This window comes from Camelus dromedarius, chromosome 3, assembly GCF_036321535.1.
Source record: "Camelus dromedarius isolate mCamDro1 chromosome 3, mCamDro1.pat, whole genome shotgun sequence".
Classification (NCBI taxonomy): Eukaryota; Metazoa; Chordata; class Mammalia; order Artiodactyla; family Camelidae; genus Camelus; species Camelus dromedarius.
This window is the reverse complement of record NC_087438.1, coordinates 97852856-98098557: the sequence shown is the minus strand read 5'-3', so window position 1 is coordinate 98098557 and position 245702 is coordinate 97852856. Positions and strand designations below refer to the sequence as shown.

At 43.1% G+C, this 245702-nt stretch overlaps 6 protein-coding genes and 2 long non-coding RNA genes across 17 annotated transcripts; 4 read left to right on the top strand and 4 right to left on the bottom strand.

The window, feature by feature from the left end:
- Nucleotides 1-240: 240 nt before the first annotated feature.
- SLC4A9 (solute carrier family 4 member 9) lies at nucleotides 241-16144 on the bottom strand. Of its 4 annotated transcripts, none has more exons than XM_064484357.1 (22): nucleotides 15857-16144; nucleotides 15348-15508; nucleotides 14952-15065; nucleotides 14472-14527; nucleotides 14168-14325; nucleotides 13830-13917; nucleotides 13328-13482; nucleotides 12819-12935; nucleotides 12445-12619; nucleotides 12140-12273; nucleotides 11722-11984; nucleotides 10762-10820; nucleotides 10363-10551; nucleotides 10120-10233; nucleotides 8786-8941; nucleotides 8454-8638; nucleotides 7674-7746; nucleotides 6162-6230; nucleotides 5729-5902; nucleotides 4975-5130; nucleotides 4546-4645; nucleotides 241-664 (listed from the first exon to the last, which is right to left on the bottom strand). In XM_064484357.1, the coding sequence occupies exons 1-21, from the start codon at nucleotides 16072-16074 to the stop codon at nucleotides 4592-4594; spliced, it is 2868 nt and encodes a 955-aa protein (XP_064340427.1). In that variant the 5' UTR covers nucleotides 16075-16144; the 3' UTR covers nucleotides 241-664; nucleotides 4546-4591. The 4 variants fall into 4 exon arrangements, with proteins under 4 accessions (XP_064340427.1, XP_064340428.1, XP_064340426.1 ...); XM_064484356.1 differs by lacking the exon at nucleotides 241-664 and adding an exon at nucleotides 3437-3502; XM_031449150.2 differs by lacking the exon at nucleotides 241-664 and adding an exon at nucleotides 3437-3502 and having other exon boundaries at nucleotides 8454-8632; nucleotides 8780-8941; nucleotides 15857-16128.
- A 12375-nt stretch (nucleotides 16145-28519) lies between these two features.
- On the top strand, nucleotides 28520-40340 carry HBEGF (heparin binding EGF like growth factor). Its single transcript, XM_031449144.2, has 6 exons — nucleotides 28520-28859; nucleotides 29057-29230; nucleotides 32007-32184; nucleotides 37489-37644; nucleotides 38446-38536; nucleotides 38890-40340. The coding sequence occupies exons 1-5, from the start codon at nucleotides 28814-28816 to the stop codon at nucleotides 38516-38518; spliced, it is 627 nt and encodes a 208-aa protein (XP_031305004.1). The 5' UTR covers nucleotides 28520-28813; the 3' UTR covers nucleotides 38519-38536; nucleotides 38890-40340.
- A 24032-nt stretch (nucleotides 40341-64372) lies between these two features.
- PFDN1 (prefoldin subunit 1) lies at nucleotides 64373-123800 on the top strand. Its single transcript, XM_010990778.3, has 4 exons — nucleotides 64373-64462; nucleotides 67120-67286; nucleotides 96024-96108; nucleotides 123378-123800. Exons 1-4 carry the CDS (start codon nucleotides 64430-64432, stop codon nucleotides 123459-123461), a joined length of 369 nt encoding a protein of 122 aa, XP_010989080.1. The 5' UTR covers nucleotides 64373-64429; the 3' UTR covers nucleotides 123462-123800.
- A 752-nt stretch (nucleotides 123801-124552) lies between these two features.
- Nucleotides 124553-129629, top strand: LOC135321011 (uncharacterized). The gene is made up of 2 exons (XR_010380381.1): nucleotides 124553-125035; nucleotides 126300-129629. It is a non-coding gene; the product is annotated as an uncharacterized LOC135321011 (long non-coding RNA).
- On the bottom strand, nucleotides 125118-193325 carry CYSTM1 (cysteine rich transmembrane module containing 1). Of its 3 annotated transcripts, none has more exons than XM_031449141.1 (4): nucleotides 193194-193213; nucleotides 188064-188257; nucleotides 157828-158043; nucleotides 125118-125588 (listed from the first exon to the last, which is right to left on the bottom strand). In XM_031449141.1, the coding sequence occupies exons 1-4, from the start codon at nucleotides 193196-193198 to the stop codon at nucleotides 125482-125484; spliced, it is 522 nt and encodes a 173-aa protein (XP_031305001.1). In that variant the 5' UTR covers nucleotides 193199-193213; the 3' UTR covers nucleotides 125118-125481. The 3 variants fall into 3 exon arrangements, with proteins under 3 accessions (XP_031305001.1, XP_064340424.1, XP_031305002.1); XM_064484354.1 differs by having other exon boundaries at nucleotides 188064-188215; XM_031449142.2 differs by lacking the exon at nucleotides 125118-125588 and adding an exon at nucleotides 132852-133034 and having other exon boundaries at nucleotides 193194-193325.
- An 84-nt stretch (nucleotides 193326-193409) lies between these two features.
- On the bottom strand, nucleotides 193410-232399 carry PURA (purine rich element binding protein A). Of its 5 annotated transcripts, none has more exons than XR_010380380.1 (2): nucleotides 231345-231930; nucleotides 193410-197483 (listed from the first exon to the last, which is right to left on the bottom strand). XR_010380380.1 is itself a non-coding variant. In XM_064484351.1 (2 exons), exon 2 carries the CDS (start codon nucleotides 225432-225434, stop codon nucleotides 224466-224468), a length of 969 nt encoding a protein of 322 aa, XP_064340421.1. In that variant the 5' UTR covers nucleotides 225435-225578; nucleotides 232288-232399; the 3' UTR covers nucleotides 224332-224465. The 5 variants fall into 5 exon arrangements, 4 of the variants coding, with proteins under 4 accessions (XP_064340421.1, XP_064340420.1, XP_031297745.2 ...); XM_064484351.1 differs by lacking the exons at nucleotides 193410-197483; nucleotides 231345-231930 and adding exons at nucleotides 224332-225578; nucleotides 232288-232399; XM_064484350.1 differs by lacking the exon at nucleotides 193410-197483 and adding an exon at nucleotides 224332-225578 and having other exon boundaries at nucleotides 231345-231795.
- On the bottom strand, nucleotides 210828-224174 carry IGIP (IgA inducing protein). The gene has a single exon (XM_064484355.1). It carries the CDS (start codon nucleotides 211147-211149, stop codon nucleotides 210988-210990), a length of 162 nt encoding a protein of 53 aa, XP_064340425.1. The 5' UTR covers nucleotides 211150-224174; the 3' UTR covers nucleotides 210828-210987.
- Nucleotides 230032-235900, top strand: LOC135321012 (uncharacterized). Its single transcript, XR_010380382.1, has 3 exons — nucleotides 230032-230655; nucleotides 230934-231064; nucleotides 235450-235900. It is a non-coding gene; the product is annotated as an uncharacterized LOC135321012 (long non-coding RNA).
- The last annotated feature ends 9802 nt before the right edge of the window (nucleotides 235901-245702 follow it).

The following is a 245702-nucleotide window of genomic DNA, read 5'->3' as shown; positions in this document are numbered from 1 at the left end:
GAGAAGCCTTCCCTGAACATCCATCTTAAGTAATGTCTTCTCCCTGTCCTTATTATATTACCCTGTTTGATTTTCTTCAGAGTATTTGCCTTTATCTGAGATGATCTTATTTGTTGTTCTTTACTTCTCTCCTTCCCTGTAAATGTAAACTCCATGACGCCAGAAACCTTATCTGCCAGGACATTGTTGATGGTCAATAAATATTTGTTGACTGTTTCAATAAGTAAGTCTAAACAAAGATGTTTTCAACAATATGAAGATGCTATTGAAATGAGTAAAATATACAATTATCTAAGTTTAAATGATACTTTTGATACATATTTTTCTCAATCAGTAGATACTTAGACTATAATATTAGGATCCAAAACAACTAAAATGCTAGGTTAAATATAATTTTTAACTTTAAAATTCATGATGAACCAGCACAAAAGTAATGAGTTAGAATGATCCCAAAACAAATTGTAACCAGAAACACCTCTCTGTGAAACATTTTCTTACTTCAAGAATGTTCTCCTGGTCTTGCTCCCACGTCACAGGCCACTCATCAGTCTTCTCCTTTCCTGGTTGCTCCTCGACCTCCTACCTTTTAACACTGGAGTGTTCCAAGATTTGGTCCTTGGATCTCTTCTCTAACTGCATCCACTCCCTTGGGTAATCTTGCTATCTATTTTAAATATAATTTATATACTAATAAACTTACAAATTTTTACCTCTAAATCAGACCTCCCCTCAAACTTCATATTTGCATGTTCAGCTGCCTATATGACATCTCTACCTTACTATCTAAAAGGCATCATACTTAAGATGTCCAAATATGGAATCACTTAATGGTAATTCCATTCTTCCTGTTTCTTATGACAAAAACACTGTAGTCATCCTTGACTTCCCTTTTTCTCATATCCCAAATGAGTAGAGGGAGAAAAATGGAAAAGAAAAAGAAAAGACAGGAATAGCTCAATCAATCCAAAACAAGACAAGAAAAAGGAAAAGAAACAGAAAAACAGAACAATAGAAAACCAAATAAGACAAAACCAAATATATCAGTAATCACTCTAAATGTAAATGTATTGAGTTCTCTAGCTAAAAGACATTATCATCATAAAAAAAAAAAGACATTATCAAATTGGAGTTTAAAAACCACTAATATGACTCTGTGGTGGTAGTAATAGATACACTTAAAATATAAAAACACAGAAAGGCTAAAGTTCAAAGAATACCAATATGCAATATAGGTAAATTCTAACCAAAAAGAAAACTTAACTATATTTCTAGAAGAGAAAATAACTTTAAAGCAGAAAGCATTACTAGTCATTACAAAATAAGATCAGTACAAAACTATAAATGTATCAGTTAACTAGGAAAATACAGCAATTCTAAACTAGAAAGCACCCAATAACACAGCTTTTAAAAATACATAAAAACAAAATTGACATATCTACAAGGAGATATTGACAAATTCATTATCATAGTATGTTAACATTCCTCCTCCAGTATTTGATAGTTCAAACAGACCCAAAAAGAAGTTATGAAAGATATAGAACATTTTGATCAGCACAATTAGTAGGCTGGCCTAATAGGAACAGATAAAAAATTGCTTCCCAAAACTGGAGCATAAACATTCTTTTCAGGCACACATGGAACATTTATGGCCAGGTCATAAAGTTAGCCTCACAAATGTCTAAATGCAGTTAAATTAGAGATCAGTTACAAAAAGATAATTAAGAGGAAAAAACATGTTTGGAAATTATTAAAATGTACTTCTTAACAACATATGGGTCAAAAGGGAAATCATAGTAAGAATTAGAAAAAACTTAGAAATAAATGATAGTGAGAATACTATAATCAAAACTGTGAGATGCAGCTAAAGTGTACTTTGAAGAAAATCTATAGCAGTACTGCTTACATCAGGAAATAACTCAGTCTCAAAGTAATGAACTAAGAAGTTAGAAAAATAAAATGGAAGGAAATATTAAAGAGTAGAAATTAATGTAGACTGAAATAGACTAACTTCTGGCAAGAGTAACCAAGAACAAAAAAGAAAAAAAGAGAATGCAAATAATATTAAAAATGGTATGGCAACTATAGCTAAATGTGCTACATAGATTAAACAAATAAAGGTTATAATAACTTTATGCCAATAAATATGAAAATTTAGATAAAATGAATAGATTCCTAGAAAAATACAATTCACCAAAACTGGCTAGAGAATAAAATAAAGAGCCTGAAATTCCTACAACCTGAACCTAAAACTGTGTTAAAAAATATAGTCTTTAATTAAAATAAAAAAATCCAATAACCATTAAAGAATTTCAGTTAACTTTCCACAAAGCAAGCACCAGGTCCAGATAGCTTCAGCAGTGAATTCTTCGAGTCAACAGTAAAATGAAGAATTGAATTGTGGTAGAGTCATGCAACAGAGTGCTACACAGCAATGAAAATGAACAAACTACAGCTGCATCAATTCACATGATTGATTCTCAAAACAATGCTGAGTGAAAAAAGCAGTTACAGAATTCATACACTGTGATTCCATTTATATAACATTCACAAACAGGCAAAATAATAAACACATAAACATACATAAATAGATGTTAAAACTATAAGAAAAGTGAGAACATAATTACCATAAAATTTAGATAGTGTTTACATGGAGTTGGGGATACAATATTGGGGGTACTTCTGAGTTACTAAGAATATCCTATTTCTAAACCTGAGTGTTGGACACACAGGTGTTCTTTTTATTGTTACTCATTAATTCTCCTCCTAAGTATATACTCTGGAGAAATTCTTGCCCTTACAGAAGATATTTTATATACTCTTTTGTGTATATGGTATCTTTTTCAACTTATAGCTATTTATTCTATGCAAAAAGAGTAAGTTAAATATGTATGTAGTATTGACATGGGAAAAACATCTAATGCGTAGTGTCAAGTGTGTTTATAGAACTCAATAAATCTGAATAATATGCACTAAAATGTGAACACTAGTTATCTCTGGGGTAGTTTCCATTTCAAAAATTATACATTTCTGTAGTGGTCCAATATTTTGCAGTAATCTCAATTACTTTTGTGGTCAAAAACACCCGAAGTTTATTTTTTATGTGTAAAAAAAAAAAAAAGAAAAACTGTTTTAAATAGAGGAATACTTATTCTGGAAAGAGGGACTTTTTTTCCTTTTGTAGACCAAAAAGAGTTCCATGACAACCCCCTGATTCTGTAAAAGACAATCTGTGAGGACAGAAAGTTCACAATAGTAAGGGCCTCTGGACTCAGATTCGTTTAATGGGGGTAGAGAGTCAGTAGGGCCTCCTCAGTCCCTCTGGCTTACCAGACTTCCCTAACTGCAATGCCTACCTACTTGTTCCCTGCCACTCTCCACCCCCAGCTCAGGCGGGTGACTGAGGTCTTGGCCAGCTGCCTTCCAGTCCTGCCCCACTGTTCCAGTTTTCCAGATGACTGAGCATCTGGCAGTTAAACCAAAGGACAACTTCCGGAGTAAATACCTGTGAACAGAGAGAAGACATGGTGGGGTCAGAGCAAGTGCTCAGGGACACAGTAAGGCAAAGAACAGAGCCAAGCAGAGATAGGGGATAAGGAGAGCTCAAAAGATTCTTGTTCTGGGCCAATGGGTGATTTGTCTCCCTCAAGCCCCCAGAATTTTCCATTGTAAGTGGTGGGGGCTCTTAGGCTTGGAGAGCCATGGAGTGAAGGCATTCTATGGCCCCAAAGAATTCAATTTATCAAGGGGGGAAAATTCCAGGCGTTTGCATATGCTGCACCCTTTGCCTAGAACATTTTCCCTCCATCTAGCCTGGCTAGGTTCATTCTTCAGATTTCAAATTATGGACCACTTCCTCTTGGATGCCCTATCCAACTCCCAGGACCGTACCTTCACCCCCTCCAAGGAGGGATTGGAAGCCTCTCTGCTGCCACAGCCTCTCCTTACCTTAGCCAGCACTATCTCACTGTAACACTTGCCTATTTGTTTTACCACTGGAATTTTAACTTCCTGAGGTCAGGGACCATGACTATCTTACCACGATATCTCTATTACCTGGATACTCCAAAATACTAAGAAAATGTTTTGATAAATGGATGAATAAAATGAAAGAATGGCAAAGAGCAAGTGACAAAGAATCCCTTCACTTGTCTGCAGTGTGGTTCTCTGCAGCCTGTGGAAGGAGCCTCCAAAGCAAAGAAAAGTGGCAGGGAGTTTTATCCCCGCTTCCTCTCCTCCTGGCTCCTTCATTCTTTTGCTACGGTACCCCTCCCTTCCCCACCTCCCATGCCCACTTCCAGTTTGGTGTGAGCTTGAGCTCCCTCTACCGGCCGGACTTCAGTACCGCAGAGAGCCAAGCCCAGGTACCCTCGCAAGTTTCCCAATTCTTTCCTCTGGAAAGACTCTTCTGCCCCTTCCCCCACTCTACGGTTGATGAAAGACTGGAGCATGAAGAGAAAATGGGCTGGTCAGCACACTAGAGGTTTCCAAGGTCTCAGCCCCACCTCCCCATCCTAGATGTCAGGGGCACTTCTCTCATATCCTCACCTCATGCTCTGTTTCCTGGAGCCTCCACTCCTTACTCCTACTCCAGCTAATTCACAGAGATGTTGATTTCTGGAACCTTTGGCTGATACATGAGCTCTGACTATGGAAGAGAGATCCCAAGATGAGCTGGGAATAGAAAGACCAAGAAACCAAGACAGAGAGCAGAGAGAAAGGGACCAGAGAGTGAAAGGATATAAACCCACATTGAAATAAAGACCAGGGTTGAGAAAGACAACCCACTTAGAGCTGTGTCACCAGCCTGTTCCACCCCCATGGGGTAATGAACTAGGGCCCCTGCCCTATGAAGAAAAACTTCCCTCACTCCTTCAGGGGACCTATGTTAATATGGAGCTGAGGAGTGATTGTGTTGATCAGATCTTTCTGGACTCCCTCCCTTGTTCTCCTGAGAGGGCCCATCCTGGAGCTCACATCTTCACTGTCACTTCCACTGAGTGAGTACTCTGGCTCCAGCCCCTTCTCAGGAATGCTTCTCTCCTTCTCTGACATCAGCTCATCCAGCCAGAAGAGTTCCCGTGGTGAGAAGACCCACTCCAGTGCCTTTCGGATCCCCACCAGGCCCAGCAACTGCAGGGATAGAAACAAAGCCCAGGGCTGGCTGTCAGCAACAGCATCAGGAACACTAACAATAGTAACATTCCCTGAGTACTTCCACTGTGCCAGGCATTGTGTATAGTGAATGCTAACACATTCACTTGAATTGGATATAATAATTACTCCCATTGTACAGAGAAGGAAAATGAAGCCCTGAGAGTTTAGTACTTCTCAGAGGTCACACAGCTAGGATGTGGTCACCAGAGTGGTCCCACTGCAAAGCCCATGGTTCTTGACTTCCTCAGTAAGAACAAGGCCAGAAGCCACTTATGTTATCAACTCACTGAGTAACAAAAGTACCAGCATTGCCTCTCTCAGGGCTTCAGTTTTCTTCTGGGCTTTACATCCCTATCTGTGGTTGATCAGCCCAAGGAAGTTGAACCAAGTGTCCCAGGACTGGCTCATCTGTAGCCATCCCTTGGCCAACTTTCTTTGTCCTAGGATTCCCACCGAGCCAAACCCAGGACAAGTGAGAGGGAGATTCTTCCTCTTGTGGAGGCTTTGGCCACCCTCCCAGGCTCAGAGTCTCCCAGGAGCGATCAGGACACCACCCAGCTCTGCCCTGAGTCACCATGAGGGGGAAGATGATGGCTGCAGGGGTAGACTTGATTATCCAAAGTAGACCCAGGCAGGCAAGCTGGATGGCTGTGAAGAGGTGGACCCTGCTCAGAGGCACATGCCGCAAGAGCAGAAGATCCGGTTGGTGCTTTGCTGGCATCAATAACAGTTGCACCCTCTTCGTTAACTGGGGGAACAAGAGGAAGAAGAAAGCAGGATACTCAGATAGCCTGGTGGGTGTCACTGTTAGCTATCTAAGCCCAGCATGGCAGGGGGGTGCAGTCAGAAGGCTCCCTTGGTCCCCTCCCCATCCAGAGTGTGGCAGAGTCTCTGTGCGCAGCAGAGGCAGGAAGAGAGGAGAGGAGGGGAGTTGGCAAATGCAAGCAGGAGGTACCAGCAGGAAAGAAAAGAAAAGTGGGGTTACCTGGTGATTTTAATGGGCTCACCTGGATGCTGCTAATCGCTCCCACGCCCATGTATAGGAAGATGCCATAGAGCACAGGCATCGGGATGTACTGGTAGAGAGAAGTGGAGAACTGGCAAAGGAGTTCACCGGATACCCGCCTTTGGCTCCAACCCCACCCTCCAGCCTCCAACATCTAAGCATACCCAGGTCTTTCCCTTCCTTCCCACTTTGCATGCCTGATCTCATTGAATCGTCACATCAATCAGATGAGGTAAATCCTATAATTGTCTCCATTTTACAGAGGGAGAAATTGGATTGCAGAGAGTCTAAGTAACATGCCCATAACCACCTCACTATTCTTTCTCACATTCCTCTCTGCTCTCTTTTTTCCTGCTATACTGGCCTCCTTTCCTTCCCTCAATACTCCTAAGTTTATTTCTATACCTTGCAAGGCCTTTTGCTTTGCTATTCCCTCCACCTAAAATGCTCTTCCCTGACCTCCTTCTCACTACTCATGCTTCTCACTACTCATCTCATGATACCCGAGAAAGGCCTTCTCTGATCGTCCAATCTAAAGTAGACCCCCTGTGCTCTTAATCACCTTACCCTCTCTTATTTTTCATAGAAGTTATAACTATCCGAACTAATTCTGTTCTATTGTTTTAATTGTTTCTATCTGTCTCCTCTCACCAGACTGCTAGATGTGGATGATCTCTTTTGATCATCACTGTATCCCCAGTCCCTGGAACAGTGCTTGGTGTATGGTTTATGCTCAGTAAATATCTGCTGAATGAGAGTCACCTAGTTAGTAAGTGGCTGATCCAGTCCATCTGGCTCTTTCAAATGCTCTACTCTCACCCAGCTTCCATGACCTTTCCCTCCCCTAACCTCTTGTCATCCTGCCAGTCACTCTTGTGTGCCATTCTCCATAGCCTCCTTGACTGCTTCACTGTCTTGGCTTGTTGAACCTTTCTGCTGTTACTTGTTACTTACTTTTTATTCGTGTGTATGTGTTGCTGACAAGGGCATGGCTCCATAGTCCTTTTCAGTACTCCCCGCCTCCACACCCCATTCTCGCAGGTGCCTAGCAGAGCCTTGCATACAACAGGTGTTTTATAAACATGTGGTGAAGGAGAAGTGAAGGGATTTGGCCTCAAAGTTTTTCTGGGGTGTGATGACCACACTTTTAGTCTAAGGCTCATTGAGAGGCTGGAGCAAGGGTAGTGCTTGGCCCTGAGGGATGGTGGCATGTCTACACCCTGCTCCACTGGGTAGAAAGCCCACTGGGTTAGAGTTTGGGTTTTCAGATAGATCCAAGAAACTAGCTCTCTTAGTGGTCTCTTACAAGCTACTTAACCTCTTTAACTTTCAGGTTCCTCATTTGTAAAGTATATATGCCTCTCGGGTTATTATGAGGATTAAATGAGACCATGTATAGAGAAAACTTAACACAGTGCCTAGTGTGCAGTAAATGTTCAGCCAGCGTCAGTTCTTGCTTTACTTATCATAATTAGTTCCCTGCCCCTGATGCTGGCCTGTCAGGCGAAGGTACCTTGAGTACAGGTGCCAGGAAGATGGAGGTTCCTGTGAGAATGAACACCACCAGGCCCGTCAGCCTCTGCTCTCTGTTGGGACAGGGAGGAGAGAGCCAAGGTCTGGGTGAGCCCTTGGGGATCCCAAGCTGCAGACACTGGCCAGACTCCATAACAGACCCTGGCAGAAGGGAAGTGGAGGGATCCCCCAATAGTTACCTGGCGGGGAGGGGGCCTTAGCTTGGTGTGAAAAATTGGTGGAGAGGGAGGGACAGGGCACTTCATTATGGGGGTTCCAGGCCTCTTCATCAACTCAAGCTCACAGTTGCTCTTTGTTTTTATTTTGATGGAAAATTAGCAATTTTTATACTACCATAAACACTTTTGTTCCACAATTTGCAAAGTTGATTTCACATACTTTTGACAGAGTGTGTTTCCAACAAAATTGTTTTTGTGATGGTTACTTTGTAACATCAATGAGATGCTTCTACACTGAGTGGGGATTATTAGGTGGCACCTCATCCTTGCTCAGCCCTGGCTGCCTCCACCCTTATATCCATGATGCTCCTCTTGAAGCCCCTCCCAGTCGCATGGCTGAAAGAGGAGGGAGGAAGATCTAACTCACCCATCTCAGGGCCCAGAACCCATCCATTCACCCCACTGCAGTGCTCGTGGAGCAGTGAGAGAAGCCCTCTGGAGTCATCAGCTTAAAATTTAAACTGCCCAAATTACTCTGCCCTGTACCCACTACCCCACCTTGCACCCACCTCTCATTCCAGCCTCCTGAATACTGGCCTCACCTGATGCCCAGGAAGCTGGGAGCTTCCCCTGGGGCACGGGCTCTGCTCTCTCTCCGAAGACTGTCCATGTGGGCCAGGGAGATGACAGTGGCTGAGACATACCAGGGCAGCCCGAGTGCTGATGTGAGCAGCATCAGCACAGCCACACAGAAGAGGTCCAGGTGGAAGCCAGCTCCTTTCTGAAGGTAGTGGTGGGGCAAAGAGGATGAAACTAGGCCAGACCTGGGCCCTCTGTCCTCTAGGGTAGGAGATGGGGAGCCTGGACCCCACCCTGGAGCTTCCGTCCCTTGGTCTGGGGACCTAGGGTCTTACCTAGCAGGCCTTACCTGAAGTCTATATTTGGCATGGTTGAGGATGACCGCTGTGATCTGCTGGTCCATGAAGATAAGGATAGACAACAGCAGGGCAGGCAGGACGGCTGCCACACTCAGCCACCAGGGGTTGGTCCCAAAAGGTGATACCAGCCAGCCACGCCCAGGGAGTGTGGGCTGGGGGAGGGCAGTCCACAGATAGGTTGGAGAGGGTCTCTCAAGAGCACCTCACCTGCACACCCCAGCCTTGGCATTCTTCCACAATGCTCCCCAACCCCTGCCCACCCCAAGACACTGAATGTTAGGTGGGAGCAGTCTTATGTGTGCACAGCTGGTTCAAAGCAGTCCAGGTTAGGGATGCCAGAAAGAAGAAGGAGGGGGACCCAGCCTGGGGGTTGGGCTGGAGCCAGGAGCTCTGGACTTTGATTCTCAGGGTCCCTCCCTCCCTGCAAGAGGAGGAGGTGGTGGATGAGGCCTACCCACACTTCTTGATGTTCAGAGCCCTTCTCCCTAGGCACCCCCACCCCCAAACCATCTAGGGTGGGGCAGCTCAGGCTCAGACCTGTCTGATCTAGGGATGGGGCAGGGCTGGGTGTGTCTGCGTCTGCTCTGATTATAAGCGTCTGTGTGGGGGAGGGGCCCCAGTTGCTGTCTTGGGTTCCGAGCCCCTGAGGCTCACCCAGCAGGAGCCCCCCTGCACTCCTGTCCTGAGGGAAGCCGGAAGGGAGGGCCCCAAATGCACAGGCAAAGTTTCTGTGCTAAATCAGCACACTGTCATGCCCTGGGCAGGGAGCTCTAGCCACCAGATCAGAGCAGGCAATTGGGGGTACAGAGAAGAGAGTGGGGAGTAGTGCAGTGGGTAGGGCCATGCCAAGGGTAGGGAGAACACATAACAACAATACCTGCATTTACTGACGTGTTGGTATGTGCCAGTCCTGGCACGTGATAGTGCTTTACACTATGTTCTTCTGTGAACCTCAAAATAACCCATGAGGTAGGAACTATTGTTATTTATTATTTCCATTTCACAGATGAAGAAATTGAGGCTCAGAATGTAGGTTAACTTGCCTATGGTCACACAGCTAGGAAATGGCAAAAATGGAGCTCAGACCCAGGGCTGGATGACCAGAACCCATTCTTTTAACTCCTTACCTATAAAAATAGCAACCTAGTAGTCTGTGCTCACTATAGCACACGATGTGTCCTCACAACAACTCTGTGAGGCCATTATACTATTTCTATTTTATGAATGAGAAAACAAGACTAGAGGAGACGTGTGGGATCTACTCATCTTCCTCCTCTAGGGTCGTCTGCTGGCCCTGCTTCGCCCTCTTCCCTACACTCCCAGTTCTCACCTTGAACTCTCTGGGCACCATGAGCTTCGGCGTGGCTAGGCCCAGGTAGGCATCAAGGCCACAGCCCAGCAGGATGGCCAGGACCGAGGAGAAGTCTCCCAGTACCTTACGCACCTGGCCACACGGTGGACACTTGGTCAGGCTGAGGCCACCATCCCCCTCCTTCTGTACCCCTTTCCATTTGCAGACAGGACTCGAGGCCAAGAGCCAATTTTGCCCCACAGAAAGAGAAATGACACTCACCACCGAGGGGAAGAAGCGGCTGGTCTTTACGTGCTTGAGGGCTGTGGCAAAGAGGAAGGAGATAAGGAAGAGGAGGATGGAGAAGAAGGCGATGTCGGGGACCATGTCACAGCCGGGGCCACGAGAGTGGCCTCCCCGCCGGGCACACTCAGGTGGGGGCAGCAAGGATGCATTGACCAGGCCTAGGTCCTGTGTGGAAAGATGGTCAGCGATGGGGTTACATATAGTGGAATAAACGTCCACTAATGTCCACTGAGAACAAGCACAAGATAGGAGATCTCCTGCCATAGCAAATGGCTGGGCCTCAGTGACCTGTGAGGGGTGGGAAGAGCCAGGAACCCCTGACTTCTTTGGCCTCCACCCTTTCTTTCCCAGGCCTTCCCAGGAACAGACCCTCACCATGCTTAAGATGTCATCTCTATCTTTTGGCTTTGTGCTTGTCCACTGAGACTCATTTCCTGGGAAGCAAAGAAGAATTCAGATATATTTTCCTCCCCTGGGAAACTTCTCCAGTCCTAATCAGGAGCCTCATCTCACAGGTCCAGCTGAACCAGAGAATTCTTAGTTCTGACTTATCTGTCTGCTGACTCCAGTCACTACCAAATCTGTCCTCGGGACATTGCCTCATGCCCTTGTCCCTTCAAATTCCCTATCCATTTCTATCCCTGGTGCCCGCACAGGACTGGCCAAAGAAGATGCCCAGTCAATGGATAAGCACACAAATCTGTGTTTCCACCAGGGCCAGAACTGGTCTTGTTTATGCCCAGCACAGAGTCTGATACCCTTGAGAGAGCACCTGTTCCCCAGTCCTGATGTTTCCGTCCATGTGGAGGGATGCGTGCAAGTGTAGTACTCTGTGCTTCTCTCTGCCCAGTCACTGGGCCTAGGGGAAGAGCAGCGATTTATTTGATTGGTGAGTTTGGGAGAAGAAACGGGGCATGCCTGGCCCTGCCCCTTCCTTTCCTTCTCTGGGGAGTAAATTGCCTGCGCCATGTATGCATTTAGCTCTGCTCTTCTAGGGCAAGACATTCCCTGTCCAGTGCAGCCATGACTAGTTGGGTAAGTTGATTTAATTTGGGTTTTCATTCATTAGGAATCCTGTTCACCCATAGATAGAACCATATTCTTCATCATTAGGAATCCCGTTCACCCATAGATAGAACCATTGTCAGAAATAAAAATGATATTGGGCCTGCTCTGTTGACTTGTTTTTCAATTGACTGAGAACCAGAGTAGGAAAGAGTACTGCCAGTTACTGGTTAAGTACTCAGCATTTTGTTGAACTAAGGGGAACAGCAAGGGGACAGCCCCTCCTGCATCCTCCCTCATTTTGCCAAGTTCCCTATTTCCCTCACCCACCTCCCAGGTCTGGATACTGGCAGAGGCAGCCATAGGCGGGAGAACCAGGTCTCTGGATGGGATAGGCACGGGTCAAGTTCAGCATTTTGCCCACGGCATCATAGATGAAGATGAGGCTGATGAGAGCACAAAAGCCTTCCTCGGTGAAGCGGGTGAAGTAGCGCACCAGCACGCTGGCCTCTGTTGCCACCAGCACCAGGCAAAAGGTGGCCACCCAGATGCCCACCCACAGGCGGAAGGGCAGGTAGTCCAGGCTGTGATCTCTGGGGGGTGAGAGACAGGCAGGGCTTGGCAGGGCCCATTCTGCTCCCAGTCTAATCCAGGTCAGCTGCCTCTGGAGCCAAGCAGTTCCCACTCTCCGCTACTGACTTAGCTGAGACCAGGCTGAGGGTGTGCTAGTGGGGTCGGGGAGTTCTACCTGCTGAAGGAGAAGAGCAGGCGTTCAAAGACCAGCACTGGCCCAGTGCTGCTGAGGATGGTGAGGGGCTGGCCGGCCATCAGGCAGAAGGTAGCTCCAGCCACTGCCGTGCCCAGGAAGCTTTCCAGCAACCCCTAGAAATCAACAGTGGACCCTGTCAGCACAGGACCCCGGAGTCCTCAGCACAGGATCCTAAGCTTCTGGGGAGCCTCCTCAGCACCCCCATAGTACCAGAGAAGGGCAAAGGGCATGGCTGGTGGAACACCAGAGCTGGGCCTAACCCCTTCTTGCCTCCACCTACCCACCTGAGCACCGTCGGTGGCTTCTCCCAGCAGACCCCCGAAAGTGATGGCATTAGTGACGGTGGCCAGGTAAATGTAGAGCACGGCTGAAAAGCACTGGGGGTGCAGGGCGTCCGAGAAGTCGCTGGGGTACCACGAGGCCTTCCGGCACACGTCCTGGACAAGGCCCCCGAACAGCCTCCCGCCCGCGGATGGTCAGTGATCCAGGTTTCCTCAACCCACACCCCTCTCCGCGCTGCTTTCCCTGTGCCCGGGTGACCGCCCCCCACCCCGCCCCCGCCCCGCCCCCGCCCCCAGGGAGAGCAGGCCTCTGTGCCCCTGTGACTCCTCCCACTCCCCCAGGACCTCTACCCTTCCTTCCACCCAGCTCGTCTCACCTGCCAGTCCGCTGCAACTCTGGGTTGGGTATGTGCGGTCCGCGGCCATGCCTGTCCTCAGCCAGGGCCCCTCGCTGGGCAGAGGGGCTCTTGGCCTCCCGCAGTTGCGAGGGGAGCCTGGGACAAGGGGAACCCAAGTTGGCTTAGGATCTCCAACCAGACCTGGACTCAGCGCAGGAGTTCATGGCGCCCTGCCCCCTGGTGGCGGCTCCTGTCTCTGCTGGCTGGGGACGCGACTCTGATCGCGGAGACGTGGACCTCTCCTTAAAAAGGTCCAGATCATACTGTGACCTTCTAACAGAAGTGAAAGCCAGGTGCCGGCAGCAGAAGATTCTCGGTCAAGGTCTCACAGCGACAGAGTGGTCCAGCGGAACTCAAGTCAGCCCGACTCCAAATCCAAACATAGGTAGGTCTCTGTCCCTTGCCTGGGACCTCTGCCCTCCTCAGCTGTGGAACTGGACCCAAGGCCAGTGGGGAAGGATCTATATGGGATTAAGACTCCCAGATACCTTTTGTTCTCAGCGGGCAGACGTTTAGGCGGGGGAATCCGAGCTGTTGGGTCCCACCGACCTGGAGGGAGCACTGTCACCTCCTCTAGGAAGGCATCTAGAGCTGCCAGAAGGTCATGAAGGCTGCTGGCCCGACGAACTGACCACTGGAATTGCTGGGGACAGGGGCACAGAAGGGGCAGTAAATACAGATCTGTACCCTTCTATGCGTTTTCACAGCTTCAAAACTAGACACAAGTCACATAGGCAGACGAGTCATTCAAGCATTCATCCATGTGCGCTTGCATTCAGTGAGTATCTGTGGGTGCCTACTGTGTGCCAGGACTGTGCTAGGTGGGTGTGTGTGTGCAGTGGTAGCCAAGGAAACTTCAGTGCTCAGGCTCACTAATATGAAGCCACACTCTGCTTCATCGCTGTCCTCAGTCACACATAGAGTCCACACTCACTGACAGGAGCCTATGCATGGGTGCGTGCACACACACATACACGCCTGCCGACTCACAGGGTCACTGAGGAGGACGGCCACTGCCCGGCCCATCTCACGGTAGCTCCTTCCCAATGTCGGGGGACCAAGGAGGAGGCAGAAAAACCTGAAGAAGGAATCAGGCCCAAGGGAGGGTCAGAGGCTGCTATCCCACAGGGCAGCCCTGGCCTCTGATCTCCCTACCAGCCTTCATATATACACTCACATGCACACCTTTGCAGCCTTGACCACTGCCTTCACACTGAGCACCACTCCCAAATACCTCCAGAGGACTGCACCCAAACACCTCTTAATCCTCTCCCAGTAAAAGCCTTCACTGGGCTCCAGGATCCCCGACTCCCACCCAGCAGCCTCACCTGCTGGGTAGGAGCACCTCAATAAGGGGCCCCAGCACCACTGGTTCCTGCAGTCGCACAAAGACCCCGAGTGGCTGTGCCAGGAAGCCCAGCTCTCCTGCCAACACAGCCCCTGCCTCAGCCTCTGGAGGGAGCTTCCGTTTCAGGGGGTTCTGATGCTGGGTGGGGGTTCAAAGAGACACAGAGGATGAGAGATTATTTGGGGAAGGGGAGTTGGCAGAATCTTGACTGATGAGTCCAGTGGAGGGAGGACCTCTGTTAATCCCTGGACCCTCTCAGCCCTGTCCAAGGAAGGGCCACAAACCTGTTCCTTCAGGGGGGCTTCCTCATCATGAGAAGCCTCTCTTGGTTGGGCAGATCCTACAAAACAGGATCATGTGGTAATTAAAGAGCACAGGCATTGGGGGTGGATCCAACAGGTCTCCCTGATCAGCTTCGCCAAATTGTGAAAACTGGAGCACACCTTCCCTCTCTGATCCTCATCACTAAAATGAGGATAATTGTGCTATTACCTCACAGGGTGATTGTGAAGATTCAGTGACATAGTGTGTGCAGAGCTCTGGCACAGTGCTTCCCAAGACCATCTGTTCACAGGGCTCTGGCTGTTGTGATTCTAGCCCCTCCATTCTTCTCCCCTCACTACTACCCCCACTTCTCCCCCATGAGCCCTGGGTTGAGATCTAAGCTGAGGCTAGGCCACTCCTGGTCCGGGAAATTGCAGGGGAGACCTGGGACCCTTCCATCCCAGGGTTTTTGGTCTTGGGTGCAGGGAGGGGCCTCTCACCCTGGCAAGGGCTGGTGCCGGTGGACTGGATGAGGTGCTGGGGTGTCTGCAGCAGCAAGGCCTTCAGCTGCCCCCTCAGCTCTGGGCTCAGCCACTCCACTCCAGTCACCTGCTCTGGAGAAGCCGGGTGGGGCTCGAGCCCTTTCCAGAGGACTCCCTGCCCCTGAACTTATCCCCTTTCCCCGCTGTGCAGGTCCCTTTCCCTTCTTCGATCAGGGAATGCAGAGAACAGTGAACTTGCTCTTCCACTCTGCATTTCCATCTCTCCCCTGTGACAGGGATGAATAATCCCTAGGGTGGGGTGAAGCAGGCTCAGGAACATTGAAAGACTTGGGGGGAAATATTAGGGAAATGGCATGGCTGCCCAGGTCCCCCCAGCAAAGGCTCCCAACATACCCACGAGCTCCAGAAGGCTCTGAGCTGGACAGTCTAGCAGGACGAGGCCCTTGGCCAGTAGGCTGCGGAGCTTCTGAAGGCTGGGCAGCGCCAGGGTGGGCACATGGGGGGTGCTCCACCGGCCTGCACCCACTTCCAGCTTCTCTTCAAATAGCAGCCACCTGTGGAAAAGGTGGGTAGACTGTGTTATTGGGAGCATCTCTCCCAGGTCCAGGAGTGGGGGCACAGGAGAGCCAGGGAAGGGGAGGCAATGGGGGAGTCGTGAGCCCAGTGGTGCAGAGTACACCCCACCCTGGATGTTGTCCCTTATCTTGGGTCTTGGGGAATTCAAAACCAGACTGCTGAGAAGACTGAGAACCACAGAGGGCAAGGGTCTGAAATGCAAAACACAGGGACTCCTGATTGGGGGTGAAAATACTGCCCCCCACCCAGAAAGAGATGGGAGTCATGGAGGAGGTCCCAAGGGGGAAGGGGAAGGACCTCATAAAACTGGCCTAGGTCCCACTCACCTGCCTGTCTCCCTCCACTCCAGCACCTGAGGCCAGCCCAGCAGCTCATTCAGCTGAATGAAGAGCAGAGGGTCCTTGGGTACCCTCAGGTCCCTGCTGTCTGTGTCTAAGGGGCCATCAGGGCTGGGGTCAGATCCAGCGACACTGTCCATCTCTCCAGTGGGCACATTTTCACAAGACCCGGAGACTTCAAACTCCTCCTGGCCTGGCAGCTTCATCTCAGTGAGGCTTGCACAGACTTTCCCGTAGGTTCTGGGGCCAGGGGCCCTCTGGCTGGCTGCATTTATAATGCACCCCACCGTGCAGCACAACACAAACAGAGCAAGGCCTGCTGACTCCAGAGCCAACCTGTCACTTCCTCCCCTGTTGTTTTCTCCTCTCCTGCTACCTTGAGAGTGTGAGGCTAGCCTATCTTTCTCAGGATCAGGACCCCACTGTTTTGTGTAAATTAATAGGAGTACATTGCTGATTTGGGTCTCAGGACTGACCCCAGATTATACTGCCCCCTACTCTGTATCAAATACAAACACCAAATACTGGGGACTGTTTTGGGTGTCACCAACGCACCCTGAGGGCACCCATTTGGACAAACAGAGACCTAATAAATAACTGGATCTACAGAAGTCAGGCAGGCTAAGGGAGACGGCAGACGGAAGCTCTGCCCATTAAAAGGACTAATGATGGAAAGTGGAGGCAGTTCATGGAGAACACAGTGCCTGCCCGACACCTGGAAACTTCCCAATTTAGCTGTGTGCCTGGGATCAGCTCCTCTAACTCAGCCCCTGCAGTAAGGATGGAGGGGCCAACTAGGATGTGTGTGTGTGGAGTTCCTGGAGCCAAATAAGCAAGGGAGAATGTAATCTATTAGCAAGTCCTGTTGGCTCTGCCTTCAAAATAGACCCAGCATCCAACCACATCTCCCCTTCTCCACCCTGCCCCAAACTGCCACATTGTTCCAAGTCACCAGGATGTCTCACCTGAATTATTTCAATAGCTTTCTAATCTCTTGCAGTGATCTCCCTGCTTCCACTCTCCCATTCTCCACATGGCAGCCATAGGGGTCCTTTTAAAAGACAATGATGCTGTATTACTCTTCTGCTCAAAACCCACCTACTACATTCCCATTACTCCTAGAAGGATAATCGAACCCTGTCATGGCCTACAAGATCTATAGTCTAGCCTCAGCCCTCATCCCTGATGGAATCTCATACCCATTTTGTCCTTGCTCACTCCTCTGCAGTCAGACTGGTCTTCCTTTCTTATGCAAAGCCTGTTCCTGCCAGAGGGTCTTTGTGGTAGCTCTTTTCTCTGCAAGGGAAGATTTTTTTCCCCAGATCCTCACAGGACTGGATCCCTGTTACCTAGGCCTCACCTCAGACATTACCTACTCAAGGAAACCTCCCTTTTCCATCCAATCCTAAGTTTTTACATCACATTTTTTCTGTTTTATTTTCTTTCTTTTTTTCTTGTATATGTATATACATATACAAGAAAAAAATATATATATGTTTACTGAAGTATAGTGAGTTTACAATGTTCAATTTCTGGTATACAGCATAATGCTTCAGTCATACATGAACATACATATATTCGTTTTCATATTATTTTTCACCATAAGATACTACAAGATATTGAATATAGTTCCCTGGGCTATATATACAGTAGAAACTTGTTGTTTATCTACTTAATATATAGTAGTTAGTACTTGCAGATCTCAAACTCCCAATTTATCCCTTCTGACCCTCTTCCCCCTCTGGTAACCATAAGTTTGTTTTCTATGTCTGTGAGTCTGTTTCTGTTTTATAAATAAGTTCATTTGTCTTTTTTTTAGATTCCACATATAAGTGATATCATATAGTATTTTTCTTTCTCTTTCTGGCTTACTTTACTTAGGACAATCTCCAGATCCATCCATGTTGCTGCAAATGGCATTATTTTATTCTTTTTTATGGCTAAATAGTATTTCATTGTGTAAATATACCACAGCTTCTTTATCCAGTCATCTGTCAATGGACATTCAGGTTGTTTCCATTCTTGGCTTTTGTAAACAGTGCCGCTGTGAACATTGCAGAGAATGTATCTTTCCAAATTAAAGTTCCCTCTGGAAATATGCCCAGGAGTGGGATCATATGGAAGTCTATTTTCAGTCTTTTGGGGAATCTCCATACTGTTTTCCTCAGTGGCTGCACCAAACTACATTCCCACCAACAGTGTAAGAAATTCCCCTTTTCTCCATATCCTCTTCAGCATTTGTCGTTTGTGAACTTTTGAATGATGGCCATTCTGACTGGTGTGAGGTGATACCTCATTGCAGTTTTGGTTTGCATTTCTCTGATAATTGGTGATATTGAGCATTTTTTCATATGCCTATTGGCCATTTGTATGTCTTCATTGTAGAATTGCTTGTTTAGGAATTCTGCCCATTTTTGGATTGGGTTTTTTGTTTTTTTCTTATTAAGTTGTATGTGCTGTTTATATATTCTGGAAATTAAGCCCTTGTCAATCTCATCTTTTGCAAATATTTTCTCTCATTCCATAGGTGGTCTTTTTGTTTTGCTTATGGTTTCTGTTTTATTTTCTTCCTAGCAATTATCAGTACTTGTAACTGCCTCTTTTATTTATTTACTTTTTATCGTTTATTGCCTGGCCCTACACACACACACACACACAGTGGAATGTACCGACCACGGAGCAGATATTTTAGCTATCTAGAGCTCCTAGAGCACCTATTGGCATTCAATAAATACTTGTTCAATGAGCTCATGGAAAGGGGTAGGGCTGGGAAATGAGCTGCGCTTCTCCTAGAGGCCACACGAGGGCGCTGCTCCCCGCAGGTCGGATCTTTAGGGCCGCTCCCTTGGGCCGAGCAGCGCGGGTTTGCTTCCCAACAGACTCACGAGGGCACAGAAGTGGCGAGATGGCAGGACAGGGTCCTTGATCCTCAGCTTTGCTCTGCCTCAATGCAGATTGGCCTGGTGGGATGGAGTAGGAAGAGCCCAACAGGGATGGGGAGAGAGACCAGTCACTAATCTAAATATAGGTCAACCCCCCTCTAGATACCTGGGACCCATTTGTTCCCTGAAAAATGGGACTCAGACCCGCCCTCCCCCCCAACCCCAAGTCTGGACTTGGGGTGAATCGCTCCAAGTCCAAGGAGGTCCCACCCAGGGCAGGAATTAGAGAAGAGAGTCACTGTATTACCAGTTGGGGACTGGGTGCTGAGTCTGAAGGGGGAGTTGGTTTCAGTCCCAGGATGAATGGAAACTGGCCTAGGGCCTCAGGGCGGGGAATCCCTGTGACCACCCCCTTCAAGAATGTGTCCCAACCTCAGGGGCAAGTGACTCAAGAGTGCCTGAGGGGGACAAGAGCATGGATTTGGCATGAATACCCCCTCACAAACACACTCTCCCTTTCCACCCAGGCTCCAGCCAAAGTTCAAAGGGTCTGCCCTTGTCCTCTCTGTGGCCCCAACTTCCCTGGTTCCCAAGGCTGCCTGCAGTAGAGGGCAACCATGCCTCCACCCTCCCCATCCCTGCTTCCACCTCTAGGGCCTCAAGTGCCCTAAGCTGCACACGTTGGTGGGGGATGTGAGTGGGAAACCACAGGTCTACCTGTGGGCATCAGTGGTCTCCCAGACAGGGCCGGTGAAGGTGTGCTGTCTGAGCGAACAGCCCTGGGCGAGAGCACTGGAAAATGCCCTTGCCCAGGAGTTCAAAGACCTAGTTCTCATCCTGGCTCAGTCACAGACTTGTTGGGTGTCCTTGAACAAAGCCCTGGCCCCTTCTGAGCCTGCTTTCTTCCAAGTAAACTGAGACAGTTGGAGTAGATGATTCCCAAGGTTCAAAGTAAACCTTTAGCTGTAGTCTGAGCTGGCCCTGAGGGGGAGGGAGCAGGGTCACTGACAGGCCTCCTGGGTGTAAATCCAGGCCTGGTCACTTCCTAGCAAGTGGAGAAGAGGTTTTATCTTTGCAGAGCCTGAGTCTTCCTATCAGTAAAAGGGGAATAATACAAGTGCCTACTGCATAGGTCTGGTACACAGTAACACCATAAAGGAAGCCTGTTATTATTATAGAATTATGAAAATACTCACTCCCAGAGTGGGGAAGAAGGAAATGATCAAATACTGAAATGTCAGTTGTGTCCAACCACTGTGCTAGGCGCATAATCTCATGTAAACCTTATGGCAGGCCTTTAAAAACTTCTCGTTTTTAAAAACTTTTAATTTAACTTGTTTTAAAAAACTATTTATGTGAGTCTAATTATAGAAGAAGTTGCAAAACAAGGTAGAGAGGTGTCTGGCTGGTACCTTTCATCCAGCTTCCCCCAATGGTAACTTATAACAATAGTATGATATCAAAACCAGGGCGATGACATAAGTACAACACTCTTAAGTAGACTGAAGGCCTTATTCAGATTTCACTTGTTTCTGCATGTATTCATTTATCTGTGTGTGTGTATATGTGTATAGTTTCATGTAATTTTATCTCATATCTAGATTCACTTAAAACCGACTGGGTGAATTGCTCAATCTGCTTAAGCCTTAATTTTCTCACCTATAAAATGGGGGTGAAAATACTATCTTCCTCAGAGATGTGAGAATTAAATGAAATAATATATGCAAAGTGCTTAGAACAACACCTAAAATATAGTGAGCACTAAATAAATTTAAGTATTTCTTTTTAGGAAAAGCATGTTTTTGAGAAGTGACTTAAAATACATGAATAATTCATATGTGTTATAGGAAAAAGAGAAAATGCTCATAAGAATAAAAAGAACATAAAATAAAATAAATTTTCATAATGCCCTTACCTCCAAATAACCACTGTTAATTTTACTCACACCACAAATTTGAGGTATATTTCATTTGTCCCACTATATTCTAAGAACACGGGCTCAGAAAGTTTAAGCAATTTGCCATAGTCACTGAGCTTATGAATGAGGAGCTGAGATTGAATGCACGCTCTTGCCTCCAGGAGCCCACAGCTGGGGGCAGCAGATAGGCATATGACTCATACCAAACTAGGGCCGCTGGAATGAACAGCCTCTGCCAGCTTTCAAGCACTTGATGGGTTCTAAGCGCTGCCTTAGCACCTTGCAGGTTGTCTCAGTGAGTCTTTATAGTAGTCCTTTGGGGTAGCTAACGTTGCCATTTCTGGATGAGGAAACTGAGGCTCAGAGAGGTATCTTGCCCAAAGTCAGAGCGAGGGGCAAGTGGACCCAGGATTCACAGAGTCAGTCCCATGCCTCAGTCTGAGCTTCCAAGCCTCTGCTCTGAGGGATTCAGACAAGATGCTTGGGGAACGTGTGTGGAGGGAAAGTTGCTCCAGCTGGTGCTTTGGGCTTCTCCGATCCTGGAGCTAGGGTACCCTTTTCTGATCCTACCATGAGTCCAGGCCACCAAGATCCAGCCAAGACTTGGAGTGCACCCTGACAGCTGGAGCCTGCTGCTCCTTCTCACAGTGCCTCCCCCAACTCCAATCTGGAGTGGAGAGGTGAGAGCCTTTGCAGGGAAGAGGCACAGGTATCAGAGAGACCAAGTCTGCAGAGCATAACCACCTGAACCTGCCATAAACTGCTCTACCTCAAGCTTTCCAGGCACCTCTGACCTAGATTCAGGAAGTGGTGGGAAGGCAAGGGCAGGTATGTGATCTTTGACTTTCATACTAAATACGTATGCTCCTCTTATTTCCAGAGAAGATTTACACAAGAGACACGGAAACAAGTAAATATTAAAAGATGATTAAAGAGTCCCAGTAGTGAAACCAAGTTGGAGAAGAAAGAAATAATTGTCCTCAAAATACTGGGCCGGGGATAATCACTGCAACTGAGCACCAAAACTTAACTGTGTGCTTCCTTGCGGTAGATGTAAAAAGTGAAAATATGAATTCCACACTTGCATAATCTTATACAAGGAAGTACCTCTACTAGATAGTCATGAGCCATACTTCCTAACATTGAACTGCAAGAGGAGTTAATTACACACTGGCCAGGGACCTTATATGTAATAATATCAAGAACAGCACTTTTACAAAGGATATAGTTGTTCATATTTCATGTGAATATCTCTTGTGTTAGTGGTTCTCAATGCTTTCAGAATCAGTATTTCCTTTTTATAACAAATTCATTAACACCCCTTTACTATCCTGAAATGAAGTTCACAAAGAATATCCTATCTGAACATTTACTCTTTTTTTAAATATATATTTTTATTGAAATATAGTCAGTTTACAGTGTTGGGTCAATCTCTGGTATATAGCATAATGTTTCAGTCAAACATGAATATATATATATTCATTTTCATATTCTTTTTCACCATAAGTTACTGTAAGATATTGGAAACAGTTCCTTGTACGGTATAAACTTGGTGTTTATCTATTTTATATATATTAGTATCTGCAAGTCTCAAACTCCCAATTTATCCCTTCCCAACCCCTTCCCACCCTGGTAACCATAAGTTTGTTGTCCATGTCTTTGAGTCTGTTTCTGTTTTGTAAATAAGCTTGTCTTTTTTTTTTTTAATTCCACATATAAGTGATATATGGTATTTTTCTTTCTCTTTCTGGCTGCACATTTACTCTTTAAAGACAGTCAATATCCTAATTAATATAGAAGAGAAGGTGATTAAAAATAAAATAATATTACTTGCATATGCAAATTCTTGGTCACAACTACTCTAGAAATCTCAATGAAGTAGCTCATTGCTTGCACCTACACAGACTCACCTTGAATGGGGCAGCTACAAATACTAACTGATCTAGGTTTGTTGTTTGGCAACTCAGATACCACCAGAAAAAACAATTCACACTAATTTCATTCCTGGGAAAATCAGTGCAAAAACTCTTTTTCAATTTTTGTATAACTGAGAGACGAGTCTAGGCTGAAGTAATTTAATCAAGGTTTTCACCCATATGAATGTCTAGTGGGACACTCAAAAGCAGCATGGAAATTGGGGCAATTCTTTTTTTTTCCCCCTAATTTTTAAAAATTGAAATATAGTTGATTTACACTGTGTTAGTTTCTGGTGTGCAGCAAAGTGATTCAGTTATACACATATGTTCACTTTGATGTTCTTTTCCATTATGGGTTATTACAAGATATTGAATATAGTTTCCTGTGCTACACAGTAGGAGTTTGTTGTTTATCTATTTTATATGTTGTAGTTTGTATCTACTAATCCCAAATTCTTAATTTATCCCTTCTTCCTCCCCTTCCCTCTTTGGTAACCATAAATTTGTTTTCTTTGTCTGTGACTCTGTTTCTGTTTTGTAAATAAGTTCATTTATATCATAGTTTAAAGTCCACATACAAGTAATATCATTTGGGGCAATTCTTAATTGTGTGGATCTGACAGCTTTTCCCCCCAAAAGGCTGAAGACTTCCAAATTGGTGACAACCAGAAACTCCCCCACAGAGTCCTAAAATGTCCCCCAGGAGGCAGTATCTCTTCCTTTGTGAACCACTGTCTTAGATCAATCAACCCTTAGTCATAAAAAAGAGTAAATGGATTATGTTAAATTGTTAAATTGCAGCTCTGTGACCGAATTTCTAAGAGGAACCAAGTTTATTAATTCCTAGCATGCGATGTGATGTGACCTCATTCCAAGGTTGAGCCCTAGCAAAGTTAATAATAGTACTGACCTCTTTGTATGGGGCTTTCCATTTTGCCAAGCACTTTCAGAGACGCTATCTCATTCAACTGTCACAAGAACCCCCTTAAGTAGATTGGTATTCTCCCTTCATCTAGAGATGAAGAAGCTGAGACACAGGGAAAGGTTATCACGCCCTGTAGATCAGGCACTGTTGCTTACCATAGAATTGGCCCAGCAAGCCTTTTGACAGCACCATGACTGCAAAAAATTCATGATGCACATCACTGACCAGTGCCTGGGTACAGAACAATTGTTTCAACTCTTCATTTCACACGGAGGAACCTGAGGTTTGAGGAGGGAGACAGGTTGTATGATGGATGAGTGAGGAATTACCTGCCCCTCCCTGCCGACAGAGAGCATATGTGTTAGGGGATGGGGATGGCTGAAGGGGTAAAGTCCTGGGACTGGAGACTTTAATCCCTTGAAGTCACAGAAATAGGCCCAGACATGGAAGAGGGTGGCTTGGAATCCAGGCCTTCGCCAAGCACATCAAAAATATCCTTTGCTCAGCATCTTCTGGGGATGACAGGATTCCTGAACCCCTCCGCGCCTCATCCATTCCTATCTTTCATCTAATTCAAATGGATCCCAACCCCAGGCAATCAGATGTGAGAGCCTGTCCAGCCCTGGGGTGTGTAGGAAGCATTATCTGGCATTACCTCCAGGAGGTAAGGGTGTAAGGTCAGGAAAGGAGATGCACGAGGACTTCAAAGGGGAGGACTGAGTTCAAATCTAGCTGCACTCCCAAAACTGCTTCATCAACTGGCTCGCATGGGGATAGAGAATGGGCACGAGAGAAGTCAGCCTGGGGTAAGGAGCAATGACCCCTTACCCTGAGCTTCCAAGTTTGGATAACTCTAGGCTCATGCTCACATAGTGATAGACGTACCCTCAGTGGAGTCTCCTCTCCTTTTTCCCTCTCCCCAGCCAGCAGAGCTCTGGGTCTGCTTAGGACTTAACTTCTCCCAGAGAATGGAAGGAGAAGGCAGCTGAATCGCCTCCCCTAGGGGGCACATGCTTCTTTCAGAGCTAGGACCAGGGCTGCTTTCTCCTTTGGAGGTTTCCAAAACTCCCAGTGGCCTTGCAGATCCACCATCTCATTGGTAAGCATGGCCATCTCCCAGCAGAAAGGGACCATTTCAACTGAGGATGGCTGGCCCAGGTTAAAGCGGCACCTTATTAAACTCCCACTGGAAGGAAGGGAGAGAGGGAAGAAGGAAGGAAGGAAGGAAGGAAGAATTTGTTCTTAGGTGCAGCTGTCACCAAGTAAGCACCTACTGTGGGCCAGGCATCATATTCTGCTCCCATAATTATCCCCATTTTGCAGGTGAGCAAACTTTAAGTTAGAGAAATTGATGTTTCCAAAGTTAGAAAGCTTAGAAAAATAGCAGAACCCAAATGTGAACCTGTGAAAGTCTGGCTCCCCAGAGTGCACCCGTGTCACTAGGTATCCTGCTGCCCTGACCTAGGCCTGTATGACAGAGGTTCTTATCACCACCCCTAGGAGAGATGGAGTGCTTAGCCTCAGCAGAGCGGAGGATGTTACTGTCTGTAGAGGCAGAGAGAGGGTGGCTATTGTTTATGCATTTATTCAAGGTAGTGTTGAGCTTAAAAGCACAGGCCCAGGAAAAAGAGAGGAATTCAAATTGAGGCTAAGGTTCTCAGTAGCTGGGTGGCCATGGGCTGTTATTCAGCTTTTTCAGCTTCACCCCTTTAAAATGGGGAGGAGTCTCTAGACTTAGGGCAGTTGTGAGGATCACACAAGGTCATGCATGGGAAGTGTCATTACTTAAAGCTCTTCTGCCTCTGCCTTGGAGGTTCAGATTTTGTTCAGATGTTTGACTCGTGGTCCTAGTTCATTATGCAGACCTGGCTGATGTCAGAATTACCTGTCAAAAGTGTAAATGCGTGGGCCCCACCCTAGGAGTTTTGAATTAGGAGGATTGGGGTGGGGCTTGAAACTTTTTATTGTAAATAAATTCCCAGGTAATTCTGATGCACAGGCAGGTGTGGGAGAACCACTCTACTCGTATAGACATCTCAGCCACAGTGGGGAAGGGACTCAGGTTGGTCCCCTCTCCAAGTTCCCTTCACCGCTTTCTTGTCACCGTCAGCACCTCCTCCCCACTGGCTTGCGAGTGCTCTCCCCAACTCAAGGTCTGTATGGCCTAGCAGAGAGTCAGCGGCACTCAGTGTCCCATAGAGACTTCCTTTCCAGAGGCCTGGGAACCCAGCACCAGGCTGGGAAGCAGGATGCCAGGGTTTCTGCTCTGGATTTGCCCATCTGTAACCCACTAGTGGCTCAGGGCCAACAGGTCTCCAAGCCTCAGTCACTCATGGTCAATAGATAGTCAGGGAAATCAGAGTGGCCTGTCTGTCTACTTCCTTAGGAATGTGTCCCTGGCACTTGACAGCCAGAGAGCAGGTTGGGGGAGTGCTGGGTAGAGAGAGGGGAGGACATGAAAGAATCCTGCATAACTGTGCTTTTCCCTTGATGTATCATTTGATGCTCACAGTGGTAGGGAATACAATCTAGCATCTCCCTTGGCCTGTAACTCCTCTATTATCTGTCCCTTGCCTTTACTTCAATGTAATCTCATATCCCTCCCTCCTTTCTGGCCTTCCCGCTGTTCCCTGAGTGCTCCAGGCTTGTTCCCACCTCAAAGTTTTTGCCCTCTGTACATGGCTTAGAATGCTTTCGCACCTTTAAAGTCACAGGCTTTGTTAATCAGTCACTAATTCTGAAGTGTTGTCCCAAGCACTGGGACACATCAGCCTATAGTATATCATTGAATTTTAACTTTCATCTTAGCACTTATCATCATAGGGTCCATTTTCCTTTTTCATTTACTTAATGGGTTGGCTGTCTCCCCCTATTGTAGAATGTGGGCTCCATGAAAAGCATATCCTTGGCTTTCTTGTTTATTGCTGTGTCCCGGGTGCCTGAAAAGCATTCAGGGAATGGTTTTGGAATAAATGAGTTAATGAGGTTGCCCCAGCATGAATCGTAATTCCTTTTTCTGATCAGAGGATCAAATTTCTAAGAGGAGAAGTGACTATCCCAAAACCATTCCAGGCCCTTCCCATAAACCCTGGCTGACACACAAACCTAGCTGGGGCGAGGCGCACAGGTGTGATGAAAACTTGGAGTTGCCCCGTGAGTGGGCTAAGGCTGATGCAGGGGTGAGAAGGCGGAAGGACAGAGTGTGTGAAGGGAGAGGCAGGCTGAGACAGGAGAGCTGGGTGTGAACCTGGCATTGGTGGGGGGAGGGGGGTGACTTGGCTGTCAGGAAGTATTTCCCTCCACCCTCCCCTGGGGAGACCCGTGATCCCAAGGTAGCTTTGTTTTGGGGAAGCAAGTGGTCAGGCAGCTGCTGAGGGAGGACAAAGGTGTGGCCTGGGTGGTGACAATCTACTGAAGTCCTAGGCCCGATACTGATCACCCAAAGGAATAATCCCACAGTGGTGCTTGGCCAAATAGGTGACAGGTGAGCTTCCTTCTAAAACCAGCCCAACCACATGTGGAGCCTCAGATCTGTGGGGAAGGGAGAGAAGAGGTCTCTAAGGAAATGGAATGGTCAATGTAAAATGCTTGGTAATAATAATAATCATAGGTCCCATTTAGTGACAGCCTGTAGTATGTCTGGTACTGTACTAACTGCTCTATATGTGTTCCTTCGTTCAATTTTCAAGAAGTTCTCAATGAAGTAGGCATTACTATTATTGTTATTCCCATTTGAGAGATGTGGAAACTGAAGCTCAGTGAGATTAAATATCTTGGTCCAAGATCACACAGTAAGAAGCAAAGTCAGGATTCCAACTTAGGTCTGTAGTGATTCAAGTGCGTTATGGAAACCCAAACCTGGGGAGAATTGCTAGGGGCGAGTTAAGAGCACAGAGTTGCACTGACCCCTGCAGAAGTGGGGATGGGAAGGGAGAGTGGGATAGACTGTGTATAAATAGCAGGCCTGTTTTTATCCCTACACACGGGCTGAATCAGGCAAGCAGCTCTATCTGGCACAATCTGAGGGCTCTGAATGCCAACCCAGCCCTCTGTCACACAACTCCCTCCCCAGCACGTCCCTGGGAGTTGAAATGCCTACTGAGAGAGTCATTTCTTTGGGTCGGGACACTGACTCCAGAAGACCCCTGTAAAAATACACACGCTGGAAGAGAAACAAGTCAGTCTCCTGGCACCTGTTGAACACAGAAACCTAGGCTAGCCAGCTGGGTCCTGTGGGAGGGGGCTCAGTTTTTAGGTTGGAGAAGAAGATGGTGTTCAAAGGCCAGGAGCAGTATGAGGCTTATTTCACAGCCTGTGTCTCTCCAATCCCAGAAGCCTGGGAATTATAACCCGTAGTTCAAAAATCCTAATGGTGACTATGTATCCTGGAAAATAGATGGGGAGAAGCCACTCCAGCGGCTGGAAAAATCCTAACTTCCTTTGCTGAATTGATGCAAGTGCTTGTAACTGCAACTCTGGTAACCTCGGGCCCACGAGACCTGCTGGCATTCATACGTCTAATGTTTAAATGATAAATGATTTAATTATTATTTAGTGCTCGATTTGTTGGTAGGCGAAGAAGCAGGTTTCTGAAGCTCAGAAGGTGACATGGGTGGAGATCCCTGGTTCAGAGCAGGGATGACAGGAGGGACCAGGCCTGGAAGAGGGGAAGAAGTGAGGGGTGTCCAAGGGCGAAGCTCGGCTCAGCAGACACAAGGCTGCAGCGCGACCAACATTTGGAGAAAGGTAGGAACTGGTCCCCGCCACCTGCCGGTCAGCAGCCCTACCCACAGTCAGGCGGCGGCTGCCCTGGCCCAGTCCCAAAATATGTGAGCACCGCCCCCTTCTCCCGCCCCCTTTCGCCGCCGCGCCCGCGGGGTCGGGGGCTGCGCTGCCGGCGCCTCAAGCCGGGCGGGCGTCCCAGTGCCGGGGGAGGGGAGGGGGGAGGGGGCGGCGGGCGGCGGGGCGGGGCTTTGGCGCCTCCCAGAGCCTTATTCCCGGCCGCGCGCCGGGGAGCGCTCAGTCGACCGAGGGATCTGCGCGCGGCACGCGGCTGGCCAGCCTGACTGAGGCGCGGGGGCTCCGGCGGACAGACAGATTGACTGATTGACAGAGTGAGCAGAGAGGCGCCCAGCGGCCGCGAGCTGCGCGCAGGTCGCAGTCAGGCGTGCACCCAGAGGCCGGCAGCAGACCCTGCCCGGCCGGATCTCCCGAGCTTCGCCGGCCCCGGCTCCGGTGCCAGCGCCCGGTGGCCGCCGCCTCCAAAGTGATTGCTGCCTCTCCGCCTCCGCCGGGTCCGGGACCATGAAGCTGCCGCCGTCGGTGGTGCTGAAGCTCATTCTGGCTGCAGGTAAGAAGGCTGCCGCCGTCCCCGGAGGTCGGGGGGATGGGGAGGCTCTGCTTGGGGCACCGAGGGAGATAGCTGCAGCGCCCCGGCGCGGGCCACTTGGTGGGGCCAGTGCTCCCCGGCTGGCGGGCGCCGGCGACGGTGCGTGGCGACCCGGGGTCTGGGCTGGGGTCTGATGCGGCCGCGCCTCTCACGCGCAGTGCTCTCGGCGTTGGTGACCGGCGACAGCCTGGAGCGGCTTCGGAGAGGGCTTGCGGCTGGAACCAGCAATCTGGACTCTCCCACTGAATCTACGGACCAGCTGTTGCCCCCGGGAGGTGGCCGAGGCCGGGAAGCCCTGGACTTGGAAGAGGGAAACATGGACCTTTTCAGAGGTGGGTGTTGGGGCTGCCCATCCTCGGACCCTGGTGGGAGTTGAGAAATAAGCGGATCTGGCATTCATGCTGATTGGGCACACCTATGGTTTGGGGTTTTTCAAGGGGGACTTCAAGGAAAAGCCGCTTGGCCTGCCAAGCTTACTGGGGGATCCTGGTATACAGGTCCCATTGTCTTTCTTGTCCTTGGGTCTCACGTGCCGAGTTGCTGCCCTTCTGGGTACTTTGGGCAATTGAGACAGGCAAAGTGGCTGGGCTCCATACATTCATTCCTCTGAGGTAATCTGGGTGATAGGAACAAGGAGTGGTTCCTATTGAGATGCTTCCCCTCGAGTTTCTACGTAAAAATGGGCACAAGTCCTAATTCCCCCATCAAATGGCTATTGTGTGTAAAATAAGATAAAAGATGTAGAGATGCTAGGCACACAGTAGGTGTGCAGTGTTAGTCTCCTCCACCTACCTGTCTCCAAGTTGGGGAAACAGAGGGGAATGAAGAACTCTTGGTCTGCCCAGGTAAGGCCAGCACCCCTTGAGGAGGCTGTGAATGGTGAGCACGGGGTCCCTAGAGAGCTGTATTGATGTGCTATGTGTCTACAAATCCTACCCAAAGCCTGGATACTTCCGGACCACTTAGAGTCCCTGGGTGGGATCCTCCAGCCAGCCCAGGTGCTGTGGCTAAGTACATAGAAGCACAGGGCAGAGTCCAGAACCTCCAGTATTGTCTCCTTCCCTATCCCCAGCCACCTGCAGAGATTCTTGAGGGTGGAGCAGGGACTGAGCCCTGGAGCCCTGGAATGACTATATTTGGCTGGAAGGATACCCACCTGTTCTAGCTCCGCCTGCTCAGCCACCCGTCTTCCTTCTCCAGAGCTTCCCTTAGGTGCTGTCTCTGTTTTGTATAAATTATGGATCTGCTCCAAAACTGAGGCTGGGCTTCCACCTTCCATTCTCTTAGTGACCCTCTGGGGTCACCCCTGGCCAGAACAACCTGGATTCTCCTGGCCCTCTCCTCCTAGGCTGGGCAGAGCTGGGCTGTGACTCACCCTCCACCCACACAGCTGCTCCTCATACCTCTGCAGACCTGACTCACAGCTCCCTCTCCCCAGCAGGAGCCTGGCTATCACCCTGTCACTCTCTCCCTCCCTTTTTTGATTGGCTTGGCTCTCCTGCCTCAGTTTCACCACAGCTCTGGTCACTGGTTCTGGGTCTGCACCAGAAGAAACAGGGGACTATGGGACTACTGGCACCTGCCTGTGCCCTTTTCTTGGGTTTCCTGGGCAAAGACGATTTTTCAGATCTCAGGATATCTTCTCACCTAATTTAAATGTTACCATTTATTAAGTGCCTGCTGTATTTTAGGCACTCAATACGTTATTGTGGGTTAATTAATCCGTGTTGCAACCCTCTGAGATAGGAACCCCTGCTATCCACTTTTTACCAAGAACCTCAGGGCTCGGGGAGATTTATGTGACTTGCCCAAGATCACATGGCTGAAATTAGAGCATGGATCTACCGACTTTAGAGCCCCTTCATTGTCTCATTCCTGACTCAACATCCCAGGTGCTCTGGGCTTGTCTGATGGAGGAACAGGGGTGTGTGTGAGGCAGCTTGGTGTGTTGGGATAGAGCACTGGAAATGGACTCCAGAGACCACATTTCAGATCCCAACCCTATATGACCTTGGGCAAGTCACTGACTTTTGGGACCTCAAGTTTTTCATCTGAAAATGAAAAGCCATATTTTTTGAAGTCAGTTCCACCTTGAGGATCCAAGGTCCCCAGTCTAATATGCAATGCTCACCCTTCTGCCAGACATGTCGCTACAGCCACGGACAGTGGGCACCTTTATTCTGCTGGGGACAGGGGAAGGGGGACTGGCATTAGACCCCTGAGCTGATGGGTGTAGCCCATGGTCAGTCCCAGCTGGATGTCTGTGTGAGATCGTTTTTCCCCTTTGAAGCATGGAAAAATGGGGAGAGTCGTTGTTGTTCTAGTTCCTTCTCGATAGTTCTTTACTTTCCATCTTTCTACCCCTTGTGCACTGTACTCCCCATCCTACAGAGCTAGAGACAGGACATTTGGGGATAAATGTAAATGGATCTTTGAGAGAGGGGATGAGCTGCAAAGGGCGCATAGCAAGTTAAGCATTCTGCTCGATGTCAAAAAAGCAAGGCTCTGACGAGAGATGGCTTGCTTGTATCCCTGAGGCTGGTTCAGATTTGGGCTCATTAACCTGGTGCAAATGGATACCCCAGAGGGGGCCACCCAGACATGGGTACTGTTCTTATTTTAGGAGCCTTCTCCTTCTAAAGTACCCTCCAAGTACCTTGTCCAGAAGCAATTTTTATCTCTGACACTCTCTTCCTGCAAGTGGGTCACTGAGTGCAGCATCAGGAAATGAGGCTGATTTAAGGCCAAAATAGAACCAAGTGGGCGTGGGGGGGGGTAGGAGATGAGGATGGACAGTGGGGTGGGGGTGAAGCTGGTAGAATTGCCCAAGCAGCTGCAGTTACTTAACAGAAACTAGCATTCTTAGAATGAGGTTCTTAAACTGAGTTTGTGAAATGCCTTCCTTGGGACTCCCTCAGCCTCTCCTTCCTCCACTGCTTTCTGGTGGTCTGCCCAGGCTTCCCTCAGCCCTTGGGAGGCACTGGGCCAAAGGGCCTTCTCAGGCGTCTGAGTGGAGGTAGTATGAAAGCGTCCTTCCTGACACTGTGCTGTGTGAGCCTTACCCCTGAGAGAGCCGGAGACTTAACAGCATCTACTTTTCTACTACAGCTGCTTTCTCCTCTAAGCCGCAAGCTCTGGCCACACCGGGCAAGGAGGAGCGTGGGAAAAGAAAGAAGAAAGGCAAGGGGTTAGGGAAGAAGAGAGACCCGTGTCTTCGGAAATACAAGGATTACTGCATCCACGGAGACTGCAAATATTTGAAGGAGTTCCGGGCTCCATCCTGCATGTAAGTGTTCCTTCCCTGGGACTGTCTGTTATCAGCTCACTCTTCTTCAGCCACGTGGCTTTTCCTCGTTGTCACTGTTCCTTGAATTCATAATTCTACCCAGTTTCTTCTCAACCTCTGGGAGGAAGTTGGGAGGAGGGGAAATATTTTTAGTCAGCGGAAGGGGCTCCCCCCAACATAGGATGCAATTTCCTGTGGCGTGGGTTTGTGACGCTCTTTCATCCTTGCTTTTCCTGCTTGCTCAGAAATTTCCTGCTTGCTCAGAAATGAGCTTGTGGAGAGGAGAGCTGACACCTGAAGGCAGGTTCATTTCTCTGCCTCATGCCCTACTCCAGATGGGAGAAGCCAGTAGGAAACATGGCAGAGTGGGCTTCCTGGGTGGAGTGGAGCTCGCATAGCCTCCTTTCCCAAGGCCTGCAGGCAGGTCTGAGGTACATTTGGACACATGCTGTGCAGGTGTGTATGCACTCAGACCTATGTGCATGTGAGAAAATGTGGGTTGAATCTGAGGCGTGGCAGGAATGTACAGGAAGCAGTCACTGGGAGCAGGGAGAAGTCTCTCCTCCCTTCTTCCTCACCCTGTCAAGGGCCAGGAGGTGGGGGACAGGGTGGGTATTGGCCTTTGGCCACTGGGGTGGGAAAACACTTCCTTTGTGCGGGATTAGCAGAAAATGGAACCTGACTCAGTAGGCATCAGCCCCTGGTCGGTCAGGCATCACCACCTTCTCCCTGGCAAGGGTGTGGGTGGAGGGGCCATGGGTTCCCCAGCCACTCTGCTAGGCCAAGCCCAGCAGAGGGCTGCCTTGGCAATCCCTCAGGAATGACAGCACTGCCATGCTCTCTGGCAGGCATAATGTCACCACTGTGCCCGAGACCCACACCCACATCAAGCTGCAAACATCCACTCTCTTCTGTTGGGCCCGAGTTTCCTATGGAGAGGCAGCCTCTGTGACCTGGGAGATTCTGGCAGGGTCAGGAGACAGTTGTGTGCACACTGCTTCCCAGCCTGTCAAGAAGGCTGGCTGCCTGGCATCGCTTCTACTGTGATTGGGACAGGTCCTTTGGCTTTTTAAAGCTTTCTTATCCCATCTGATCTCATGTGGCAGAGCTGCCCTGTATTTGACAGTTGGCAGACAGACCCATCCTTCCCCACCATGTCCACAGTCACTTGAGTGTCCTCTCTTATAACATCCTCATCATGAGCTTAATATTGGAGACGGTTGCTTAGAAGTGACCTAGACAGTCCCCATATTATCCTTCCCAAGGTCTTGGGACAGGGAAGGAAATGTTTGTCTTAAGTTTGTAGAATGGCCTCATTAGTACAGGGTGGAGGTGGTGACTCTGAGAGTAGTCAGGATGGATGGATTGAGGCCAGGAATCTGTCTGGGCCAAACTGGTCCAAGGCATTGGTGGATGGAATTTCAGTGCTCAGCTGAGAACCCTTGTAAGGCTGCTCTCCTGGAGAGCTGGGCTGGACCGACCAGCTAAGCCCAGAGAACCTAGAAAATGATGTCCAGGGCCAAGGTGACCTTAGGGATGGTGATGATAAATGTGACAATACCATCCCTTCTTTGCCCTGGAGCTCCAGAGTTTACATTTAATATGAGTTGGGCCCAACAGATACGTGTTGAACACCTACTTGGTGCCAACTATTCTAGGAGATGGGAAGATGTAGTTCTGTCCTGGGATGATTGAAAGCCCTCTGCTGGGTAGACAGGAGGTTTGCTGTCTCTACTTGAAAGATGAGGAAGCTGGAGCCAGGAAGTAGGAAGTGATTTGTCTGAGATCAACAGCTAAATAAAGTAGGTGGAAACAGGACAGGGACTCAGGTGCCTGACTCCCATTCCAACATGCTTTTCATGCCCCCAGGCTGCCCTGGGTGTTGGCTTGCATCCTTCTTCTCTGCCTGTCCTTACAGAGTTGGAGCAGGATTTTATAGAGGGCAGCTATTTTACTAGAGGGCTCTTAAGGCTTTTCCTAGTTTAAGAGCATGGCAATCTGATGTGAGGACTTTGTGTCTGCTTCCTAGGCAGATTTTCAAGGGGCTGGATTCTGTTTCTGGTTTGCTGCCTCCTGCCTCCAGCCTTTGGTACTCAGGGCAGCAGACAACAAGCAGACACAGAGCTCCTGGTTTGGGGGAATGTGACAGCTGGGCACCTACATCTGGGGCCCTTTGTGGCTCCTTCTTGCTTCCAGACCCAGGAACCACCAGCCAGGGCGTGTCCAGGCTGCTGTGGTGAGCTTGAGGCTGGCCGACTTCCTAAACCAGCCCTCTGCAGCCACCATCCACAGGAAAATCCTTTTGTGTTACCAGCCAAAAGTTGCCCTCAAAGAGCAGTTTCCTGGGGCTCCTGACTAGTTGCTGACCCAGAAGTTGGCTGCAAAGTTTCCTGTGGCTGGAGGAAACCTGGGGGCAATTGGGCTGAGGAAGACTCAGTGCTGGAAAAGAGACAGGCTCAAGGGCTTCATTTGGCTTTATTGCTCAGATGCCCAGAAGGAATGATAAGCCCCCTTCTCTTTGGCTGCATCTGACTTTGGTGCCCCATCCTCAGGGTATGGGCACTGTCCTCTGGAGTCTGATTATATAGTAACTCCCACACAAGGCTTTGATTAAGTGCTTTTATCTATATTATCTCATTCAACCTTCACAGAACTCTAATGAGGTAAGCATTTATTGTTCCTCTGTTTTACATGAGAAAACCAAAGCTTAGAAATGTGAAAATAACTTGCTCAAGATCACCCGGCTAGAAATAGCAGCAGAACCAGCCTGGAACACAGGCATTCTGAGTCCCCTCCACCAAATGGTGCCCCCTCCACCTCCTGGGGTAGGGGTGGAGAAATCCAATTTGGAAAATGTATCTGGACTCCAGAGAGTTCTTGCTTCTGTTGTAATAATGCAAGTTCTGAAATGGGTCACAGACATGAGTAGGAGGAACAGGTCCCAGTTTGATGGGTTGCCGGCTCTGGGCAAGACACACGATCATGCCCCAACCCTGGGATGCTTGGAATGCCCCTTCCCTGGGGGAGCCAAGAGTTGTCTGCAAAGGGAGGGAGGTAATATTAGGATGTTTACATTATTATCCTTTTGACTCAGGGTGGGGGTGGAGGGATTATGTAACTGAATTGCGGGACTCTGAGGCCAAGCTTTATTTCTATCATCTGAGTAACTACCTGTGGGGTTTGGATGATGGACTGGGAGTGAAAAACAGACTCAACTTCAGCTTCCCTCCCCCCAGGAAAGCACAGTCTCTGCAGTCAGCCAGACCACTGGGTTGAATCCTGGCTCTCCCACTCACTAGCTGTGTGATCGTGGGCGAGTTTTCTAACGGAGGTTAAGCCTCAGTTTGTTCATCTTTAAAATGAAGATAGTAACTCCTTCTTCACAGAGATGTTTTTGAGGCTGAAGGAAATGATCCTTGTAAAGCAATTAGCACAGAGTACTTGGCTTATAGGGAGCCTGAAATGTTTGCTATTTATTATTCAAGATGATGATGATGATGATGATAATAATAATAATAATAATAATAATAATAATAATAATAATAATAATAATAATAATAATAATAATATGAGAGAGCAAAGAGACAGTCTTTCAAACCCATCAAACCCATCAGATATGTGTTTCTGCAGGGTAACCTGCACTGTTCAGAATGGAAAGAATTATGAATTTGGAATCTGCCAAGACTAATTTTTAATCTTGGCCCTTCTCCTCCCACTTGTGAAACATTTGGCAAATCGCTTACTCTCTCTGACCCTAATCTTAGTCTTTCGATCTGTGAAAGAGTCTACACCTGCCTACCAGGGTGTTATGAGTCTCAGTTAAGGTAGTTGATAAGAATACTGTCTTGTAAACTGTAAACTGAGGTGCACAAATGATTTTCCAGGGGCATCCCTGAGAGCATCATCTATTGTCCTGGCAGGATGGGGGTCATTGCTTTGCCCATCTGGGCCGATGGGACAGATGCATGGAGAGGCTAGGCAAGGAACTGTGTGCTCTGCTGTGGACCTGACCTGCATTTATCCTACAGTGAAGTGGTTCCCCAAAACACCCAGGAGGAGCTGGGAAAGGGAGAAGTGCTGGGCAGGAAGGCAGGGGCAGCCCGGCCCCTGGGTCTGGACAGGTCTGCTCCTTGGAGCTTTTCTGGAAGAGCAGGAAGAAGGGGATTCCTTGCTCTGAGGCACCAAGTGCCTAACCTTCTTCCCAAAGGATTGGCAGTTCAGAATAGAGGGCCACCAGGTTCTCAGTGCTTCCGTCAGCTGCTAGTGGCCTGAAGTCCCTAGACAGACAGAGCTGCTACACCCCTGGCTGAGCTCACTATCACACAGTCCACATCCATGTGTCTGCCCTGCTGTGTGACTGTAGGGGAAAACAGCTCTGCCCTTCTGTGACATGGGGCTCCTACTACATCAAAGGGTCTCTGGGGTGCTCAGATAAAGAAAGGGACATGAATGTGCTTGTTCAACTATAAGCACTTCCCAGTCTTCCTAAGAGCTTCCAGGAAAAGTTTTGTGTTAGAAGAGGCAGTTGCCATCTGATTTATTTCTTGAGTGAGAGAAGCCAAGGGGTTGTTTCTGATGGTCTAGAATGCACAGGCAGGACAGCTGGGCAAGAAGATGTTTTCTTGGTTTGTTGGCTTTGTCCTGTGATATAGGAAGCCTGATAGCCTAGCGTTCGGAGGCCAAAGGCCAAAATTAAGCTCTCAAGTTAGGCCTTGCACTCAGAGGGAGCTGGGAGTTAAATGAAGGAAACGAGAAAAATGACTCCTGGCAAAGGAACGGGGCCTATTAATAGGCTGGGCAGTGGCAGAGAGAGACTGGACGCTGAAAGCACTGGTGGGGAAGGCTGGGTTTATTTCTGGGTCAGAGTGTTGAGGGGCCTCACTAGAGGGAGTGATACTGAATCCCCTCAGCTCAGCCCACCAGATCTTGTGCCTAAGTCCTCTGAACTGGCTTAAACAGAACATCTTAACACAAATGTAGTTAATTATCCACACGTGGAACATATCTAGCCAAGCCCTGAAGTCCTCCGTTGCTTTTTCCCTGCCTGGAGCAGGAACTTTGAGCCAGAAAACCAAAGGGAATGGAGAAGGGAGAGGGTGTGGAGTGAGGGAGGAAGGCTACGGAGCCTTCAGAGGGGCTTCTAAGAGTCTTGTATGGAGAAGGATAGAGGAAGGACAGAGATCACTGTTAGGGACTGACAGGCTGAAGTTGTGGGGAGTGGGGTTTTGCTTGTGTAGGTGGCCTATTGCCAAGAGTCTGGCCAAACCACTAACCTCATCTCTGCTTTGTTCTGTTTTGGACCAGCTGCCACCCAGGTTACCATGGAGAAAGGTGCCATGGACTGAGCCTCCCAGTGAAAAATCGTTTATATACCTATGATCACACAACCATCCTGGCTGTGGTGGCCGTGGTGCTGTCATCTGTCTGTCTGCTCGTCATTGTGGGGCTTCTCATGTTTAGGTGAGTGTCACAGCTATTTCTGCAAATCACTTCTATTCCTCCTTCTCCAGGATCTTCTACCTGATGGTGACATGAGCCTTCCAACCCCCCAAATCCTGGTCTAGGAGCATTCCTGGGTATAGGGTTTCTGGTATGGATCCTCTGGTATGACATGAACCTGGCTCCTCTGGTATAACATGAGTCCACTCTCTAGAGCCCAGGGCAAAATTGCCAGGCCATAGCAGGTCTTGCTTCTTGTAGCAGAATCAGCAGCCCACCTGTGGAGCCACCTCTTCACACAGTTCCTCCTCCAGGCTCTGATCTTTGATGGCATTAGGGTATGGTTTGGTAGTCGGGGCCTGGGTGGTGCTATTGGTATATCCTTCCAGTTCTGAGGCATCTGGACCTCAGGCCATGCTTCCAGTCCAGGTTGTGTTCTAGATTGGGGAAACCTACTAAGCACTCTGTGCCCATTTACAAGGAGTGCAACTCATCTGTTTTGAGACCTGGATCAAGTTACCTATCTTGCTAAGGGTTGTAATCTTTCAGTGATGATAATCTCTGTCTACCTACCTCATAAAGATGTTGTAAGGATCATATAACTGAGGTGAAAGTTCTTAGCAAATTATAGCCTGTTGTTAGAGACAGGCATCCCTTGAGGTAGTCGGACCTTTGGCCAGAGGTCTGCTGGGCCGCCATATCCTCTAGGATTTTCCAAGTATAGAGAGAACCACTGGGCCAGAGTCTTTCAAAAGGACCAGCTCTGGGACCTGCACCCTCTTATAGTAGGCAGAGCTTGCTCACAGAACTTATCTTCCCCAGGTACCACAGGAGAGGAGGTTATGATGTGGAAAATGAAGAGAAAATGAAATTGGGCATGACTACTTCCCACTGAGAGAGACCTGTGTTCAAGGTAATGGTCCACCCTTTGCCCCCTGGCCCTATCACTATCTTTCCTGGATCTGTTTCTAGGCATGCTGAATTCTTCTCTTGACCTACGGGTTGGGGGACAGGCTACTGTGGAGTCAGGGTTCCACTGCAAAATTATTTTTAAAAAGGCTTTTGGGGCTGCATCTCCAACTAGGGTGAAAGTTGCTAGAGAGATCCCCAGGAGAGATGCCTGAGAAGATAGCTTCTCCCATCCTCTTCTTGTCGCCTTCCCACCCCTTCCCAGAAGATCTTTCTACTTCTTGAGAGTGGACCCAGGAGACTCTTAAGACCTTTTAAGCTGAATCCATCTTTAAATGCCTTCCTCTTATGCTTTAGGAATCAACTGGGGACTGCTACCTCTGAGAAGATACAAGTTTTGATCGATCGCAGACTCTGCAGAGGAAAAGGACTTCACAACTAGCCATGAAGATTCCTTCATCCCCAGTTGCCATCTAGATTGGACCTCCCATAATTGCTTTGCCAAAATACCAGAGCCTTCAAGTGCCAAACAGAGTATGTCCAGTGGGATCTGGGTCAGAAGAAAGCAAAACTGAGGGACTCTTTATGCCCTTTGGATTCCCCTCCACCAAGTCCCACTTACCCCCATAAGTTTGTTTAAACACTTATCTTCTGGATTAAAACGCCAGTTAAATTCCATATGCTCCAGGATCTTTGAAAAAAAAGAAAAAAAGAAGAGGAAGAAAGAAAGATTTGTGGGTTGGAAGAAAGTAACAAAGATTGAGAAGCCGTGTACTCAAGTAGCCACCAAGGGATCTGCCAATTGGACCCTCCAGCGCTGGATTTGATGAGTTAACTGTGAAATACCATAAACCTGAGAACTCTGAATTTTGGGACTTATACCCAGATGGAAAAATAACACCTATTTTTGTTTGTTGTTTGTTTGTTTGTAAAATGCCTCTTAAATTATATATTTATTTTATTCTATGTATGTTAATTTATTTAGTTTTTAACAATCTAACAATAATATTTCAAGTGCCTAGACTGTTACTTTGGCAATTTCCTGGCCCTCCACCCCACATCCCCCACCATCTGGCTCAGCATCACTCTCCTCTGCCACAAATCTGAGGTGGCTCTGTGACCCATCTGTAGTCATCTATTTTTCTGTCCACATCTCTGAAGATCCTCCATGATCAGAGTGCCACAGGGAGTGTTCTGTATGGTCAGGATATAGGAATTAACTTTGTCAGATCCACTCTGTGAGTTGGATTGCAGTCTTGCCTAGGCGATTGTGTCTACCGTTTATGTTTTGAAAGCCCAAGGTGCTGATGTCAAGATGTAACAGATATCAGTGTTTCCCTGTGTCCTCTCCCTGCCCAATCTCAGAAGAGGTGGGGCTTCCATGCCTGCAGCTTTCCTGGCCCCTTACCCCTCCATTGTCCCAGGCCCACAGAGTGGGAACTCACCTTCCCATGTGTCAAGACATTTCTCTTACTCCTGCCATTCTTCTGGTGCTACTCCATGCAGGGGTCAGTGCAGCAGAGGATACTCTAGAGAAGATACTAGCAAAGAAAAAGGCTGAGGAGGAACAGGAAACTTTGGAGCCGACTGTTCTCAGTAATTGATAACCTACCAGTTGCTACAGAAAAGGTTGGAGGTGAGGCAGGCTTTTGTGTAAACCCGCCCACCTCACCAAAACTAGCAAGGTATGCTGTCATGGTCCCTTCTGGAAGTTTCTGGTGCCATTACTGAACTGTTACAACCTGTATTGCCAAACCTGGTTCATATTTATACTTTGCAATTCAAATAAAGATAACCCTTACTCCGTAGCCTTCTGTCTGCTTGTTTTAACTGGGAACTGGTTTAACAGAGGTATTTTCTTTTTTCTCTTTTTTTAAATTTATTTTTTGATGTTTTATGTAAGTACGTATGTATGTATTTATAGGGGGGTAATTATGTTTATTTATTTATTTTAGTGAAGGTACTGGTGATTGAACCCAGGACCCCATTCATGGTAAGTGCGCACTCTACCACTGAGTTATACCTTCTCCCTAACAGAGGTATTTTCTTAGCTCTGACTCAGTATTAGGCTCTACACCAGGCCTATTTGTATATACTGTCTCAGTATCCCCAACAACCCTGTGGTGGAGGTACTGTTGGCCCATTTTTCCAAAAGAGGAAACTGAGGCTTGGAAAGATTATGTAACTTGCCTGAGGATATAGTGTCGGTAAGTGACAGAGCTGTGACTGGTAATCTGACTCTAAATATTTGTCTTAATACTTACGCCATCTCTGAGACAGGAGAGAACAGACCTTTCACATAGGAAGTTTGGCTGGCTGTAACCAGGAAAGACATCTACCCATTCAATCAGGCCTTGGGGGCCTGATTCTATGCTGTATACGCAAGCAGACATTGCTCCTGGTGGAAACAAGTCACATTTGACACCCCTTTCATGCTCCACATTCCATCCATCAGCAAATCTTGTCAGACCTACCTTTAGGATATATGCTGAATGCAATCACTTATCACTGCCACTGTTATCGCCCCAGTGCAATTCACCGTCCTCTCTTACCCAGACTTGTGATGGCCTCCTGTCTCCTTTCTCCCACCTTGCTCCGTATAGCCCATTTCCAACATAGTAGCCAATGCAATTATTCAGAACATAATCCAGATCTTGTCTGCCTTAAAGGCCTTCCCTGACCACCTATTATACAGCAGCACACTCCTCTATCACTCCATTCTTAATTCTCTTAATTATCCTGCTTTATTTTCCTCCATAGCCCTTGTCACCACTAACATTTTTATTTGTTTTTGTCTGTCTCTTCCCACTAGCGTGCTAACTCCATGAAGATAGGGGTGTGTGCATTGCTGCAATTCCAGATTCTAAAACAGTGCAATTGAGCTGTAGGCACTCAACTTTTGTTACATGGATGAATGAATATAAGAAATGACTAAAGTCCAATCCAAGACCAGCAGGTGGACAGGTATGTGATGCAGTGCTGCCCTCGAAGTGTGGTTGGGTTTAAAGAAGGGCCTTTGTTGGGGAGGATGGATGGGGATGACAGGATAAATGGAATTTGGGGCAGGCCATGGTGTGGCGGATAAACTGGAGGCAGACAGATCCATTGGGAGGTCAGTGGACAAGTGCTACTGGACTGCCCCTTCCTCATCCTCTTCTCTAAGACAGTTGTGACACTGAAGTTTCTCTGGGAGCCCACACAGGGATCTCATACGCACTTTGAACATCCAAAGCTGAACATATGCACACCCTATAACCCAGAAATTCCACTTCTAGGAATATACAAATGAAATACATTTGAAATGAAATTCAATACATATGAAATGAGTACATATGTTCACTAAAAGATGTGTACAAGAGTGAGCATAGCATTATTTACAATAACTCAAAACTGGAAACCCAAATACTCATCAATATTTGATGATAAAATTAATAAGTAAATTGTGCTATGTCTGTATAATGAAATACTAAATAGCATTATGAATGAATCTTTTAACATATTGCTGGGTGAAAGAAGCCAGACACAGCGTACATTCTGTGTGATCCCATTTATTTAAAATTTAAAAACAGGCAAAGCTAATCTATAGGGAAAGAAACCAGGAAAAGGATTCCTACTGGGATTGGTAATGACTGGAAGGGGGCAGAGAGGGGAACTTCTGCTGTTCCGATAACATTCGGTTCTAAGATCTAGGTGCTAGTTACCCGGGTGTACTCACTTTCAGAAAATTCACTGAGCATGACTCGTGCATTTTTCTATACGTCCCAAGCTTCAGTAAAAAGATTCTTAAAAACTTGAATAGGGGACTCTTTTGCTATTTTGCTATTTGCATTATGTAAAGCTCTGTAAAGTACCAATGTATTACTTTAGTAATCAGAGAAAGTAAGTACAGATGTCAGAAATAACTACAGAACAGTGAATTACTTTGAACTCTTCGTGGGGCTCCCTTTCCTGCCTCTAAGCTTCAAGTCTCCAGTCCCTACACAAGGCTGGCCTTTTCCGAGCACACTTTGTTTCTCCAGCTAGTGTTTCCTGTGGTCTCTTGGCTTCCTGCTTTTCAGCTGCTCTCTCTCCTCCTGCCCTCCTGCTGATGAAAGCTCTCCTCAAGCTTTCAAGTGGAGCTCCCCTGGTCATCTACTTGGCTGTTACGGTGGTCCTGGGAGCCTCTGAACCTGCAGCCACCTCTCAAGATTGGCCAGCAGAAGGAATCGGACCCTTGTGAGCACTACCTCTTCTCTGAGAGCTTCCCTTTCAGCTGCCTTTGAGACACTTTCTTCTATGATGTTCATAACAATCATTATTAGCTTAATAAATATTTGTCATTTATGGAGTGCTCACTAAGCAGGGCCCACTGGGCCAGGAGGTAGGTGGTCTGAGAGTCTACCCATGTTGCGGATGCCTAAGATGAGTGGTAAAGTCATGCTGTTAACTCAGGAAGCCTGACACCCAAGACTTTACTCTAACCACTAAGCCACATTCCCAAATGAGTTCTTGGGGCCAGGCTCCTCTCCTTTTCCCAAATACAGAAACAACGTAGTGAAGAAATCACCTGAAATGATCTTGGAGAGCAATTCCTTAGTTTCTTCTCCTGCCTGGAGGTGCCTTATCAGGGTGCTGGGGAAGGAACAGGAATACAGGCTGAAACAAATTTGGGTCTGAGCCCAGACACCACTGTTTATTAGCACACGCCTTCATGCATGATACTGGACCTTTCGGAACCCTCCTCCTTACCTATAAAATAGACATACTAAAAGTATTCACCCAGAAGGGTTGCAAAAATGATATATATGAGCAAAGTGTCTAGCTCAGAGCCAGGCATATGTTAGATGTTCAGTAAATGTTGGTTATCTTCAGCAACATGTTCAAGAAGCTAATTAGTGTCACATCCAGGATTGAAACCCAGGCCTCTGATTCTAAGTCCACAATTCTTTCCTTAGAAACAAACAGTGCTTTTCAATTACTATTTTACATTTTAATGTCAACTTTGGATAATAAAGGAGCGCTAAAGGGTCTTATGTGGATTTAAGAAGCATTGGAACAGCAACTCTGTCCAAATGTATCACTTCAACCCAGCTGGTCTGAAATTTTTCCCTTTGTTGGCAGGGCCTGAAATTCAAGCTTCCTGTTTGAGAATGCGAATACTCCTGGGAATAGCTATGCGTTAAGAGGCTGGCATTCTTAGTTTATGTAATTCATTCAGCAAATATTTGTAGAGGCCTCTCTGTTACCTTCCAAATGAAATCCATGTTCTAAAGAAGAGGGAGGGCATTTTGATACAGTGACGGTAGAGGGAGAAAAGAAGTAATTTTTGAACAAGTGCATTCATTTATCCATTCATCCACTGAAGAAGAGTGGACAAGACTGACACATAGCCCCACAATACATGTGTAAGGAAAAAAATAGGATAATTTCAGAAATAACATGTATACACAAGAATGATCTATTGAAGAATCAGTGGGGACAGAATTAATTTACATAGGTGGCTCAAGAAAGGTCTCTCAGAGGAGGTAACATCTGAACTGGGACAAGATAGGATCAGGCATGCAAAGAATAAACTTCGTATGTATGAGGGACAGAAATGAAACCCTGGGCTGAAGTGTTGTCATTGGAGGTTGAAGTGGGAGGTAAGGACCAGATCATGTGGGGCCTTGTAGGCCATGGTGAACAATTTGGAAGCCAATGGAGTATTTCGAGCAGGGGAGTGATATGATTTATGCTTTTTTTTGTATATATATATTTTTACTGAGGTATAGTCAGTTTACAATGTTGGGTTAGTCTCTAGTGTACAGCATAATGCTTCAGTCATACATGTACATACATATATCTATTTTCATATTCTTTTTCACCATAAGTTACTATAAGATACTGAATATAGTTCCCTGTACTATAGTATGAACTTGTTTATCTATTTTATATATATTTGTTAGTATCTGCAAATCTCAAACTCCCAATTTATCCCTTCCCACCCTCTTCCCTCCCCCCGGCCCAGGCAACCACAAGTTTGTTTTCTATGTCTATTAGTCTGTTTCTGTTTTGTAAATAAGTTTGTTTGTCTTTTATTTTTTAGATTCCACGTATAAGCGATATCATATAGTATTTTTTTTTTTCTGTTTCTGGCTTAGTTCACTTAGAATGACAATCTCCAGGTCTATCCATGTTGCTGCAAATGGTATTATTTTATTTTTTTATGGCTGAGTAGTATCCCATTGTATAAATATATCACAGCTTCTTTGTCCAGTCATCTGTCGATGGACATTTAGGTTGTTTCCATGTCTTGACTATTGTAAATAGTGCTGCTATGAACATTGGGGTGCATGTATCTTTTTGAATTAAGGTTCCCTCTGGATGTATGCCCAGGAGTGGGATTGCTGAATCATATGGTAAGTCTATTTTTAGTCTTTTGAGGAATCTCCATACTGTTTTCCATAATAGCTGCACCAAATTACATTTCAACAGTGTAAGAGGGTTTCCTTTTCTCCACGCCCTCTCCAGCATTTGTCTTTTGTGGAATTTTGAATGATGGCTGTTCTGAATGATGTGAGGTGATACTTCATTGTAGTTTTGATTTGCATTTCTCTGAAAATTAGTGATGTTGAGCATTTTTTTCATGTGCCTATTGGCCATTTGTATGTATTCATTGAAGAATTGCTTCTTTAGGTCTTCTGCCCATTTTTGTTTTATTTTTTATTATGATGATGATGATGATGATGATGATGATGATGATGTTGTATGAGCTGTTTATATATTTTGGAAATTAAGCCCTTGTCAGTCTCATCTTTTGTAAATATTTTCTCCCATGCCATGAGTTGTCTTTTTGTTTTGCTTATAGTTTCCTTTGCTGTGCAAAAGCTTATAAGTTTAATTAGGTCCCATTTGTTTATTTTTGCTTTTATTTCTATTGCCTGGGTAGACTGCCCTAGGAGAACATCGTTAAGATTTATGTCAGAAAATGTTTTGCCTGTATTTTCTTTGAAGAGGTTTATAGTGTCTTGTCTTATGTTTAAGTCTTTACACCATTTTGAGTTTATTTTTGTGTATGGTGTGAGGGAGTATTCTAACTTCATTGATTTACATGCAGCTGTGCAGTTTTCCCAACACCATTTGCTGAAGAGACTGTCTTTACTCCACTGTATGTTCTTGCCTCCTTTGTCAAGGATTAATTGACCAAAAGTTTGTGGGGTTGTTTCTGGACTCTGTATTCTGTTCCATTGATCCATATTTCTATTTTTGTGCAAATACCATGCTGTTTTGATTACTGTCACTCTGTACTATTGTCTGGAGTCTGGGAGGTTATTCCTCCAGCTTTATTCTTTTTCTTCAGTATTGCTTTGACAATTCTGGGTCTTTTGTGATTCCATATAAATTTTAGGATTATTTGTTCTAGTTCTGTGAAAAATGTCCTTGGTAATTTGATAGGGATCACATTAAATCTATAGATTGCTTTGGGTAGTATGGCCATAATTCTTCCAATCCAAGAACATGGGATATCTTTCCATTTCTTTAAGTAATCTTTAATTTCCTTAGTCAATGTTTTATAGTTCTCTGCATATAAGTCTTTCACTTCCTCGGTCAGATTTATCCCTAAGTATCTTTTGGATACAGTTTAAGAAAGGATTGTTTCTTTCTTTTTCTGATATTTCATTTTTAGTGTAAAGAAATGCAACTGATTTCAGGATGTTAAGCTTGTATCCTGCTACCTTGCTGAATTCTTTTATCAGCTCTAGTAGTTTTTGTGTGGAGCCTTTAGGATTTTCTATATATAGTATCATGTCATCTGCATGTAATGACAGTTTAACCTGTTCTTTTTCAATTTGGGTCGCTTTTATTTATTTTTCTTGTATAAGTGCTATGGCTGGATTTCCAATACTGTATTGAATAGGAGTGAGGAGAGTGGGCATCCTTGTCTTATTGATTTATGCTTTTTAAATATGACTGGTATACAGAGATGGGATCTAGGGGACAAAAGCGGAAGAAGCAAGATGTTCAGAGTTCTTTGCAGTCATCCAGGAAAGACGTGATGGTGGTCAGGATTAGGGTGGTAGCAGAAGAGCTGGTGGGAAATGGTCAGATTCAGGAGGAATCACCTATGACACATACAGAGGGATTGAATTTGGGCCTTTGGAAAAGAGAAGAATCAAGGATGATTTTCTGGATTTTAGCCTGAGGAACTGGACAAATGATGGTTCTTTTCATCAAGATGGGAAAGAATGGGGGAGCAAGCTCACAGGGGCCATGGAAACCGAGAATTCTTTTGTGGACTTATTAAGTCCAAATGTGGTGAAGGATGGTACTACAGTGAGGGTGATGGGAGGGAGAGGGATGCAAGGAGGAGAAAAAAGAAGGCAAAAGGGTAAATAAGAAGGACCTAAAGACAGAAAAAGAAAAAAAAAATCAAGACTCTTGACATTTAAATGGTGTTTCACAGCTCTTCTCTTATGGGATCTTAATTAATCCTTATACTGCCCCAGGAAGGTGGGTAGTAGCAGTATGTCCAGTTTAACGGCTTAGGGCCCCAAAACTCAGAGGAATTAAGTTCCTTGCCCAAGGCCTAATGCAATTTTGCTTGGTGTTGTTTTTGTCCAGGAGGGCCCAGGCTCCTCAATGACTGTGAACTTCCTTCTTGGCCAACATTCTCCAAAGAGAGAAGAGAGGAGAAGATTCTGTGTTTTCCTCCTTGCTTCGGTGAGGTACCCAAGCCAGGCCAAGACTCCAGGGAGCAGAGTACTGGGCAGTGTCGCTCTATGGAGAACAAGCTTGGAAAAAGAAAAAGTCTATTCTTGCCTGAGAGCAGGAGGAGGAAGTCAGAGTTGCCCCTTCCTTGGTTGGTTTCCAGAGTGTCAGGCTACCACCATGTTAATATAATTTGGAGGTTGTTGTGGCTTGGATTTTCTTTTTGAACTTTAAAAATGGCACTTTTTTTTTTTTTTTCTTGATTGCCCCCTTGATTAATGGAGAAGCGAACAGGACCTCTTAGCTCACTGCCACCCATACAGCTGTGAAGGAAGCCAGCTACCCTCTTACTCTTTAGAGAACATCCCTCCCTCTCTCCCTCCCTCCCTCCGTTCTTCCCTCGCAGCATCTTGGCCATTACTAACCAACAGGGCTTTAAGGAAAAGGGCTCCTTTCAGGGCTGTAGTGGTGTAGTTAGTGGGTCACAGCCTGTGTGGGAGGCTTCCCTAAAGACAAATGATGTGGGTGTAGGAACCAGACAGATGGGAGGAATTAAGTCACCCTTTTCCCCAACCCTCATTTCCTTGCCTAACCTAGAAGTCACTGGTTTGGTTTCCCTATAATGAGAGACTAGTTTTGTTTCTGCTGTCCCCCAGTTTTTGACAGCAGGCAGGCTTCAATGGGAATGTGAAAGAAGGAAGAAGCTACCAGCTTGTTCTTCCTTTTTGCCCCTAGTGTCCTGAGATAAGGCTGGCTATGTAAACCATGTCCTCACCCAAGGCTCTCTAGGAAGGCCTGACTTCATTCTATCTCTTTGGTGGAACTGAGTGGGTTGGTGGCTCTGGGAAGCCATGTGCTTGGTAAGGGGAGCCTGATCAGGTCCATTTGAATGTAAGTGTTCTCTCCTGACTGCCTAGTGGATGCGACTCCAGACCCTGAGACTCTAGGCCTAACTGGAGAAGACTGACCCACGTTCAACCCTGCAGGTACAAACATCCTTTTCTAGGATGTGTTTAGACACCTTCTGGAGAAAGTCCGTCAGTCTCAATTGGGTGAGTCACTCCCGTTCTGTGCTTCCACAGCACTGTGCCTGGACAATGCAAGAAAAATTGGTCCTCTTCCCATAGCAGCTTTGGTGTTCCTCTCCGGTGGCTTCTGTCACACTGTACTGTCATTGTTTGCTCATCTGTTTCTCTGTGAGTTCATGGAGGTCGTGGAGTGTGCCCTTTCGCAGCTCTCTGTACCGATACCCAGTACAGTTCCTAGCACATCAGAGACTCTCTCTAAATGTTTGCTGCATACATGAATGAATGGACAATTGAATGAATGAATGGACAATTGAATAAATGAATGAAAGCATGAATAAATGCATTTCATTCATTAAAAGTTCAGGCTCTGTAGCCAACAAAGCTGGGTTCAAATCCTGACCAGGCCATTTTTTGGTTGTATATCATCTTAGACAAGTTATTGAACCTCTCAAAGCTTCCATTTTTTCATTAGGGTTTTCATGAGGATTATGGTGCGTGGAAAGCATTTATCATAACATCTGACATGAAGTAAGTACTCGATGCATGATAACTATTAACGAGCTCTGACTTCAAGCCCCCTGGTAGTTTTACCCTAGTGGGTTTTCCAGATTCTTGGAACAGCCAGTCTCCTTGCCAGATTCACGGCTATGCCAGCAGGGCTGACCCAGTGGGTACAAGTTGGAGTCAGGCTCTGTAAGTGGGTACAGCACTGGACTTCGCTGTGACAGGGGCCTGCCTAGAGTCAGACACACAGGTCAAACTGTCACCCCATTGTCCCAGGCCTTCTTTACCGGTGGGTGTCCTCAGGAAAACAAGAACAGTGCTTCATTTAAGGTGCCCGGATGACAGCCACATCAAATATGTGACCTTTTCCTAGGAAGCCTGGTTTCCATGGTGAGCGAGGCCTCTAGCTCTTTCTCAAGCCTCACTCTGTGGCTTGAGGCTCTCTCTGGAATGTGACTGGCAGCTGGGTGAGGACATCTGCCCAGGGGCTGCCCCTCCAATATTTCTAGGGTGGACAAGGGCCATGATAGCCCCCAGGCTCTCCAATGCCCACACCAGTCCTCCAACCTGGAAGGATTTGCACTGAGGGCCTGACATTATTCCGCCACCCCCATCCTATACACACACACTTACTGACTCATGGCCAACTGGCTGCCAGGCTGGACAGAAAGAAGGGGACTCTTTCTGTGATCCCCCATCTTAGGCAGAGGCTCTGACCTCCTCCACCTCATCTTGGCAGCCTGGGCTGGGAGAGGGCCTGCCTCCCTGGCCTTGGCAGAGTCTGCGTTTGGGCCCAGCCTCTGCAGCTGCCAGAACAGGAGCTGAATGCCCAGTGCGTCTGCCAAAGCTCTTGAACTTCTTTCTTCTATCCCGGAGCTATGCAAATGGAGGCCGCTGTGGAATGTGGCAGCTAACCTCCCCACCACCCGCCTCCTTCCCCCTGTGGCCTGTGCTCCCCCAACCCCCCCAGGCTGGAGTCACATCAGAAAAATGCAGTGGAAGAAAGAAATCCCCCAATGTGTCATGACATTACATTTCCGCCTGGTGCTCAGAAACAAGAAAAGTAGGAGGGGGAGGTGGAGGCAGTGTGGTCATAGCTGGAGCCCTGGGACTGCCTCACCTCCCTACTTCCCTGGGGCACATCACCTGCTCCCCTGTGGCTCTATTTCCTCATTAAGAAGTCAGGGCGAATCACCCTGACTCAGATCACACAGAAACTCTGAGAGTTAACTGTTTGCTGTCATGAAAGAATGATCAGTTAATTCTGATATTCCTAAGAGGCTGCAGAGAGATGCCACATTGCAACTTTAAGTTGACAATTACTGAGCTAGTTCACTGCTTACCTGTATTCACTGAATATTCATACAGTGATTTCTACTTTGTTCTAGAAGCTAAGAACACAAAGGTGAACAGGATCCAGGCCCTGCTCTCTAGGAACTTGCATTCTAATGGGAAAGACAATTAAACAAGTCACAACAATCAAATGTCAAGAGAGTTATGATGGACAGTAGGAGGTGCCAGGTGGCCGAGCCTGCTCCAGGGGTCAGGGAGGCCACTTCCTTGAGGAAGTGAAAGTCAAGCTGAGGCCTAAAGGATGAGCTGATGTGGTCTAAGGGAAGAGAGGAGTTGAGAGTATTCAGGGCAGAGGGAACGGTAAGTGCAGGGAGGGAGGATGATGTGAATGAGGAACTGTGATGAGTTTGGAATGGGGACAGCTGGTTTGGGGTCAGCAGAAGAGGCGAAGAGGCTGCAGATCACGTGGGGCCTTCAAGACTGTGCCAAGGAGTCTGGACTGGATCCTCAGGCAATGGGGAGCCAGCCTAGGGTTTTAAAGTAAGTGTAGGTAGTGGGTGGCACGGTCAGATCTATTTGGGGTAGATGACTGAGGCTGCAGTGGGAAGAGTGGATGAGAAGGGTAGCTAAAGTAGAGTAGGGAAGAGTAGGGAGCCCAGTTGGTTGGTGGCCATTACAGTCTCCAGGTCGCAGAATCTGACGGTGGTAGCAGCACTGGGGAAGAAGAGAAGTATATCACTTCAAGAGATATTTAGGAGTATGTGGAGGATGAGGGAGAGGGGAAAGGAGTCAAGGATGAATCTGTGTTTGAGGCTTGTGTGCCTGGATGGACAGTGGTGCCATCCACTGAGATTGGCCCCGGTGGAAAAGGAGAAGTTGGTTGGAGGTGAAGATAGCAAACCCAGTTTTTATCACGTTTTGTCTAAAGTGGTGACCACCACGTCAGAAGAGATGTCTGGGGCATAGCTGTAGAGCTGAGTTTGGCGCTCAGGGGAGGCTTTGGGCTGGAGAATTGTCATTGGCCTGGAGAGACTAGGAATTACATAGTTAAGACAATGCTAGCTGCTTTAACAAGTCAATGCCCAGCCTCAGTGGCCCATCACAGTAGCTTATTTCTTACTCAGATCAAATCTAAAATGGGTGCTTCTAATAAATTGGAGACTCTTCTCCAAATAGTAGTTTAGGGACCTAAGTCCTTCCATCCTGGGTCTCTGCCATCTTTCATATGCAGCTTCCAGGATCCCTGTGATGTGGAAAGAGCATAAAGGATTGTGCATGGGAAATTGTTTTGCTTCTATCTACATTCCATTGATAAAAGCTCATCATGTGGTCACATTTAACTATATAAGAAGTGGGAAGAGGTAGTCTAGGTAGGTGTCCATGAGAAAGAGGAAATGGGTTTGGCAACTAGCTAACCAGTCTCTGGTGCAGGAAAGCACAAGAGTGGATAAGATTATTTGGCAAGTCTGAGGCTTCCACCCATTCATTTATCCCCATTTTTACATACCTTCATAGGCACAGGACAGGCGGAAGTGAACATATGTCGACTGAAATAAAATACAGTACCTAAAAGTTGAGAGTTATGTTTTATTTGGTGGACTTCCTGAGGACTCAAGCCTGGGACACAGCCTCTCAGATTGGTCTAAGAGACTGTTCCAAAGTGGAACGTTAAAAGCCAGGATATTTAGGAGTTTTTGCAACAAAGACCAGGTAGTAGGAACATCAAAAGGTTACTGTTGATGAAAGCAAACCAGGTATCTCAAGTTAAGGAATTTAGTGCTTTTCTCTGTATGGGAAGGTGCAAAGGTCTAGTCTCATTGAAATCATTCCTTTGATGTGCACCTAGTTATTTAGGGCCAGTATCCTGTTCTTCCACATTGAGTTCCCTCAGGGTGCATGGTTAAGGGTGGCTGCAGAGGCTGGGCTGCCTATTTATCTGCATCCTGAGTTCCTGACACTCACTGGCGGGGGTGGGGTGGGAGGGTGGCAGTAGTGGCTGATGACTTGATGGCCAGAGCCTTCTTTATTTACTGAAATGGTGGCAATATTTTTCATTCACAGCCATGTTTTCCCACAAGGCTCATGTTCTTGGAGACCAACAGGAGAGGGAAGGCTCCAACCCATTTTGGCCCCTCCTGTAAGATGGACAGATCTTCAGGGTGAAATGATCCTGCAGTAGTTAGTCGTGTTGGCTCTGACACTGGCCACCTTTGCCTCTTGCCTGAATCTGCCTGCCATTCACCCTCCCTTCATGTTCCTTCACCTCAACAAGCATTTATTGAGCATCTGCTGTGTGTTGAGTATACAATGTCCAGTTCTGGAAATGCAGCAATGAATGTAGGGCAGTGGTCCCTATATTAATTTGTTTGTTTGTCTACTGTCTGTCTCTCTCACTAGAATGTAAGTGTCATTAGTAGGGTCTGTGGCTGATCTTGCCTACCACTTTATCTCCAGCCTTCAGAACAACCACTAGCACATAGTAGGAATTCTTGAAAGAATTGTGGAATAAATAGATGGTTGAATGCAGGCCCTTTGGGAATACACATCTGTAATGAGTGCTATGAAAGAGGAAGAACAGGGTTTTACAAGGTGGCCTACAACACAGTGACCTGTCTGGTTCAGGAGGTCGAGAGAGGTCTTCCTGGGGGAGAAAGTTTTAAGCTTAGAGTTATAGAATAAGTGATTGACAGGGAGATGGAAGAGCATATGCAAAGGCCTGGCATCAAAAGGATGCAGGAGGAACAAAGGAAGTTCAGAGTGGCTGGAGCCTGGAGGGAAGGGAGGGAGAGATTGCTGCAAGATGAGACAGAAGGGGCAGGCAGGGACCAGACTGCATATGGCCTTAGGAACCTCCTAAGTCTCTGTATTCTGTCCTCAGGAGGCATCACTCAACATCTGCTTTGATATGCAACCATTACATTTTAAATCGTTGTCCAGAGAGGGCCATTTTTCCCTTTTATTAATGATTCTCACCTCACTGTCTCAATTATGTTTGAACTGGGGTCAGAATTAAAGTTCCTGTCTGCCCGACCCTACTTCCCATGCAGAGAGACCCTTTCTCCTTTTCAGAGAAACAGGCTACTAGACTCTTCTTCTTGCTGAAAAGGGATGGGGAGCTGAACAACTGCCTTGATGTGCTTGGAGCTTTTACATAAGACTTCATTTAATTACCACAACAACCCTGGAAGGTTGGCATGACTATCTCCATTTGACAGATGAGGGAACTGAGTCCTAAAAGAAATGAGAATCTGCAGGAAGGTTCAAGTGAAGTGCATCTCTCTAAACTAGAGACGTTGAAGAAAGCGCTAACCTGAACTGCTCTGACAGGCTGGGAACAGAATTGCCAAGAAGCCAACAGTCTGATGAGTCAGGTTAGACTCGCAGCCAGTCAGAAAGTGTTCATTAATGTCTGGGATGCTTAGCACGGCGTTCCAGGAGAGTTAAACATGGTCCCAGCCCTCAAGGAGCTCACTGACTACTGGGAGAGACAGACAGACAGATGAGGGAACTATAGTTTCAGCACCGTGTGAGAAGTTGCTCTCTAGGAGGTATAAATGAGTTAGGGGAGCATAGAAGCATCAATAAAGTTTACTGTGTGCTCACAGCTGAGCTGGGGCCTGGAAGATGCACAAGAGCTGGCAGCTTAGTTATTGACTCAATCTCTCTGTTCTTTTAACATCTTTTCATTTACCCCACAAACACCAATGAAGTCCTGATTATGTGCCAAACACTAAGGATAAGGCAATGAACACACAGACACAGCGCCTAGCCTCAGTTTAGTAGAGGAGACAGCCACTTGGTAAATAATTACATGGGCCCTTCAAACTGTGTAAATTATCTATAGAATGTAATAGCATTTGCCTGTGGAAAGAACTGAAAATCAGGAGGTCGGGAGCAGGAAGCTAATTTTCCTTTTCTGGTGTATGATTCATACAGTTTTCATTTAATATGTGGTTATTGCATGAATTTCTTTTTTTTTTTTTATAGTAGAGTTTAAAAAGAATCATACAGGGGGGAAGGTATAGCTCAAGTGGTTGAGCCCATGCTTAGCATGCATGAGGTCCTGGGTTCAGTCCCCTGTACCTCCTCTAAAAATAAATAAACCTAATTACCTCCCCACCACCACCAAAATAGAGTAATTAAATAATACAATAATAAATAAATAAAATACTTTTAAAATGTTAGAAAAAAGATTTCTTTAAAAAAAAAGAATCATACAAATAAATATATTATTAAAAATTGTGATAAATGCCTTGTAAAAAAGCTTAAGGTGCTCCAAGAGAGGGTAACAGGGGAGATACTTGAGATTGTGCAGTCAGTGAGAGGTCTCGTCATGAAAAGGCCATTGACGCTGACACCTGCAGGATTGGTCATAGGTGATAAACAGAGTGCAAGGAAGAATGTTCTAGAGGAGAAATAGAAAGCCTGGAGGAAAGAAAAAGTTTGATGTGTTCTGGGAATAGAAGAGAAACCAGTGTGACGGAGCCACTAAAACAAAGGGAAAGACCTCTTTCTCACCCCAATTCTCAGTTCCACGGAATGCACCCAGTACCTATGCCAGACTGGGAAGGATCATGAGGACTGGCAAGGTGTCCATTCTGTTCAGTGCTAGCACAGTACCTAGCATCCGGTAGGCACTGAAATATTTGTTTCACGCATAAATGGGCAAAGCCAATGTGTGAGTAGTTTTCTGTTTAGAAACGACAGAAACCCAAGAAGTGGTTGATTTGCACTAATGCTCTACTGCCCTGACAATCACAGGAGGGTAGTGTCAGGGAGGCAAAGCTGATCTGCCTGGTGTAAGCTGTGGTCACAGTGCAGTATAACAGAAACTTGGCCGCCTTCTTAATTCCACTGTTGCTTCTATGGCTTCTTGGGTTTCAACTTCCTCCCCTTTCCAGGAATTCTAGTTTTCTCTTTGTCATAAACACCTGAAGCACTTATATCAGGATGGCTTTCAAGTGCTAAGCCCTGAGGTAATTTTTCCTTCTCCCTTCTAGAAAAGCATTTCTATTAATATTTTTTTCTAGAGCTGCAGTTTCTAGGCCTGGAGAGCTTCTAAAAGATGCAGATTCTCTGGGTTCCAGCACAAATCCACTGAATCCTCCTCTCTAGGAGGAGGGGCTGGGGTATCAGTGCTTTCAAAGCTTCCCTGGTAATTCTGATGACAAACCACTTTTGGAAGATCACTTTGGAGTGGTCGTTCTTAACCTTTTGAGGGTTATCAGCTCCTCTGAGATACTGAGGAAATTATGCTTTTCCCGATCCAGAAAAAAATGCCTTGCAGGCACAACACTTAGTGTACATTGCCAAGGATACCTTAGACATCCTAGTGCATTTAGGGAGTAGCCAGAATCCCCAATGCATAGTCCAAATCTGAAACTAGGTTCATCTTGCTTCTAGGAAGCAGAACCGTGGAGCTTTTTCTATCTCAACTTCTCTTCATGCCCTGGGATTGAGGCCCTTTTCAAGATCTGCTCATTCAAGTGCAACGAGGGTAAGTAACTACAAAACGGAGTCCCATATTCCCAAGACAAATGGAGCGTTCTGACTCTAAATTCTTCTGTTTAAAACTTAGTATAGTCTTGTCAGAATCCACCCAAAAGAGGCCACGGGTGGAATGGAAGGAACTCTAGAAGGGAATCCCAGACTTCTGGGCTCTAGTCTTAGCTTGATACCAATTTGCTACGTCCTTGGTAAGCCACTTCTCCTTTGTGAGCCTCATTTTCTGTATTTCTATATTATATTTTCCCACATTTCGGTCTGTTTTCTATATTTTCAACTATAAAGCGAGGACTTAGAACAACTCAAAGTTCCCTTCTAGCTCTTTGAGTCTAGGATTCTTTTCTGGAAATTTTATACTAAACTTCAGATGGCAGAACACATTGGAAATACAGATGTGACAAATGAATGGACTAATTAGGGTCCCTTGTAGAGTCTGCCCTCTGATTCTATATGGCTTTCTGCCCTCAGATGCTGATGTTTCAGAATAAGGATTCCCGCTAGTGACTTCTTATATATTCTACCCATCACTGTGATTAAAAAGGCAAAGACCTGTGAGGTCACAGAAACTACTCATCCACAGCCAGATACCCTTTGCCATCTTCCCAAACCCAAGCTAACCTTTGCCTTTGACCTTAGCTGAAGGGACAAAAGGAAGTGGTAACTTCCACATCCCTGCCAAAAGTGCTTGCTACAATTTGTCTTTAATGAAGCAGAGAGACAGTGCTTAGGGTCTTTGAGCTGGAAATGCCAAACAACATTAAGTCTTAGATTCAGTCCCCATAGATGGGACCTTCCACATCCAGTAATCCAAGGACTCTATTGCAAAACACAAGTGTTTCCTTGGAGTCCCTGATCTCCGCTATCTGGGGAAGAACAGAGGTTTGCTATCATGAAGTTCATGTCCCTACTGAAATGGAATTGACCTATTCATTAGGAGAGAGGATTAAAAAGTTGAAATTTGGCAACTAAGGTGTAGTGGACACTGTTTTGTTTGTTTGTTTGTTTGTTCTGTTTGTGACAGCCATTACCTCTACCTCATACTTCACTCTTCTGTAAAGAAGACACTTCTCCCTCACTCTCAGTCCATGTGCTTTTTGGGTGGGGCTGATACCCCTAACCTTCCAGGAAGGGCTGGATGACCTGCACCTGCCCAATCAGAGCATTCCATGCCTCTGGTTATCGTGACTGTTTCGAGGATGGACATATGATCCTACTTAGGCCTGGGAAATCCAATTCTGGGGCCCTTTCTGGACCCATAATGGAAAGAGGCATTGTCTCTTTCCTCTTCGAGGCTAAACTGTCCAAATGTAAGCCTCGAGTTGCTTGTGGCTACATATGAGAGTTAGTAATGAGATGGACAATGTGTGGCTTCCTGTTTTGACTATGTTTTTTGCTTATTAGGGGCTACTCTCACTCATGTTCTTCTAATTTATAAAGGAAAAATATTAAATATTTAAGTTTCTTACAATTGAAAAATATTTGAAAATGTTTGGAGCTGCTAAATGTGGGTGCTCTAGGGAAAAGCTTTAGTCACCTTGTCCTAGGTACAGCTGTGAGGGTGGAAAAACATTCCTCTGTGCTGGTACTTTTTGGTGCCTGTTTTAAAAAATGCATGTCCAGATCTCAGCCCAACTCCATTGTATTCCTCTTCCTGTTTTAAAGCACCATGAACTTTTTCCGTTTGGGGTGAGCTGGGGCGATAGAGACATGGATTCTCCACCAGGCTTTTGATTTCCCTGATTTTATTTCTTTCCTATTCTTGAGTCTCCTATTCTCAGCTCTCAGCTCTGGCACGCCCCCCACCCTAACTTTCCCTGGTGAGCAACGGGATAAATATCCCAGTCTTTGTTATGCCCTGTTACCCAGCTTCATCTCTTATGCAAGTTTAAATCATCAGATGGATTGCAAATATTCACTTTCTTTGGATTTTTCAAAGATAGATTGAGTCAAATATGGCAAAGTGCCTGGGAAAAACCACCAACAGTTCCTACTTAGAACAACTCACTTCCTCACTATGCAGTTTCCAATGACTATTTTGTCTGGTAGGAACAGCTAAGGCTCCCTGTTCCCTCCTAGGAATGTCCTACCCCCAAACCTTACTTTGTCAGCTAGAAGAGCTACCTCAGAATTTCTTGGCAAATGTGTCACTTGGGAAGGATCACTCCCTACCCCTGTCCCTAAAGCCCTCGTGGAACTACCATACAAGCCTTACCAATGCCCCACCCCATTCCATCCCACTCCTAGGCAGACCAGTGTGCATAATTCGTTTTCAAAGGAAACAGGTGCAAAATTCCCACTCTTGAGGCTATCAGGAAGTAGCCCACTTGGGAGAGAGTCTTAAAAGACTTCAAATCTATTTAATTCAATTGAATACTTTTAGAGGCTACCCACAGACCAGGGAGTCTCCAGAGTCACAGAACTACTTTTTCTGCTCACCTTTGGGTGGGTGGCTAAGAACTTGAAATGAAGGGTCTGCAGACATCCATGAAAGGATGACAGAGCAAGGGGATGTGCGGGAACAGAAGTGAAATAAACCAGAAGGCAGCAGATTTGTAATAACTGTAATTTCAAAATGCTCATGGCAAATACAAGGTTCCATGTTAAATACTCAGTATTGTTGTCCCTCTATATCCACCAAGGATTGGTTCCAAGACCTGCCCTCCCCTCCCACAGATATCAAAATCTCAGGATGCTTAAGTCCTTTATAGTCAGCCCTCCATATCCATGAGTTTTGCATCCACAGATACGGAGGGCCAGCTCTCTATATTAATTCATTTAGTCCTCACAACAATCTTGTGAGGTAGTTACTAGATTACATCATCCGCATTTTTCATGTGGGGAAATTGAGCTACAGAGAGGTAAAGTAACTTGCTCAAGGTCCTATACCTGGTATATGATGGGGCTAGGATTTGATCAGGCAATCTGGTTCCAGAATTTTTCCTTTAACCATTACGGCTCACTGCATCTCCATAAGGCTCTCTAGGTTGAGTGACTAGCTATCCCAGCCTACCCAGGACTGAAGAATTTCCCAGATCACAGGACTCTCAGTACAAAAATTGGTATAGTCTTGGGCGAACCATGATGGTTGGTCACTTGTATATATATATATAGAAATGTTATCAAAGAATATGTTTCTCTAGTAATTTAAGTGATGCAAAAGCTATAAGGCAAGGTTGAGAAATTGCAAGAGACAGAAGAGGAATTCTGAAAAGCAGGTAAACTCTGGGGCTCTCCTCTCTTCCACTGCTTTAGTTCTGGCCCCTTGGTGTCTGGATGGCTGCTCCAGTTCTGATCTGGTTTCTCATCTTCTGCCTTTTGGGAATCACTCCACATAAAGCAGCCATGGCAGTTTTCTGGAATGTAAATGTGCCAGTCACTCCCCTGCTAACAACACTCCATTGCACTCAGTGACCACAGGACAGAACCCAATCTCTTGAACTTGACTCGGAAGGCCCTCCACCGTTGGCCTTCATCTCTCTCTGTTTCTTTCTCTTAGTGGTTAATGTGCTTCCATGCTTCAGCCATACCAAACAATTTATATTTTCCTGAAGACACTAGGCTCTCGTCTTGGTATCTTAGTCTCTTCTAGGAATGTCCTTTCTCCTTTCTTTGCCACTAACTCTTATTTTTCCTAAAATCCTCCTTGGTTAGGATCCCCTACTCTGTATTCTTCTAGCTCCTGGGGTCACTTCCTCTACAGCAGAATTTTCATATTCTTTTATAACTCTCTGTTTATCTGTGACTCCCACTGTAAACTGTTCCTTTATTTATCTGTAGGTTCACAACATTTGACACACAATAATAGCTAATGTTGATTAGGTGTAACTATATACCAGGAAATTTGCATGCATTATCTCATTTAAGAACCTACAAGATGGGTACTATTAGTATCTCTATTTTACAGTTGAAGAGGCAGGAGCTCTGAGAGGTTAAGTAATTTTCCTTGGATCTCACAGCTAGTAAATGGTGGAAACAGGATTTGAAAACTTGGAGGTCAGACTCCCAAAGCCTATACTCTTAACCACTCTGCTAAACTTTCTCTCAAATAGAATGAACCCTTCAGAGTGATCCATCTCACAAAGATGTGATGTTCAAATAACTTGATGAATGAGAAGTGACTTCATAAGCTGAAAAGCTCTGATATCAGAAACTGCTAAATTTCCTCCAGTATCTGTCTTCTACTTCCCTTTCATAATAGAATTCCTGGTGTTTAGCTAGACACTTAGTCATCCATAATAATTACTACGTTGCCCAGTCTTCTCATAGACATAAACGACCATGTGAGTCTTTCTGGACCAATGTGTTATGAACAGAGCCACATGTACAACTTCTGGGACATGCCTTTAAAGGGAAGGAGTGAGCCTCCCTCTTCCTTTTTCCCTTCCTTCTAGCTAGGCTATGGACATGGGGGGTGATGAGTCATTTTGGATCACATGGAGAAGTTAGGAGCCTGGGAACTCTGGCATGGTGGAGCTCATATATTTACTCTACATTGCTTGTGCCTGGATATTTGTGACAGAGAGAAACAAGCTTCTATCTTGTTTCAGTCATGGCTATTTTAGATCCCTGTTATAGCAGCTGAAACTATTCTCTAACTACTATAGTCTATTCACAGGATTCTTCTTTTTATTCCTATAGAGTGGCTTTGAGACCACATGCAGTCTACATCATAAGAATTAACTTTTTCTTCTCAGTAAAAGATATTATCCTTCAACTAGTTTGCTCAGGTCAAACACCTTGGAGTCTTTATTTGTCTTTTAAAACAGTTTTTTGAGGTTTAACTGACATATGATAAACTGAATATATTAAACTGTACAGTTTGATAAATTCTCACCCAGGAAACCATCTTCATAATCGAGCTAATAAATATATCCATCACCACAGAAGTTATCTAGTGCTTCTTTGTAATCCCTTCCTTCTGCCTCCTCCTTAGTCTCCCCCATCCCCAATCTATCCAGCAACCACTGATCTTCTTTCTGTTAATTTAGATTTATTTTCATATTCTAAAAATTTATACACATGGAATCATACAGCATGTTACTCTTTCTTGTCTGGTTTCTTTCATTTAGCATACTTATTGGAAGATTTCAAATCATCTCAGATTCCTCTCTTCCTTTCGTTGCCACTCTCTTGCCCCCAGTTCATTCCTCCATCAAGTTCAGTTACCTCTGCCTGAATCCATCTCCTTCTCTCTGTCTCTGTCACCATCATCTTCATCTAGACCGTCATCATCTGTCTCGTGTACTACTTCAAGAGTCTCCTAACTCATCTCTTTACTTCCACTCTTGCTCCTTCCAATCCATTCTTCACCTAGAACCCACAACAATCTCTTTAAAATAGAATCATATCAGTCTTTTCAGATCATTATCAATGCCCTGCTTGAAATAATTCAATGGCTTCCAGTCACACTCAGGATAACATTCTGACCCCTGATGGTAGCTTACAAGGTCTTTCATGGTCTGGTCCCTTGTCCAACTCTTTGCCGTTACCACCTTCTACCATTCTCCCCATCCAGCCACACTGGCTTCTTCCTTTTGTTCTTCAAATATGTCAAAACTGCTCCCATCCTAAACTCTTTGTTCTTGCTATTCCTTATGTCTGGAATGTTCATTCCGCAGCTCTCTGCATAGCTGGCTAATTCTCATTTTTCAGGTCTCATTTCAAATGTTATGTCCTTCCAGAGAGCTTGCCACACCTAAGTGGCCTCCACCCACTCAACCTCTAATCACATTGCTGTTTTCTTAATAATAGTTATTAATATGTGAAATTATTTCTTTGCACATTTACTGTTTGTCTTCCCCCCGTGGAATGTGTGCTCCATGAGGATGGGGCATTTGTCTCTTGTTATTGTTATACCCCAAGGGCCTAGATCAGTGTGCCTAACAGACGTTCAATAAATATTTGTTGAGTGCAGGGGTATAGCTCAGTGGTAGAGTGCATGCTTAGCAGGCGAGAAGTCCTGGGTTTAATCTCCAGTACCTCCATTATTAAAAAATAATAAATATCTGTTTTTAAATTTTTTTTTTTTTTTTACTGAAGGTAGTGGAGATTGAACCTAGGACCTTGTGCATGCTAAGCATGCACTCTGCCACTAAGCTATACTCTCCACTCCCCAAAATAATAAATATTTGTTGAATGAATAAATAAGTGGATTGAGCATGGGTCAACAGAGCCGAAGGGTAGTAGGGGGTCACCCTTTTACTCTATCCCTATTAAACAGCTCCATGACTGTGGACTGACCAGAAAGAGTACATTTCTATACTAGGGAAGCCTTTAGTGTGAAGTTTTTTGGTTTTTTTTTAATAAAAATAATAGAAGCAAGTACATCATGGTTATTCTCTAGGCAAGTGTCCAAGGACTGCAAATTCTTCAGGGCTTTCATAGACAGACTCTTCTTGTTATTTTAAAAGCTCCAGAGAGAGAAAGGAAATGACTTATTTTGAAGGTCCAAATAAAAGGGAGATATAGAAACATATTATAGTGGCTACCAGTCCATAGATGTGTATCACATTCTGCCAACTTTATGCTCAGGGCACTTTTATTTTTCCCTAGATTTGCTTCACTCATGTGGTGTCAAGAAGTAGTGTAAAAACTGGTCTGGAACCCATGACTCTTACAGGGCTTTGGCAGAAGTGCATGTGAAACCACCCTTAGGGATGTTTCTAATAGTCCAGGACATGCTAGACACTGAAGATTGGTTCTTAATAAAAAGCTTATGAGTCAAATGAGAAAATCAACTGTCATAAGAAAGACCAGCAGATGCTCTCAGCAGAAGAATTCACACCCAAAAAACTTCAAGTGATAAGACATTGTAAAGAAATTTTAAAATAATTGTGTTCACTATTTATTTAAAATAAATTGTGTTCCTAATTATTTTCACTATTAGGCAAGAATATATCATTGCATATCATTACGAAAACAAAAAGAGCAGATAGATTTGAAAAAAGAACGAGTACACTTTTTCTTTTTCTTTTTGAGTAAAGATAGATTTATTTAGAGAGACACATACTGCATAGAGCGCGTACGCTGTTTCAAAAGGTGACAGTAAGGCCACGAGGTGTGGGGGTTGGGTGCTCAGGTTAAAGTAAAAGTAAGTACACACTCTATAGAGTGCGGTGTCTCCAAAGACCAGGGAGCAAGAGAGGCGGCCGAGAGGTGTGGTGTTGCCAGTTTTTTTTACCACTTTTTCACTTTTTAAGTGTGGTTAAATACACATAATATAACACTTACTAGCTTAATCATTTTTAAGTGTGCAGTTCAGTGATGTTAAATACATTCGTAATGTTGTGTTACCATCACCACCAACCATCTCCAAAGCTCTTTTCATCTTGTAAAATGGAAACTTTCTACCTATTAAATAAGAACTCCTCATTCTGTCCCTTTCCCCCGGTCCCTGGCAACACCATTTATTTTCTCTGTCGTTATGATTTTGACTACACTAAGTCCCTCACATAACTGGAATCATACAGTGTTTGTCTTTTTGTGACTGGTTTATTTCACTTAGCACAATGTCCTCAAGGTTCATCCATGTTGTAGCATGTGTTAGAATTTCATTCCTTTTAAAGGCTGGATGCTATTCCATTGTATGTGGATACCACATTTTTTTTTATCAATTTGTTTGTCCACTGATGGACACTTGGATTGCTAATAAGTCTAATAAGAAAAAAAAATTTTTTTAAGGTAGAAAGCATCATGTCCATTTAAAGAGGAGTAGATGTAGTCTTATGAATTCATTGGGGAGGTTATTTATGATCAATGTGATGAGTGATAGAAAAAATAAAAAATACATAATGAAGGAGGTGGTCTGTTTGCTAGACTTTGAAAGACAAACACGACAATGCTAACTACATCAACTTAACTACAACTATTTATCAAGTACCTACTGTGTCCATTGTCCTATGCTTGGAACTTTTCATCCTGATCTTATTTATTCCTCACAATAACCCTGTTAGGTCAATAGTGTTATTCTCATATTAAATGAGGAGACAAACTATTGCTACACAGCTAGTAAATGGAACCAGATACCTAGGCCCAAGGTAGACCAAACCTTGAATATAGAGCTAATTGGTTCCAAATTCCCTGCCCTTTCCTCTCTCTCACGGGTTTTTAGAATAGGTAAAACATCCATTTCTTCTATTTCTAGCCATCCTGGTTCAAATGCCAGGTATTTCACAGTAGATTCTCAAAGTGTGGGCTGCAGATCACTTGCACCAAGTCATAAAGGGAGTTCACAGAAGTGCAAATTTCTGGGCTCCTGATCTCAAAGATTCTAAGTAATTAAGTTTGGGATGAGGACTAGAGAATGTGTTTTTGTTTTTTAATTTAAACAAACTAATTTGGCCTCTACTGAGAACCACTGTGTCTAGGTCTTCCAGGAGTGCTCCGCAGAAATAAGTTCTTGGGCAGAACACTGCAGCTAAGCCTTCTGATATTCTCCATACTGGCTTGCCTTAGGCTCAGACTGATTCCTCCTCCTCTGTTACAGCACAGGGACTTGCTGAAGGCCTGAATGATTGAAGAGGTTTTCACCTGATCTCAATTAAGCAGCACAACCAGCTTTTACCCAGCAAATTGAGATACAACACATCGCAATTTAGCTGCGTAAACTAGGCTATTTATCAAACTGCTTAAAACCGTACACGAAATCTGAGCGTTGTGCTGTGTCTAGAAGGATGTGGAGAAAAAGGCCAGGTTTGATAGGTCACGTGGGTAACAGAGACTCTGAATCCGAACCCCGGGTATTTCAGGGGTTTACTAGCGTTGGAGAGGTGGAAAACCGAGCAGGCGGACTCATGCGCAGGCGCAGAAGGAAGGGGGAAAACGATAAAACCGCCAAGGCGAGCCCTTCCCCCACCCTTTCCGGCTTTCTCCTACTGCGCAGGCGTAGAGAGTGAGTCAAGATGGCGGCCCCCGTGGATCTGGAGTTGAAGAAGGTAAAAGAGGATTTTGATCAGGCAGGAACTTCTTTTTGGAAGCTAAGGGGACTGTGGACAAGAATATCGAGTGAGGCTCGAGTCCTGAGGAAGGAAAAGAGCCCTTGGGAAATGGGGAATTATTCACCAGAGTCCTAAGACGAGACCAGGTCTCCCTAGGCTGGAGTCGGGGGCGAGCGGCCTTTTGCTGGGTAAGAACTCGTTTTGCTGGGCCTGGTGAAGTGTGACGGGCGGAGAGCTGTTCGGTTCCCTCGTTCCGAGCTCTACAGAGATTCGTTGCGCTTGGTGTCTTCAGCTTCATAGTAAGGCCTGAAGTGAGCGTTTCAAATAGGAGCCCCTTCGGACGGCTTCCCCGAGTTGAGGCAGCTGTAATTTTGCATCCTAACTTGCTTTGAACAACTCCAAATCAAATCTGTGTTTTTAGGCCGCTTATTCAATCTCGTACATTGTAAGGTCGCTGCATACGGGTCAGAGCCAGATTTTCTTGTAGTAGTATTCATCTCAGAGCTTTGGTTGTCCTCGCCGCCCCCTCCCCCCCGCTTTTTTTTTATTTTTTGAGGGGCTTGTCAAAAACAAGTTCAGTTTTTACAAATAAAGTCGTTATCAGAAGAATTGGGTTTCTGTCTTCATACATTTGCCTATATATATGTGTCGTTACTCCGAAATGTTTTCGCCTCTTAAGAGTTATCAGGATTCTACCACCAACCCAAAAGCATAACCTTTTTTTTTTTTTTTTTTCCTAGGGAAAGGGGATGAGGATTGGAAAGGATTCTAGACTTCATCTACTTTAAACCTATACTTTTCTAGAGAAGGAAACAGTTCCAGAAAAGACTCAGTCCAAGATTGGGACTAGTCCAGTATTACCTGCCTTACTCCCCATCTTTTGATCATTAGTTTAAGTTCTTTAGAAGAGCAAATTTTACTTAAGACTGTCTCCTGGTCAACCTTTGCGTAAGAAGTAGGACAGCTGAAACTGTTTTGCATAATAAATGAAGCTGTTTATTATTGCTCTGAGGAATTATATGTGTTTTGCTTTTTGTTGTTCTTGTTTTGAAACTTGTGCACTTAGTCTTTATGTGGTCTACAATGCTGTAGTATCTCAGCTTTGACAGACTACTAGTTACCTTAGCAAGTTGTACAGAGCAGTCAGGTAATTTTGTTTTGTATGTAATTTTATTTTGTACTTTACATAAAAAATAAAATTCATTTTAAGACTGCTTAAAACATTCTAAGAGTTTACACTTTTTTTCCTGTTAAAAGTTCAAATTTAAGTCAGGACTTAGTAAAGGAGCTAATAGAGTACAGCTGTGAATGAACTTAACTCAGTATTATTTGAATTTGCTGCTAGGAAACCTGTGGCCAATGAATGCAAATTAAGAAGATGATTAGAGAGAAATTGGGTAGTTTTGACAACCAATGAAGTTAAGTTAAAAAAACTTATTTAAAGGTCTTCTAATTTCTTTATAAGGTCTTTTTGGAGGGGTGGAGATTAGTAGGAAATTTTAGGTACCTCTCCTTCCCCAAAGTAAATCTTTTGAAACATTACTAGTAGGTGAGAACAGTCAGAATAAAAGTTAGGTAGTAGCTTTTGCTATTTATTGCAGTTAGAAATGTTAAGGCATTAATTTGACAGCAGGTGAAAGCCATTCTAGGCACTTAAACAAGAGTATCCAAGAGTTAAGGGTCAAATTTGGCTTGTTACATGGGTATGAAAATCATGAATGCAGTTCTACCAGTGCTTTGAATTGTTTTTGTCTTTCTTTTAAAATATTCATTTTCTGAATATTGCTGTAGACAGTAGAATAGAAAGATTTCTAAACTAGAGGTTGGAAGAAATGGATTTAAGTATTTGTTTTCCAGCTAATAGTTGTTAAACCCAGTGCTGGTCATTTATATCTCTTTAACATATTTAGTTACCTAATTTGTAAACTATAGTGATGAAACCACCATCCCTAACTCAAGATTAATGAAAAGAGTAAATGAGATATTTATTATTATGTCAGTGTTCTCATATTAATATTCACATGTTAATATTTCAAACAAATATAGGAGAGTACTTTGAAACCTAATTGTGTAATACAAGTGTAGTGAATTGTAACATTCATGGTTCTTGCTTTGGATTTCTGGGTTTCATCCTCTAACTATTGTAATTAGTGCTTTTATTACTCCTTGGATTCCTGCTACATGATACGGTTATTTAAATTGCCTTTGTTCTGCTTCTTCAAGTAGATTCCGTCTTCTGAGGACTAGGTAAATTCAGTACAGTTGATCCTTGAACAATACAGATTTGAACTGCATGGATCCATTTATGTGCAGATTTTAAAAAACAATAAATACTGGAGTACTACACATTGTGTGGTTGGTTGAATGCACATATGTAGAACCGAGGATACAGAGGAACTGCTATATGAAGGCCAACTATAAATTATACTTGGATTTTCAACTGCATGGAGGGTCAGTACCCCAATCCTCGAATTGTTCAAGGGTCAAATGTATTTAGCATAGTGGCTTGATAGTTTACAATTATGTTGACTTTTATTAATGTTTGCTGTGGTACCTTTTACAGCTTTGTCTCTGGTTTGCATGCTTTATTTTAATATATGTAGATTTGACTAAAATGTTTCATCTACTAAATCAAGAACTTGTTTTTTTATTAGGCCTTCACAGAACTTCAAGCCAAAGTTATTGACACTCAGCAAAAGGTGAAGCTTGCAGACATACAGATTGAACAGCTAAACAGAACGAAAAAGCACGCACATCTTACAGATACAGAGATTATGACTTTGGTAGATGAGACTAACATGTATGAAGGTGTGGGAAGAATGTAAGTAAAATATATCTTTAAGGGGGTTATCTCGAAAGAGGTTTGTCTGAATTAAATAATAGAATTTGTTCACTTTAAAACTTGGGTTAAAGTATCATAGTAGCTTTAAAGATCATCTGGTCAAATATCTTTTTTTTTTAAGAGAAACTGAACTTCACATAGATGTGTTTAATGTTAAACTTTGAAGTACTTATCTTAAATATTTATTTCCCTGTTCTTTCTACAATTAGGTATGTAAGTGTGTAACTTCAATGGTAAAAATATGATTTGTTATGAAAAGGTGTTTATAGTATACACACATAGTTTTAGGTATGAAGATTTATTTAAGTAGCTTGTAATTTTAGCCTCCCCTTCCCTATCTAATTTTTAGTAGCCATACAAATCATAAATCTTTTAGATGTCTGACCAGTGTTGTAAAATAAAAATAAAGATTCAGTTTAAGTGCACATTCTGTTGTACATGAGAAATCTAGTAAACCAATTTACCTTTTGTTTATTCTAATTATTGTTATGTGATTAACTGCCTACATTTCACTTATTTTCTTTTAAAAACTTTATTACCCTTATGAGAATAGATCTGCTTCATGTTCTCTAAGTAGTAAATACGAATGGAAAAGCCCTTAACTACAGGTCACATTCCATTACAGTGAGCTAAAAGGAGACTGATTTTTTTTTTCTTTAAGTGGGGAAGTACAGGAGGAGGGGTTTTCTGGAATTTGGTCTTTGAATATTACTTAGTAAGTGGACCATTACTTAAGTTTGGAGATCTTTTAGTTGGAAAGGAATTTGACCTCAGTCTTAGGATGACTTGTTTTGTGATTGATTTGAAGGAAGCATAACATGTGTAACATTTAGTAATGACTTTGGAATGACATCATGAGAAATAGACCCTGCTCATGACTAGCTAATCTATATCTTTCTGGAAAAGAGATAGATTATAATAAACTGTTCATCTGATTTGCTTCCTCAGAATAAACAGTATACCACAAATAACTTTTATCTCTGGAGTTTGTATTTTTCATCTTAGCTTGTTTTAAAAGGAAAAGAATCTCAATTTGAGAGTTTGTTACTAGGACAGAAAAGAGTTGGGAAGATAACAATGTAGAATCCTTGAATGTGTGTCTATGTAGTATGAAGTATATTGTTGGCATTCACTATAGGATAATTTATCCTTAATGTGAATATCCTTTAGTTTTAAAACAGTAATGCTAGCTTTTCTGTCATGCTTGTCAATATGTTGCTCTTGGATTTCACATCATTACATGCCTTTGTTTGCAACAGCTAAAGAATCTCTTTTTCCAAAATAGGAAAACTGACTGTCTTTGGCCTTTCGATCTACAGTGAAGTTTTAATTTTTAATTAGAATAATTTCACTTATTAAACATTCTGCAGAAATGATAGGAAAGTTGCTTTTCTTTGCATACTGCCTAAAGTGCTACATATTCCACACAAAGAATTTTAGAGTTGAGAGGCTAGTATTTGAATTGGTTAATGGTAGAACAGTAGTGTTTCTGGAAGATTTATTTCATATCAATTTTGTTTCTAAAAAGAAATGTGTTGTTTTAAATGTTTAGATAAAATGGAATACCTATGTGGTTTCAAACTTTGGTTTTAAATTTAACCTTTGACCTTTGCTTTCTGTGCCTCTCTGGCAGTGTGAATTTGACCCTGCATTTGAAGGGGCATGTAAGGTAAATAGTGTTTGTTGTTTGGCTAGCATATTAGTGCCCTCAGGAAGAAAAGACTTGCTGAGTATTAGTCTAGTCATGAGGATGTTCTCTTTCTTGATGCTAAACCTGAAATATCTATTTCTGAATTTATAGTCTTGAGTAATCTTGCGTATCGTGATTCACTTCTTTAACGCTAGTCTTTACCTTAATTTGTCTTTTCTTTTCCTTTTTGAGTATTATTTGGGAATTCTAATTAGAATACTAATTTTTCTCAAACTGTTGTTTTAAAACCAACAATTAATGAAATTCAAACCACTACTTTTTTGTTTTATAACCTGCAGTAGATTTCTGTCATCATTGAAATTCAGGCCTCGTTGTGTCTTGCGTGGAGTATGGCAATAGCTTTCTTAACTGTTCTTTCTGCCTTTATTCTGTTCGTCCAGATGTTTTCTTCACACATCTGCCAGAATTGATCATGTCATTATTCTTCGTAAAATCCTTGTTCATCCTCTTTGCTCATGGGGTAGAATCTAAACTTGTTAACCTAACCTTCATGATTATTCATAATCTGACCTTAATTTATCCTTCTAGCCTTGAATTCCGCTAGTTTCTTTTCCCAGACTCAGAATAGCATATAAATTTCATCTCATGGACTTACCTCCTTCCATTGATTGAGAAGGAGTTTGAGTCTCATGCAGGCTTAAACATGCTTTAATTTGATTAGAGAAGTCTGTTTTGGAGTGAGAGTAGAAGAGTAGTAGCACATGTACCCCAAATTGTTATCCCTACCCTTGCCACAGTGGGCTTCCTCACACATGCCATGCTTTTTTCCTTCCTTCCTGGGATTGAACCCAGGACCTCGTGCATGCTCAGCATGCACTCTACCACTGAGCTATATCCTCCCCCTGTGCTTTCTTGATTTCGCTCATTTTGTCCGTCTTGGCCTGCAGCATCCCACTTTCCCTTATGAAATTCGCATCCTTCAAGACACAGCTCATCTTCTCTGAAGACTTTTACATTTTCTCTGGCAGACTTATTCACACTTTTCTGGGTGATAGCAGGGCTTTTGTTCCTATAGCTAGTAGAGCACATGGGTGGGGGTTAAGGATCAGGCGGGGGAGCAAAAGTTGATTGAGTTTGAAATTGTCCAGCCTCCCTAACTAGATTGTCAGCTCTGTGAGACCATGTACATATTTATCTTTTGTTTCCTCAGTTCTCAGCATAATGTCTGGCACAAAATAGGTGTTAAATGTGTGTTGATTTGAATTAAATATGATTCTCTTCCCTAAAATAACTGCATTCTTTTGGTTCTTTAGAAAATGTGTAGAAAGTGTCAGAGACTTAAGAATTGGAGTGTATTTTGCTGCTTTAACTTATGACTCAATAAAGATGAAATTATAAAAGGAACATATATTTTGACTAAGGTCAAAAGAATTGTTTCTGACCAAAGATATGTCCTTTGATCTGACAGGATTAATTCTTTATTAATCTTCTCTACTGAGAAGGTTGACTTAATTCTAGATGCCAGCCAGTTGCAGAGATAATCAGAATTGACAATATAGAAAAACCCAAGCCTTTAGAATTACACTGATATAATCTTTGGAGAATAAAGTCTATTCTATGTAGACTAATATCAATATAATTGTATCTATTTTATTTTCTTCATCACACAGGGTAGCAGTCAGATTTTTCTTTTTAGGGTATGCATTCAGTTTACCAAGTCATTGCAAACCCAGATGCCTTTCTAGTCATAAGTATGGAGAAAATTGGTAGTGTTACATACTTCTTATATATGGTTATTTCTGGTTTAGAACAAGGAAAATCAAACTACAGGGTAATGGATGATGAATTGCTATATACTATAAGCTCTGCATATTCATTGTTGCTCAAAGCTATAGTCCATCCAGTCTCTTGGCATCTTGCCAGCACATTTTAGTTCTCTTACTTCATATTCTTTGGAGAGGTTGTTATGTAGCCTGATACTACTACCACCAATTTCTAGTTTTGCTACTTAAGCTATTTGTGAGCTGACCTCACCGTACTGCTTTGAGAACTATGATGAAAGTTACAACCGTGGAATGATCTGTCTGAATAGTTGGAAGTGTTTGTCTTTGCATCTTTCTAGCATGCAAGGAGAGAATAGACAGATAAATATTACATGAATGTTTCTTGTATTTTTTTTTTTCATGAATAAGAACCAGTTTATAATTTATGGGAGTTTTCTTCCTTTTTATTTTGCATAGTAAAAGCTGAGTATTTTTTAAAAATTAGAATTGCTTTGAAAGTGCACACAAATGACAATTAATCTTGCTAGTGTTTGAAAGGACCATCATTAGAATAAATGTCAAATTTATTTTTATTAGCAAAAGGTATGATCCAGACCCTGATTTGATGTTAGGTCCATTATTCTAATATCCTTGTGCTTGAGCATTACATAAATAACATCTCTTCTTTTCAAAAGAGATAAATTAAGCTTTTAATTTTTTTAATAGGGGAGGAACTTGAGTAGATTAGCCTTTGAGAAGAATGATTAGTGCCTTTTAAAAACTTGAACCTAACTAAAAATAACTTTGTACCATATTTAAACTAATTTAGAGGTATGCCACCATTCTGTGGATATTTTTTACATTTAAGGAACTAAGAATGAACAATGGTATAAATCTACCAACTAGATAAGTGTCTAGCAATGCAGAAATTGTTGTTTGGGAGCGGTGTTGCTATTTCTACTTGTTGAAGTAATTTGATGGTTGATCTCTAATGGTTGAAAGATGCAGAAGTGTGAAACTTAAGATCAATGTGGCGCAGGTAGAAAATGAAAACAGTAGATGCATTCCTGATAGGTAACACAAATTTTAAAAAGTCTAAATAATTGAGTAATTTTTCAACTAATTAAAATGTAGAAATCTGAACTCTTTGTGATAGTTTGGTTGAACTACCTTTTGTTTAAAAGGTTATGTTGGTTTTGTGATTTTAATTGTTACTTTGAATGTTGATTTGTATTTTGAGTTGTGACATTTAGAAAAGCCACGATGAAACTTTGCAGTTTCTCTAAGTTTAGTTATGTTAAATATTAATTGAAAGGGATATAGTCATGCTACCTCAAGTTTTGCAGTTGCTTTACAATTTCATGTTGCTGTAGAGTTGGTATTTCAGTCAATTTGAAGTAATTTTAAAGCTGAAGATATTTTATTCCTAAGAGATTAGGAAATCAACCACAAATCTTAGTGTAGTAAATATTATTGATACTAATATTATAGTAAAAATAGTTTATATTATTCTCATTGGAACTGAGTTTGAATATTTTATTCAATGCTTACTGTAGTAGGAAAAAAAGTGCAGATGATTTTTGATGTGAGAGCCACATAGCAAATTCAAATTTATAAGCTCCTTTTATTCTCTTTTTAAAGATATTATTCTGTATTTTGGAGTAGACAAAATGAAGCAAAGGTATAATAATTTTCAAAGATAAGGAATTTTTTATTTTAGATTTTATTTTAAAGGAAGAGGAGTTCTTATGTTGAGCTGCTTTTATTAGTAGAATATGACCCACCCTTCTTATGTTTTTATACAGAGCCATATAAAGTCATGGCTTTCATTGCTCAGAGTTCTAAGGGGAAAAAAACAACTTTTCCTGTTGTGCAGGGAAAAATGACTTCAGTTTTGTTGATGTTGAGTATGTATATAACCCCAGCTGGGCATAGTCTCCTCTTCCACAGATGTAGTACTCTAGGGAGAGGAGATTTTTGAGTAATATTTTTAATTTTCTTAAGCTGTCAGTGATTCAAAAACTTGGTGTTCATTATAACTCTGCTGACTGCTGTGTAGAATGACATCACTGTTTTTATGCCAGGGGAAGTTAACAAACATTTGCGTAGGAATTACATAGCTGTGTTTCTTCTGCAGAAGAGGACTTTTAATAATTCTTTCCCTTCTTCCCCTCCCATGTCTTCCAGAATCTAGACAATCTCACTGAAACCCAGAAAATTAATTTTTAAAATATTGTGCTAAATAGAAGTCTATTGTAAGAAAGGAAAAAGAATTCTGTTGTACTTATCTTGGGATGTACAAACATGCTAAAATAAAATTTTTATATAATGTGTCCTTGTGGCGTTGCTTAGTTTAGGCTAGAATAGGTTAGGCTAGAACTTGTTCAGAAAACATAAATGTAATTGACTCCTTTCGCTACCATTATTTGGAGGACTTTGCATTTCCTGACATCAAAAGGCCTGACTTTTTTTTAAAATCTACTTTTGTTGCTTGAAAGTAACAATTGTTTAACAACATAAGAGGATACTACGGTGTATTCCAGTGGGTGATAAGCAAGAATTAATGTAGTTAAAGGAAGGAAGGGTGGAAAATACCATTACCTTGTTGTTTCTATGTAAATAAAAATGAAGGTAGCAGTAATCTTGAACTTTGTTGCTTTGTCTTTGGGGATTTGGATGCTGTTAACTGGCTTAACTCTATCTGAATTTTTCTGAAGTGGAAATCAATTTTAAACTGTACCAAGAATTTTCTGATTTTAGTTGCCACTTATCTCATAGTGGCAAATTTAGGAACAACTTCCTATCTAATCTGTTTGAGAGAGGACTGAAATGTTCATGACAAGGAACATAATCTGCTTAATGAAACATCCAAAAAGGAACCCAGAAAAAATATTGACCTGGAAGGTAAGAGTTAGTCCATATATGTGAACACACACTTGGTAATGACTTAATTGGTATTCTTTTCTTTCTTATTACTTGTATCAGGAATTGATATGAATTGCAAATATCCTTTGCCCACATGGAATAATTAGGATTATAATGTGTCGCATTCACCATTAGTGCCTGTGAATTTGTGAAGAATGTTTGCCTACTTTATTTTTAGAATTTAGGTTTGAGTGGACATGTCTGGGAGAATGTTATTGTCCTGGCCAGAAACTCTTTATTACCAACTTTAGTTCTAAGGAAGATCAATTACCATGAAACTGACCAGATTACTTGGAAGACACTATCACTTTGGCTTTGAAGAAGACTTAAAATGTTCTTATATCAAAATTTGCAGAGCAGCAGGAGTGCATTATTGAAAAATGTATCTTTAAATAGATAAGAGCATGACTGGCCTAAGCCAGGCCTTTTACATTGTTTAGCTCAGGGTAAAAAGATTTGCACCATAATATGCATCCTGGCTATGTATGTCTGAGTCTTTTGCACTTGTGCCAAAATATATTTCTATTTCTTTGTGTCTTTCTGCTTTTGTGCCAGGAGTCTTCTGTTTGTGTCCTTCAGTACTCATTGGCTAGTAATTTTTTTTTAAATATCCAGTGGTTATAGTTTATCCAGTGTTATATTTTAATTTACTAGTAAGATAAAGATCACGTCTTGGAAAAAGTTGTGGGATAGCTTGATGCTTATGTGTGGAAATGTTTGGGGTTTGATGAGGCTAGAGTAAAAGTGGTAAACATCAGAGGTGATTATTTACCAGAATAGTTAGAATACCAAATAGTGACCAAAAATAAGTGTCATGTTTAAAATAGATTAACATACTGCTGTTTCTATTTCAGGAGTAGTAGTTTGATTTAAAAATACACAGTGATTTTTAATTGGTACAGATTGAACCTAGCAGTGTGTGAGTTATTCATCTAGAACAAAGAATGTTTACATAGGATTGGGTTCCTGAAGAAACCATGATTTTTAAATAATTCCAGTGAATTCCCAGTCATTGTCTTACTTATCAGAAGGGTTTAGTCCAGGTCATCTTTCTTTCCTTCTTGATGCACTTTCTTCCCTTGGCTTCCAAACCACTTCTTGGTTTTCCTCCTCTTTTAGTGACCATTCCTTCGCAGTCTCCTATACTGTTTCTTTTTCTTTCCCATTTCCAAATGTTAGATTGACCTTGGGCTCAGCTTAACCTTCAGATTTTTTTCTCTTTTCTTGTTTATACTCAGTTTCTTAATGATCTCATCCAGGCTTATCTCTTTAAATGCTTTTTTATATACTGACAACTCCCAGAAATCTTATCTTGGAACTCTTTCCTGATTCCAAACTTGTGTATATTCACCTGCCTACTTCACATCTCCTTTTGATGATCTAATAGACATCTCAAAACTAACTTGACCAAAATAAAATTCTCATTATTTACAGATAAACCGGTTCTTTCCTCAGTCTTTTTCATTTTAGCAAATAGCTTTTTTGTCCTTCCAGTTCTTTCAAATCTTGGAGTCATCCTTGATTCCTCTCTTTCAGTCTTACTCAGTCCATTAGAAAGCACAGTCTTTAAATTTTGTCCAGAATCTGAACATTTTTACTTACCACCACTCTAGTTTTACCATTGGATTATTTTATTTGCCCTCTATCTGGGTTTCCTACCTCCATCCTTACCACTTTGTAGCTGTTCTCAACTGAGCAGCCAGAGTGATCCTTTTAAAACATGTCAACATGTGATCTAGTCAGAACCTTCAGATGAATTTCACATTTTATCAGTGAAAAAGAGAAGGGCTTCTGTATTTGCTGGTCTTTCTGAATGAAGCTGCCTTCTTAAAGATGTCTGTATGGCTTATACCTTCTCTTCCTTCAGGTCTTTACTAAAAAGACATTGAAGACTTTCACGACCACCTTATTTAAAACTAGTATATACATGCTTCCACCTCCCACTTACTTGCCTCTTTTACTCTCTCTCTTTTTTGGCTTTATTTTTCTCCTAGTACTCAACAACCATCTGGCATACTGTAATACTAATTATCTGTCTTTCTTAAATCAACTTTATTGAGCTATAAATTATATAGTAAAATGCATTCATTTTAAGAGTAGAGTTGGATGAATTTTGACAAACGTCACCACCAGTTCACTCATGATACAGAACATTTTTATCACCCTAAAATGTTCCTTGCTGCTTCCTCCAAGTCAGTCTTGTACTCCCCTAACTCCTGCTCTAGGCAACTGATAATTTGATTTCTATCACTGTAGATTAGTTTTGCCTATTTTAAAACTTTATATGGAAAAAATATATAGAATCATTATAGTGTATTCCTTTGTGTGGCTTCTTTCATTACGTGTAATGCTTCTGAGATTTATCCATGTTGTGTATATCAAGCCTCCTCATGGACTGTATATTGGGCTTCCGTTCCAGTTATTTAAGTACTCTTGCTTCTGCCCTTCTCCTTGTGCTTGCCAATTTCATCCTCAGGTTGGCTGCTGAAGTTCCAAGGGTTTCATTCAGACATGACAGCATCCAGAGTTAGAAAGTATCATGTTTTCTGTGTCACTTTTGTTGAAGCAGAGAAGTCTTTCCCAGAAGTCTTCAAAAGGACCACCTCTCGTATTTTCATGATAAGAACTGAGCTATATGCTTGGCTTAAATCTTGGATGTTGGAACTGCCACGATTGGATAAGACTAGTCAAGATTTACAACAGAATTCACTTCCCTGAGTTACTAGACAGTGGAGGCAACTCAAACAAAATTAGGGCTCTACTAACAAAGAGGAACAGATATTTTGTAGCCAACCAAAAGTATCTGCTGAAATCATCAACAATTACAGTGATTAACACTTGAGGGCTAGCTACATAAAATTGCTGATAACATATTTAGGGTGAATTAGGGAGAGTTTAATCAGGGAGTACAGGTAAGGAAGCTATTGAAGTAGTTCAGGGAGTATAGTAATAAGGGCATAAATTAAGGTAGCAGAAGTGAGATGGGGAGAGGAAGAGTGTCAGTATGAAAGAAAGTGATGAGTCTTAGTGATAAATTGGGAGTATGGGGACACAGAGGAGTGCTGCAGGTTAGTGACTCGGGTAAGTGGGCAAGTGATGTTATTGATAGAGACTGAAATTGAGATGGGGAAACTGATTGTATGTAGTGTTGTTATGGGTAGATAAAATGAGTTTAATTTGGGACATGTTGAATTTGAGGAGATGTGGAACATACAAGTAGAAATGACCATTAGAAGATAGTGCAGGGGATAGGGGGTTGATATTATTTTGGTAGTTATTAGCCAAGTTGAAGCCTTGAAAGTAAATGAATTCTTGAAGGGACTTTGGGTAGAAATAGCTTAGCGCAGAGCCTGCATAATGTTTGCAGTGTGGCTGTTAGAAAAGGCAGAAAGGGTTTATGAGTATAGTAGTTGATGAGGGGAACATGGGTGAAGTAGTACTAGGATGCAGCAGCATCTCTCAGAGTTAGATTTGAGTATACTGTGTTCTGTAGATTTCTTTTGCCTGAGGTATGGCAGGTCTAGGTGCCATATTTCTGTGTTACAGTTTAGTACTACCTTATTTTGTTGCTCAGATAGTTCCTCTTTGGTATTGGTCCTTTCAGGTTGTCTCTTGTATCCTTTTAACATGTCCCCAACCTGTTTCTTTATTTGTTTTAATTACTGTTTATTTTTAGAGCATAAGTTTTAGGTTTATAAAAAAACTGAGCAGAAAGTACAGAGAGCTCTCATATCCCCACCCAAAGTTTCCTCTTTATATATCTTGCACTTATGAGCATATTTGTTACAATTGAAGGATTATTGATACATTGTGATTAACTAAGGTCCACAATTTTACATTAGGGTTCACTATTTTATACAGTTATATAGGTTTTGACAAATATGTAATGTCTTGTATCTGCCATTACAGTATCATACAGAATAGTTTCACTGTCTCCCAAATCCTCTGTACTCCACCTATTCATCCTTCTTTCCCTCCCCAAACCCTTGATCTTATACTACCTCTATAGTTCTGCCTTTTCCAGAATGTCATATAGTTGGAATCATACAAAGTAGAGCCTTCTCATTACTGGCTTCTTTAACTTAGTAATAATGTATTTAAATTTTCTCCATGTATTTTCATGGCTTGATAGCTCATTTCTTTTGTTTTCTGTTTTTTTTTTTCTCACAGTGCTTCATTTTGGTAGTTCTGTTGCTATATCTTTGAGTTTATTGATGTTTTCTTCTACAGTGTCTAATTTGCTATAAAGCCTATCCAGTGAATTTTTTTAACTTTAAATATTATGCTTTTTATCACCAGAAATAGCACTTACCTCTTTTTTATCTTTTTTAAAATTGAAATATAGTTGATGTACAATATTAGTTACAAGTATACAATAATAGTGATTGGCAGTTTTTTTTTATTAAAGTATAGTCAGTTTACAATTTTGGGTCAGTCTCTGGTGTACAGCATAATGTTTCAGTCATACATGTACATACATATATTCCTTTTCATATTCTTTTTCATTATAGATTTCTATAAGATATTGAATATAATTCCCTGTGCTATGCACTAGAAACTTGTTGTTTATCTATTTTATATATAATAGTATCTGCAATTCTCAAAGTCCCAATTTATCCCTTTCCACCCCTTTCCTCCCTGGTAACCATAAGTTTCTATGTCTGTGAGTCTGTTTCTGTTTTGTAAATAAGTTCATCTTTGTCATTTTTTTAGATTCCACATTTATGTGATATCATACGGTATTTTTCTTTCTCTTTCTGGCTTACTTCACTTAGTATGACAATCTCCAGATCCATCTATGTTGCTGTAAATGGCATTATTTTATTCTTTTTCATGGCCAAGTAGTATTTCACCCACCCACACACACCCACACACACCCACCAACACCCCCTCACCCACATCCCCACACTCACAACCTTTTTATGCAGACATCTGTTAATGGACATTTAGGTTGCTTCCGTGTCTTTACTATTGTAAACAGTGCTGCTATGAACATTGGGGTGAATGTATCTTTTCGAATTAGAGCTTAGGATATATGCCCAGGAGTGGGATTGCTGGATCATATGGTAAGTCTGTTTTTACTTTTAAAGGAATCTCCGTACTGTTTTCTATAGTGGTTGCAACAAATGGCATTCTTACCAGCAGTGTAGGAGGGTTACCTTTTCTCCACACTCTCTCCAGCTTTTATTGTTTGTGGACTTTATTTTGGCTGGTGTGAGGTGATATTCTTTTTTGTATCTTTAATTACTCTGCTTGTTAAGTTCATGTCTTTTTGTTTAAATCTTAATCATATTTTTGTTACTTTTTGAAGCTTTTATCTGCTAATTGCTTTATTGCTCTCTGAATCTGTTTCTTTTGACTGAATTTTCTCCTGGTTATGGTCACATTTTTCTGTTTATGTGTCTGGTGGTATACATATATATTTGGTAAATACCCAAGTTGGTGTTTGATTTATTTTTAAACTGAGATGTAATTGACATATGACATTGTATTAGTTTGAGACGTACAACATAATGATTTGATATTTGTATATATTGTGAAGTGATTACCACAATAAGTCTAGTTAAGATCCATTGTCACACATGAACTTTTTTTTCTTCTGGTGACAATTAAGATTTACTCTGTTAGCAGCATTTAAATATACAATGCAGTATTATTAACTACAGTCATCATGCTGTACATTGCATTCCCATAAGTTATTTATTTTATAACTGGACATTTGCACCTTGTGATCACCTTTACCCATTTCACCCACTCCCCACCTCTGGCAACCATCAGTTTGTTCCTTTATTTATGAGTTTAGTGTTTTTTCTTTTAGATTGTACTTATAATCAAGATCATACATGGTTTGCCTTTCTCTGTCTGAGTTATTTCAGTTAGCATAAAGCCCTCAGGGTCTCTCCATGCTGTTACTAATGGCAAGATTTCCCTCTTTCTTTCTTTAGTGCTGAATAATAATCCATTATGTATGTGTGTGTGTGTGTGTGTGTGTGTGTGTGTGTGTCTTGTTTTTTATGTTCATCCATCCATTGAGGGACACTTAGGTTGCTACCATGTCTTGGCTATTGTAAATAATGCTGCAGTGAACATGGTGGTGCATATATCTTTTGAGTTATTGTGACATTTTCTTCAGATAAATACCTAGAAGTGGAATTGCTGGATCATATGGTAGTTCTGCTTTTAATTTTTTGAGGAACCTTCATACTGTTTTCCATAGTTGCTGCACCAGTTTGAATTCCCACCAACAATGCACAAGAGTTCCCTTTTCTCCACATCTTCACCTACGCTTGTTATTTCTTGTCTTTTTGATAAGAGCCGTTCTAATAGATGTGGGTGATGTCTTATTGTGGTTTTGACTTGCACTTCTCTGATAATTACTGTTGTTGAGCACCTTTTCAAGTATCTGTTGGTCGTCTGTATGTCTTTGGAAAAATGTCTATTCAGATTCTCTGCCCAGTTTTTAATCTGATTGTTTATTTTTTTTGCTATTGAGTTGTATGGTTTTTTTTTTTTAAACATATTTTGGATATTAACCTCTTATCAGATATATGATTTGCATATATTTTCTCCCTTTCATAGGTTGTCTTTTCATTTTATCGATGATTTCCTTTGCTGTGCAGAAGCTTTTTAGTTTGATGTAGTCCCACTTGTTTACTTTTACTTTTTTTGCCTTTGTTATTGGTGTCAAATTTAGAAAATCATTACCAAGACCAGTGTCAAAGAGCTTACTGCCTGTTTTCTTCTAGGAATTTTATGATTTCAGGTCTTCTGTTTGAGTCTTTATTCCATTTTGGATTAATTTTTGTGTATAATGTATGACATTGGTACAATTTTATTCCTTTGCATGTGGCTGTCCAGTTTACCCAGCACTGTTTATTGCAGAGACTGTCTTTTCCCATTGTATATTCTTGGTTCCCTTGTTGTACATCAATTGACAACATATGCATGGGTTTATTTCTGGACTCTGTATTCTGTTCCATTGATCTGTGTCGGTTTTATGCCAAATACCATACTGTTTTAATTACTATAGTTTTGTAATATAGTTTGAAGTCAGGGAGCAGGATGCCTCCAGCTTTGTTCCTGCTCAAGATTACTTTGGTTATTTGAGGTCTCTTATGGTCCTATACAAATTTTAGGACGGCATATTCTATTTCTGAAAATTGCTAATGGAACTTTGTTAGAAATTGCACTGAATCTGAAGATTGCTTTGGGAGGTATGGACACTTAACAGTATTCTTCCAGTCCATGAACACGAAATATCTTTCCGTTTATTTGTGTCTTCTTCAATTTCTTTTGTTAATGTCTTAGAGTTTTCAACATATAGGTCTTTCACCTCTGGTTAAATTTTTCCTATTTTGTTCTTTTCATGCAACTATAAATGGGATTATTTCTTGATTTATCTTCCTAATAGTTCACTATTAATGTTAGAAATGCAACAGATTTTTGTTTGATTTTGTATCCTGTAACTTTACCGAATTTATTAGTTCTAACAGTTTTTGATGAAGTCTTTAGGGTTTTCTGTACTGGCACATCTTGTTTTATAAGTTCTTCACTTTATTGCACTTTGCATTTATTACATTATTTACAAATTGAAAGTTTGTGACAACCCTGGATTGAGTAAGTCTTTTGGTGCCATTTTCCAACAGCATTTGCTCACTTCACATCTGTGTTCCATTTTGATAATTCTCACAGTATTTCAAACCCTCCATTAGCAAAATGATTATGACTTGGTGAAGTCTCAGGTGATGGTTAGCATTTTAAAAAAATTAAGTATTTTTTCATTAGGTATGTACTTTTTAAAAAAAGACACAATGCTCTTGCACTTTTAATGGGCCACAGTATAGTGTAAACATTAACTTTTATGTGCACTAAAAAATTAATGTGACTCATTTTATTGCAAGGTTCACTTTATTGCAGTGGCCTGGAACCACACCTGCAATATCTCTGAGGTATACTTGTATAGTAGTATGTCATCTGCATGTCATGACAATTTCATTTCTTCCTTTCCAATTTGGATGCCTTTTATTTATTTTTCTTGCTTAATTGTTCTAGTGAGACTTCTAACGTTATGTTGAAAGAAGTTGTGAGAATGGGCATCTTTGTCTTGTTCCTGATGTTAGCTGTGGGCTTGTCTATACAGCCTCTCTTATGCTGAGGTACGTTCCCTCTACATCTGCTTTGTTGAGAGTTTTTAGCATAAATGGATGTTGAATTTTGTCCTTCCTTTTTTCCATCTGTTGATATGATCTTATGATTTTTATTCTCTATTTTGTTAATGTGGTGTATCATACTGACTGATTTGCAGATGTCGAACCATCCTTGCATCCCTGGAATACATCCCGCTTGATCATGGTGTATGATTCTTTTAATGTATTGTTGTATTTGGTTTGCTGATTTTGTTGAGGGTTTTTGCATCTATATTCATCAGGGATATTGGCCAGTAATTTTGTTGTGGCATCGTTGTCTGGTTTTGGTTTCAGGGTAATGCTGGCCTCATAAAATGAATTTGAATGAGTTCCCTCCTCTTCCATTTTTTGGAAGAGTTTTAGAAGGATTGCTATTAATTCATTAAATGTTTGGTAGACACATGACCCAGCAGTTCCACTCTTGGGTATATATCCGAAAAAAGCAAAAACACTAATTCTGTGTCTGTGTATTCCTTACATCTAAAGGGAGTCTCTTCTAGGCAGCATGTAAATGGGTTGTGTGTGTTTTTTAATCCATTCAGCCACTCTGTCTTTTAGAGATTTTAGTCCACTTACATTTAAAGTAATTCTTAATAGTTATGTACTTATTCACATTTTGTTGGTTGTTATTGGCTGTTTTTGTAGTTCTGTCTGTTTTTTGCTTCTCTTGCTCTCTTCCTTTGTGGTTTGGTGACTTTCTTTAGTTGTATGTTTATATTCCTTTCTCTTTATATTTTGTGTATGTACTGTAGGTCTTGGTTTTGTGGTTACCATGAGGCTTACATTCAACAACATATCTATAAGAGTCTATTTTAGGTTGATAACAAGTTAAGTTTGATTCCTTTGTAAAGCTCAACATTATTCCCCCTGTAATGTTTTTTGTTTTTTTAAAAAGTTAAATCTATAAATTGCTTTAGGTAGTATGGATACTTCAGCAATATTAATTCTTCCAATCAGAGCACAGGATAGTTTTCCATTTTTGGAATCATCTTAAGTTACCTTTATCAATGTTGTATAGTTCTCAGGATACAAATCTTTCTACCTTCTTGGTCAGGTTTATTCCTAAGTATTTTTTTTTTTATGTGGTTTTAAAAGGGATTTTTTTTTTTCCTTTCTGATGTTTCATTGTTAGTGTAAAGAAATGCAACAGATTTCTTTTTTTAAATTTATTTATTTTTTATTTTTCAGTATTATTAGGTAGAATTGTTACGATTTACACGTATACAATATATTGCATGTAAATACATATATACAATATACTGCACATATTTTTTTTTTTAGTTTACATATATACTGATTGTTTCTAAGAACAGCGTAGAGCTTTAGCCTTTTATTTTATTTTTTTTATTGAAGTACCATTATTTACAGTGTGTCAGTTTCTGATGTACAGCACAATGTCCCAGTCATGCATATAAATATTTATATATATATTCATTTTTATATTTTTTTATTAGAGGTTATTACAAGATATTGAACATAGTTCACAGTGCTATACAGCAGGAACTTTTTTTAAAATCTATTTTTATATATAGTGGCTAACATTTGTAAATCTCAAACTCCCAAATTTATCCCTTCCCACCCACTTTCCCTAGTAACCATAAGATTATTTACTATGTCTGCAAGTCTGTTACTGTTTTGTAGATGAATTCATAGTGTCCTTTCTTTTTTTTTTAGTTTCCACGTATGAGTGATATCATATGGTATTTTTCTTTCTCTTTCTGGCTTCACATAGAATGACAATCTCTAGGTCCATCCATGTTGCTGCAAATGACATTATTTTATTCTTTTTTATGGCTGAGTAGTATTTCATTGTATGTGTACGTGTGTACATATATACCTACATACCTACATACATACACGCACACATATATACATACATTTATGCATGTATGTACACCCCCCCCATCTTCTTTATCCAGTCAACTGTTGATGGACATTTGGGTTGTTTCCATGTCTTGATTGTTGTAAATAGTGCTGCTATCAACATTGGGGTGCATTTGTCTTTTTCAATTATATTTTTCTCCAGGTACATGCCCAGGAGTGGGATTGCTGGATCACATGGTTAGTCTATTTTTAGTTTTTTAAGGAACCTCCATGCTGTCCTCCATAGTGGTTGCACCAATCTACACCCCCACCAGTAGCAGAGGGTTCCCTGTTCTCCACACCCTCTCCAGCATTGATCGTTTGTAGACTTTTTAATGATGGCCGTTCTGGCTGGTGTGAGGTGATACCTCATTGTAGTTTTGATTTGCATTTCTCTGATGATTGGTGATACTGAGCATTTTTTCATGTGCCTATTGGCTGTTTGTATGTCTTCACTGAAGAAGTGCTTGCTTAGGTCTTCTGCCCATTTTTGGATTGGTGTTTTTGTTTTCTTATTAAGTTGTATGAGCTGTTTATATATGGTAGAAGTTAAGCCTTTGTCAGTCACATCATTTGCAAGTATTTTCTCCCATTCCGTAGGTTGCCTTTTTGTTTTGCTTATGGTTTCCTTTGCTGTGCAAAAGCTTATAAGTTTAATTAGGTCCCATTTGTTTATTTTTGCTCTTATTTCTATTGCCTGGGTGGGTTGCCCTAGAAGAACATTGTTAAGATTTGTCAGAGAATGTTTTGCCTATGTTTTCTTCTAGAAGATTTATTGTGTCGTGTCTTATATTTAAGTCTTTAGGCCATTTTGAGTTTATTTTTATGTATGGAGTGAGGGAGTGTTTTTTTTTTTTTTTTAAACATTTTTTATTGATTTATAATCATTTTACAGTGTTGTGTCAAATTCTAGTGTTCACAATTTTTCAGTCATACATGGACATATACACATTTATTATCACATTTTTTCCTCTGTGAGATACCATAAGATTTTGTGTATCTTTCTCTGTGCTATATAGTATAATCTTGTTTATCTATTCTACAATTTTGAAATCCCAGTCGGAGTGTTCTAACTTCATTGATTTACATGCTGCTCTCCAGTTTTCCCAACACCACTTGCTGAAGAGACTGTCTTTTCTCTATTGTATATTCTTGCCTTCTTTGTTGAAGATTAATTGACCTTAGGTCTGTGGGTTTATTTCTGGGCTCTGTATTCTGTTCTGTTGATCCATATGTCTGTTTTTATGCCAGTACCACGCTGTTTTGATTACTGTAGCTTTGTAGTCTGAAGCCTAGAAGGGTTATTCCTCCAGCTTCGCTCTTTTTCTTCAGTATTGCTTTGGCAATTCTGTTTTTTTTGTGATTACATATAAATTATAAATTTTAGGACTGTTTCTTCTACTTCTGTGAAAAATGACCTGGGTAATTAGATAGGGATCACATTAAATCTGTAGATTGCCTTGGGCACTATGGCCATTTTAACAGTATTGATTCTTCCAATCCAAGAGCATGGGATATCTTTCCCTTTCTTTAAGTCATCTTTAATTTCCTTGATCAGCGTTTTGTAGTTCTCCATGTATAAATCTTTCATCTCCTTGGTGAGATGTATTCCTTGGTGAGATGTATTCCTAAGTATTTTATTGTTTTGGATGCGATTTTAAAAGGGATTGTGTCTTTACTTTCTTTTCCTGCTAATGCATTGTTAGTGTAAAGAAATGCAACTGATTTTTGTATTTAATCTTGTATTCTGCTACCTTGCTGAATTCTTTTATCAGCTCTAGTAGTTTTTGTGTGGAGCTTTTAGAGTGTTCTATATATAGTATCATATCATCCGCATATAGTGACAGTTTTATCTCTTCTTGTCCAATTTGGATCTCTCTTATTTCTTGTTCTTGCCTGATTGCTCTGGCTAGGACTTCCAAGACTATGTTGAATAGAAGTGGTGAGAGTGGGCATCCCTGTCTTGTTCCAGATTTTAGTGGGAAGGCTGTCAGTTTTTCAGCATTTAGTATTATGCTGGCTGTGGTTTTGTCATAAATAGCTTTTATTATGTTGAGATATGTTCCCTCTATACCCATTTTGGTAAGAGTTTATATCATAAATGGGTGTTGAATTTTATCAAATGCTTTTTCTGCATCTATTGAGGTGATCATGTGGTTTTTGTCATTTCTTTTGTGGATGTGGTGTATCACAGTGGTCAATATGGATATATTGAACCATCCTTGTGTCCCTGGGATGAATCCAGCTTGATCATGGTGTATGATCTTTTTTATGTATTGTTGGATTCTGTTTGCTAATATTTTGTTGAGAACTTTTGCATATATGTTCATCAGTGATATTGGCCTGTAATTTTCTTTTTTGGTAGTGTCTTTGTCTGGTTTTGGTATCAGGGTGATGGTGGCTTAATAGAATGAGTTTGGGAGTACTCCCTCCTTTTCAGTCTCTTGGAAGAATTTGAGAAGAACCAGAAGAGTTCTTTTTATGTTTGGTAGAATTCCCCAGTGAAGCCGTCTGATCTGGGACTTGTGTTTGCAGGGAGGTTTTTGTTTTTGTTTTGTTTTGTTTTTTGTGTTTTTAAAGATTCTATTTCATTTCTAGTGATTGGTGTGTTCAGATGATCTATTTCTTCTTGATTCAGTTTTGGTGGGCTGTATGTTTCTAGAAACTTTTCCATTTCTTCTAGGTTGTTCAATATGATGGCATATAATTGTTCATAGTATTCTCCTATGGTTTTTGTATTTCTATGGTATCTGGTGTTATTTTTCCTCTTTTATTTTTTGTTTATTTGGATCCTCTCTTCTTGGTGACATTGGCCAGCGGTTTGTCAGTTTTGTTTATTACCTTTTCAAAGAACCAGCTCTTGATTTTATTCATTTTTTTTCTGTTTTTAAATCTCTTCTTAATTTATTTCCTATCTGCTCTTTATTATTTCCTTCATTCTATCGACTTTAGGTTTTGTCTGTTCTTTTTCTAATTGTTTTAGGTGTTAGTTTAGGTTGTTTATTTGAAAGAGTTCTTGTTTTTTTAAGGAAGACCTGTATCGCTGTGAACTTCTAAGAACTACTTTTCCTGCATCCCATAGATTTTTATATGGTTGTGCTTTCATTGTCATTTGTCTCAAGGTATTTTAAAAATTTGTTTGATTTCATTATTGACCCATTAGTTTTTTCACAACATGTTGTTTAGTCTCCATGTGATGGTTTTTTTTTTTCTCGTTTCTTTCTGTGATTTCTAGTTTCACACCATTGTGGTCAGAAAAGATGCTTGAGATAATTTCTATCTTTTTAAATTTGTTTAGGCTTGTTTTCTGTCTTAGTATGTAATCAGTCCTAGAGAATGTTCCATGTGCACTTGAAAAGAATGCATATTCTCATTTTTTTGGATGTAATGTCTTGAAACTGTCGATTTAGTCTGTTTTATTGTATCATTTAGAATCTCTGTTGCCTTATTGATTTTCTGTTTGAGAGATCTGTCTATTGATGTGAGTGGGGTGTTAGTCTCCTACTATTATTGTATTCCTGTCAGTTTCTCCCTTTCTGTCTGTTGATACTTGTTTTATGTACTTATGTGTGCTTATATTGGGTGCATATACATTAAAGAGTGCAATATCCTCTTCTTGTATTGATCTTTTTATTATTATATAGCGTTCCTTTTTATCTTTCTTTATAGCCTTTGTTATAAAGAATGTTTTGTTTAATATTAGTATTGCTATCCTTGCTTTCTTGTCATTTCCACTTGCATGAAATATCCTTTTCCATCCCCTCACTTTCAGTCTATGTGGATCCTTCACCCTGAAGTGGGTCTCTTGTAGGCAGCATTTGTAGGCTCTTTTTGTTTTAAAAAAAAAATCCCATTTGCCACTCTGTGTCTTGATTGGAGCATTTAGCCCATTGACATCTAAGGTAATTATTAATAGATATGTATTTATTGCCATTTTAAGCCTTATTTTCCAGTGATTTTGTATTTCTTCTTTGTTCCTTTCTTTTTGTTTTTCCTTTTGTGGTTTGATGGTTTTCTTTTGTGTTGTGTTTGTATTCTCTTCTTTTTGGTTTTTCTGAATCTATTATATGTCTTTGATTTGTGTTTACCCTATTTTTTGAGTATGTTAACCTATTACTATATCTACTTGCTTTAGACTGGTAGTCATATAGGCTCAAACACATTCTAAAAGAAACTCTACATTTTCTTCCTCTCCTCCAGTTTTTATGATTTTGATGTCCTCTTACGTCTTCATGTTTATCCTTTTATTGTTTGCTGTAGTTATCAACACTTTCCATGCTTTTTATTTTTGATATCACATTTTACATCTTTTTATCTTGTATATCCTTTAACTAATTATTGTAACCTTAGTTATTTTTTCTATTTTTAAATTCCAGAATTTGGTTCTTTTTGTCATCAGGCTTCTTGATTTATACTACCCAATTTTATTTCATAAAAAAAGGGATTTTGTTCTTTTACTTTGTCACATTTGAGATTCCTAAATGTACTTACTCTACTGTCATTTTAGGATTAATCTGTTGTTCCCATTTTGTTGGAAGTAATGTCATTTCCTTATTGTGTTTTTGCTTTACATGTATGTAAGTTGTACAGAGTAGAACTTACCTGTTTTAGTTGTACAGTTATACATGTTTTGATGAACATATGTATACTGCTATGTAATTATCACTACAGTTAAATTATACAATATATACAACTCCTCAAAACATTCCTTTATGACCATTTGTAATCAGTTCTCTCTCTTTACTACCATCCCCTAGCAACTGTTGATCTGTTTTTTTTGTTTTTGTAGTTTTTCCTTTTTAAGCATATTATTTAAGTAGAATCATCATGTGTGTAGCCTTTTGTGTTCGTCGTCTTTGAGTTAGAATAATGCTTTCAATATCTCTCTGTATTGATGGGTGTATCACTATTTTTTTTCCATTTTATTGCTGAATAGGATTCCATTGTGTAGTTGTACTACAATTTGTCCACTCAGTTGTTGATAGACATTGAATTGTTTCTAGTTTTGGGCAACTCTGAATAACAGCCATAAATATTTGTGTACAGTTCTTTGCATAGATGTATGTTTTTATTTCTCTTAGGTAGATACCTAGCAGTGGGATCGCTATCTTGAATGGTGAATAATTGATTATGTTCATAAGAAACTGCCAAACTCTTTTCCAAAGTGGCTATACTACTTTGTGTGCCAATTGTTAGTCATTCTGTCTGTATAGATTTGCCTTTTCTGGACATTTCATATAAACAGAATCGTACAGTCATACAATATGTGATATGTCTCTTCTCAGCATTGTGTGTTAAAGGTTAATCTACACTGTAGCATGAATCACTATTTGATTCCTTTTTATGCCAAGTAATATTCCATTGTATGGCTATACCACATATTATTTATCCATTCATCAGTTGTTGGGCATCTCAGTTGTTTCCACTTTTTAGCTGTCATAAATAATCTGCTTTGAAAATTTAGTCAAGTTTTTGTGTATGTATATGTGAGTGTTTTTTGTTTTTTTTCTCTTGGTTATATTTCTTGAAGTAGAATTGCTGAATGGTAACTCTGTGTTTAACTTTTTGAGGAACTGCCAGAATATTTTCCACAGCAGCTATACCATTTTACGTATCCACTAGCAAATTATGAGGTTCCAACTTTTCTATATCCTCTCCAACACTTGTTATTATCTGTCTTTTTGATTATTGCCATCCTAGTTGGTATCATCTTGCTTTTACTTGGAATTTATCTGTTTCTTTTTATTTAAAATATGAATTTCTTGTGATTGCATGTAGTTGGGTCCTGCTTTTATTTTTATTTATTTTTATTTTTTTTAAGGGTCCTGCTTTTAAATTCAAGTCTGACAGTCTTTGCCTTTTAATTGGGGTCTCTAGATCATTTACATTTCTAGTAATTATTGCTATAGTTGTAATTATATTTGGATTTAAATCTTCCATCTTGCTTGCTTTCTCTTTGTCTCATTTATTCTTTATTCCTTTTTTCTTTTTCTGCCTTCTTTTAGGTTGAGTATATTTTATGATCCTATTTTATTTTCACTTTTTGCTTATTAGTCCTTAGTAAAACATTTATTTATTTAGTGATTGTCCTATTTTTTTACAATGTCTTTAATTTAGTGAAACCTACTTTTAAATAATATTATGAATATTATGCCACTTCATCTTATTATATTTTAAATCTCCTCAGCATTCTTTTTTTTATTGTTACAGATTTTACATTTATTATGAAGCCCAAGGTATATATCATTGCTGTTTTGCTTTAGATCATGAGTTGGCAAGCTTGTTTTGTAATGGGGCATATGGTAAATATTTTTGGTTTTGCTGGCCATATGATCTCTGTCACAGCTGTCTCTGTTAACTCTGCCATTGTTGGGAGAAAGCACATTTGACATTCTGTAAACAAATGAGTGTGGCTGGTTTGGCCTGCAAGCCATAGTTTGCCAACACGTGCTCTAGACAGTCAACTATCTTTTAAAATGATTAACAATAAGGTAAAAGTTCTTTTTTACTTTTTAAAAAATTTTATTGAGGTGTGCTTGATTTACAATGTTGTGTTAGTTTCAGGTGTAGAACAAAGTGATTCGGTTATATATGTGTGTGTGTATGTTTGTGTGTAGTCTTTTTCAGGTTCTTTTCCACTATAGAATATTACAATATGTTGAATATAGTTCCATGTGCCTATATAGTAGATCCTTGTTTATTTTATACATCATAGTGTGTATGAAACATCTTTTATCTTTTATGTTAATTTATCCTATGTCTAGTACTTTTCATTTCTGTATAAGTTGCCATATGTTATCATATTCCTTCCATTGGAAGAACTACCTTTAAAATTTTTTATATATGTTTGCTGGAATGAATTCTCTCAGCTTTGTTTGAATTTCCCCTTCATATTTCAAAGGTATGTTCACTGTGCATAATGCTGGTTTAATAGCTTTTGACTTTTAGTACTTTGAAAATGTTCTGCCATTGTCTTCTTCCTTGCATAGTTTGTGACAAGAAGTTTGCTGTAAGTCTTATTTTTGTTTCTCTTAATGCAGTGTGTCATTTTCTTGCTGCTGTCAAGATTTTCTTTTTAGTTTTAGCTTTTGGTAGTTTAATTATGCTATGGCTAGTTTTGTTTTTTTGGTGTTTATTTTGCTTGTTTTTCTCTGAGTATCTTGGAACTGTCATTTGGTTTTTTTTTTCCCGTTTGTTTTAGAAAATCCTTGTATATTATCTCTTCCAGTGTTTCTTCTCTACTTTTTTCCTCCTCTTTCTGGATCTTTACTCATGTTAGACAGCTTAATATTGTCTCTTATGTCTTGCATGTTGTATCCTATTTTTTGTTTTGTTTTTTTGTTTGTTTTTTTGTTTTTTACACCTCTTTTTCTCTTTTTGTTTTAATTTCATTAATTTTTATTAACCCATCTTCAAGTTTACTTGACCTTTGCCACATGCTTAATTAGGAACCCTGCAAATTAAATTCTATGCTTGAGATTTTCTGGACCATGTAATAGGTTGAATTTGGCCCACAACTCATGAGAATGCGAGCTTATGGTTATAAATTCTTAGGGGACATTTTTGTTTTTTCATTTTACTCACCACTAAGGTATATAAGATAGACAGGTTTCTTTTATTTTAACCTCCTGAGAGACAAGTTTATTTCTTTTTCACTCTTAAAGGTGGAACCCTTTGGGAACCTGTCTTTAATTGTGGATTTTCTTAATAATATCCTCACTTTGGATGGCACCTATGTTTTATCTCCTGTTTTATATCCTATTTCTATGCCAGTATGGATGCTCACGGTGTATAGGATTCAGCAGAAACTCTCAAGGTGGAAGCTAATTTTTTTGCTTTCTTGCTATCCACAATTCCTGATTTCACTTCATTCTGGCCCTCTGAAGAATCTTTTTTTCTTCTAGTTTTATGGAGATATAACTGACAAACAGCATTGTATAAATTTAAGATGTATAGGATAATGATTTGACTTGCATACATCATGAAATGATTGTCACATAAGTTTAGTGAGCATGTATCATCTGATACAGATACAAAAGTAAAGAAACAAAACGTTTTTTTCCTTGTGATGAGAACTCTTAGGATTTATTCTCTTAACAACTTCATATAAATATATAGCAGTGTTAATTGTATTTATAATGTTAAATGTTACATCCCTAGGACTTAACTTATCTCATACCTGGAATTTTGTACCTTTTGACTGCCTTCATCCAGCTCCCCTCCCTTCAACAACTGCCTCTGTTAACCACAAATCTGATCTCTTTCTCTGAGTTGGTTTGTATTTTGTTTCTGAAGTATAGTTGACCTACAACACTATGTTCGTTCTCTTATACAGCATCGTGATTCAGTATTTCTGTACCTTTCAAAATGATCATCGTGGTAAGTCTAGTTATGATTTGTCACCATACAAAGATAATACATAGTTACTGAATGTAGTTCCCATACTGTACATTTTATGCCACTGACTTACTTTGCAACTGGAAATCTGTACCTTTTAACCTCCCTCACCTATTTCTTTCCTCTTCCCACCCTTATCCCTTCCGGCAGTGCCCTGTTTGTTCTCTGTATCTGTAACTGTTTCGCTATATTTATTAATTTGTTTTGTTTTTTAGGTTCCACATAGAAGTGAAATCATACAGTATTTATCTGACTTATTTCACTTAGCATCATACTCTTTGGTTCCATTGATGTTGTCACAAATGGGAATATTTCATTCTTTTTATGATTGAGTAATATTTCATGATGTGTGTGTCTGTGTCTTTGTCTGTGTGTGTATCTCACATCTTCTTTATCCATTCATATACTGATGGGCAGTTAGGTTGCTTTCATATATTGGCTGTTGTAAATAATGCTGCAATGAACATAGAGGGTGAATGTATCTTTTCGAATTTGTATTTTCATTTTCTTTGGATAAATACCCAAGAGTGAAATTGCTGGATCATATGGTTGGTTTTTTTCCCTAAATTTTTTGAGGAGTCTCTATACTGTTTTCCATAGTGGCTGCACCAGTTTACATTCCCACTAATAGTGCATGAAGTGTTCCCTTTTGTCCACACTGTGTAATCTTCGATTTGTGATTGCTCAGCAAAATGTTAAAAAAAAAAAATTTTTTTTTTTTGCTTTGTTGTTAATTGGGAAGAGTGTAAAGGATGTCTGCTCTGCATAATGCCAGTCACAGAAGTCTTACTCAGCCTTCCACAATATGGATGTACTATAATTTTTTAATTGCTTCTTTACTAAAGGATTTAATTTTTTGTTTTGCTCAAAAATTATGAAGTAAACATTTTTATTTTTGCTTGTGGATCTTTGTGCACACGTGCAACTAGTTTTCATCACCAGTGGAATAAGGCAAAGCAGCAAGATAGGATCATTCTTGTTTTAGCGTTTTCTGTGCTACTTAATTTGTGGATTCCCTAAATGCCAATAGAATGTATTTTCACACATCTTCTAAAAATTCCCCACTCAAACAAAATGGATTATCATAAGCATATTGTTGTCTCTGAATTGTGTATGTCCAGGTTACCATACTTTGGAAGTGTACCCAAAAGACAGCATTGCTACTGATCCGAGATTGTGTTTTGGCAGGTAAACAGTATTTCTGATAAATGCTGAATCCTTAGAAAGTGGAAATTATATAGCACCCTGCAGGACAACTCAGAACACAGCTTCTGATGTTTCTCAAAGAAAACCAAAAGCCATCATAAAAGTATGTTTTTCAGCTGGCATAAATTATAAATAAATGAGGAAATGAAACGGCAGGCTACATATCTTTGATAGTTGACTGTGCAGGGCCACATGGCATTGATTTCCAATGTAGAGGCCTTTACAAAGCAGTGACTCTAATGTAGATTGTATAATACTGAGTATTATAAGCATGTTCTTGGCATATTATTTGTTATATGAAAATAATTTTTCTCCATGATTGGTTTGTTTTTCCTTTGTGGCACATTCTGGACTGCAGAATCCTTTATCTACCATCTGTCCTTCCATAAACTATCAGGCAGGCTATTTGTGAGATTTTCTGCTTTGAGAAATAGTGTATATAGTATTTATTATATATGCTCATTACTCATACATTACCATGATACATCCTTTTTCTTCAAAATAGCATCTGATAATTCAGTGTCTTTTTAACACTAGATAAAGCTGTTTTCTGGAGACTTTTCCCAGAAATCCAAATGTTTCTGGGGGTTCTTTCTAATCTCTGTACAGTGTATCTTTGGCACTTTTTAAATTGAGGACTAAACCAAATTTTCCATAAATTTTTTGTTTGAATTTTGACTGTGTAATTATTCTTTGAGGTAGACATTTGAATTTACTCAATACTCATCTTTGTTTCAAACTTTCAAGGCTGAGATGTACTCAGGCTTAGAGTAGGTTGGCCAGCTTTGGTGACATCTCTCTCTGGCCTTTGAAGTTGGCACAGTCTACCTCAGGGGTGTGTGGCCATGGAAAAACATGTTTTTGTTGTTGAGTGTTCTTGCTTTCTAGTAATTTTATTTTCTGCTCAAGGGATTTAGTATCTGTTCAGATACTTTATTTTTAAAGGCCACATAAGTAATGACTTGACCTCTAATCTTAGCTTTGAAAATTTCCCAGACACTAATAAAGATAATGCCCGATGACCTATTATTTGAGAATACTACTTACTGGCCAGCAATCAGTGCTATTTAAAAATGTATATTTTACTCTGAAAATTATTTCCCTGGCCAAAACACATTGTTAGTAAAATTCTGCATGTATTGACATAATTTGGTGACTCTTCGGCTTGGATTTTTAATACTTTTTATATGGTGTCACTGAGAATTATTACAGTTCAAAACAACTCTTCTCAAAATACTACACTAAATAATTAGTTTTGAGAAAAATAGTCTGTAAACTGTAGTCTTAAATCAGAAATAGCATCTGTCTCTTGGACTAAAAATAAGAATATTTTGGACCAAAGGGTTATGTAGTAATCCTTGTTTTGCAATAATATGGTCTGTCTTTGCAGTAAATGTATGAATAAGATTTTTACAAAGGATCAGGTTACTACTAAAGACCAGGATCATCAGTTAAATTATCTAGACTTTCCACATCAGGACACATGCTTAATTGTGGAGTGGTAAGAGAAGTTCACCCGACTGTATTACATGTATGCCAAGGTGTATTCATGAAGAGGAGAGAAAAAACAAGTTTCTTCCTAGGTGTCTGGGCAAAGTTAGAGTTGCCCTGTTTGTTTTGCTTTTACTTGTTTTATAGCTATAATAGCAGACTCTTTTGGTAGGAACCTACCTAGACACAGTGTTGTTTTTGTGAGGTTGGTAGAGGAAACTCTGTATTGCTACCTTGATAGGTTTTCTTGTTTGGCTTTTTGTTAAGAAATGGTGTTTAGTTTCTGGCTAAACCTTTAAGTTATGTGCAAAGAGAGGAAACAATCTGCTTAATTAATTGTAATTTTTAATTGAAAACTATTATTGCCCAGGTGGACAATCTTGAAAGAGATTTGAGTAATTGAGGTTTTCCCTTGCTTCCAGTGGAAGAGAAATATTTCAGATCACTTGCTTTAGGCTATAAAATAGTTTGCTCTTCCTTTCTGTACAGCAAGAATTATGAACATAAAGTCACAAAACAGATTCAGTGTTAATTTTGAAAGCTTCCCCATAGTCACACCCTTATCATCTGTAAATAACGTGCCTGAATGTAAAATGGAAAAGTTGAAAACTTCCACTTGTGCATTTTGAGCTTTTAAGAGGTATTATACACTCTGGAAATAATAATAAAAGATACTGGGCTTTATACAGTGCTTTTTGTGTGAGGAAATCATATAAACACTAATGCATTGATCCAGCACAGTACTTGATTGTGACTTTAAAAGGTCATGAGTTACTGCTGTTACAAAGAGAAAAAAATTAAAAGATTGGAGGGGGAGCTGTAATTTACAAATACTGTTTGAAAAATATCTAGATATAAGTTGATGTAGATACTGAAAAATTAAAGTTTTGGGGAATTTTTGTTAACTTTTCTCTTAGCCTATAATAGATTTTTATCCCTTTATGTTTTGTTTTTTTTTTCCTTTTCCTTTTGTCAACAAATCTACTTGGATTCCCTTCTTAGAAAAGAAGGCAGAATTTACTTTTAAGTTTTTATTCCTTCTTAGCCAAGAAGGCTTAAACCTGTGGTAGTTTCCTGAGTTTGTCTTATTTAATGTAATAACGCATTTTATTTGTTCTGAATTGGGAGGTCATCCTTTTTGTTTTCTTAGTTTAATATTTGTGGCATGTAGCTGTTGGTTTTGATGAATATAGTGATTATGTGGCTTAATCTTCAATTTTTTCATGTTTTGTAGGTTTATTCTTCAGTCCAAGGAAGCAATTCACAGTCAGCTGCTGGAGAAACAGAAAATAGCAGAAGAAAAAATTAAAGAATTGGAAGTAAGTTTTGAGTGAATATTGATAGTAGTGGTCAACTTTTAGATAAAAAGTAATTATCTTATTGTGTCATATTAAACGAAAATGTGTGCCTGCCAAAGTCATGTCACAGTGTTTTCATTTTTTCTAATTATGTTAGAGCTATGACTATTAACTATCTGAGCTGTAACTAACTGTCTGAAGGATGGTGCTCCAGTGAGAAACACAGATTTTTTTTTAGCTAGAAAAAATGATGATAGGTAAGGGTAAGTTAGTACATCTTTGGAAAATTGGAGTTTATTCTTATAATTTCTTTATACATTAAACTCTTTAAAATTGTTGAAATATTCTTCTTGGGGTATGGTGAATGATCTATCCTGTATATAGTAAAAGTTGGACTGGACAGAAAACTGGTTATTGTTTCTTTGGGACCAAGATTTCCTGAGATGGGGGTGGATATAATGACTTCATAGGTCACTTTATCTAATTTCTTTGAGTGCTATTTGAGGCAGTCGTTCAGAATCTGACTCAGTCCTCTGCAGAATTGGTCAGACACCCCCTGTAGCCTCCTGGGGATTTCTCAGGGGCACTGACTTGGCATGGCCTGGGCAAGCATGTAGTGTCTTAGGTTACTTAGGCTTATTTTTAGTTGACTACCAATGAGAATTTAAACACACTTGATAATGGATTTATAGCTAGAAAGATGTATTGTAAAACAAAGCAAATAAGCAAATAAACAAAAAAAAGAGAAAAAACTGTTATCTTGTAGTAACCAGATTATTATGTCCTATTTTATCATTTTTGCCAGCTTAACTATTCTAGACTGAGTTTTCTAAACAAAAATATCTTAAAAAACTCTGAAACCATGTCATGTAGACAATAAGAAATGTGTTTTTGCAGCTGTTGGTAAATGTATCTAAAATTGTCCTGATGAATATAAGTAGCAAGATGCAAAGTAATGTATAAATACTTATCGTTTTATGAAAACAAACAAAAGCGAAGATCTGTATATGAACATTGATAATGATATAAATTAGTAAATTAACACTGATTACCCTAAGGAAATTAGATAGGACATGGGGATGAAATTGTTTTTGTCTTATAATCTCCGTTACAGATACATTGTAAAAAAATGTGTTAAGTTATATAATTTTAAAAATTATCAAGGTAAAATTGCCACTAATGATGATTTTAGCATGCTATTCAGTTTTAATGAGTGTTAGGAAATTAATTTTCCAAATATTTCCTTTCATGGAGTCTTTCAAATGCTGGTAAGAGTATCCTGGTTATCTGTCAGATAATAGAAGTAGATTAGCTAACCTCTTGGTGGGTATTTGAAATGCTAATAACAGCTACGAAAAACTAGCTGAGTTAAACTCTAGCCTCTACTGTAGGAAGTTATATTGCTTTTTTTGTTTTTAATCTTTCATTTTACATGATATTTATATTACAAAAGCAAAGTAAGTATACTATAAAAAAGAAAAAGTCAAACAAAAAAATAAAATGATTAAATGAAAATATGACTTTCCCCTCTTCACTGCGTACCTTCAAGTGCCATCTTTATGTTTGGTGTGTATCATTCCAAACTTTATTTTATGAACATGTTTATATATGCGTATACACACTGTTTTTTAAATAAAGAGAAATTATGCTGTATATACTGTTTTTCATCACTTGACAATTTATCTTTCCACTTTAGTAACATGAAGGTAGTTTATATTCAGTTTCTTGTTTTCCATTTCTCCTACTATTTTGGTTTCCTTATTACCTCAATATTCAGTTAACACATGATGCCTGCTCTGCATTTAGTATACTTTCCAATACTGCCCTAACCTGTATTTTTAATAGTATCGTCTGCTACACATACTCTTCTCTTCCCTGAAACAATCCTATACTTTCCACTGCCGTGCCTTTATAATTTTACTTCAGCCTGAAATGTATGCATATGCACACATACATTGTTAATTGTAGTGTTCAGATCTTCTGTGTTTCTCACTGATTTTTTTCCTCCTTATTCAGTTAATTGTTGAGAGAGATGTGTCAAAACTACTTCTGTGATGGTATTTATCAATTTCTCGTTAGTCTTTCAGTTTAGTGGGCAGTGGTATTTAGAGACTACTGTCTGGGTCCTGTAAATGCTCACTGTTACTGGATGCATAGTTGAGAGGATATGTTTCTTTTTGCTTTATATGTTTAGGAATTTCTCAGCTCTTTTAAAGATAGCATTCTACTGACTTCTGGCTTTCATTGTTGCTGTTGAGAAGTTACCTGTCAGTCTAATTGCTGTTCCTTTGTCTTTTCTCTGTGGCTACTTTAATGTTCTCTCGTCTTTCATGCTGTAGTTTCTCTGGGATATGTTTAGGTGAGGATTTAGTCTTTTTGTTTTTTTCTTAATCCTGCTTAGATTAGTTGGTTTCCCTGAATTTGAGGATTATTGACTTTCATCAATTCTGGAAGATTTGTATTGTCTCTGAATGTTACTTCTTCCCTGTTTCTTTATTAAGTGTTACTTCCCTCTGGAATATTTTCCCCCCACCTTTAAACCAGCTGCTCCCACTATCTGCAGTAGCATCTTTACTGGTTTTTTTCCATCTCCAGCTTTCTCTCTTCTAATCCATTTAACATATTTCAGCTAGAATGACCTTTCTAAAATGTTTAATCTGGTCTGTGTGTAAACCCCATCATTGTTCAAGCTCTTTAACATACCTTTAGGGCTCTTTATGAAATGACTCCTGTTTGTTTCTCTCATGTCCCTCATATCCTCTTCCTTCTCTTAAATGCTGTGTGCTCTAGACACGCAGAAATATTCTGTTTTTAGAACTTGCTGTGTTTTCTTTGTTTCTATTAGATCTTAGCAAAAGTAGTTCCCTCCTCCTGGGAACTTCCTCCTCCTGCTCTTACTAGCTCTGGTTTTTTTTGTTGTTGTTTTTGTTTTTTAAAAGTTTATTTATTTGTTTATTCATTCATTCATTTTTTAAATTTTTTAATTCAAAAAGAAAAATGTTTTAGTTATCCACAAATTCAGTCACGAATTGAATATCAAATTTGTATACTATTGTAGCAGTATTTATGTAGTTTCTTTATATGTGTGTGTGTGTGTATGTATGTATTTATTTATTTACTGAAGTATAGTCAGTTTACAGTGTTGTGTCTAGCTCTGTTAATACTTAAAATCTTAGTTTAGGACTACTTCTCCTGAGAAGCATTTCCTGATTCCTGAGTGTTAAATTGGGTGCTTTCCCCTTGTTCTCTCTAATGATTCTATTGATTTCGTAACACACTGTGAGGATTTGGGCTTGTAAACTATCATCAGTTGAAGTAATTACAAATATGGTTTCCTATTACTTGGGAAGCTTGATGCAGATTCAGAGCTCTAAATCGTTTTTCCCAGGATCTCCCAGTTATGACTCTGCCTTTCGAATATAGTCTTTTTTTCTGGGCCCTAGTATTTCTTGCCAGTCTAGACTGTTTCCTCTTAATCCTGTTTAATTATCATTAGCATTATTAATTTCTACCCTCAGATACCTTACAGTTAAATTGGAGAGGCACAATTTATGCTTAACTCTGAAGACAAAGATGAGGCTATTCCATTTAGCACATTTTCATCTCTGAAGAAGTAAGGTTGTGTTTGCTTTGGTTCCATAGGTCCAGTTTCTGACTAAAGCTGTTAACTTGACCCCACTGTGTATGCCTCTTCACCCCCATCAACAGTCTTTATAAATGACACTATGGATAAACCATTTCCATGACATAACATAGGTGCTGGTCTAATTCAGGTTCTCTGATCTGAGAGACCATCTTCGTTAGTATTTTCTAGGCTCCCTTTTATCCACCTCTATTCTTATTGTTTCTTTATGTTTGCTCTCTCCAGATTTTTTCCCCCAGTCTTTATTTATGAGTGCAAAGCTTACCTGGAATATATTTAGCTTTTGGTAACTCTAGTGTGCTGTACCTACATTGTCAGCCCACCTGGTATCTCACCTACTGGCCTTTTCCTCTTTTGGAGCAGAGGTCAGGGTATGATAATCCTGCCCTCATGTCCTCTTGAGAGAGTGTTACATTGCTTCCTATAAGGGTGAAGACTTGTACTGTTGTTAACCTTGGGAAGATTGTCTTACTGGCTTTATCTTCTTAAAATTCCAAATTTACATTTTAATACCCCTATGTTGGATTCCTCAGACTATAACTACTTTACTGGGGTTGATTAGGAAGTGTTTTCATAACAGACTCACAATGTTGATTAGGAAGTGTTTTCATAAAAGACTCACATTTCCAAACAATGTGTTCATGTTATGTGGATTTTTATTTTTCCTTTCTAAAGATGATTGATCTGATTCTGAGGGAATGTCATTTCATCTCAATGGTAATTAGTAGAACAATGATGCTGATCCTATTCAAATCAAGAGAAAATATAAAATAATGTCTTTAGTATGATAGAGTAACCGTGTTATGTTACTTATGTCACTGAGGAAATTCTCTATTTTTTAAAAATACTGATAACAAATAAAGAAGATGGCTGAGTGTATAATACATAATACACTATATATTGTTAGTAGAAAAGAATAAAAGCATAATTTTTAGAAATGACAGTTTTATTGGTATTTGGAATTATGACTGAGCCTTTGTCTTTGTAAAAATAATTTTCTTTTTGAAATGTACAGCATTGCTACAAAAAGTGTAATTTTTTTTGAGAAAACTCAGTTTTAGTTAAAGTTGAGTTAAAACCTTATAGAGTAAAGAGATATAAGTATCTTCTAAAGAGTAAAAATATATCCTATATTTTTGCTGACCTTTTTGGAGGTAGAAAAAAAATAATTACTTGTGAACTGCTTTTGTAGTTGCAAAATCTTTGATTCATCATTCAGATGAGCTGGAACTCAATTTCTGACCTTTTTTGCCTTATGAATGTGAACTATTTGGAATCCTTGAGATAACTGTAAACTTTTAGTGTTGTATTTGAACATATTTTGACCACTTTTATGTTCTCTCTTGAACAGTTACTACTTCAGGCTCATCCGTCTTCAGTCTAAAGTCCCTATTATATTTTAGGCACATGCATATCCTGGTTGACCATTTTCCTTCCCCTCTACCTCTGACGTGTTTACTACCCCTTCCACCACCCTGGTTAGCTCAGCAGTGACACAATAAAAATAAGAATAGGAAACCAGGACATTCTGGCCTGCATAATGCCACTTCTGACGCAGAATGTTACAGTCCCAGGGTTGTGAAATAGCTCTCTAGCCCATGCTATAAGTAAAATCTAAGAAACTGTAAAAGTCCTGACTCTTCCACAAAAGTGGCTATTTTGGTTAGACAGTACTTCCTGAAACAAGTAGAAAGACTAGTGGCAAGAGAAGTGAATAGGAGGTGCCTGTGACACTATAGTTGGCTGAGTTCTGAGACTGTGATGAGAACATGTTTTGGAGGAGTTCCCATGATTGAGGAGATTTTACTCTGCCTGTTGAGGATCATTTTTTCCATAGCATGGGTGGTGACTGGTAGGCACTTGGATGGAAGTCCAGTTTTTGCCCCAAATATTTCACTTTTGGTCTGGTACCTTTGTGCATTTGATGGGACCACCCCCTCTTTGGAGGTGATGTCAAGTTGACAGTATATGATAGGCACTGATTCTTATCAGTGTTTTCAATGGAAAAGTGAGAGCAAAGCCAGTGACAGAATGATTTTTATATATTAAACAAGAATTACACCCGTGTTCATCTGCTTGTATATAACTCAAAGTGGACTCCATTTAAAAAATTAGTCATTTGTTTTGTAGTGAAATAATAGGATTTACAGAAATATATAATAAAATACATATAGTTTAATCAATAATTATAAAACATTCACCTGTAACAATCATCTAGGTCAAGGAATAAAATAATGGCAGGATACCAGAACACAGCCCCCCACTTCGTTTTTCCCTCATATTCTTGCCTGCTCCTCAACCCCAGGTAATCCTAACTTTGGGGATAAGTATTTCATTTAAAAAAAAATACAATTGTACTTTACCTATGTATGTATCCTTCAAAACAGTTTTTCAACTTTATATGAACAAAATCTGTCTCCGTATTTTTTACTTTGCTTCTTTTCCTCAACATTATGTTTGTGAAGTACATCCATGTCGTTACTTGAGATTGTGACTTACTCATTTTCATTGCTATATCGTATTTCATTGTATGGTTATATCACAATAATTTATCTTTCCAAACAGTTAACTTTTACCCTTAAGAAGTCAAGATATTCTCATAGAGTGTCTTCATAGTTTATCTCTTAGCTTCTTGCTGAGGGGAACTATTTTTCAGAGACATCTCCCATTCCAATTCAGGATAGTTTGCATCCTGCAGAGAAGTATAAAATGTCTCTACTCTAAAAATTAGCTTGATGATTTCCCACCTTCAGCAGCAGCTGGATAACTAGGCACTTCTGAGTGTCTTTAAGAAGATTAAAAAAAAAAATAATTGCAAGTTTAGTGCATTATTCTTTTTTTCTATGTTGTTTTGACTTGAGGCGTGTTGGGTGAAGTTTCTTTTATTGTTCCTTACATTGGGATTTCAGATGTGAATACTCTTTATAGAATTCTTTGGCATTCTCAACATTTGTAAAAATGATGTTTGTTTCAAAATAGTTCTTGTTATTTAATACTTAAGTCTGAAAGAGCCCGATGGTTGGAAGGCTAGAGTTATAGTGAACTATGTATATTCTTTATGTTCTGGTGTTTTAGGGCTTATTGTAGCTGTGTGATCCTTCTCTGTGGCTTTCAGAAAAGAATAGGCATGAGTCTGAAAAAGCCCATATATGCTCTTTTTCTGGTTGAGTATTCTTTATTGGCTGTTATCAATATTATCAATGTCTTGGTCAGTGTATATGTGTTATGATCCAATTGCTAATATTTGCCCAAATGTGAACTATATGATATATTTCATTTCCTCAGTGGAAATATTTTAGGTCTGGTGAGAACTTAGATATAAACAGTTCAAATAGATTTGCCCTTTTAACTAATTTGTCTGTGAAATACATGTTACAGGTATTTTACAGACACACTCCTTTGATACAATCTGCTCACTGCTTGTGTGTCTTCATTTTATGATTAAGATTTAAAAAAGGACTTGCATTCCAGTTAGTCCAAAATTCAGCTTTTTGCATCTTGATTCAGCTGTTTTCTTCGAGGATGCATTTCTAGGATGCCCTGATTCCCCTCTTGTGAACACTTGTCTATAACCACACCAGACTATCCATTTGAATGCTACAGGAAGTTGTTGACCTCAGCCTTCACTGCTGTGTACTTTATATAGTCTCTACTTTTCTGTTTGTGTCCTTAGCCACCACCCTCCCATGCCTGAGAGTTTCTCCAGTCACTTTTAGGCTGCTTAGTGAATTATTTCTTTTGAAGAGTTTGAGTTTTCTTTCATGTTATTGCATGCCTCTGCTCTTGTAACCAGATGGTAAGGTGAAGTTAATCAGTATACTTTTCTTTACCCTAGATTCTTACTCTGACCAGTCTTTATGTTGCAAGTGTCCTCTAACCTGAAGTAACAGATACTGGCCAGAGGAAATGAGCTGTTGGCCACACCTGTATTAATGATCACACCGTGTATGTCAGCTCAAAAGAACAAGATTCCAAGTGATATTTGAACTATAAATAGAGATCTCCAAGTCTACCAGATTTATAGCAGAGCATTCATTATCCTAAATTCATAATTTAAGTACCTTGTATTAGGAGTTCTGGATTCTGGCCCTTGCTGTGCTCTAAACCTCAGTGTCCTCTCTGTTAGATTAGAAAATATCTAGAGTCATGTCTATTAAGTTTATCATTACAACCTTGGTCTTCTTCTAAATTGCCGCTTTAGGAGCAAAAATGCCCCCTTAAAAGATGGAAGGAGGCAAAACAAAAAACCAGTTTCCTTTCAGATCATTACCTTAATTTAAAAAGTTAATTGAAATCCTATTTTGGCAGCTAAAACTAGTTGTCTGCCTACACCTTTGCCAGCTAAAATGTAATATGAGGTGATAGCATCTCCTTTGATATATTTGATATGTTGCTTAAATTACTGAAATCACAGATATGTGTGTGATGGCTTAAAGGTAGTTTATTAGACATCACCTGTTTTAGAGAAACTGTTGGATAGAGCTGTGTAATAGCTTATAAACTCCATGCACATAAAATAACATACCCAGGAAGACATCATTTTATCATTTGTTGTGCTTTATCCTATACTGTCTTATAAAATACATGCTACTTAGAATAGTGGCAAAAAGTGTTCAGAAGATGTTGATAAATTATCAAACTTTTTGAATGTACATGGACATTTTTATAAGTGGTATCTCACTAAATTTTATGAAGTGTTTTTGTGAATTTTAATTAATCTGCTGCTGCAGATAGTTATACTACTTAGGACTTTACCATTTTTGTTTTACCATTATACTCCTTTTTCAAAGACTTTTTACACATAGTGTCTATGAGAGATGCTGTCTTGCTACGAATGACTAGAGTATTTTCTCCAACCTCACTTTGTCTTGCTTTCAAATAAATCTTTCACCTGCCACCATTATAATAAAAATATTTCAATTCCATCACTATTCACGAAGCCATTCTTTGTGTACACAAATTATCTTGTGAGGGAATTTTTCCAAAATGGGCACAGATTCATTGTACTCTTAACTTTTGTGTAAAACAATTTAGTTCATTTTATTCTGCTTTTGTTTTTAAGAAAACACATGAGGGTGGAACAATACTCCAGGTCAGGAAGCATTATCAGTTTCCACTGATGTTTTATATGTGCTCTGTTTTCATATGAGACTCTAAAAGCTCAAACTCTGTGTGATGCTATAAAGACATGGAAAATGATTCTTTCTTAGGGTTGGAGGAAGTGATGACTAGTGTTTTTTTGCTGGTAGTATCTGATAATCCCCCTCCCTTTAGCTATTCTAGGCATGTTTAGTTGTCAGGCGTTGTCGGACTAAATTGCTAAAAATAACAAATAAGGGGGAGGCTGTTCTAGGGCCAACTTTTGCCACTGTCTGCAATCTATTTAATTTAGTTCCTAAGGAGAAAGGGCAAAAGGAACATGGTACCATTCTCATTGAATGGATTTTTTGTTTAAAGTGCTGACAAAAACATTGTTTGAGCTCTCTCTTTTCCCAAACCCCATAGGGCTCATGTACCCACATCCACTTAGAGTGGAGAGCCAGAGCTGGGGGCTCAAAGAGCATGATTTGATCAGTAGTTGTACTAGAGATTAACCAGGCGATTGTGGTCTTTTGCTCATCCTTCGTGTGGCTTTTGACAGTGGAAATATGCAGTTAGCCTTTGAGAGAGGGTGAGATAGAGAAGATGGTGGTTAGAAATGGGGGAGTTACTGTGAGAATAAAAAAATCTATTTAGTATTAGACAATGTAGGCTTTGAATGCTTATTACTTTCAGGCCTTTCTTACTTTTAGGCATTTCTTAAGTCACCAACTTACCTTACTCCCTAATTTAATGAGATATATAATCATTTTAACTGAACTAAAGGGTCTCACATACATAATTTAGAACACAGTCTTCATCACTACTTATGCTGTATAGATGGTGAAGTCTTGTGATACATGTGGAATGACATATAGCAGCACTTTAAGTCTTTACAAGTATCTCAAGACAAATGTCATTTGTGGTTGAGTTTAATCAGCTCTAGAAAGCTGTAAAGAAAAACATCACTTTATGCTCAGAGCCTGGACTTTGGGGTTCAAATTCAAAGCTTTCATTAAAGCAGACTCTGTCTGTCATCTTCTCTGTTTAGAGAAGGTATGAGAGGTGGTAATGGAAAACATAAGAGGAAGAAGGAGCTTCTGGTACTATAGTTGAAGCCTTAAAATGAATCAGGTTTTGAACTGAATTGTAAATATCAATTGCCTTAATTTTTAAGCATTGATGCTTTCAGTATCAGAGGCTGAATTTTCCACTTACAACTGATTTTTCCTTTTCCTTCCTTTGGGAGGACTAACAGTTCTAAGATTCAAGACATAAGGCTTTGGCCAGTAGTAACTGTTAGGTAGGCCAGAAGAAGTGTATGTATATTTTTTAAAAAAGCACGTTTGCTGGGTATCTTGATTATGGAGTGTACTTTGGGGATTATACAGTGTACTTTGGGGATAATGAGTAATCATGGAGGCTTTTTGTTCTTTCAGTCTTATACATTAAGGAACCTGCAGTCTATTGTACTTACCATGTGCCATGCACTTTTTTAGGCAAAGAAGATATAATTAGCAAAGGCCCTGATGGAGCTTATATTCTGGAGAATTGGAGCGGAGGGAAAATGATAATAAACAATATAGTTGATACATGCTAAAAAGAAAACACAGGGTAAAGAGACACAGAACGGTGGGAGTATATAAGCTGTTTTATATAGTGTTGACAGGGAAAGTTTCTCTGATAAAGTGGTATTTGAGCAGAGAGGCCTGAAGGGAATGAGGGAGCAAGCTATGTATACAACTGGAAGAAAAGGGTTCCAAGAAGTGGAAACAGGAAGTATAAAAACTCAGAAGTGGGGAAAAAAAAAAAAAAAACACCTCTCAGAGGTGAGAGCATAATTGATGAGCTGGGAGAACAGCAAGGAGGCCAGTTCAGCTGGTGCTGAGTCAGCATGAATAGTAGGCAATGAAATCAGAAGGTATCAGTGAATAGATTATATAGGGTATTAAGGACTTTAGGATTAGGGGTCTTGGATTATGCTCTGAAGTTGGGGGTTTGGGGAGGGTTTTGAATAAGAAGAATGACATGATCTGATTTACATTTTGAAAGGACCAGTCTGGCTGTTGTGTTGAGGATAGATTGGAGGGCAGGGGTGGAAGCAAGACCTTTAGGAGTCTGTAGCATTATATCTGGACTTGGATCAGGTTGGTGACAGTGGAAGTGGTCAGAATCCAGATATATTCAAAGGTGGAGGCAAGACAATTGGGTGTAGGGATGAAAGAAAGGACTCAGATTTTTGGACCTGTTACAAAGGAATCATACCTCCTTCCTCCCAAATATGTCACTCGTTCACCTGTTGGAGAAATCAGGAATGGGTTCATGAGATAGGAGGCATTTCATTTGGGCCTTGAAGATTAGTTAGAATTTTGCTACTTATGTTTGGGGCAGAGGAGAGAGCATTTCAAATAAAAGAAATAGCGTGGACAAAAGTCTGAAAGTAGAGTGGTGGAATGGAGGGTTAGAGTGAGAAATGAGGCTGGAAAGGCCTAAGGGAAAGGAGCTAAGGATAAAATGAATGAGATCAGCTTTGTTTTACTCACTTTATTCTGGGCAAGTAGTTATTCCCAGTGCAGTGCTGTTCATTCAGTATGGTTTCCACACAGCATTCCATGTGTAATGGACTCCACAGAGATTTCACATGTTTATGGGAACATATGCACTATTGATGATTCATAGATCAGTGTCTCCTAGTCAGTTTTCAAGTTTCAAAAGTATTTTGTAAAGCAAATTGTAAGTTTGGTTTGGGCCTTGTTAACCTTTGAGATACAATTAGATACCCAAGTTGAGATGTTGAATAGATAGTTGGAAATATGAATCTGGAACTCTAGGCTAGTGAAATAAAATTGAGAATTGTCTATAAATTGTCGGTTTATAGGTGGCATTTAAAGTCATAGAATTGGATTAGGTCAACTAAGGAGAAAAGGTAGCTGTGGGAGGGATAAACAAGGTTCATAGACTGAGCCAAAGGCACTGCAACAGGATGTAAAAGCTCATTACAGAGGTGTGGACAGCGTGTAGTGTGAGTCCAGAGAACTGAGGGAACACCCACACGGGCAAGCCTATGCTGTGAAGGGTCCAAGCTGAAGGGGTAGGACCAGTTCCCTCCATGCTTAGGGCCCTCCTGTCCAGGGCCTTGGTTTTGTGTTGGAAGCAGAGGCTGTCAAGCTCAGTTAGACCTGAGTTTCAAATGCTTTGTGGCTTTTCCTTACCAGCACTGACCCTGGAGCTGTGCAAGCCTGGCATCCTGAGGGAAGCAGGGGAGGGATTGGTGGAGGTAGAGGCTGATATCAAGCTAATCTCAGAGCTGAGTACACTATCTGTGGGCCCACACTACAAGGAATGTTTCAACACAGTTCATTTAAAGCATAGGAGATTAGAAACCCTGACATGTATCTGTATATCCTGAGTAAAATTTGAGGGAGGTGGGTACTTAACATGGGTGAAAGCAAACATGCCTACTATTTTTGAACTAGTTTTGAAGGTTAAAATTCCCTAAAAGGATTTTATAATAACTAACATGTTCACTGTTCCCTATATACACTTACACACATGCACATACAAATGTGCACGTTCCTACCGTCTTTCTCTATATACTAAGAAAAGCTTCAGCCTTTAGAATATGTTTTGAGTTCATCTTAATGATTCTTAACAAGTAATTGGTACTGCTTTTCTTTGCTCTGATGTATATTGTGTAATGACTTGGCATAATTATTAAGAACATGAACTCTGGAATCAATTGAGTATGAATCTGACTCTGCCACTTACTACCACCTTGGGTAAATTAATTAGTGTCTCTAGACCTAAATAATACTCTTCTGTAAAGCAGCAGCAACAACAGGGTTTATGGATAGGGACCATAAATAACTTCCCTTTATCTCCAACGTAGGTGTGGAATCAACCGAAAGTCAGGCAAATTGATAAAAATTTTTGAATGTATGCTTTACCTTAATTACTGATAAAGGTTAGGTTGAAGGATGTGGCTTAGGTGTGCAGCAATAATAATGATTTCTAATACTGATCCAGAATTAAACATACAAATTAGGTGAACTTACTCAGCAAATCTCTGGAAGTATGGGACAACCACAGATCTCTCTCTGCAGAGGCAGGCAGAGCCTGTCAAACTTAAGAGGAAAATGTGTACCTTCTGCAAGCAGGCAGATCCTGGCAGAGCAAAAGGGGCTGAGCCATAGTTCCTTTTTCCAAACACACCAATCAGAAAAGCCACTAGTCTTCCTAAGAGTAGATTGAGGAGGCCAAGACTAATAGCTGATGAAAACTGGAGGTAAACAGAATAAGCATTTCTCCCTTATTACAAAAAGTACCTACCTGATGACATACATGTAAATCACTTGATACTATTCCTGCCACACTGTAAATACTTGGTAAATGCAGGATTTTGTTATTTGCATATGATGGATGCTCAGTAGCTGTTTACTGGTTGAATGTATTACCATCAACTTACAAAGGTTTTTTTTTAATTGGGAAAAAACGATACAAAATGTATGAAGCTATTTTAACAAACATCGGTGTACTCACCACTTGGAATTAACAAATGTTAAAATTTTGGAATATTTATTTATGTTTGCTTATTTTTTATAAAAATAAAACCATACCAATGAAGTTGAAGTCTCCTTTGTAACTTCCCTCTTGGCTTCACCTCTGTCTCATTCCCATTCACCAGAAGCAACTACTATCAGGTATTAGGTATATCATTTCATTCCATGTTTCATAACATCTTATATTCAACAAATGATGTCATATTGTTCATATCTTTCAATAACTTGTCTTTTTTTTGAGCTCTACCCACACTAACAGATATCTGTAGTTTACTCAGTTTATTTGCTGTATTCCATAAGAACATAAAACTTTCAGTATTTTATTCAAAGGACCCATTGTTGATAGCCTCAGTATAAACCATGTAAATGTGGCCAAAGGGCCTAGTGACTCCTTCCATGTGTAGCATAAACATAGACATTGTTAGGGCTGGTCAGTGGGCTCAAGGATGCAAGTGCCAGGAGGTTAGTGATATCTGCTGCTCTTACTTCCTGATAGACATGGATTCTGTAATAAGACCATCTCATAAACTTGGTGGCCTCTGCCCGTATTTTGAAAAGGGAGATCACATGTCCTTCCCAGAGTCAGAACCAGAATCTGTCAGAAAGAGAGGGAGATCGAAATGGGAACCCAGGATTCTAGATTCTAGATTCTCACCACTATATCATTCATTTTTACTCTGAAAGAAATGGGGTTTCTTATGCCGTGGGTACTGCCAGTAGCTAGGCCTACTAATATTAGTGATCCATTTCTTATAAAATGAGGAACTCCCTAAACACCAGCTCTTTGAGTAGAGAGGTTTTAAGTGACTTCTAAATGGCCTAGCATCTGGAAATTGAAGAAAGGGCAAAATGAAAACCACCCCTTGAATCATGTTTGTAAAGAGAAGTGTGCTAAGTGCTCTTTTATTACTCCAGTGTCATTATAAATTTAATTGGTGTTATGTCAGCTACTTAGATCAGAGCTAATAGCACATTAAACTCCCTTCTGTTTGTACCAGTTCCATGGTAACTTGGGTGGGTGTGGAGTTGGGACAAGTGGCAGCTGTGACGTCTGGTCTGTAGAGTGATTTAATCATGATATGAGCCCCTGTATGATCCTGGATGGAGAAGTGTCACTGGGTAATGTGACCTGACTTCTCAGTGCCCCTCAGAGCACTCAAGAGTGAGGAGAGCAAGGACCCTGGGTTGCTTGTCTGACCTAGAGGTTTAGCTAAGAGTACAGTGATTTCTAGGTGATTCTGACATGTATAACTGTGTTCTCTTTTTCTCTTTCTTTCTTTTTTTTCTTTTTTGGAGATTGGCTTTTATTTATTTTTATTGTTAATTTTTTTCTCTTTCTTAATGAAAAGAAAGGCAAAGTTTTCTGAAAGTTTCATAAGTAGCCCTTTGATAGTATAGTGTGTTTGTAGCTCTCCAGTTCTGCCCTCTGATGACCTACACAGATCAGCAGAAGAGGTGCCGATGAGTCATGCATCTGTGCTTTTAGTGGCTTTGAGCTCTTAGCTGTTTTCACTGTCTCCAGGTCCTTTTATGGGTTTCCGGTTGCCATATCTCTATTTTTTTAGTTGTATAAATATGTCACTCGATTGGAAAGTAGTAATGTGGTCACATAGAAGTTTCCTTGCCCTTGTTTGTCCATTGGCTCTCCCAGGGTACCTTGTTAACTCATTAATCTAGATGTTAATGCCTCTGCTGATAACGTTAAAGTTCATTTTCAGAAATTAATACGTCAGTTTATTTTACCCTGACTGGTTTGTGTGTGTTACTCTCAGTCTTTGGGTGGAGTAAAGACTAATTTGCTGTGAAAATAATTCATTAGGAACTTGCCTTGCCATGCCTGTTTTTAAGCACAACCATCATTACTGTCTAATCTAGAATATTTCACCACCACCAAAAGAAACCCCTTACCCATTAAGCAGTCACTTCCCATTTCCCCTTCTCCCAGCACCTGGCAGTCATTGATCTGTTTTCTGTCTGTATAGATTCGCCTGTTCTGGATGTTCCTATAAATAGGTCCTACAGTATATGGTTTTTGTGTGTGCTTGGCTTCTTTCACTTAGCTTAATGTTTTCAGGGTTCACTTTTGTTGTAGCATGTATCAGTACTTCATTTCTTTTTATGTCTGAATAATATTCCATTGTGTGGATATACCACATTTTGTTTATCTGCTCATCAGTTGATGGACATTTGGGTTGCTTCTCCTTGTGTACTATTATGAGTAAAGCTATCAACATTCACAAGTTTTCCTTGGAACATCTGTTTTCATTTCTCTTGGTTGGGTATATACCTAGGAGTAGAATTGCTGGGTCATATGGTAATTTTATCTTTTTAATTTCCTTACTAACTGACAAACTTTTCCATAGCAGCTGCATCATTTTACATTTCCCATCATCAATATATGAGGGTTCTAATTTCTCCATGTCTTTACTAACATTTATTTTCCATTTTTGATTATAGCCATTTAGTGGGTGTAAATTAATATCTCACTGTGGTTTTTATTTGCATTTCCCCAGTGATAATAATGTTGAACATCTTTTTCTGTGCTTATTGGCCATTAATATATCTTCTTTGGAGAAATGTCTCTTTGAGGATCCTTTGCTCATTTTTTAATATGGCTGTATATTTTGTTGTTGTTGAGTTGTAAGAAAATAGAAATTCTTGAGTTGCTTGGAGCAGAGTAGGATTGGACTGACTTGAGGCTTTTGCCATACATACCTTCATGTTAGTGTTGCCACCGCAGTTGAGTCAGTTACACCTCCACTTCTAAGAATGCAAGGTGTTGCCCTTACTTCCTCTCTCAGAAGTCACACCCTTATTCACCTACCCCTTTACCATGCCTACAGGCCAAACTCCATAGTAAAAACACTGTTGATTTGATCCTCTTGCTCTTCTTGTAAGATTAGAGCAAACTAAAGACAAACTGAAACAGTAAAACTTGTTTTATTTGCTAATTTAGAGGACTGGTAGAGTTTTAATAGTCCTTATAGATGAATACTTGGCTTTCTGATCCTGGAGAAGCAGAGGAAGAACAATGTATATTAGGAAATGTATTACTTTTATAAAATTTGTTTTCATGAGATTTCTTTATTTTGTGTTGTATACGTGTATTTCTCACATATGAAACTTAGAGAAGTGTTCTGTGTGGGCTGTAATTTTTAATTTTTGGGTTTTGGAGTTTTTGTTGTTGTTGTTGTTTTATTTCAGAAAGGAATCAAAGACCTGAGGGTTGTGATGTTGCTAGTGGTCTTTGTGCATCCTTTTCCTGATGTCTTTTACTCAGGTCCTGAATCAGACAAATACTTGGCATGTTTAGTATACTGTTGGTGCATATATACTACACAAAATTCTCAGCTATGATATTGTGTGGTCTCTGAAGGACATTCTCCTTGCTCCTTTATTTCCTGAATATAGGATTTTAGGCCTTCTAATAATTTCCTTAGGTTTAATAATACTGGTGCTTCTACAACCCTTGTATTGGATGGGTACAAGGCCCCAGTGTCTTCTTTGAAGATAGGAGGTAAAATTATTGGTGCTGACACTACAGTTTGGATACTCTTAGGGCTCATCTGTGACAAAATATCGGGTAGTTTTCCTTCATGGAGTTTTATGATCAGGTCTCAAAGAGCCGTAGACTTTTTTAAGTTGGAAGGGTTAGAAAAGGGTTATCCTAGAGGCCACATGATGGAGCACTCCTCTCCCCTGCCCTCAACCATTTCTGACGTGTTGTCATCACAGTTCCTACTTGGACACATCTAGTGATTTCTAGTAATCTCACCCTTTTTCCTGAACTGCTCTGCTCTTGGTTTCTATGATACAGTGTCCCTCCTTTTAGTGTTACTTGCTGGTTCCTCTTTTTCCTTCCAATCTTACTAAATATTGACTTTTCTAGCGGCGAAGTCCTCTTATGCTTTGTTCTTCCTCTAGGAATTTCAGCCATTCTCATGGTTTCAAGTACTACCTGTATGCAAAATTGTATCTGTAGCCCAGACTTCTTCTATGAACTTCAGGCCCAATTTAGTTTTCTTCTCACATCTCTCTTGGATGTCTCACAGGTACCTTAAATTCATTGTCTCAGACTGAACTTACTATCTTCCCTTGGTCCTCTTGGGTGTTATTCTTGACCACCCCTACCCCAACTTCTGATAAATAATTAAGATTATGGTGAAGTAGTTGTTGGAAGTCCTCTTGTTGGCTCTTCTCCTGAATATTTCCTAAATCTCTTTCTCCATTTCCATTGCCACCACTAAGATACTTTCATCTCTTTCTGAGATAACTGCAATGGCTTTTCAGTAGGTTCCTCAACCATTCACACTTGTATTTTCTAACCCAGTGCTTCCCAACACTTTTTACATCATAGCACCCAGAGAATAGTATTTGCATGATTCACTGGAGTAAGTGGACAAAGGATGTTCAAGGTGGAGGTAACTGCTCTGGGGGGCTTTGGCTGTGCTAAGCTACCCAGACACTCTAGGGACTAAAAGAATCAATAATGCTGGACACATCTATTACCCACCCATTCATGACTCACTGGGTATTCTGCAGGAAACTCTGTTCTAACTCTGGTTGGCAGGGACCGGGTCATGTATGGCCTTATTGCCCGGGTTAAGAGGTTTTTTTTTTTTTTATTGTATTTTAAATGCCAAGGGAAGACATTAAAGGATTTTGAGCAGAAAGTAACCTGATTTACATGTTAAAATATTTATGACAAACATTTAGGCTTGGACTGGTAGCACTGGAGCTGGATAGAAAGAAGAGGATAGTTTAGGGATACATTTAGAAGTAAGTTAAGACTGATAGATGGATTGGAGATACGGGGTTTGAGGAAAAGAGAAGAATCTAGGATAGCTTCTGTATTTGTGTGTGTGTGTGTCTGGTTTTTAAATTGAGCAATTGGATGACTGCCATTCACTGAGATGGAGGAGACTGGGAGGGGGTGGGGTGACTAAATCAATTGTGCTTGTTTTAGACATGTTAAGTTTAGGTTTGACATCCATGAGGATATGTTTTTTTAAGCAATTGGATGTATAAATCTGGAGTTCAGGGGAGGTCTGGGTTGGAGATATAAATTTGGGAGTCATAATAAGGTTTAAAGCTATGAGATGAGATGAGGGTTTCTAAGAGACGGTGATAGAAAAAAGTTCCAGGACAGCTTCCCAGAAAATGACAACATTTTGAAGTTGAGCAGAGGAGTAGTCCACAAAAGAGTAAGCTAGTAATGTAGGAGGAAAACAGGAACGTGGTATCATGAAAGCTAAGAGAAGAAAGTATTTGAAGAATTGTGTTGAATGCTGTTGGTGATTAAGAATTAAGAGAATGGAGAAGTAACTACTGCTTTGGGCAACAAGAGAACACTGGTGACTTAGACAGCAGTCAGGTCAGCAGAGGAGATGGGAAGCATGATTGGAGAGATCTGAGAAGCAAATGGGAGATAAAGAAGTGGAGGCAGCTACTAGACAGTTGTTTCAAGAGGTTTGCTAATAAGGGGAGGAAAGATGGGGGCATTACCCACAGGGGAATGTGAGGTCAAGAAAGATTTTGTTTGTTTGTTTTTTTAAATGACTTGCCTTACCAAGAAGGATTTCTCTTGCAGAGAAAGAGAAATTAAAGATTAATAAGAAAGAAAGAAAAAGGATAACTATGGGAGTGAAATTTTTGAGAAGGGGATGGAATGAACGCCAAATGGAAGGATTGTGTTTTGATAGAAGCAGATACACTCTATCCGTTTTAACAATAGGGAAAGAAGAGTATACATACAGATATAGGTTAGGTAGTAAATTTGGTAGTTGAAAGAGGGAATTCTCATCAGATTGCTTCTATTTTCTCAGTGAGCTGGGAATGAGAGGGGAGGAGAGAGTGTAGTGGATTTGAGGAGGCAAGATAAAGTATAAAATAGTTATTTTGGAGAACAGACAAGTTAACATATTAAGGAAATTTAATAGCATTTCTGGACAGCGGTGAGTGCCCATTTGAGATTCATGGTCCTGAATTTAAAGTGAAACCACATAGCATAGTTAAGTGCTTTTTTCCAGCAACATTCAGCTGTTTGGGTACAAACATGGAGTAGGTAGAGGGTAAAGTTTAGCTTGACTGGCATTTTTCCAGGCAAGTGCAACAGAGGGAGAGGTGGCAAAAGGGAGTTTACAGGGGGAATAAATATAAATGGTGGGCTGTGAAAGCTAATCTGGGTAGGGGGTGTGGGGACCATGGAAGCATAATGGATAATGTTGAGTGACGGGTTTCAAGAAGTGCTAGAGGGCGAGTTATCAGATAGAAATGATCTGGGAAAAATAGGAAGCAGTGGGGTGAAACTGAAGTGGTACAATTACTGGTATTGTTGAGATCTCTAGGGTATGATTGTGGGCTTTGTGGCTTAGGTGAGATAAAGTAAAAACTGAGCGGAGAGGAGGTCATGGTGTTGGATGGGTCAGCTGTGTTCTTGTTGAATCACCTTGAATGGTGCAGGAGTGGTGGAGAGGAAGACAGTGAGCCATTGATGAATGATGGGCAGTACCCAGGATATTGATAGACTGTAGTGGCAAGAAGGGGAGAAGAGGATGGTACAGCATGATGCCACAAACTTCAAGAACCAGGGTTTTGGGAAGAAAAAAGAGGAGAAATGGTTTGGCAGTAGGCTAGAATGAATAAATGAAAGGGTGGATGGATGGACATTTATGCTTTTATTAGGCAACTTTCATTGGAAGTTAAACTCTCTACCTGCTGGATTCAGTTCTACCTTTTAAGGCTTCCTCTTTTTTAAAAACACACGTTGGCAAATTACAGCCTGCTGGCCAGAGGTGGCTCACTTGTTTTTGTGTTTTTAGAACACAGCTGTGCCCATTTGTTTGCACATTTTCTGTATTGCTTTTGCATTGCAGTGGCAGAGTTGAATAGTTGTAATTGAGACAACTCTATAAAGCCTAAAATATTTGCTGTCTGGCCCTTTACAGAAAGTTTGCAGACTTTCATTTTTCAATGAGATTCTCAAACTTGAGTGTGCATCACAATCAGAATCACCTGGAGGGCCTGTGAGACCACATTGCCCGGCTCCACCCCTAGAGTTTCTGATTCAGTGGGCCTGGGCAGGGGCACAAGAATGTGCATTTTTAACAAGTTCCCCAGTGTTGCTGATGCTGGTGGTCTGCAGACTACTTTAAGAGCCATTGCTTTAGATATTTAAGGTAGTGATTGGGTTCCTTCTCCCCTTAATCTTCTCTGAGCCAAACGTCCCTATCTGCATCAGCTTTTTATCACTTTACACGATTTATTGGCTTGTCTTATCCCTTTTAAGCTTGGTGCCCACAAATGTAATGATTCTTTGGATGAAGCCCGCTCAGTGCCATATGCATTGGAACATTTGCCACTCCTTGCTTTTCGTGTACCCATAAGCTAACTTCCTTTCTTTCTCAGGTTGTCTGATGAACTTGTCTTTGTCTGTGACTTAAATGAAGCTGATGTGTTCAGGAGGGCAGTAGTAGGTAGAGATCACATAACTCTAGGGGGACTAAAAGGCTAAACACTGTTATTTGGAGGAAGTAAGAATCCCCCTGACCCCCATCCCCAGGAAATCTCTGGTGTAAGGTGCTTGAGTAGAGGTTTGTCTTGGGTAGATCGAGCATGTAATCATAGGCGGCATTTGGGAGTCTGACCCCATGTGGTAGCAGTGTCAGAATCTCCACTTTTTTGTTGTTGTTTGTTTTTAATTGAAGTACTGTCAGTTACAATGTGTCTATTTCTGGTGTACAGCACAGTGTCCCAGTCATGCATATACATACATATGTTCTTTTTCATATTCTTTTTCATTAAAGGTTATTACAAGATATTGAACATAGTTCCTTGTGCTATACTGGAGAAGCTTTTTTTTTTAAATCTGTTTTTATATTTAGTGGCTAACATTCGTAAATCTCAGACTTGCAAATTTATCCCTTCCCCGCTTTCCCTGATAACCATAAGATTATTTACTGTGTCTGCGAGTCTGTTTCTGTTTTGTAGATGAGTTCATGGTGTTTTTTTGTTTTTGTTTTGTTTTTTTTTTTTTTAAGATTTCCACATATGAGTGATACCATATGGTATTTCTCTCTTTTCTGGCTTACTTCACTTAGAATAACAATCTCCAGGTCCATCCATGTTGCTGCAAATGGCATTTTATTCTTTTTTATGGCCGAATAGTATTCCATTGTATAAATATACCACAGCTTCTTTATCCAGTCATCTGTGCATGGACGTTTAGGTTGCTTCCATGTCTTGGATGTTGTATATAGTGCTGCTATAAACGTTGAGGTGCATGTATCTTTTTGAATTGGGGGTACGGCTAGTGTTATGGTGACCAGAGCTTGCCCTGGTTGTTGAGCAGGGCCTCCTTTTTGTTCTGTGGTTGTCAGCCCTGACAGGGGCCAGGTCTGTACCCCTTTTATTGAAATGGAGGCTTCTAGACCTGTTTCTGAGTGGTGGTGCGTAGTAGGTGGGGTTGGAGCGCTTTAAGTACTCTTCGTTGACTCTGCCCTTGGCCTCGCTTTAGCCATGGGAACGTCAGTGCTCTGCTCTGGTGTCTCCCAGGTTCTCTGCCCTCAGAGCTACCAGTGCAGTCCCGCCAACTTCTGGGTCACACACCTGGGTCGTGGCGCACTATCGGGTCAGCACCATCTCCAGCACCAAACACTGCCCCTGTGCTCACCCCACTTGATGACCTCCACTTGCTCGTTCCAGAGGCCCGTGGATTGCATCACCGGGTCAGCATGTCACAGTCTCTTTAGCAGGTAAAAGAACATCTGGGAGAAAAAACAAGGTCAGTGGTCAGCTGGACCAAGTCTTTTGTCCCTGTCTTTCAGCAGAGGAACCTCTGAAAGATGTTTTGAAAGCAGCTTCTAAAAGATGCACAGACAGTAGATTTCCTTTCATTCTCTTGCTCCTTGCATAAATTGCTTTCTTATTCTTTGAGGTTGTCTCAAAGTATGTAGTTCAGCAGTTACCTTAGAGCCTTGTGTCCTCAGTGGTGAAGTGGATATATACCCAGATGACTTCACAAGTGGACATGTGTCCTTGGATAAGTTGTCTCGTATCTTCAAATTCCTGATCAGGTTTGGCCTGCGTTTTCTGCCTCTGGTGAGAGCCCCTCACCCATTCAGGCCGTCACAGCACTTGCAGTTTCAGGGCTCTGCCCATCTCTGTCTCATTTCCCTTTCTGACTTCTCTAATTGTGCCCCTGCGTTACCTCTGTTTCTCTCTTCCTCCTCTTATTTCTCTGCCTTCTTCACATTTGACACCGTCTGCCAAGGCATGCCTCCCCAGCCTTCAGTGAATTCTTGGCCTCTTGCTGAACTTCCCCATTATGGGCAGCTGGCCCCCTCTGGCCATTTTATAGTTCTGCAAACTGAGAGAACACGAGAATCATTGAGGCTCTTGAGTTTTGAATTTGGTATTGTCCATATCCTCATTTTACAGGTGGGGAAATAGAAAGTGAGAGGGGGAAAAACATTTCTATACTCCAATAAATGAGAAGCAGGAAAAATACTAATTTAGAGAAAGAGAGGGAGACAAAGTTCATAAGAAAAAAGTCTGTAGAGATAGTGTCACAAGATGAATTACCTCAGGAGTATATTTGAGAGACTGTGTCATGTCGTAAGAGTTCTAGGGACTTGAGCCTCTTCCCTTTGTGAGAGGATGAGAGTGAAACATCAGCCCCTGTCTGACTCCCGGAAAGAAGAACCTCAGGCTGATGAGCAATAACTCCAGCAATGTCACTTCCCTGGCTGTGCTGAGCCCCACAGGAAATCTCAGAATTTCACGTCAGGACAAGGTCCCACAGGAATGTCATTGTACCCAGAGCTCTGTGGTCTGATGCCACTGGAGAATTTCCTAGCGAAAGGGTTCTGAGGGAGATTGCTCAGCAAGACAGAAAGGTGCTGCAGTGTGAGGCCAGCAAATGCCTTCCCGGGGGCTCATGCTGGGGGATTTAAAATACCTCCTGGAGTTCTCAAAGCAGTCATTATCCCTTGTAGTGCACAGCAGCCCTGACGTTGACATCACATGGAGCAGTTTCTCAAGGATTTCCAACTCCAGGATGTGGGAAATTGGGCTGGTTTGTTTTATGGTTTTATAAGTTGACCTGATAAAGTGTGAGGGCTTGACCCTTAGGGCCTGTTTTGTTTTTGGGAGCAGGGCTTTGATGTCCCCATCAGGGTCAGTGAGGTCTGAGTGATAAGCCTGTGTATAGCCAGGGGCGGAGGTTAGAGATCATGCCCCAAACTGAAAACCACCTTGAAGGAGAATCGTCAGTTTCTGCCTTTGCTTCCTCTGGTGGGTGTTCATCATTCATTCAAGTTGGGAGGGAAAACTAAAAAGGAGTGTGTGTACAGGTAAACCAGTAAGGCATCATTTCCCATGATAAATGCACTTGTTTTCAACAACTATTGAGTTCCCATTATGAACCAGCCATTCTTGTAGGCACTGGGAGTAAGAATATCAGTGAGCAGAGCAAAAGTCTTGCTCTCATGAACTTTTTCTTTTCCTAAGGGAAGACAGACAAATATTGCTTCAGGTGGCAACACATACTAGGGAGGAAAATCAGGGTGAAGAGAATACAGAGTGTGGAGCTGCACGTGATCAAGAAGGCCTTTCTCATAAGGTGACATTTGAGAAGGACCTGAAGGAAGTGAAGGAGCAAGTTGTATTTGGGGAAGAGAGGGAACCAAGGGCAAAGGACAGGCAGGAGCATGGCTGGTGGATTGGAGCAACATGGGCCAGGAGGTCAGAGAGTCACCTCAGAGCTAGACTATACCTGGAGTTTTGAAAAGGCTTTCCCTTTTATTTTGAGAAAGATGGCAAGCCATTGGAAAGTTTTAAATACTAAAAGATGACTCTGGCCACCATGTGCAGAAGAAACTGGAGGGGAGGGGGATTGAGGACAGGAAAAAGGAGACCACTTAGGAGGTTCTTCATTAAGGTCAGAATGTGGATACATTCTGAGATAACACTGACAGGATTTGTTGTTTGATTGGATGTCAGCTGTGAAAGAAAGATTCGATGATGACATCAAAATTTTTGTCTTGAGCAGTTGCAAGAATGGAGTTGTTATTTACAGGAATGGGGAAGACCAGGGTCCACAGAGTTTCTGATTTGCGTAGTGGTTTTAAGAAGCTGTGGGGATTCAAGGCAGAAAACGTTTAACTTAATTATTGCTTCCTTAATTTTCTTCATTCTGTCTGATGGTCTCATGTGTATGTGGGTCAGTTCTACCACAGTTATTCCTGTGAGTGTGATCCTAGCACACTAACGTTTAGGGATCCTTATCTAGGCCTCTACGATTCAGTGTGGGCAGCAGCTGTGGGTGCAGAAGAACCTTGGGATAAACTCTGTGTGAGGGAGCATCTCATTTGAGGTACAGTGTTGATATCCTAGGGCTGCATGAGAAGCTACCACAAACTTGGTTTAAAGCAACAGAAATTTATTTTTTCACAGTTAGGGAGACTAAAAGCCTGAAATCAAGGTTTTGCAGGGCCATGCTGCCTCTGAAGGGTCTAGGGAAGAATCCTCTCCTCTTCTTAGCTTATAGTGGTTGTGGGCCATCCTGGGCCTTCCTAATCTTACAGGTGCATCCCTCCACCCTCTGCCTCCATCAGTGCGTGGCATTCTCCTTGTGTGTCCCTGTGTTTTTATGTGGCCTTCTTATAAGGACACTAATTGTTGGATTTGGGGCCTGCCCTAATGTGGTAGAAACTCATCCTAACTTGTTACATCTGCAAAGACCCTATTTCCAAATAAGGTCACATTCACAGGTACTGGGGGTTAGGACTTCAGCATATCTTTTTGTGAGACACAGTTCAACACACATCAAGTGTTTCGGTCCAGGTTTGACTATGAGGGTCTTCTGGGCTTAGATGTGTTTGAGGGTGAGACAGGAACTATTGAAATACAGTTAGGGAGTAGGTCCCTCTATGCTAGGAATGCCCTATCTGTGGTAGGATAAAAAGTTAGTGTCCAGTATGTCTCTTTAGAGATTTAAAGATAGACAAGTTCATTTTACATTGTTTTTCAAACTTGCAGACTTTAGGAAAAGCAGTGGTAAAAATCATAGAAAAGTAATGAAACTAGAAGTGGAGGATAGAAGGAAGAGATGTGATAGAATGGAGAATTTTAAAGCTGAGAATTACAACCTGAATTTGATTGGCCAGAAGCCTGTGCGGGCGGTAGGGAGAAAAGCTACTGCTGATGTTCCAAGTTTGTGGTTTTGCTAGCTGGCGCAAGTTGGCAGCGATGGAAAGCAGCAGACCTGGGTCGCTGCGTACGTGGATGACTACTTAATGCAGGTGTAGAGCCCCGCTTGCTCCACTAGCCTTTTCCTTAGATTTCTGCACAGCTGGGGCCCAAAAGGTGCCCAGGCGATGCCTGGCACTTGCTCTGGCTGCTCTGCAACATTAGTACATGTACATTCTTCAGTGGTGTGTCAGGAGTTTTTAGTATTTCCCTCGTTTTCACTCACTGCAAGTAAAATCTAACGATTGTTTACAAAGGAGGTTTAAGTTCACACTCTGATATCACAATGATAGGGCTGTATCAGGTTTAGCAACGTAATTAAACAAATTTCCTTAGCAACAGTCTACATTTATGGCTATTGAATTATCTTGGTCACCATGAGTTTTTGTGGAGCGCCTGTTCTTTTGTGAGGAATTGTGTGGGAGATGAGTAAAGAGATATGGCTCTTTCTAGCCTTTCAGGAAATTTGAAGTTAGGAGACAAACAGGAACCAGAGGTTCACACAAGAACTGTGATAAAGATTTGTGGATACCACAATATTTGGCACCTAAGGGAAACTATAAATTCTTTAAATGTATCATTTAATAAATATCTGGACAGAGAGTGGGAGATGGTAGAGGCAGGAGTATGTAGAGGGGCACCAGAGAGGTTTAATGGTGAAGGCCTAGGGCAGTAGAAGCATTCATTTGTGTTTTCCTGTGTCAGAGGTTGGGGATCAGTTCCCAAGCAAGGCCTGAGACCAGGCTGCTCCCCTGTCTTCTGCCCCAGCCTTTCCCTGGCTTCCATGGTTATCTGGGTACTTTAGTGGTCAAATTGAACCCCCAGCTGCTTGGGTAAAGGGGGTAAGGGTGAGGTATGGCACTCACCAACTGCATCTGCGCTAGGGCTCTGCATTGCTGGCTCTAGTGTGGCCCAGTCACATGCACCTTGCCTGGGAGGGGATTATTTTTCATTTCATGTCTTAAGTGGGAATGTAGCCATAACCATGTCCTCAGGGCAGGGACCAGTGGTGAGGCCACCATATTTCTGGGGTGACACAGGGCAAATAATGTACAGACATCATTTCCTTTGACTAATCTTTCATAATCCTGGTCCAGATGTGTCTCTTGAAAGTAAAGTTCTTTGTCTAAGTTGAGATTTTTAATTTAGGACCCAGATGGGGTAGGAGGTAAACTTCCAAAAGGTCTGTTTTACTCAGTGTGTCACTGTCCTGGATTCCTGGCAAGCAGCAGTTTCAGTAGAAAAGCAGATTTCATCCTGACTCATCTGCCTTGGTGAGACGTGTGATACAGCTTCTCAGTATTCAACGCAGCTTGTCATCTCACTGGACAGAGCAGAGGGTATGCTGTCCATTCTGCAGCAGTGGCAGCTACAGGCGCCTGGCCTGGGCCATGGAAAACCTTGAGAGACAGTCTGTTATGGGGCCAGCGCTTTGTCCTGGAATTTCCTGGCCTTTGTCTATCTGGTGTAACTTCATGTACCAAGACGCCTGTTTTTAGAGTCTGCTTCCTTCTGGGGGAAGAGTGCTGTTGCCTTCCACAGAGCACTCCTGCTTCCTGTACCAAGGGACCCCTCCCTTGTGCTCATGGGTCGGAGGTGGGGGAACCCACTGGGCAGGTGTGTATACCTGGTTCCCAATAGACCATAGGCTCCTGGAAGTCAGTGGTCAGAGAAGCCATAACCATTGGGCATGAAAACTGCACCTGCCAACCTGGCACATTCACCCTGGTCCTAACCCTTGTTTCTTTCTCATATTGTAGCAGAAAAAATCCTACCTGGAGCGGAGTGTGAAGGAAGCTGAGGACAATATCCGGGAGATGCTGATGGCACGAAGGGCACAGTAGGAAGCCTCTAGAGGAAGCGCTTCCTCCCAGCCCCTCCTGTTCCTGGCAGGGGCAGAGGAGCCTATATAGGGAGACTGCTCTGCTCGGCCTGATGGACGTTTTATCTGGATGGTCTGGTAACCCTGTGTTTTCTGCATCACTCTGGAGCTCCTCTCATATCCCATCTCTGTATTTATTCTGGCTCTGCCTGCCACCCCTCTTCCCTGGTGGTGAGTCATGAAATCCCAGGAGAGGGGAGAAGGGAGCCAGGAGAGGGGAGATGGGAGCCAGGAGAGGGGAAGCTCTGCCTGGGCCTACTACTAGTCATGCTGGTCAGACCAATAAAAGACATCTGTCCCACTCCGCTAAGTTTGCTTTTCTTGAGCTGACAGATGAGAACACAGGGCCAGAGAGGCAGTGGCTGTCTACACCTCAGTCCTCCCTCCTCCTCCCCAGGGTTGTGGTCCTGCTCCTTCTGCACTGAAGCCTTCCCCTCTTCTTTTTTCTGCCTCCGTTCCTTTCAGTAAATCCCTCAATTTCTGAGCCTCCATGTAGTATGCAGGTAAGGAGAAAAGGAGACCAGGGCATAGCTGAATGTAAGTGAATAGAATGGTGGTTCCTCAGTGGCAGTCTGCCTAAAGATTCCCAAACATTGTAAAAGAAAATTAGGTACTAGACCAGCAGCACTTCTAAGACGGTCTCCCTCTGGCCAATGTCATAAGGTGGACACTATAATCCTGAGGCCTCCAGGAGGCATAGGGGCAGTAGTGTGCTGGAGCTGGACTGTACTGGCTCGGGAGAGCCAAGTCAATTTTCAGGGATTTTGTTGCAAGCCAGTTGTTAATAGGCATTATTAAAAATTGAGTTTTTAAATTTACAATTAAATTATATTAAAAACGAGGTTAATAAATATTCAGAACTTATCCTAATTACTAAATCTGGCCATTATCTATGTTTTTGAGGTTAACAGTCTGTTGTATCTGATGGTGGAAACCTACGTAACAGTGTGCTCCTGCACTTCTCTTCCCAAGTCCATGTTCAGGAGGATATATTGGTAGCTTGAAATCAGCTCCGTGGGACCGACCATTTACTGCACAGAAATCAGGTGATGCTACAAAATCATGGCTTTTTGTTTTTAAACAGAGAGCTGGTAGTTAAATATGTATCAGCACTTGGCTGATTGGGTGGAAAGGTGGGCAGGCAGAGAGAGGGTAGGCAAGGAGCTGTCAGCTAAAGAAGGAAAATCGGACTCACTGCTGTGGCAGCTCAGCGCCACCCTGTGGCCAAAGCTGAGATGAACGGCCTCGCTGATGAGTTTGTACTATGACAGACAGCTCTTCTCTCTTCTGGGGTGTGTTCCACTCATAGCAGGAATGCGGGGTTGGGTTCTGGGAGGGCAGAGCAGGAAAAGAAAGTCTGGCCCTGACTGTGGCTTCTCCTTCCAGAGCAGACCCTGGGGCAGCCACAGTTACCAAGATGCCCTTTCCTAAGCTCCGGGTAGAAGCCAGTATGGCTCCTTGGTGAGGGCCCCCTGACCTGGCGGAAGGATGTGTAGCCTTGGACCCTGCCTTCCTAGTAGCAGCTAGAATGAAAAGGTAAATTGGATCATCATATACTGGACAGTGGCCACTAGTTGAGAAACCCAGGGCAGAGACTATCTGGAATAATTCAGACAGCTGACATTTAGACAAATTTATTGAAACATACAGGGTGTTAGCAGAGAAATCATTCAGTGGTATGTTACATCATGCCACTACCTTGGATGTATAATTCTAAAATTAAAAATATATATTTCATAACTAAGCCTTTGGCCAAAAAAATTAAAGTCATTTAGCACATTTGTGAAAGGCCAATAAGAAATGGATTTTGAACATTAAAAAGACCAAGTCACTGAATTAAACAGCAGCAACCCTTGCTAATCTAGAATCCCACTGTGTTGAAGGTAGAAGTGTCTGTGCAGAGCTAGTCATTGATTTCAGCAATCAGAGATGGGGCAGGCACAGCTGTCGGTGGCGGTGGCAGAACTGGAGAGCTGGGCTCGTCAGGTGAGCATGTCCCAGAGACAGCAGCAACAGAGGGCAGTCCAGCAGGCTGTGAGGCAGGTAGATGTGCCCAGGTCATCCCTTCTTTGGTCTTCCACGACATACACTGGAAGGGGAGAGATGGGGGGAAGGAAAGGATGAAGGGAGGAAGGACGGACCCACCCACCCAGAACATACATGCCCAGGTCCCAGAGCCTACATGACCGACTTCGTGCTTTTATGGCACAGTTCTGAAATCACCAGCTCCCCCCGCCCCCCCGCCATGAATACGGCTCGCCACGTTGAATATGTACAGTGTGGTGATAGGGGAAGGTGGCAAGGATTGGTGTACGAGCATACACTTGTGACTCAGGGGCCTGGGTACTCCTGGGTGCAGAGCAACTTTGGGAGGCTAGGCAGCTTCTGACAGAGGTTCCCACCTCCTTGCCTCGCTGCTGAAAGCAGAGGCGATAAATCCAAGATGCTTGGAGGCTTGCAGCCCCCTGGGCCCGGGTGCCTGTCCACCAAACCCTCTTCTCCAGGGCCACCAGCCGCACCAACCAGCAGTCCCAAGTTCTAGGACTATCATATGTACACCCCTAGGAGTGCCATTCACCATGGGCTACTCAGAAACTGGTTGTGTGCAGGCAGTGGGCGACTGGAGCTCCAGGCCACACAGGGGCCGGGGCAGGAATGTGAACAGAGACCTCAGCTAAAGGCTCGAGTTCCACGATCGGCCCCACCTGGAATCTGAAACCTTGACTTGCTCAGCTCAGACATTTTAAATGATTAAGCAAGTGCTTTGAGGTGGTAACAGAGCCTCTTCTGCCTCTTGTAGCCCAGACCACTGCTGGGCGGCTGCTCCTCCATTGCTAAGATGACCACGGCTACGGCACCTCCCCAGAAATGCCTCCAGCAGAAATGACAGCTTTGCTGAAGGCAGGGGGCCTACAGTCTGTGCTCAGCTGCCCTCACAACCCACCTTCTACACCAGGACCTAAACCAACCGAAGGCCAGCCTTCCAGAAGGTATCAGGGGAGGCTGAATGGCCCTCCCACTGCTCAGACCAGGAGGTAGGACGGGAGGGGAAAATCTTTAAGCACCTAAGGAGTGAGTAAAATCTCAAGACAGCCCTAGGGTGGACCCTGCCCCTTCAGTGCAGGGGCAGAAAGAACACCCAGCTTGCCGAGGGTGCACCTCAGCCTTCCTCAGATGTGCGTGTGCACTGGCAGTGGGATCATACACTACTCAGCACAAGGGGTGCCACTGTCCCACCTGCCCTGCAGGCCATGAGCAACAGGTAAGTAGGCTGAGAGGGGATAATGAGGGGATGAAGGGTGGCCAGAAATAGTAGAGGTGATCTAGGTGTGTAGTTTTCACTGGAGTCTGAAGGTTCAGAGCAGGAGAGGTGAGGAATACATTCCACTTTCCTCTTTCTGCCAGCACTGGCACAGCCTTGGCCTGTGCTCTGCAGCAGCAGCTGCCTTTGTCTGCTAAGCTCAGACCTTCCCCAGGCCTCCTGGACCTCTGTGCCTACCCTGCTCCTCGTGCGGCTTCAGCTTTGTCTCCCAAGTCTCTGTCCCTCTCCTTGCTTCAGTGTCCCAAGATACTTTTAAGGTAGAACAGTCTGGGAGCTGGCCAGTCCCAACCAGTTCTCCACCCACCCCCGCCATGTGTCTACTGCCTGCCACCCGAATGATCAGTCAGCCCGCCATCACTGTCAGGACACATCCAAAGGTGGGAGGTGGAACCCAGACTCCCTCACAGGCCAGCTAATACTTTAGCCCTGTCGACCCCAATCAGTCCTATAAATAGTAGACCTGATAATTATTTTTGTTATTTATGGAAAAAAATATACTATTAAGTACATCTGGACATTTACCAGTCTAATAAGTAGAACTCTACTGCCGCCACCTCCTGGGGCCCTATCCTTGGGCTAGACCTGCTCAGGCCACTGAGACAGGGTTGGTTGTATATACTGGCACAACTGAATGTCTTAGATGCTAGAAATGCAAATGAAACTGTCTTGGGTATCATACGGCCAGTCACTTTTTTCCTAAAAAAAAGGACGGTTAGCTCAAAAAAGGGAGGTGGTAAGTGAAGTCACGTAGTGAATCAAAGGTAGGTCCTGGCCCAGTGCTTGCTGCACATCCAGGTTAGGCTCATTTCAAATCAGCAGCCCTGGCTGCAAGTGACCTGAATGCGGCTGCACGTGGAGGGGTGAAAGGCCTCTCCTCTCTTTCATCCTGTTCTCCCTGAAATCCCAGGTCTGTGTAGTTGGGCAAGATCAAGCCCTCACCCTTCTCCAGACCCTCACCCTGCTCCAGAGTGTGTCCCAAAGAGAGTCAGGGCCCGTTACCTCAGAACAGACCTGGTCCAGCAGTCACCTGGGAGATGGAGTACATTTCAGGGTCCCTCCTGGCAGCCGCTCAGCAGTCTCCAGGCAGGCGAGCGGGAGTGTAAGCACCCCCAAGGCACCTCCTGGGGGCGGTGCGGGGGTGGGGAGCCAGACTGACCCCTTCAAGAAATCTACTTCAGACTTTCCTTGGGCATCCTACCCCCTGGTTGCTTTATATCCCGCCTCCCCTGTGCCCCAGTCTTCTCACGTGCAAAATGGAGGGGGGAAGTAGTGCTTAAGAGTCTACGTTTTGTGACAAAAACTTAAGACAGTGTAAAGTGTTTGGCCCAGGGCCTGGCACGGAGTGAAGGAGGGAGGACTTCATCAATAGGAACCACAATGTGATGACATCCTACAGAAAAAAATATCACCCAGAATCTTATTCCAGGTCTTTGTGCAGGGAGGGGCTTCTCCAGTCACTCCACATGCAGACTGGTATTCAGATGGGCAGCCGCAAACCATCACATGAAGAAAGTGGAGAGACTGGCACAGCAGAGCTGCTCAGAGAGAAACGGGGGAGACAACCCAAGGGAGAGGCAAGGAGCTGTGTGTGAGTGTGGGGGGTTAGGAAGGCCGAACACAAACAACTTTAGCTGTTTCTTAGGTAACGGGAGTAAGGAAACCCTCATACACGGGAGCATTCGTCTGGATGTGATGAGCCTATGGCTATCATTAAGACAGTGTGGACACCAAGGTCCGCAGAACAACACGGTATGAAACATAACGTGAAAGAGACTTGGTCGAGTTAGAAGTGATGCTGTACATTTAAAAGACTAGAAACTGAAGAGTGAAGTGTTCTCCTTATATCTTAAAGCCAATCAAATGTGATCAGTTCAAAACTCAAAACCTCAAAAATGCCTTGTTCACTACATCTCAGGAAAGGGACTGAATTCCTTGAGAACACTAGAGTGTCTTTACAGAGGCAGCTCCCTCCAGTCAGCTTTTCCTTCAAGGAAAAGGGCAGGAATCAGGTAGAGCTGACAGCATTTTCTGTCCAAGGTCACAAAATACTAAAGTGAAAACACCATCCTCCCCCCACCTCCCAGGTGGAGCTGCCACAGAAGGCAAGAAACAGGGCGCGAGAGAAAACGCACGAGGGCCATCACTTTCCTCACAAAGCAGTGCTGGAAGCTGCCAGTTTGGGTGCACATGGCCAGAGATGCAGAAGTGCTCGGGGCTTTCCTGTAAAGACCGTGCTATTCCACAAGCGGGAGAGTGCAGCTCACCCCAGTTACAGAGCACAAGAAAAGTAAATAAGGGCATTTTTCCCCCTCCACTATTACCGACCAAAGAAGAGATCCAGATGAGGCCCTGCAGACTTGAGCCGAGAGTTCCTGGCTCTGTTCTGCCAGAGCTGGGTGACTCTGAGTAGGTTGCTTGACCTCCTGGAGCCTCTGCACCCTCCTCTATAGGACGGAAAGACAGTTGTGAAGCTACTTCCTTAGATGACATGGGAAAACGTGATGAGGACAAAGGTGAATATCGTTAAGATGGGTCAAAAAAAGAAATCTCAGTTTACAAACAGAAAAGTTTCATCATGAGGTTTCTTAAATAGACCATATAGTACTTTTCAAACATCTTTCATACTTTGATAGACATTCCACAATTTCTGTTCACAGAGGTACAGGCCTGAGTGTGTTCCCTACGTCCGTACGACGCGGCCACAGCAGGCCCCGGCAGAAATGCCACGGGCTGCCACGATGGCCAGACAGCTTGAGGGTGGGGTGCTCCATCCAGATGAGTTCAATAAAATGAGAAACTTACTGACAATTTTAGTATTTTTTTGTAAATCTGAGGTGAAACCTAAGAGCTGCTACTTTTACTGGTAAGAGACGAAAATAAGCAACCAAAAGGGACGTTCAAATAGTTTGCCAGGGTCACGGCAGATGACTTCACTCACATACCTGAGTCAAAGAGACACCTTAGAACAGCTGTGTTTCTCATTTACTTTGGAGAGTAGAAATCAGTTTTTTATTCTAAGTCAGCCAAGAGACTGGGGAGGAGATTAACAATAATGGAAGAGGTATACAGGGTGAGAACGTAAGCAGTGACCCCTCAGCACCCCACTGTTCTGCTCCACGTCTGGCTGTGTCATTGCCTCACACAGACCCGGGGAACCACGGGCGTGAGCGGCGGGATCAAAGGGAAGAGCATGAAAAGCCCCGATGTCATGGGTGACGCTACTACAGCAGAGGGCAGGGAGCTACTCATTATGTCACGATATGTCATGAATATATTTCTAATGCAACTTTTGGAGAAACAAATACGAGTGTCGCCGCTACGCCAGGCAGAAGAAATTAAGAAAAATCTAGAGAAAAAAATCGGATCACGTCCAGTATACAACAGTTCTATGACCCTGTGGCAACCACGAGGCAGGGAGATTTCCCCTGATGGCTGGCAGGTCTTGCTCACAACCTGCTCTGGAGAGACACACGGAGAACAAGGTTGTAAATGATGGTGGCTGACCTGCCCCAGACCATGACCTGGCCCCCAAGCCCCTCAACATACTAGTCAAATGTTCATGGCTGTTCCTACCCAATTTGATATAGACACACCTCATTTGCTCCCAAACTTCAAAAGGCACCAGCGTAATCGATCATAAGTGGGAATAATCACAACACAGCAAATGAAGGAGCAGGCTGCCTCGCTTCATTAGAGGTTATGACACATAAGAGGGAGCAAGTCATGCCATTTAAATACCCACTAGGTCTTAAGGAGCTATAGATTGGATGCAATTCTAATCATAATCTCAGCAGTATTTTTTGTAGATAAACTCATTCTAAAGTTTATGGAAAGGCAAGAGAACTAGAATAAAACAATTTAGAAAAGGAATATAGTTTGAGAAATCACACTACTTTAAGATTTAATACAAAGCTACAGTAGTCAAGACCCCTATAGTATTGGCGGCGGGACTGACAGAGATCAAAGGAACAGAATAGAGAGGAGAGTAAATGACCCACATAAAGGTGGCTGACTGATGGTTGACAAATATGCAAAAGCAATTCCATGGAGAAAGGATAGTCTTTTCAAACTAATGCTGAAAAATTGGGACACAAAAAACCAAAAATCTTAACCATTAAGCCTCACATTTTATATAAAAATCCCAAATGAGAAAACATCTACAAATATTAAGCCTACTCTCCCTTTCTTCTGCAATCCTCCTATCCAGTCCATCACCAAGTCCTGTTTTTACTTCCAAATAGGCCAAGTACATTCATGTCTCTCCATCATCATGTGAATCTGTGTCCCTCTCAAAGCATTCTCTCTACATGGAAGCGATCTCCCAAAATGCAGATTTGATAATGTCATTTCTTTGCTTAAAATCCTTCCGTCGTATCCCACTCCTCAGAGGACAAAACCCAGAATCCCTAGATGGGGCTATGAGCCCCCTGTCTTGCTCCTGCCTGTTTCTAATCTGTTCCCAATGTCCCATTGTTCTCTGCCACGCCAGTTTCCTCTTCTAGTTTCTCAAGTGAGCCATGTTCTCTCTTGCCTTTGGGCCTTTACACCTGCTTTTCCTACAACCTTTTTGCCTGTTAACACCTATTCATCTTTCAGTACTCCTCCTAGAATGTGCAGACTGTCCCCTTCTTATATGTTTTCATCGCAATACATACCCTCTTCATAGGAAAGTAGAATGTCAATAACACCTGTGGGATTAGTTAATTAATGTCTGGTCGCTCCCTAGAGTTTTAAGCCCCAGGGAGACAGGGATGGGGTCTTTTCTGTATGGTCCATCACGTAACACACTGGAGCTATTCGGCATCTACTGAATGAATGCTGGTCCTTGTAGACTGAGAGTGGTTCCCTGAGAGCAGACTGAAGAGCTGCTCCTCCCACAATTTAAAGTGTCCCAAAACAAAACTATGGTAAAATCTAATCTGTAACCCGACTGGAGTGAAGAGATTCTTTTCACCGAAAAATGTAGTATTTTTTAAAAAGAGTCACAATACACACTGTAAATCAACTATAGTTCAATTTTTAAAAATCCACTTACAGTAGCATTAAAACTATACCAGAGAAAACATCCAATTTTAAAAACCAACAAAGGATATGTAAAAGCTATGTGAAGATTATATGATTTTATCTAAGGATATAAAAGGAGACAAAAAATGAAGAGATAACATGTTCATGATAAGGAGACAACACTGTAAATACGTCAACTCTTCCCCCAATTACTCTGTAAATTACATGCTGTTCCAGTTAAAGCCAAACACAGTGGTTTTCCATAGAAACTGACACACTCATCCTAAAATCCAGATTAAAGAGTAAAAGGCCAGGAATATCCAAGAAAATTCTGAAGAAAAAGGGGTACATCCTGGACACAGGGAAGATGCTTATCATACCAGACTCCTGATTCTGGCCCATTCGTATGTGGGAACTTGGTATATGACAAATCTCTTCAAATCAATGGGTAAAGGATGACCTAAATCAGCAACTGGTGCTGCAGCTATCCAAATGGAAAAAGAAAACCAGAACCCTGTCCTACACCACAGTCAAATACAAATTTAGGTGGCTGAAAACTATGTGAAAAAATGTTAGAAGAAAATATAGGCTTATCTTTGTGATTTTGGAATAGAAAATGATTTCTCAAAAATTAGTACATGCAAAGCATGAGAAAAAGATTGATAAACATGACCTTTAAAAACTTCCATACTAGAAAATGTACTATAAAAAGGTTAAGAGGCAGTCAGATAGGAAGAAGATATTTGCAAGCCTATAAACGTGACAAATATTAGTGTGTGGAAGTATTTTTTTAAAGCTCCCTACAAATCAGTAAGACAAACCAATTTTTTTTAAATGGGCTAAGAATAGGTAACAAGCAATTCACAGGATTTGTAAAAGAAAGTCAAATACTTAATACATTTATGTTCAAGGTAACTAGCAACCAGGGGAGGTAAAATCAAATACTGAGATACCATTTCACGCCTATCATAGGTGCTAAAATTTTAATGTCTGTAGGTTAGGTATTTTGTAAAGAAAGACAAAATGTTAACTGTGCAGCACTACTTGTTTATTCCAGTAACACAGGGTGGCAGGCCTGCAGGGCGCACTTGGGTCTGGCTGCTCAGTCCAGGTTGTCCAGGAGGCAACAGCAGCAGAGAGCAGCCCAGCACGCGGCCAGGGCGGCCTGACACCCGCTGTCCGTCTTCCTTTCCCGTTCCAACACGTACACTGGGGCGGGGCGGGGCGGGGAGAGAGACACCTGGTCAGAGGGGACTCTGAGCGGCAGTGTCCCATGCTGCTTGGCACTTAGCACTATCTGTGGAGACTTGCCTTCCATCTCCCTCCCTCTCCAGACTGGGCTCCGGGAGGGGAGCCAGGCCCAGCTGGTTCCCGGCTCCATCCCCGCTCCAGTGTCGCACACACGCCAGGTACTCACTGAATCTTTCCTTAATGTGTGAATGAAGCTGACATCTGCTCAGCAGCTGTCAGACCATCCTGCCACCTCCCCTTCCCCAAGCTGACTATGAAACCCAACCCAGCACTTGACTGGCCCAAAGTGATCCAGTTTGCAGTGAGGCCCACCCTATAGCCTGATTTGGCAGACACTGGCCCAAAGCTTTGCACATATCTCATTTAATCCTCACAACAGCTCTGTTATCATTTGTAACTCTCAGTTTGCAGGAGTGTGAATTACTAGAAACCCTTTGGAAGAGAATGCGGGGTGGTGGTGGTGATGCATACAACTTTGACCCAGAAAATCTATACCTAGGATTTTTTCTACAGAAATAATTTTTCAACTATTCAAAGATATGTGTACAGTGTGACTGCTGCTGTATTAAAATAACCCCCAACTAGCAACAGCCTCAACGTCTGTCAAGTGGAGACTGATTAGCTAAATTAATGCATGCCATAGGACAGAATATTAAATAGCCTTTAAAAAAATTGGCTATTTTTCCACGTTGCCAATAAATTAAGCAAGGGATCAAAGCAAGGTATATAGCCGTGCTTTGTTTTATCTGTACAATTAAAAGGATACACTTACACAAACTCATATTCACACAACTTTCTAAAAGAACAAATCCAAGAAACTTAAGGGCAGCGTGTGGGAGAGGTAGGGCTCTTACTCTGTTTTGCATTTTACATTTTTCTCAAATCCAGCCTTTCTTTCTGATTCCAAAGCCTCACTCAAAGTTGTTCCGCTGTTGTCACTGCCAAGGTCTTGTAGGCAGGAGGGAGAGAGGGCGGGCCTATCGGTTTTAGCACGTCCTGAACTTCTAGCCTCTGGGAGCAGCTGGCATTGACTGATCTGGGCTCCCTGGTGGCACTGGCCACAGTCCTGGACTGCCTTCCCCAACGTCACTGTTACCTACAGACCCCCTTAGCCCTACTCCTCTAACCTGTGCTCCTAGTTATCTCGCTCCTTTATAGCCTGGCCTGGCCCTGTGACCTACCTGCAGTCTCCCCTATCAGATCTGCCTTTGATGCAGTTCTGACTCCCCTCAGGCCTTTCAGCCCTGGGTTCAGGCTGGGGCTCCTACTGACCAAATCCATCGAGCTGCAGATAGATCAAATCACCATCCTCCCTCCAAGGAGCTGGGAGACCAGAGAGTGCCTGGCACTGGTATAACTCCTAAAGCTGAGCCTCAGGAGCCAGAAACACAGCCCTTCATCCCCAGCCAGGTCCCCAACAGTGCACTGCCAGGGTTCCTTTGGCATCTCCTTCCTCTCTCTAGTGACACCAGCTGGTGGCATTTCTGAAACCAACCCAGCTTCTTCTCTTCCTCTTGCTTTGGGTTTGGGCAGGTAGTCTGGAGCCCATCCGGGCCTAGTGTTGCACAGAGAGGGCACTGAGGAGCAGACAGAGTCAATCCAGACTATGCACTCCCCTGCAGAGGCCATGGGCTGTCTTCCAGGGGCCACCTTCAGTCCCTCACCAGCCCCGCTGGCTCCCCTCTGCTCATCCTGTGATGGCAAACACCACGCTCTTTCTCCTTTCACATCCTCAGCTGAGCTCCTCCTCTCCGTGAAGCCCCAGGCTGCTGCTAGCCACCCCTCCAGCCTGTTAGCAACGTCCGTGCTTACTTACCTGATCCTGAAAGCAGTGCCCACCCCACCCGTTGGCTTTCTCTCAACACTGGGCTCATCCTCACCTTCTTCCTCCAACTAACCCCTCCAGATTTCTGCTCTGCCTCCGGGGCCCTCCCTGGAACCTTGGGACGTGGGACGGATGCCGCCTCAGCCAAGGCACCTGCCTGCTGCTCCCAACTCAGCCCTCATCACCCTTTTCTTCATCGTCACCAGACTGAAGTCTGGATATCCCTGCACACTCACAGGCAGAGAACACACTGGTCCTATGTTACACAGGAGGCAGCTGCAGGAGAGAAGGCTACCTGGTCTGTCCAGAATCAACCAGAAGGTAGCACTGACATGTCAGTGTCCGAGTTCCCCACGCAGCACGCTCCCATGTGCTGCACTTCCTGCCCCTCTTAAAAACACCCAAGCTCCTCCTCCCCACGGCACTTTCTCCTTCACCACCCAGACTGTCCAGTCAGACTGCATGGACCCCATGGGTCAGAATCCAGCCACGTTCAGCAACCTCGCTACTTAGAAAAATACCTGTAAGGGCCTTGGGGACCTCAGCCAAATTCCCTTGTTTTTCAAGACCCAGATCAGGTCTACCTGCCCCCACAGGAAAGGCTGCTTCTCAGTATGGCAGAGCCAAGCCCTGGCTCGGTCAGCCTCGAAACACAGCACCTTCAGGAGACCGTCCAGTGCTCTGTGTGAGTGAGGCCAGTGCCTCCACTTCATCAGTCAGGAAACCCAACTTCACACACAGGGTGAAGCCTAGTACTTGGCTGACTGATAATCCAAAGGGAAGTATTCTATGGGATGAAATTCCTCTGAGCTTCAAACATGGAGGCCTGTATTTGGTGGCTGCAGGACTCTGGTCTCTGTGGAAAGCTGGGTGAGGACAGCTCTGCTATGAGGAGGCAGAAGCGCACTTAAGGCTGTATTCACGAAGCAGAGAGACAGCTGCCTTCAAACTGTGGGACACTGTGGGCTGCGGTGGCCAAGGTGTGCTGCAGCACATCCCTCCCTGCGCAGACTGCCTGCCCAGACCCAGCTGTGCTCTCTGCCCACTCCCGCAACGCGCAAAACAACAGCCTGCAGGGGGCACCGGCTGTGTTCTCAGAAAAGCAAGTCTCCATCTCCCCAGCCCTCTCCGTGCCAAAGTGGCCCCAACTGCTCCAACATCTCTTCCTAGGAACCGAGTTTAGAGTTTCGACGGGGGAGGGGTGTTGGTAGGCAGTGGGTTCTCATCAGATTGTGGAGATGGGATGTTCAGAGAGAAGCAGAGAAGACCCCTTTCCCCTACCTGACACCGTCACCCCAATCAGGTCACAATTCCCAAAGACACTCTGTTCCAATTCTGTGGGAAGCATCACAATTAGACTTTCAGAATAGAGATTTTAAAAAGACATATCAAATTAGATTTAAATACAGGTTTATCTACTCATTGGCCATGTAACCTGGGCAGGTGACAACCTCTCTTAGCCTCAAATTCCTCCCCTAAAAAACAGGAGTAACCTGGAACACTGTCAAGTATTCAGTACATGCTCATTGATGTTATTACTGTTATTCAAATGACTGACCCTCAGGCAGACCCCTCCCAGGACTGAGTAAAGAGCTGGCATAAACCCAGTAGAGAGAAGGGGTGGGAGGAGTCCCCTGGACTCTGGGGAGAAGCCTCAGAAATAACAGGAGGCCGAGAGGGAGAGTCAAATTAGGCTGCTGCGGGAGCAAAGGGCCTGCAAGATCAGCCAGCCCTGCACTGTGCAGTGGAGTGACAGGTGCTGCAAGAGCGGGGTGTGCCCAAGGCCACTGTGAGGGAAGGCGGCAAATGAACAGAGCTAGGCCCCCATCTCCAGTAGCCCTGTGGCAGAAGGACCCAAGGAGGCTGGAGGGAGAACTGTCAGCAGCTCGAGGCCCTGCCCTCTTCCCAACACACACACACACGCCCTGTCACTGTTCCTTTGGCCTCAACCAACCACATGGCATCAGAGCCTAGGTTCAGAGTTGGGGAGACACAGGAAGTACGACTCTAGGAACCTCGGGCAGGACCCAAGACAGAGCAACTTCCAGGGACAGTGGACGGGGAGCTAGTATACTGAGTCTGGGACAGAGGAGGGACCTGGTTAGCATGGGAACAAACAGGTTGTAACCCAGGGACCACAGACAGACCTGCATCCTGAATGCCGGGGCTGTGCCTAGTGACAGCCCATCCCACCACTGAAGGCCTGGCCGCCCTGGGCTCTGTGGCACTGACCCCAGCAGGAAGCCCCGCAGTGGGTTTCCCAGGACCTCCTAGACCATCTGCCAGTCCTCAGCCTTCCTGCACAGACAGCGGCACCCAGGCATAGATGCCACCCCGCCTCCGAGATCTGGCCGTGCACCCCTGAACAACCTCTTCTTTCTTTCCCTGCCAGAGGAACGGCTCGCCTGCCCTAGGGCAGAAGTGCCCTGTCTCCTCCACATCAGCTCCAGGAATAGCCGCCTGATTGAGTAGCGGCCCCGCCCAGGGCTCAGGCCAGGGACCTTGCTCGAGGTTGGTTTACTACGGGAAAAGCTCTTCTTCCACACCCCACACAGATCTTCCAGATCCTCTGAAAAGCATCTCATCAGCTGCCTGGCAAATTCCTCCCTTCATCCTCTAGCCTCTAAAGCCAAACCAAATAAGGCAACCGTCACGGGACTAAAACGGTAGCCCAGGTACCCAGCACATACTAATGCCTTCTCTCAACTCAGCCCCGGGTCAGACTCATCTGTGCACCTTCCTTCCTTCTTGGTTTAGGCTCCAGTGCAGCTGCCCAGGGCCTGGACTCTGCCCTTCACCTCTCCCACCCTCAGCGTCCACCTTTAGAAAGTGGGGTTGACAGTGTGCCTGGTGAGGCCCCAAAGAGATGAAAATGCATTGGCATCAAGGTATCACTTGATCCTCTCCCCTCCCGCCCCTGCAGCCACATGCCAGAGCACGAGAAGGCAACAAACAGTCAGCACTGAGAAGGGCAGAAGAGAAGCGGACAAGCACGTCCCCCTCCTCCTCTGCACTGCCCACCGGGCAGTCCCCACATCTCCTCCATGCGTTTCCTCTGAAGGCCTGCCTGACCTGGCCCAGACCATCTGGGATCTTTCTGACTCAACTGCTGCTATCACACTATCATTACAATCATCCGAAAACCAAGGAGTCCTTAAGAAGAGTGCAGCGGAGACAGAGATGGGCCCCAGGGAAGTCTAGATGAAAAGGGTTGGCTACTATTGTACTGGAGGCTAGAGCGCCCAGGACAGAGCCTGGGGGTAAGAGCAGGAAGCTCTCCCTTCCTGGCCAGCTCTGTTTTCTTTTTACTTGTGTCATTGGAATAGATAAGAAAACAGGACTGTCTCAGAAATGGCTGGTTTATCCTTAAGGTTTCTAAATGCCTTAACTACTGTGAGGTCCTTAAATGCAGGGTACAGGTCTTCTCTGTGCTCCCTTCTCCACTTCCTAACTGCTTTGGCAAATACAGAAGGACATTGGATGAAAGCAGTCTCCTCTAGAGGTAGAGCAAACCTCGACAGGACAGATGAGTTGAATCCCCTAAAAGCCCACTATCCCCCGGGCGTGTACACACCACAAATTACCAAGGGCCTGAGGGCTGGTTCGAAGCTGGTGCAGGCAAAACCAGCTCTTGTGGCAACTCCAAATGCCAAGGTATTTCAGGAGAGTATTTTACTTTCCAAGGGGCAAAAGATGACATGTAATTCCAACAATGCTAAATGTTGTGTAAGAACTGGATGAAACAAAAACAGATGACGAGAACCAGCAGGCCTGGGGGATAACACCACCCCTTCGGGCCCGCACAAAGCTGCCATGAGTAGAAGACAAGTGACCTCAATGGCCTCAGTTGTCAGTCGGCTCAGGTCCCAATATGGAGCCAGGTCTGGGGACAAGGCCAAAAGACCAGTCCAACTTGGGTTAGGAGGGCAAAGTCAGAAAAAGGCTGCACCCCTGGAGCAAGCCACCGCCGAGTGACAAGGGTGCCCCATAATCACAAGGAAGTGGCCAGCTAAGTGTAATCAGCGACAGGTAACACGTAAAACTGGAATTGTAACATGCTGTGAAAGCTGATCAAATATCAAAATGAAGTCTGATGTTACAAGTGACCAGTGGTGGTTAGGCTGGAGTCTAAAATTAGACGGTGAGTAAAGCTACCTTTTGGCCTGTGAGTCTAGCCCTCACAGGCAAAGGGTGAGTCATCAGAAACTGACCTTCAAAGACATCTTGCTCCTGTGCTGTAAAACTCTTACCCAAAAGAACTGAAAGCAGGGGCTCGAGCAGGTATTTGCACACCCATGTTCACAGCAGCATAGTCACAATAGCCAAAAAAAAGAAGCCACTCAAGTGCCCATCGATGGCTAAGAGGATAAACAAAACATGGTCTAGACATACAATGGAATGTTTTTCAGCCTGAAAAAGGAAAGAAATTTCGACAGTGCTACAACATGGGTGGGCCTTAAAGACACTGTGCTAAGTGAAACGAGCCAGTCACGGAAGGACAAATACCACATGACTCCTGTTACATGAGGTTCCTAGAGCAGTCAAATTCATGGAGACAGAAAGTAGAATGGTGGCAGCCAGTGGCTGGAGAGGGGATTTATTCTTTACTGGGTACAGAGTTTCAGTTTGGGATGATGAAAGAAGCAGAGATGGATGGTGGCGATGGTTGCACAACAATGTGAATGGACTTAATGCCACTAAACTGCACACTTAAAAATGGTTAAAATGATAAACCCTGCATTCTTTCATCCTCCGATCATTCATGAGGATTCCAGGCATCTCAACACCCCTGGGCGGAGAGATACAGGAGCTTCACCTGGCAGCAGGCAAAGCTATGCTAGTGGCTTGGGGACGTTCTGTTCCAGCAGCTGTTTCAGTTCTGGTTTGGTGGTATGGTCGATCCTGCCATCCCCCGGGGCCGGCCTGGACGCCAGCTAGCCGGAGGCACGTTGTAGTCATCAAAGCAAGCAAGTCGCTCTGCCTGCCCAGGTGCCCGCCTGCCGGAAGGCCCTTCCGGGCTGCTCCCGTCAGACCCCACAGACAGGATGTGCAGGAGGGGAGAGAAGCTGCTGCTGCAGACACCTTGCTCCATCTCCCTCCCACCTCACATGCTCAATTCTCATTTTTCTGACACTGCCAAACCTACTGGGGAGTCCAGGAACAAAAGACACCATCCCTGACTCAGGCAGCTCACACACCACCTTGGAAAGAAGAGCCAACGAGCTAGCTTGAGGATGTGCACGGTGACACGCCACACAGTGGGGACCAATAATCAACAACTAGATTTCAGAATCAGGACAGGGTGAGCTAAGGAGTTTTCTTCCCTTACAAGAAAATTGAAAGAAATGCTGGCCAGTGAGTGGCTCACCCGGAAACAGGCGTCATTTTAGACGGACCCAGGCTGTGCTACAGCCGTGGCTTCTCCTGACAGTTACCACCATAGCCTGACTCCCCCTGCTCCAAGGAGGGAGTGGTGGTGATGGTGATTAACACACAATCTGTTAGTTCACACCCTCCTGAGCAGCAGGAAAGACGCCTGGAACCAGGGAATCATAGAAACAAAGCGAGGAGAGAAAAGGCAGAAGGACAACAGAAATGGACCCAGAACCACAAACTCCCAATGTCACCGGCTCCTGAATATAAGACAATGACTGCCATGATTTTGGATGCTACATGGAAACCAGGAAAATCATTTTTCTGGTTTTCAGGCATTAGGTTACCGAAAAAAATGGAAAGGTTCCTTTGAGGAGAGCTGGCTCTTTGGAATGGGCCCAACTGGGCAGAGACCACCAAGGAGGGAGCCGCTGGGTTCTACCAATTAGCGTCCAGGCACAGACAGGCACAGGCCGCCCTGCTATCAGCAATGTTAGTCAGACTCACACTGAGCACCAGCCTCGGGAGTCTCATTCAAATAGTACTTGCTGCATTTTCTAATAAGGCAAACACCACTGTATCATTTTTCCTGAACAGGAAGCGTGCTTTTATCTTGGGTATACAGACCACAACTGGCTTCTGCACGTACCAGGTTCCTGAGTTACTGAGTAACAGTTCCAGCAGATACATTTATGCAAAATGTCCCAGGTTGTTCTCTTCCTCCTTGGTCAGGCTTGGCTTGGCGACAGTAAAAATAGCCGTATTTTCACCTGAACACACCTGAGTTTAGAGCCCCGGTACATGCTGAGTTCTCAGGTGGGCATAGGCCAGGATGAGCACTCTCCGTGAACACAGATTTGGGGCAGATCTCACTTGGAAGGCCTGTCTCCCACCCTACCCTCTCCTCCCTAAAGCACATCACTCACCATTTCAGAACAACAAAGGTCATCCTTGCAGATTTGGAAACAACTATGTGAGGTGCCTGGGCTCCTCCAAGTAACCACAATTTCTGCTGTTTTGTAACATGGCCACAAGCCAACATCCACCCAAATGTCAACAACAAAGGGTCCTGAAAACCACCACCTCTGGCCTCATATTTGCCCACTGAGTCATGGGTCATTTGGCAAATATGAGGCCAGAGGCTTCCCCACTGGGAAAAGGGCGACAGTGGGGTACCCTGGCCTGTAGGGCTGTGACTAGAACTTGCTAGCCCGGGAGACAGGGCCGGAGTTTAGGACAACTTCCTTCCATGGTCAGCTCTACCAGTCCTAGCCAGCTTGTCATTGAAGCTTGATCCAAAAAGTCTCCAACAGCAGGACCATCCACCTTTCCAGTGGAACAGCAAGAGACAGGCTAATCCTTGCTATGAGGTGGGACGAGGTGAGATCAGCCTTGGAGGTAGAGGTTTGCAGGGAGGACAGAAGGCATATGACTGCTCCCCAGCCACTGAGGGTTCAGCTGCCCAAGGAGGTGGGTTTACTTCCAGCACTGCAAGTCTGGAGAAGGGAAGGACTCTAAGAAAACCGACGGCCCGGCACACTCCGTGAGGGCCCAGGCCTGCAGCCCTGCTGGTGTCATCAGTCAGGAGCCCCTCCCCAGGGCGCAGCTCAAGCAGACACCACCATCCCAGTAGCTCGCCAAGGAACGCTGTGGACGTGAGGAGAGCTGGCTCTAGGGTCCTGTTGCCAGGGTCCGCTCTCAGGGCCACTGTGAAGGTGTGACAACCTCTCCCAGCTTCAGTTTCCTCACCTGGGAGATGGGGATAATAACAGCGCCTCTTCCCTCATCAGGTTCTTCGGGGACGTAATGACTTAAACCGCACAGGCCAGGGCCTGGTATACAGGAGGCACTCGGTTTATGTTAACTGCCCTTATTCCTCCCAAGACAGAGAGCTGAAGGACAGAAGGCAGGGGTCCCTAATTGCTGAGACACCTGAAAGCCACGTGGGCATTACGGGAAGATTCTATAGACCGCTGTTCATTCTACACGGTAAGCTGAGGTCTTCGGAAGAACAAACAAGTGACAGAAATACAGTAGAAGAGGTGTCTGTCTCTCTATGGTGCTGCCTGGGCCCAGCTCCTGGTGGATGCCAGGCTGCTGGGCGCCAACCTGGGAAGGCCAGGGACACTGTTCCTATTGACATTCACAATCACACAAACATCCCTGTCACCTCCCCACTGCATCAGCAGGTGGAGCTGGCGCCACCAGGGATCCTTCCCCCAGCTGCTCACTCTCAGTACCCACCTCCCATGCCCGCGGGGGGCGTGGTGGTGGGGTCCTGTTGAAAAATTCCTTTTGATCTCCAAGATGAACCCTGGTGGATCCTTAGCTCCTGATTCTACCTGGATAAAAACGCAGAACACTTCAAAGTCACCACACCACGCCTCTAGCCTAGCCCAGGGCACTCAGTAGGCCTGGCAGACAGGGGACATGGAATGAATGAGTGAATGAACGAATGAAGTGATCTGTCTTGCACCTTTTACCTTGGTTGGAAAAGCTGTTTCCAGCCTGCCTTATAGGACTTAGCTGGCTGTTCTCTGAAGCAACGGCAAAGTACTACTAAGAAAAAATACGAAGACCCTGTCAGTCTTAAGTTCTTAAGGAAGGGAGTCACTCCCACTTCTGTCAGTTCAAATCCTTCAGGAGATCGTGGTTCATCCTGAACTTTCATGAAATGGTTGAAGGCAGCCCCTGGTATCAGAGTCATCCCTCTATCCCAGAAGGGATCAATTTGACTGGGAGAAGATCTTGGGAAAGAGTAAAGCAAGAAAAGGGAGATAGGGTCCTGAGCCTGGCTGGGCCAGGGAGAGCAGGCCCTGCAGCCCCAGAAGACACCTTCTCCAGAGGGGCCTTCTGGGAGCCTTTTCTTCAGATCTGCAGGCCTAGGGTATTGTGCCCACAGCCTTGAGTTGTTCATGGTTACCCACGGGTACTCGGACAGGGCTTTTTGGGGACAAGGGGGTGGAGGGGATGGGGAATATTGATTCTTCATAAACTACGCATGATACACCTACTCTCAGAAGCAAAAATCCATTTTTACCCATTAAGAACAACTCAAATACAATCTTGCAGGCTCTAAAATCCTCCAGGCTGACAAGGTATCCCATGGTACCAAAGGGACTCATTTCAAGGGCAAATGGAAAAGCTCAGAGGGAATCAAGAGACTACTAAAAAAATAAGTCTAATCGAAATGTTTTTTCCCTAAGGAAAATGCAATTGAAAGGCACTAAAATCTCTCCTAGGCTATTCCCAATGGTCTTTAAGCAGATATGTCCCTGGGAAAAGGTTCTGATGCCTGGGACCCCAAAGAGGAGCTCTCCACATCACCACACACATCCAGCTACAACCTTTAGCGTGCATGTGCATCCCTGTGTGTGTGGGTGGGGGGATCCTACTCTCTTCTCCAGCTTCAGAAAGCCTCTAAAGTCTAAAAGGCTGAGGATAGGTAAGGGCATCCCTAGGAAGTGAGCCACCTTTTCCAATCAGGATCCCAGCCCACACATGCAACACACCATTTTGATCTAATGAGGAAAAAGCCACTGAGCCCCACAGTGGAAGGAAGGGAGGGAACAGCACTGGCTTCTCAAAACTGAAAGGGCTGCAGCCTTGACAGCACACAGTAGCAAGCTTCCTGGCTGGGAGCTGCTAAGGCTTTCCAGAAGAGCTGATAGGAAAGTCAGTTTTCCCTGAGGAGGAAGCCACTCCCTCAGAGAGCCAAGGCAAGTCTGGAAGAGTAGAAAACCAGGCAGGCTGCAAATACTACCACTGTCTACTTGCTGGTCGGTTCCAGTGGGTCTCTCAGCCCCCGCTGGACCAGCTCATGGGGCAGGAGCTGGGTCCGCGACATCCCTGGAGCCCCCAAGGCCCAACCGCTGCAGACACAGGTTCACTGGGTTCGGGGATTGAGCTTGCTACACCTGGCATAGACATTTCAGTGGCATGCATTCCCTTTCGCTTCTCTGTGGCTTGGGTTCCTCCCCTGAAACATGGAAACAAGAACAGCAACAACCTCTTGGGACTGTTATAAAGATTACATGATTAACTACTTGAAAAGCAGCACAGTGCCGGGCACCAAGGAAGCACATAATAGACTGGAAGTTGCTGTTATTCTATAAACAAATAAAGGGCGAGAAGGAAAAGAGACCTATACTGTAGAGCTTTACCCTCTACTGAGATTTTTTAAAAACAGAATAATTTAGATTGGGGTAGGGGGAATCCTAGCATGAAGTCAGCAGTATGAGATTGACACCTGAAATGGAGACTTCACTGAAAATTGATCACCACTCCGTAAGACTTGCACATAACTATGGGGCCAAGATGCAGCTGAAGACACACAGGCGATGAATTTAAAACGAAGAAAAAAACCCAAAACACCCAATAACATTTTTATGTAGCATCTCATTAGCTGCAAATATACCTCCTGGACATAGATCAACAAACTAGTCAAATTTCAAAAAGGGGCATCATAAAAAATAAATATAGACCGAAAGATTTATACCAAGATGTTAACTACCGTTTCTAGATAGCAAAAGTATTATTTACTTTTTATAAAGAAGAGCTATTTCTGTAATTTAAAAAATTATTTTAAAAACGAGGCCATGTTTCTCTGTGTGAAAACCCACATACCCCTCCAGGGGCAGCAGCCTGTGGTACAGCAGAGCTGCACTAGGTCAGGGTGTGGAGAAAGCCCCTCTTCTGGTCCCTGACCATGCTGGACGTGGTCACCACACACGCTTCAATGTCTGCTGGGCTAAGCCCTCCTCCAGTGGCAGAGACACCAATCCTTGCCATCTTCATCATCAGCATTTTAGTTATAATCATCCTGTGTCACATCCCGCTTTTTAGAGCTTCTCAACTCTGGGGAGCCACAATATAAACAGAATATAGATTTTTCCGCTGTGGCGAACCACACTGACCACTGGGGAGCGGGTGCTAGGCGCCCCTGGGCACCGAGCCACACCAGCAGGGGGTGCGAGTGGAGCTGCCCGGCTCATGCCTGGCCTTGGAGCTGGCCTCCTGGCACTGCGATTGCCTCACTGCCATCTGGAAGGGTATATCCCAGGGAGAGACCCCTGCCACCCTAAGGGACCTCACACAGGGCAGTCCCAACATCACGGTCTTAGCTTCAATCCTAGAGACGGATCTGCTCCATCCCACCTGCACCTTCCAGTTTCCCTAGAGGCCTGTTATTTTTTTTTTTTTTAATTTACTCCCTGGATGCCTTTTAGCCAAAGCAGCCTCCTTTTTCTTGCCCACCAAACCAGCTTCCTCATTGTTTATATCAACCTAACTTTAAAAAGCTTATGCAAGGGGGAGGGTATAGCTCAGTGGTAGAATGCATGCCTAGCATGCATGAAGTCCTGGGTTCAATCCCTAGTATCTCCATCAAAGATAAATAAAACCTAATTACCTCTCCCCCCAAAAAATTTTTTTTAAAAAGCTTATGCGAGATGTGAAGGGAAAGTGTATGTCAAGTTTCAAGACTGGGTAAAAGCAGCATTAGAGCAGAAACCCAGGCTACACCTGGAGGAAGGGGACTGAGGAGACAACGCAGCAACACGGTCCAGGAGCAGGATAGGCCTTTAAACACCCATCTCCTGGGCAACCCAGTCTGGCCAACTGAGCACACGCCCCTGGCCAGCTGAGTAAACTGGATCTGCCAAGAGCAGCTGCCCTTTCATAGTCCATTACTCCCGAGTGCGGCAGACCAAGGCTTTTGAAAAGGCAGAGGAGAGTGTTTTGCATAAAGTATTTGGCCAAAACAAATTTTGTCTCTATATCCAAGATGACAGAAAAATACAAAGCCGGCTTTAGGAGCTATGGTCCCCCACTGTCCTCATGACCAGACTGTCTTCCTGCAACGCCAGTGCCACGAGACCTAGTGCAGGAGCTTGGGAGACATCGTGGACGCGCTGGGCCTACCTGAGCATATCTGCCAAGTTAAAGCCTGAAGTTACAAATACGGGGAACGAGAGTCAAGATTGGTGCCAAGAACTCAGTTCATGAACCGAAGGCCAATCTCATCTGCTTTCATGAAAAGAAAGGAAAAGCGCTGCAACTGAGTGTCCCAGAGAGGACACGTCTTACTGAGAGAGCTCGCCTTCTTCACTACTGCTAACAATGCATGTTGTTGCTAATTTTGAAGTATTTCAAGGATACTTCTAATGGAATGCAAAGGAGCATGAAAGTTGAGAATATAATTTGAAATCAGACAGACAAGGGTTCAATTCATGTCTCAGTGAGTTACTATTTGACTTTGGGCCAGTTTACTTCTCTCTCTGAATCTGTGTGCTCATCTTTAAAATAGGAAACCACTAGGAACCCTGTATGGATTAAATAAGATTCTGTACACAAAGCTCTGAACAAGATCTAATTAGAAACAGCAACATTTACTTAGTGCTTGGCACTAAATTACAGAAGGCATTTAATGACTAGTGAATGAATGAGTGGTGATTCCAAGGGAAAAAGGAAGACGAAGTTATAAAAAACCTTTACTCATTCATAGGAGGCCCAAGGACACCTGGAAGTACGTCAGGCTCTGGGCCAGACACCTGGGGGACCATGGGCAAGACATTACAGCTTCTCTAAGACGCAGGTTCCATACGTGTAAGGTCTGGGATAATACCACTTGCCCGGAAGGACTTTTCCAAGAATTGAAGCCGTATCCATAAAGCTCTCAGCCCAGCAATGGGCACATCCCGAGGTACTCAGTGAATGGTAGGTGCTGAGGAGCGTGGGCTTTGGTGTTGGTGGGTGTGAGTCTCTCAGTTGCATCACCTCCCATCTGTGTGACCGTGAACTAGTTTCAGGCTTTCTGTGCTTCGGTTGGTCCCTTCATCTGTATGACGAGGATAATAGAAGACCTGCCTCTTGTTCTTAGGACTAAATGAGTTAATGTATCAAAGTGCTTGACACATCATAACCACTTGGTAAGTACTCACTCTATTATTTAGCTACTGTTTATTAATTATTTAATAACAGTTAATATTAAATGTTCAAAAACTTGGGAGTTCAAACTCTTCTTGTTCTGCTGGTTTTCATCTAGGAATTGGTATCAAACACCCAGATTCTCCAGTTCCAGACCGCAGAGGAGCTCAGAAATAAAGCCTGCCTGTCCAGTCAGAGGGCAAGAGGGAGTTCTTTATAGTTCCAAGTTTCTGGAACCTTCTTCCTGGGCAGGCTGCCAGAAAAAGTCATGTATTTTTCAGCTTCTGATGAAGCTGATTAGGAAGGCCTTTTCCTCCACTGGGCTCAAAAGCAATTGCCAACTTATAGTTTCCATTATGAAGATGCTATAGCAGTGGTTCTCAAAGGAAGATGATCAGGGTCCCTAAGGGACATCTGGTAATGTCTGAGCAACATTTTTGGTTGTCATGACTGAGCAGATTCTCACTGGCCTTTAGTGAGTAGAGGCCAGGGATGCTGCTAAGTTGTCCTACAATGCACAGCCAGCAGTGCGCGCACGCACGCACGCACATTGTCCAGCCCAGTGTCAACAGTGCGGAGGTTGAGAAACCCTGCCCTACTGGAAAGTTGCTTATGACCAAGTAGTGGGGGCACAAAACAGAACACACAATGTGTGCATTGCACGTAAGCAAGAGCTGCCTAGGAAATAAGAACACAAAAATGATTGAGATGAGGGGGTATCTGGACTCAGAAGAATATTAAAAAAATGAGTGCTGTTACCAGGTCCACGGAGAAGAGAAGGAGTGAGGGCTAGCACACCCAGTGGAGGCAAAAATAACCTGAAGCTACATCTCTCAGTGCTGATAATTCACTTATCTGTGACTGTAGGTATCCTAACAGTGCTCCACAATGAATATTCTGCTCAGAGCCCCGACAGAAAAATGAATAAAGTGAGGAAGAGAAAAGTAGTGCAAACAGTCTGCAAACTCAAGGCCAGAGCTCAACAACTTGAAAAAGCTTATTCCAGAATCTCATCCTGTCCTCCCTCCTGCATAACTCTAAACTCCTTTTCATCTTTAATCACTCGGCAAGTAGTTACTGGGGAATCAAGCGGTTAGTCAAGGTCTCTGTTCTCAGGACACTCTCAGACAGTGGGGAAGACCTTAAATCTGTAACAAGAGCCTAAACTGTAAAATTACAAGCCCAGAGAGTACGATGAAGGACAGAAAGCTGACCCAGACCTGGGAGTGGAAGGTACCACTCACCGTCACCAATGTGACACATAAGCAAGACAGGAAGGATGAATGGGGTAATGGTACTGAGCCAAGAGAGGTGTGAAGAATTTTGCAAGCCATACAGAGGAAATACCATTTGCAAAAACCATGAGGGAGGAGAGACCTGGTAAGCCTGAGGAATTAGATTGGAATCTGGTGGCAGGGCTAGACCAGGCTGGGTCTCAAGGCCTTTGGGAGTGTTGGTCTTTATTCTAAGAGTAATAGAAAACCACCAAGGTGAGGGTAGGGGGAGTGCAAAAGAAATGTTTAAACCCTTAACTTGTGGAGTTCCTCCCTGGCATGCCCAAGGGTTAGGTAAGGAAACTGCTCCCACCAAACTGCTCCTCTTTATCCTCAGGTTCTAAATCAAAACCTAGCCGGTCACACAGAAACCCACGCCAGTAGCAAAGCCTCCAAACTGAAGCCAAGAGAACCCAGCAAAAAATGAGGAGCAGTTTCCCCTCTAAAGCAATAATTAGCAAGTTCTAAGCCTGATGGACCATGAAGGTCCCTGCCCTCCCTGGGCCAGGGAAAGGGGGCCCCCGAGAGTTGAGAGAAATGGCTGGTGTCAGACCTTGTGAAGAGCTACAAATCCCAGCAGGACCCCCAGAGGCAGCCACCCTCCTCTGGTTGAGGGGCCAGGTTCAGGATGGATCAGACCACAGCCAGCTCTCTTACTTGCCCCTAGTTTCTGTGCTTTCATCTGCACAGGCCCCAGGATTCATTCATGTATTAGATCTTTCTGGAAGCCCTAACTACCAGCTACTGTGCTAGGTCTGGGAACCATATTGTCTCCATCTCATACCCCTCCCTTATTCATTTTCTTCCTCCTCCCTCTCAAGAGACCTCCCTCCTTGTGGCCATTGGATCTGTCTTTCTTTTCAGAGCACAGAGCCTGTGTGACCAGATCCTCTTGCTGGGTCAGAAACCACAAGTTTCTCAATTCTGACAGGCCTGGCTAAAGTCTTAAAGATGCTGGCCCAGGCCCCCTGTGAGACATTAGGGCACTTTTCCAAGGAATTCCACAAAAATGCCATTTGGGCATTAGAAGATTCAAATGAGTTTCCCAGGAAATACACAAAGAGATGAATGAGGAAGGATGAAACTTAAAAGAATTAACTGAACAAAGCCTAACTGAGGATAAAGATGTAAAGTGGTATTTAGCAAGAGAGCCAACTCTTGCCATTAACAAGGCAGAGACAAGCTAAACAAGGAGTCCAAGAAGGAAGACGCCAGACTGCAAGGCAGTAACGGAGCAGAGCCCGTGGGCGCCGGCCACCTCTGCCTGCCTGGGGCCGGGGGCAGCATCCTCACAGAGAGCAGCCTCTCGGCTCAGACAAGGGGCTAGAGCGCTTGCTCACCACGTTCTAGCTCTGACCTGGGGCTGACGCTCTTCGTTAATAATAGGCCCACCTCACAGAGCTGCCACGCCAATTCAGTGCTGAAGGATACACAGTGTTCAGCACCAGGTCTGACACCCAGCAAAACTCAGTGGCAGCTCCTTAGAGCCACTCCCAGGATTCTGCACAGGGGAGATGAGCAGGAAGAGGAACCCAATGTAGGGCCTAAAGGAGAACAAATGCCTCAAAGACACCTGTGCAGGCAGATGCCGGGGCAGGGGACCCTCAGCCAGCCAACAAATACTGGGAATTGAGTCATGGACGTGACATAACAAAAGCCCCTGCCTTTCAGGAGCTCACATGCAAGGAACACGTCAACAGCGCACTAGGAAGGGGAAAGAGATGGGCAGAGACGGGGGAGGGAGCGCCAGGCCGGGGTGCTGCGTTAAATGGGGCAGAGAGAAGAGAGGTGGCGGGAAGGCCTCTCTGACTAGGTGACAGCTGAGCGAGAACCAAGAGAGGATGCGAGCCCCTTAGATTCTAGAAGACAGGGAGGGGCAGAGGGAAAGGGAACAGACGGCAAACTCCAAGGCCCCGGGTGGGAGCAGAGTGACCCAGGGGGAAAGGGTGGCCAGGGAGCTAGAACAGGGCTGGGGGCAGCTGGCGTGTGGAGGGACTGGCTCTTAGTCTGAGTGACAAGGCAAGCTCTGCAGGGGTCTGGGAAGCAAACAGACAGCAGGGGGCAAGAGCAGGAGGACAGAGACCATTACGAGGCTGTGACTGCAGACCAGATGATTGTGGGGCTGTCAGGGTAGATCATGAATGACCCTCAGCAACTGGATTCTCCGCCTTCCCAAGGGCTTCCTGTCTTCACCACCCCATCCACCCACAAGCACTAATTCAGAAAACCCTTGTGGGCCAAGGGAGGGCACTAAGTCCCTCACACCATCAAGGTGCCATACACTGTACGAAGTACAGGGCTTTGTTTATTCTTCGCTGCAGTCCAATAATTCCGATTTTACAGAAAAGGAAACAGAAGCTCAGGGAACCAGAGAAACCCCACCTAGATTCCTAAGCCAATGTGGTTTTGGTGGCACCACACAGTGTCCTTGCTGGGACGTTCTGTCATCTGATGCCTGGCAAAGAAAGAAGGAACTGAGCTGAACTTCATCTACACTCGACAGGCTTCCCAGGGCAATGAAACTGCCTGCTCTGAGTCTCTGACAAAAAAAGCATAAAAGGCTCAAACAAGCCAAGCTGTAATTCCAGACCTCTAGCCAATCAGCCAGCGATGCCAGACCATTAAAGTCCTTCCTCTTCTGTCCCCTCATTGAGTGATGAGAACTGTGTCAGACACCAAGGGAGCGAGCAGGGGCATCCTGCATCCTGTCAGGCCGCACTCGGCCTGTGCACTGCAGGGAAGCCCGCTTGCCACATCCTGCTGGTAGGCCAGCGACCCAGCAGGGCCCCCCTGGAACAGGCACTCCCCTCAACTGAGGACTCGAACACTTCTGATGACCTGAGGCACCTGACTGGGATACAGTTTAATTCTGGTGACAGAATTACACCTCTTCTTTCGTGACTTTCTAACCAGTTCACAAAACTTTCCTTAAAAAGGCAGATGGCCTATTTTCTGATATAAGACTGGAGATAATGTTGTGTTTAATTTTCACTTTACACAGTTCCGTTACTATGGCACGTGCACAAGAACCTAGACAGAGCTTTGAGATTTAGAGTGCTTCACTGAGCAGGAGCTCGCCCGTCGCCACCACAGGGACTCGTGGTAGTTTCCGGAGATCCCCCCAATGCAGACGGCACCCTGCACAGTGCCTCTGCCACCTGCCCATCAAGAGTAAGTCGATTTCCCCTCCCGTAAGTCTGTGCTAGACAGACCCGTGGCTGCTCTGACCGACAGAGTGTGGTGGGGGTGATGTTCTGAGACTTCTGAGCCTGGGCAATACAAAAGCCGGGCAGGTCATTATACTGTAGTTACATAAGGTTTGGAGAAATCTGGGTGAAAAGTCTACAGAATCATTTGTACTATTTCTGCAAAAGCTTTTGTAAGTCTGAAATTTTTTCAAAATTAGAAGTTAAGTAAAAAGTTTTTTGTTTTTCCTTTTTTTGAAGGAAGGCCTGGCAGCTTCCACTTTTGCACTCTAACATGGAATGAGCCCAGACCTCCTAAGGGCCAGGCTGTCAGGATACACAAATCAGCCACATGGGGAGGCCACATGGAGGGAAGGTGGGAGACATGCCAGACGGGTCATTTTTTTTGAAAGAACAATTTGTTATCATAAACCAAAAGTACAAGATTTCACTGAAAATGAAATAGTTGACAGGATACGACTGAACTTAAATTAAACCTTCAAGGGAGTAAGAGGGTCAAACTAAGCCAGTAAGAGCAGAAAAGCCCAAGCCTGGATTATACACACATAAGGATAATAGTTTCTCAGCCTGACCACCCCCGCACCCCTGGCTGTCACGCTCCCATCCCTCTCTCCCTTCCAAAGCATTTGCCCAACCAAATAGCTTCCCCCTCTATTACAGGGGTAAGCCAACCCAGTAGTACCCCTTCAGACAGCTATAAAGATAAAAGCCAAGGAGGAAACTTTGTAAATCTCATTCAAGGGTAGACAGTAAACACTGGTTATCATCTATGTCCCAGTCCCAGGGAACAAAGCCCAATTTCTCTTGCCAAGCCTTGTCTAAATTGTAGACTAACTCCAGGATTTGAGGTGGTTTGCAACATAGCAATAGATAACCAAAATATATGTCTAACTTTCCCCTGTGGCCAAAAGCCTTAAATTCTGGTTTGGCAAGACCTGGCTATCCAAGTGGGTCTTTGAACCTAACCCCCGGGCTGCCACATGCTCCTGGCCTAAGGGCTTTCATTTCCTGAGTTCCTTTGTATGTGGTATCCCTGCTTTTATCCAGTATGATTTATCTTCCCACATATCTAAGAATATTAGAGGAGTCTTCCCTTTTTGTAGTAGAGTTTTTGCTCCTTGCATTGCCTCTACTCCCTCAGTGTCCCTTTTCTGTCTGTTTTGGTCACCAGGAGTCATTTGGAGGCTTTACTCTGGTCTCTGGTGATCCTCTGCTGTTGGTTACTATCTAAGGCTGAGATTTTGTCACCTGTCGCCTTAAGAGTCTTGACGAACATAAAGGGTAAAAGCCTAAATGAAGACATTAAGCGCAAGGTTGACTGAAGTCAGACAGACGTTAGTCAGACATCTAGGCCAACTAGAGGGAACATGAAAAATGAATTTGAAGAGAGGAGGTGCTTTGAAGAAGTCTATATGGGGTGCAGGTGACGCACATGGGAGTGGTACGTTGCAGTGGAGGTGTGGGATATGCGTGGGATATGTGAGGGAAAGCTTCATGGAGGAGGCAACATTCTGTTCGATCTCCAGACATGTGCAGGGTGGGGCAGAGTGGGAATGAGGGTGAGGAATGAGGGGAGCAGCCTGGCAGGTTAGAGGCCTTACCGATGTGTATGGACCACTTAGATGATGACATCCTTGACTTCAGGCCAAGGGAGTTACCAGAGGGGATATCTGGTGGTCTTAGAAGGGGTGGGTGTATTCTACATATGGAAGGGATGTGAACTGTTAAAAGCAAAGACTGGAGCAGGGGGGGGACACTGTCTGCCAAGACGGTCACCAGTTACTCTCGCTCTGTGCTCACACACTGTTCCTCCCAGTGTGATGGAGTTTATTGTATACAAATGTTTATAATGGCCATTATTTGTTATTCGTAACAGCCCAAAGGGAGAAACCCAAATGTCCATCAACTAATGAATGGATGAATAAAATATGCTGTATCCATACAATAAAATATTATTTGGCAACACAATGGAATGGAGTACTGAAACCTCACAACCTGATGAACCTTGAGAACACTGTACTAAGTGAAAGCAGTCAGTCATAAAGGGCCACATATTATATGCTCTCATTTATAAAAAATGCTCAGCACAGGCAAACCTACAGAGACAGAAAGTAGACTGATGGAGGAGCAGAATTAAGCAAATGGGGAGAATTAATTGCCAAAGGGTTTCTTTTCGGGGTGATGAAAACGTTCTGGAACTAGACAGTGGGGATGGTCACACAACTCTGTGAATATACTCAAAGCCACTGGATTGTACACGTTAGATGGGTGAATTGTAAGGTATGTGGATTATATCTCAATGAAGCCATTACCAAAAAGTGGGAGTCGGGGGAGATGGCATCTCCGTCCCCTTGTGCCTTGCTCTGAGCAAGAGACTATGGCGTAAGCGATGCGGTGCCAGTTCCCAGCCTCACTGTTGAAAGCAGGGCAGATTCTCTCCCTCTCTCCCACCCTCTTGGAAGCTAACTGCTGTGGAAAGCAGCTCAGGCTGGAGGAGAGACTACAGGGAAAGAGAGGCCTCATGGAGGCAAACCCAAGCCCTATCATGTGAGTGAGGCCATCCTGGACATTTCTGCTCCAGCCAAGCTGACAGCTGATTTAAGCCACCCAAGTGACCCCAGGAGAGATCTCATAAAGCCAACTCACGGAATCAGGAGAAATACTAAATCATTGTTGTTTTAAGCCACTGAGTTCTGCGGTGACACATTATACAATAGATAACCGAAGCATAACCTCTGAGCTGCAGATTCCACCTGGGTATAACACGGGACTAGCTACGGGGTCGCTGTGAAGATTATGTGAAGCGTGTTCACTTCGGCAGCACATACACTAAGATTACGTGAAGTGAACACCAGGCATCACGCTCAAGAAACACTAGCCGTTACAGTTATTACTATTATTACTAAAAATCACCGCAGGAGACCCTTGACATTCTGCAGGTGTGCTCCTGGAAGCCTCATTCCCACAAGCACCTGCTGCTTCCAATCACATGGTTTCCAAAAAGCTGGTTTCCTGAGAAAAATGAAGGCTTAAAAAAAATACAATTTCTGAAAAATGAAATTTGAACTATAAACAGACTACCAAAGAAGGTTCTGCTTAATCCTGTCCATTCAACACAACTTTATTAAATCCTTCCTAACGACCAGACACCAATTAAAAATAGCAAAGAAGACCCTCTCTAGGTAGCTGTCAACAGAAAAGACTACACACTTGAACTTCAGCTGAGGGATGGTATCTGCAGTAGTAGATACATCTAAAATCATCCTGCTAGTGGAAAATCCCTTAAATTTCAGTAGAGAGCTCAATGCACAGAATACAGGCCCCAAGAAGGATTCTGACTGGGGATCCCAGAAGCAATACAGAGAAAGAAATGAAATGGGTCCCTAAAGGGTGCATCCCTTTGTGAGGGGGTCAGAGGGCCCCATTCACAGAACCTGGACCCCAGGTCGAGAGAAGAACTTGACCACCTGGCATCACCTGCCACGTCTGGTGCAGAACGGGTCTGGGCAATTAATGATGCACAAGCTGATGACAGACAGAAATCCTGTAGAAAAGGACGTTTAACAGCTTTCAACTGCATTTATGAAATCATGATAAATTGATAACACTGAACTAAAAGGCAAAGCCTTTTAATCCTGAGAAGAATTAAGATACTATTTGTTCCTCCAAAAATGCTGACATACTTAAATTACACTAAGTAAGAAAGAGTGCCAAACCCATGAGTATTTTCTGCATGAGGGGACAAGGTCCACCAAGTGCAGGAAGCACTTATTCTAGACAAGCTCTATAAAGTTCCAGACCCATCGAATGCTAGTTACAGCCACTATAAGCAATACAGGCCCGGAAATGGCCTATGCACCGGAGGCCAGGAGGGCCACAGGTGAAAGGCACAACCCTGGCAGGCACTGGGCTGAGTCTACCGGATAATCCAAATGCTGGGCTGACTTTTTTTTTATTGACATATAACATATACTAAAGCACACAAACAGTGAGTGTACAGCCTGAAGAATGTCTATATCCAGATTAAAATAAAAGAATACTCCTAATACCCCAAAAGGTGCCCTGTGCCCTTCCCAGTCAGTAACAAACCCCACCTGTGCCCCCCCCCCCAACAGCCAGGAGTAACCACTACTTTGATCTCCATCACCATAGATTAGTTTGGCTTGGTGTTCAATTTCACAAAAATGGAATCATACGTTATGTGGTCTTTTCGGTCTGCCTTCTTTCATTCGCCACAGGGTTACCTTGTTTTGAAACAGAAAACCCAGAAACTGAGATTTTTCAGGATATCCCCCCATGATGTCACAGACCTGGGGTGCCAGCTACTCTGGTTACACTGGCTGTACTTCCTGACCTCCTCCAAGCATGTGTTCGAACAACTTAAAACAGAATCTTGGATTGTCAAAGGCTTCCTTCAAGATAAACTAAATCTTTTAAAGGTATTCAAATCTATTCAGTCTCAATCTTAACGCAGCCTCTGACTCGATGCTATTAAAGTATAATCTTTCCCATAATGAATACAAAATTCCTTAAATATATTTTTCTTCCTTGGCATTCACCCATTCTAAAGAACCCTCAAATCCTGCAATAAAATGAACTGTCAATTCTGTTACTACTTTTGATTAGTAAGAGGTTGAACTACAGGAAAATGTCTGAGGCAGCCTAAGGCCCTATATGTAGATCAATGTGGATCAGACAAGACAGGAGAGGGGCAACAGTACAGCAGTAAGATACAGGCACAGATTCTCCAAACTATCAGGATTCAAATCTGGGATTTGCCCACTTCCAGTCAGGTGGCAAATCATTACTTGGGCAAGTCATTACTCCAAACTGTGCCTCAATTACCTCACTGTAAAATGGGAAAACCTCATAGGATTGTTGCAAGGATTAAATGTGAATGTACATAAAGCTGTTAGGAGAGCACTTGGCGCATAATAAACACTGAGTAAAGATAAGCAACTTTCAAAAGCTGGAAGCTCTGTACGAGAGCAACTATTCTGCAAACCAACAGGTTATAAAACAGTCCTAAGAGTCACCAGGACATCTAGCACAGTGCTTCTCAAGACATTTCCTCCCTAACCCTTCACAGACTGACTGATATTTTTTGTAAAATGCAAGATCACATGCTGGAATATCACAGCAATGTCAAATTGCTCTAAAAGTGTTTAAATGTTTACTCCCACTTTCTGTGTTTATCTCATCGAAGCCTGATACCTGGACTGGCACTTATCTGCCGAGGCAACTTTGAGTAGCACTGTTCTAGCACACAAGAGGGACTCATAAGCCTGCTGATAACTCAGCTAGCAGGTTAAACATAATTAAGAAAACGTATTAGTAAAGAAAACCAACCCCAACAGCAAGGGCAAGAGGATGACTTGAGGGTCGTCAAGCTGGGAGAGAAAATATCCCAACAGGCTGAACCTGGGAAAAAAAAAAAACTGGCTGCCAAAGCAAGAATCCAACTGGTACCCCCACCCACCTTCTGCTGCTCAAGGAGATGCTCTCACAAAACATGTCGGCCAGGAAGTCATCAGCCCCAGAGGGGACAAGAAATATGAAGGAAGGAGGCAGAACTGACTCAGCCCTCCTGAGAAAGAAGTCCTTCTCAGGAGTTAGAAGCCACCCTAAGCAGTCACCAAGCTGTGGGAATGTCAACCACGGCACACAAAGGCCAGAGTTTCTTCTCTGCCAAAGAAAACGTGCAAATGTTTCCTTTGGTGAGGTGGGACTGCATTCATGCATACCCGCGTATGCACACACAGTCGTCCCTCAGTATCCACAGAGGACTGGCTTCACTAGTCCCCATGTGACATCAAAATCTGCGGATGCTCGAGTCCCTTATATATAAATACCTTACATGAAAGGTATTTGCATATAACCCACGCACATCCTCCTGTATACTTTAAATCATCTCTAGATTACTTATAATACCAAACACAATGTAAATATTATTTAAATAGTTGTAAATACAATGTGCACATTATGTAAGTTGTTTCTGGAATGCAACAAATTTGAGTTTTGCTTTTTGGAACTTTCTTGAATGGTTTTTTCCCCCATATATTTTCAATCCGGTGGTTGGTTGAATCTGAGGATACAGAATCCACGGATACAGAGGGCCAACTGTACACACACTCCATACACAGTACCTGTGGTCTTAGGAGGCTCCTGAGGTCCGCCCTGCCAGCCGTACTGTGGGTATCCTTGGTTGGGGTATCCCTGAGGAGGTGGGTAGGGTCCACCCACAGGTCCTGGAGGGTAGGCCGCAGGCCCCATCGGTTGTTGTGGATAAGGCGGGTACGGGGCCGACGGGCCGGGGCCCGGATACGGTGGAGGGTTCCCTTGGTTCATCAGGGACCTGCAGGCTGCAATGACAATAAAAATTATTTGCATTTAATCTGTGGAAATCATTAGGGAAAAAATTTCAATCAAGAGATCATTTACAAATTGCCTTAAAGATATCTTAAACCTCTTGCAAACCTTGAACTCTGTCCATTTGGTTTCCTTCTCACCATTGCAAATGGCAAATATCTTATGTATCTGATTATTTGCCTTTTGTCTGCCTCCCCCTCACCCCCAGACTATAGGCTGTGACAGCAGGAATCAAGACAGGTTTGGGTCATCACCATGACCCTGAAGCTTAGCATAGTGCCTGGCACAAGGCAGGCCCCTCAGTAAATGTGCTTAATGGAGAACAGGATATTATTGTGTTTTTTAATTTTCTAAAATGTCCATAAATGTGATTGGGTAGCTCTAAGAAGAAGGCGGAAAGTCGAAAAGCAATATGAATCAGATCAGCGGAAGCTGGCCCAGTGCCAGAAATCCTCCAATAAACAGGGCTGGGCCACACTGAAATCTTCTAACAAGCAGCGCCACCAGCAGTAAGCGACCAGGGATGTAAGCGTCGCCCCCGCCCTAGGCACTGGGCGACCTGGTTGCTCTTCCCAGACCCACAGCTCCCAGCAACTGAGTGGTGTGCTTGGTTGTCAATGCAGAGGATGCCAAGGGTCTCCTCAGACCATCCGGGCTCCCAGGACTCTGGAGGGCTCACCCCACTTTGTTTTATAGGTTCCTGTCCTGGATGGTTTTGCTTCTGTGAGGGGAGCCATTTCTTCCCATCCCTTGAACCTTTAAACCATTCTCCTGATCGGGCCTCAAGTCTGGAGGGCCAGCATCTCCTTCCCATCATCTCTGTAGCAGCTGCAGGGCCCGACACAATGACTTTCAGATTAAAAGCATTACCAGGGAATGCAAAGTACACAAACTCTGGATGAACATGATATCTGTCATCTTGCTGCCGTGTACTGTTACCCATCTCCTGTACTGATATTTAACTTTTTACCTATTTGAGTAAGTTAACAGAGGAAAGAATCTCATACTCAAAATTTAATTTCACCATTTGTTCTTTTCTATAACATGCAATCAGTAAATTCATAAGTGACTCTATATGAAAAACAGAATAGCCATAAAGTTCCCTAGAAAATCTGGATTAAAATCATGGACTTTGTTGGCTGCCCACACAACCACCACATCCCACTTCATTACCGTCAGATTCCCCGTTAAACAGCCATTCCTTCTTCCTGTAGTTCATGTACTTCAGGGGAAGCTCATACCGTACCAGCTCCAGGAGGAGCCCAGTCTAACCTAAGCTAACCAGGTCACCCTTTCCTCTTTTTCACAAGATTGGTTCAAGGAATCCAGGACAAAGCCAGTCACAAATGGCATCCCTTGGCCGCTGCCATTGGTTCTGAAGTGGTTTGGTCAGTTAAAAGCTTGGGGCTCTCCTAACACACTCCCAACCTTCCTCTTCCCTTAACACAGGCACACACATACTCTGGCAAGGACATGGCCTCCAAAATTGCTGACAGCCTATCTGCAGCCCTGAGGGGGTCACTAGCCTTAAGATGAAGCAGGCACTTCAGAAAGGCAGAGCAAAAAGAAGGAAAGAAATGGAATTCCAGATGACTTCATAAATCAGACTGAAACCCAACCTAACCTAAGCTACCTCTGTAGAATTTCCAGTCCTAGGAACCAAGAGTAAGGTAATCTAACGAACCCCTGTGAGTGACATTCAAGCAAGCATACGTTTATGCAGGGCTGACTGTGCCTGGCTCTGTGCTAAGTAGTGGGGCATCGAGATGGATATGGCTCACATCCTCCCCTTGGGTTAAAAAGACAAACATACAGATAGCGTTTTTAGGAAAGGTGGTAAACAGACTGCTGGGTAGGGGCTTACACCCAGTCAGAGGAGGTGGGAGTGAACAGAGTGCCACCTGAAGGAGGTGATTGTAAATTGAAACTTTGTAACATGGAATCAGAATGGCTGGAAGTTCTCTATTTTGACCTCTGCATCCCACCCTCTACCCTCCTTTTTCTAGGGGCATGGCAGGGATTCAGGAAAGAACTAGAGTCTTTCCCGTCTCTGCTCTTTGGTCTGTGCCAACATGGCATCAGACTCTGACCTGGGAACGGCCTTTCCCTTTCCCCTCAAGCAAAGGCTCCCAGTGACTAACACCGCAGTCATCACGGGAATCTGGCCAGACATAACCGCTGACGACTTCTGCATTTCCTCTCTCCTACCTGGAAGGCTGTAGTAAACCCAGTGATCCCTGGTTAACACAGAAATCATTAACCCCCCTATGGCTAATCCATTATTTATTTTTTAAGTCACAGAAGTAGAACCCAGCCATCCTAGCTACTCTTCCCTGAAGTTCAGTGTGTGAGTGCAGCGGCAGGAGGCAGGGGTCCTCTGGACTGACCTAATTCTACCCAAACTATAGTTTAACTTCTTTAGTCCAACAAGACCCTGTAATAATGATTGTTCTCATGCTAACAAAGCCTGGACCTGTATTTTTCTGAAGACAATACTCTTCTAAAAACAACAGGCAGTGAGAAGGAAAAAACGAACAAAGTATTTAGAACTATTACAACCTCACACCTCAAAGATTCAGGACTTTTCTTCACCCATCTATGTGTGTCTGTTCCTCATCAGTCCTAGGACCTTCAAAAGTCTCCCAAGTGTATGTGTCCTCCCCATTTCTCCTTCAACCATGTTTCCCCCTCATTTTAGTATGCACCTTTCTCCCTCTGCCTGAAGAATCGCTTAACGCCTAGGGGAGAAAACCCCACCTGCTAACCAGAGGCACTTATAAAGAGCATAAACCATACAGATGCTCCAGGTACCATGCCCTGCCCTGCCCCCCTCAACACCCACCCACTCTGTCCCTGTGTTCCCAAAACACAGTTATCTTAGAGGGATAAAATCTGGATCTATTTTCAGTTTCTTCTAAACAGGAGAAAAAAAAAATCCCAGTAAGAGAACAGCAAAGTCACAGAACCAGCATGTGTCAAGATCAAAGATTCTCGAGCTGACATTTGAAGAGCAGGAGTTCACCTAGAGGGATGCAACTGTTCCCAAGCATGTACAGAAGCAAATCCATTCCTAACATTGACACAGTCTAGTACAAACCGCATAACATAACCAAAACACAAATGAGCTTTAAATTTAAGGTATGCTACTGAGCTTTATAACATGAACATTTTTCCTTATAAACTTGATCGGGTGAAATGTAAGCCTTCTACAGTGGAGTGTGTTACACTGGAGTGTGTTTCCAACGCAAACAGTGGAAACAGGAGCGTTAAAGACAAATCAGAGCTCTAAAAGAGACAGCTCAAACCAAGTAGCAGCCAAGATCCATTAAGCCTGAATTGAACACTCTTATCCAACGATCCCATTCAAGACGTGCTCAGAATCACAGGATTTGCAGTCATTCAACCACACAACGAGAAGAGCAGAAACTGTTCTTTCCGAAAGTGCTCCACAGAGATAAGATCATAATAAAAGACCTCATCAAAGTAGAGATGAAGGAAAGAACATTATTTTTCAAAGCTGTTATTATCTTTTAAATGACAAGATACCTGGTAGCCTGGCACTGATCCAGCAGGCAGTACACTGGAGAATTTTCCTCCAGAAAAACTGAGCAGCCCCAAGGGGAAAAAATTACTGATACTAATACTCGAGGAGACGCCAAAGAAACTGACCCAGTCACCCCACAGTAAAGCCCAGGCACACAGAACTTCTAATCGACATTTTATTGCCTTAAAAATAAATGAATGGACAAGGACTATCAAGACATATGAGTAAAGCCTGAAACATAAGAGAGCAAAACAAAATAGGAAAAAATAAAAAACCCAACCTAAATATCCAAAAAAAGAAAAGAATTAAATAAATTATGGTACATTAATATAATAGTTCTTTTGCAGCTGTCTTTGTTTTTGAAGTACGATATAATATTTTAAGTATAAGAAAAATATAAAAGCTGTATATGTGGCATGATCCCAATTTCCTTTAAAATAAATATTGAAAAATGGATCACTGTAACAGAATGAAGAGTTCTACAACAGACCCACACAGTGGTCACCTGATTTAACAGAAAGGCAGCACTGCGACTCAGAAAGTAAAAAATTAGTCTTTCTAATAAATAGAGCTGGCTATTCTTGTGGGAGAAAAAAAAAAAGAACTTAGATCTCCATCCTTACAAAGAATAATTCACACTATATCATGGATTTGCATACAAAAGGTAAAACAATCATGCTTTTAGAACAAAGTATATAATCTATTCATGACTTCGGCAGTATTTACCTTATGATCCAGCAATTATACTCTCAGATATATACTAAAGTAAAATGACTGCATTAAGTCCACCAAAGACCTATGTAAGAATATTCAAAGCAGCTTGAGCCCCAAACTGGAAACTATCCAAGTGTTCGTCAATACTAGAACAGGTAGATTAAGGAAGAGTTATACAATGGAAAGTGCCCAGCAATAAGAAAAGGACGATTACTACATGCAGCAAGGTGGATGAAGCCCACAGACAAGGATGAGCAAAAGCAGCCAGACTCAACAGACTTCACACAGTATGATTCCATTTTCATCAGGTTCAAGAACAGCCAAAACCAACCTCCAGATACTGATACTGACTGGAGGAGGCACATGAGGAGAGCTCTGGGGTAACAGGGATGCTCTACATTTTGAGCTGAGTCATGTTTACCTGAAGACCATAAACTCTCGGAGTTGTACGTTAAGACTGTCACATTTTAAGTGCACAGTACCAGCAGACAGATAAAATTTGGCTAGAAGGGGAAAAAAATATTTATAGTGGTTTTCTCTGGGTGCTGGAATTATGCGCAATTGCTATTTATTCTATATTTCTGAAAATTTCAATAAGGAACCCGTACAGTCAGGGAAAAAAAATCAAGATTTCTTATTGTTTTCTATTATTTTCATGCGACCCATCTTTCTTTTTTTTAACAGCTAGAATGCCTCTGTAGCTCTCCTACCCACTTCCGGCACCCCAACTTTCCTTCCTATTACTGATTTTCCCCTCGTGGATAACCTATTTTATTTCTGCTTTTCAGTGCTTTTTACAGTGATTTTTGTAATTGGGATTCTTTTTTCACAGGACACTTCAGCTCCATAAGTTCTTTAAATGCTTTCTTTCTGCTTCAAACTGATAAGTAAGTTGGCTAAGCACTAAACATGGGGTTAAAAAAACCCATAAAATTTTCTTGGTTACAGGCAGACTTCCCTATCTTGGAACTGTTCTTATCTGTAAAGCAAGAAGTCATGCTTCTCCTTCCATCTTTACATATCCTTCTTTGCAATTTATAAAACTGTACAGTTTAAGAACATGAGCTGATCTTACTCTAAAGACCTCTTCTGTGTCTTTTCTGAACTCCCTGATTAGCTGGTCTTTTAATAGGATCTCCATAAATAGATTATTGTAACTTCTGGGTCCCTCAGTTTTTCTTGATTCTCACACCCATAATTTGGGGTATGGTTTGTTGGGCTAAAAAAAGCTTTGGAATTACTGGTTTTGTGCTGCTCTATCATCTCAGGCTTAGAATTTTCGTTAAATTTTGGCACTGACCTGTTCGTTTATTCCATTCACACAGTCATTTGTTCATTCTATAAATACTTCCAGAAGCACCCACCATGACCCAGCACTAGTGGTTCCGGGCACTACGGAGATTGGGAGGCAAGAGAGAGTTTCTACTTGGGCTAGTGAGACAGACAGACATAATGCACATCAGCAGTGATCAAACCAAGCTAAGAGACAGGAAGTACTCAGGACTGTGATCCCAAAGTAGGGATCCAGGTCAGGAAAGTCAGAGAAGGCTTCCGAGAGGGAGTGACGATCACACTGAAAGAAATACGGGTTACTTAACCTTCATACTCTGGTCCGAGGTAACGCTTACAAACAGCCTTGCTAAGAGGAGACTTTCAGGATTATTGCAGCTTCCTTTTCTAGTTATTCTTTATCTCTTTTAAAAACATTCATGTAATTTTATTTGTTAGCTGGCCAAACACTACCTAATTATTTGTTTATTCAACATCATGAAGTACTTCCTACTTGACAGGCTCAGTACTGGGGATGTGAGAGAAAGAACTCGAGCTGCCTGCCCTTCCCCTTCAGTATCGCTGATAATAAAAATGAAATGATCTTTTCTCTTTGTCTGTTATCACATCAGATGGAAAAGGCTGGAAGTTCCGCAAATTTCCAGGGTATTATGAGGCTAGTGTGGCTCTACAGACTGGAAAAAATTCTATTTGGGCACTCCAAAGGGTAGTTCCCTCAAAGAGTTATGCAAGATTACTGAAACAGAGATACAAGTAGAAAACAAATGGGACCTAATTAAACGTATAAGCTTTTACACAGCAAAGGAAGCCGTAAGCAAAACAAAAAGACAACCTACAGAATAGGAGAAAATATTTGCAAAAGATGAGACTGACAAGGGCTTAATTTCCAGAATATATAAACAGCTCATACAACTTAATAAGAAAAAAACAAACAACCCAATTCAAAAATGGGCAAAAGACCTAAATAAGCATTTCTCCAATGAAGACATACAAATGGCCAATAGGCACATGAAAAAATGCTCAATATCACTAATTATCAGAGAAATGCAAACGAAAACTGCAATGAGATATCACCTCACACTAGCCAGAATGGCCATCATTAAAAAGTCTACAAACGATAGAAGCTGGAGAGGGTGTGGGGAAAAGGGAACCCTCCTACACTGTTGGTGGGAATGCAGTTTGGTGCAGCCACTGTGGAAAACAGTATGGAGATTCCTCAAAAGACTAAAAATAGACTTACCATATGATCTAGCAATCCCACTCCTGGACATATATCCAGAGGGAACCTTAAGTCAAAAATACACATGCACCCCAATGTTTATAGCAGCACTATTTACAATAGCCAAGACATGGAAACAACCTAAATGTCCATCAACAAATGACTGGATAAAGAAGCTGTGGTATATTTATACAATGGAATACTATTCAGCCTTAAAAAAGAATAAAATAATGCCATTTGCAGCAATATGGATGGACCTGGAGATTGTCATTCTAAGTGAAGTAAGCCAGAAAGTGAAATAAAAATACCATATGATATCACTTACTTGTGGAATCTAAAAAAAAAAAAAAAAAGACAAATGAGCTTATTTATAAAACAGAAACAGACTCACAGACATAGAAAACAAACTATGGCTACCAGGGGGAAGAGGGTGGGAAGGGATAAATTGGAAGTTTGAGATTTGCAGATACTAACTACTATATATAAAATAGATAAACAGCAAGTTTCTACTGTATAGTGCAGGGAACTATATTCAATATCCTGTAGTAACTTATGGTAAAAAAAAAATGAAAACAAATATATGTATGTTCATGTATGACTGAAGCATTGTGCTGTACACCAGAAATTGACACAACATTGTAAACTGACTATACTTCAATAAAAATATACATTAAAAAAAGAGATACAAGTAGAGAGCCCGAATGACCCGCCAACAGGGACGTTGGCCACACATACAGGTGGAAGCAACGGCGTCAAATCCAAACCCTGAAGCCACAAGAATAGGCAATCTAGAACCCGAGGAAGAACCTACTCCTGACATGGACAACTATTCAGGGGAGCCCCCGGGAACAGCAGCAGCAGGGATTTACCTCTAAAAGGTGGTGGTGATGTTCCCAGTAACAAAGAAATATCGGGAGACCTCTGAGAGTTGACAATATGGTAACATGGGCAAGAGCTTTGTTTTTATGACTTGCTCACTATTTCTTACACACTTTACTGTGTTACCATTTCCTAAGTTGCTTTTCTTCTGGGGACCATCTGGAAGGAGATAACCTGCAGTTTTACCTCATTACTGTCCAAATGCTGACTCTGGTGTCAAGCTCCCAAATATTATTGGCCATCCCCTACCACATTCATGATCTTTTGTTTGCCAGAGAATTCCACCAGGCCCCAAGGTGTCCTCAATTAACTAATGAATAAACGAGAGCATGTCTTTTGTATCAACGTTTTGGCTTGTGATTTTAGAAGAGCCTCTCAGTGGAATACACAATGACACACAGCTCAGAAATGGGACCATTCACCCAACAAGAGCATCAAAATGCACATGGGAGGCAAAAAAATAATAGTGGACCATCTACCCCTGGAGGCCCTGTCCTAGAGTAATGAAGAGGTTCACAGATTGTCTTATTTTCCTTTCTCACAAAGGATAGAAAAACTACATACTGCTTATTTAACTGAGTTACATATGAAACTAAAAAAGTCTACAAACTGTTCAGTAATATGGTTTGCTAATGCCACTTAGGTAATTGCTTTAAGCCACTAACCCCAATGCTACGCTAACACAAAGATATACATATTCTCAATTTGTCCTATACATTAGATGAGGAGTAGTCAACTCTGAAGAGTCAGACTCTCATTAATAATCCGCAGTTCAACATTCTTTGAAAATATGGCTACAGCCAACCAACCTCACCTCCCTCCAATAATAAACTTGGTGTGTACATTTCACCATTGTTCCAGCTGGAGACTTTGAGGGAATCCGGAGAAGTTCCCCTCAATAGAGGAAAACACATCACCTGCTAAAATCTTTTTGCATAAAGCTTTCTATACAGAACCTCTAGCTGGATCTCAGCACCTGCTGCTCAGTGAGAGGTAAGATCAAGAGCATTTATTAAACAGCCCTTAAGAAAATCACTGCTACCTGAAAATATCTATCAACAACAAAACAGCATACACTGAGTGGCCCTGGCATTGGTATCCCATTCCTCCCTAATGTTTGGAGGGAACATCTCTTCTTATTACAGAGGGTCTAACCTTTTTTCTTACAAATTCTTCAATAAAGACTCATTTTAAAGTGAAATCTCAAATAAATAAAAGCAGCTTATTCTTTGAACCAGCAACTCCACCTCTAGGAGTTTATCCTGCAGATATCTACAAGTGCCAGTATGCCAAAACATCAATTTTATACAACAATTTTATACCACACACACAAATATATATTGTAACATTTGCTTTTAATAACTATGTAACATATATTATATATAAAATACACATAGATACGATATATAACATCCCAGAGGCCCATCCATATGGAAATGGTTAAATAAAACACAGAATTTTCAAACCATGGAACCACTATTTGACCCTTAAGAAGAATGAGGTGGAATTACACATGCTGATAATGGAAAAGTGCCAACAGAGTGAAAAAAGCAAATTGCAACACAGGACATTCTACTATCCCATTTGGATTTAAAAATAAAGTTCTATTTCTAGACCTGAATAGATTACAGTCATATTAATGAATATAATTATTCATTAAACTGTACTTTTTTGTTACACACACTTTTCTACACAATTGGCCCTCTGTATGTGCGGGTTCCGCATCCTTGGATTCAACCAACAGTGAATCAAAAACATTCGGGAAAAAAATTCCAGGAAGTTTCAAAAATCGAAGCTTGAATGGCAACTATTTACAAAGCATTTACACTGTATTAAGTATTGTAAGTAATCTAGAGATGATTTAAAGTACTCAGAGGAGATGTGTAGGTTATATGCAAATACTATGCCATTTTTTCTAAGGGTCTTGAGCATCCACAGATTGTGGTATGGGGGACGGCGTTCTGGAACTACCGAGGGATGACTATATATAGTTAATAATGAAAGGTAAAACCCTGCTGATTATCTTTGGGTAAAGTCTGATCCATGCTTTTAGGAGAGGATAACTCATTTCTTAACTCACTGAGCAGGAAAGCCACGCTTCTAGACGCTTCCAACAATCATCCAACTACCACCGAGAATGTGTTTTGTTCCAGCTCCAGGGCAGGATCCACAGCTGCTAACAGTCCCTTGGGTTCCAGGCAAACCTCCTCAAGGGCCCCTTCTCCAACCTTTATTAGTCATGGATGGTCCTCTGCAGAAACCAGAGGACTCCCTGAACGCAGGACTTCCTTCTGCCTCCAGCTTCCAATAGGACTCCGCAAGGGTGGACCTCAGCCCCCTTGTCTGACAGCTCCCAACCATGCCAGCAAACCCCGACCACCCCCTCTTCCTACCCTGCTGGGACCCCCAACCAATGCTCAGCTCAGGGACTCTGGTCAGTAGGCAATGATGCCGGTAGCTGAAAGTTGTGGGGAAGTGAAGGTTGGCACCTCCTTGGAAAAAAAGGCCAGGGACCTCTGAATTACATCTAGTCACTGGGACGTTGAGGACAGCACTGTAACTTTGGAACTTCAAACTACCAGCCCTCAAAGGGACAATGGAGAGAAAATGAGCCCAGCAAGAGGAAGGGTCAGAAGGGAAAGCAGCAGTGAATAGAAGGGAAAGAAAAAGGGAAGAAAGCTGTTAACAGAGAAGGTGAGTTGGGGAAATGAAAGGATGGGTTAGAGCACAGAGAGAGAGAAAAGGGACGAACTCTGATCCCTGCCAGGTTGAGAGGACACACTAGAAAGGGACAGGTCCACCCCTCCCAACAAGCCTGACAAGGCCACTTCCAGGCCAGGTCCCCCACCGGCACAGCCCCTGAAAGACCGGCTCTGCCGCCCCCTCCCAGAGCATTAGATTAGGCTTTGTGGGAAAGTTGAAATCTTGATAGCTTAGCAAGAGGCCCCTACAGCTTAACACGTGGCAGTTTAACTAAGCGCTGCCGTTCCTGCCAGATACCAGACCAGCCACGGCTTTGCTCCACCATTAAAGCCCGCTCTCCTGACCCTCTGCGGGAGCCGCAGCTCAGTCAGCACCACTGGCGGCTCTTCATGGACAAGAGGGAATTTCACTGAACACCAGCAAGGACCAAGCACATCACCCCTGCCTAAGAGACCTTACATCCCAAGACAGGTCACTCTCCACGCTTCCCTTCTCTTTAGTTTCACAGAATTTTTAAAGGAAGAAGAATTACGGACAACAAAGGTTAAAAAAAAATGATGACACCTTCCGAGTTCTCTCATTAGTAACACCTGCGAAGAGCAAGGGGGCTTAATGTGGTATAGGGTATTGATGAGTTAAAAAAAAAAATCAGATACATCCTGAACAAAACCCTGCATTTTCCAAGAGCACACCTGCACAGAAAGGACAATATAACATCATCAATGAAGTCACGCCCTTGGCGAAGGGCCTAGAATTTAATATAGAATACAGGTTCCCCACCACTCAGGCCTCCTTTTGGCAAATCTCACATCAAAACATCAGTGGTTTTACCCTGACTGCACTTATTTCTTTTTAATTCCTGAACTCTTCACTCTGCTGTCTCTCTGGTATCACAGAGCCACGTAGAGTTTCAGCAGATGGGATTTAAGGGACTGTCTCTGAAGGCTGCCCACAGCAAACCATCCCTACCACCTGTCTCTTGCTACCTGGAAAAAATTCACTAAGAGTGAGTCATCTTTGGTTGAAGGTAATATTTTTCCAAGTTGGGTATGTGGCACAATTTGGGGAATGTGGGCAAACAACTTAATTTTAATAGTTATGCCTTTTAATATTTACCTTCTATTTATGGCAGGTGATAGTAGTTCTCAATTTAAGGTAATGAGTTTCTCTTTTAAATAAGTAATAGAGTTTTGTTTTTTTTTTAAAGAAAAGTGTTAACAGTACAGATGGCATAGAGATAAGATAAAAACCAAGCAGGTGGAACACAAAAGAAGGGTAAGAAACAGGTAAAGAATCTACTTCCAAGCCCCTGGCAACTACCCCTGGCTGGAGTTTCCACTGCCACCGTCACACATCAAAGATCATCAAGATTTAGTTCAGCAAAGTCAGCAGAGTCAGAAGTTATGCGGAAACTGGATCAGAGAAAAAAATCACACTGGCCTTGGTGAGAATGTTGCTGAAGAAAAGGCTGGGGGTGGGGGAAGAGGGAGGGCGGAGTCTGGGGTCTCTGGGAAACCAGTAGGTGGCAGGAAAGTAATAAATATTAGGCTTAATGATAAGGACTCCGGAGCTAGGCAATTTCCTACAGAAGTCTCCCCCTTCACACGTATTTCCCCCAAATGATTCTGCCCGAGGTCCTGATGCAGAAAGCTACCTGGTGAGCGCTGAGGGCAGAATTAAAATTCAAAGTGGCAGAAGGTCAGCACCACTTCCCAGGTTCTCCTCTCCCCAAATACCTTAGAGGCTCAACTGTCCACCATCCCTACCTTGCTTTAAACACTGACCATGTGGGTAGATAGTTTTCAGTTGTGATGTAGTTTCTGGGCCAATTCTCTCCGAGCTAACTAACGCTAGCGCTAAGCAGAGAACTGATGATAGGCATTTGTGAATAAGGCATCGCTCCCCAGTGAGTAAATTCAGGTTGATCAAACCCTCCTCTCACCATGACTACCAAGACTCCCCTAAACCATTTAAAGGCATCACCACAATAAAGCAAATATAGCAATAAAGCAAGTCACATGAATTTTTTGGTTTCCCAGTGCAGATAAAAGTTACGTTTTCACTATACTGTAGTCTATTAAGTGTTATGTTTGAAAAAAGTGTACATATCATAATTTTAAAATACTTTATCCCTGAAAAATGCCGACCATCGTCTGAGCTCTCAGTGAGTTGTCATCTTTTGGCTGGTGGAGGTTTGGAGTATTGCGAGAATTACCAAAATGTTACCCAAAGTGAACAAATGATGCTGGAAAAATAGCGCAGACAGACAGAGGGTTGCCACAAACCTTCAATTTGTAAAAATCGCAGTATCTGCAAAGCGCAATAGAGCAAAGCACAGTAAGACAAAGGCTCAGAAAACTAGAAATCATCCCCTATTTTTGGCAAAGTCATACAAGACTTGCTGCCCACAGAGACAGAATTCGAACCATTTGTCTCCCTTGGTTTAGAAGTAAGGGCCCATCCAGTTTCCTAGCTCTGGTTTTGAAGCCTAAATAAGTACTAATATTCCACAGTGTCGCCTAAAAACTCCAAGGGAAGTCATTCCAAGCTCACTTCCTTTTGAAGAGTGTTTTGTATATAGTGCCCCAAATGGTGTGAACCTTTCTGGCTGAAGGGTTAACTCATGTTCCATCCCCTTGCCTCTTTACTGCTATTTTGTTCTTTTTTTTTTTTTAATTGAGGTACAGTCAATTACAATGCATCAATTTCTGGTGTACAGCACAATGTCCAAATCATGCACATATATATATTCATTTTCATAATTTTTTCATTAAAGTTTATTATGAGATATTGAACATAGTTCCATATGCTATACAGAAGAAACTTTTTAAAAATCTATTTTTATATATACTGGCTAACATTTGTAAATGTCTAACTCCCAAATTTATCCCTTCCCACCTCTCTTTCCCCAGTAACTAATTATTGACTCCCATTTTACAGCCAAGCCAATTAGTAACCTTGGTCAAGCGTGAGGAGCTTGGAGGCCTGGAACACAGCTCTCAGCTGGGCCTGAGAAAAACAGGAAGCCTCCTGTGAGAACTTCACGCATGTGAAAACTATGCCTAAACAACAGATGTCAGAAGCCTGTAATTCTGTAGAGTCCCTGGGCACGTCAGCAAGCACCTGAGTCTCTATCTGACCGAGGAGTGGCAGACTGACTTAGGACAGAGGAGTTGTGAAGGATGACTATTTCACTCCTCATTTAGTTTAGTGAGCATTATTGCCCACTTCAGTTTCTGAAGAGCTCAGTAACTAACTCCTTTAGGTCAAAAGCCCAAGAGGCTGCGTGTGAGGTTACTGGTTTACTCCAGGCCCTCTAAAACAGCCAGAAGAAGTGTGAAATAATCTGAACTTACTCACATGAAATGCAAACATGCACTTATCCTCAGGCCTCCAGGTCTCGCTTATAAACTTAATGGTAATCAAGCCGCAAATCACCAGAACACAAAACCAAAAACGCCTTAGAACCTTGATTGAGGCTTTTACTTTAGTATGTGCACTTTTTTTTATTTCACTAAATCTCAAAAAAAAAAAAAATACCCTTCACCCAATAATTAAAATATTTTGCTGTGGAGGAGCTCAAACTACATATAACCCTCCTATTAATACTCCTTGGTACCTCTGTGGAGTGGGCACAGCTCATGATACCCTTTCAAGGTTGAGAAATGTTTGTTTCCAAGCCAAGAAAGGAGGGCCTGCCCTTGAGAGACAAAGGTGCAGGCCTAAATCGCTCTGCGGCGGGTCTCTGGCCCATACGCCAGCCCTGCCTCTCACCTTGGCCCAGTTCCTCTTAAGGGAAGCCATTTCTGTTCAACAGAAGGACAGGCAGCCCTGGTGTTTATCATAGCTTGTGTTTAGGGAAACACACTAACAATTCTTCCCTGACAACAAAGTCTTAAATTCTCTACCAGTGGGAAAAACTGAGGGTGGGGGGTGGCAGGGGTGAATGAAAGAGGAAAATTTCCCAAAACTCTTGGCCTACTTAACCATCCTGACAGCACATAGTTATAGTGTTAGGGGTGGGGGGGCAAGCTGGTTCTTTCCAAATGAAGCATGATTAGTTGGCCAGTTCAAATATTTCCAAAGAGATTTTGAAAACAGTTAACATTTTTAAAAAATGTGGCATAGAAATCTAATTTCCAGCTATTTTTAATACTATAGGGCTGCTGCAAAGCTCTGTAAAAAATACTATCTTAATAAGCTCTACTACTGAACAGGTAAAGCAGGGAGAAAACTCTTTGGGTAAGTAGTAATGTGTAGTAAACACACATTGCTCAAGTGACCTAACTTAAGACATCTTTTACAGAGAATGATGTAGGACTGGAAGTTCGCTTTCCCCAGGTGCCACTACTCTGTATTTGTCCTCCCCCGGGTGCTGCACTAGTTTCTACGCTTCTGCACAAACCAGCTGCAGCCACCTAGCCAAGATCTCAGCAATTCCCTAAACTGACTTTACTGTACAGGATCCCTGGAGGTCCAATTCTGTTTTCTGGAGTCTAACAAATACAGAACAAATTGGTGAGAAGTTTCAGCTATTTCACTTCCTTCCAGAAAACAAAAGTTGCTAAGGTTCGATATAAAATTGACAGCTGTGTTTTTACTTTGTTTTGTTTTGTTTTTGGCTACAAGGTCAGTTAATTTCAGAGCTGGAAAAAACCATATTATCACCAAATCATTCCTCTTCAATAATCAGTATCTTCTTCCTGTTTTTCAAGACTTTAAGACTAAATGACCGATTAACACTTAAGTAGCCTTACCTGAGAAGCCACAAATTGAGCAAGTGTAGCAGGTAGGAAAGGGGAATTCTGTTCTACAATTAACAAAGAGCATGGGGCTCCTTTCAGCCTCACAAATGCCTCATATTCATGTTTTGGGCATTGATTATCCTTCAATAACTTCCCCCTCATTAAATCTCCTACCACTCACTTGTGGTTTGGGCTTCACCCTGGGGAGAAGAGGTGTTTGTAAGACACTCGGAAACCTCTAAAGGCCAAGTTCGGGGTACAATACAACCTCAGTGCCTACTGAAGGGGGCAAACCCCTCAAATACTCATTAACTCATCTGGCCAAATAAGATAATAAAATGAGCTGCTGCTGGGTGCTTCCTTGCCCTCATCAGGAGTAAGTTTTTAAAAACCTTCTAACAATTGGCACCTGGCTGCCTGCATCCCCAACCCTGCCTGTTACAAAGATTTCAGATGCAGAGTTCACAGAATTTCATCAAACTAAAGTTCTAGGCAGCACCTCTTTTCCAGGCTGCCACAACAGCCTCCTCAGTCTTCCCATTCCAGTGTTTCCTCTACCCCAATCCAGCCGACGCTTCAACGTCTCCCCACAGTACACAAACCTAGGCTGGGAATTCGAAGTTTTCCCTAACCGGCCCTAACCTAATTCTCCAAACTTTCCCACCGCTCAAAACCGCCCAAGCACTCGGTCCAGTAAATCACCGAATCGTCTTTCCTTCGCCTCCAGTGCAAGGCTCAAGGTCTTCCCCGCAGGCCCCCTTTCCCTCCCTCTATTCTTCCAACCCCCACCGCTGCTGGGAAATTAGTCCCTATCCCTTGGGGTCCTGCTCAGATTTCACTTGCCCCAACTGGTCTACTCAGATCCCAATCCACTGCTCTCAACAGTCATGATTTCTTCCCCCCGCAACACCTTTTCCGAACACCCCCAGCCCCTGCTTCCACCCGCGGGGCTCCCGAGCGGCCTCCCGCCCCCAGCAGGCCCGGCTCAGCACTGTGTGGGTCCCCGCCAGCGCCCGAGAAATCGCAGCCCAAGGCGAAGAGATGCAGAAGCCTCCCGCAGACGTCCCCGGAGACTGGGTGTGGCGAGCCCCATTCCCAGCCAGCCGACTCCTCGCAACGCGGAGCCCCTTAGTCAACGGCCCAGAGGCCAGGAGGGCGCCGCCGGATCTTCGCAGCCGCCGCCACCGGCGCTGTGACGGGAGCCAGAGCAACAGCCGCGGGGCGCCGGGGTGGGCACTGGGCCGGCTGCAGCCGCTCCCTCGGTTCCCAGCCTCTCCTCCGGGGCTGCGCGCTTCCCTGCTGGAGCCGGCCCATCCCGCCCCGGAAGCCGCCGCTCTCGGGACGCCTCTGTGGAGCTCGGGGGTGCGCAAAACCCCAGAAGGTCCCTGCCCGCCCTTCACCCTCTCCTTGGTCCCAGCTTGGCCCAGCTGGCTCGGCTGTGCCTCACCTCTCTTCTCTACGAACCCGCTGGGCACTGCTTCGGCTGGGACCCGTCGGGATCCGACGAGACCGTACAAGCCGCGCCGCACCTGCTACGGAGCGAGCGAAGAGTAGAGGCGCGCCTGACGTCACGACCGTCAGAAGCTTCGAGTCACCTGATCAACCTAGCAACGCGCGCGGGGCGGGGCGAGGCAGGGGGCGGTGTCACAGCACGAGCCCCGCCCCCAGCCGCGGGGCCTCCAGGCTCCTCCGGGAGCGCTTCCGGGCGGTCCGCGCAGCTGGGACACGAGGTCCGGCCCTGGCCTCCCTGCTCGGACTTCTGAGCTGGATGGATACCTGAGACTTCAGCAAGTTCTCTCCTCAGGATGGATCGGTGCTCCGAGACTCCAAACGTTACCTCCTGGCCGCCAGTGCAGGTGCCCGGAAGGCAGGGCCCTGTGTCCCCACGGTACCCGGCTCAGTGCGTGGCACGCAGGGTTCAGGGGTTTACTTTCCAAGCTGTACCGGAGAGGCCTGAGCTTAGGCTGGTAACCGGCTTGTTATCCGGCAACTTTCCCCATAAACCTCACAGCAAGTAGAGCAGCATTCGCTGGAGAAAGTAATAGGACTTCATCACTCAGGAGAAGGGAGACAGGCTGTAGCCCAGACCCAGGAATCCTGCCTTGAAGGCCTGCTTCTATTCCAACAGAAAGAAAAACCACTGAAACACTCCCGGAGCAAAGTCTAGGACAAGCCTGCAAACCCTACTTGCAAAGATTTTTTTGTTTTTCATTTTAGAAATCGATTTTGTCTTCAATTTTCTCCCCTTACTCACTATAATCGTATGCCTACACCTCTGTGACTTACCAGTCCCTGGACGTAGACTATCAGCTTCAAAATGAAAATTTAACACCCCATGGATGTTCCGATTTGAAAGCCACTACTTATTTCATCCCTTAACTTCTTGCTGACTGAGTTCCCCTTAAGTTTTACTCTTCTACTCCCTGTACCGCTATGAAGGATTCATATATGTTGTCCTTCCCTCTCAGACTATGGATTTTAAACCAAAAAGTTACTTTATAAATAACTTCTTGTGAGCACTTTTAAGGACCTGGCAACGGGCAATGCCAGGCTGCTTGAGGTATGATCCTTGAAGATCAGGAGTTCGTGGGTGGTGTGTCTCATATCCAAGTACTACCTGTACTGTTTATTGTTTGCTTAATAGTTTTATTTTGAGTAACACTTTTTTACTTTTCTACGTTTATTTGAAAAAGAAACTAGCATATAAATGAGGAAAAAAGACAGTTGTGAAAGGGAGAGAAGAATCATGGCTCCAGAGTTGTATTACTAGGAGAGAAGAGATTTAAAATGAGCTCCTTAGATAAACAGCAGGGTCCTACTGTATAGCACAGGGAACCATAGTCAATACCTTATAGTAACCTATAATGAAAAAGAATATGTATATATATATATATATGACTGACTCACTATGCTGCACATGAGAAACTAACATTGTAAATCAACTATATTCAATTAGAAAAAAAAAGAAAGACAATTAAGCATAAGCCCAGGTCCCCAGGACAGAGATTAGGAAGCAGGAAGATGGTGGGAGCAGGGCAGGGGCAGCCAGACGTGGGCTTGCAGGTCTGAGGGGGGCAGTCCAGCTGCAGGTTAGGGAGGGCTTGGGGAAGAGCTGGGCTAGAATGAGGTTTGAGGGATGCAGTGGAGGCGAGACATGCTGGGAGCAGAGAGAATGGAGACAGAATCTAGAGAAAGAAGAGGCAGCAGTGGTTTGGGGAGGGGTTGCTGAGTAGGAGGACTGCTAACAGCATTACGGGAAGGGAGGCTGAGAGGTTACATGAGGAAGGAAGAGCAGGTGAGAAGAAATTGATGTAGGCCCTAGGGGATAAGCACAGTGCCTCTGAGGCTCTACTCTGGACAGGGCAAGGGGAGGATGAGGGTGGAAGGCTGGGATAACTGTTATGTAAAGGAGGGAAGCTTCTCTTGGTGGCTGGGACATATGGTGTCCTTGCTGGGGTAGAAGAGATGCTACAACAGTGTTTTCCTTTAGGTCCCTGGCCGCTCCCCTTTTACTGAGTTGTTTGGACACAAAAAGGTGTAACCATCTAAGGAAAAATGGAATGTCCACCCACCCAACCCCCTTAAGGAAGGAGTGCTATCGCGCAAGTACAAACTCAAGGAATGTTACTTGGCAGCATCCAAGAACCAGAGTCAAGGCCAGGGAGCACATCCTATATAGTTCTTCTCTAGGATTTGACCTCAAGTCCCAGGAGTAAGCATCGGGCCAGATGGAGAAGTTGCTGGAGTTTCATCAAGTTTCTTCACAACAGCAGTGAGTTCCTGTTCCCGGAAATAAAGACAAATGTCTGTGTAGAAAGAAGTTCCTGACATAGTGTATTTTTTGTGAAAGTCCGTTAGCCACAGGAACTGCAGTGGACTTTCAACATTTGTGAATTCAGAACCATCCAAGGATTGTGGAGGCTGCGTGATGCAGGGTTTGGGGACTTGTGCTCTGAGAGCCACCCATTTCGTGAATTCAGGCAAGTTAGTCACCGTCCTTGAGCCTCAGTCTTATCTGTAAAATGAGGATAATAATACCTACCTCACAAGACTGTCGTCAACTTGATGTGAATTCTAGGCCAAAGGAAGAACCCAGATTCACAGTTTTTCAAAGGGAAATTTAAAAATTCATTATATTTTCATTGGATCCCATTTGCTCACTCAACAGTTGGATGAAAGAATGTTTCTTGGATGTCTAATATGCACTCCACACTGTGATGGATACAAAAGGAGCGAGTTCTCTAACTTGGTCCTCCAGACCTCAGACTCCTGAGAGGTAGCAAGACAGCATACACCTCACAAAGCCCCTGTGAAACTGAATGCTAAACTATGTCATGCCCTCCTGTGTCTTCGGGACTCACGGAGTCAGAGGCCATGCCAGCTCCACTGGCAAAGGTGGGATGCGTAAAGGAAGGGTCTGGAGCAGAGCCTGAAAGGCAGGATTTGGAGAAGTGGTGAGAGAAGAGAGCATTCATTCTTGGTTATGGCATCCGGATAACATGAGTGCCTGGGGCAGGGGCTCATTAAATATTTGGTAAAGGAATGAAGGAATGAATGAAACAAATAAGCAAAGACAATAAAATTAGAGAATGGTGGGCAGAGCTGTAAGATGAGCCTAAGTGGACTGTGGAAATTGAGGATCTGTGAGAAAGAATGTAGAGACAAAGCAAATTGGGGATGAGCTTTTGAAATAGCAGAATCTTCTGGTAGGAACATGGAGTCTGGAGACTGAATGACAGGGTTGTATTTGGACTCCATCATTTATTGGCCATATGACCTTGAGCAAGTTATTTAACCTCTCTGTGCATTAGTTTCTTCATCTGGGAAAAAAAAAAAGGTAGGGAGAACATTGATATCTACTTTAGAGTGTTATTCTGAGGATTAACTGAGATAATGCATATGAAACATAAACATGGTACCTGGCACATAGTAAGTGCTCTGAACTGTTAGCTTTTTTTTTTTTTAATTGAAGTATAGTCAGTTACAATGTGTCGGTTTCTGGTGAACAGCATAATGTTTCAGTCATACATATACATGCATATATTCCTTTTCATATTCTTTTTCATTATAGGTTACTACCAGATATTAAATATAGTTCTCTGTGCTATACAGAAGAAATCAAACTGTTAGCTTTTATTATTAGTATTAGTTTTATTAAGGCCTGAGAATAGACTCAATGTGAACACTAGAGGAAAGCACTGAAGCTCCTGGAGTGGGAAGTAGGAATGGGATGCAATGTCTTGTAAAAAAATCCTTTGGCAACAGAATGCAGGCTGGTCAGAAGGGAGAGGAGGGCCATAGCAAAGGTGCAGCCCCAAAGGGAAGGAAGGGCTGACGGAGACTGGAAACAAACCCTCTGGAAAAAGAGAAATCCTGTGCCCCCTTGCTCATACGTGTGTGGCAGTTGGAGCCTGGCAGGCAAAGGTGCTCAGTAACTCTATTAAATGAACATCTCTAGATGCTGCACAAGTTGAACAACGTCTTCTTAGAGCTCCCAGGCTCGGTGGCAAACACTATGGAATTCTCCTAAGTCAAGAACAGAGAATTTTAAAGCACTAGAGAAGTTTACTAAGACTGGGCCTCTGGCTTATTTCAGTCTTCCCCTCTGTGGAAGCAGACAAATGAACACATATGAAGGGAAAGCCAGTGAATGTGGCAAGCACATGCACAAAACCCAGAAAAGCATAATCAGATTTTGTTTTAGGATATTAAAGAAAAGAGAAAAAAATTGCTCTTCTACTGTTTCCTAGCTCACTGCTCTGCCTGATTCTAATGGAATTTGAGGTTCATGTAAAGGAGAAAGAGGCAAAGTCATCAGTTTGCTTCTGGCCATGGTTCCAGAAACTTTTGGTTTTCACCTGAGCAATGAATGAGTCTTACAGTTTTGTGCTTCTTTTTTTCTGATCTACATTTTGAAATTCTAATTTGCTAGTCAGGAATATCTCCATTGCAAGTGACTAAAATGCTATTAAAATCGGTTTAAGAAAAAGGGAGAGAGGACTGATTGGCTCTTGAAACCAAAAGTCCAGACATCAATCTGAGCTTCAGGCATAACTGTATCCAGACACTCAAACACTGTCACCAGGAGTCTCCTCTCTTGCTCTATCCTTCAGCTCTCTTTTCTCTGCATTCTCATGCAGTCCCTCTGAGAGTGTCAGAATTACATTCTCACAGCAAAAAGTCCCAGCAGACAAAAGGCTTTCTCTTTCCTAACAGGACTAAGAAAACCTTCAGAATGGAGTCTTACTATTTGCATTGGCTTTGGGCAACTTTTCTCTGAATATGTGGTTGTGGCCAGGGAATGTAACACCTTGGCTTCTTCCATGCTCTCCTCTGGGGCTGGGGGTGAGGTTAGCCTACCCCCTATCCCACAGTTGAAAGTATGGAAGGAATGGCTTCCCCAGGAATACTGAAGTTTGGTTTCCAGAACTAGGCAGAATGGATGCAGAGCAAACAAGAAAACACAGCTGACCCCTACAGGCCACCGATATCAAAATCACAAGCTTATCGAAGGCTCCTATAGGCACATGGAATATAATATTCCAATAGGCTAGCTTTGAATCCACTTGGGAGTCAATTCACCTTCTCCTGTATTTCCAGGAAAGTTGCATCCACTGGGGAGAAAACTCCAGCACTCAGGGGTTAAGCCGTATTGAGATCATGACTTAGAACCCGCCACTGGTTTTACCTAAGTGCACTCTCCTCTCTGGAAATATTACTTCTGAGGAAAGTGCTTCAGGGAGCACTTCATGCTTTAAATGTGTTTGTATAACACCTTGAGTTCTCAAGAGGCATCACATAAAGGCGCGCGATTTTAATTGTGACTTTCTGAAGCACTGATTCCTGAAATGGCCTGGCATTCGGATAATGATCTTAGAAACCCAGCCCTGGAGGAAAACACATTTTTCTCCTAGGCTGTGATTCAACTAAGTATGATAATGAAGTTCCCATCAAATCTGAAGACTCTTCCCTGCTTTTTGATATTTTGAAAACAATGTTTTGAAAATAAGGTGGGAAAATTCAACACATACAAATTAGAAATACTCAGCCTGTATGTCCATTTGCATTCATATTTATAAAATGGGCTAATAATTTAGCACATGACACATGAAGAACAAGAACTCAGCAAAACATTAAATCCACACATTCACGCAGCACATTCACTAAGTGCCTGCCACGTGCCAGGGACTGTACTAAGCTCTAGAGAGGGAGGAATAAGCAAAACAGATCCTTGCTTATATGAAGCTTACACTGCAGTAGGTGTGTCCATTTGTATGCAGCCTTGGGTCTCTTCTGTGTCACTGACACGAATTAGTCATAATCAGCAATAAACATACAGGGCAAATTCTCAGTGAGTGCTTCCTCTCGGCAAGGCTTTTGGCCAGTGCTCTGCGTACACATTTCATTATTCTCTTCTTCCCTGGGATGAAAAACAGACTTCAGAGAGATGTGGACACCTGTTCAAAGGGCCCCAGGAAGTAAGTGGGTGGGGTCTTCTCTCTAGATCTGAAACTCATTTTTCTTGTATCTGCCTTTTAACTTGCGCCCTCTTGTAGGGTGTGGAAGAGGAGTGACAGCAGTGGCGGGGATTATGGCAAACTGGAGAACAAACTGTGCAAAGGGAGCCACTATCTAGCCATTTGTCATAGGGGGATGTGGCCCAGGATGGCCAAGTTTTCTGATTTTTTTTTTCAAGAGAAGCTGGCAAACAGTATTTTGACATGAAAATCAATTTTAAAACACTGTGAAAGCCAAACAAAAATCTGGGCATCATTCAGGCCATAGGTCTGCCCCTCTGTGAGAAGTCACACTGTGTCCAAGAAAGTCCCTGGGGAGATAGGATTTTAGATAGTAACCCCCACCCCACCCCCGCCACACCAACTACATGTGGGTAGAAAAATACAAATACAGCTGTGGTTCTTGTACAAAGTATTTCTCAGGTTGATTTTATAAGGCGCAGGTAGAAAAATGGTGACCCCGTTTACCAGAAAAACAAAGTCCTTAATGAAAACAGTGACGGAGCAGCTGGAGGACCCCAACCCCCCACCGTGAAGGAGGTTGCAGGCAGCCATCTTAGGCTGGGTTGACAGGCCATGCTTATCCGAAAGGGAAAATTTAACTTCGGGGCGGGCTTCGTGTTACATCTGAGGTCCTAATAATGATCATTAGGCTGTCAGCACACAAGATATGGTTCAAAAGAATTCTCCTCCTTAAAGTCACATTCTGCTCGCGTCCTGGCCCTTCCTTGCCTCCTCCACCCAGTGGCCTCCCACGCTCAGCAAGCCTTTCCTCTTCCCCATGCCACGTGCCAGGGGATGGCAGCCACGGGACATATGGGTCTCAGCACTGGGGTGGTCTGGGAATGGAATGGGGTTGATCGCCTTTTGGTGGCAGCTTCTCTTCCCCATCCTGGCCTTTAGAGGGAGGGAGGGAGGGGGCACAGAAGAGCTTCCACATTTACAAAACATGTGCACCATCAATCAGTAGACTGAAACTCTGCAAGACGATAGCTTTACTTCAAAAGGGTAGAGGAATTCCCATCTTCCAGATCGTAACAAGATCAGAAAACCTCTGTTTATTACAAGAATTGTTTCAGAAAAGAAAGTGAAATCTGGCACATGAAAAATCCCATTTCTATCTGCTCTCAAGATAGTAACTTTGCAGCCATATGCCACGTGTATTCCATCACAGCAAAACTGTAATGTACTGTAATGCCCTGGGGACAGATTTGCTGCTGCTGCTGCTGCTGCGCCGCCGCTGCCACCGCGACCCCCTCCTCCTGTTGCTTGGATAAAGCTGAGGCATTTGGCACTGCTGTGAGATTCTTAGAAGATCAGGCAAGTGCTCCTGGTTGGAACCCTACAACTCATTTTGTACCATGAGGCTGTAAATCCCCTGAGAGCCTCTTTTTGAGGGGAAAACACACACATAGTAAGGCCTTAGATACCTTCTGAAAGAGTAGGACAAAAAGGCTTGTACTTTCCCCCTATTCCATGCTTGGAAGATCATTTAAGAGATCAAGTGACTTCTCCCACTTGGAGGCAGGGCAACACTATAATTTAGAGTGTCCAGACCTGTGTTCCAGCCCTGGTTCCCCTACGTCCTCGCCTTGAAACCCAGGACAATTTATTAAATCTCTTCGGGCCTCAGTTTCCTCATCTGGAAAGTGGAAATAAAACTAGGACCAAGCACATGGAGCTGTCGCAGGGGTTCACTGGTACACAGTAGAAGCTGCTCTCTTTGGACAAAGCACATTCTCCAGCTCATTACAGCCTTATGCGTCTCCACCATGCCCCTCATCCACGCCCCAGGAGAAGGGACAAAAGGCACCTGCTTCCTCTTAGTCCCACCACTAATTTTGTGGCTCCTTGCACAGGCAATCAGGAGTGACACATGATGACCAGGGTCACTCTAGAGCCATTCTTTAGCTGCAGCAGGGGAGACCTTTGCTCCAATGGTACCCAGAGCCTTATTTAAGATACTACCTTTAGTTTGAGACTTACAAATATTAGCCACTACATATAAAAATAGATCAAAAAATTTCTTCTGTATAGCACAGGGAACCATGTTCAATATCTTGTAATAACCTTTAATGAAAAAATATGAAAATGAATATATGAATATATGTCTATATATATGCATGACTGGGACATTGTGCTGTACACTAGAAACTGACACATTGTAATTCACTGTACTTCAATAAAAATTTTAAAAAATATACTACCTTTACCTGAATTTTTGGGCTGCTTCAGCCACAGTCCAGATGAGAGTATTGGCAGCTTTGTAGGTGTGCAGTCCATCAGAGTGGGAGTGGCACTGTGTCCACGTGTGGATTCCTGGGCTCCATCCTGGACCCATTGCTCTGAATCACTGGGGCCAGGGCCTAGGAATCTTTATGAAGCCAGCCCTCTGAAGGAGCAGATGCCCATAAAAGTTCGCATTTATGGCCCTCTGGTGCCTCAAACTCTGTAGATCTTTTCCTCAATCTATTTCTCTTCATGCGTCTCTCTTAACTGGACCATCATCCTGTAAGAAAGCCAGGCTTTCAAGCCGGAAACCTGAAGGCCCCTGAGTTCGGGAGAATCCCAATTACCTCATAGCAGAGTTTGACCCTTCTCCCTGCCCCCTGCCCCAGTTCTGGCCTCCCCTGTGATTCACACCATAACCAGCGGTCTTGCTCTCCACCTGCTCAATCTGGAGGTCTTGATCGGAAATGTAAACCTGGCTCTAATCCCCCCTTACTTAAAGTTCTCTAGGGGTTTCCCAGCCGCTGCAGGATCAAGTCTGAGGAGACATTGAAAAGCCTTTCTCTTCAGCCTTATATCTCCTGCCACTCCTCATCCTACTGGGAAAACTTCAGCTAGACTTTTGTTACACTCAAGTCTTTGAATGTTCCATGCATGCCTCTGGGCTTCTATAGACACAGTATCCTCCACTGGAATACCCTTTCTCCTCTGCTCCTCTTCTTTCAAATCTTGGCTGATATGTCCCCTCTCTGGGAGGCTTTCCCAGATGTCTCCTGGTAGCACTGACTACTCTCTCCTCTTTCCCTGTACACCTCCCCAAAATATCACCCATGAGCCTGTATTGCCTTTATTTGCTTATGTGTTTCTGCCTCATTAGACCCATGAGAGATCTGTATTTGATTCATTTCAAATTCAAACGTTTATCGGGGTTGATAAGGTCCTACAGGGTTTGGTTCCACCCTGTCTCCTACCACTCTCAGCCCTACCCACTTCAACCAATCACACTGGCCTTCGGACTATTCCAAGATTACCAAACTCCTTCCTGCTCTAGGTCTTTGTTCCCGCAGTAACCTTTTCCTGGAACGCCCTCTCTAGATCTTTCCATAGCTTGCTCCCTCTTGACATTCAGATCTCTGCTCAAATGTCACCTCTTCAAGAATCATGGGCCAACCAATCAAAAGTAATCTTCCTTCCTCCTTATCCTCTCTTCAGGATAATACCATATTTTCTTCCCTTCCTAGCACTTATCACAAGGTATAGTTACTTCACTATAAAAATCAGTCTTACTGAGGAATAATTTGCATACAATAAAATGCATATGTTTAAGGTGTACAGTTAAATTAGTTTTGACAAATACCCAAGTATCCACCACTCTGCAAGAAATAGAATATTTCCATAATCTGTCCAATTTTCCCAATTCCTCTTTCCAGTCGATATCCCAGCTCCCCGTGGCCAGCCCCAGTCAATAACTGCTCTGCTTTCTGATCCCATAACTTCGTTTCACTTGTTCTAGAACTTCATTTAAACGTCATCATCTGGCATGTACTCACCTGTCTGGCTTCTTTCACTCAGCATGTTTTGGAAGTTCATTTATGTGGTAGCATTTATCAGTATTTGTTTCTTTTCATTACTGAGTAGTAAGCTATGGTATGAATACACCACAATTTATCTGTTTGTTTGTTGATGGATACCTGGGCCATTTCCAGCTTTGAGCTAATATGAATAAAGCTGCTTTGACAATTCATGGACAAGCCTCTGTGTGGATGTACATTTTCATTTCTCTCAGGTCCCTGAAATGTACCTGTAATCCCTGTCATGGAGATTGCTGGACGCACGGTAAGCATATGCTTTACTTTTTAAGACACCGCCAACCTTTTTTCCAAAGTGATTTTCCATTTCATGCTCCTGCCAGCAACATGTGAGAGTTCCAGTTGTTCCACGCCCTTGCTAACACTTATTACTGGTCTTTTAACTGTTAGCCATTCTAATGTATGTCTGATGTTATCTCATTGTGGTTTTAATTTACATTTCCCCGATGGCTAATGACGTTGAACAACTTTTCCTGTGTTTATGGATATCTGTATATCTTATTTCTAAAGTATTTATTAAACTCTTTTGCCCATATCTTAATTTGGTTGTTTATCTTCTTCTTATTGAGTCATACTTCTTTGTTGTAGATACAAATTATTTATCAAAAATATGATTGAAAAACTTTCTTCTAGTCAGTGACTTATCTCTTCATGTTCTTAATGCTGTCTCCCCCCTCCCTTTTATAATTTTATTATTAGTTCTTTCTGTGAACTGACTATCCTAAGGATGTGTAGCTTTTCCTATGCTTTCTTCTAGAAGTTTTATAGTTTTTTAAAATTTTATTTATTTATTTTAATGGAGGTGTTGGGGATCAAACTCAGGACCTCGTGCATGCTAAGCTTGTGCTCTACCACTGAGCTATACCCACACTCTCTGTAGTTTATTTTTTTAATTTTGTTCTTTGATCCATCTCAAGTATATAGTGAAGCAGGGATTGACAGTCACTGTTTTCCATATTGGAATTGTGAGGCTGAGTGGAGGGATGGGGCTTATGTGGGCCATCAGGGAAGCCCTCTGAGAAGCTCACATTAGACAGAGAGGAAATGGAGTGAGAAATGGAGCCACATGGATACCGAGGGCAAGGACATTCCAGGCGGAACAAGCTTAGGCTGTTAGAGAAACAGCAGGGAGGTTGCTGTGGCTGGAGTGAGGCTCAGAGGTCTGACAGGCCTCAGAAATGAGTTTGAATTTTATTTTGAGCGTGATATGAAGCCACTGGAGGGTTTTAAGAAGGGTCGTGACATGGTCTTATTTACAGTTTAAAAGTTACGTGGGGTACCATCACATGTGTATTAGAATGCCTGAAAAAAAAGGTTTTTTTAAAGTGATAATACCCAGTGCTGGCAGGAATGCAGAGGAGCTGCAACTCTCATACACTGCTGGTGGGAGTGGCAAAGTGGTACAGTTGGTTTGCAAAAGAGTTTAGCCATTTCACAGAAAGATAACACTTACACTTACCATGCACCTTAGCAATCCCACTTCTAAGTATTTACCCAAGTGAAGTGAAGCTTATGCTCACACACAAACCTGTTACACAAATGTTCACAGTAACTTGATTCATCATCACCAAAAGCTGGAAACAATTCAAATATCTTTCATCTGGTGAATGGCTAAACTGTGGCACATCCATGTAAGAATACTACTTAGCAATAAAAAAGAATGAACTACTGATCATACATGAAATGACCTGGAGGAACCTCAGGGGCTTTATGCTTAGTGGAAAAATTCAATCTCAAGAGTTTACATACTAGCCAGAAAGAGAAAGAAAAATACCATATGATATCATTTATATGTGGACTCTTGAAAAAAAAGACACAAGCTTATTTACAAAATAGAGATAGACTCACAGACATGGAAAACAAACCTGTGGTTACGAGGGGGTGGGAGGGAATGGGGTTGGGGGAGGGATAAATTGAGAGTTCAGGATTTGTAGATACTAACTACTATATACAAAATAGATCAACAACAAGCCAAGATCCTACTGTATAGCACAGGGAATTATATCCAATACCTTGTAATGCCCTATAATGAAAAAGAATATGAAAAGGAATATATATGTCTAAGTGAATCACTATGCTGTACACCAGAAATTAACACAACATTGTAAATCGATTTCAATTAAAAAAAAGTTTACATACAGTATGATTTCATTTATGTAATATTCTCAAAATGGCAAAACTATAGAGATGGAGAACAGATCAGTTGCCAAGGGACAGGGAGGAGACCCTGGGAGGCATGAAGTGGGAGTGGGTGTGAATACAAAGAGGCAGCACTAGAGAGTTCCGTAGTGATGTAACAGCTACCCATCTTGGTGGTGGTGGTAGGTACAGAAATCTACACTCGGGATTTAAGTGCAGAGAACTGAACACACACCCACACACACAAACGAATGCAGGTTAAAAATTGGTGAAAACTGAAGAAAGTCTGCTGTCTGACTAAAGTAAGGTACCAATGTCAGTGTCCTGGTTTGGATATTTTACTACAGCTCAGTCTAAGATGTCACCATTATGGGAAGCTGGTTAAAGGGTACATGATACTTTTATTTTGGCAACTTCTGTGAGCCTATAGCTATTTCAAAACTAAAAGTTTAGAACTAAAACTCTAGCAGGCTGGTAAAAAACTATAAAAGGCTTTTTCTTGAAATTGGGGAAATTTGCAAATACATGGATGGTCGGTGACATTTGGGAATTTCCTGTCAGCTTTCTTAGGTGTGATAACGTATGGTCATCACTCAGTCTTAGGTGACACATGTTGGAGTTTTAGAGGTGAAGTGTCAGCGCCTACAACTTACTTTCAAATGGTTCAGCAAATATATACCTACGTTTAGATGTCACTTTAAAATACAGCAAAATGCAAGCAATTACTGCGTCTAGGTGGGAGGTCTATAGGTGTTCACTGTGTTATTCTTTTAACTTTGTATTTGAAAAATTTGTAATGAAAAGTTGAAAGAAAGAAAAAAGGAACGAATCGCTGATATGCACAATAATCGCTGATGAGGCTCTCACAAGCTTAATGGTAAATGAAAGAAGCCTGTCTCACAAGGCTAAATATTGTAAGATTCCATTTTGGAAAATGCAAAACTATAAGGAAATCAGATCAGTGACTGCCAGAGGCTGGGGCTGGCAGCCGGGAGATCTTATTTATCTCTAAAGAGCAAGAGGGAAAATTTACGGGGTGAGGAACATATTCTATATTACGACTGTGATGGTGGGTACATGACTGTGTTGAAATTCACAGAACTGCACACTTAAAAAGGTGAATTTTAATGTGTGGAAAGTGTACCCCCTCAAAAAAAAAAAAAAAAACCAGAAGAGAGTATCGTGTACAGAAGAACCATGAAAACACAAGGGACAAGAGGACAAAGATCTTACCTAAGACTTGTTTGTTGTGCGTATAATACACTTGGCAGCTAATAAGCACTGCATAAATATTAGCTAGTACGTGCAGTAAATTTTTCCCTAATAAAACCCCTGTGTTCCAGGGACCCTCCACTATGCAGGGCTATGTAGTTCAGGCAGGGCACCAAGTCACTGCTCTATGGCTGTTTGTGGAATGATGGGTGATCTGACCTTGTCTTACTCACAGGGGTTTGACGTATTTCTGGCTGCATCCTCTGGGACAGTGAGGTCCTTCAGTGTCCTGTATCCTGATGCTCTCTGGCTGGAGGGAACTCTGTGGGCCATCTTAAGGACCAGCAACAGCTCCAGAAAGTTGCCCATGGCTGCTTCGACAGGACTTGTAAGACAAAACCAAACTTCCTTCTCCATGCAGCAAAGACTAGTTCATTTCAAAAAGAAAGAATTTAGAAATTCCCTTTGCAAACATGAAATACTAAGTAAACATGACATTTTGTTTTCCAACATAATAATAACTACTGTTTGCCTTTCTCAGTGCCAGATCCCTTCACAGGCACCATGTTATCCTCATAGCACAGAAGGTGATGGCTCTTGTTAGTGGCCCCACTGTACAGGTGAGACAACTGAGGCTCAGAGACGGGAGATGACTTGCCCTTGGCCACATCCTGGGGTGCTCCGACAGCCAATCTTACACTCATCTGCTTTACCACATGGTCTTTCACAGAGCTACCCCCACCGTGCCCCTTTTCAGCTACTAGCCCTGCCCCTACCCAGGGGCAGCCTTAATGTTGAGTCACTGTGGGTCCAACAGCACCGTGTGGGCCATGCAACCCTCTTCCTCTGGCATAGAATGGAACTCTCTGCGGTGGGATGAGCAGTGGCATCTAGGTCAAATATGGAAGGGAAGGGGCGGGGAGGGGGTGAAAGAAGAGAAGGTCGGGGGAGAACATGCAGAAAACACCAGATGCTCCTTCTAGCTTTATAAAAACACAGGCATTAGGGAACACAGATTTTTATCATGGCCTGTTAGGAGAGAGAAGGGGGAAGGGGTAGATTAGGCTGTGGAGGAAGAAAGGGCTTCTATACAGACCTTAGAATTGGGTCTGGGGCCCAATGATAATGACAATAAAGATGGTGATGATAACAATCGTCACAGTCACTGTGTGCCTGATACTGAGCTAGGCACTCCCCACGAATTAGCTCAGGTAACTTTCTCAGAGTAACTCTTCAGACTTTAACTACTATTATTTTCATTCCCATTTTCAGATTAGGAAACTGAGGCCCAGAGAGCACATACACTGAATCATATGTTTGCATACGTAGACTCATGTAAATACATGGAATGAAGTCAGGAAGGACACACATCAATCTAATGGCAGCAGTTACCTGAGGTGGGTGTGTGGGTGTGTGTGAGACAAAGGTGGGGAGCTTTAGCCTTTAATTGTATTCTGTAATATTTTTACAGTGGGAATGTGTATCCATCTGTGTGTGCCTTTAAAAAACAGGTGGGTGGTGCTAAAGGCTATCCAAGGATCCCAGCACTAGTTGGGAACCGGTTTCTCAGACTGCAGCTCCCAGTCCCTAACCATCAGGCAGCACTGCTTTTCAAAGAAAGTCCCGTGTTCTTGCCCCTACACTCCTGATGGTGGGGAGGAAGGAGGAAACGACTTATGGGAGGCGTCGGTCCTTTGCCCCACCCGCCTCCCCTGGATTTCCAGGGGGGTACTGGGCTAGTTGCGCGTCTCAGCCCTCGGGGAGCCCATTGCTGGCTATCCTGCCCCAGGACCCGCCCACTGTCACGGAGCGGACTTCGAGCCAATCAGACCGGGGTGATGCCACGCCGGGAGATGAGAGTGGCAGGAAATCAAGGTCAAGGCCCCGGACACAATGGGGCCATTGTCGGCCTCCAGTCAGTTGACTTTCAAGCAGCAGTTCCCCATCCACCCTCGCTCCTTCTCTCCATCCCCGCCTCCTGCCAGGAAGTCACCCAAACCTACTGCCTCCTTTTCAGTCTCCGCCCAAAAGAAGCCGCGTTCCGGATCCGACCCTGGAAGCCGGATCTGGGCTGCCTCACGCCTGGTCTCTTACGTCCACCAGGTGGCGATAGAACACCACACTTCTGAGGGAGGGGAGGGAGGCCAGGGGCTAGTGCTCAATTACTTATCCGGTCCTGGGGGGAACCCAGCACTTCCTGTTTTATCCCCAAACCAAGCCCGATAATACTTTCCCTCACCCTTTATTCTGAGGCCACCGGGACCAGAAATCTCTAGGCCTTTTAGCTTTTAGTTTACTAAACGGCAAAATGGCCCTAGACTACCCCACTTTTCCTTGATGGAGAGGAAAACGGAGGGGAAACTTCTATCCACCGCAAATCACAGCAGGTGAAACCTGACAGTCTCTCTGGTCTGGATGAATCAACTGGCTGATTGATTAGTTTTGTCAGTATATAAGTGTCATCTCTGAAAGGACTTCCCACCCCCCACCCCCTGGTCTAAATTACATTCCCCCCTATTGTTCTCCCTCAGAATCGGCAGCACTTTTCCTTCTTGGCATGTATCACAACCTGTAATCGGACACATATTTGTTAGATTGTTTTCCCCTGGGATAGATGCTCCATGAGAGCAGGTACTGGGTCCACTTTTGTTCCCCAATGCATCCTTAGTGCCAAGGACAGGATCTGGCATGTAGTAGGTGTGCAATAGATCTCTGTCAACATAATTCATGAATGAGTGCCCTATTGAGTAGGATGAGGCTATTAAACTCTCCTGAGGTTTGTGGGGACTTAAAAAGATAATGAATGAAAAACGCGGGAGCACACAGCAGACACGTAGCAAGCCCTCAATAAATACTCTGCTGCTGCTGCTGTGGCGGCTGGTACTGTTATTGATGGCCAGGGACAAGGCCAGGCACAGAGTTTGGCCAAGCCTCTGAAGGGAGGTCAGCCAGGTTGAGGCGGAGTTGGGGGGAGGTTTCCTCCCTTCCTGGTCCTGCTGGTAATGAGACCAGGTCCTTGGGCCTCAAGTAGGAAGCTCTGAGGCCCTGGAAGGAAGTCACCCTCCCCCACCTCACCGCCACTACCAGATACGGTGTCCTGCCAGCCTGTGAGGTGGGATGGAGATTCCTTAGCCTGAAGCAGCCTGGTTTCTCTTCCTTTCCTCTCACTGCTTCTCTTCTTTAACTGTTGCCAATGCCCAACAACTGCTTCCCTGTGTGTGTGTGGTGGTGGGGGGGGTGTGCGGAGAACACCCAAGGACGAGGGTGGGGAGGGAGCAAGGTGGGGAGAAATCTCCAATGTATAAAGAGGAAAGGGGCCATTTCTCTCTCAGCCTGAAACTGGTGACATTAGATAGTGTATTTAAGACATCTGTCCCCATACCCTGCTCTTTTCCTTAGCTTTTTTCCTAAGCCTGATGCTGTTTGTATGGTAAAAGAATGAAGCTTTAATGAAGAAATAAAAATGATTAACTGACAACAATCTGTAGCCCAGCTGACCATCTGACACCCCATTTCCAGGGCTGGGGGGCTATTGCTCCCATATCCTAGCCTGTGTCCCTCTTCTGCTGAGAGAAGGCAGGATGGGGCTGGGTAAAGGGCAGCAGTGCAGTCTTGGACTCAGGTTGGGGCTGAAATCCTGCCTTCAGCCCTTTTCAGAAACATTGGCCTTACCAGGGGCCCCTTGAGAATGGGGATCCCTCCAGAGTCCTGTTCCTCAGGCAGGAGCTTTTGCTGCTCCTGCAGGTGGGACCTCTGGCTCCATTTCCATGCCCCTCCAGTCCATCCCTACACAGTTCCCTCAGAACCTGGAGAGGGAAAACTTGAGGCCTCCAGCTTTCTGAAGGTCTAAAAGAATCCCCAAGGACCTGGAAGCCCCCACTGGGGCCTGGCCTGGTGAGAGCCGGCAAGTTGGTGGGGGTGGGGGTGGGGAGAGGCCGCCCCCCTGTGTGGAGCTCATGATCTGAGCTTCGATTAGGCTGGAATGTTCCCTGTCTGGTTCACAGCTATGTCCGCGGGGAGATACTGAGAGGGTGTCTGGTTGTCTGGGGTTCCTCGGGCTTGGAAACCCACAGGCCCTGCTGTAGGGCCTGGCTTCTGGCCTGCCCACCCACAGCCCTCTCTTCTTGCCGCTGCCCACCTCACCCTCCATTTCTCAGGAGCCCTCAAAGGGCTTCAGCTTCCCTGGGTCTTGCTCTTGTGGTCCCCTCTGCCCCACCTCCAGTCATCACTTTGTCTCACTAATTTAATTTCTACTCTTTCTTTCGGACTCCCCTCCCCATCTCACCCGGGCTGGCTGTCCCTCCACTCCTTGGAACACTCACATTGTCTGCAGGGTAGGGGCCTTGTAAAGCAGTCTGCTCTCACCTGCCTGGGGACAGGGATGCTGCCATTGGTGGACCTGCATGGGGGAGGGGCTTGATGAGAATCAACCAATGAGTGGCCTTCACCCTCATTGCTTCAGGCCAAAAAGGCTTTATGCACACCTGAGGCTGCTTCTCCCTTCTCTAAATCCTGGAGTTTAGGGCCCCTTTCTCTTCTGCTCAACTCCATCCCCCTTGTCACCCACCACCTGATAAAGGCCATGGAGATGGTGCAGCAGAGGAGTTAACAGGGGCCACCTGGCAGCTGACCCACCTTTCCCAGCTGGGAAAGACCCTGACCCTGACCCAGGTTTCCTCTTCTGTAAAATGGATAATTTACAGCACCTTCTTAGGGTGGCTTTAAAGACTGAATGTAATAATCCCCATAATGAGCCCCTTCGCTCCCCCGGCTACTCTGGACAAGCGGTGACTCTCTCTCCCGAAGATGTGCAATCCCCTCTGGAGAGAGGAGGGCAGCTCTGAGTGCTGGCATGGCATCTTGTTTGCAGGAGTTCTGCACCCCTCACCTTTACCCTGTTCCCTCCCTGGGGCCACACCTTTCCACAGCATGGAAGACAGGGCTATTCTGGGACGAGGGTCCGTGGTATCCAGGGGAAGTTCTGGGCCATGAGGCACTTGACAGTGGGCTGGGATGCATGCCTGGCCAGAAAGTGATAACAAGGATCACTCTTTTGCTCAGTGCCTGCTTCTGCTTTCCAGAGCGGATCCTCAAACCTTCCTCTCCATAGAGATGACCCATGGGCAATGATACCAGCAGAAGTGGCCTCTTTCTCTGTGTTCGGGGTCTCGAGGCAACCAAATCCAGCTACAAAGCTTTGTAGCCACCTGAATGTGGAGTGGGTGGCAGAGGGCAGAGCGGGAGGCTAAGAGACCCACATCCTCAGAGGCCTGGGCCACAGAGGGAAGTAGGTGTGAAAGGTACTCCCCTGGGTCCCAGGCTCTGGCCTCACTATGTGGGGCCACACAGCAAGTAGCACTCACCACATCTGTAGATTCAAAAGGAAGCAAACGCAGAGGCCACAGCTGCCTGAGGGTCTAGGCCACCTCAACCACATGGTCTGCTGCTGGCTAACCTGTGACAGCAGTATAGGCACTTGGCTGTCAGCTGAGGGATCCTGGCATTTTCAGGCAGGCCACCCTGGAGGTCTCTCCTGGAGAGGAGACAGAGAGAGGACGGGTGGGGTGGGGGGGGGGAGAGGGAGAGAAAGAGGGAGAGAGAGAGGAGAGAGAGGGAGAGCGAGAGAGAGAGCGAGAGAGAGAGAGAGAGAGAGAGAGAGAGAGAGAGAGAAAGAGCGAGAGAGAGAGAGAGCGAGAGCGAGCGAGAGCGAGCGAGCGAGAGCGAGCAAGAGCGAGCACGCGAGAAAGAATCTGCGCAAGGACTGAGGCCAGTTGGTGGAGCTCGGGAGGCTGGGACACCACGGCCCCACAGCCTGAAACCCCACCCCTCCACTGGCCTGGGAACTTCAGTCAGTGGCCACAAGGGGCACTGTGGCCTCCTGCCACCCACGGGCAGCAGGGAAAGGCGCCTGGCATCCTGAGAGGAGCTAGCAGATTTCCTGGGTGTAGGGGTGAGGGATAGGGTACAGGGAGGGGTCTTTTTGAAGTTCTAGGGTCATGCTTCAGGAGGAAGAGAAGCACCATACCAGTTTCTAATGGGTATGTGTTCCGGGCAGTCCCCTCCTAACTGCCGCTGCCTGTCAGACCGGCTCCCCCTCCCCCTCCCCTCTTTACCTGCGCTCAAAAGCATCCTGTGATTCTCTTTACCGTGGTTGATAATTCTGTTTGCCAGATGGTTAGATTGACGTCTGTCTCCCCTGTGGACTGTGAGTCTACAAGGTGCTACTACTGGGATGGCTGGGGCTGTGCTTGCCTTCTTCGCTGTCTCACTAGCACTTGGTACAGAGCCTCATTCATCTGGTGAATGAATGAGTTAAAGAATAAATTCCTTCGTCAGATACCATGAGCTTTGTAAGGGCAGGAACCGCTTCATTTATTTTTGTATCCCTGACCCCTGGCACAGTGCCTGGTACAAAGCAGGTGCCCACTAAATAGTGTGGGATGGGAGACTCACTGGGATTAGAGGTGAGCCAAGAAGAGCCTTTGCAGATGTGATAATGTCTATCCCTTCCCACCTGTTAGGCAGTGAGGACATGGCCTTCTCCTCTGGGTGGCTCTCCTGGGAACAGAGGGCTCCCCAGCAGAGCTGAGAGGGGGTGGAATGGTCGTGCTGACTCTAGAAGAGCATGAGAGTTGAGGCTTTCGGGTGGGCTGAGCTGGGGGTGCTCTTTGGGCAGGTCGCTGCCTTTGGGTGAACAGGGAAACTCTGTGGGAGCCACACCCGGTAAGCACTTATCTCTAGGAAAGCTCAAAGAAGACCCAGGGTGGCAGCAGGGGAGGTGTCTGGGCCAGAGCCCGAGGCTGCGGTGGTACAGGCTGTTCACCTGACCCCATCTACAAAGCCTCCTGAGGTTGGGGGCTGGGGCTAGGGGCTCCCACAGGTGCCACTCTGCATGTGAGGCTCTAGACATCAGGCCATTCCTTACCTTCAGAGAGCGAGGAAGTCTCAGACACACAGGGAACTGACAGACCGAGGGAGCAGGGGTGGGATCTTGCACTGGGCTTGGGGTGGATCCCCTGCCCAGTGAGCAGAGCCTTAGCGCTGTGTCCTGTGGAGTGAGGGTCCCTCAGGGCTGCAGAATAGCCCAGGCTCTCTGACCATAGGTTGATTTCTGGGCCCATCTTTCATGTCCAGATGAACTGAGGAGGAGGTAGAGAGTCTCCTGGGACCCAGGTCCCAGGTACTAAACAGACATAAAGTCCGGAGTTTGCAGCCCAACCCCGTATCTCAGAAAGCAATTAAGCCATGTAGTGTTGGCTCCTCTTAGCCAACAAACCGGTCTTGTCTTAGGGATTCCTGACTCCTGATGGGCAGAGAAATGCACTCATTTAGGATCCCCTCCCCCAGGAGTCTATCTGAGCATCTATCTGACCAGCGTGGATGGACCAGAAAACAACCCGACGCAGATGTCAGCCCTGGCGCTCCTGCTGTGAAAGCCTGTGCTAAATGTTAGGATTTGAAACTACAGGTGATGTGCAGCTTGAGACATAATTTAACCTTTAATTCTTGCTTTGAGGGTTGCAAAAACGCCCAAACCTAACCAAATCAAAACAAAATAAAATGTGAATTCTTGACTAGCAGCAAGAGGTACCATTTCAAAGACTCCCTTTGAAACGAAGCATAAACTTGACTTCCTTTTATTCAAGGGGAGAAATATTTACCCAGAATGGATGCTGGCTAGTGTGGGTGGGGGGCACAAAGAGGATTTAAACACACACACACAGGCACACACTTTTATCTCTAATTCTGTCAGGCCTGACATGTTTTGATAAAGGCGGACTTGGGTTAAAAAAAAAAAAAACGGACTCTTTTTCTACCGAAACAGCATCTCATCAAGTGGAAAGATCCTCAGCAGTGCCAAAGCCCGGGGGCTGGTCTCTGTTCTGAGCCGTCGGGGTCTCGGGCTGCAGCCTCACCACGAGCTGACCCAGAGGGGAGCTGACATACCAATTGTAAACCCCTTTTTTCGTTTTGTTTTCCTAAAGCCGAATGTGGCCCCATCGGGAGGTGACCGCAGCCCGGATGTTGTGACCGTAGAGGCGGGTTCGGGTCCGACCGGGTAAAGGCCCGTTCCAATAGGTGCGGCGCGGGTGCACCCGACCAGTCTCGAGCGGGGTCTATCCCCGGCACCGGCACCGGCACCCGCGCCGGGCCCGACCGGAGCCCCAGGGCTCTGAGACCCGCCTGCGCGCCGCCCGCGGCCGCTTCCTAGGGGTGGGGAGAAGGCGGGGGACTGAGCTGCATCCTCCCTCCTTAAATTCTAGCGTCCTCCATTTGCTGCGCCCGGGGTGCGGCCTGTTTAATCGCCGGCCCCCAAATCGGGGCGGCCTCGAGAGTAGAGCCGGGGCTGCCAAGAGGACGGCGGAGGGGCAGTAAGGGAGCGCGGCGAGCCCGCCGGGCAGTGCCCTGGGCGCGCGGAGCTAGGCGCGCTGGCGGCCTGGCCACCTGTGCAGGCGCGCGGCGTCTGCACCCTCGCCCCGGCCAGGGGCGCCCATAGCTACCGAGCCGGCCCGAGGGCGGGGCTGGAAGTAGCGGCCCGGCTGGGCTGCGGCGGCGGCGAGGGGCAGCCAAAGCGGTTCTGGCGGGCGCGTCTTTCCTGGCCGGGCCTCTCCGGAGCGCAGCGCCAGCGCGCCGGACGTCCTGAGAGCCGGCGGGCACCCTATTCGCCCCCTGGCGGCGCCGGGGACACGCCGGGCGCCGCCGCCGCGGCGGAATGAGCTGTCCACAGCAGCACTGGGCGCCGCCCGAAGTCACGCAAGAATCTGTCCCAGGGTTGCGAACCGGGATGCAGGCCGCCTTTGGGAGGAATGGAGGGGCGGTGGAAAGAGGCAGCTATGAGGTTTGGGGGGTTTCCCGGGATGCACGTCCTCCATTTACCGCGTGGGCTTCTCCACCAGCATGATGACTGACACCCAGGGACTTCACCCCTGACTGGTCCTACCTCCCTTCCATCTCTCTGAAAATAAAATCCTCTCTCTTATTCTCACCCATTCTGGGAAATCGCCTCTTCCCTCCTCCTGCAGTGACCTGACAATTCAAGACCCAGCCATTCCGGGACCTGCCACTCCCTGGACCTTGCACAGGCAGAGAGTTCTGAGGCAGCGCTAGGAGGTTAGCAGGAGATCAGCATTCAGTGTGATCCTAGGTGCCCATTGGGAGCCTAGCACTGCCCTAGGCTTTGTAGGAGGCAAAAATCCTTGCCCTCTAGACGCTTCCAATTTCAGAAGACAAACATTCAGGAGACAACTGGCACAGCAAGTGACCTGGCAGCAGGAGCTTCAGGGGAGGGCATGGTGGGGATGGGCTGGAGTGTGAACACTGGAGCCGTTAGAACTTGCCTAGTGGCCAGTTTGGGTTTGGAAGGGGAGAGGGAGAGAGAGGGGGTAGGAGAAGAGAAACGGAGAGGGAGAGAGAAGATATTCCTGGTCCAGTCTGGAGTGGAGTGGAGGGCTGGTGTGGGAGAGCCAGAGGGGCCAATCCCAGAGGCTCTGTACGAGTTGGCTTCTGCAGTAGGAGAGACAGAGGGAGACGGAAGTGCTGGAAGCTGGATCCCCCTCTGGGAAGCAGCAGCAGAGCCTGCTCTGAGGTGCTGGCTGCGGCAGGCTGCCACTTGGAGAGTTCTGAGGGGCTTCTTCAAGAGGCTGGGTCATACACTACAAAAAACAAAACAGAACGAAAACCTTGGGTCACACTCAGGTTTTTGTCAGAAAGGAGGAAGCCCAGGTTATGGACGGAGAGGGAGAAGCTTGGCCTAGGTTCAAAGGTGAAAAGATTAAAAAGAGTGAGGCAGGAAGGGGCAGGTTAATTAGCGCTGGGAACAAGAAGGAAGCACCAGGCGGCTTCCTGGAAAAGAGGAAGCCAAAGGGTAGAGCCTCTCTGAGGGGCCAGCAGGGGGCGCAGGGGCCTCAGAACCTAAGACCCACCAGAGTTGGCTGTAGTTGACAGTCGCTGTTGTCAGTTTCTGCCCCATTTCACATTCCATTTTCCTTACTGAAGTCATCTCAGGCAACTGGGGAGATCCATTCCTACCCAGCCTCGGGCTTTGTACAGAAAATGTGGCAAACTCAGAATGAAACTTCTAAACCTCATTGTGCCCTCCTGCCCAAACCTTTTCAGGTCTTAGAGGGGCTGGTATCTTGCCTCAGTCTTTGACTTAGAAAAACCATCTTTCTAGTACCTGGAGACAGACCACTGGGTCTTGTCTCAGTAGCAGGTCTTCCCACTTGGCCTTAGCATCCAGAAAGGCCTATCCATGCCTGGGGTTGGGCTGCTTCATGGTAACCTCTCAACTCAACTCTGGGGGCAGGCTCTGATGGGGTCCTGGGGTCAAGCCTGGCAGACAGAGACTGAAGAACCCACATACCAGGCACTGGCTATGCTGACATTTCCACAGGGAGGACTGAGGCTGCCCAGATGATGAGCTGGGAGAGTTAGGGGCAGGCTGTCCAGAGTCGCCAACCACAAAGAGGGCTCTGGCAGCAAGCATGTTAGGTGCATGACCTCATCTGCTCCTCACAGTAGCTCAGGGTCCCATTATCCCTACTCTTTGACTGGTTCCAGTTCCCAATCCTAGCCAGGCACAAGGGGTTGAAGTCTGTTCACTAAGCTGATATAGAGGACACAGTCCAGTCTTGGCGTCATTCACTGTGTGGTGGCTTAGTAAATATTAATTAACTCTGAGGACAAGCTGCACTTTGACTCACCTCTGGCTAATTAAATATACCTGTCATGTAAATCAGCAGAGGAGACAGAGAGACATTAGGCTATACTGAAAAGAAATTAGGCTGAGGGACAGTAGGACTGTTGGCCTTCAAGTAGAAATCGACCTTGGCCTGCTCTGGTTCTCTGTGTGTTCTTTGAAGTGTGGGCCAGAGTGGTGGGGATGAGGAATAACCCATCTCTCGGAGAAAGCCTCTCTCCCAACGTTCTGGAGAACTGGGAGGAGGGAGGCAGCGTTCACATAGGCACTGGGCCCCACATGCCCACAAAGACACGAGTGTTCTCTAAGGAACAGGACAGAATTGCTTGGCCTCCCCGGTCCCCTCTCCTCCATCCTCATCCCTGAGGCATCATGTCCCAATGGTCCTGGGTCAGCAGAAGGAGACCTGGGGCCCAAGAAAGACATGCTGTGAAAGCCCCTTCCAGCAGCGCCTAGCAGTTTCAGATGTGGGGCTGGCAGATGTCTCATGGGCCTCTGCTTCCTTCTGCTTCTTCCTGAAGAAGATGAGCCATGGCAACCTCCCAGGCCCTCTGGAGGCCCAGCTCCCCCTCTGACCAACAGGGAGACCAAGGGAAGGCCATTTAACCTCACCAGGCCTGGCCTCTACTCTGTCAAATAGGGAAATCATAATGCTAGCCTCACAGTGGGGCTGTGCACAAAGTAAGGGCTCAGGAAGTGGTAACTCTTGAATGATGATGGTCATGATGATGACGACGATGACTATATCTAGTTCATTACAACCAACTGTATCCCCAATAATACTGCGCTGCCTTGAGACACAGTTGGAGTAGCTATTGTGTTTGAGCCCTAACCTGTTACTTTGAAAGTGGCTATTTTTTAAATGCAAAAAGAGAGAACATCATCTCAAAATGATGTCCTGAAGTTAACATGTAAGAAGAAAATGAAATAAGGCAAGGGCAAGGGCAGAGTGAGTGTATGAGTTGTTGAGAATGGATGTGGCAGTGTGGCAGATGCCTGTGTCCCTTCCTCTCCCATCCAAGTTCCTCCTGCAGCCACCTGGGAACCCTCACCCCTCCTTTTTCCCTGGAAGAGTGTTTTGAGCATGGATCAGAAGAATAAGGCCAACTGTCAGGGACCGTCTCCTAGGGGAAGCCACACGGGTCATCACGGTGGGCCACAGGAGCCCTGCAGAGTCCTCTAGAGCTGCCAAGCCAGCACAAGACAAACCTTTACATTCAGCACATTGGAACAGATCAAATGTGGTTCTCAAAAAGCTCAGACTTGCAAGCTTTGGAGAAGGCCCAGGTTTGGCTCCTTTTAACTCCCAAATTCTTGTGGGATGCTGCAATTACTTGTGACAATCCCTCTCCTTGCCTGGGACTTTGATTTCAGATTTAGACATGTAAAACTGGGTGGCTGGCTGGGCCTTGAGCAACTTGGGGGGTGCGGTGGGAGGTGGCCAGGGAAAATTCTTCGCAGCATATTGTGTTTGGAAGCGAGATCTCGAGGAATCAGACGCTGTAGCTCTGTGTGTGTTACCAGAACTTTTCAGCCACTGTGGCAGATTTCCTGTCCCTGAAATTGGTTCACTATGCTGGAGTGCCTCATTCTGTCCTTTGAAACACAAATGTCTAGGAATCATTTTCTGTAATAGTCTTATGTTAGAGTTATTTTCCAATCACTGTAACAAATTCTGCAGTCCTTACCCTGAAATCTTATCCCTTGGATAAGCAGCAGGTGAGGATTTGTCAAGGCCACGGGGAATATTTTAGTGGTAATTTGTGCTGACCTGGCCCCAAGGTGCCTGGAATCAGGAGGTGATGCAGAAACAAGAGAGGAACATGGCTGGGTAAAGAGTGTCTGGATGTCGGGATTCTGTGGCCTTTCTAGATACCTAGGTGTACATGCAAATGCTTTGGGCAAACTGCCTATGTCTTTGTATTGACACTGTACCTGGCCTTAAAGCACATTCAGCTATTCTGGGGGGTAAGGTGGGGACCTGGACCTTGGATCAGGCTCCTGTTTTCTTACTTCTTGGCTGCCACCTGGTCTGAGAGCCTACACAACTTTAGTTCTGGCTCTTTGGACTTTTGTACTGGCAGCAAAACAGCTGGATACTGCTGTCCCTGAAAGAGACTTGAGGAGTCTGCCAGATCTAACAACCTGCCTCTTGAGGCTGGTGCACATGACAGAAGTCAGGAATCAAAAATGGCTGGGAGGGGGTGGGGGTATAGCTCAGTGCTATGTATGCACAAGGTCCTGTATTCAATCCTCAGTACCTCCATCAACCAAAAAAAAAAAAAAAAAAAAAAGGCTGGGAATTCCTAGACACCTGTAAAATTGAAGGTGGTGAGCAGAGTCATAGGCTGGTACCTGTTGGCAGATCTTGGGTAAGAAGCTCTTGCTTTTATTGCAGGCAGTTGCCATAGAATCACTAACACTGCTATTCCCTCGAATACCTGTGAGTTCTTTTTCAACATATCATCTTGTCTGGATGAAGCTTAGAAATTACATGGAACAATGTGAAAAGAGAGAAGGTCAGAATGAGGGGGTGTCTTTCAGACCAACCAGATTCTCAGGGAAATCTGGACTAAAGAAAACATTAAGCTGTCCTACTCTAGATTTGAAATATTGGAATTCCTGAGGGAGCAAGATGAGAAGGGAGATTCCAGGGACGGAATATAAAGGGAAGGGACAAAAAAGATGGGACAATTTCCCTGGAGTTCTTTTGCATCTTATAAAGATAAAGCTCAGAATTCCTGAGCAAAAGCAAATACTCAACTGTTTCGTCCATCTGAGTGGGAAGAAGGAATGAGTAAGCTAGAATCACAGGACACTGCAACACAAGGCCTGATGGCTCAGGGAACCAGCCAGTGGACACTGAGGGACTGAAAGAGTCAAGAGAAGAGAGAATGTCTCCCCTAGAGGCCCTTAAGAACATAACTGAGACATTCTATTTCTGAATAAGAAGACTCAATATTATAAAGATATCAACTCTCTCCCAACTTAATTTACATAGTAAATAAAATCACAACCAAAATCCTAACAGGCCTTGTTAAATGAAACTTGACAAGCTGATTGAAAAGTACATTTGGAGAGAAAAAATACGTAAGAAAAACAAAACAATCTGGGGGGGAAAATGAAGGAGAAAAATACACTGTATCAAAATATACTCAAAAGCTACTATTAAAATGGTGTACTGATACAAGGAATATAAAAAAGTTCAATGCAACAGAATAGAGAATCCAGAAACAGTCACATGTATTTATGAGAGTTTTGAATATGAGAAATAGTATTTCAAGTCACTGGGGAGAGAATGGCCTATAGAATAAATAATTCTGGGCAGCATGTGAATCAGCAAAAACAAAACAAACAAAACAAAGTTAGATCCCTAACTCACACCATATATGAAATAAATTTCAGATGAATTAAAGAGCTAACATAGAAACATAACTACAAAAGAAATATAAGAAAGTATGGGAGAATATGTTTATTATCTGGGGATGGGGAAACCTTATTTAAACACCATAAAATACAAAGCCATAAAGGAGAGGACAGATACATTTGGTCAAAATTAAAAGCCTCTGTACAATTCAAGGAACCATTATAAGGCTAAATGGACTGGTCGGCCTGGACTGACAGGTGGCTGGTTCTGTCTGGGAGCAGACTGTGAGGCCAGATGGCCTTGAAGGCCTTTCTTTTCCCTCACAATTCCTTTGTAGAAGTCACGGTTCAGGAGGAAGCAGTGAAACACCAGAGGGTGGCTACTCCCCATTGTCCAACATCTCCAGAGCCCTACAATCAAGAGATAACTCAAGTCATCGTTATTCAGAGCTAGCTCAAAACCAGCAGGTTAAGTGGAGCGGGGTACAGGAGATGAGACCATGAAGAAGGATGTAAGTAGAAACAGTTTTGCTGGCCCTGGGTGAGAAGAAGGAGGACAGGCTGACTGTCAGACATCATGGTCTCCAGTTCATAGGCCCATCTTTCACAGAGTGGATGTGGTTCAGGCAGCTCCTCCCAAGACCTCATTTTCCCAGCAGAGAGAGCCTTTCGGAAGAGCATGCAGAGAAAATGCTGTCCTGTGAGGGCTTTAATACCTCCATGAGACCCCTCAGCTCTGTGGGGATCAGGGCAGTCCAGGGATGATGGCCTCTGCCCAGACCCCTAGTAGCAGTGACGATGGATGTGCCTTTATTTTGGGGTGGGCTGGGTGGCCTTGTCAGAGGCTTACGTCCTATAGACTTGTCTCTGTTTCATGTCTGGAGAACACTGCGACTCAAGGCCCTCAAAGCAAAATGAAACTTGTCTCATGGAGCTTTTGTCAGCCAGTTCACCCTACAGGAAGCAGGCTCTGCTCTTGAGGGAGTCCAGGGAACCACTGTGCTCAGCTACTCTCAGCCCGTACTTCGTACTTGTGAGCCGACTCTGAGCTCAGAGTGTGCTTGTCTGATTCGAGTAGGACAGCCAAGTCTTAGGAAACCTCTGCCGTATTCTGATGCCATCCACTAATCTGAGTTGAGCACATGGACTTGGGGTTTGAGAGGAGGGAGAAATTCTCAGCAGGGAGATAGGTGCCATTTTATAACATGAGAAGCTGCAACAAGGAAGGATGGGTATTGAGAAAACCAGGAGACAATACCAGGACTGGCCAGAAGTGGGGCAGAGACCCAAAGATGGAGTCATATTCCAAGAAGCATCAAACATTCTCACAGGCCCTGAGTTGGCTTTCAGAGCAATTTTTCAGGATTTGTAGGGTGAGGGGTCAGAAGTAAAATAAGCACAGCTAGGGAGAAGACCAAGGCACCCGATCCCTCATGAAAGGACACCACAGGGGTGAGGAGGAGTCACTAGCCTCAGGGAACTTAAAAAATGGACTATGAAACTCAGATTTAATGTCTCCGAAAGGGAAGGAAACAACTCCATATCCATGTAAAAACTGGCTGAGTACCAACCATAAACCAAGTATCCAAATGAGGGCAACATAAGGAGACCCCTGCACCCCTCACCCACCATTACTACTACCAGCACGCACCCAGCACCGTCACCCAACCGTGCCTCCCACCTCCGAGATGACACAAGACCAGTCCTCCCATCTGGCACAAAATATAGCAGTTTAGAGTGTGTTATGATATTGCAACAAAAATTCAGGGAAAATAGGAGATATTTAGCTAGCTCAAAATCTCCAACTTCCCAGTGGACAGAGGAGGCTCCAACCAGTCAACCCACGTCCAATAAGGAGAACAGGTGTCTTTCCTTGAAGCCTAAGCAAGCCCTCTTCCAGGCCCTTTTCATTAACAGCCATGCTGATCAGCCAGGCTGAAGGATGCAGCCTCTTAGAGACCCCCTAGGGGAGGGTTCTATTTCTACTTTCAGATCAGGACCAGTGATTCTGAACCTATTTGGGCTGTGACTTCCTTTGAGAGTTTTGAAGAAAACCATGGAACCTCTTCTCAGGAAAAGGTACCTTGCACATACAGGTATAATCTTATGTAAAATATCAGGAGCTTTACAGACCCCCCAAAAGCCCCAGCTTAAGAATTTCTGCCAAAGGCAAATCTCTCCTTTTGTTATGCAAGAGCTGTTTCCCAGGGCTGATTAACTGCTATCTTAGATGTCCAACAGGTGAATTAATATTCAGCACTGACCTCTTGTCATCCCACACCCTCAGCAGATGGCAGATTCTCTCCTGTTGCCTACGGCCAGAAGGAAGCAGAGCCCCTAGACTGAGACCTCCTTTTGTTTTTCAAAAGAGCACTCTCCTCTACCATCTCCAGAAAACCTCAGACACCCCAGGCCTGGCCCAGAGATACTAAGTGACAAACCAAAAATAAATCGGGTCCAGTATACAACTAGGCCTGTGAAGAGAGCATCACAGACTGGAGCCTCCTTGGGCTGGCTGTGGAAAGGTATGACAGCAGGACCAAAGCTGAAATGGGAAGGGGTCAGCATGGGCTCCCCTCCCTTCCACTAAATGCAGACTAGCTGATCATAAGGCATCTGCTCTTTTCATGGTTTCTCTACCTGGAATGAAGGGGCTGTTGGAGGCAGCGCTCCTATCAACTACTCAAATTCCGCATTTGTCTCCCTTTTTACCGATGGCACAAGAGCGAGGATAATGATGATGATAGCATTTATCAAACACTACTCTGTGCTACAAGCCATTCACATAAAGTATTTCATTTAATCTTCCCAACAATCAAATGAAGTAGGCACTCTCATCCCATTTACAGATGAGAAAACTGAGACCAGGAAAAGTTAGGTAGAGCTGCTGAAGGCCGCAAAGCTAGTGAGTGACAGAGTCTGGATTCGCACCAAAGCCTGACTTCAAACCTAACACTTTTAACCTCCCCTTCCATGCTCCTTCCCCAAAGGCCAGAACTCAGACCAAGACCTTGGAAATCCTCCAGAGTGATGGTCTGGTCTCCAAGCCCTCGCTTCCCCTTCTCTGTCCTCTGCCCACCATGCCACAGTCTGGTTCTCATCAAGGGCTCACTTCACAGAGAGTTGGTTGGAAACCCTCAAACTCTATCTCCTGTCTCTGTATGACTTTGCTATTTGAGTCCATATTCCATAGTCCTAAATTTACCCTGGAGCCTAAATTTATTTTAAACTCAGCTGAGCGCAGGAGCCTCATTTCCTCCTCAGGTTAAGAATGAAGGAAGGAGGTTCTTTTTCACTTCTTCCCTGGAAAGTTGTTGCGGGGAGGGGGTTTGGTTTCACTACTCCCATTTTAAAGACTGGGGGGTAGAGCAAGGGACAGAGAGCAGAAGAGCCAGGATTTGGTGAAATGTCACCAGTAATGTTAATGTGCTACACAGGCCATACTTCTCTCGACACCTCCTGCCCCTCAGCATTTGGAAACAGGGTGTATCACCCCTTGGATAGCTAGTCTCCTCCTTTCCCTCAACTAGTGGATTCCAGGAAGAGTGAGTTCCCAGCTCATCAAGGGAAAAGTCCAGAAGAAGCCTGCCCATCATTTGCTTAGTGGCCAAGGGGTCCCCCAAGTACATGACGATTGACTGGAGCCCAATCAACAGTGCTTTGGGAGACAGTTGTGGGCAGAGTGGGCATTAAGCTACCTGTTGAGTCCAGGGTTACTGCCCTTTCCCCAGAACCTCATCTGGAGATGAAACATCTAGGCAGAGGAGATGCTGAGATCCATATAGAGATGGGAGGTACAAGAAGCTAAGAAGGGTTGGCAGCAGGCAGAAAAAAATCATCTTATATTAAGGGTCCTTGTCCTATGCCACCTGTGGACCCAAGGTGAGATAAAACAGGATGACAATACTTGCATTCAGTGTGGATAAGGAAGTCAGCCCTGGAGACAGCAACTCCCAGAGTTGCTAAAGTCTAGCCACTTAGCTAAGAGATGTTTATTGAGTACCTGCTGTGTGCCAGACTTGTCTGGGCCCTGGGGATGCCTTAGTCCTGCCCACATAGTGTTAACCCATCGACAGAAAAGGATAGAAAAGACAGTTCTGGACAGTGTTAAGCACTGGGAAGAAAACTGAAACAGAGAAGTGAAGGAGAGTGATTAGAAGGAGGCCTCCTTGAAACGGGAACGTGAAAGCTGAGGCCTGATTATGAAAAAGGGCCAGGGTGTGAGGATTTATAGGAAAGTATGTTCCAGGCAGAGGGAAGAGCAAAGCCAAAGACCCTTAGGTAGCAATGTGCTCCATGCAGTCAAGATTCAGGAAGATGACCAGTATGGCTTAAGAGAGATGAACAAGGAGGTAAAAGGAAGGAGGGAAAACTGGGGAATTAGGTGGGGCCAGATCATAAGGGCCTTGTAACCATATTTGTAAGTTAGCTGCTGTGTAGAGAATGGATTGCAGGGGCCAAGAATGGCTAGAAGCAGACCAGTGAGAAGGCTGTTAGGTGAGAAAAGGAGTGACCATATAATTTGTCATCCAAACCAGGATACTTGTGCAAGTGAACGGGGCGGGGGGGGGGGGGGGTGTGCCACAAACAATTAATCAGGGACAACATGCATAACCAGGACTTGCCATTGACAAAGCAATATGCCCCAGCCAGGACTGTCACAGAAAGTTCAGCAGTTTTTAGCAGTTCTGCTCTGACACAAAGCTCCCAGCTCCAGGAGGAGGAATTGCTTTTCTCTTTGCCCAGGCATTGGCCTGGTGCCTCATGCCGGAGCAACTGGTTTCTGAATAGAGGCCACAGGCTACAGTTGCAGCACATACACAGAACACAGAACAGCAAGCCCTTTCCTCTGCGCTCTCTGGTTCAAGGACTACCCATTCTCATTGACAGGACACAGGTTAAAGAACCAGCAGGGAGCATGTGGCCACCCCTTCTCAAGGAGGTATGGAAAGGGTGGAAGCCAGAGAGGCATGGACAAGATCTAAGTTCCAGAGCAGGGATTCTTGACTCAGGCTTCAGGCAGTCAGTGAAGCAGCCAAAAGGGCCCCAAGCTTTCCTCAGATTCTTAAACCTAAAACTCCGAAAGAGTTCACATACTTCACACTTCAATGTGTAGCAGAGTCAGCTGGAGGCTTGTTACAGCAGAGATTGCTGGGCCCCTGCAGGTTCCGACTCAGTTCAGTCTGTAGTAAGGACCAAAAATTTACATTTCTAACAATTTCCAAGGGGATGCCAATGCTCTTGGTCCAGAGGCCACAGCCTGAGAATCACGGCTTTAGGGGATATCAAAAAACATGAGGGATTATGATCTTCCCTTTTCAGACAAGAGTTCTAGCAGATACCACAGCCCTCGAAACCACCCTTAAGTCCCAAGGAACTTCATATTTTATTTTTGGAAGAAGCCCCTGGAGAGTGACTCTAGACCTCCCCTTGGACGTCAGGAAGCACCTGGGAAATAGCATTCTAGAGGATGCAGGAAAGTGCCTTCAGAAACGTGAAAGCCCAAGCAAAACTCTGACCTGGAAACCACAGAGCTGGCCCTGACCAATCCAATTATAGGGCCAATGGCTGGTGAATAGTGAGGTTTTGGGAATCTGGGCAGATCCAGATCCTCTCCTAGAAACTGTCCCTGATCCTTTTTGAGCCTGTATCTGAAGCCAAATGGACCTAGACAGAAGAGAAGGAAGGAAGGAAGGAAGGAAGGAAGGAAGGAAGGAAGGAAGGAAGGAAGGAAGGAAGGAAGGAAGGAAGGAAGGAAGGAAGGAAGGAAGGGTGCCGTAAGGAAGACAGGGTGTCTGCTGAGGGGTACAATCTGGGAATAAGAAAGGAATCGACGACGCCACTAAACAGAATTGAAGAGCTCATTCACAGAGCTCTTTGATCAGGTCATTGTGGTGAGGATGGGAAGAGGCAGGAACAGTACTCAGTGCTGTACTTACTTTAAGCAAGAGCAGTGGAGAGAGGCTTGGAAGGGCCATTTGCCAGCTTTCCTCAAACCTGCTCTGAGTAAGTCATTCCTCCATGAAAGGGGAGGGGGAAATGAAGATGTGAATTCATTCATGAATCAACCTTCTGAACAGGAAGTGTGGCTTTTGTGCTATACAGAAAAATCTTCCTGTGCTTCAGGGAACACTGGCCTTGCCATCCAGCTAAATAGATCCTGAGGCGAGGCACCATCGGTCCAAATGAGGGAGACCCTACAAATTAGGGGAAGAGGAAGGAGGACCTCATGAGGAAGACAACACACTAGAGTGACTGAGACCAAGGGCATGCTTTGGCATCAGCTTGCCAGGACTCATGACCTGAATTCTGACTGTGTGACCATGGGCATGTTACTTAATCTCTCTGTGTCTTTAGTTTCCTCTTCTGTAGAATAGGGATAACAACAGTGCCTATTTTATAAGGTTGTAGTAAGATTTAAAGAAATAACCTAGATAAAACACTTAGCTTGCATATATTAAGCACTCAACATTAGTTTAAAAAAAAATGGTGGGCTTGGAAAAATTTAGGATGTTGGCAGTACAGACCCACCCTTGGTGTCACTGCCAGAGACCAAAAGAAAAAAGCTGAGCTAGACTGGAGCTGCTGCTGCCAATCTCCCCAGGAGGCTGACAGAGAAACTTCTGCTCCCTGGGGAAGGTCTGAGCTGTGAGCTGGGCAGGCAGGGAGAATCTGGATTCCTAGGATGGCGGGGTTAACTGAACAACCCTGCTGGCTGTAAGGTGGGGATATCCTGCTCTTTTAAACACTGCAACATTCAGTGAGTCTGTTTTGTGACATTTTCTCACTGCCAACCTAAGTGCCAAATGGCCTGATTTGAACAAATCAAAATGAATGAAAATCAACGTTGGTAGGAAAACTGGAACAACTTATTGGAAACACTCTGGATATTTGCGAAATTAAGGTAGAATCCCCATCTTCAGAGAATAAAAAGTAGCTCCTCCTCAAGTTCGAGAAGTGTGGGGGATGCTGCTGAAATGAAAACAGTAGTGATGCGTGCTGGCCCTGAGGTTAGCTAGCAAACACTGAAAAAGAGATTTCTCTTTCCTCTGATCCTGAATGAGCAGAATCTCTTCCAAAATCCAGTACCCCAAATCAAAAAGTCCTGTCTGCTAAGAAAGAAATTGTTACTGGCACTAGGAACAAAGAGATTTCTAAAAACCATGCAAAAGAGCCAAAGTAAATGACATGCCACATGGTTAAATAAAAGTTAACATCCATTAGAGGTGGGGGTAGGAAGAGATTGCCAATTGTATCAATTTAAAAAAGAAAGTGCTAAATAAAAATGATAATAGATCTGTTGACCATGCTGGGCCCCTTTCTTGAAGGGCTCTTATGGGCCTTTAAATTTTGCCCTGTATGTAGTTCAGACCTACTCCTAGTCTGGGATGTTTCCCCTGGAGGCCTGCAGTAGACCCTCACCTCCAGCTCTCCAAAATGACCACAGGTCATATTTAATCATAGCCCCATTTGGAATCTTTGAAAGAGTAAGGCCACAGGACAGTTAGGAAGGGGCCCAGCTTCTGGCTTTTCATTCTCTTATACTTATTACAGATCATGGCTAGAGTTTCTACCACAACCTTCTGTACTAGAGAGCCCTCTTCTCGGACAGGGACCCAGAGATTGTCTGATCCCACCTTGAGGAGAGAGAAGAATCTGATCTCCTCAAAGTACCCACTTGCCCTCTGTGTGCCACCCAAATTAGAAGCACTGCCGAACTTAGGGAAAACCACAGTTTCTTAGTACCCGCCACCTCCACCCTTCACTACTACCTACGCGGAACAGAGGCACCGTCAGCTTTAACTTTTCATGTAGCAAAGTTTCTGTACTATTTTTACTGGAGTTGGTGGCCATCAGATGGGTGAGCTAGTTCAACAGCTAGCTAGCTATGGCTAGCTGTAGTCCAACAGATGGTTTCTCTACAAAGGAGGGCCATTTTAGCAAGAAAAAACCAAAACAGCAGCAGCAACAACAACAACAACACTTTCTTGGGATTTACTCAGGGAAGCCTGTGCTACTATGAACTTGAGATATTTCTATGGCTATGCATCCATAAAAAGAATATAACCACTGTCATATACATTTAAATAACAATGACAATTTTTTCACAGTGTGGTTTTTGCAGGAAAAAGGTTCCTGCAACTACTTGTTCCAAGCCTTCTCATACCCAGCCTGAAAGTAAGTGAAAGCGTCAGAAGAGATAACATGAGGAGAAAGCACACATAAAACTTCCAACTCCATTTCTAAAGGTTGAGGAAAATATCATACACCTGAAGCCTCTACTAGTTTTTTGTGTTAGAGGCAAAACTGGGATGGTTCTTTTTGGTCAGATAATCTCATCTTCTAAGAGAAGATCCCGCTAAAACTATGCTGAAGGATCACGCCTGTGCCACATTTTTATTGGTAACTTCATTCACTGTCTACCACCGCACTCACTAGAAATGGAGTATTGAAAGGATCTTATTTTCAAGCACAACCTCTATTTTCTGTAGAGGATTCTCTTCATCTTTTGTCATGTACTCCTTTGTAACCCTTCCACTACTCAAAATCAACTTCAAATTTAAAACAACACAAAACAAAAAGCCCTCCGTGGAAAAGGGGCATGATCAATGGGGAAAGTGTCCCTTTCTCTTTAATTGTCATGGCTTGGTTAACCGCCACACCACCAGAGAATTTTAAAAACTGACTCAAGAAGCAAGATAGGGAAGCCATTCACATAAAAACTTTAAAACTAAATAAATTTAATAGAAAATAGAGTTTTCCAGTGTGAGAGAGCACACTTAGTGCTTGTAGCCAATTAATGATCAGGCAAGTATACTTGCTACAAAATCCTGAAAATGGTTTCTATCAGAAAAAAATTCCAAGAGCAACCGTAACCACCCCCCCCAACAAAGGCACTGAAACAAAAGACTGATCTGTTTATACAGTCACATGAAAAATAAACATCTTTATTTTTTTGCCTACTTTATTTCATTTTTTCAAATAAAATTTAAATCTGTACAAAGTATACTGTTACAGTATATATTTTGTAAGAATCAATGCCTAAAAGAATCACAATACTTCAATAAGCAGTACAGCAGACCTCGCTAGTTTCAGCTTTGATATTGAACAAACTCAAGCCGGCTGATGCACAACACATTTGCTTGGTTTCCACATGGTGAGTTCCCAGCACTGAGATGGGAGAACATGACAGCAAGTATGGTTATATTACAGCCCGACACACTGCGCTTCTTCATGTGATAATAACTGCACATATTTAATACAGAATGCTCAAATTTACTTTTAAAATTGCAATTGCTTACTTCTTAGTTGGCAAAATTCAGCATTCTTAATGGGGTCCCCAAACAGTGCAAATTAATGATATTCTACTGTATAATTGGCACATCTCCAATAAGGATTAACTTGTAAACTCAAAGAATATTACAACTTTGTCCTAAATTTTAACTAACATACATCTGGTCCATTTAACCAAAGTCATTTTGGAAAGATATTAAAGAACAATTCTATTTCTGAAAGGATATTGTTTTGACCATTCTTTAGAGAAGATAAATTTTTAAATTGTCATTAAAATGTTTTACTATAAAAATTTTACAAACTTGATTAGAAATTTCAAGATTATGATTCACAGCAGACAAATACAAACTGTTTAGATTCCAACAATACCTACTCTTAGACTTTCAAATGGAGCACAACCATGCCAGCTGTGTTAACTAAAATTTTGAACAGTGTACTAAATTTATAAGTGGTGCTGGGTCTAGCAAGTGTAAATACACAGTATGTTTTAATGAAAAGAATTGTCTTCTTTATACTTTATTTGTTTTCCCATAAGAAAACATTAATGTTTACATTCTTTAATAAAGTTAGTCTTACATCAGAATATAACTTAATACTGTCAGCAACAGGGACCACACACAGTAAATAAGAAGCACATTTAAAATAAGTCTGAATTCACATAGATTAACATTTGTTGGTTAATAAAATATCGACAGTATTACAATCTTACAATATTTACAGTAAGAAAAATCTAGAGTAATATATACCTTTCACAGCAGGATTCCTTTTTTTAAATCATTATTTCTTCCAGTTTGGGATTGTGTATACACGAAAAGCTCAAATAAAGCAACTCTGCAATATAATCTTAAAATAATGACTACTGGGGAAAATTCTATCACAACCATTGAAAATAATGGTGACTTTTCACGGAGTCTGTGGCATCTGAGAACCTAGTTAATTAACCAAAGTCTTGCTCATACCAGCCTCAGTTACCCAGATTAGAGCTGCAGAACTCCGGCCTTCCCTGACTGCTAAAAACCCAACAGATTTTCTCAACATGCTATAAGAAAAGAGGGAAAATAGGTTTCAGTTCACACCTCATGGCAAGAAGCCTCCGGCCAGTGCACATTCCCTAACTTAAGCTGAAAAGAGGGCCAATTTCATCCCTAGAACATCACAAGAGTTTACCCTCCAACTACAGGACACTTCAACACCGAGCTCACTCATTCCTCAACTCTCCTACATTAGGATAAGGCATGAACTTGGCCCATATAATACACACCAGCATCTTAGAGACTTGGACTGGGGCAAAGAAATAGACTAGTGCAGTTTGCACTGAGATCAACAGGGAAAACGGGAAGCGATGCACATTTCCAATTAGAATGGCAAGAAGACCCACATCCCTAAACTGGAATTTGGCCAGGGCATCAGAGTTAGCACCCCCTCTCTGAGTACCACAAGCAGTTAGGATGTGTGCTCTGGGCCTCTTCCGAGAGAGCATCTAAAGTAACACCATGTGGGACATTAGTTCAGTGATGACTCCCAAGAAAGCAGATACAATTCTTGAATCTGGGGCTGCCCACAGCACCTGAGGTCACTCATCAGGAGCTGTGACCTGTCCCAACCTGCTTACTTTAAGAGATCTGATGGGCACAGAGCACTCAGGGATGCAGCTGCTGGCTACTTTGGACTCTAGATCTCACAGGTAATCAACAGGTATCTGGGATTGAATTAGCAAACTGTACCATAGCTCCTTAAACAGACGCTGTCTGGTTTGAAATCATGTCAAGCATGAATCTTCACTGTCAGGTCAGAAATCAAAGTGGGAGTCTTCCCACATCAGCCAAGGTTATTTTGTCAAAACCTTAGAGGAGTTGGACAGTTTTTCATGTTGTAAGTGATTAGTTTACTTATTTCAGTCAAGTTGGATTGGCAAACCAGACTGATTTATTTAGTTAGCTTTGTTTTTTTGATTCCTATGTATGTGTTAACCCAAAGCTGTTGTACTTGGGCTAAATACACTGACAGAGAAAATTCAAACAACAAAAGTTTTCAGCAAACTTCTGTGGCATTTTCTTTTTGGAAGTCAATGCAAGATCTAAAGGTATTTCTACCCAACAAAGTCTGTTTAAGTGTTTAATGTTGTTTCCTTTTTGGTCCTATACAGAATGCTATGACTTCTATATAGGTCTGAATGCTGCTCCATGTAGATTCCCTCTGTATATCTAAAAATATATACTTTTCAGTAGTTCAATACATGGTTAATCTTCCCACAGAGGAAGATTTTTGTAATCACATGTTGCAAAGTAGAAAAACATCTCCTTTCTAAGAAAGGAAATACATATACTTTCCTATTGTACACTTTTGAATAAGCCCAAAGGCATGCACCAAAAATCATTATTAAAACTAATACATGCACTAAAATGGTGTACAGTTAGACTTAAATAAGGTGCTGCTTCTCAGTTTTTAAATTTGAAGACATTTTGTCAGTTGTTGACTCAGAGATCTCCCCCTACCCCACCCACCCTACTCCATGGCATCAAGAGAGAAAAGTAAAAAGTATGCATAAACCTTTAAACTATTCTTTACATGGGGAAAGGACAGATATATCAACTATCCTATTTATAAACTGGATTCCCAGTTTTAAGTAAAACCAATATTACTGGTAAAAACTGTCAAAGCTAATACATCCAAACAAATGTTACTAGTAAATAATGTTCTACATAGAGAATAATTTACTTTGGTTTTATGTACCTTCTCAAAAATAATACCAATGTCCCATATGTCACCAAACTGATGTGTTCCAGCAAAGTTGTAAGGCAAATCTTTTTTTTTTCCCTAGTGACATCTTGTTTCCCAACAGATAAAACTAAAATCTTTTGGTGAGGAAGGGGTTAAGATACTGGCTAACCCCTTGGCATCCTGAGCATTGTAGTTTATCAAACTCTACCCTGCTAGAAGCTGTCAGGCACCCTGACCCCTGCCTTGAACCAGGAGTGGCTCCCACATCTAGAGATGCCCTGACTCCTTAAAAATAGCTCTCAGAATTTTGCTTCATTTTTCCTTCTGTCTGTATGTTCTAATGTCTAACAAAGCTGGTTGCAATGTTACATTTTGCTAATAGGGGCGACCATCTGACAATAATTCCACTGTGAAATGTTTTAAGCCAATAATTATTTCCTAATTTTATCAATTAATTACATTAAACTTCTCTCTATAGAGTTTATTTAGAGCAGAGATCCTTAACTTGAGTTTCAGAAGATGTGTGATGCCCCTGAGGTTGTATGCAAAATTACTTGTGTATGTGCATTTCCTTTCTGGGAAGAGGGTCCATCACTTTCATCAGATTATCAAAGATATCTGTGACCCCAAAAAGAGGTTACAGGGACTTAGAGGGATACCCGTAATTCATTTTATACCAGGATTGGGAAATGGGGGCAGAAAACTAAAAATGGCCTCAAAAATGGGGGGCCAAATTGTTGATCTTTTCCCTTTATTCACATTTGGGAAATAAGTGCTTCAAACTAGAAAAAAATAATTAAGCTGATTAAACTCCATTTAAAAATAATGAAAGCCACTTTCTAAAATTCTTTCATTTTTCCATATATGATAAATTTAAGTCTCCAGGAAAAGGTTTGGAGACTGAAGTTTTCTGTTTTCCCAAAGGAAATTCATAGATACAATGCTGATCATCATCCACATTCAACCTAAAACAACTCTAATGATGTAAGCCTTTAATTTACGATTTTGAGTAAAGGATTACCTAGAGTCAAATACACATTTGTCAACCTTCATTTCCCAAAATTGGTCCATATTTAGACAACCACTGGGCACAATTCCACTAGATAAAGCTAAAATCCGAACAATGGAAGCTTAACTTTCTACCCCAATTAAAAACAAAGCCGCAAGTTTCCACAATAGAGTCCAGCCACAAACATTCACACTATGTCATAGAGAACCTTCTCATTTCAAATACGTCACTGAATTTTCAACAGAATTTGCAAACAGAAGATCCAGAATGAATAGCAAAACATGCTGAGAAGAGCATGTCAAGAATTAAAACACCACCCCCGTTGCATCCCCCCCAAATCAGAAACACACTCAGGCATTCCAAAAATAAACCAGATCTGAAGAGAGGCCTCTCACTTGTTGGTTTTTAAGTACGAAGTGCGTAAAAGGCTATGGGAAAGGGACTATAAAGTGAAATAATTAAATAACTTACAAAAAAATAATTTTAGCCAACACATTTCTGTTCTATTGACAAAACTGTCAAAAACTTTTTTGCAATTTCGAACACTGTGTCGCACAATCTCACTAAGACAAAAAATATGTTCACAGGTACACTTTTTGTTCTATTCTTTCTAGAGCACATCTTGAGGTTATAAGAATGCCTCTAGTTAAAATAAAGTCTCTTATCCCTTGCCACCCTCCCCCCCTCAAAAAGTGAGTCAACCTTGAATTCCAAAAAGGAATATTCATTTAATATAATTATTTCAATACCAATTATATCACATAGATCATGAGGAAACTCCATGAGTATTATGGAAAACTACATGAAAGAGGGAGCTGCCACTTGCCACCCACTTCACTTCCAGCTTTTTTAAGCCAATAACCAGCTATACTAAAATCTCATTGACTTCAGTGAAAACACATCAACACTCCAAAATCAGGCCTTTTCAGGCTGCAAGTTGGACCTCAAAGACATCATTTCATACATATATATATATATATTTTTTTTTCCTATCCTAAGCTTTCACTTTGTCTATTCAAATAGTTTAATAAAACTCACATTTACAAAGGATTATATTGGCAAATAAAGGCCCATATTAAAAATTTTATCAAAACAAAGTTTTGCTCGTACAGAGCTAACACTAAGAAATATTTTCTTGGACTTATAAAGAATATTTAATTGCATATAAGTTTTGCTTTGGGTGGGGTTTTGAAAACAAAATTCTGTAAGAAATTAGAAAAGACTAGAAACAAAAGTGAAAGTGTCTTAACTTTCAAAAAATCAAGTGCAAAGATAAATAGTGCAAATAATGGAAAATAGAAATTTTATAGGCAACTTTACATAGTCTTTCCTGCTTTTGCACTTTTATATATTGAGAACTTTATAAACCCTAACAACTGTATGCAGCATGGAAATGGGCTATCATTTATCTCCACTGACCCAAGGGAGCCTTTCAAAGACTTGTCTTACAATCATTTAAATCACTGGTTCTTGACACAGGTTTGGGAATTCACCTCTGTTTAAACACTTCCTAAGGGAGGGGTTATTTAAGACGGCTCTGCAATGACTTAAACAAGTTATAGTATGTAACTATTATAATGTAAAATCTGACACACAATAATATGTGAAAATCATACTATGTGCCAACTCTACAAAATAAGTTAAAATAAAAATAATTATGCTATTGTTAATGAACTTGACATTTGCTAAAAAATTTACATTTCAAATACAAAATCAGAACCCCCACACACACACTTTTTTAAGCTATTTCTAAGGAGGTTTTATCACTAATGTATACAGATTTGGGTAAAATGAAACTTGAAAGTAATCTGTCAAAATCACTGAGAATAAGTCCACACTAAACTAGAAAACAGAGTTAATCCAAATATACTTGAATTATGTAACTTTAAAAACAAATATTATAGCAATTCTTTATCTTAAATAATTCAAGATGCCCCTGGGATACTGGGAACAGAAATCTAAACACTATCAGTTCACCGTACAAAGGACGTAAGAACTTCCAGGATGTACTAAATTACATTGTTAACATTTGCCACCACTGAACTCTTGGGAATTCTACAATTTTAAAGTAATACAGAGGAAAAGGAACAGAAACTTGAGTTTGTGGGGTATGTTGTCTAATTTTAGAAGTATAGTATTATTGAGGGTCTCATAAGGTTCACAATGTTAAGTGACTGCTAGGATTGCAAATAAAAAAGAAATAGAAAAGACATCTAAAACTGCAATTCAGTTTTTTTACCCGGTTTACTGTCCTCTTCTAAGAAATATACATGGACCAAAGGCTCAAGGTTCTGTAAAAGCAAAGCAAAATATGGATCTTGGTGGACTATAAAACTAAGTAATTTGACCTAAAGAACATTTTGAAAAGGAAAGGTAAACTATATTGTAACATGAGCCCAGGAGAATAGTCTGTATGATAAATATTTCTGATAGTTTAAAAATGATAACTGTGAAAAAGTTTGTAATCTTATTTCTTTTCCTCAAAATAGTAAGTCCCCAGCACCAACTTGCCTTGACCAGAAAAGTTGCCATTCCACAATTGTGCTATTTGATTTATCCAGAAAAGCAAACATCCTACACCTGAAAATAAACTTGTATAATGCATCAACATCATCATATCTAGCTACAGACCAACAGCTTTCTCATAACCAATAAGGGACACATTTTCTCTGGTTTTACTGAAACTTCCTTCGTGAAGATCAACTTCATTGTCCCTAGCAAACAACTCTCATATAAGGCTCCAACTTAGTGTCTTTTCCTACCTACAACAAAAATCTCTCCCACTTTACCTCCAAACCATTCCCTTAATATACCTTTCACATTCCCACTCATGAACACAGTAAACAGCTCTCCCATTTCTGCTCTCAAATTTCCAAACCAGTAAGTCTCAGCTTCCAGTAACTTACCTAAGATACACATACTTCTTACTTTCTTCAGTTCAAATTTCTTAAACAATTTCAACGCTCTTCAAACTGTCAACTTAAGACTATGGGGAAAACAACAGTCATAAAAAACTGTCCAATCACCACATCATACGGACATCTTTCTGGGATCAGTTAGCTATGTTCTAAGACAGGAGTCAGCAATTACTTTACCTCCCTCTTAAGGAGATAAACTGGAGTACCACTGGAAGGCCTATGACAAGAAGAATAAAGGAGACAGACAGGAAAAAGGGGAAATAAAGAAAATGCTAGGGTTATATGGTAAGGAGGTAAACCAAATGTCACCAACAACTACCTGCACTGGAAACTACCAATCCACTCCAGATCAATGGGCATTTGACTCATTCCCCAACATGAGTCTATTAATTCATTAGCTGATGGCCATCACTATTTGAGCTGGTCAATGTGAATACATAAGTCACCTGTCCCATAAGTTTGACTGCCACTTTGTAAGAAGGACATCTTTTCTTAAGTCCTCCTAGAATCCTTCTGCATTAATCCAGTTTAGAGCAAAACACATGCCAACAAGAATATTTCCATGTTTTTCAAAATTCTAGAATATAAAAGTTTGGTCCTTGAACTTGGAGGCTTCTTGAATTATTAAAGTGCACCCTAAATCAAGAAAATTAGCTCAAATTTTTTCTAGGAGATGCTACAAAAATTTAATTAGTAAGCATATTACTAATAATTATCAAAATAAAGTATGTATTCATGAAAATGCAAAAATCTTGTGATTCAAAAATGAGTAAAATATTTCTGGTCTGTAAGAAATAACTATTTTACACAGAAGATCACCACCATGTTTCTGCCTATCAAACAAGACAATTTTCCACAAAAGCAAAGCACATCAGGGAAAAAAAAGGAAATAAATACTAAACACAATATGGGGACAAAATAAAAATAAATGAGTAGCTATGAAATTCTTTTTAAGAAAAATATTTCTAACAAGTGACCTTTGTCATACTCAAGTTTTCTAAAGACATAAATTGCCTAGGATCATTCAACATCAAAACTTGGTAGTCAGTTTAGCAGTTGAGATGACAAACTATTGGCTTGAAACCAATCATATCTTTCACTTTTCACCTGGTTGTTCTTACATTAGGAAATTCTACCTGACATGCTAATGTTAGTTTAGATGATCTTCACTTAGCCCATAATATTGAAATTTCTGCTCAAAAAGAACCTATCAAATGGCCTAGGCCTTAAATTTAGGTTTTGTTCTAGGATCAAATAACCCTTCAAATAGTAAAATCAGCTTTCCCTAAAAAATTACTATAAATTCTCTACAGTAATTAATGTGCTGGGTGAAAACAGTAATTTTAATAGCAGGTCACTTTAGCTTTACACAATTTCATTATGAATGGCCTAAATTTGGTTAGCTTGCAATGAAAATAAACAGATATATTATAATAAATGATTTAAAAGTGGATAAAGTTTAAGACAACTTTGTACAAATAACTTCAGTGAATTTATTCACTTAAGCAGTTCTAATAAATTCTCTCTCCTATTCATTCCACTCTCACGAGGAAGTATATATACCTACAAATCATTAAGATACTCAAAGTTAGGGATCATCAACTATAAATGTTATACTCAGAGCTATCACCAATTTTTCAAAACCTAAGTGGCTAAAGATTCTCATTTTAGCATAAAGGATGCTACAAAGAAAGCAGAATCTCGTTCTGATAATGAAAAGGGAAAATGTCATTAGATTTGGTATCTCATTTTTTATGGGGGAAAAAATCTTAAAAGTGTGTTCACATGTAAAATAAAACAAATTGTGGAGCTATGAAAGCCACCAGAGCAACAATTTCCGAAATCCCATTCTAAAATTACATGGAAATATGTGTGTGTATGTGTTTATGTGTGTGTAATACGAAAAACAATGAGTGGGAATATTGAAGAGAGGATGAACCATGTGTGGGAGATAAAAAAAAAATCAGGTCCATGGTGGGGTCAACCATGGCTGGCGGATAACCCAAAATACCATAAAGAAAAATGTGTTAGTTTAGAAAGTTTCAACATTGCCAAATGCAAAATGTTAAAGAACAGAAAAAATGAGATAATCCCCACAAACATCAAATTTCATAAGAAAAAAATTAGAAAAAAGTGACCTATACATCTTTTTTAATATACTAAATCTTAACTGACTTAAAGATTATATAAAGTGCTTGGGTCATGGTACCCACCCAGGTTCTCATTATCAACGGACTTATCTTTTCCCCTCCCTTCCACCCAAATTTAGTTGTTTTCCTACAGAAAAAGTACAGCATTCCTATATTAATAAGTATAAGAAATGAAAACAGTGAGTACAACTGATATAGATCCATTGACTTTTATTACAAATGTACTTGATCACTTGGCTTCAAAAAGTTTAAAATCAATACCCTATTTTCTGTATGCCAGTACAAAGCAAACTGTTTTACAAATTAAATACCTAAAAATTTGACAAAAATATTAAACTTTGATGAAAAACAATTATAAAAATCCTTAATCTCTCTCTCTTCAAAAAAGGAGGCAGTCTTCCCAGTCCTATTGTACAATATTAATAATATTCACCATTTTTAGAATAGGTAGCTAAATTATATTTTTCTGTTAGCATACAAAACTCTTAGACTAATAGATTTTATTTGTATACGCTCCAGTTAAGTCTGTAAGTGCCATCTGATTGCAATATAATCAACTATCTTTAATTGAGTCCTAATTTACACTTATTTAATAATTTGCATAGTTTAAAAGGGATAAAGGTTATTCTATAACTAATTATCATAGGCTATTACAGTGCTATTTTTCAAGGCAACAAGTATTTGCTCCCAAATGAAATTATCTGTCTTCTTTAAGCAGGGGTTAAAACTGCTAGCAGCATTACCTGAAAAATCATACTGGAATAGTTATCCATATCTAGATGTGAAGACCTAAAAAATACACTGATATATTTCCCACTTAAGAGTCAAATTTCAACCCCTGCATGAGATAAATAGAAAGTGAGACTTTCAAGGTTTTTTATTTCCCTGTTAGTTTTGGTTTCTACTCTCCATGGCTTTTGAGAAGCTGGAAAAGTTTGTCTTTCCTGACTCACATTGTCTTTTTTTCCCATTTGGCAAATATTCATCTACCTTCAATCTGTATCTAGTGGAGGAAAAGCCAACATGGCTTTTCTTATGAACTTCCTTTGTTGTCAAAGGCATGTATAATGATTTCTACAGTTCTGGTTACTTTAGCTCCCTCTATGGCTGGATGACTGCTGCTTCAAACATCAGCATGATAAATAGGAGGCACAAATAAAAAGTTGCTTAAAAAAAGATTTGGTGATTTAAAAGAAAACAAACAAACAAATAACACCAAACACACACACATATATGGGCATTTCAAATCTGGTGGCTGATCTCTGGATTAAATTACTTGACAGTGTCTCTCATTTTAAAGAACACAATGCATTTGAAGTGTTCTTTTATACTTAGGCAAATAATAAAGTTTAACCAAGCTCTTGGACCTTAATTGTAAGACAAAGCAGATCATTAAAAATAAGGCATACTTGTCAGGAATTAAATTTTGTTTGCTTGTTTTTGGCACATTTGATCATACTGTCTTCTATAAATAAAGCATATGGTCAAATATACCATTTCCTTTTTTGTTTCAGCACAAACAGGGTTTACCAACTAGTAAAATAAAAACAAGGAAAAACTCCAACATAAAACACTGAGATATAGAACCTTGGTAAAGTACCGAGCACCTGGAGGAGGGAAGGGCTGGAAAAGGATGAAACAGGAGAGGGGAGAGGGAAGAATGGGAGGGTACTTGGGGAGGTAAAGTGAGATGCAAAAAAAAAAGAGCATCTTTACAGTCATTAGTCTTTTCCATGATCATGTCTTAAGTCTTAAAAGATCTGCATGTGGATTTCTTTTTCAACCCACTGACCATAAATCAGACAATGGTTTCAAAATCTTAGTAAGATTGTGTTTAACTGTTATAGTGTAAAGACAACTGCACAATGCATGTGCTTCTTGATCCGGTAGGATTCCAAACAGAATCTGAAGTCTATAGGTAAGAAAGGCTTCACTTTAGGTAACTCGGACCCTAAAGAAAACCTCATGAAAGAACTCGCATCTCAAAGAAAGGACACTTTGCCTAAGTTTGCTGTGTTTTTGTTGACTTGCACTACTTATTGCTGGCTACTATGAAACACTGATCTAGGAGTACTCCAACAACCTGTAGCACAAGGCTTAACTTTAAGAAGCTATAGTAAACAAGAGACAAAATCAAAGCAATTCTCTTTCCTAACTAGTAACAACACAGAGAATGCAGTCTTTTCCATATCACAGTTAAAGTACAGTGAACAAAACAGCTCAACAAACCTTAAGACAAAAAAGTGCAGGTTATTAATGTTTACATGCAGTTGATAAGCATTCCAAATGTCACATTATGCACTGTAAAAGCTCAACTTTACTATATGAAAATAAGAAAAATGCATCTTGGGGTAAGGGGGAAAGCAATTTAATCATTTCCAGTGATTTTGTAAGTAAAGAAACTCCTAACTATTGTACGGTCACCTCATATTTAACATCGTATGAATATTAAAAGCAAACAATTTAATGGGAAAATGCACAGTACAATGGAAATAGCTTGTTATTCAACACATACAGTAGATCTCAAAAACAAAGACAACACACTCAACCAGGGAGCTTAAAAATATCAAATCAAAACCCAAAGAACCAGCAGAAAAAAAATCCTTCAAAAAGACAACTCTTTCACCTTCCTAGGCCAATGCTTTACAATGTGAGAAGCACTGATACCTTCCAGCTCCTACAGGTGGTGTCTTCTACATACAGCAGTTAGATCTATATGGCTGGATTTGCCAAGAAAACAATTCCATCCCCAGAACTCTCTATGTCAGACAAGACCTTTTTTTTTTTTTAACCAAAATACTTTCTACATAATTCCAAACCAAAATGTACTGTTTAAGGCATCTTTTTTTATAACATTTTCTCTTCACTCAAAGATGATAGTCATGCAGCAGTTTAATGATAAAAATATATTAATATTTTACTATACAGCAGCAAGAAGTTAGTTGTCAATTAAAAGCACACGAACATCTTTAAATGAAAACCTGTAAAAGACTATCGTTACAAACAATTTCAGTTTGGAGGACACCAGCTTAGTAAAGTGCTCTCCTAAGCTTTGCATTTTCATACCCTACACCTTGAATATATGAGTTATAGAACATACTTTTGATAGAAGGCTTGTACACTTGGGGAACACAAAAACACTTAGCGTATAATGTAGCCAGTAATAACTAGCACCACAGCTACATGGAAATCCTTTACATATACCAACTTGGCTTTCACTTTTAAAATGAAGCTCAGAATCCATGGCTCAGTAGGATAACTATAATTGTGTTGCTCTGCTTTTTAACAGGTCTACATAAGTTAATAGCACTGGCAAAAATCAAAGGATAGCTTCAGACCTCTTACAAGTTTAGGAGACAGTGCTAGTGACCACAAATAGACTCACTACCTGATGTCCAAGTACAGGTTCACTGGAAATTGCTGCACGTTAGTTTTTAAAACCTTTCTACACATAATAAAAAAAATATATTATGAACGATACAAGTACATCTCATATACACAATAATGACAAAACGCCTACTCAGTCAAAGCAAACAGATGCAGAAAAATATTATGGGAGATTTCCTTTCCTTTCTTTCTCTTTTTTCTTTTACTATTTGAATAACTTTGGTTCCAACCGTAAAAATCACAACTTAGCAAATTTCATTTAAATGCCTTTTTTAATAATTTCTTCATGTTCACAGAAGTTTCACTGACCATTTTTATATGTTTAAGGTCCAGATGCAATGCATATTGTATAAAAGAGAGCACTTATTGTTTACCTTGCATGAATTAAACCTACGTACCTTTAACTCTACAAACTTCTGCATAACATTTAGACAAAGCTCAGACACACAGCATGCCTAGCCCTCATATATATACACATCTCTAATCACAGGTATATAGGGTGTCAAATATACTATAATAACCTCCATGTAAGGTTTGAAATTTGGTAACAAAATGAGAAAAACTAAAAATATTATTTTACGTGTTCTAAAATATCTCTTTTTTGTGCTAAAGTCAAATGTTAGCTCAACATGAAAAGGACTTTTATATAATTCAGCAATATTATAATCTTGACCATTTTGCAAACACTTTTAATAATAATAGCTTAAACGTGTACAAAAGTTCTTGGTTAATTAGGGAAATAAACACTCAGTTCTTTATATTTTTTAATCAAGTAGGAAACACAGTTCATATAATGTTATTACTTTTTGTATTTTTTTGTTTGTTTTTTGTTTTTAGCAGCTGCTTACTGTTTTATATGGTGGATAAAGTGGACAACATCCAGCGATGGGTGGCAAGTCAAGAAGAGAAACTGTCAGTTGGTGGAGGTTCTGTGGGTGGTGCTCCCTTGGAGTTAAGTTGTTTTTTTTTTTTTTTTTACTTTTTAACTTTTTATTTTCTCTCTTTCTTTACAGTATATTTTCTCTGTGTGTGGCTGTGTGTGTGTGTGTGTGTGTGTGCATGTGTGTGGGGTTTTTTTCCATTCAGTTTGATCAATCTTCTTCCCCTTCTTCCTCACCCTGCAGTAGCAGGGTGGCAGCGGCCGTCTCCTCCTGCTGCTGCTGCTGCTGCTGGTGAAGCTGCTCACAGGCAGCTCGCTTCTCCCTCTGCTTCTCTTGAATCTTCTTCATCTCCTCCGAGTACTTGCAGAAGGTGTGTCCGAACTTGGCCCACACCTTGTAGGGCACGGTGATGGAGTTGCGGTAAGTGGGCTTCACCTCGCTCACTCGCATAAACACGCCGTACTTGTTAGAGCCCACATCGAAGAAGAAGCGCTTGTTGTCCACAGTCAAGGAGGTGCCCTCGGGCAGCTCAGCCGGCTCCTCCTCCACTCCGTAGTCGTCGATGAGCTTGGCCAGAGCGTCGCGGAACTCGATGAGCCCCTGTGCGGGCAGTGCAATGGTCTGGCCCTGCGTGGAGCCCAGGCCGGGCCCCCGGTTGACCGTCTGGCGGATGCGCAGGAAGCGGCCACGCTGGTTCTCCTTGAGATCCATGTAGTACTTGCGGTTCTCGCGCACCAGGAACTCGCTCTTAAGCGCCCGGCGCGGCTCGTCCTGCGCCTGGGCCAGGTCGGGCGGCTGGCTGGGGCCCAGCTGCGCGTAGTGCTCGATGAAGTCGCCCAGGTAGTCGCGGAACTCCACGGCCACTGACATGGAGAGAGTGAGGCGGCTCTTGTTGCCGCCCGCGCCCACCTCAGCGATCTTCAGGAAGCGGCCCTTGGCGTTCTGCTTTACGTCCAGGTAGAAGCGCTTGTTCTGGATGTCCACCCGCTTGGAGGCCAGCTCCTGCGTCTCGTGCTGCAGCCCCCCCGGGGCCCCGCCGCCGCCGCCGCCACTGCCGCCGCCGCCCCCGCCGCCACCACCGCCCCCGCCGGAGCCCGAGCCCGAGCCTGGGTGCCCCAGGGAGCCGCCCGAGCCCAGCGCCGCACCACCCTGCTCGCTGCCGCTGTCTCGGTCCGCCATGATGCTGCGCTCCGCCGCCGCGCCGCCGCCGCCTGCCGCTCCGCCCGCCGCCGCCTCAGTCGCCTCAGCCGCCGCTGCTTTCCCTCCCCGGCTCCGCCTGCTGCCGCCGCAACCCCCACAGCCAGTCAGCCACTCTCGCGAGATCTGCGGGAGAGACGAGACAGACGAGACCCGGTAACAGGGCACTGACTCCCCAGTACAGTAGCAGGGCGCCCTACTGTACGCGCCCACCCGCCCGCCGGCACGTGACCCGCGCCCCCTCCCCGGTGTCAGCCCCCCATCCGCCCGCCCGCCAGGCGGCGCCCACCCGGCGGCCCTCACCCCACACCCCTGGCTGGGAGGGGGGAGAGCAGGACGCGCCGCGTCGCAGCTGCTGCCGCCACCACTGTGGCTGTCGCTGTTGGCCAGACCCTGGGCGGCTTCGGCCCGGGGAGTTGGGGGACTAAGGATGAGAAGGAGATTGCCATACTACGCACAGGGAACAGGCTTGAGCTCTGCTTTCCAGTGACCCCAAAGAGGATGTGAGGGGAGGGGCCTGCGCGGCGCAGTTGAGCCGGCTGCAGAGAGGGGACACCGAGTCACGGCCACCCCTCCCCTGCGGGCCCCAGCTAGATCCAGACCCAAACCCAGACAGGCCCACCCGTCGCCTGGCTGGACTGTCTCCTACCGCAGAGCCCTGGCCGCAGAGGCGGGCGAGGAAGAGGAGAGGTGGTGCGGCGGTAACCCTTAGCTGCAGAAGGGGCTGCCAGGGATGAGGACGGGGCGCCGGCAGGAGTGGCGCGGAGCAGCAGACACCTAGCCCGTCCCTCCCCTCTCCCTCCCCTCGCTCCCGCCGCTCCCCCTCCCCGCGCACGGCAGTGGCTTTGGCCTCAGATGATCCCGCTCCCCCCTCCCCCCAACCGCAGCCCCGCACAGTCGGGCAGGCGGGCGGGCGGGCGCACTCACCGGCGGGGGGGAGCCAAGCAGAGGACGGCAGGCGCACCAGGGCCCGGGTGCCCGCAGTGCCTGTTCCCGTTGGCTCTGCCCTTCCCCTCAAGTAACAATCAAAAAGAAACCCCACACTCACCCAAAAACCTTCAACCAGCCTCTCTGGGGACCACGACTGACTGCTTGCCTCCCCCTCCTCCTTCCGAGATTTGGGGAAGGGGGGCACCCTGTTTAGGGCTGAGCCCAGCCTGGGTTGCCGGCCAGCTCTGCGGATGAACCAGGCCCTGACGAGCCTTCACCCCTAGCCCACTCTTCTTCCTCTCTGGAGGGACCCAGAATGGAGGAGAAACCAAGCAGACTTTAGGAAATTCACGAGCTAAAAATGTCAGGAATTTCCTGGGAAACGCAGTTCCTTACGGGATTCATCAACGCAGGTTCGCTCGCCCCTTTTACTCCTCCTCTCAGAAACTCCAAAGTGTCAAGGAGAGCCCCTATCTCTCAAAAAGTAAAACATTAAATGATCGCTGGTTTTTAGGCAGACATCTAGGTTACCGACCATTAATTAACCAATGACAGCTAAACCAGTGACAGCTAAAGGGGGTCTACTCTGATCTCAATAAGGGGCTCAGAAATAATTGATTTCTCTTCCTAAATTCTGAGGCATAATCTAGGGCCTGTTTTCCTTCTCACGGATAGATAGAGAATGCTTATACTCCCTCACTGCAGTCTGCAGTCCTAGCATCTGTGGGAAAGCTAAGGCCTATTTCCAGGGGAACTTCTGCCTATGACCCCCTACACTTTCCCCATCACCTTCTACAGGGGGCTTAGAGGATACAGACCTCACAGCCTTACTCCTGGCTTTCTCAAGCATGGATTGCTGCCTTCATCCTGAAAAGAGTGTGTCTATCACATCTATGCTGTCCATTCCCATTGAACAACCCCCCCACCCCAGAATAAAGAGACTTGCCTCCCTCACTCTTAGCCTCAGAGACAGCTGAGCATCTGGCTGCCCAAGCTTCCTAAGGAAAAGAGGGGTAAAGAGAGGACTAATCAAGAAGCCCAGACCAGTCCAGAGCGTAAGCTTTGTCAATGCCTGAGACCTTAAAGCCCCCTGATATATCCCTCCATCTCCTGGGCAAACTCTCCTGCTGAGTATTCACAGCTTCCTTTTTCTCTTAGCAAGGGCCCCATTCAACCCAACATTAGCTACTTCAGCTCTGGACTGACCTTCACTACTTCCCGCTAAAGAGGAAGAAATAGGGCAAAGCACCCTGGCTCCCAAAGAGCAAACCGGAGTAGTCCTGTGGAGGAGCCCCAGAACCACCCACCTGTCCAGTTGTCCCTGAAATGGCTCCCTAAAGGGGAGGTCCATTCTGAGAGATAGAAATCCAGGCTTCTGGCCCCACAAAGAACTTTCCCTCAGTTTGGAAGCATCCTCCAGCACCGCCTAGTACCCTTTCAATGCTGATTTTTCTGCACTCCCTCCCCTGTCCCCAAGTCTGTCGGGAAGGGGACACAGGAACTGTTGGCGTACTTCCCACCACACAGAAATACACGGGTGAAGAAGCGGCGGCTCCTCCAGGTTCGCAAGGTAGAGATCAGGACCCTGGATAGACCCCGGCCCCAAACAGGGACGCAAAGGCTGAGTGGCAGGGTCTCCGCACAGAACTGGGAGGGGCATTACACTCCCACCTGTAAACTGAGACTAAGATCTGCTTAACACCGATCTGGATGAGCCGCTGTTCTTCCTCAAGGGTTTACCTTGCGCTGAACCAAGCCCTTGCTCCGTCGGGAGAACTCAAAGCAGCAAGGCCAACGGGATTGCGGGGATTGCGGAGAGCGGGCATGCGCCTGCCAGTTCCTGCCATCCTACCATTCTAATGATCACTTTCCCCACGACCAAAAAAAAAAAAAAAAAAAAAAGGCTCAAAACTGCCCGCCTTCTTCAACCAACTTTGGAGTTTAAATTTCTTGCCCTCTGTCCCAAACGTTTATGTCCGGGGTTCTGAAGCGCTTTAAGTTTGGAAATGCCCTGATTTTCTGCAAAACTGACTGTCACCAGGAACCAAGTTCTTAGTTCCCCAGCGCAGAGGCAACTGATGAAGTTTCTAGGTAAAACACAAGTTAAATATCATTTGCACGCAGAAACTGGAAATTTTAAGCTCAAATCAGCAAACCGAGACCTGAATCTCTCCACATAAATATGTGCTTACTTATTCTGTTATGTATTATATACGTATAAAAATTTGCCATTATCCAGCTTCTCGCCTACTTTATAAATGTATCTAAAAAGCAAACAAGGTTAATAATGCCTTTTCCAAAATAATACAAAGATAAATACGATATTTAGCACATTTTCACTACTGAAACAAGAAAGTTAGTTTCATGATAAGTCTGTAAGAGTGGGCTTTTGGTAAGAATGGAAGGGGATGGTGAAAGGCGGCTTTCCTTGGGCTATAGAATACAGTATTCTTAACAGGTAGCCTGGGAAGAATGAATATTGACTCAGAGAAAAGTCTTAAAACAAAGAGTTTAGAACCTTAAATAGAGTTTCAAAGTTAGATTTGCATCCTGACATTGAAAATCCATTAGCAAATTTGTGGATTTAAAAACATTCCTAGCCATTTGTTAATTACCTAAACAATGTACTAATTTGGTAAATGAAAAGCCAGTTCTAGTGTCTAGCTGTTTGAATTGTTATTTTAAAACAAATAGTTGTAGAAATAAAATTATAATTTCAATACGAGGTAGTAGAGACAAAGGGAAAACGAAATACATTAATATGAAGCAAAATATCCATGTTAATTAAAAAAACGTCAAAAATATTCCCTTTCTCCTCAAAGTTTGCTTATATTTTTAAAAGCTGATAAACGTCTTCAGATTTAGTGTGCTCTTTTATTAACACTACACACACGTTTTTAAGAGAACAGAGATTGCTTTATTTTTAATCCCTCTATCTCTGTATCTTTAACAAACTCTAACAAAAAAATTGTTCACAAGTGAAACAGACATTAGGCTGGACAAGAAAGGAAAAAAGCCTCATTCTCCTCAGCCTTAACTACGGGTGGGTCTGAAATAATATAATTCAGCTTTGGTTTTTAAAAGTAAAAATTAACACACACATTTACAGAATAACTTGGAGAGAGGGTATCTATCTCTGGGTAATAAACTCTTTTGATTATGGAGTTCCCAACAAAAACAATATGCTGATTGATATTTCACAAAACCACAGATTTCCCAAATAAAAGAGAAGCAAGAACATTAGACCTTGTGCTTTCAAGTGTTACTTAGGTTAAATGCCTGTCTTAAATCAGACAATTATCTTCAATAATCAAATCATTAAAACTAACTTGTACTGTAAGCGTTCAAAGTGAAGGAATTACCCATTTCTTCTCTCAGCTATCTACCAGGAAAACTCTCAAGTAAATCTTAACATTTAGCAACAACGACTAACAGTATTTCACTAATCATTTTTTAAAAGCCTATCCCCTTTCTATAGCTCACTTAATCTTTAAAACTATACCTCTCCAATGCTATTTCAATGTTTAGGGTTAAAGATAGGAATTAAACATTTAAAATCTGAGAGAATAATCCATGTGATAAAATCCTCGCATTTCACAAAATTTTATTTTAAGCATTTGCAGAAGAGTTAAATAAACGTAGCACACATTCTAGATTCAATAAAAATTTCAGAAAACCCGACATTTTATGTACCAAAAAGGTCCAAACAGAACCGATGCAAGTGTCAATAGCTCTCTCTCTTGCTACTGATTCTTAAATGATTTTTACCAGTACCCAAAGGAATGAAATCAGCAACTTTCTCCACACTCTCATCAACACTCCAATTTTCAAAGCCACAATTCGCAAACGTCAGTTTGGGCGGGGAGCAGTGGGGGTCTTCAAATAATCAAAAAATTCCTTTTCTCCTCTGACAGTCTACCAACAGATGTCAAACCAAATTCAGTCTATTGTAAAGCACTGGGACCTCCCTTCCAAGGACACGGGACACAAACACAGACACCACTGCACAAAGCTGTCCAAAAGCTCCTGGCCCGACAATAAAACAAGGGGCCCAGAAAAGAACGAATCAGAAGCCTCAATAGGGTCCCGCAGAGACGACGGAAATTAAAATAGCATTTATTCAGGAGTAAACAGCAACAAATTAAAGGAAGTTTCCCCAACCGGACTCTTGGGCCTTTCTCTATTCAAGTTCAGGCTCAAAGCAGATATATTTGCGGGGGTCCCTTCCCCTACAGGCATCTCAACCGCTGCCAGGGTCCACAGTCGCTCAAAGGTAAGACCCTCCAACTTCATATCCATTCCTTTCGCCCTCGGACAAAGGCAGATCAAACTACGGAGCTGATCTAGCTCTGTGGGGCAGCAAAAATGCTTGTTCGGGCCACCCATCCCTGGGCCTGGCTGCATCTGCGATGTCAGCACCAATGTATTCTTTTTTATTTTTACAACGCATACAGGGCGGGTGTATGCATTGCGGGGGTGGTGGGGGTGAACAGAGGAAAGGAGGGGTTGGTAGTGGAGCCTAGAACCCTCTTTCCTCTCCCCTCCTGCCAGGGCTGCTGTGCAGGGAGTGTCGGCCAGGTTTGGCGCACTGTCCCAGGTCCCGGGCGAAGGCGGCCAGGGGAAATGGGTCTTAGAGATTGCTAAGCAAACGGCACCATTGGTGGTCTCCAGCGCCTGTAGAGGTAGGATTGCCTTCTTTTCTTTCTTTCTTTCTTTTTTTTTTTTTTTAAGGGGCGTGTGACTTTATTCTTTTTTGGAGATGGGAGGGAGTTCGTACGTTCGTGCGCTCCGGGGGGAGGGGGGTGCGCTGCTGCACTGCCCGGGTCCCCGGAGGGAGGGTGCGGGGATGTCTACAATGCTACAGTAATTATTCCTGGGGCATAAGAGGGCAATTAGAGGGGAAAAGGTGGGAGGCACCTCAAGCTGTGGCAGTGGCAGCAAAGACGGTCGCAAGGGGCTTACCCGGGCGGGCGGGCGCTGTCCTGCCGCAGGTGAGGGAGGGCGCGGGCTGGAGGGAGGGAGGGCGCGCGCGAGGCAGGCGCTAGGCAGGCGCGAGGAAAGGGGGAGGGGAGGAGGGCGCGCGCGCGCACACCTGTCTTGGACAGCGGCGCGAGCCGAGCTGCGCCTCACTCGGGCTCAGCCGGCTGAGGAGGGAGAAGGGCGGGCTGGCAGGCGGGGGCGGGACGCCGAGGGGAGGAGGAGGAGGCGGCTCGGATGGCTGGCTCGGCTCTCGCTCGTTCTCCCTCCCGCTAGCAAGTCCGGCTCACACCCTGCTTCTCCCGCTCACTCACAGCCCCCTTGGCTCTCCCTCCTCCTCCTCCTTCCCCTGCGGGATCCGCTCGCCGCCGCCGCCGCCGCCGCAGACGGCAAGTCGTGGCAGCCAGACGTCGGCGCGTAACCCGGCGCTCTGTGCGTGACTCCGGGCGACGTCAGCGCGCGCTCCCCGCTACCCACCATTCCCCCCCCACCCTCCTCCCGTGGCTCGCGCCCTCCGCCCTCGCGTCCCTCCGTTTCAGTTGCCGCGGCGGCGGCCGCCGAGCGCGCTCCCTCCGCCCCCCCATCTCGCGCGTGCGCGCGCCCTCTCTGCTGTTGGCGCGTCAACAGCCCGCGGCCCAGGCCTTGAGGCGCGTTTGAGAAGGGGGCTGCCTGCGGCCTCTTTGCCCGTTCTTCCTCCATCCGCCGCCCGTAGCGCCACCAGGAGGACTTATTCCTGGTTAGGCTTTGAGGACGGAAGCCAGGCTCAGGCGGGGACAGAACCCTATAGGGCCTGCGTCAGCTCCAACTTAGGGCCCTCAGCGCCGTAGTCCGTGCCGCTACCACCCCGTCACCCTAGCCTCCCCCCGTCCCTGTTTCGCCCGCATCTCTCAGGGGGCGATAGGCCTTTCATCTCCCGGGAGGGTCTCACCTTGGCCTTCAGACTCCTGCCGGGAGGGGTTAGAAGGGCAGAATTAGCATAAAGAAGAAAGGGGCTAGACCACGTTCAGGCTCTGGCCCCAAGAATCCTTGACAGGAAGCGTGGGGTTGCTACCCAGCCTCCCACGCAGTGTAGGTGAAACTGGGCCCCTTTGAGGGACTGTGACTAAGGACAAAACCCTGATAAATATTACTTATGCGTCGTTGGGCCGAGTGGGAGAGAGTAAAAGGGACGAGTTAATTTTTATAAATTGCTACGTAAGGGCAAAATACAGAACTATAAACTGTCCTTTAAGAGTTTTCTTGAAATCTTACCAAGTTTGACAAGATTTTTGGTACACGTTAACTTTTACCCTCGCTTTGTGTACTGTCATATCTCCATTCTGCAACACTGCGTGCATAGAAGATGGATCACTTAAAAATGCCTTCATCATCTTTATAATTATTTAAATATACCGCAGAGAACTCAATCTGTGATTTAAGAAAACTTAGTCACTGTTTTAACTTATTTAACTGAGTATATTTTATTTTGAGGTTGCTCTGCAGTACATCTTGAGATACTCTTATTAGGCAATAGACTTTTAAACTCACTTATTATAGGACCTTTTCCAAGAAGTTTTTCTAGCTAAGCCTTAGAGGCAGTAGGACAGGTGAAATTAACCCCATTTGATAAATAAGAAAATTGAGCTACAAAAATACATCAGTTGTTGAGAGTTGCAAATAGTGTGTCACCGAGAGAGCGAGAGAAACACCACAGGTCTATTACTACCTGCTTTATCCACTAAGCCAGAGATTCCTCAATAGTTTACTTCCTGGTATCTTTTGATGCTCCCTTCCCCCTCTTATGTATTGTAGGCAATGCCTAATGTCTGAGAGAAAGGTATTCCTGGAGACCTCAAGTCACAGATTATTCTAAAAGGGCATTTTTCTGCAATAGAAAATTATAGCTCAGAAATAATTTGTTGTGAATCAAACTTCCATACTAACAAAATATTTATTAATCCCTAGTTCAATGTGAGAAAACTTTTGCATTAAGAATGCCTCTAGAATGATGGGTCATTTCCTTTGAATTGTTTCTTTATTCACCTCATCTTTAGGTGGCAGCACTACTATATAAATATCTTTGAAACTACAGTCTTCTGCAACTTGATATCCTAAAGAATGTTTTGTCCTAAATGCTTCCAACTATATTGTGGAGATTAGAAGCTGGTGAAAATATGGAATCATAGCTGAAAATGAGAATACTTAGGAGGGTTCTAGCAGAGGAAAAATGGGCTTGCAGAGAAATTAATAAAATACATGGAGCCACTGAGGGAAAAGCTTAGGAAGTTTTTTTTAAGCTTTTTTATTTTTATTTTTTTTTAGCTATGTAAGGAGCAAATAGCATCTTTAAAGCTCTCTTACTGAAACAGAAGATAACCTTCCAAAGCAAAGTATAACTTCTCAATAGTGTACGTGTATCAAGCATTTACAAGTTTAAAGTTGCTAGTTGTATACATAGCTGCCAGTATTCACTACAGTTTTAAAATTCAGGTGCAGTTTTCTTTATTAAACTGCACAAACTTATGAAGATCCCAAATAAGACCTTATCGTTGACCCTTGTGGAAAAGAAGGACTCATCTGGGCTCCCTTCCTTGCTGCTTACATTTTTCATGTAAAAAGTAAACTGCCATTACTCAAACTCAGAGAAGTGAGAAGACAAGCTAAAATAAATATAAAATAACTATATAAATATTCTATATCTTAATTTCCCCCACATTTTTTTGAGGGTAATGAATGTGATATGTAAGGGTTATTTGGATCAAGTGTTTTCTAAGTAGAACTTTGTGGTAATTAATTTTGTATATTTACAGTAGTTCTCCCTGTACCCCTTTGTCCAAGCAGCCAAGCAAAATTGAATTTACATGCATTTCAAAATAGACTGCATTAGATTTACAGTATAAATACAACCACTAAGGAATATAGAGGTATGATCATCAGCAGTGGAAAATCATTTCTGAATAGAGGATGAAGTGTTAATGAAGTCTTTCTTGATGGCAGCTTCCATTTTTCTCAGGTCATACTTGGAGAAGGAGTCTCAAGCAAATTGGTAGAACTCAAACTCCCTAGTATTATGTTAAGATTTTTAAGCTCTCTTGTGCCAGCAAATCATGCAGCCTGGGGGCCTTAGCTCCAAGCTTCTGCCAACTCCATTTTGGCAGTAAAGTGTTCTGTTGAACAAAGTTTGCACGTGTTTGGGGTGTGAAGTGGTTCCTCAGGCATTTATTGATTTTATTCCAGTTTAGGGACTTGAAGACAAGGGTCAGAAACACAAGATTTATATAGTTCATATGTGCCCTGAAACAGACTATGCTAGTAATCTTGAATTTTCACTTAAACAAGGATAGGTTTTTCTTTGTTGGTATCTGAGTTACTGAAGTGGACCCTTCAGCTTACTCCCTAGGTGCTAACATAATATTCAACCAGATCTCAGAAGCACGTAAGCAAGATCCTCTTTGTTGAGGGTATAGAGCTATGGAAAATCACTCCTCATCCTCTTACCCATAATACCACCAAAATATGTTTATCCAGGTGAAACATACTAAATAATAATATACAGCTTGAGAGCAAAAGGGCCAGTAATTATTTAAACTTGATCTCATTGTCAAATTAAATATAACTCTGAGCCTCTGATCTTTTTTTGTATCAGTTGTCTGACTTCATCAGTTTCACCTACCTCCTCCCATCCTGGCGTCATTGGTTAACAACACAGGTCCAGATGTGTGTGCTAATTTGTCTTATTTCAGAGGTCCCTTGTCTTGTCAGAAATATATATAAACAGTTTCAATTTCTATTAATTTTTCAAGTAATTTTAATAGAAAAATCCTTGCATAATCTGGGGTAACACAATTTTAAAGCCATAATAGAGTGCTGTTGGAGTATTCTTTTTTTTTTCCTTCCTGGTTTAAGAATAATGGGAAAAAAAGACAAACGTAAAAGTAACAAATGTTGAAATGATACTATTATCGTACCTTTAACCATGATCAATGGAATGTCAATTTGTATACAAGTATGGTCATTTGAAAATGGTAGTTATTCTGGATACTTGCCAAGAGAATGTGACCTAAATTCTTATTTTCACTTTTTCCTTCTCTACCCTTCTTTTAAAAAGTAGTTCCCAAGTCAAAACTAACATATGGATGGAGTCAGAGAAGGAGAGGAAAGCTGGGCCTTTCCGAAGAGTGGATCTATCTGGACTGGAAATTACCATTGAAATTTGCTGCACATTTTATGGTGACCCCAAAACTCCTTTGCTTGCTTGCTTTAGAGTATCAATGTATTGCCACTTTACTACCTGGAGCAAGACTAAATACATAGATTCATAAGTAGATATGCACATACAATCATATACTGCTACTCTCAGGCTAATTTAGGAAATTTTTACATTCCAGAGCAGTAGCACTTTGCAGTTAGATGAAGATCAGTTGTGTTTCTTTCTATGGTGAGTGAAATGTGTCAGAGGAAAAATCAAGATAATACATCATGGAAAAATACGAAGGAAGTTCTTTAATATTTTGTGCTATAGAATTTTTATCTTTCAAGTATACTTTTTTCTTCTTGTCTACTTAAATACTCAAAATTAATTATTAAATGTAAATATTATGTAATTGTAATGATTAGTTTTTACTTGCTAGATAGTAAATCAATATTTACTTCATAATTATGTGTATACAGAAGAAATGTTTTTTAATTACCACTTTGGAATCCTATTAATATATATATCACATAAACAATATTACAGCTGATAATTGGTTTAGATGGCTTTTTTTTTTTCACCTTGAACTTCCTTTTGGAAAGTGAATATTACCTGCTGTTTCAGGACTGGTTCTTGGGACCCACCACTGTTCATCAATCAGCCTTATTTTCTTGAGTCATTTATTGAATAGTATCTATCAAATGCCTGTTTGCCAGACATTGTTTTAGGTGCTTGAACAAAACAAAAGTCCCTGATCTCATAGAGTTTCCAGTCTAGTAAGACATAATATAATAAAGAAAGATATACTAATATGCTGGATAGTGATAAATACTAAAAAGAAAAAGAAAGCAGGTAAGGGGAAAGAGTTTTCTGTGATTGTGTGTGAATGTGTGTGTGCATGTCTCCTACCTGATATTTTAAATAGAGTGATCAAGGATGCCTCTCTGAAGAGGTAACATTTGAGCAGAGATTTGAAATAGTCATGGGAAAATCTGGGGAGATGTTCCAAGTGTTGTGAACAATTTATGCTGCATAAAGTCACTCAAGTATAACCCAGATACCATCTCATGTATAATCCAAATATACATGGAACTATGTATTTTTTTTTCCTTAAGAGAAAAAGAAACTCATTAGGTTTTCAGAAAAGTTTTTCATTTAATATCAGCATTGTTCACATTGCTCTATTTCTCATGATGATTATTCCATTATTTAATACAATAAGATTTATGGCTCTACAGACAAAGCTCTACAGTCCTTTATGTGCAATTCCAAAATCCAAAAACTTTTTCCTCAATTTATTTTGTGGCAAAAACTGAACTGACATAACTCTGTTTAAAGTCTTCATTTATTCCATTTGGTGTGACTATTGACGTATTTCAATACAGAAATATGTTTGATTAAGGTATGCTGCCCAGGACAACACATGATAAGTAAAATATAGGTAGCATAATATATTACATTCCTAAAATATGAAAAGAATTTTAATTCAGAAACACATCTGGCCTCAGAGATTTCAGATAAAAGATTGCAGACCTGTACCAGATTTATCCTTGATTTTCTGATTAAATATTATCCCTGATGTTAATGATATGTATCGTTTATAGTTATATTTATATTAATGATATTATGAAGTATTATCATTAATGTTAATCTTTGGATATATTTTATTCAAGGAATAAGGTTTATATAGTGTTTTTATTATGTACCTGGCACTGTGTAAATACTCTTTCACAGATGAGAAAGCTGAGCCACAGAGAGATGAAGAAACCTGCTAAAAGTCACACAGCTATTAAGTGACAGAGCTAAGAATTGACCCTAGACTATTTTCCTTTATTATCTGTGCTGTTTGCCACTTAACTAACTCCCCTTCTCCCCATCCCTTTCATACTCCCTTCTACTTTGGAAAAGTTTTGAATATAAGCCCTTTCTAAGAGCATGTTTTTTTCTTCTACTCCGAAGTATCAGACATCAAAACTTTACATATTCTTTACAAACAAATATCTCAGTAATGTTTTCTTATTTTATTTTCTCCTGTTATGATTTCAGCCATTTCCATTTCCAACTGACATTGAGAATGAGAATAAGTAAATCTCCAGTCTAATAAGTTTTCACGTTAACCTCATCTTTCACCATCATTTTCTTTGGATATATTTGGATAATAATGAGGTACCTCCCTTATTATTGTAGTCTTGTCAGATGTCAGTTCACATTAAAAATTTGGATCTAGTTTACTGAGCAGTAGGCATCTGCCAGATCAACTTCTGTCATTAATTTGAAAGTTTCCTCTCACTCAATGAATTACATCAGCTCACTTTATTCTAGGCATATTAAATCTGTGTTTTTGAGTTGGATTTTTTTTTTCATTAGTTTATCCTCAGGTAAGAGTTCTTCCATAAGTAATTAGAAACTGAGATTGTTTCTGCTTTTATTTATTTACTTATTATTTATTGGCTATCTAAAATCAAGATTAATTGAGCATATGTCATAAGGTTGGGCAAAGACTCTATTATGACTGTACTATCTAGGTAGGGTCAATTTGAGTAAGTATATTACATTGAACTTTCCAAGAATCTATTCTTGAGATCCCATTGTGAGACATTAAATAAATCACTTTAGTTGTTCCCTGTGAAAATTAATGTATTGTCCTTGAATACAAAGATGAAGGTTCTGACACACACTCGGTAAAGCATTATCTTTTGTGTAATGTTGACAGAGTTGTTCTGAGCCAAACACAGTTTCTCTGGGGTCACTCCACAGCTCATGTTTGCTAAGTTTAGGGGTGCAGTTCATGGCCACTAGAGCTAAAGAAGAATTAAACCCATCAATTTTACCTTATTAGCATACTGCTGAACCAAATGAGCCCACAAATCACTCACTAAATTGCTGAGAAAGGAAAAAAGAGAGACTGAATAAATACATGTGTGTGTTGAGATTGACTGTAAAGAACATCAGTTGATAAATGAGGAATTGAGGGCTTTGCCAAGGCTTAGCTTGAGTAACTTTTTGTCTTCTGTGGGGTCAAAAAGATGAGCTTTTCCCTTAAGACCATGCCCTGGAGACACAGCTTTTCTCCACTAGTTCTGAAATATTCCATATTCATAGTGCCCAGTACAAAACTTTTGGGGCACACCATTAATATTTACCAAGATGTAATAATCTTTTGGGGGGGAATCTAATACTTGCAATTTACCTCCACTGTATATAAACAAATTTTAATGAATTCATGTGATGGACAACTTTTTAGCTCTTCTGTTTTCCCTACTTTTTAGTTAGGTGACCCCTCCTCTATTCCGTGTGGTGGTCAAGAATGTGGACTGGGTAATCAAATCTCCTAGGTTCAAAACTCTGCTTTCAAATTCCTAACCATGCGACTTTGGGCAAATTACTTAATCTTTATAGGCCCCAGTTCCCTCATTTAAAAATGAGGATAATACCAAGTGCCACATAGGTATATTATGAGGGTTAAATTAGTAAATTAAAAAGCGTTTAGAAGACGATCTGGTACATAGTAAGTATTCCATAAATGTGAACTCCCACTCACTGGACACCAACTTTACCTGCCCTCCTCTCAAGGCCCAAGCCAAGTTCTCTTTTTTTCTTTCTTCCAACTTCAGGCTCTTGGGCATTGGCCTAAGGTTAAAACTGTCCTCTTCCTCATTACTAGCTTCAACTGCGTTGTTCTTGGAAACGGCCAAGTACGCTTACCTCTTCTAGGTTTTGGGTCATTTTACTTTCTATCTGAACATCTTTTCATGGGTGTTCAGAGTAGGATCTCTTCCATACACACATTTAGAGTAGTATCTCTTCCATTTATACATTGAAAGGTTCTCCCCTGATCACTGAAGTATGTGTTCCTTGAGAGTAGGGACTGTGTCTTAATTATCTCTATTATTTGCCTTCCCTCCCCATCCCTGCTACACAGTCTATGCTAAGGAAGTTTGTTGAATAAATGAATTAATCCATTTAGGCTTTGTGTTTTTTGCTCATTTAATCCTGGGTATTCTATTCTGAACCTCCAGTTTTCCTGAAAATTTTCTTGTTCCTTTTATCTCTGGAAGTTTTAGCTTCACCTGGTGATGCTGAGACCCCATCTTGGATCATCACAATTTTCTGGCTGGCAGGTAAGAGGTTCAGTTTACCACACAATCCATTCATGTTAGGAAAAAAAATTCCCATTTATTTCACTTGGAACTTAATTTCACTTATATTTTCTTGGCTCCAGCTAGACTGATATTCTCTTTAAAATCTATCAGTATCTTTGAGAGGGAGTCCATTTTGCAGAACTCTCTCTCATTCCTTATTTGAAGATACTGCCATACCACCCTATATTTCTTTCTTTTAATAAATTTGACATGTAACATAGTGTAAGTTTAAGGTATACAGTGTGTTACTTTGATACATTTATATGTTGTAATATGATTACCACTGTAGCAATATTTATCACATTATGTAATTATAGTACAATATTATTTTCTGCATTCACTATACTGTGCATTAGATCTCTATGGCTTATTTACTACTCTTACAAGTTTGTACCCTTAAACACCATCACTCTTATTATCCACCCCTACCAATCCCCTGATAGCCACCATTTTAACTCTCTCTCTCTCTTTTTTTTAATACAAATTTAACTTTTTTAGATTCTACATATAAGTGATATCATCACCCTCAATCTCTTTACATGGAAAATATGAATCAGTTCTCTCACTTGGAGGGGATGAATATGAATTAGATCAATCTCTTAAATTTTTTTCTTTTTAATATATAAAAGGTATATGTAATACATATATTATGTATAAAGCTCAATAATATAATGAACTACCCAACCCAAGAACTAGCCTATTTCCCAGTAAATTGCATCTACATTTTTGTTTCTCCTTTATATTTTCCCCTGTCAGAGGTAACAAGTATCCTAAATTTTTTCATCATTCTATTGCTATTTTTTTAATTTAGTTTTATCTCAAATGTGTATGTGCTAAAACAATATATTATTTAATTTGTGTTTTTGAGCATTATAAAAATGCTGTCATACAATATATAGTCTTCTGGGATTTGCCTTTTTAACTCAACATTATGGTTCCAAGATTCATTGATGTTGTATATGATGATTGTTGATTTTTACTACCATATAACATTCTATTCTGTGAATATATCTAAATGTATTCTTCTAGTGATACATAGTTGGGTTATTTCTAGTCTTTTTAAAAAATTATAACCATTGCTACTGTAAAAATTTTATGCATGCCTCCTGGTCACACATGCAAGTATATTTCTTGATTATATGTAGAAGTAGGGTTGCTTGGTTGTAGAGTATGCAAATATTCAACTTTGTGAGATAATTAATGCCACACAGTTTTCCACTCTCCCACAGTTTATAAGAATTCTACTTATTCTTCAATATGTGGTATTGTTACACAATTTTTTGCCAGTCTAGTAGTGATAAAATGGTATACACCTTTTATAGGATAGAAGAAAGTCATCCTTACCCAAAGCTTTTTAAACTTCCTCTTCTTTACTATATTAAGAGCTCACAGCCTCATTTGACATCACTGTGCCTGGGAGTTCCTTTGAGAGAAAGTTATTTATTTGTGTGATAGTTTCTAAGGGTATAAAAACTGAGATAGGGTGGAGGCTGCTAACTGGATTGTTTGAATGTTGCTTTTAAGTTGAATTTGCATAAATACCAGATTATACACAAACTAAAACTTCTTGCTAATGCTCTGCAGAAACATGCGGAATTGCATTCTTTACTATTAGCCCATCATAAATTAATCTAGTCTTGAGTTTATATCTGAAAAGCTATTTTAAGTAAAAGGCTCCTGCAATCTGCTGATCTGGAATATTTTCACTGAATCAAGTTTAGTAAAGATATCTTTGTATATTTCTTTGTATTTTAACTTACCAGACATTCAACTTGCCCTCTTTTGATATGGTTACATAATGTAATGCAAATTAATCTCTCAAATAAATTTCAAAACTCCAAATGTTCATCGTACTTCTGTTATCCACTGAATTGACCCCCAAACAATAACCAGGAAAGTAAGTCCAAACTGATGGTACCCTAAAATGTGTGTGTTTTAACTGAAAAAGCCATCTTGTATATAAACAGTTTTTGTCAATAACTAAAAACACATGAATATAGAAAAAGAGAATCCAAGAAAAATGACAATATATGTATATTTTTAAGAAGAACTTTTATACCTCCTTGTGTTTATTGTCTTTAAAAACAAATATCAGTTTGTCATTTGCTTATTTTTTCTTGCCTTCAAAGGAAAGATTTTTGAAGAAAGGGACTGTGCATTTGTTTTATGTTTCTTAATTATATTGTTAAATATAATATCCCAAAGGGGAACTTGGAGAATATTAATTAAGTGCAAAAGTCCCCTCTGTACCATTAATATTTGTTGACTGACAAAATGACCGAGTTAATATTCATGATCAAACCATAAGAAAGCTGCAGTAACTTTCTTCTTTATTGTACTGTAGCTATTTTTGGAAATAATCATCCATCAGAGTGAATACATTTATGCCAGGTGAGTGTTTTTCAGCTTTATTTATATAGCTGTTACTGTGTTTAGTCAAGTTGCTATCAGCCATTGACTTCTTTCAGTGCTCTCTTTTAAAACCAGATTGGGGCGAGGTGGGGAGGGGAGGATATAGCTCAGAGGTAGAGTGTGTGCTTAGCATGTATAAGGTCCTAGATACAATCCCCAGTTCTTCCATTAATAAACAAACAAACAAACAAACCAAATTATCCCCCAAAAAAAGATTTAAAATTTTTTTAATTAAAAAAAAACAAGCATTAAGCCTCATTTCCTCAATCCCATAATGCTGGATATTCACTTCAGTACTGATCAAGGGACATCAGGTGCTGCTGAAGTAAGACTGATTCCTGCCAAAACTCTCTCTTGATGGGGGCTTTTCTTTTATATCACGTAGTGTAAGTGAGCTTTTTGTTTGTTTGATTTTGTTACTTTGTAAGTGGTCATCTGTAAGACAAGGCAAAGCTAGAGGTTTAAGCCTTTACTTCTAACATGGATTGCAACATGACAACATGCTCACTGTAGAAGGCAGCCTCTGAGAAGGCCCTGACTCCTGCCTTCTGGTTGTCACACCCTTGTGTAGTCCTGTCCCCCGCTGTTTGAGGATTGATCTGTCTGACCAACAGAATGTTGTGGAAGTAGTAGTATGTCGCTTGCAAGATTAGGTTATAAAAGACTGCAAGGACCCAGGGACCGCAGGCCAAATTAGAACCTCAGCTAGTTCTGAAGGGAACCGTTTCTGAGGTTGGAAAGTGTTAACCTAGATCTTGAGCCAAGAAGATGCAGGTTTTATTGAGTCTAAAAAAAAGAGAGAGAAAAAAACCTGGATACGTAAATAGAAATAAGTAGGAATTTCACTGAAATATAGTGAAAAGAAGAGAGCACCTAATAAAAGGAAATTAAATACTGTTACATGCTACAGCATGGTTGAACCTTAAAAACATGCTAAATGAAAGAAGCAAGTCACAAAAGATCACATATTGTATGAGTCCATTTACATGTAACATCCAGAATTGGCAAATCAATAGAGACAGAAAATAGACTGATAGTTGCCCAGGACTGGAAGGTTGGGGTGGGGGATTTGGGGGTTTCGTTTGGAAGTAATGAAAATGTTCTAATATTGATTGTGGTGATGATTGCAAAACTCTGTAAATATAATAGAGCCATTGAATTGTACCCTTTGAATGGATGACTTGTATGGTATATGAATTACAGTTGACCCTTGAACAACGTGAGGGGTTAGGGGCGTTGACCCCTGCCCCCACCCAACACGGTCAAAAATCCACATGTAACTTTACATATATCTCAATAAAGCTGTTTTAAAAAGACTGTTGTTTCTATGTTGGGTTTTCTCTCTCTCCTATCACTTGTTCTGGAGGAAACCAGCTGCTATGTCTCAAAGACAGACAACCTACCTGTGGAAAGGCTTATGAGATTTCCAGCCAACAGTCAGCAAGAAAATGAGCCCTGCCAATAACTTTGTGAATAATCTTTGCTAATCCTATAGGTGGAAAATAGTATCTTATTGAAGTTTTAATTTGTAGTTTCCTATTATGAGTGATATCAGGCACATTTAATATGTTTAAATGCACCTATTGGAGGAGAACAAAAAATAAAAACATGAACCCCATATTAAGTGACATTAGGAAACAACTTTAACCCTAGGGCACAGTATATGATTTTTCTGTGAAAAACACACAGATTTTCCCCAAAGATGCTCAGAAAGCCACCAGAATTGGAGGGGCAAAGAATATGTGCTGGAAGGGAAGGGGCTAAAAAGGGGTGGATTATTTAAAAGTCTGTGTGAGGATCAGGTAGAACCCAGATCCTCACTCCCCATTCCTACCCCAAGTAGCTAGTTGCTTTTCCCTCCTTCACAGTGCAGGAGACAGAAGCTGTCATCTCTGGAGAAACTGAACTAGAGAGACTCTGGACTTGGATATATCAAGTTCTGAAGAATAGGTATGAAAACAAGAACTGGGTATTGTTAAGATGAGGTTAAATGCACTAAAGGCATTTTTCTCAAGCTGTGAAGGGTTGAGTCATCCTTCCTCAATGAACTATCTACCTGTCACACAGATTGCAAGGCTCACACCCTCAGGCTCGGTACCTTTTCTTTTAGTGATGGAAGCACTTTGTTGTATTCTTACTTAACAGTTCTCCTTTTTAAAACAACTCTATAATGAACTTGCCCTTGTTTGTTTGTTTGTTTGTTTGTTTGTTTATCACATCAGTTTTCATCACTGGTAGAAGACTACTCTTTTCTTTCCCTTATTTTTTTTAGCTCCCAAAGGAGGATAAGGAGCATCACTCCTTCTTCCTCTCCTCCTTTTTGGTAGGTTCTTCATCCAATTCATCTCACATGGAGAAATTAGTTAACTAGACCCATCAGGCTTCCCACCCTTTAAGTGGTGACCTGGAGGAGGAAAAGAGGGCATTTTCAGTTTCTAGAGAACTTTGGCTCAAATTTCAACAAGAATGGTAGAGGAAGGAGGTGGCTATTTCAGTCATGAATGGTTATGTTCTCCTAGGCTAAACCTATAAATATTAAACGCCAATTTTGTGGTGGTAAATGCCACCAAATTGGATTGCTTTTAACACAACACATAACCCTGGCAAATATAATTTCAGCTCTTTTCTCACACTGCGGTATCCTTTTACTTACACCATACTTTGACAGAGGAAGAATGGAACAAGCTTCATTTTGATTCATGAATGTTGTTTTTATTCTAAATGCCCCATGTGAGGGGAATGCAAATGGACACAAGATATATGCAAATTCACTTGCATACCCAGAGAAGGCAAATGAGGCTTAGTTCTTAGATTCCTTGATCAGGCTCCCTGGGTGAGAAGGCTAAGGAAAGAGGTGTCTGTAACTGAATTACAGAGAACGTCATGTTTGAGAAGGGAGAGGAGAGATGTTGGCTGCCATACAGCTCCCAGCATTCCAGAACCTGCATATAAAAGTGAGTGCAGCTGCCAAGGCAAGAGAAGGAGCTCAATGAAAGAACGGCCTTCACTGGTGTGAGGGCGCCCAAGGCACAGAATGCACACAGCGGGATAAAATGGAATCTCCAACTTTTCTGCTTTAGGTCTTGACCCCAAATCTCTGCATAAGTCCTTAAACCACTCACTATCTCTTCCTGCCTCCTTACTCTCTTTTACAGCCCAGGCCAGGACCAGGTTGCAGGAGTGAGGCACAAAATTTAAAGGGAGCACCCCCCCCCAAATCAGTAATCAAGATAATGTTTTAGTGTAATAATTTTTAATTTCAAAATTAGTGCAAAAAATCCATGTTGAGCAAAACACCAAATTTTAAGTGAAGACAGAATACTGTCGTGCACTTTTATGACCCTGCCGCAGTCATATCACCCTGAACCTGAACTTGGTTCCAATAAAACTTTATTTGCAAAGCAGGTAGCTGGATGTAGCTTGCCATTTTGCTTTTTTAAAACTATTACAATAAAATATTATTTATCTTGCTGATTGAGTTTTTTGACGCCTCTTAAATTTGGTGCCAAGGGGAGTGTATCACTCACCCTATCCTAATTTTAACCATGTTTCAATCCTTCCTTTTTTTCTTTTTTAACCTTATAACTGTTCTGTTTGTAAACAAGCTCCCTCCTGGAC

Coding starts and splice junctions, on each gene's coding strand:
- IGIP (XM_064484355.1), bottom strand. CDS start 211,149: ATGTGCAGTTATTATCACATGAAGAAGCGCAGTGTGTCGGGCTGTAAT.
- CYSTM1 (XM_031449142.2), bottom strand. CDS start 193,267: ATGTGGTTGAGGTGGCCTAGACCCTCAGGCAGCTGTGGCCTCTGCGTT. Junction 188,258..193,193: donor CTTTTGAATCTACAGATGTG/GTGAGTGCTACT, acceptor GAAATGAACTAG/TCTTTGCTGCATGGAGAAGG. Junction 158,044..188,063: donor CAGAAATACGTCAAACCCCT/GTGAGTAAGACA, acceptor TTGTCATTGCAG/CCTGCAGGTCCCTGATGAAC.
- SLC4A9 (XM_064484357.1), bottom strand. CDS start 16,074: ATGAAGCTGCCAGGCCAGGAGGAGTTTGAAGTCTCCGGGTCTTGTGAA. Junction 12,936..13,327: donor CTGCCCGCTGAGAACAAAAG/GTATCTGGGAGT, acceptor CCCTTGTCCCAG/GCTCCCCTCGCAACTGCGGG. Junction 10,552..10,761: donor GAGATGACATCTTAAGCATG/GTGAGGGTCTGT, acceptor CTTTCCACACAG/GACCTAGGCCTGGTCAATGC.
- HBEGF (XM_031449144.2), top strand. CDS start 28,814: ATGAAGCTGCCGCCGTCGGTGGTGCTGAAGCTCATTCTGGCTGCAG. Junction 28,860..29,056: donor GAAGCTCATTCTGGCTGCAG/GTAAGAAGGCTG, acceptor TCTCACGCGCAG/TGCTCTCGGCGTTGGTGACC. Junction 32,185..37,488: donor TTCCGGGCTCCATCCTGCAT/GTAAGTGTTCCT, acceptor GTTTTGGACCAG/CTGCCACCCAGGTTACCATG.
- PFDN1 (XM_010990778.3), top strand. CDS start 64,430: ATGGCGGCCCCCGTGGATCTGGAGTTGAAGAAG. Junction 67,287..96,023: donor TATGAAGGTGTGGGAAGAAT/GTAAGTAAAATA, acceptor CATGTTTTGTAG/GTTTATTCTTCAGTCCAAGG. Junction 96,109..123,377: donor AAAAAATTAAAGAATTGGAA/GTAAGTTTTGAG, acceptor CTCATATTGTAG/CAGAAAAAATCCTACCTGGA.
- PURA (XM_064484351.1), bottom strand. CDS start 225,434: ATGGCGGACCGAGACAGCGGCAGCGAGCAGGGTGGTGCGGCGCTGGGC.